Here is a 288,358-nt window from a genome sequence, read left to right on the forward strand (position 1 = left end):
ATATTTTTTAGTTCATAAAGTCAATAATATTCCCTCTCAAATCTTGCAAATTCCGACATGTTATCTCACTTCTTCTCTAATTATTTTTGTTAGTTCTACAATTTTACTTTGATCTACTCCTGATTTAGGAAAAAGGTTAGAACTATAGAACTAAAACTATAAGGGATTTTTAAATGTAATCAAGTCCAAACCTCCCATTTTAAAGCTGAGAAAACTGAGATCCACAGAGGTTGTGATTTGCCCAGGGTAATACAGCTAGTGTCTGAGGCAAAATTGGAATCCAGTCTTCCTGATTCTTAAGTCAAGCACTCTGTCCACCAAACCTACATCTTATGTGCATCTTTCCTTTATTGGTTACAATGCATATGGCATTGTCATATGAATTATTGTCAAATAAAGTATACCAAGGTGTACAGGGTCACAGACAGTGGAGAAACTATAGGTGAGGTATAACATCCTATAAGACCCTTCAGCCCAGGGGGAACCTGCTGACAATGTCTGGTTCAACTCCCTATCTCCCCTTGGGACAATCTCACCCTTCCTGAGAAATCAAGGCAGGGACGTGACCACCTGTGTTCTACTTGGAGCAAGGAATACTTAAAGAGGCATTTACATATCAATAGCAGGATGCTTATAATTGGCACTTGCTCAGTGTGTTGTGGTGATGTAATTGTAGCAGTGGTTCTCAAAGTATGGTCTAGCCAGGGGTCTTCAAATTACGGCCAGCGGGCCAGATGCAGCAGCTGAGGACTTTATCCCCCTCACCCCCGGCTATGAAGTTTCTTTATTTAAAGGCCCACAAAACAAAGTTTTTGTTTTTACTATGGTCCAGTCCTCCAACAGTCTTAGGGACAGTGAACTGGCCCCCTATTTAAAAAGTTTGAGGACCCCTGGTAGACCCTAGTCTTCCTAGTCTTTGTCCTCACACACAGAATAGCTCTTACCTTCTCAACTCTATTTTTACTAATATAAGAGAATGATAAATGAAACAATAATAATAAAAGTATAACATCTTACCATTTCACAGACTAAGTTTGTTTACTTTAAGTTTCTTTTGTTTGGCAAATTTTCAGATCAAATTCATTTTTAGGAGGAATGACTGAAAATCTGTGACCCGAGAAAATAAACATGTTTTCTCATGATAGAATATACTCAGCTTGGAAGGGTATGATATTTGAAGATCTAAACTAGTTTCCTTAATTTTTGCTACAGTATTTCATAATCCAGTTTTGTCTTTTATTTCATATAATTGATGAACAATTCTACGCAATTCAAATTGGTGTTTTTTGATATATGGATTTCTCCCTCTTGGCTGCTTTCAAGATTCTCTCTTTGATACTAAATCTCTGTGAAGTGCAAATAGGATAAGAATTGTTCCCAAACAGTAACATAACCATACAGGAATTGTAACCATTTCAAGAACAAAAACAGATGTCAATGGGAAACGGCATAATGGACCACTCCCATCTAATGCCAGTTCCACAAATAGGCTAATAGGTTGTATGGACAAGTTGTGCCTTCTGATCTTAGTTTCTAAGCCATTCAGATAAAATTTATAGAAAGAATTAGACTAAGAACTGATATGGCACTGTTTGTTGCTTACCAAGCAAGGCAGTTTTAAATGATAGGATATTTATTCTAAGATCCTCTGACTCCAAATCAAGTATTCTTTCCCCTATATAATACTGTTGATGTAGTCTAGAAAGAAACTAAAATTAGGCCATTTTCTGAGTTTCCTAATACAGAGTGAAGAATGAGGGATAAGGAATCAGGAAATTTACCTCTACTGTGCCACAACAGTCAAGTAGGGGGACAATGCCCAGTTTCTAGATCACTTGAGTTTTAGCATACATTCATCTTGGGAGCTGGGACCATTTTTCATTAACTCACACTGCAGAATTTGATGATTGTATCTTTAGTTGAGTTAAACTTGAGCTTTCCTTCCAATGATGCCTTGTAGATATCTTGGGCTATACTTCATTGTTCCCAATATTTTCAGGTAATTTTCCTGGCATTATTTCCTTGAATATATTATTCTGATTTTTCTTGGTGGCTTTTTGTTTTGTTTTGCATTTTGTAAAGACACCAGTGATTCTTGGATTGTTTATAGAAATTACAAATATTCTTCCCGTTCTGATTTTTTTTTTAATATAGAATCAACATGATATAGGGGAAAGAACACTTGATTTGGAGTCAGAAAACCTTCTTATGAATACCCTAAGTCCTGCCATTTACAGTCTTTGTGATCCTGAATAAGTCACTTAATCTCCAGGGGTTTTCCTTTCTTCATCTGTAAAATTAAATTAACAAATTATTTCTAATGTCCTTCCAGATCTAAACTCACTTGGAAATGACAGCATATGCAGGCATAATGATCGGAATAGAATTGAAATATCTTCTCCAGTTCCAATGATCTTGTGATGAAGAAAGTCCACTGTTTGGGTAATTTATTTTTAACCTCTCAGGGTCTTAGTAGTTTGTAAAAGCAGAGTTGGACTAGATGATTTCTAAGGTTTCCTTTAGCTCTAAATCTTATCCTCTCATATTAAGGACTATTCATTATGCGTATTTTTTTCTGCCAGAAACATTTACAAGAAAAATAGCAAAGCAGCTTCTTTTTTCCTGTCCTCCCCCCCACCCCTTCCCAGCTTACTGAGACCTTTACTCTACAGCTACTTGAATCAAGGTTTCTCTGCAGGAGAATGGTTCTACTTCATTAAATAGGGTCAGAGGTCTCATGGGAAAGTAGGTCACTTGTAACTGAAAGCAAAGGCATATTATCCCGGGAGCTTATCTGTAGCCAAAGAACATTCTGCCCTGGAACCTAAAGACAGCAGAAGTTTTTACATAATTTTATTTTATGCAATTTATAACAGAGAACAAAAAGATGACCTGAGGAACTCCCTATTCACTCATTATTGAAGGTCATCAGTGAATCTGGACCTACAAGTTCGTTAGGTCAACAAATATTTCAAAAATAGGTGCTGATGTGGAAGCTAAATTAGTAATTTTACAGATAGCTAAGGAAGTATGCTGGATTGCCACTGGAAATTTGTGTGGTGCTTTTAATGACATCAGGTTTGTTTTTTGAAACAAATGCTGATCTTTTAAACAATATTCTTTCAGGGATGCAGCATGTCATAGAATAAATCGCATGGAAGAATTCAAGTTGTAGTCAACCAGAGGTCAATGGAAAGGGTGCATGATAGATGCAAGCAGGCTGCAACACACTGCAAATGAAGAATTATGGATTAGTATGTAAAGGATAACACTAGTGAAACGTGCAACCTGACGGAAAAGAGATCAGCTGGCTAGTCATTCAATAAGAGCAAAAAGTAACCAATGAATGGCTTGTTTTAGAGAGAGAGAGAGAGAGAGAGAGAGAGAGAGAGAGAGAGAGAGAGAGAGAGCCAAGAACTAGATGAAAGCCTCCCAATATGGAAGGAGAACCCCAAGTCCCCATGCACTGTAGTAAGCACTAAGGATTCAAAGAAAGGCAAAAGGAATCCTTGTTATTACAGAATTCACTATCTAGGGGAGTAGGCAACATGCAAATAACAGAATATATATAGAGAGAGTCAAATTGGAAGCTGTTTCCCAGAGGGAAGGTACTAGTAGTAAGGGGAACTGGGAAAAGCTTCTTATAACAGGTAGTATTTGAACAGAGGTTTGAAGGAAGTTAGAATGCAAAGATGAAATGGGAATGGGCACAGGAGACAACCAATGCAAAGGCAGAGTACTGAAAGATGGAAAGTCTTGTGTGAAGAACGAGACGTGTTAATGGATTATAGAGGAATATATTTGGGAATCTGAGAAATCTAGAAAGGTAGAAAGAGCTCAGGTTGTAATGAAGGGCTTTTAAAGGAAAATGGATGGGTTTATATTTTATCCTAGGGGGCAGCAAGTGGCGTCTGAGTAGGAGAGTAGTATGTCAGACCTTTGTTTTAAGAATATACCTTTGGCATGTGAGAGAAGGTGGATTGGAACTGAGGCTTGAGAGAAGATCAACCAGAAGACTATAACATTTTGGAAAGAGGTGAGGAATGGCAACTGTGAGTGGAGAGAAGGAGAGATATACAAGAAATATAGTAGGGGTGCAAATGACAAGACTTGGCAACTGATTGCCTAAGAGTGGGGTAAATCTGAGAGAGTTGAGAATGGTATCAAAGGTGCTAATGCTGGTCCTACTAAATCTTGTATTGGGAATAGAAATTAGGTCAATTTGGCCATTGAATGCAATAAGCCTCAAAATATAGGCTGGATCTACATTGGAAAGGACTTTAAATGCGAAAGAGAAAAGTTTGAATTATATCCTAAAGAAAACTGGAAGCCCATGAAGGTTTGTAAGCAGAGGAAATATTTTGGAATCTGTGTAAAGCACAATGAGGCAAGGCATTGAGGTTCAAGGACAGTATAAAGTCAAACTGGAAAACTAAAGAGTCAAAATTGTGAAGGAAAGAGAAACTAGAGAACTCTGAGGTACAAGTTCATATCTCTCCAATTGGCTAAGATGAAAGAAAAAGAAAATAATGGATGTTAGAGAGGATGTGGGAAAACTGGGATACTAATACATTATTGGTGGAGTTGTGAAGTGATCTCACCATTCTGGAGAGCAATTTGGAACTATGCCCAAAGGGTTATTGAACTGTGCATACCTTTGATCCAGCATTGTCTCTCAGTTGAGGAATAAATAAATATATGAATGTAATGAAATTTTCTATAAGAAATGATGAACAAGCTGAGTTCTTTTCTTTCTTTCTTTTTTTTTTAAATAACTTTTTATTGATAGAACGTATGCCAGGGTAATTTTTTTACAGCATTATCCCTTGCATTCACTTCTGTTCCGATTTTTCCCCTCCCTTCCTCCACCCCCTTCCCCAGATGGCAAGCAGTCCTTTACATGTTGAATAGGTTACAGTATATCCTAGATACAATATATGTGTGCAGAACCGAACAGTTTTCTTGTTGCACAGGGAGAATTGAATTCAGACAGTAGAAATAATCCGGGAAGAAAAACAAAAATGCAAGCAGTTTATATTCATCTCCCAGGGTACTTTTTTTGGGTGTAGCTGCTTCTGTCCATCTTTGATCAATTGAAACTGAATTAGCTCTCTTTATCGAAGAGATCCACTTCCATCAGAATACATCCTCAAACAGTATCATTGGTGAGGTATATAATGATCTCCTGGTTCTGTTCATTTCACTTAGCATCAGTTCATGTAAGACTCTCCAGGCCTCTCTGTATTCATCTTGCTGGTCATTCTTTACAGAACAATAATATTCCATAACGTACATATACCAAATTTACCCAGCCATTCTCCAGTTGATGGGCATCCATTCATTTTCCAGTTTCTGGCCACTACAAACAGGGCTGCCACAAACATTTTGGCACATACAGGTCCCTTTCCCTTCTTTAGTATCTCTTTGGGGTATAAGCCCAGTAGAAACACTGCTGGGGTATGCAGAGTTTGATAGCTTTTTAAGCATAGTTCCAAATTGCTCTCCAGAATGGCTGGATGTGTTCACAATTCCACCAACAATGTATTGGTGTCCCTGTTTTCCCACATCCCCTCCAACATTCCACATTATCTTTCCCTGTCATTTTGGCCAATCTGACAGGTGTGTAGTGGTATCTCAGAGTTGTCTTAATTTGCATTTCTCTGATTAATAATGATTTGGAGCATATTTTCATATGTCTATAAATAGTTTCAATTTCTTCGTTTGAGAATTGTCGAACAAGCTGATTTCAGAAAAATCTAGAAAGACTTGCATGAATTGTGAAGTGGGCAGAACCAAGAGATAAGAAGATTATGTGATGACCAACTGTGATGGATATGGTTCTTTTCAACAATGAAACAATTCCAATAGACTTGTGATAGAAAGTGCTAGCCACATCCAGAAAGAGAATTATGGAGCTAGAATGTGGATCAAAGGATATTTTGTTGTTGTTTTCTTTTTCCCCCCTTTTTTGTGTTTTTTTTTTCCTTTTTGATCTGATTTTTTGGATGTGCAGCATGGTAAAAATGGAAATGTTTAGAAGAATTGAACAAAATTGCTATGTTGGGCAGGGAGGAAGGGGGAGCTAAAGGAGAAAAATGTGAAACAATAAGATTTTGTAAAGATGAATGTTAAAAACTATCTTTGCATGTATTTAGAAAAATAAAATATGATTCAAACTTTAAAAATTTAAAAAAGAGTCTAGAGCTGGAATGACAGTTTGGGAAAGGATGAAGGAGTAGAGTAAAGGAAGGCTGCATTGAGAATGGAGAATAGTTTATTGAAAGGAAAGATACAAGGACAACTGGACTAATGATTGTATGAAATAGAATTCTCAAATCAAATTAACGTTAAACAATAATTTGTTTAGGTCAACAGAGAAACTAAGAAAATTGGTAACTGGTATATTTAAATTATATTGAGAAATAGAAGGGAACCATAAAGAGGCAGGAAAAAATACTGTTCTAACTCCTATAGCTAGATACCCAAACAGTGGAATACATGGACTGCTTAATATACTCCTCTTTTGTGCAAATTAAGAATGGTCATACCCTACTATCTTGCAGAGTCACAAAGTTGGAAAGGACACATTGCCTGTCAGCCAGCTCACTCCTTGAGGATGACAAATATACATCTTAGTGCAATGACTGCTAATTATTCAATAAATCCTTTTTAATAATACATTTTAAAAAATCCAGTATTCCCAGATAAGAGTTCTGAAGGTAGTTAAAAGCAGTTCAAGAAAGCAAAGTTAGATAAGAGCTGCTGGCATAGTAATTAAATTAATTTTAAATTTAAAATTAATTAACTTGATTAAATTAAAAGCAGGCAACAAGAAGGTTCCAGGGATCTCCTAAAACTTCTTTTCTATTCTCTTTGTTCAGAGACCACATAGGCAAAATTAACCCAAAACTGCCCCAGATCTGTGCCACAACTTCCTTGGGCATAACTGTTAATTCATGCCTCCCTAGTCTCCTAGCCATAACACCATTTTATTTTTTTTTAATTTTCAATAGCATTTAATTTTTCCATATACATGTAAAGATAGTTTTCAATATTCATTACTATAAGACTTTGTGTTCCAATTTTTCTCCCTTCTTTTGTGTGGAACAGGTGCTAGACACCCTTGCCCAAATTAATTAATTAGAGACATCTTCAGGTACAAAGAGAAAGCATTTATTTAGTCCCTGCAGGGAGAAGCCCAAGGACACCTGGGAAGCATCCCCAATATATGGTCAACCTGACAAGGTAGAAACAGGAAAACTGGTTAAATAGCAAAAGACCCAATTCTTTTCACTGGATAGACTAAAAGGAAGTAATCACCAATGACCAATGGTTACCAATATTGTCTGTTTCCTGTGCGTCATGTCACTTCCTGTCAATTCCTGTCACTGACCTAGGGTCTTGGCCTTTAGAGACCTCTAGGCCTAGAGTGTGACTTCCTACAACCTGGGCCCAAGACCTGATCTTCAAGTTCTGCAGACCTACTCTATCTCATAGACTTTTTGAAAAAGCTTCATCTAGGGCTGATAGGTGGCACAGTGGTTAGAGCACCAGCCCTGAAGTCAGGAAGAACTGAGTTCAAATCTGGCCTCAGACACTTACCACTTCCTAGCTGTGTGAGCCTGGGCAAGTCACTTAACCCCAATTGCCTCAGCAAAATAAAAAAAGGCTCATCTAGTCTCATTCACCTCTTTTACCTTTCCCCTACTCAAGAGAATAAACAATCTTATACAAGCAACTCTGAGGAAGCATTGCCTAAGGTTCTACAATTATTTCGCCACAAATTCCTCCCTTCTCCAAAAATCTAATAGGTAGACTATTTTTTGCTGTCCTAATTTGCTTATAGCATCACCCTTTATGTCTGAATTATTAATCCAATTTGACCTTATCTTGGTATAGGGTATGAGATAGTCTATGCCTAATTTCTGATATACTATTTTTCAATTTTCCCAACAGTTTTTTGTCAAATAGTGAGGTCTTATTCCAGAAGTTGGAGTCGTTAGGTTTATCAAATGCTAGATTACTATAGTCATTGACTATTTTGTCTTGTGTTTCAAGCCTATTCCACTGATCTAATACTCAATTTCTTAGCCAATACCAAGTGGTTTTGATGACCACTGCTTTATAACATACGTTTAGGTCTGGTATGACTAAGCCAGCTTCCTTTGCATTTTTTTCATTAATTTCCTTGATATTCTTGAACTTCTGTTCTTCCAGATAAATTTTTTTTTTCCAGCTCAAAAAAGCACTTTTTAAAATAGTTTGATTGGTATGGTACTGAATAAGTAGATTTAGGTAGAATTGCCATTTTTATTATATTGCTTGACCTATTCATGAGCAAATGATATTTTTCCAATTGTTTGGATCTAACTTTATTTGTATGAAAAGTTTTGTGATTGTGTTCATATAGTTCCTGGCTTTGTCTTGGCAGACAGACACTCAAATTATAATTATTTTATAATGGGATTTCTCTCTCTCTCTCTCTCTTACTGCTGGGCAACCTCATTATTTTAGAAAAAAAACCAAAGCTGTGACTTGCCCAAGGGGAAAGGGAAAGAAAGAAAATGAGTATTATAACACCTATGAGTTTATTATTTAACACCAGGCCTGCACTATGCTAAGAGCATTACAGATATTTTCTTACTAGATTTTGCATATGAGGAAACTGAGGCAGTCAGAAGTTAAGTGACTTTGGTCTTCTGACTTTAAGTTCAGTGTTCTTTTCATTATACTATATACTATATGCTTAAATATTCTTAAGATGCTTTCCCACAGACCATCTCTGATGTTGTTTAAATAGAAAAAAAAAAGATCTGGAAAAAGAAAAATAATCAATTATTGATATATAAGCAGAATCTTTAAAAATTAAGAGACAGCTTATGATGAGACATTGAGGAGCAGAAATTTAATTGTGATTTGCATAATTTCTGTTGATTTTGTGGTCACCAACCTGGCGTTCTATCAATCTGCTCGTAGTCAGCTCTATTTGCTCCTTCCTATTTGTTTGGAGGTAGCTGCTAGGATTAAACTCTTTCTTTTAGTATTTAAATTTTTTTTTCCTATTTGGTTATGATATTCAATTAAATGTTCATTGTTCTGAAACAATGTATCCTGTGGCCAGCAATTAAAAAGTAAACACTTTGGTGAAGCTATTGGTGAGCTAAAGTTTGAGTGGATGCTGACCCACAAAGTATCTAGAATCTTCAATATTCAATGTACTACTAATGTAATATAGTTTTAGGGTAGAAAGCAATGATTTTGAGGTCCCTTGATCTTAGGGAGCTTCTGTTGTAACTATAAGTCAATATTCTAAATCTTTTCGCTTTGAAGTCTGTCTCAGGGACTTCCCAAGCTCCCAATCTAAGCAAGATCAATAATCTGTCTGATTTTGCATAGACCACTCCTCAGTTTATTGCTAACTATCAGATAGTTTCTGACCTCAGGATAGTCCCACAGACCAAACTCCTGAGAAAATAGTGATTATCTGTTGGTCAGAACCAAATTCAGGGTTGACCACTCCTCACCCTATCTCTATCTATCATAGTATTAACATGTGAATGATAGAAAGCTGAATAAAGGTGTCCTCTCTCTCTTAGTACTCTGCTATATTCTCTTGGAATTTAGTCTGCTTGCAATAAAACTTAACCTCTTAATCAGGAAATGGGTTCAAGCCTGCAAATTCTTTTGAGACACCAATCTATGTCACCTATGTGAGATGGAAACCTTTTTTTCTGCCAAGGGCTATTTGGATAAAATCATTCATGGGCCATACTTACAGAACTCAAGCAGTGAGAGATTGTAGTTCCTACCCTTCAGCTCATCATGGCCTGCAGTAGTAGCCTTAGCAAGTGATTTTGAGGCCTGTGGGCTGGACGTTCCCTACCTCTGATTTAGGTTTCCTCCACCATCACAAAGTTCTTGATTAGCATGCAAAAAAATCTAAAGCATAAGCAAAAGTCTAGATGAAAGCTTAATGGATCATTCTTCTACACTATTCTATATTAATTATGCATACCTATCATAATTAAATCAGCATGAAAAAGTACTAGTCTCTCTACACAGAACAGGCACTTAGAGGGAAAAATTGGATTAAAAAAAAACACATTGACAATTAGAACTATCCAAAAGTAGAAAGAGCTCTTTCAGAATATAGTAAGTTTCTCCTTTTTTTTTGAAGATCTTAAATCAAAGGTTGGAATAACTAACACTTTTTGAGAATTATTACCAAGGTTATAGATTAGACTAGATGGCTTCAGAGATACATCCAAACTTTGAGATTGTGTCACATTTTATGGTATTGGTAGGGAGGTGCCAGAAGCATACCTATTTAAAAACAAGTAAAGTGCATTGAGAATATTAGAAGAGGGGCAGCTAGGTGGTGCAGTGGATAGAGCACCAGCCCTGAAGTCAGGAGGACCTGAGTTCAAATCTTCCTACCTTCCTAGCTGTGTGATCCTGGGCAAGTCACTTAACCCTAATTGTCTCAGCAAAAAAAAAAATTAAAATTATATATTAGAAGAAATAAATAGAAAGAGCTGCACTTACACATAAATAATATTCTAAATTCAGTAAAAGCATTGTGATGTTTAACTGAGGCTGTATCCATTCAGTGATTAAGGTTAGGTAGCAATTAAGGCAAAAAAATCTCTTTCACTTAGTCCAAAAAGAAAGGAAAAAAAAAAAGCTAAATAAGTAAAGGAATGAATCTGGGAGGGGAAAACCCTCAGGGTTTCTGGTCAAAGTTGAAAGGAATGCTATTCACATTCAATCTGAATTAATCAAGACCCAAATAATGACCAAAAGAGGCTGAGCCTGGGAGCTATGGGTGGCTAATCAATGAAAATCAGATTGATTATGGTTTAAGGCAATATACTCTCATACTCACAACAAGCCTGGGAGTTAGAGAAGAAAGTTTAGAGGTATGCACATATCCTCATTATAACAGAATGGCAAAATTGTGACCTCCCTACAACTTTCATAAACTTTAGAAAACAGTGAAAGGGAAAGAAACTAAGTCCGTTGGTTTTAGTAGTGAATTTAACATCACCTGTTTATTGAAAATCTATTTTGCATCCCATTTGTTCTACAAGTATTTTTACAAGAAAAAAAAGTTACAGGAAAATAATTTTCTTGAATCTACCACTGTAATGCCAGAGAAACTGAACAAGATAGAGAGTAGAGATTAATAATTTAATTAAATTATTAAATGGAGAGATATACTGGGACCAAATGGATCCATGGTTTGGTCCCAGGGCTGAATGAGACTATCATCTCCACGCATCCGGCAAACAATCAGAGTTCTCAATGACATATTGACATGTGGCTTAGATGCAGAGGATAGACTGAGGCAGGGACAGAATCACCGTGCTGAGAGCAGAATGGGACTCTGACAATCCAGTTCTGACAGAGTCAGGGGAGTCATGGAGGGGAGGTTTTGCAGAACTGAGAAGCAGGGAAACCCAGGCAGGACTGAGTCAGGATAATTAGAGAAACTGAATCAGAGCAATAAAAGAGAACTGTGACATAATACCACTAGTTGTAGAATGCCTTTTTAAAAAGCATATAATTATAATTAATAATAAATTAAAATCTCATCACTTTATTTTTTGGTAAATATTTGAATGTTATCACATAATATGATTAGATTGACGTCTATCATCATTTTACTTAGATGACTATCATTCTTTTCCTTATTCTTCCCAACAATATTAGTCTAAGTATTTATTTGACACATGATTCTTATAATCTGGCTGAACTCTGCTTCAATTTTTTGGACAATTTGTTACTTGGTAAGTGATCAGGATTTTTACACAGCTACAGTAATAACAGGAAATATCTTGTTAGAACTTTGATCTCCATATGTAAATCAGGGCCAATGTAAAGAGGATAGCTGGCCTAGGATAAGGCCTATGAAAACAGTTTGGGGATTTATTTGTGAGCATAAATAGAGAGAACTATGGGTGGACCACAATAGCTAAAGGATAAATTAAAAAAGAATCATTCCACTTGAGCGGAGGAAGGTATTTAGCCAGCTATCTAGTCTAACAGGTCTGAGCAGGACAAATGGTTGTCCTGCCTGAACTTGAAGTCCTACATGGAAGCAGAATCTATCACCCCTTAAGGCAGTCCATTCCCCTTTTGGACAGCTCCAATCACTAAATTTGTGTTTTTTTCTGTCGACAAACCTATTGACTCTTTTCAACTTTCACCCAATTTTTCCTACTTTTGCTCTCTGGGGACAGGAAAATCCAATCCTATCCCAAATGGCAGCTTTTCAAATATTTGTTGACTATGATTTGGAAAAGGGAAGACACAGATACAGATTCATTTTTCATTAAATGTGAACTTCTGTTGTAAAAGAACACAATTTAAAATGATCATATTAATACGCCAGAGGAGATGGAGCAGACCAAAAATGCTGTAGATGAAGATAGGAAAATGTACCCTCAAGATGCTATTATAATCCACATCAAAAAAGCTGGAAAAATATTGTGGCCTAATGCACTCATTCAAGAGGTCAAAAGCTTGGTTTAATCTGAGCATTAATGATTAAGAAGCGCACTGAAGTTCTGACAAACAGTACATTGGATAAAACCAAGCATCAGCAGATACCTAAAGCTATATGGTATGATGATGCCAGCTGCCTTGCAGGTATACTTTTGATAAGATTACAACTATCATTATTTGGTGTTTCTGTGGAAAGAAGTAGGCTTATGCCTCCATAATTCATCACTTGACAGTTGCCAAGTTTTTCTTTGTCTATATCAACAGTGTCATTTCACAAAAATGCCTAAAATAGTTTATTTCTTTAATAGTAATACGTTCATTTACTAAACGAATGAGTAAAAGCATTGTGAAAATGTGGAAATTTGGTTAGGTACCATGGTTTTTTTTCCCCCCTCCCTCATATTTATAGTTGATTTTTAAAAATATATCTTAAAGAAAACAAAAACCTAAATATTGTAAAAGGACAAATAATTTATCGTCACATTTATATCAAAATATCAGAGATGATAAAAGAAAAAATAATGTGATACTTCATTTTCCCCAAGGGATCTATGATTTTGCCATTAGGTTTGACTACTCTCTCTACCTATAGAAGTTGCAACCTCTCAATAGTTTAATGCTTAGCCTTCAAAAACTGTTCTACCCAGAAATTTATCTGTGATCTCTTCACATTTAGGGAGACCAGTCTTGCCTGAGATAAACATAAGGTCTAAGACAATGTCTTTCCATCTTAATAGGATCTGCCAGGATCTGTGTTCCACTAGTATAATCTTCAAGGATCCTGGGTCACTTCCAAGACTCAATAAGTCATCAAAGTGGGGCATTCCTGAAGAACTATATCTAGGATTGTGCCTACAATTTATCATATTATATTTCTTTTTCTTGGGGCTGGGGTGAGTGTGTCAAACATCAACACCTCTTTATCATAAGGGCTTTCTCTGAGAGGAGAATAAGTAGTAACAGTCATATTAACTACCAAATGGCATCACAAAAAACAAAGATGATTATTCTGACCAGATCATAAAGTAGGTGAAGAGGAGTAACATGGCTAGAAGAGAGGTAGGAGCCACGTTGTAGAGGTTTTTAGTGCCAGGCTCAGGGATTTGTGTTTCATCTTAGAAGCAACAGATTGCTGAGAAGAATGGCCTTGGGGTCAAACTTCATCTGTAAAACAAGGAGACAGGACTAGGGGGCTTCTGGGTTCCCTTCCAGAACTGGGTCTATGATTTGATAAATCCATGATTCTAAATACATACACCTTAGGAAATCTAGTTATTTGTTTATATATTTATTTATAACAGAGCAAAGGATGGTTTGAATATGGAAGATACTAGAAGCAAGGAGATCTGCTAGGAAATCAGAATCAAGGTGTAACAGATGTCACAGAAGGAAAAGCACTCTATCCACTCTGCCACCTGGCTGCCCTGAGAAAGCAATATATAGCACAAAAGAAGAAGGGAGTCCAGAATGATACCTAGGTTTCTAGCCTACAATACTGGAACAATACAGATCTGGAACAAAAACAGGGGAAGTTTAATGTATTAGACTACCTGCCATCTAGGGAAGAAGGTGGGGGGAAGGAAGGAAAAATTTGGAACAAAGTTTTGCAAGGGTCAAATTATCCATGCTGAAAAATTATCCATGCATATGTTTTGTAAATAAAAAGCTTTAATAAAATTAAAAAACAACAAAAAAAAAAAATAGAGAAGTTTATAGAAGGATCAGGTTTAAGAGGAAAGAGAATGAATTCCATTTTGCATGTGCCAGTGAAGCATGAAGGTAGAACTGGTCATTTTACTACCTCAAAAGGCTGAGCTTGCCTTCATAGAAAATCTTGAGCTGAGAACGTATAACCAGTGATTAGGCTGGTTATTGGGAAGATTCATTCTTAAACTGTGGGAGAGACCCCCTAAAGTCTTCTGGAACTCTAAAAAATCTATTATCATAGACTCACAAAGGATGATCTGGTCCAACATGAACAAAAATGACTTACACTTTGCTGGCTTGGGTACTACCAGTGAAAGAGAATGCACTACCTTCTGAGGCTGTCCATTCCTCACTTTCTCAGCAAGCAAAATTGTAGATAGCAAGTTCTTACTGGTAACAAATCTAAGTCGGCATCTTTGTAACTTTCCCCTTAAGTCTTTGCTCTGTACTTTGGGAAAAGAAACAACACACATTTATAGGATGCTTTAAAGTTTTCAAAGCATCCTACACAGATTATTTCATTTGAGTCTCACAACAATACTGTGGGATATACGGGCACCACAAGGCATTATTATCCCCACTTTACAGATGAGAAAGTTGTGTCTTGACTGGCCCATCATAACAAAGACATTGCATCAGAAATAAGATCTGAATTCAGCTCTTCCTGAGTCCCCTCTTCTCTCAAAATGCCCAAGTTTTCCCCATAGTAGTCTAAAATACTTAAAGAGAGCTATCATATGACCTCTAAGTTATCTCTTCTCCAGGGTCTATAAGTTCTCTAAGGTATTAAAGCATCAAAACAACTACAATAAACAAAAAAGCAGCACCCTCTAGGAATAATAGAGGAAAAAAAGTAGTCACAAGGGAAGCATAAGAGAGTCTAAAGTGTTTGGGAAGTGTTTGGACCCAGATATCTTTTCTGAAACATCAGCCATATACCAAGAGATGAATCTATTACAAAAATTCAAATTTAGACAGTGTTTTAAGATTTTTGGAGCAGTTCCCTGCCAACTACTCCATGTAAGTGCAAGAATTATCCCCATTTTTATAGATAAGGAAATTGAGGCATAGAACTAAAGTAATTTGTATATGGTCATATATCTCATAAGAAGTACTCTAATCCAAGTTAGTTGATTTTAAATCCAGTGATTCTTACAATATACTTAATACTTAAATACACTTAAAATACATATAAACACTTAAAACTCATGCTTATAAAGAATTTTAGAATTATCAAGCTTTTAAAGGGAGCTAAGATTAAGGCTAACTAAGCTTTCTATTTCTGCTGAAGGCAAGAGCTATAAATTGAATTAAAAAAAAAAAAGCTTAATGACCACCTCCTTTTGAGTTTTTAAAAGCCTCCATGGTTTCCCTATTACTAGCAATTAAAACACATTATAGAAAAATCTCAAGAAAGGTTACATGCTTATTTCAGAGATAGGATATATGGGAGAAACTAGAAACCAGTATCTCCTTTTGCATAAAATCTGGGCAAATGGACCCAGAAATAAGGAGAGATTAATAGTAGTGAACCCTAAGGGAACAAGTGGATGAAGTCAAATATGAAAGGTGGGATACAGAGAAGTGGTCTCCTATGAGGCATTTAATTTGAGCAAGTAGTCCCCATAGCACCACAAAAAACTAGCCAGCTCTTTTCCAATATCACATTTCCAGGCAGAAGGTTCTCAGTGTTTATAACATCACTGCCAGGTAATATGGTTCTAGTCAGTTTTTAGGATGTTTTTTTGACTGGGAAATCTACAAGGATATCTTGTCCTTTACCTAATAAAATGAAGTCAGTCTCTCAAAATTTAAGCTTCCTTTGTTGGTTCTGATCTTAATATAATTTAGGCCATTGCCTGGTAAATCCAGGAGCTCAGTCTGTTCAGTATGTTCTGGAATATGCTAGATTTCTTGACCAGTAACCAGCTCTAAATATCCTCGTCTCTATGTCCCTTAAATCTATAAGGGGAATAGAATGGTCTCTGTTGGGCCAGTCCTTATAACTTCTGAGGAAATCATCTCTTGCTCTACGTCTCAGGCCACCCATATATTAGGAACTAGATTCTGAGGTTCTTAGAAACTACTTAGAGAACTCCCTGGCTTCCCACTCCTTAAGAAAAAAGATTTCTTCTACCATACCGTTTTGTGTATGAAGCTTCCTACTGATCCCAGTTTTCCCCTGAAATAAAGGCATTACCCCCACCCTCAAATAAAAAAGAGGAGAGGGAGACAAAGAGAAGAGACAGAAAGACAGAGATTGCAAGATCACAAAATTCACTTTACCACATTTTAAGATAATAATTAGACTGAACATGACCCTTAAACACAAGCTAAGAGAATACCACCTATAGATAGTGCAGTTTTCCCACTGCTATTTCAGTACTTAAAGCTTAAGAGTTACTGTAGAAGGAAATGATTGCGGCATCATCTCCTAATATCCCAGTCCCTAACTATCACCTTGCTATTTGTGGACTTATCTTTGGATCAAGTGCCAAAGAAGCAGGTAGTAGTAAAGCAAGTTAAGTTTTATTTTTCTTTTTAAATTTATATTTCTACTTTATTATATTATAGAGGACCATTCTAGGAAGTAAAGGAATATGTTTTGCATACTCTTTGTAATGCCAGTCACATGTGTAACACTTTCATTATAAACCAGGCTATAGTTACAGGACCATATGGAATACAAATTTAATAAGAGGACCATATGGAATAGTTTCATAAATGTTCACTTCCTTTTGCTAAATTATTACTACAGTTCCAATTATGTAGAAGGGTGAAACCCACTTAAACCAGTTAAAATAATAACCTTTTCCGCAAAAGTAAAACATGCTTTTTACCACAATGGAGTCCCTTTTAAAAACTTATAACAGCTAAAAGATCGATCTTATTAAAAGAATAAACTTCCTTTGGGCAGGAAAAAAAAAAAAGGTAATAGCTATGACCTATTAAAGACCATACCTATTAACAGAACATATTTTTGGATTTTATCCCAAACTTATAGTAAAGTCAATGAAATATCCTTATGCATGAAGTAATCACCTGGTAAGTTAGTTTAAAAAACAAACAAAAATTCCCTCAAAGCTTTTTCTTCAATTACATTTCTAATAGAAGGCAAATGTGACTTTTTGTATATATTTTTAAAAATACAAAATGTTTCAAAAGTAAAGTTTATAGAAATACAAAATGAAGTTATTTGACATGAAAAAAGAAAGCGCAACCTGAAATGTATTTAAATTATTTATTAAAATGAAACAACAACAAAAAGCATTTTAGATATATAAGATTATACAATATAATTTACCATTTTTATTCTCTACCCTTTCCCCTACTGGAAGATACCTTAAACAGTATCAATAGAAAGGAATAACAAAGACTTCACATTATTAGCTTCCCATTTCATTTTTTAAAAATTTCACCTTATTGAACGATACATCATGAAATCAATAGTTGTACATCTAGGAAATTTACCAATGGAGCTCTCTTCCACAGGAGTGTATACTTTAATCTGTCGCATGTGAGTATCTCTTCCATTCTGGTGATTGGCTAGAACAGCAATCTGTATCATGAATGTGCGAATTGGCTTCTTATGTGAATCAGTTAAAGGAACATGAATCCAACCACTAGGTTCCACTAATTCAAGTTGCTGACAAGAAAAAAACAAGAAAAAATTATAGATAATACATTCTTTTTTTTATATATTCTTTAAATAAATATGAACATTTTACATAAAGGCATTCTAAAATTCACCAGTGTGAAATGACAATTTTGTAACTGAAAAACTCAAATTATTTATTATAAATAAAAGATAAAACAAAAAGCATACTCTCCATAATCTCATAAAGACATTTTTCCTCAACATTAATATTGTAAGAAAAAAAGAACAAAAACCCTCAAACCTGCAATGTCTTTAGTTTGACTTCTGAGGAATTGGAAAAGGTTATGTCATTTGACAAAGTTTCTTACATTCCCATGCCATCTCATCCATCTATAAACAGACTAAATGGAAAATAATATAGCAAAACCCTGATAGTAAGGGAAAAGGGATAACAATCACTGCATGCTTTTCAAAGTGTATTGAGAAAGATGCACTTCAAATTACTTTATAAATTCTCACATTTATAGAATACTTTTCTTACCAATTATTTGTCCATTTATTATCCCATTCTCTATTATCATACACAACAATTCTTTCAGCTAGGTAAAGCATACATATCATTCCTATTTTACAGATGAAAAATGAAGGCAAAAAGAGACGAAATGATTGGTCTAATATAGGCCAATCATGCTTGTACCAGAAAGCCCTGTCTTCTGACTTTGAATTCAGTCTCTTTCTACTATACTATACAATATACATATATGAACAACAGGTATTGACTATAAAGAACCCCCAAATCTGTGGAAGAGTGACTTTCTTCAGTTCACTAAATCTTTATTAGGATACTTAATATAAGGGTTTTTGTTTTGTTTTGTTTTGTTTTTGAACAGTAGATCATTAATTCTAAATGAGGTCATACATTTTTCCTGGTTCTTTGGTAGAACTATATTTATTCATCAACTAAATCCTCCCAGTAAGTAATTAGTCCCTAGGAGTAAATAACTCTTGAAAGAAGTATTAATCCTGCCAGATCATTAATATTATCATTTGGCAAATTACAGTAACCATGCATTCAGTAGTACTCTTGAGGCCTAAAAACCTACATTGCCGCCAAAATATCTAGCTTCCTACAAAGAGCTAATAGTATGAAGGATTTTCTACATAGGACCTTTTAATCCTAGCCCTGACCTAACTTTATAGCCTTATTGCAATATCCCCACCTCCACAGTCAATCCTGTTGATGCTCTTCATACAGGGGATTCCACCTCTCACCTTTATGCCTCTGCATTGATAGGCAAGACTTAGTCATCTTCATTTGTCAGAACCTTTTCTTTCGTTTAAAGCTCAACTCTAGGCCACCATGGATATAAAGCTTCTCCTTGATTTGTCCAGCTACTACTACTGTCTTCTCCTTCCAAGTCATTTTATCTGTTTTGTAAATGTCTGTATGTACCTGCCTCCTTTGATAGATTTTAAGTTTCTTTAAGGAGCTTATTATTTTCACTTTTGTCTTTGTATCTCTTGTCTAGCACAGTGCTTAGCACAGATAGGTGCTTAATAAATACTTATTAATTGTGTTTCCTAAAATTCAAGAGTAAATGAACACTTTACTGGGGGGGGGGGAGGGGGGAGGGAATACCTCCCCCACCCCACCCCCCATCTGTGATGATGGCATATTTAAAATTAGCCAGAGTCAGGAATTCAGATTAAGGGGAAAATCTTCAATCTTTATTCTTTTTGAGGTGAAGGGGGATTGCGATAGCAATATGGGCAGCTGTGACAGGAAGCCAGCCAGCAGAGGTGAAGGGGGACTGCAAGTGAAGGGCGGTAGTGATAGCAATGCGAGCAGCTGTGTCAAGAAAGCAGCCAGCAGTCTCTCTTTCCGCTTCCCTTTCCACTCCCCTGCCTCCACCCACCAAAATAGTCATTTCCTATACAACACATCAGGACTTGCACAAAGAGTAGGCGGGGGCCATTCTTTCTCCAAGCTTATATATTAATAGAGTATGGTCCAATTACTATTTAGCCTCACATGCTTGGGACCTCAGTGCATCAACTCAAGCCTCAGCCCATTATACCCATCACCACTGTATAAGATATCTTTAGACCCAAAAGAAGAATAGTTCCTATGAATTGATGGCTTAATAGCGCTAACATATGAGTCTTGTTATAAAAGCATGTCATAGTAAAAGTAACAAAGATTTTAACGGGGAGAGGAACAACAACAGTTATTTGACATCTGAGAGAAATGCCATAGCAATACAATTCTCATTCTCATCTTACATGAGCTGGAAAAATTCCTTGAAGCCAGATATAAACCTGCTAATCAAGCACACAGAGCACAGGATGACCTTGCCCATCAGTACAGGGGTATCTGGGGGTGCATTTAACTCAGTTCATTCCCCTCTGTGGGTGAGAGATATACATCTGTGCCAACTGATGAGGTAATTTATAGTGTTAGGATAGCATTACTAAATCTATCTTCAAATTAATTACTTAAGTAAGAACTCTGAAATGCAAACAAACATAAGACCCAAGAAAAACCAGAAATGTAGATTTATTTGAACAATTCAAAGCATACTATTTTTATTTTTTGGGTTTTTTTTGCTTTTTCTTTCTCATCCCTTTTGCTCTGCTTTTTCTTTCACAATATGACCAATATGTAAATATCTTTCTTCATTCCTTCCTTATTTCCTCCCTCTCCAAGACAGAAAGCAATCTGACCTATGTTATACATATACAATCATTTTAAATATATTTCCATATTAGTCACATTGTGAAAAAGAAGAACAAAAGGGAAAAACTATGAGACAAAAAAGGAATATATATGAAAAAGAAAAAAGGTAAAAAATAGTAGCGTTTGATCTACATTCAGTCTCCACAGTTTTCTCTTTCACTGCAGACAGCATTTTCAAAGTCTCCTGGAATTGTTTTGGATCATATTGCTGAGAAGAGCTAAGTCTATCATAGCTAATCATCATATAATTTTCCTGTTACAGTGTACAATGTTCTCCTGTTTCTGCTCACTTCACTTAGCATCAGTTCACATATAAGAGTTTTGTTTTCTTTTTAATTTTTATTTGGAGAAATATATTAGAGCTATATGCCTCATCAGCTGTCAAAGAGTATCAAAACACATAAAACACATAACATTTTCTATTATAGAGAAGCACTTAATCTGAGCCAAGCACTGTGCTAAGCACTGGAATTCAAATACAAGCAGAAAGACAGACTCTGTTCTCTTTGCGTTTACATTCTGATGGGAGAGGCTTATATATGAAACATAAGTATATACACATGCACACATTCATATATAAATGCAAAATTAATCCAAGGTAGGTAAGGAGAGGAGGGGTCAATATTGTAGCAGCTGGGGGGACTTGGAAAGGCTCAGTGGGCTGAGTTACAAATGAAACTAAAATTCCAAGAAGTAGCAGTGAGGAGAAAATGCTTTCCAAGTATGGGGGGCCAGTCCATACAGAGACACAGAAACATAAAAGATGATACATTTGATGTATAAATATGGACTACTGATTGAACAAAGACTGAAGGGAGGAGAAACACGTAAGAAAATTAGAAAGGGAGAACGAAGTAAGATTGTAAAGATCTTTCAATGTCAAGAAGGCTTTAGATTAAAGTTCTCTACTAAGAAGCCACTGGAATTTGTTGATTACAGGATTGACATGGTCAGATCTGAACATTAGGGAAATTTTCATGGCAGCTATGTTTGGGATATACTGGAATGAGGGGAAAGCTGAGTCAAGGAGGCAAAATTGGAGACTTAGTACACTAGAACAGGTAAGAAGGGATGAAACCTTAACTAGGACTCTGGCACTGTGAGAAAAGGAGGGGTCATGTTGTGGCTAAAAAACTACAAAGTATATGCCCATCCTTTGTGGAACACCTGAACAAACTGAACTACAAAAATGTAATGGAAGGCCGTCTTGCTCTAAAAATCAAGGAATATGATGAATACAAAAAAAAAAAAAAAACAAGAAAAAAATTTATTTGAACTGACAGAAAGTAAAGCAAGTCCAAACAGAAAAATAGCATATAGAATTTTTAAAATGTGAGGGGAGAGAATAACAGCAAAACAATCTAGACTGAATGTCAAGAAATAACAATCATTAAGTTTGACCTCAAAGTAAAGACACGAGAGAGTATCTTCCTCCATTCTCCACTTCTCTGCAGATATGGGGAAATAAACCTGCATAAAATGTAAGAAAGTTTAAGTGATCTTTAGTTTTGCTGATTTTTTTTTTCTTTTTTTCTATTCTGTTCAAAAGTATGGCTATCTGGGATAGAAGAGGAGAGGATATATACTGAGAAATCTTAGTTATATAAAAACAAATATGTCACTAAACTTAAAAAAGGAATATCAATGTTGCAGCTATGCAAAGAATGGATTAAGGATAGGCCTGGATATATTATTTTCCCCACCCACTCCACTTTTACATCTTCCTACCTTGAGGATTGGGGAAGTATTTAGATTAAAAAAAGTAGGCTGTGTAAAAATATTGCAAATACATCATTTAAAAAAATTCTGATTTCTGGGGCAACTAAGTGGCACAATGGATAGAGCATTCAGAACACCAGCCCTGAAATCAGGAGGATCTGAGTTAAAATCTGGCCTCATATATTTAACACTTCCTGGCTGTGTGACCCTGGGCAAGTCACTTAGGCCCAACTGTCTCAGCAAAAATAATAATAATAATTCTGATTTCCAAAATAAAAGCTAAAATATTTCAAAACATTGCTCATACCCTAACAAACTGAACTTTTAAAATAAGCTAGGTCAATCTAATTTGCTTTATGAGACTGGCAAAAACAGTGAATAAACAACGTAAAGTGAAGGTATAATATTTGAATCCATACAATTTAACAAGATTACTATTTTTACTAAATGAAATGTCATTTGACAACAATTTATCAAAGAACAGAGAAAAACTAAAAATGATTTTCTGTTTATCAAATTAGTAACTAAAATTTTCCTTTTATGCATTTCTGAAAATGACAGTAACAAGTGACAATAAGAATAGTGAACTCTGATATAGTTTCAATTTCCAAGTATATATAAAACTTCTATTCTTACTTTTAAAATCTATGTCTTCTCATTTGTTCACAATACTGAAAAGGAACTGTTTTAATTAATAGTCTGCAATTTAGAGGTTTGTTTGCTCTATTTTCATGAAATTACCAAATAGTCAAACAGTATTAGAACATTCCAAACTTCAAAAAGTTACACTCTTCTATGCAAGGCATTCATGTATTTCTTCAAGATAATGAAACCAATCCTTTCTAGTGAGTTTAATATATCACCTGATTTGGCTTTAGGCATCATAGACAGAGGCTTAGTATCTATACATTCATTTCTCCAAAGAGGGAATCTTTAAAAATGGAAGCATTTATTTTCTGATTCCGTGCCCACTGCTGTTTTCGGGTCCCCATCACTAGAGGACAGAAATGATGAGCAAGAATCTAAGTCTATATGTAGAAACAGCTCTATCCATGACCTACTTGCCATTTAAGGTTTGATGTGGCTTTTTTGAAATTTTTTTATCAAAAATAATCAAATCAAATATGTAATAAAAATAAATTCTCCCAATGGCCATGTATAGAAATGTCTCATTCTGTACCTTAAATCCATCACCTCTGTCAAGTTTACTTAACACTTTTCTCCTAAACTTTTTTTCCTCCTGAGGCAATTAGGGTTAGTTAAGTGACTTGCCCAGGATCACAGAGCTAGGAAGTGTTAAATATCTGAGACCAGATTCCCCCTATACTTAAAAAACAAACAAACTGATAAACTGTTTTTAACATAGGAGACAAACAGAAAACAAAAACTGTTCTCCCTGAAAAAGTGAAGCAAAACAACACAAAGCAACAACTGCAGTTGAATGTTCAGAGGACCAACAATACATCTATATTTTAATTTTTGTGGATGGATATGACAGCTATATGTTTTTATTCTCAAAAAGGCTGCTGCTACTTAACGTTGGCAGGAAAATATTATAAAAGAAAGATACCTTCAGAAAAAACAAAGTTTTTATGAGACCACAGACTATTCTTCAGATAAACACTGTAGAAATCACTCCAAGTTTGTTATGATTGTTTGGCTGATATTTACCTAAGTATGAAAATAAACTCTGGGTTGTTTAAAAAAAATTTTTTTTCAGGAAAAAAATAAAGATATCATAAATGAGATGACATCATGGGAGAAAACTGTCATTCATTTAACAAGAATTTATCAAGTATCTATGTACAAAGCATCATGGTAAGAAAACTCCTTAGTACATGCCATATGTGTATATACATATAGGCATACATATATACATACATGCTATTATTACTAGTTATATATTACTTTTTTTTTTTTTTTTTTTTGCTGAGGCAATTGGGGTTAAATAACTTGCCCAGGGTCACATAGCTAGGAAGACGACATTTGAACTCAGGTCCTCCTGACTTCAGGGCTGGTGCTCTACCCACTGTGCTATCTAGCTGCTCTTGTATTACTTTTTAAACCAGTTTAGGTTATTCTGCAGGATTTCTACATAACACTATTTCAAATATACTGGATGATTTCAAACCACACCCTTTATTTAATCATTATATAAAATTGTTTTCCTTAAGATAAAGAAATTAGTGCGATTTGTTCAATTGAAATAAAATTAAATGGCTATTAAGGTGTGTAAGCACAGTGAAGAGAAAACTCGGCCTCACAGAAACACAGGCTCAAGTCTCACCAGATGCTACTTCTGACTCACTGAAGTTTTCTTATCTGTAAAATGAAGGATTTGACTGCGATAGTCTCTGAAGTTGGTATCAGCTTTAGAGCTATGATCTCATGATATATTTTACCTGTACAACTGTAGGCAGATTATTTACAGTTAAAGGATCCCAGGAGTAGCAGAGTTCCTTTGAAAGAGAGAATTTCCCAGCGGGCAATTATTTAAAGAAAATCTTCCTGCAATTTCTTATAGGAATTGTCAGGTCTTGTAGTGCTATTTTAACTTCCTCCTCTTCTATAAAGAAATCTGTGTGAATGTCCTATAGACCTTTTTTTTTCTTTTTTGGTGAGGCAATTGGTATTAAGTAACTTGTCCAGGATCACACCTCTAGAAAAGGTTAAGTATCTGAGACCCAATGTGAACTCAACCCCCAGTACCAACCCCCTTTCCATCAGAAGAACTCTAATGGCTCTCAAGTACAGCGAGGACCAAATATAACTCCTTATTTAGTATCAAAGGCCTTCACAACTTGGCTTCTCCTAACTCTCCAGCCTTCTTACATTTCATCTCCAAATATTCTATAGTCCAGTTAACCTGGCCTTCTATCTTCCTCTCTGGCCTCTGCATCTTTGCACTGGCTATCCTCCCACGCTTGGATTGCCTTCCTTCTTTTCCTTTGTCTCTTACTTTTCCAGGCTTTCTTCATGGTACCATAAATCCCACTATACATGTTAAATCCCAATAAATGTTAAATCCAATACGTATATACATATTTATACAGTTATCTTGTTGTACAAGAAAAATCAGATCAAGAAAGAAGAAAAAGAAAAACTGAGAAAAAACAAAATGCAAGCAAACAACATCATAGAATGAGAGTGTTGTGTTGTGGTCCACACTCAGTTCCCACAGAGCTCTCTCTCTGGGTGTAGATGACTCTCTTTATCGTCATCTTCACTGAACAATTGGAACTGATTTGAATCATCTCATTGTTGAAGAGAGCCATGTTCATAATCAGAATTGATCATCATATAGTCTTGTTGTTGCCGTATACAATGATCTCTTGGTTCTGCTCATTTCACTTACTATCAGTTCATGTAAGTCGTTCCAGGCCTTTTTGAAATCATCCTGATGATCATTTCTTACAGAACAATAATGTTCCATAATTATTCCTATACCACAATTTATCCAGCCATTCTTCAATTGAGGGGCATCCACTCAATTTCCAGTTTCTGGCCACTACAAAAGGGTTGCCACAAATATTTTTGCACATACAGGTCCCTTTCACTCCTTTAAGATCTCTTTGGGATATAAACCCAGTAGAAATACTGCTGAGTCAAAGGGTATGAACAGTTTGATAACTTTTTGAGCATAGTTCCAAATTGTTCTCCAGAATGGTTGGATCCATTCACAACTCCACCAACAAGGTATCAGTGTCCCAGTTTTCCCACATCCCCTTCAATATTCATCATTACTTTTTCTTGTCACCTTAATCAATCTGACAGGTGTGTAGTGGTATCTCAGAGTTGTCTTAATTTGCATTTCTCTAATCAATAGTGATTTGGAACACCTTTTCTTGTGGCTACAAATAGTTTTAATTTCTTCATCTGAAAATTGTTCATATCCTTTGACCATTTATCAATTGGAGAATGGCTTGAACTATTATAAATTTTAATCAATTCTCTCTATATTTTAGAAATGTGGACTTTATCAGATCCTTTGGAAGTAAAAATGTTTTCACAAATCCCACTTTCACAAAAGGCTCTTCTCAGCTCCCCCCAGCTGCTCTCTGAAATTACCTTTCATTACTTTTAAAGAAATCACAAGTCTTAGTTTTAAAAAACTGACAAAGATATTAAGTTTTGAAGTTTTGAAAAACTTTCAAAACAAGAATATGAATGTTTAATAATTTAAAATTTTAAATATTAATGCCTATTATTAAAATTCAACATAACCACTATCTTTCTATATGTCATTCTAGATGATTTTTGAACTTGGTAAACACTTTCAATAGAGGCTGCTTAGTGACTGTAAAGATTGAATTTGTTATCCTAGCCTTAGCATCATCCAAAAATTGAAATTTCAGTGTGAGTCCTTAAGAAAAGTCTATTGGAGATAACTCAGGTGACCCAAGTGGCCAAGTATGAAGACTTTCTCTATGTGCTGAATAAAATGTCATAAGGAAATTGCTGCACACACAATGAATAGGCCATATGCCTCATCTTATAAAATTAAGAATCCATTTTTCAAAATCCATAAAAGTAAATGAATATAAAAGAAACTTAAAATACTTAAACTTTCAAATGATGTTTGTATATTTGTAGCCTTTATGCTTGTAGAATTAAAAAAGGTTAAAACGACATTATGACTTTTAGCATACCCTATACACATCTATCATATGTTTATAACTACATATTTATATTTCATTGTTTCCATTAAAAAGAGAGATCTTTTGTATCTATCAATTAATCAGCAAGTCAATAAAAATGTATTAAGCACCTACTATATGCCAGGTACTATACTACATGATGATACAAAGAAAGGCAAAAGACTGACCCACTGCCTTCAATAAGGCACAATGTAGCAAGTATGACAACATACAAATTAACTATGTACATATATAGAGCATATACAGTATCAACAATCAATAGAGGGAAGGTACTAGAATTAAGAGGGATTGGGAAAAGTTTTCCATAGAAGGTGAGATTTTAGTTTGGATCTTAACAAAGTCAGGGAAGCCAGCCAGGACATGGAGAAGAAAAGGGAGAAGATACTTGGGTGATAGTCAGTGGAAATGCCTGGAGTTGGGCATACTATGTGCTTTGCATATTAAGAGTTAATCAATTTGTCCAATATTTCTTTGTCACAGTATTGCAGGCAGGGTCCATATGGAAGTAGTCCATGTATTCTTTTATTTTCATTCTTGGATCTGAGGGCTTTAGTTTTTATCTAGAAGATAACCAGGAGCAGTTATTATTCCAGGAATGCACTTGTGACTTCATTAGTAAATGAGTCCTAAATTGAGGAGCACAAAAGCTGATCAATATCTTGCCTTGCTACTTACAGTCTTAGAAAGTATTATTACTATAGTTTTTGTTGTTATTGCTGTTATCACACTTGCATTTTTAATGAAATTCAGCTAAGAAATGACCCTGGGGCTGTTATTCACAAAATAACAGCTTTTTGAAATGAATAATGAAAAAAATGAATAACTGGATTACAAGTTCATCTTTTGCAGACTCTCTGATGACATCTTCAGTATATTTTAGGAGTAGATGAATGATAGGTACTTCATTCTATTCCCACAAGATTTTGATTTCTTTTGCAAAATCTCAACAATTTGAAACTTTTCGTTCCATGTCTCTTAGAGAGTATAAGCATTTGATATGGTGTCATGTATTTAAAACATTCTTATGGATCACTGCTATGTCCAAGGGGCTTGTCTATGACAATGATATGGTTACAGTAGAGTTTATTGGCTGAATTCCCAAAGGTGTCTTGAGTTCTATATTTGGAGTTTGGTGATATGTTATCTGTTAATTCAAGAAAGAGAGAGAACTACCAACATATTATTTTATCCAACAGGTGTTGTCTTGCTTAGTATTCAATAGGTGCTAAATTTTTATAGCTTTCAGTGTGTGCTGCAAAGTTTATATCTTTTTTTTCATCATCTTATTGAATACCAGGTTACTTGAGGATAATATTTCTATAATTTCTGGAAGCTATTACTTGGTTGTAAACAATTCTTATAAATTTCTCTATTTCCATAAACAAAATTCCTGTATTTTAGCCATTTGTCTACCACTTTTTTGGTCAACATTATTAAATTCCTGATGGTCATATTGCCTGCTACATTTTATCTTTTTTAAAAAAATTATCTCAATCGCTCAGATGTTAATAGAAAATGCAGGCAACAAAAACAACCAATAGAAAAAATAATTTTCTGTTTCTGGCAGCCCTTTTTGTAGTAGCAAGAAACTGCAAACTGAGTGGATGCTTGTCAGTTGGAGAATGGCTGAATACCTTATGAATGTTATGGAATATTATTGTTCTATCAGAAAAGAACAGCAGGATGATTTCAGAGAGGCGTGGAGGGACTTACATGAACTGATACGCTGAGTGAAATGAGCAGAATCAGGAGATCATTGTACATGATAACAACAAGACTATTTAATGGATGTGGCTCTTTTCAACAATAAGACTCTGAATCATCTGAATCGACCAGTTCCAATGATCTACACCCAGAGAGAGAACTGTGGGAACTGAGAATAATTACAACATAGTATTTTCAATCTTTTTGCTGTTGTTTGCTTGCATTTTGTTTTCTTTCTCATCTTTTCTTTCTGATTTGATTTTTCTTGTACAGCAAGATAATTGTATAAATATTGTATGCACATATTGTATTTAACATATATTTTTTATCATTTTTAACATATATTGGATTAGTTGCTACCTAGGAGAGGAGGTGAGGAGAAAGGGAGGAAAAATTGGAACACAAGGTTTTGCAAGAGTTAATGTTGAAAAATTATCCAGCCCATTGGAGAATGGTTGAGTAAATTGTGGTATATGAATGTTATGGAATATTATTGTTCTGTAAGGAATGACCAGCAGGATGAATACAGAGAGGACTGGCGAGACTTACATGAACTGATGCTGAGTGAAATGAGCAGAACCAGGAGATCATTATATACCTCAACAACGATACTGTTTGAGGATGTATTCTGATAGAAGTGGACCTCTTCGATAAAGAGAGCCTTAATTGATCAAAGATGGACAGAAGCAGCTACACCCAGAGAAAGAACACTGGGAAATGAATATAAACTGCTTGCATTTTGTTTTTCTTCCCGGGTTATTTATACCTTCTGAATTCAATTCTCCCTGTGCAACAAGAAAACTGTTCGGTTCTGCACACATATATTGTATCTAGGATATACTGCAACCCATTCAACATGTAAAGGACTCTTGCCAACTGGGGGAAGGGCTGGAGGGAGGGAGGGGAAAAATCGGAACAGAAGTGAATGCAAGGGATAATGCCGTAAAAAATTACCCTGGCATACGTTCTATCAATAAAAAGTTATTAAAAAATTAAAAAAAAAAAAAAGAAAAATAAATAAATAAATTTTAACCATGAAAAAAAAAAAAGAAAAATTATCCATGCATATCTTTTAAAAATTAAAAAGCTTTAATAAAAAACAATTTTCTTAAATATTCAAGATCTTAAAATGTTCTGTTTTTCATTTCTTACAGTTCTGTTATCTTCATAAATATTTTCCATATGAAAATATTAAAATAGGGGAAATTATTAAATACATTTGGACCAAAGGGAGCAGCATTAGAAAATTAATAATAGAATGGATTACACGAAGAAAGCACCTGGCATAGGACTACTGATAAAAATTAAAGATATGGAATGACCAGGAAGCTGTAGATAGCCACTTAGTAGCTTGGATAAAAGCAAAAAAGTGAAAACAATAAGATATATATGTACATATGTATAAATGGGATAGCTGAAGGTTAAAGATTCCAAACTGATTAAGGCAGAGGAACCATTTTAGGAAAAAGAAATTAGTTCCAATAATTACTCTTTTCCTTTGCATTGACAAATGTCTTCATAAAGTGAATTCTACAGTATTGGTTCTTGTATAAAAATCTCAGACAAGAGTTTTAACATGGCAAGATTTTACTTGGCATTTTCAAATTAGAATAAAGCAAACCATTTGTTCAGACCATGGGATGAGTCCCAAAAAGTTACAGTGGAGATAATTAAGCCAAAAAGCCAAAAAAGGGGCCGCTCAGCATTCTTCTCCTGGCTTAGTTGGTTAGTTAGCTTGGATTTGATTTTCAAAATTCAGTAGGGAGCAATAAGGACCATGTCAGAAACGAAAAATCAATGTGCTGTGGAGAAATACTGGAAGAACAGGGAAGAAACACACCCAAAGCCCTTTTCATTATCACTGGAATTACAGTAAAACCTTAGTAATTCCCAAAAGAAAAACAAAAGGATAGTCTTAGAGAAAAATATAAATTTTATACTCTTAAAAAATAAAGATCTATTCATTCAAAATACTACTATGTAGCAGAAAATTATATAAATATGTAATAAGTAGTAAAATGAGATAGGTTAATAAAAAGTCTAATTCACAATAGATTTATAGTTTATCACAATAGATTAAGAGTGTAATCAATATACACTCTGTAATGCTTTTTCATTAAATAAAAACCAAATCCTCAGTTTGTCAAACACAAATTATAATGAGACCAGAGAATTTTAAAGATAAAATATACATTATAAGATTCTCTAGCCCAAGTTCTTAAGATCCCATATTTAGAGCAGGCAGGGATCTGAGAAAGCCATCAAACCCAAGTGCCTCATTTTATTGATAAAGAAAATAAGGCTGAGAGAGGCTAAGTGAGTAGTGAGAATTAAACAGATAGGTTAAATGTCTGAAGTAGCACTTGATCTTGGGTCTTTTGACTCCTAGTTCAGCGATATTTGATTGTCTTTCTTTTTTTAGAGGAAAGACTAAATCCAGTAAGTTCTCTAATTAGTTTACACTAAGCAAGTTTATTTTCCTTGCTTACCTTAACTTTTTCCTTGCTAATTTCCCCTAACCTTTCATTATTGATGATTACCACACTGATTCCTCCAAATTACACAGCAACATCCACTTTGTGAACTGCTTAGAAACATGAAAACTAATAGATATATTTCTACAAATCAATTTTCAATACAAAAAATTATTAGTGAAAAATCAAGTCAATAAGTATTTACTAAGTGCCTATTATGTGCCAGTCATTCTACTAAAAAGCCCTGGAGAGATGAAAAAAGGCAACAAAACCAATGCTTCCTCTCACCAAGCACACATTACTAGTGATGGAGATAACATAAAAACAAATAGGTAGAAAAATGATACATAAATCTTAGATGGAAAGTATTCGGATTAGAGAGAGGATCAGAAAAAAGAAATTGTAAACCTTTTGAAAACTGAAAATAAAGCTCCTTAGTTTTAATAAGGTACAAATTCAGATTTTCACATTCTAGTTTACTTTAAATGAACTGTAACCAGAATATAATTCCCTTTGTTTCCAGAGCAATGACAACCTATTATCACTGGTTGGATAACCTGAAATAGTGCTCAGGAAGCCAAAGATGAAAGGCACAAAAGGCATAAAGACATCTTTACACCAGCTATTCCAGAGGCTGGCTTTCCTGAAAGTTCAGTTCAAGTATCACAATCTACATGAAGCCTTTCCTGGGTTCTCTCAGCTGATGATGCTTCTCTCACCATATACTTATCTTTTATATTTTTTGGCTTATGCAAATACATGTATATGTTGTCTCATTCAATATAACATAAGGTCCTTCCTTGAGGACAGGGACTATTTCATCTCAGTCTTGCACTGAGCCTTGCACAGTACTTCAATTAGAGTAGTTTCTTAATAAATGCTTGTTGATAAGTTGATTTTTTTTAAAAAAATTAAATTGAAATTAATTCTCTGTATTTTTTTTAAAAGAAAAATTTGGTAATCTTTTTTCTGTTATTGACAACTTTGAAAGCGTTGTGAAACCCATGTGTCTCTTCTCAAAATAATGTTTTTAAATTCAGCAAGTAAAATACACAGGGTAACAAAGGAAACTATTAATATTACACATTATCAAAATATTAAAAGTTCTAAGTCAAAGATCCCCTGAAATCTAGCCATGAAGTCTTAAAACATCACTGGAAGAGAAGGAAGATAAATGCTTGGAAACTAACTGGAAAGGGGAATAAAGTATAGGCAGAATAATATGGTTTAAAAATTTATAGAAAGATCTGGTCTAAGAAGAATGATAAAATCTTGAGAGCAAAATTCTGAAAAACAAAGAAAAGTTAAGTATAATGGATCTTGGGAGAAAACTGAATAGATATAGAAAGGAGTATACTTTTTTCTCAATGGTAGTAGCACCTACACAAAAATTGACCATATATTAGAGCATGAAAACCTCACATTCAAATGCAGAAAAGCAGAAATATTAAATGCATCTTTTTCAGATGATGATGTAATAAAAATTATGTGTAATAAAGGCCATGGAAAAATAGAACAAAAATTAACTGGAAGCTAAATAATTTAATTCTGAAGAATGGGTAGGTCAAAGAACAAATCACAGAAGTAGTCAATAATGTCACCCAAGAGAATGAAAGTAACGAGACAACATATCAAAAGTTATGGGATGCGATAAAAGTCATTCTCAGGATAAATTTTATATTCTCTAGATGCTTATATGAATAAAATGGAAAAAGAGAAGATCAATGTGCTGGACATACAACTAAAAAAGCTAGAAAAAGAACAAATAAAAAAACTCAATTAAATACCAAATTAGAAATTCTGAAAATCAACAAAGAGATTAATAAAATGGAAAGTAAGAAACTACTTAACTAATAAATAATATTAAGAATAGTTTTATGAAAAAATCCAAACAAATAAATTGCTGATTGATTTTATTAGAAAAAAAAGAAAGAAAACCAAATTACCAGTATCAAAAATGAAAAGGGTAAACTTACTATCAGTGAAAAAGAAATTAAAGCAATAATTGGGAGTTATTTTACCTAATTGTATGCCAATAAATCTGATAATCTAAGTGAAATAAATGAATATTTACAAATATATACATTGTCCAGATTAACAGAAGAGGAAATAAAATATTAAAAAATGTCATTTTAGAAAAAGAAATTGAACAAGCTATCAATGAGTTACTAAGAAAAAAAAATCTCAAGGTCAAATGGATTTACCAGTGAATTCCATCAAACATTTAAAAAACAATTAATTCCAATGCTATATAAACTATTTGGAAAAATAAGTGAAGGAGTCCTACCAAATTCCTTTTATGACATAGATATAGTGCTGACAGCTAAACCAAAAAGGGCCAAAACAGAGAAAGAAAATTACAGACCAATTTCCCTAATGAATATTGATGTAAAAAATTTAAATAAAACATTAGCAAAGAGATTACAGCAAAACCAGGATAATATACTATGACCAAGTTGGATTTACATTAGGATAGCAGGGCTGGCTTAATATCAGGAAACTATCGGTATAAATGACCATATTACTAACAAAGCTAAAAGAAATCATATGATTATCTTAAAAGATGCAAATTTTTTTTTTTCAAAATACAACACCCATTTCAAATAAAAACACTAGAGAACATAGGAACAATGAGAGTTTTCCTTAAAATGATAAGTAGCATCTATCTAAAACTATCAGCAAGTATATGTAATGGGGACAAGTTACAAGCATTCCCAATAAGAATAGGGATGAAACAAGGATGCCCATGATCACTATTGTTCAATATTGTGTAGAAATGTTAGTTTTAGCAATAAGAGAGAAAAAAAAAGAAATTGAAAAAATTAAAATAGGTAATGAGCAAACAAATTATCCCTCTTTTCAGATGATATATTGGTATATTTAAAGAATCCTAGAGAATCACCTAAAAACTACTAGAAACAACTAACAATTTCATCAAAGTTGTAGGATAAAAAACAAACCCTTGTAAACCCTCAGGATTTCTATACGTTACCAACAAAGCTCAGCAGCAAGATATAAAACAAAATTCCACTTAAAATAACTGTAGACAACATAAAATATTTGGGAGTCTACCTGCCAAGACAAAGCCAGGAACTATATGAACACAATTACAAAATACATTTCATAAAATTAGATTGAAAAATATCACTTGCTCATGGATAGGCCAACCTAATATAAGAAAAATGCTAATTCTACCTAAATTAGTTTGCTTATTCAGTGCCATACCAATGAAACTGCCAAAAAAATTACTTTATAGACCTAGTAAAAAAATAACAAAATTCATCTGGAAGAACAAAAAGTAAAGAATATCAAAAGAATAAATAAATAGGAAAAAAAAAAGCAAAGGAAGGTGACCTAGCCATACCATAATTAAAACTACATTATAAAATAGCAGTCATTAAAACCATTTTGTACTGTCTAAAAAAAGGAGTAGCAGATCAGTGGGATAGGTTAGGTATGCAAGACACAATAGTCAATGACTATATTAATCTAGTATTTGACAAACCTAAAGACTCCAGTTTCTGAGATAAGAACTCACTATTTGACAAAAATTGCTACAAAAAATTAGAAAACATTATGACAGAAACTAGGCACTAATCAGTATCTTACACCCTATGCAAAGATCAGCTTGAAATGCATTCATGATTTAAATATAAAGGATGATACTATAAGATAAATTAATAGAGCAAAGGATAGTTTACCTGTCAGATCTGTGTAGAAGGGGAATTTATGACCAAATAAGAGATAGAAAAACATTATGAAATGCAAAATGGATAATTCTGATTACATTACAATAAAAAGGTTATGCACAAACAAATCCAATACAATTTTTATATCCAGTATTCCTAATAAAGACCTCATTTCTAAATATAGAGAACTAAAATTTATAAGATTACAAGTTATTCTGCAATCAATAAATGGTAAAAAGAATTCGAATGATAATTTTCAGATAAAGAAATTAAAGACATTTCTTTGAAAAAATGTTCTAAATCACTATTAATTAGAGAAGTGCAAATTAATACAACTCTGAGGTAGTACTTCATCCCTCTCAGATGATCTAAGAAGGGTCCTCAAACTACGGCCCATGGGCCAGATGCAGCAGCTGAGGACGTTTATCCATGAGCAGCTGGAGTAAGTACAAAAAGAGTGCATGAAGATGCTTTTAAAAGAAAGAACAGCGATTCTGTACACATATACTGTATCTAGGATATACTGTGACATATTTAATATGTATAGGACTGCTTGCTATCTGGGGGAAGGGGTGGAGGGAGTTATTAGAATCCTTACAAAGTGTTAAGTCATTAGAGTTGATAGAAACAATGTTTAAGTTTACACCTTTAAGACTTTACACATTAGAGCTCACACCTTTAAGAAAGTTTACACATTAGAACTCCCACATTGGAGTTCACAAATACGGGAGATTCACAAAGTTAACTTTGTAACTTTGTGTATTCACACCTCCCATAATCCCACTCTCAGAGGAGGAGTCAACCTTTGAGTTTACACCTCTAAAAAGAGCATAAAAGGAGCTGAATTAGCTAAGTGATTTCAGTTCAGGAGATTGACAAGCTAGAGACTGCAGGCGGCCAGAATGAAGGATTTGGAGGAGAAGCAAGATTCAAAGAGAGCTGGAGGCTGAAGTTGGCAGACAAGCTACAAGAGCTCTTGGAACCAAGGAGGGAAATAGGCCTCTAATTTTCTTAGAGCTTACCGGGCTATTTTGGAAGTGACGATAAAAGACTGTACTTTAATCCCTGGCTGCATTTGAAGTGATTATTACTCCAAACTGAAACTAAGGCTGCCTCCAGAAAATCTCCCCAAGAAACCTGCTCCCACAGAGAACCATCATGTTTTAGAAAAAGAAGAGAACACCACAGGGAGGGAGGGGAAAAGTTGGAACAGAAGTAAGTACAAAGGATAATGTAAAAAATTACCCAGGCATGGGTTCTGTCAATAAAAAGTTATGATTATTTAAAAAAAAAAAAAAAAAAGAAAGAAAGAAAGAACAGATCCTAAGGAGCATAGGAGTGAGTTGAGTAGAATTCTATGCATGAATGGTAGCTATGTACAGATCTGAGTAAAGAAGATGGAGCATCATGTAGGAAGAATAATAAGAGGACCAGACTAACTGAACTACAAAGTGCAAGAAGGAAAGTAATGAAAAATAAAGTTAGAAAGTTAGCTGGACCTAAGTTGTGAAACTTATGTTTGATCTTAAAAACAGAAGGATTTATTCAATAGGGAAATTACATCACATCAATTGATGACAGAGAACACATCAATGTTACCTATCTCCTGAAAAATGATTTATTTATAGTAGAGATTGAGACATTACTTTGGAGCTCAGTAGGAATTTGTTTTATAATAGGGCTTTTATTTTTCTTTCTTTCTTCATGATGGAAAAGAGGGAGATAGGTAAGAGTGGTGAGATTAGATTCAGGGAATCAAAATGATGAGATCAGGATTCCTGGTGGCCAGGGAGTTAAATGATAAGATTAATGGCAGGTTTGGGGTTCAGGGAACCAAATGAAGAGATCTGGCTCTCCTAAACCCTTTTGAGATTCAGCATGTGGGTAGGGAGTTGTGGGAACCCCCTCTCGGGGAATGCAGAGGTCCTTTCGTTAAGGAATTTACAAACCCAAAAAGCTAGACTGATAAAAAGAGATTTATTATTGTCATTGGAAGTCAGCCTTTGCTATGCATGAACAGAAAAGCTGAATTCCTTAGTGGCAAGGTCTGAAAAAGAAGTAAAGTTTCTAGTAGTCTCCCGACAGAGAGGTATAAAATCTCGTTAGGGAAACAGATGAGGATGAAGAGAGGGTTAACACTGAAAGAGAATATCATTCCAGCGGGCAGAGATTGAGCTATTTCAGGGATGGCATATTAGGTCCTCTGCAAGGACTGAGTTTAAAATTGGCTTTTTTTATCTACAAGCTGGAGGCAGTTCTTGATGGGGCTGGATACAGCTTGAGCTGAAGTGAATAGAAAATCTTAGAAGTGAATGGGTGTCTCTTCAACTCTATAGGGTTGGAATTCTCCAGCTCCAAACTCAACCCAGCCCCACCTAGATAACAGAATGAAGCTGTTTGTCTTGTTTCCCTTGGGTGGGGTCTTTACAGAAGCAGGATTTAAGGAGGCTTTCTCCTTAAAGGAGTTTTCAGAGAGTTTTGGGGTCCCCTGGTCAGAAGGAACAGAAGGAGAATCATCATTAAAAATATATATTTTAATAAATAAAGAAAAAACAAAATACACAGATAGACAAAAAGCCATGATGACAGAGTAGTCAGAAGCAGTATAGTCCAACTCTCCCCATAATAACATATTCAATAACATTTAAGAACATCAAATCCAACAGTGTTTGGGAAACTGAAGATGAATCTACCATAGATCTGCTTTATAGCCCAAGATACAAATTCAAACTACAAACAAGTGAATAGAGCAAGACCTATGAAATAAGGACAGAACAGGATCACAGACTTAGCTCCCCAGAATTGCAAGCTAGGCCTGGTGCAGCCAGCAGATCCCAGATCTACACTTCAGAGCTCTCAGGCCAGTAATGCTGAGTTGCTGGATTGCCCAACATAAAATCTGGAAGAATAACTAATGATGACTATAATGACTAGCAGGGAATTAAATTAAATGAAAACTAGGTTTTAGACTGACAGAAAAAAAAGGACATTATAATAGGACAAATAGCAAGTTGAACTGAAGTAGAAGAATTGGTCAGAAAGAATTTCAGACTTCCAGATCAGAAGAGCTTCAATAAGTCCTAGTGATGACAAGATTCAGGTAAAAGCTCCATTAACCAGGAATAGCTTAAATGGAGTAGAGGTCAGAGGTGTAGAGTATGGGTTAGCTTCCTGGAGGGCCTCGGGGTCAGCCAAAGTCAGGATAAATTAAAGTCCTTGGTCTTTAAGGGGAGAAGTGATAGAGGCAGGCAAGCTGTCACACGGCTTGCCAAAGATGTATCCTGGATTCTGGGTCCAGAGTCATCAGCCTCTCTCCTCCTAGTCCTGCCACCAAGTGCCTCTGACCCCTCTCCCTCTCTGCCCTCCAATCCTTGCCTATGATTATCTTAATACCAAACATTGATCCAGCACCAATGGTGAGAAGAGCCATTTATCCAAATATATGCTAATAGAGTCATTGTCTCACATCAAATAGGTAATTAGCCTTAAGTGCTTGGTTGTCTGATTCAAGCACACCTTTTTGGAGTTTCAGTCCTCTACAAGGGGAGTTCAAATCAAACAATTATATGGTCAGAGTATTATAATATTCATGATGTAAATAATAATGGTGGGTGATAGAACAAGTTTTAAGTCAAGGGTTGACATTACTGAAGCAGAAAGATGACACTGGAGATGACCAAATGATACCGAGCATAAGAAGATGACAAGCAGTACAGAGCAAAGAATATTTCTCTTTGAAAGTATCTGCAAACATAAGATCAAAATGGGTCCATGACCTAGGCATAAAGAACGAGATTATAAATAAATTAGAGGAACATAGAATAGTTTATCTCTCAGACTTGTGGAGGAGAAAGAAATTTGTGACCAAAGATGAACTAGAGACCATTACTGATCACAAAATAGAAAATTTTGATTACATCAAATTAAAAAGCCTTTGTACAAACAAAACTAATGCAAACAAGATTAGAAGGGAAGCAACAAACTGGGAAAACATCTTCATAGTTAAAGGTTCTGATAAAGGCCTCATTTCCAAAATATATAGAGAACTGACTCAAATTTATAAGAAATCAAGCCATTCTCCAATTGATAAATGGTCAAAGGATATGAACAGACAATTTTCAGAGGATGAAATTGAAACTATTACCACTCATATGAAAGAGTGTTCCAAATCATTATTGATCAGAGAAATGCAAATTAAGACAACTCTGAGATACCACTACACACCTGTCAGATTGGCTAAGATGACAGGAAAAAATAATGATGAATGTTGGAGGGGATGCGGGAAAACTGGGACACTAATGCATTGTTGGTGGAGTTGTGAACGAATCCAACCATTCTGGAGAGCAATCTGGAATTATGCCCAAAAAATTATCAAATTGTGCATACCCTTTGATCCAGCAGTGTTTCTATTGGGCTTATATCCCAAAGAAATACTAAAGAAGGGAAAGGGACCTGTATGTGCCAAAATGTTTGTAGCAGCCCTATTTGTAGTGGCTAGAAACTGGAAAATGAATGGATGCCCATCAATTGGAGAATGGCTGGGTAAATTGTGGTATATGAATGTTATGGAATATTATTGTTCTGTAAGAAATGACCAGCAGGATGAATACAGAGAGGACTGGCGAGACTTACATGAACTGATGCTGAGTGAAATGAGCAGAACCAGGAGATCATTATACACTTCGACAACAATATTGTATGAGGACATATTTTGATGGAAGTGGATTTCTTTGACAAAGAGACCTAACTGAGTTTCAATTGATAAATGACGGACAAAAGCAGCTACACCCAAAGAAAGAACACTGGGAAACGAATGTGAACTATCTGCATTTTTGTTTTTCTTCCCGGGTTATTTATACCTTCTGAATCCAATTCTCCCTATGCAACAAGAGAACTGTCCGGTTCTGCAAACATATATTGTATCTAGGATATACTGCAATATATCCAACATATAAAGGACTGCTTGCCATCTAGGAGAGGGGGTGGAGGGAGGGAGGGGAAAAAAATGAAACAGAAACGAGTGCAAAGGATAATGTTGTAAAAAAAAAAATTACCCTGGCATGGATTCTGTCAATATAATTATTAAATTTAAAAAAAAAAAAAAAAAAAAGAAAGTATCTGCAAAGGGAAAAGTTTGTTTCTGTTCAGTTGTTTTTAGTCTGTTTCTTCATGATCCCATTTGGGGTTTTCTTGGCAGAGATATTGGAGCAGTTTGCCTTTACTTCTCCAGCTCATTTTACAGATGAGAAAATTGAAGCAAAAAGAGTTAAGTGACTTGTCTAGGATCAAGCAGCTAATAAGTACATGAGGCTCCAAGTCCAGCAGTATGGTGTCACCTTGCTGCCCAAAGGGAAAAAAGGATTTTGTTTATACAGAGAGTATCTGATTTATAAAAGAGGAACATTCAGCTTTTTTTACATAATGCAAATTTGTGTGGAGACATAGGAAAAGGAAGGAGATGAAGAGGAAGGAAGGGGAGGAACACAACTATGGAAGGAGACTGCTACAAGGTTCAAAAACAAAATGGGGACTAAGAACAGAGAAGCAAAAGGAGGAGGAGGAATACACAAAGGAAAGGGCTAAATGGATGGCGGTCAGCCGTATGGGGGCCTGGCCAGAAAGGGGAAGAAGCAAACACATGGGGCCATACATGGCCACAGACAAGAAAGAAAAGATGATAAGCCAGGGTCAGTCATGCTACAGATGGATTCTCCCAGAGCACAGGAGGTCCCAAGCCAGAAAGAAAAGACACCCATTCTTTCACTTGGAGTAAAAGAGATGAGAGGTCATGGAGCTACAAACCACCAAGAGTAGGAATGGAGACGGCACAATATGGTACAGTAAAATTAACATAGGTATTATTTGGAAAGAGAATTTCTTCTAAAATTCTTCATGAAAAGTCAAATTTGCGTAATGCAAATTTACCAGAAAAAGTGAAAACTATCTGTAAGAGGAAGTCAAACATCTGAATAGAAGATACAATAGATTCTGTGCAATGGAATGGTAGCTCTAAAGGACAAAGAAAAGCCTGAGCCCATCTTTTTATCCTATAGCACCTATTATGCATTGATAATTAAAAAAAAAATCTAAGTTTGTGGTAAAATCAGTCTGTATCTGTTTATAATTCTATAGCTCAGACATAAAAAAGAGAAATACAAAACAGGGATAAGACAGGGGACTGCTTATAAGAATTCTTTAGGCAAGTAGAAATGTTTGTCTCCACAAATATTTAGAACTAGTCTGCAAAGGTGTGACAAAATGAAACATTTCCTTATGTTAATTAAAAATACATTCCTCCCACACCCAAAATCTCACTACCTACCTTGACCATGTTCTCATTTGGTCAATTTCATTATATTTACTTTTTAAGTGCTTTTTAGTGGCCTACCAGAAAGGGCAGGGATTCTCCCTACTGGCAGGAGCTGCCATGCAAAGAACCACAGAATTACCACCACTATTAACACAGACCATACTATGACAGTTATAAACAGGAGCAAGAGTCTTCTAGCACTCACAATTCCCTCTCTGATTTCAGTTGCTATGATGGTGCCCCTTACTATAGTTTCACTAGTCAACTCTGAAATTGCCAACTGCATCCTCTATCCAAAAAGTCTGGATATTTTTGTGGCTATCATTATTACTCTGTTATTTATTTAAGAGTCAGAAAAACCTAATTTTAATGCAGTATTCAAGAAAACTCATCTTCCTGAATCAAATCTGGACTCTTTGTGACTCTGGGCAAGTCACTTAATCTTGTTTGTCTCAGTTTTCTTATCTGTAAAATAAGCTGAAAAGAGAAATGGCAAACCACTCCAGTATATCTATCAAGAAAACCTTAAATGAGGTCATAACAAATTGGACAACGACTGAAAATGCCTGAACAACAAGTTATTAAACAACAAATACTTCCAAGAATATTGTTAAAAGAGTAAAATCCAGCATAAATAAATCTCATTTTCAAAGTATATAAGTTATTAGTTTACAAAGGAAGACAAGTGTAAAATGAAAAATTACAAAATATGAGAAAATGTCTTGTTTTCTTTCTTGTAGCTGTACAAATATTACTCCATAATAAAGGAGAGAAAAGGCAACTGCTCAATCATAGCTCTGAGAAAGGTGATTGATTCTTCCTAGCTTACCGCCCAAATGTGACCTCTCCATGAAAACTTCACATCTGAATCCTGCTAAGATTCTGAATAATGTGAATACTGAAACTGTCAACACATGAAGTAGGAGATTCTGGGCTTTAGCCACCGCTTTACTTAGGAAGGAAGAGAACCAGTTAATAGCAATGATATACCAGTTCCAGAGGAAAAAAAAAAAAAAAAACCTTATGCTGATCCAAGAGAAACTTCAGAAGTTCCAAGTGAGTCAAAAGGAGGAACACCGCAAGAGTAGCTTAACAAGAAACACAGAAGCTTACTCAGTCAAAGAACCCACTGTGAAAAGCAAGCTCTTTTGCTCTAGTGAATATACGACCACCTAAGAAGGTGACTTTGTGGTTATCATCAGTCACCCTGCCGTAGATGGTCAAGAATTCACTTCGGACCTGTAGGTCAGAGAAGGTTTCTCTGTTGAGAAACAGCTACAGCAGGAGTTCCTGGAGAGCCTTAAGGAATGCAGCCAGATTCCATAGTTTAACTAATCTTTAGATGTAACTGGAAAAGACAGCACAATAACAAGGAAAAATGAGAAAGGAAATGCAATATCATAAACCAGACTCAATGAAGTCAAAAGAAGTATCGATTTCAAAGAATGGTTTAGGAGACAAAAGAATGAAGAAATCACAAGAGATAAAATTTCCTAATGATAGGTATGCTTGATCCAAACTTTATTTAAAGAGAAATCAAGTCTATGAAAAAAAGCTATTACTTAAGCAGTTAACATTTAAGAGGTTAGTAAGTGGTGAAGGAAACACAGATTACAAGGTATAAAAACATCATAACAATAAGAGAAAAATCATTTAAAATCTTTGTATATGAAACAAATTTATCTTATCTATATTTTTGTTTTTTAAAATGGGTACTATAGAGCCAATGGAGAATAGTACGGTCAGCAAAAATCACTGCGAAATAATTTTCTACAAACCTCTGCAATCCAAAAACCTCAGGAAAAGGAATTACTTACTGGACACCACACAACTAAAAAGCTGAGTTCACAAGGTAAGAAGACAGAATCACCCATGAAATAATACTAGAGAACTTAAAGAGTTTCAAATCAGCACTCCCCATTCTGCAAGTCACTTCACACCAAGCACAAATAACATCAGCAATCTCACATACCCATACTGCATGATCTGCCTCTTTGAGGCCTTTACTCAGTCTCTCCATGGCAGTAACTGAGCTCAAACCCTGTTCCCAATACCCCATAAAAGACAGAAGACAGGAATTCTGCCCAACCATAAGAAAGAAAGGGAAGGAACTTGGAGGAAAAAGATGGGGCACTGAAAATTCATGGAGCATAGAGTCAGACAGAAGTGAAAATGCTTGTCGAACTGACAAAAAGGGACCTCGAAATCCAATGGGTATGAACCCTTAAGAATTGACTCTGGGCAAGAACCTAGGCTGAGTTGTCCCATTCCCCAAATCAAAGAAGATCAAGGATGCCCAGCTGTGCATAAAGGAAGAAGGAAGGAAACAAAAAATAAGTAACTGGGAATATTAGAGAAAGGCTAAAATACATAAAATTCAAGGGAAGAAAAAGCCTAAATAAAAATCTAGCTGAAAAAAAGGTAAGCCAGGAGAAAGTTATAAAAAGACCAAAGGAAAAGTGAATAGAAAAACTCAGAGAGATCAGAGCATAATGAAAAAGTGAAGGAAAATGAATCTTAATTTCCTGAGCAAAAAGAGAATTCTGTGAACATGAAACATTAGGAAAATCCAGAATAGTTTAAAGGAGAAATAAAACTGTTAAAAGATATAGGGGATGAAATTAGGTAAAATAAAATTAGTTGTTTTCTGTACATAATATTAAAAAATAGGATAAAGAACTTAGAAAATGATATCCTCTTCACAAAAATAGTCTGTTTAAGATAAAATGGCAAATCTGTTTGTAGTAGCTATTAACTGGAAAATGAATGCATGTCCATGAATTGGAGAATGGTTGAGTAAATTGTGGTATATAAATGTTATGGAATATTATTGTTCTGTAAGAAATGACCAGCAGGATGAATACAGAGAGGACAGGCAAGACTTACCAGGAGATCATTATATACCTCAACAACAATACTGTATGAGGATGTATCCTAGTGGAAGTGGATTTCTTCGATAAAGAGATCTAACTCAGTTTCAATTGATCAAGGATGGACAGAAGCAGCTACACCCAAAGAAAGAACACTGGGAAATGAATATAAACTGCTTGCATTTTTGTTTTTCTTCCCAGGTTATTTCTACCTTCTGAATCCAATTCTTCCTGTGCAACAAGAGAACTGTTTGGTTCTGCCCACATATATTGTATCTAGGATACACTGTGACATATTTAACTTGTATAGGATTGCTTGCCATCTGGGGGAGGAGGTGAAGGGAGGGAGGAGAAAAGTCGGAACAGAAGTGAGTGCAAGGGATAATGTAAAAAAAAAAAAAAAAAAAAAAAAAATTACCCAGGCATGGGCTCCGTCAATAAAAAGTTATAATAATTAAAAAAAAAAAAAAAGATAAAATGGCAAATTTGGAACCCAAAAACACAGAAGAAAATTTGGTAGAAGAAAAGCAAATGGCAACAATGTGAAAACTTATGAATTCTATATAAACATGTGCAAAGAAAATTTACAAACCATAGGTCTGCCAAAGTAATGTAATAAACAAAACAAAACAAAACAAAAAACCCTGAATATCATATTATAGGTCTTATAGGTCTGGACAAGAAGCTGTCCAGAACTTTTGAATATAAAGAAAGTATCAACTAATAGGATTCACAAGTAATCACTTGGAAAAAAATCCAAAACTGAAACTACAAACAGTAATTTTCAGTCTGAATAACCAGTAAATTTTGTAAGCATTCAAGTAAAAAGTCCTCCAAATGTGAAGGACTTGATTCAAATAATCCAAAATTACTCCGTCATGAGACAACAGAGAAAAAAAGAGAATATTCTAAAAAGCAAAGTAGCTGAAACTGTAACCTAAAATATCGTATCTTGCAAAAGTAGACTTAATCATCAATGGAAAAAAGATTAACCTTGAAGAGGCAGTTAGTTGGTGTAGTGAGGAGAGACAGAGAGAGAGAGAGAGAGAGGGAGAGAGAGAGAGATTAACCTTGAAAGACATTTGAGATATTTCAGGATTGTGAGGGAGCACAAAATTTGACTTGCAAAGGCCAAGGAAGACAAGTACAATTAACAAGAAAATACAATAAAAAAAAAAAAAAAAAATGATTTACATATCCAGGTTAATGCTTAAAAAAAAAGAAGAAAGAAACTGAACTGAAGGTTTAAAGACCAAGAAACAAAAATATTTAAAGAAAATAAGGAAGACTAAACTAAAGAGAAGAATTAAATATTTCAAGGAATAAATTCCAAGATCACCTATAAGTAAATCAATACTTTTTATAATGCTACTTATCTCCTGATAGGTGATGAACTAAGTACAGGTTGAAACATATTTTTATTTTTTATTTTTTTAAAACATGGCCAATGCAAGAATTAGTTTTATGATTACACATTTGTAATTTTTCTTGAGAGGAAGACAATGTCACCCCAAACCCAAAGGGAATTAAAAAGAAAGTAAATCTCAAAAAAAAAAAAAAATGATATACACAAAAAACATACATATGAAGGGATAATACAATGAATGAGAAGTTTCAAGATTGAGGAGAGGATAAAGTAACCAAAGGGGAACTAGAAATTTATTCTCATTTAGTTCATAAGTTCATGAAATAGTCTCTCAATAAGAGAGCTATGGAAGAACCAAATTAAAAACATAAAGGAGAGGGATTAGGATGGGCTTTTACAAAACTAGGCAGAAAGGAAAGAAAATCATAAAGAACATTATAGTGGAGGTCTTTTGTTCCTCATATATCTCATGAGGGACAAAGAGGGAAAAAAAAAAAGAACTAGAGAACAGAATTTAGTTACATAACAGAAAGAAGGAGAAATGCCAGTGAAAGGAAAGTAAAGGAAAACTTCTTGGAAAAGGGCAAAACAAAAAAATGTGATTAAAATAATTTGGAACAGAGAACAGCAGGGAAGATTTTGAACACACTTAACCAGGGAGGGAAAGAAAAAGGTTAAAGAGAGAAAGAAATAAGAGGTGCAGGAAGAAGGAAAACAAGGAAGAAAAAGAAATACAATTTAAAATGTTGGGATGGGGCAGGTAAATTGAAACTGCAGAAAATTTGTGGAAATAAGCTAGTATAAAAGTAAAATAAATTAATTTCAAGATAACACACTGACTTAAAAGAAGATAAAAATAAATACAAAATAAATAGAACCAAAGACAAGACTAAAATTCCTAATCGTAAATAGAAATGAATTAAACATAATAACATCAAAATGGGTTCATGATTTAGACAAAAAGAGCAATATTATAAGCAAATTAGAAGAACAAAGAACAGTTTACTTCTCAGATCTGTGGAGAAGGAAGGAATTTGTGGCCAAAAAAGAACTCAAATATATTATTGAATGTAAAATGGATAATTTTGACTATATTATGTTAAAAAGGTTTTATATTTTGTTTATATACAAAATCAACAACAATAACAAAATCAACACAGACAATATTAGAAGGGAAGCAATAAACTGGGAAAAAATTTACATTCAAGGGTTCTGATAAAAGCCCCATTTCTAAAACATATAAAGAATTGACTCAAATTTATAAGAATTCAAGTCATTTTCCAAATGATAGCCAAAGATATGAACAATTTTCAAATGGAGAAATTAAAACCACATTTAGTCACGTTCAAAGCTTCTAAATCATTACTGATCAGAGAAATGCAAATTAAGACAACTCTGAGGTACTACTATACACCTCTCAAGATTGGCTAAGATGACAGGAAAAGATAATTATAAATAATGGAGGGGATGTGGGAAAACTAGGACACTAACATATTGTTGGTGGAGTTGTGAACTGATTCAACCATTCTGGAGAGCAATTTGGAACTATTCCTAAAGTGCACATATCACTTGATCCAGCAGTGTTTCTACTGGACTTGTATCCTAAAGAGATCATAAAAGAGGGAAAGAGACCCACATGTGCAAAAATGTTTGTGGCAGCCCTCTTTGTAGGCTGAAACTGAGTGAATGCCCATCAGTTGGAGAATGGCTGAATAAGTATATGAATGTGAGGGAATATTATAGTTTTTTACAAGAAATGATCAGCAAGATGACTTCAGAGAGGTCTGGAGAGACTTACATGAACCTGATGCTAAGTGAAATGAGCAGAACCAGAAGATACACAGAACAGCAAGATTATACAATGATCAATTCTGATGGACATGGCTTTCATCAACAGTGAAATGATTCAGATCAGTTTCAATGGTCTTGTGATGAAAAAAGTCATCTGCACCCAGAGAAAGGGTAGTGGGAACTGAATGTGGACCACAATATAGTATTTGTATTTTCACTCTTTTTGTTGTTTGCTTGCATTGTTTTCTTTATTATTTTTCCCCCTTTTGATATGATTTTTCTTGTGTAGCAAGTTATTTTTTGAAAATATGTATAGAAGAATTGCACATGTTTACATATATTGGATTACCTGCCATGTAGGGGAGGGAATGGGGGGAAAGAAAGGAAAAAAATTAGAACACAAGATTTTGTTCCTGAGTTATAGGACCCTGCTGAGAGGGAGTACCCAGGCCACCTCGACCTTTGGCACACAATAAGTTTTCTGCCATGCTGCAGAAACGCCCTAATTGAGCAAGGAACAATGATTTGTGACCATGGGAATGGGTTTTGGCCTGAAAGTCACAGCTAGTTGCTCCTAAGCAGAGATGTCTTAGCAGAGCCTCTCACCTGTGAGTTGCTAAATTGTTGGATTGGCTCTCCTCCCATTGGCAGATACCACGGATACGCAAAGCCTAGCTGCTTCTCTGAATGGTGATTGGGGATTGCCTGTTGTTCACGGGCTGATCACACTTGCAAAAATGTGTATCAAGATTGTATGGCATAATAAACTGGAGCTCTTTTCACTTTATGAGTCTCCCGCCTCATTCATCTCACCTCTGAGATCAAAGGGCTCATATGCCATGAGCTCTTAAAAGATAGCCACAACATTTTATTAAGAGTAAATGTTGAAAATTATCCATGTATATATTTTAAAATAAAAAGCTTTAATTTTAAAAAATGGATTAAATAATCTAATTAAATGAAAGACTGACAGAATGAAGAAAACAATATCCTCAGATTTGCCCTATATAAGAAAGGATACCTAGTATGAAAAAAAAAAATTAAAATACAATGTGGATTACAAATTAATATATTAAGATAACAAAATCATCATATTGGTTGCCATGTCCCTTTGATTAATAATGAAGCCCTACTCCTGGGGTCTACTATCAGAAAAAGCCTGTTTCCATATCAACCTAGGATCAAGACCCTTCTCCTGGGGCAGACCAGCAGCTAACTTCCATACCCTAGGAAGATCAAAAAGGTTAGCCAGAAAGGAAGTTTACCCTTCAGTGAAATCAAGTGACTAAGCTTGGCTATTCTGATCAATACCACAATCCATGCCAAGTTCAAAGGACTAATGATGAAAATTGCTATTCATCTCTAGTGAGAGAATTAATGGAACTCTGAGTTCAAATTCCAATATGCTTTTTTTCTTGATTTTTTTTTTTGCAACATATTTTTGCATAATTTCACAAACATAATTGATATATTACTTGCCTTCTCAATGCATGAAGAAAAGGGAATATGGAACTCAAATCTTTGTTTGAAAGAATGGTTTAAAAAAATGCTAAATATACTAGACTATTTGCCATGTAAGGGAGCGGGGGAAAAGGGGAAAAATTATAACATTAGGTTTTGCAAGGACTAATGTTGAAGAATTATCCATGCATATGTTGTGAAAAATAAAACTCTTTAATTAAAAAAAAATGCTAAAGGGAGGAAGAGTCAAGATGGTAAAGGCAGTGACTCATCTGAGTTCTATCCCAACCTTTCAAAATACCATTTAAATAATGATGGCACACAAACCTAAAATGGCTGAACACGAACACACACACACACACACACACACACACACCTGGAGTAAAACAATTTTTCAGTCCAAGACAAATTTAGAAAGTTGGCAGGAAAGATCTGTTGCACCAGCATGAGAGTAGAGTGCATCTACCGCAGGCCATACCAGCCTCCACCTGGACCCAGAAAACCAGGAACAGGCCTGGGGGGATTGAATCAGTGGCAGTAACAGTAGTTTCCAGACCTCTTGGACCAAAGACATCAAAGACAACCTACAAGGATAGCAGAAAATGTCTGTTGCGCTTGGGTGAGAGTGGAACACTATCCAGTACAGACCACATCAGCACAGCTCTGGCCACAGAAAACCACGAGCAGGCCTTAGGAACAAGTGAATCAGCAGCAGACTTCTCAGCCCACAGATGCTAAAAGAGTCAAACAACTGGTCATAAGGTGATTATAGGGGTTTCTTTGCTAACATTGAGGCAGGACTCTATTGCTTTGTCCATACTTGGAGATAGGTAGCAGTGCCAGGGAGAGGAGGGCCACTAACACACCAGAGTTGGTAGCCACAATGGAGCAGGGACCCTTTTCACAGTTCCAGGGCAGAAAACAGTGCTTATGATTACTCACAGACCAGAACACAGGCCAGGAGAGTAGTAAACACTTCTCCTTAGATCATACTGAAAAGTTACAGATCTTTAGAAGGATCTTGGAAAACAGTTGCACAAAATCCCTAAAGTTTGGGATGATATATTGTCCACCTTGGAAGCAGAGCCTTACTTTAACGAAGTGTTAAAAGTGAAGTAATAGACTGGGAAAATGAGCAAATAACAGAAAAAAAAATTTGACCCTAGAAAGTTACTATGGTGAAAAGGAATATCAAAACACATACTCAGAAATAGATAATAAAGTCTGATTAAGGTCTTATTTTTCAAACATATTGAGACCTGAGTCAAATTTATAAAAATTTATAAAATTAAGAGCCAATCCCCAATTGATAAACGATAAAAGATGAACAGTTTTCAGATCAAATAATCAAAACTATCTATAGCAACATTGAAAAAAAAAAGTTCTAACTCTAAGACTAGAAAAATGCAAATTAAAACAATTTTGAACTTTAAAATCAAAAACATTTTCTTAAAAAAGTAGATAAGTGGTCAAGATAAGCATCAAATGAAATTTATTCTACTTTAAGAGATAGACAATGACTGAATATTGATTTGAGAGTAACATCCAAATTAACTATCTTTTAAAATTAAGCAATAATAAAAAGCAAAATAATTAAAGTACAACTCATTTACAATTACATTTAATTTGATAATTTAATTATTTGTAATTTAATAATTACAAGTACAACTGACCTACTTAAACAAGCTATTGATGTCAGCAAATGGGAAAAGGATAAAATGACAGAAATAGATAGTATTTCCAAAATAAGTTTACTTTATGTAAATCAGTTGACATAAAAAAAGTAAAAATGCCTAGAAGCTTTTTTAGCCAACAAATACTTGCTCTCCTTGTCTAGTAGAAATAAAGAAGTCACAGGCTCATGGGTAAAATTTTGTAGATAAGAACAAGATAAGATTAAAATAAAAAAAAAAAAGATTAAAATCATTATTTCTTTATAAAACAGAAAGAAGCAAATGAGAAAAAAAATTTTGGTAAAAGATTCAAATTATCCTGAGGCCATTGAAGGATTAAATTCTTCACTCCTATTATCCATTATTATACTCATCTTTCCCCTAATCTACAACATAATCCTCCCATATAAAACCAACAACTTCCCTGTTGTTGTGCAACACTGTGCAAGAACACAGTTAAATTAGCTTTCTTTACCATCCTCCTCCCTTTAATCCTATTCATCCACTCAGGACAAGAAGCCACAATCACAAACTGACAATGATTCCCAATTAACACATAAAATGAAGATACAGAAATGAGAAATTGAGATGGTCCGTGAATATTTTTATAACTCTTTTAACATGCCAGGATAGTAGAGGCACTATATGGTAACTCTAACACTATGGTTTCAGATGTATTGTCCAAAAAAGTAGAAACAGTAGTAAAAAAAAAAAAAAAAATAGGATCAGCAGGTTGCATATACAGAGAAGCAACTGAACTGGAATTCATTCAATTTTGAGTAACTGATTCTTAAGGGATATAAGAGAGAAGGTACCAAAGGTCTAAGGAAAAAAAATCCCAAACCTTATTTAAAAAAAAAAAAAAATTAGAATACACCAGTAGCTATTGACTGATAACCCTATCTTATCATCACTACAAGTATTTTACGAAAATAATTTTATGAAAATATAATCCACTAATAATTTTATTGAAGATTACAAAGAGTTCTACAATATAATATAAAGTTCTACAATAGGCCACTTCTTTATAGTTAAACAAATGACCAAAATATAGAGAGAATGCAAGTAGCATTTGCTATGCTGACTGCTGACATTTGATTTGGTTGAGAAAAATATTAGTTCAACTGATTAAGTGAAAAGGATGGTGAAAAAACTATGAGAATAGCAGCTTCTCTAGACTGAGTATAAAAAGTATAAAAAACACTAGATAGTGTTTCAGGCATGCAATCAGGAAGACCTAAGTTCAAATCTATCCTCAGACATTTACAGCTATGTTACTCCAGGGAAGTAACTTACCACTGTGTGCCTGAGCTGGAGAAGGAAAGAGCAAAATACTTCAGTGGCTTTATCAAGAAAACTTCAAAAAGAGGTCAGTCATAGAGTCAAACATGACTGACATGTCTATAAACAACATTCTTCCCCCAGTAAGGTGGATCTCAAGCAGATCAAAATAATTCAAGATTCCATAAAAAATATACCAGAGACAATTTTCTTCAATAATCCTCTGAATATTCATATCAGGCAAAGTAACAAGGAAAACTATCCTTGCCAAAGTGCTAGCTACACTAGCAAATCACTGCAAAATTCAATTAAAGGACTACCTAGAAATGGTGAGTTTCTCCCTCTGTGCCCATTTTCCCATACTACTGCGCTATCAAGCCCCAAAATGCCATAATGCTTCTTCAATGATAGATAATTGATTCTGGGAGCAATAAGGGTCTCCAGAGTTTACTGTATAGAGAAATGCTGTGGTCAGACCTACGCTTTAGGAAAATTACCTTGGAGTTGTGTGAAGAATGGTTAGAGAAAGGCGGAACTTAATGCAGGTTATATAATCAAAAAGTATTAGAGTGGTTCAGATTAGAGATAATGTGGGTCTGAGTGAAGAGGAGTAGGATATGAGAAATATAATCTACACATATTAGATATATAACAAGAGACACTTTTCTGTTGGGAGCATAATGATCCATTTCATAACTTTTTTTCTTATAAGTTGAGATAATGTTCTAGCTCTGCCATTAACACACTATGTGATCTTGACACTTCTCCGTGCCTATTAACTTACCAGAAAAAGAAAACTAAATAAGATGATTTCTAAGATAACTGTCAGCTAGAAAACTGTATCATTTCTTTCATCAAGGAAACTTACGTGTTAACAAATGCTACCTTACCATGAAACTTAGTCCCTTAGCAATATTATACTGTGACTTTCAACTATCATTTGAACTGAATATTACTTTAGTTATTATAATCAAAATATGTAACAGTACAATTGGTAACCCATCTATACCTGCTGATCTTGTGTGATTCCTGACTATGTCCTACTATAAATTCCCCAAAGAGGTCCATCCAGAGCACTGAGCTCCCAGACATTCTTCTAGGATTATGATACCAAGTGAAATATATAAGATGTGTATGCAATAGTTATCCTCCACTCTTACCATACCACCAGCCTATCATCTATCAAAATAAAAACACAAAATCTTCATCATGGCTATTTTCTAGGTAATTTCCTAATAAAAACTAAATATAATAAATTCACAAAATAGTATAGTTCTACATTGTTTCATAAGCACCTTTTGTTAAAGGTGCTTGTTAAGGCATGTAATTGAAAGAAACAAGGAACAGAAGTGTAACTACTATATAATACAATGCTAACAAATGAAGGTATTATCACAAAAACAGGCAGCGATAAAATCTGATTCAACTTCAACGACAATGAAAATGCAAAACATCTCTAGTATCGTCAATAATGTTAGACAAACAACTGGAAAACATTTTCATTTTACTTGTACAGCCTGCAATTTCCATTTATTCCATTTCTAGCATACATACTGGAAACAGATCTTGTTTATGAATGTGTAAAAAAAATCAGCTCATAATTTACTCTCAAAATTGTTTAGCCATATCCAGGAAATCTGTCTAGACATAGTTAAGGTTAAATTATACAAAGTAAAAAAAATTGAAGTCTGAAGCAATGAATATTAGAAATTATTTGCATATATTCAAAATATTAGCAAATTATTTGCATAAATTTCAAAAGCACTGAATTAATCCTATGTTTAGCTAAATATCATAAGATCTAGTCATAAAATCAAACTGTCATTCTGAAAAATTATGTTTCCTAGAACTTTAATCAGTGACTAGATAGTAAGTACAAGTTGTTGTTTTTGTTTTCTGTTTTTAAGAGCCAGTCACCAAGCTAATCACCAATACAGTAGGGAAATGACAATGCCCTGGGTTGATTGAGGAGCCGGAGGCTTCTAAGAATGGAAAAGGTATCTTTCCTTCCTTTCCAAGAAGGAAGTTTGAATTACATCCTACCTAAAGCACAACTTCTCTTCTAGAATAATAATGTAAAAGAAAGTCTAAAGAATGAGAGGGATTAATAAGTAAAAAATGTTCTAGCAACAATATCATGTTTAATCATTACTCCCTAAATATTCTACAATACTATGACAATTAGTAAGAAAGATAAAAGTAAAGGATATGTTAAAATTAATACAAAAAATTAAAAAAAAACATATGAAGTTGTGGCATACAATTTGCCAATCTCAATCTAAAACATGATATCCTGCAACCAAAACACACTCATCCTTATTTTTAAGTAAGGTTACTAAATGGAGCACATAAATAGGAACAAATTTATAATGACTTTTCCTATCTTAGTTCCCAATAACAGGTTTGCAAATAAAAATATGATTTCTCCTACAAGAACAGCTGCATATTTACCACATTATTAAATAACAGAAATATCTGGAAGAGAGAAATCAGTAATAATGAATGAACCCCCCCCCCCAAAAAAAAAAAAAAAAGAAAAAGAAAAAAAAAACCTAAATGAACCTTGCAGTGTGGGTAGCAATTTACCAGATTCATTTTACAGACCTTTGAAGAATCTAGTGTTCCATATTATCTGGGAGACTGCTTCTCTATTTAATGTGTCATAAATATGAGTCAAAAGGTTGAAATGGCCACTATAAGATATATTGCGTTTTCCAGCCAGACTGCCAGTTTTCTTTATACTTTACTCAAATCTATGTATTATAAGGTGGTTCACAAAGATTAAGATGCAAGCTTTTAAATGTAATTTATTATCTATTCCTTGATTAGGGTTTCAACAGGTTAGATAAAATATAACTACATATAATGTTGATAAAGAAGTTCCCGTATTTGAGAAGCAGACTGCACCATATTTAAAAAAAAAAAATACACGCACAAAAAGAAATTAGTTTTAAGTTATTTTGTTGGTAAAGAATGATATTTATGATCATTTTCTCCCAAGTGTGTATATATATATATATTTATATATGTGTATATATGTGTGTGTGTGTGTGTGTATATATACACACATTCACAAAAACATAAATTCACAAATGTGCATGATGTTTGTTTCACTAGTTCTTCCTCCATGTTGTATTTTCATTTACAAAATGCTATTTTGTAGTATGAGGAAAAATTAACTTCTAACAAATACATATAAGCATTCAAAAAACTTCTTCATACCCTTTGATGGGCAGTGATAATGATGAAACATCTATTGAAATCTCCCTTAGAAAAAAAAGGAACTTTTACAAAATTTAAAACCTAAGAACCAACAAATGTCCCACTGCACTCAGAAAACACAGAAACACAGAGTCTTTATTCCAGGGGGAACTTTCAGTAAAAAATGATGTGTGAACAGCAGACACTGATGTTCACACAAGCATGCTGCATACAACCCAGCAGGCGATTTTCTGTTTTTTTTGGATTATGCTCTGGAGGTGCTGGCACAATGGAATTTCAATGCCATAATTACTTATTTCTCCGTGTGCCAGTCTTTGAAATAACAGGTAAAAAAAAAAAAACAATTATAATTCCAGGAATCACAAAATAAAATGTTTTTAATTCTTCTGTTCAAACGAAGTAATTTATAACCATGACACAAAGAAGCACAAAAGGGGAAAAAAACAGAAATAAAAGTAACGTTCCAAAGGTTCAGTTTACAAGGACCTCACACAAAGTTTTTTTTTTCTCTGCAACTCTTACTAGAAACAGTATTATTTGCTAAAAATGAACTAGCTGCCAAGAGCTATGGTCCATCTAAAGCAAACATGTTTAAGATGGAAATAGAGTGTTAATACAGAAAAAAGGCAGTATTGAGTATACACATTTTTGTTCAAATCTGATGAAAAAGATCCTACCAAAGTTCCGAGTTTGGTATCCTGGTATCCTTTTGGACTAAAAGTGATTGTATTTACAGATAATAAAATACTTATAATATAAATACTGTATTAAAACAATAAACAGAAAATCATTAAATTTCAGACTTTCTAATTAAATCTTTTTTGGTAGGTTATTGGGAATTCAACACTAGTCTTGGTTCACATGATAGAACAATGGGAAAATTTTCCGAATGGTTGAACACTAACCCTGACAAGTGTGGAGAGCCAACTACAATACATTATATGGTAGCATAACCTGCCACCCACGTTGCTGAGAGAACAGCTTTCAAACACATGCACTGAGCTGTAAAGCCACAAAATCCCTTATTACACATTGTCTTTTTTACTCTAGGTGAAATATACCATCAATTCTTTTCATTATAAATCTTTTTTTTTTAAAAATTGACACATATTTGCTGACTTGGAACTGTCTTTTTTTAGACCAAAAAGATAATAATTAGCTTTTTTTTTGGGGGGGGGGGTGGGGGGGAAAGAAAAGCCAACAGGAAAACAAATTATCACTTTCTTACAGTATTACAATGAAGCCTGACATCTGCTGAATGGTTTCCCATAGCTTATTTTTTTGGAGCCATATTACCTTACGCAAAACTCTTTAAAACAAAACTCTGATGTAGGTTCACTACATCAGAGCATCTGTGAACACTTGTTTCACAGAAGGATTGTGAAATTGCTTTTGGTGATCTTAGATAAAGTATATGGCTCCTCTCAACACTAAAAGACAGAACAGAATAAGAATACTACTTAATATATTTTTCCCTCATTCTAAAACTTCCACAGAAAATATTTCATGTTATCTTTGGTGGGAAAATAAGCCATAAAGATTCAAGGATACAGTCCTGTCACAGGTTGCATGCTTGAGTATTTTGGTACAAATATGTAAATTAGACAAGACTACAGAATCTCAAATATTCTCCACCCTCATTACAACACTGTGCTTGCCAACCATTCTTGCCTTACATAAAGGGATTCAATTCAATAATGGCAAACTAAAACATGTATACAAAGGAACTCAAGAAAATAATAAAAACTAAAAAGCAGCCTAAAGCTACTTTAATTTACTGATTTTACAGAACTGTGGCTTTAACCCATTGAAACTTTTAAATATCTGGCTCTGGCTCTCTCCGTCCCATTTTCTTTTTCTCTCCTTTTTCTCTCCCCATTCCATCCCATCCCCAAAAACATCTATCTTTCCTGGTTAATAATTTTTCTTTCAAATCCTGTCATTCCCTTTTTCATACTTTATTCCCCTATTTCCTGATAACCCCCTTCCCCCAGTAGGAGCCACCTCTACTCAATAGTCTGTTGGTTAAATCAACAGCATTCTAAGACAATCAGAGGATATAACAATTTCTTTGGGGGTTTTCATTTCCAATTTTTTAGCAGAGTACTTTATTTATAAATCCTTCTATACTGTAGGAAGAGTCAATTAGTCTACTGAATTAACTGGTCATTCCATCTGATACTTAGCAAATTGTTCAAGAATTTTCATAACCTATAATTGAATTTACTTTACCTTCATTGACAACTATTAAAACTAATTTAATGACTCAAAAAGCATAATTATCTGAAAAATGGAAGCACTCTTTACTTTAGGTTATCTCTCAACACTGTACTCCAGCTTGGGCAATCTAAAGCTTTATGACAGGTTCATGGTGGGTGACAAGATATCCAACTAAGGAATGATATTCAATTTTTGAATGGTAACCAATGAAGCAAAAGGGAGTAAAAATGTAATACCTACTTTTGAGAACAGAGTATAAAATCTATTACAAAGTTTTGTGTTTTTTTTTAACACAGGATCTATACTTTTCAATACTAAAATTGTAGGCCACATTTGCATCAGTAAGCATTTTGCCAACTAAACATATGTTCTGGCAAATAACTGCATTTGGATCACCCATAATAGCTTAAGTGGTAATATCCAGAACAACCATTTGTATCATTGGGAAATGTTTTCAAACAGAAGTGATTTGTTCAATTGTTGAAGCCAAACTGTCATAAAAGGAAAGGTTTATTAAGGCAGTACAAGCATACACTAAACATTTCCATAAGTAAGTTCATAATCTCCTATTCCCTTGTGAATTTTCCTACAGGGAAGGGACTCTCTAGCCCTCATTTATTGTCTAGAGGAAATGTCTTAAAATAGTCTGAAATAGTCATAACATAATTTTTTATTTTATTTATATTTTATATATTATTATTTTTATTATATATTATATTTTATTTATAATTATAAAAATAATTTTTCATAGTTATTGTACTTTAGATAAACTATGTTAAAACTAAAACAGTATTTATACTAACCAAAGTAAGTATTGTAAGGATGTGTAAATCTTTTTAAAACTACCCTTAATTTGTGTGTTTTTGAAATCCAACAAAAAAGAATTGATAATCACAAATGTGTAAAAGCTAATCCACAATTAAAGGAAATATCTAAGAATGGCAAATCATTAAAAACTCTTGCACAATGAATCTCAACTAAGCAAATGCATTTACAAGGCTCTATAAAAATGCACGAGAGTACTACTTTATTGGTTCTATTTCTATATGTCACAAATCAATCATGTAATTCCAAAAGGACTAAATTATTACTTGTATCGTATCACAAATGCATAACCCCCATGAGACACCATGACCTAATTTTTCAGAGCCGTTGGCAGAGCTAATAATGAAGTGCTGAACCTCAAGATGAAAAATGTTTTAGTCTTATATCTTGATATAAATAGGATGAATGTTACTTTGTATAACCTATTTTAAACACAGCAAAATCAGAAGAAATTGTATTATAATCTGTTTGTACTCTCTGATTGTATTCAAGTCTGCCACTTTCTTCCTACCTTAATTTGAGAAGTATCAAAAGATTAAGAAGATAGACTAAACAATAATTAGAAAGCAAAAGGAAAGCAGTAGGTAGCAAGAATGGTCAAAAGTCAGAAAGGAAACAATAGACAAGATAATATAAAAACACTAGCTTTGATTTCCTCAAACATATCTTCCTCCTAAAATCCATATTATAAAGTTTGAAACTGGCTGAAGCTTCTTATCCATTGTTTGGGATAAAGAGCTTTAAGTCTAAAGTACAATTTGACTCTGGGGGATGACTAGGATCTCAGGTTAAATGGAGTTCAATGAGCCAGCATTATTTGTATATTATTGATATTTCTGTTCTTAGTTAATAAGAGGACTTTCACAATGTAATCATTGGCTCTGACAGAACCAATCCCAAAGTACAAGAATTAACTGATGTAGAAAATGACAACTGACAATCTAAGAAATAGGTTTTAAAAAAATTTTTAAATATATTTGTCATACAGGTTTTTCTTTTACATAACCCAATAAAACAAAAAAAGAGATTTAATTTTAAAAACTAATTTTCCTCCACTTCAATTTCATTATCTTTGTTAAATTAGAAGAATTTTCTTTCCAACACTATTTGGATATTTTCTTCAGAGAAATAATAAATCACTTTAAAATTTTGCAAACTAAACCTGATGCCTTCAAATGAGATATTAAAAGATACTTGAATGAATTATTTCCTCAAATTAACATCCTGCATGTATATGAAATAAGTGACTAAAACAAAATAACATAATGACAAAGGAGAAATTATGTAGTGCAATGACAAGCAGGTTGAAATTTGACACAGAGAACCTATATCTATATAACTATATGTATGTATGTATTTATATATGTGTATACATGTGCATATGTATTATAAACATATGTACATACAAACACACCAACAGCATATCTGGGATTTTTCTATCTTTAATCTCCTTGTGACATACTGGGATCACTGTATCAAGGGATATGAAAATTTTAGTGATGTTTTTCACATAATACCAATTTGTTTTCTAGAACCAATTAGTCAAGCCTAAGCAGTAAATGTTTGATATGTATACCTTTTTTATATACCTTATATACCCGAGGGAATGTAAAAAATTTCTCAGGCAAAAAGGGGTCACCTACAGAAAAAGAAGCTCTGGCCTAAACCAGGTTGAGGCTAACTAATAGGCCTCAAACCCATCAGTGAGTGGGGAGGGATGTCTGACCCAAACACTGAAGGCTTCCCAAGTGGAATGTATAAATGAAAACAATTTGTTCCAATAATCATGAAGGTCCTACTGATTTCAGGCCCAGGCCCCCACCCACTGTGCTTCTTAGCTGTCTGCCATCACTAGTCATCTTGATTTTTATCTTACCACTGGACTTTGATGACTTTAGCAGAATGAGGCTTGACAACTTTGTGCAATTCTGTTTTACTTAAATCCAATTCTCACATGAGCGAAGATATCATCCCATAATGTCATTAGTCCTCTTCAAAAACAAAAGACAAACAACAATGTGAATAACTGTACTCACAAAAGTTCTGCCAGTAGACTACAAATTCTAGAAAATTTTCTAGAAGCACTGCAGGAATACATAGAAGAAATGAAGCAAATGATAAAGAGCTCTTGATAACAGAACTGAAAAGAAAATAAACAGCCTAGAAGAAAAACTGGCAATTCTTACTCAAATAATGGAATACCTGAAAATGAAAATATACCAAACAAAAATCAATTATTCCACAAAAAAAGAAGAAATATTAAAGTAAAAGATTGGGAAAATATTAGAAAATAGAAGCTTACCTAGAAAACAAGACAAAGGGATAACCACTGTACATCCTGAAACTCATTAAAAAAGAAAACAAAATCCTAGACACTATATTTCAAGAAATTATAAATGAAAACTGCCTCAATCTACTAGAAATAGAGGATAGAGATCACCTACAAAAGTAATTTTTTAAAGCCTCAGAAATGTCATAAACAAAACTCAAATCTCCAACATCAATGGAAAAAAAATTATAATCATCCAAAAAGAAGCAGTTCAAGAATTATGGAATCATGGGATCACATGAGACCTAATGACTTCTATTATACATAAGAATATTTGGAATAAGATATTCAAAAAGGCAAAAAATATAAACTTACAACCAAATAAGCAAAGCAGTAATTCTGAAGTAAAAACACAAGACTCAAGAGAAACTTAAAAAAACTTTATTTATTTAAGCAACTGGAAAGAGCTGTATAAGGATGTAGAGCTAAAATTTTAATGGGGGAGAAGAAACAATTATCCCTTTACAATCTTAATATCTTCAAAGGGTGCTAAGGGACTTAAATATTTAAGAAAACAGATGTCCTGGATTTTTTTTCTTGTGGGGGTTTTAAGAGGGGGATGAAAAGGGAAAGTAAAAGGAAGAATATACTATTGTAGAAAAAAATGGAAGTGGAAGTATTATTTCTCACATTGGGAGATATGAGAAAAAAGTATATAAATGAGGAGGAAGAAATAAGGGAACTGGTTGCCAAATGAACTTTAGTTTTACAGGTTCAAAACCACCACTACCACACCTCCTCTCAAATACACACAGGAATTTAGTGTAGAAATACATCAAATTAACAGAAAAATAATCAGGGATGGGAGCAGTTTAAGAGTCAGAATAATATTAGGGAAAGAACAGCTTCAAGAAAACAAACTTTCTGATCCTAAAAAAAAGAATGAAACAGAGGAAAAAAAGAGAAAAGAACTACATTCATAGGATGCCTTCGATTGCCTCTTAGGTAAACGTAGGTAATATGGTATAGTTAATGGAATATTTTTACACCATAAAAAAATGAAGGTTAAAATCTCAAAGAATCCTCCATGTATAAATTGATGCAAAATGAAGACAGCAGAACCAAAAGAAGTTTAAAAAAGTACGATACACTGTAAAGAAAAACAACTAATAAAAGCAATGATCAACCACACAAATACTTACCCACATATATGCATATATATACTCTGTCTCCAGCAGAACTCTGATTATTATGTTACTTACAATGACAAAGAAGTGATAGACAAAAATGTACAGAATGAAGCATTTATTTCTTCCTTCCTTTTTCTTAGTTTTTAATTGGATAGAGGTATAGGGTAGTGGACAAAGGAGAACAAAGGATGCCCCTCCAAAAAGGACTGCTAAATATTTTTTTCCTTCCTTTTTTTTTAAAAAAGAGAAGATCAAGAGGTAGCATAGATAAAAAATACTATCATTGTGAAAGTAACATGTGAAATTTTTTATGTGCTTAAAAAAAATTCTAATTTATTATTTATTTTTAGTATTCTTTTCCTTTTAAATTTTGAATTACAAATTTTCTTCCTACTTCCAATCCCTCCCCCACTCACTGGAAAGACAAAGAATACATCAACCATACATATGAAATCATGTACAACAGATTTCCATATTGGCCATATTAAAAAAAAAAACAATAAAAATGTAGAAAATAAGAAAAAACAATGAGAAATACTTCGATTTTCACTTAGAGTTCATCAGTTCTTTGTCTGGAGGAAGATAACCATTTTTTCATCTTGACTTCTCTGAAACTGTCTTGGATCACTATATTGATCAGCTAAGTTTTCCACATTTGATGATCATTACAATATTGCTGTTACTGTGCATTGGTTCTTGTAACTTCACTTTACTTCAGTTCATATAAATCCTCTTACCTTCTTAATTGTCATTTCCCACAGTATATAATACTCCATCACAATCATATGCCACAACTTGTTCAACCATTCCCCAATTGATAAGCATCTCTTCAATTTCCAATTCTTTGCCAGCACAAAAAAAAAAAAAAAAGAGTTGCTACAAATATTTTTGTATAAATAGGTCCTTCATTCTTCCCCCCCAACACACACATTTTTATCTCTTTGGGATTAAGACTTAGTAGGCATATTGCTGGATCAAAGGGTATAAAAAGTTTTATAGTCTTTTGGTAATAATTCCAAATTGTTCTTCAGAATTTTTGGATAGTTTCCTACTCCAAGAGCAATTTAATAGTGTACCAATTTTTCCTTTATCCCTTCCAGTATCTGTCATTTCTGATTAGATCTGAAGTAGTTTTAAGTTGTATTTCTTTAATCAGTAGTGATTGAGAGCCTTTTTTTCCCCATAACTATAGGTAACTTTTGTTTCTTTTTCTGAAAACTGTCTATTCTTTGACTATTTATCACCTGGGGAATGGCTCTTATTTTTATAAGTTTGACTCAGTTCTATATTCAGTATATATTTGAGAAATGAAGTCTTTATCAGAGAAACGTGTAAAAATGTTTGCTGTTACTTTGCTGTCTATAATACCTTTTAGTATAATATAGGTAGTTTCTTTGATTACCTTTTTTAATTAAAGGTCCATTTTTGTTTTTACTTTGTCTAAAATCATGATTGCTAAATCTTTTTTATTTCAGCTGAAGCATATTAGATAGAATACTATTTCAGCCTTTATTTTAACTCTGTGTGTCTTTGTTTCAAGTGTGTCTTTTGTAAACAAATATATTGTTGGATTCTAGTTTCTACCATTTTGTGGGAAAGCCCATTCCATTACCATTTATATTTATGATTACTGTGTATTTCCTTCCATTTCAGTTTCTTCTGTTTCTTCCTCTTTCTCTTCTTTTATTTTGCCACTGCTCAAAATTTTTTTGATTATTTTACTTTTAACCAAGAGTTCTCTTAAACCACCCTTTCTCATCTACTTATTAATACAGGTTTCTGTATACAACCAAGTATGTATATTCTCTCTGAACCAATTCTGATGAGAATGCAGTTGAAACATTGCCCAATATTATCTTCCATTTACTCCACCATTATAAAAGCTCTTCCTTGCAGGCCTCTTATATGTGAGAAAAATTTCCCCTTCTATCTCTCTCTTTTCCCAATGCAATCTTCTTTCTCATTCCCATATAGTAATGTAAACTGTTTGCCTTTTTATGCTTCTCTTGAGTCTTGTGTTTGAATGTCATATTTTTTACTCAGTTCTGGTCTTTTCATTAGGAAGGCTTGAAAGTCCTCTATTTTATTATACATACATTTTCCCCCCAAAGGATTATCCTCAGTTTTGCTCAGTAGGTTATTTTTGGTTGTAATACTAGTTCAATTGTCTTCATAAATATTCTAACCTTTCCACAACTTTAAGAGAGAAGCCACTAAATTTTGGATGATCTTGAATGTGATTTCATGACATTTGAAATGTTTCTTTCTGGATGCTTGAAGTATTTTCTTTTTTACCTGGCAGCTATGGATTCTGGTTACAATATTCCTGGGAGTTTTTGTTTTGTGATCTCTTTCAGGAGGTGGTTGGTAAACTTTTTATTTTTTATTTTACTCTATGGATCTCAGTTATCAATAAGTATTTATTCCTTGACAATTTCTTGAAATATGTCTCAGAGATTCTGTCTTTGATCGTGGCTTTCAGGTAGTCCAATAATTCTTAAATTATCTTTCCTCTATTTTCCAAGTCAGGTGGTTTTTTTAATTAGAAATTTCAAATTTCTTTCTATTTTTTCATTCTTTTGACTTTGTTTTATTGTTTCTTTATGTCTCAGAGTCATTAGCTTCCACCTGCCCAATTTTAATTCTAATTTTTAAGGAATGATTTTCTTTCATGACATTTTGTACCTTTTTTTCCATTTGGCCAATTCTGTTTTTTAAAGAGTTCTTTTCTTTAGTGAATTTTCATCCTTTCTTTTCCATTTGTCCCATTCTGCTTTTTTAACGAGTTATTCTCTTCAATTGATTTTTATAACTCTTTTACCATGTGGCCAATTCTGATTTTTAAGGTGTTATTTATTTCAGTTTTTTTATGTCACTTTTAACAAGCTATTAATCTCTTTTCATAATTTTCTTGCATCATTCATTTCTTTTAGTTAATTTTTCCTCTACTACGCTTCTTAAAAACAAAAACAAACAAAAGATTTTTTCCAGCAATTATTACTGGGCTTGGGTCCATTTTTCCAATCTATTTCTTGAGTTTGAACATTATATTAAAATTGGACTGTTCTCACCTGAGATAAAAAGGCATTGTTTCAAGCTTCAAATTTTTTCATGTTGTCATTTTCGAAACCAGTTTTGGGGGTCTGCAAATTTTTGGTGCTTCCATGGAAATATGATCCTTCTTTTACCAAGAAGAGTCCCTGAGCACCTGAAGCCAGAAGTGCTAGCACTCTTTTTTGCTTTGGAACTGTGAACAGTCCCTAATGACTGACTCCTAGCAGTCTTCTCTATCTTGGAAGTGTGGCCCAGAATTGTGTATGGACAAAAGAGCGAGCTATACCCAATGCCAACTAGAAGATATTCTGTACTTTCATTCAGACCATTCTTTACCCCATTACTATTTCTGGGTGAAAAATTCCTAAAGCTGCTATTGCTGCTATGGCTACTATTGCCATTACTACATGTGTGGGCCCTGTGCAGGCCTCTTCCCTGCTGTCAGGGACTTCTCCTGTCAATCTCTTATGTTTTCTTAAATTGGAAAAATGTTTCATTCCAATCTTTTGTTGGCTCTGCCACTCCAAAATTTGATTTGAGATATTATTTCAAAATTGTTTGGAGGGGAATGATGGGAAAGTTCAGCTAGGTGGCTGCCCTTAATCTGCCATTTTGGATCCCTGTCACTATATATTTATTTGTGTTTTTTTAAGCAAGTTGTAGGAAATGGAGATTTACAGTTTCATACAGAATTTTCTTTTTGTATACTGCCATGTATATCATGTTTCTTTTTTTGGTATTTAAAGTGGAAGATAAAAATTTGAGGGAGGATAGTCAAGCAACAATACAAAATACCTTTAATTTAATAATTGCAATTCTGAATCCAATGACTTATTTTTTTTATTCTCTCCTCTTTTTAATTTCTTTGCAGCATTTGACACTGTAAATAACCCTCTTTCTGAATATTCTTTTCTCTGAGTGTTTTCATGATACTGTTCTTTTCTACTTTTTCTGCTTGCCTATTTCTTCAACTTCCTTTGCTGGATCATTATCCAGATACCTTCCCTTACATTCAGATATCCCCAGGGCTGTCAACTGGGCCCTCTTTTCTTGCTTTGCTTTCTATATGTGATCTCATTAGATCTAATAAGTTCAATTATCATCTTTACACAAATGACTTTCAAATCTACATACAGACAACTTTTCTCTCTCAAATTCTAACATGTCTTTATTACCTGGATATCCCACAGACTTATCAAACTTCACATTTCCAAAATTTTTCCCTATTTTTTTCCTATTTCTGTTTAAACTACCATAAGATTCACAGCCTCAGAGACATTCTCAATTCTTCACTATCCCTCAGCTTCATCTTCCAACTAGTTTTCAAGTTTTGTCAACTCTCATCTGTAGCTTTCCATCAGTACCCAGTTTGGACTTTCAAAATTCCTCTCTTAAAATAGTGGAATAGCAAATTTTTTTTTTGTCTCCCTGCTTCAAGTTCCTTCTATCTCCAGTCCACTCTCAATACAAAAGCCAAATTAAATATACTTAAAGCAAAAGTTTGAACACATCACTCTTCTGCTCAACAGCTTTAAGCAACTCTCTACTGTTTTTAAGATAAAACACAAACTTCCCTGTTAAGATAAAACAAATATGGCTCCAATTTATCTTTCTAAACTCATTTTATGTTAGACTATGACAGGGGAAGATGTTAAAATAATACAGTTCTTAGGTCATCTATAAATATCAATTAATTGGTGGTTTTCTTAATGGGTGATATTTGTCCAAAGACTAACAAACAAGCTTACACATGAATGTGGCTGAACCACAGTCCTATTGACAGTCTTGGTATAAATGAAACAGGAAAAACATAAAACTGTAACTAAATAGAAGCATGACTCACAGGAACTGCATAAAAGACTTGGTTTCATCATGTAATCAAGGGTAATAAAAAACATCATTTCACCGTACACTTAGTCACCTTGCCTTTTAGTGTTCATGACAAACATAAACAAAAAGACCACCATGAAGGTAATTGCAGTTCATGAGTTAACACCAATTATAGAGGGTGAAGTAAAGAATGTCTATGAAGAACTTGACATGATCTTCAAAATTAAGTCAACATAAATTTTGATATTCATTCATTTCAATACAAAAATAGATAGGAGTAGGTGGTGATAACTTTTGGGAAAGACAATTAAAGATTAATAAATGAAAGTAATTTGTGGCTTACAGAGTACTCAGAAGCCTATGTCTTGTTACCACAATTAGTTTCTTCAAGAAAAGAGTCCAAAAGTACTCAGCAAGCAGAATGGAACAATACCATCTGCCTTCCCCAAAAAGAATAAAAATAAACTCACTATATTCCCAACTACAAACGTTAACACTTATTTTATAATTGGCTCTATATTCAATGAACACAACAAAAGTCAAAATCAATAACAAATAACAAAATAAGAAAGGGTAAAGATGAAAAATGGGGGAAAATGGTCAAAAATCACTAACAGAAATGTCTATTAAAACAATTCCAAGGTTCAATTCTACTTCACTCAGATTGGAAAACAAAAAAAAAGAGAGAAATTATAATTATTTAAGGTTTTTGTAAAGGGGTGGGGAGATAACACATCAATATATTCTTGATAGAGCTATGAATTAATTCAATCATTCTAGAAAACAATTTGAAACTATACCCCCAAAGGCACTAATTTATATATACTTTTTTGATCCAACAAAACTTGTACACATGTACCCCATTGAAAGTAAATTTTTAAAAATGGAAAGGATTTCTATGTACCTGCCTTTCAACTAAAGAATAGTTAAACAAATTTCAAATTATGAATGTGATGGAATTTTATTACACAATAATGAACATGACAGATTCAGAAAATCAAAAGACTTGTATGCACTGATATAGACTGTATAGGAAGAACTAAGAAAGCAAATTATGCAGTAATCACTACCAAAAAAATAAAGAGAAACAGTTTTATAAGATCTCAGTACTGTGCCCAAAGCAGAAGCCAAATCATGATTTTGAAAGACAGAAGAATATACTTCCCACCTTGTGGAAGACATATCATAGTTTAGAAAAGAGCTGTCAAACTCACAATTTAGCTGGAGTCAGATTAAAATTTAATTGAGAAATGGTAACAAAATAAATATAAATAAAACATGGATGATGATAATGTGTTTTTTTAGGAAATGCAACTTACAGGAGATCTACTTCTATTTGAGTTTTAACACTACTGGTATAGAAGTATATGAGATAAGTGTTATTAGATATAGCCAAATGAGTTGGTTTATTTTTCTTAACTATGCATAGTTGTTATAAGGGAGGGCTTCTATTTGAAAAGTGGAGAGAAAATAGGTTAGAAGATAATATCAGACAAAAAAAAAAAGTCTTCACCAATAAGACTTTTTTAAATATATGGAAAAATTAAAAAGTACAAAAGGGAACACAAATATGACAGTTTTTGGTGCTACCATGTAAAATTTAATAAACATTTTTTTCAAAAACTGTACATAACAATTTTTTAATTTGTCATACAATCCTTTATCTTGTTCTTTGTAGCTTGAAAGCTTTTCTTTGAATACTGAGAATTAATAAAAGAGAAAAAATGTTAAAGAAGTAAATACTATATTAAATACAATTATATTTGTATATATACCACAGAACCCATTTTGTCATTAAAAGGAAGATGAACTGATGCAAGATAGAGCTGATAATGAGTAGACAAAAGATTTTATCACAACATCAAATATGTAATCGTCTGTGGTCACAGAAAAATACAACAGTTAAGATCAATAATGGTTTTGAATATAAGCTCAATAAATTAAAGGAAGATGATATAAAAGTACAACTAATATTTCCTCACAAAATTATAAACAACTGAAGATGAGGAAAAAGCTATCCCCTACTTTTAACATCTAACAAAGGCAAATCATACTGAAACTATCTGTAGATTAAGGTGATATAAAACAAAACAGATATAAAAGTAAAATCTCCATGCCTGGCTATCACTTTAATATAAATGTACCATATCAAAGAATAGCAATAGCCCGGAAGTGATAAAGTCAGAAAGAATGACTAAATTTGACCAAATAGGCAGAAAAATTCTCTCCTGGAGGTGACAAAATTAAACCGATATTTAGGGATATGTTTTCAAGCTTTCAAAAGAAAGAAGATTGAAAAAAAATAGAAATTACCTTTTACCAACGTAAGTAATCCAAAAAGGTATTTAGTAGAACTACTGACCCACATGATTATTATTATCATCTTTTTAAAAAATCTTTTTTCAAAACATTCACAAATGAGAGCAGGTAACTGTACCAATTCCCAGAATGCTACTGTTTCCTCAATGAATCGATAATTACTCAAATGAAATGAACTAGAAAAACAAAGAGAATGAAAAGTATTTATTGCCCAGACACAATTAATATATTAGAAGATCCATCTTGGCAGATGAGGCACATGGACAGTGAGCAAGACCTAGATTAAAAAGGGAAAGCTTCAGTGTTCTATAGGTATCAGTGTTCTACAGGTAAGAAGAAAATAATAAATGACCAGAAAAAAAGTCTACAGAACAAAGGATGTATCCCTCTATGGAAAGACAAAACAAAAGATAAAAAGCTGTAGTTGGTTTATACTCTGCACTGATAAAACTGTCCTCACCAACTCATAGAGAATAGCTTGAACAAAGGCAAAGATATTTTAAAAAATGATCTCTCCTTTCTCTAAGCTGATCTAACACTTACATGCTAAGTGCTATATTATGAGTTTGTGTTTGGGCAATATCCATCCTCTTGAAGTACAGCTTTCTCTCATAATATGTTAGGGGATATATATATGTGTGTGTGTGTGTGTGTGTGTATATATATATATATGTGTGTGTGTGTGTGTGTATATATATATATACATATATATATATAGTGTGTGTGTGTGTGTGGAGAGAGAGAGTTATTTAATACAGTATAATACAGGACAGCACCCTGGTATGCAGTTCAGACTACCAAAATCAACAAAATATGGCCTGCAAGCTAAGAATATTAAGAATTTTTTTTTGCATTTTAAAAGAAATTATTGTAAATCATTCTTAATTCACTGGTTCTATAAAAATAGATGGTAGTTTAGATTTGGTCCTTAGGCAGCAGTTTTCTGACCCCTGGTATAGACTAGCTATTATTCTGTATCTGTGTGTGTGTGTCTTTATCTGTCTTTGTATAAACAAATCTATCTATATATAAATATCTACTTATGCATCTAGACATAGCTACACAGAAATAAATATAAATATATATCTTATCTTCCCAAACAAACTATAAAGTCTTGGGGGGTAAACAGCACATTTTTTATTTATCTTTGTATGCCCTTGAGCACCTAGCACAGTCTGTAAATAGTAGTAGTCAAATATTTGTTGGAATCCTTACTAACTGCTAACTAATTAGAGTTGATCTAATCTTACAAGAAGATTTTGGCCAGAACCTGAAACAAGGTACTAAGTAGAACTAATTAATACAAGGCTTGTGTTCACACCTTTACTCATTGGAGTTACAAGTATGCTAGCTTCACAAAGTATACTTTCTAACTTCAAGGGAGTCCACACCTCCCTTAAAGCTCTTTGGGCCAGAGAGCACTATGGGAGAAAACCCATAATCCCATTCTCTCAGAAGAGTCAGATAAAAGGCCAGCGACGAGGGAATCTAAGACAGAATACATTTTTTCCTCTTGGCTGGCTGGTCGCAGAAGAGAGTTCAGCTGGACTCGAGAGGAGCGACTCTGGTGCAGAGAACACTTTGACGGATTTCAGTGGAGCTACGCCAGAAGCCCTCTCTCTGCGGCAAGTTGGTGGCTGGGCTCCCCAGAAGGAGACAAGAGAGACATTCCATCTCTGTGTTAGTTGGAGGCTGAAGAAAGCAGAGGCAGAGGCTGAAGGACAGAACCTTTGGATTTGGAGATACTCGGAGGGCTCTAAGCCTCTAAGCCCTGTGTTTTGAGAAGAACAAGAACTCCAACATTTGAACTCATAACAAATATTAATTGAAGAAATAAAATGGAAAAATATAAAGGGCAGTAAATAGACTATGACTCAATTGCCATAAAGTACTCACCAATTCAGAATATTTTAAAATTAAGGAAAACTATAAATGACTTGGACGAGGATTTGGCACTTATTTGGGAAGTCACTAAGAATTTTTTGAGCAATGAAATACATCAAAATCTTCAAATGACAGAAAATAAAAAAGTAGGAAATCAATTTATCTATTGATCAATGACATTGGCAAGAAAAAGACAGCCAATTATAATGACGTCAGTACCAAAACCATAAATTCAGAAAGTGACATCTCAAAGAACAAATTTATAAAGTTCAGGATCCTCTTAAGAAAACTTCAATTACCCCAAAGTAGAGTTGCTAAAGCATGGGAATGACTATTTTTCATAATCACTAATTCAAGAAATGCAAATCAAACTGATTATAAATTTGCCAGTAGGAAAAGTTGATAAAAGATGATTATCATCAATGTTGGGAGGGGCTGTGGAAAGCCTCTTAGCAAAGCTGTACATTAGTCTAAACATTCTGGAAATCAAACTGGAATTATACTAAGAAAAGTTACTAAAATACTCTAACTCAGAGATGCAACTTGTAGGTATATAATAAAAAGAAGTGAAAGATAGAGAAAGGTCCCATCTATACTGATTTTTATTAATATCATTTTTAATGGTATCAAAGTATAATGCTTATCAAATGGAGAATGGCTAAACAATGCATGGTACATGAATATAATGGAATACTACTGTGCTCTAAGAAATGATGTGTATAATGAATACTAAGATTTATAGGAACATTTATTTGAAGTGATGCAAAATGAAGGAAACTAAGCCAGGAAAAAAATTAAAATGACTACAACAGTCTAAGTGGAAAGACCAAACAAAAAGCAATTGAAAATGAATATTGTGAAATAATAACAACAGAGCACAGCTGGTCCTAAAATGGAGCTGTGAAAAGGCACTTCCCCACTTCTATGCAAAAGCTAAGAACTGCCAGTGTGGAACACTGTCCTTAAAGAAAAACTTTTTTTGATTTATTAGTTAGTTTTGCTAATCTATTTTTTTCCTTTTTTCTTCATTAAAAGTACAGCTCTGTAAGAAAGGAAAAATAAGGATAGAATAGGAAATAAAAGTATTATGAAAAAGTATCAATAAATATTTATAAAGAAACAATTAGAAGAATACAAAGAAATTCTTAGGCTTGGCTGATATGCTAGTTTTTTGGACTATTTTCTTTTCGTTCTTTTTGCAAATGATGGCTCTATGGGAGAGAAGGAAAAGGTATATATCTGAAAATAAAGGGATACATTCAGAAATTATAATAATGGGAAAATAAAATATATTAGTAAAATTTTTAAAAGAAAAAAAGGTTTAAAAATACAGAACCATAAAGAAATATGTATTACAGGATACATTTTATCACAGAAGGAATTGTGCCCTGATCCCAAACAGTCTAGTCTAGGTTAAGGGATTAAAAAAAGAGGATGCAGTATTGTTCCAGCTATTATAGAACTAAAACATTACATATCAAGTATCTCAAATGACCAAAAACTATACATATGCAAAACAATTTTGTGGAAATACTTAAATTCTGTTAAATTATTTCAAATACTTTATATTAAAATTATGTTAAAATATTTAAGTAGCCAATTAAAATATTTTCCCAAGATTGACCTATGCACTGTATTAATGAGACTTTTTTTTTTTTACAGGTCACTAAGCTATTCAAGTAAAAGTACAATTTAAGTCAGTCAATTAGCATTTATTTAGAACCTATGATGTGCCTGATATTGTGCTAAGTGCTTATGAAATGAAATATGAAAAAAAAAAAACACCAAAAAACTCTACCCCACCCCCACAATCCCTTCTCTAACAAAGCTCTCAGTCACTAATGCATTGTTGGTGGAATTGCAAACTGATCCAATCATTCTAGAGAGCAATTTGAAAGTTTGATTCAGCAGTATCTCTACTGGGTCTGTATCCCAAAGAGAGATAAAAGAAGGAAAAAGGACCTACATGTGCAAAAATATTTGTGGTTGCAAGGAACTGGAAATTGAGTGGATATCCATCAGTTGGGGAATGGCTGAACAAGTTGTGGTACATGAAGATAATGGAATATTATCGTGCTATAAAAATGATGAACAAGCTGATTTTAGAAAGGCTTGGAAAGATTTATATAAATTGATACCAAGTGAAACAGGCAGAACCAGAAATACATTGTACACAGTAACAGCAAGAATGTGCAATGATCAGTTATGATAGAGTTGGTTCTTCTCAGCAGTTCAGTGATTCAAAGCAATCCCAATAAACTTTGGGTGGAAAAAGACATCTGCCTCCAGAGAGAGAGAACTATGGAAACCAAATGTAAACCAACACATGCTATGAAATGGTTAAAAATTGAGATTGGAGAGAGGAAAAGAAAGTCAAAGTGGGGGTAATGATCTGAGAAAATTCTGAGAGGTAGAAAAGATAGAAGAAAAGACTTGGAAAATGAGAAGTACAGGGAATGCAAATGAAAAAAGTTCTAACAAAATCAAAGATTATAAATCCTAGAATAAGATAAAATGATAAGGATTTATCTGATAAAAATTGTTGGGAAAACTGTTAAGTGGTGTGACATAAATTAGGTATAGTTGAACAACTCACACAATGTACCGAGACACTCCAAATTAATATACAACTAAGATGTAAAAAGGTCATTTATAAAACAAATTAGAGGAGTAAATAAGAAACTAGAACCTTTCAGAACTATTAATAAGGAAAGAGTTCTTAACCAATGAAGATCATGAACAAGAAACAGAAAGAGAAGTTAAAATAGACAATTTTGATTAGATAAAATTTAAGTTTTTACACAAAATCAATGTAATTAAAATTGGGGGGGAGAAGCTGTTAACTAGGAAAAATTTTTGAAGCAAATAACTAAAAAAAATCTCACCTGCAAGATACAAAGAAAAACAAAAACCCCACAACAACCCTACTTTTGACTATGTAAGAACAAGAGTCATTCACGAATATAGTAATGGTAAAAACTTGTGAGCAGTTTTCAAATAAAGAAATCCAAAATACCAATGGCTATATGAAAAAAAAAAAAAACGCACTCAAAATCACTAATAATTCAGAGAAATGCAAATCAAAACAACTCCAAGTTTCCATCTCATACCAAAGATTTAAAAAAAAAAAAAAAAAGAAGAATGACAACTGTTGGAAAAGTTTTGAGAAAAAAAGACACATGAAAAGACTGTTGGAAGAACTGACATTCTTTAGTCTGGAAAACAATTTAGAATTACATCTCAAAAGTCTTTACATTGTATATATACTTTGACCCACTGATGATGATGATGATAATATAAAGGGCTTTATTTAAGTCTTACAAAGCTCTTTATATGTTATCTGATCCTCACTATAACCTTATGAAGATACCACATTATTTTAGCATAAGCCTGTAACCCAAAGAGATAAAAAACAAAACGAATTGATATGTACAAAAATATTTATAGTAACTCTTTTTGGTAAAGAAGAATAATGAGAAACCAAGGTAATGCCTGGAAACTGGAGAATAGCTGAATAAATTATGGTATGGAATAGAATATGACTGTACAATCAGGGAAGACTTTTGTGAAATGATGCAGAATGAAGTGAGCAGAACCAGAAAAACAATTTATATAATAACAATTACAATTTTACAATCACAAACTTGGAAAACTTGAGAATTCTGACCAATGCAATGACCATGCAGAACTGACTAATCAGGAAACATGATAAACATTTTCTGACAAATATCTGATGAAGCCAAGTTACAGAACAAGGTGTACGTTTTTGCATCCTGCCAACATAGGAATTTGTTTTACTTGACTATTCATCTGTTGTAAAGGTTTTAGTTTCTCTTTTCCTCAATTTAGGGAGAATGAGTTTTGGGAGGGAAAGGAGAACAAGACATAAGGGTGCCTAGAAAAGGGTAGGGGAAGGGACATTGAAACATTTTTTTTAATGTACAGAAAGAAATAAAAGGCAGGGTAAAAATAATAACAAACAAGGAGAACAGCTCTGAATGCAACATTTTGAATTTATTATAGAATTAGAAAGGCAAAATGCATTATATATATATATATATATATATATATATATATATATATAGTTTCACATTCAACCTTTGCTTTCAACTACGAATATAGAAGTGCTCATTTTGGTTGATGTTTGTTAAGTTCAAAGTATTTTAAAATGATAAATTAATACATGTTGATGATTTTGTGCAAGCCATTCTACCATACCCAGAATTTTTGTATCCAACCTTTTGTTTATTGAAATCTTTTTCTTTTTTCATGTCCCAGATCACGAAGCTCCTTTTCCATGTCTTCCTTATCTCCTTAGTATTCTTGTACTTTCATTTTGATAAGAGTATTTAGTAGCTCCTTTGCCAATAGGACATTTTACTTCATACACAGTTTTCTGTTCCCCGCTCATTAGTATCCAATTGCCATTTTTAGCTTTTGTATTTCCAATACCTAACCCAGTAAAATGCCTGATGGGCACACTGTAGACTTGATAAATCTTGAAAGGAACTAGGGGTAGTGAAAAGAGTAAAGGGTTTGGATCCAGGGCTCTGACTCCAAACCCAAGATCTGCTGCTGATGATCTTGAACTGATCTTTTCATCTCTCTGACAACAGCTTTCTCTTCTATATCATGTACCTTCAATCTCCAAGTCTTTGAGCCTGTAACTTAAAATCCCAAAGTTTGTTTGGTTTTTTTAATTAAAAATTCAGACTGCTGACTTGACTGAAGTTTAAGAGATCCTAGAGGTCTGCTGGGGAAGAGTTCCTTTAAAAGATTCAATTTTTTTCTGATTAAAGACATCTATTCTTAACGTTTAATGTGAAACTATTCCCTATACATTTATTGTTTTGTAGGAATAAAAATCATAATTTTCTAAAACATAAGGGATTTACAAATTCAAGGGAAGCATCTTGTTCGATCAATTTGCTCCTGCAAAGCAATTTACCAAAATCCAAACCCGTGACATATTCTGCATAGTCACTTGGATAATACACTTACAAGAACCAGACTCTCACTCAAAGTATGAACAAGCCAGATGTGTCAGTCATACCATTTACAATATTCCTGAATTATTAACTTCCATATTTTATGGGAAAGTTGTTGTTTGTCCTTCATTCTGGAAGAGGACCAATGATATGAGGAAGATGATATCATTATTTGCAAGTGAATTGGATTTAATTGAGCCAGAGCTGTGCAAAGTCACCAGCTTCACTCTCTCCTTGGGACTTATCCAAGTCCAGTGGCAAAATATAGATCAGGAAAACTGGAGATGGAATTGGATGGAATTAGGAGACCTTGGCCTTTTCTAAATTAAGGTGTTTATGGGAAAAGTTAGTTATGAAAAAAAGGAAGTAGAATGTAACATGGGCAGCTAAGTTGGTGCAATAGATAGGGTATCAGGACTGGAGTCAGGGAGACTAATCCTGTATTCAAATCTGGCTTCAGACACTTACTATCTATGTAACCCTGGGCAAGTCACTTAACCCTAGGTACCTCAGTTTTTCATCTATAAAAGGAGATGCAGAAAAAAAAAAAAAAAAAAAAACGTAAGCCACTCTGTTATCTTAGCCAATAATAATAATAATAAGTAAATGGGATAAGACTGAAAATGATGTAACAATAGCAAGAATATAATATGCTCAGGTTAACTCCTGCTTCAAAACAATCTACTTGGAGTGGCAGAGTTCATGCAACTTTTTATCAACATGAAGGAAATCCATGACTTTCATGAAAACGTTTTGTATAACTTTACATGTGCCTTCTCAATGTGGAAGGGGAATAGCAAAGGAGGTAGGGAGAGAATCTGGGACTCCAAGTTTTAAACAAATATTTTTTTTAATGGGTTTACATTATGAAGGAAATCACACAACTTTCTATTATTGTGATGGAAATCCTGACTTCAGGACCATGTTAAAGTCCCTCCCTAAGGTTTTCTGGAAAAGAGCATTGGGAGATATCACAGCTTTTTGATAATGTCAGTGGAATAGGCTGATCTTCAAACAGTAATGTTTTGAGGAGACATGAAAAAACAGAATGAAAACTAGACATTTTTGTTTTAATAAAGTAAAATCCTTGTAGAAAAAAAAGAGTTGAAACACTTGGAGAATATCTAATAGGTCCATCTGTTTGTGAAGTACTCTTTGATCTACTTCCCCAAGTTGTACTGAGATTTCTAAATTACATGCCCACAGAACTACTACAGTCATGAGTTCTGGTTATCTATTCCTCCCAAATCTCATAGAGATACCTCCCAATCACAGTCAGTCAGCAGACACAGTTACTTCTTAGTAAAGGGACTTAATAAATGTCACCAAAAATAAAAATAAAATATTCTACTATCTTAAAAAAAAAAAAAAGTTAAAAAATGAGTAGCAAAAGTTTCTCTTTTCTTCTGACCACATATTTTATAAATTAATATTACCAATAAATAACAAAATTAATATAAAAATTACAGTTTATGTTACATAAATGAAACTGCAGTTATTACTAATAAAAGCATCTAATGATTTTTTTCTCCATCCTCATTCTTCCTGACATCTCTTACAGTCTTTTCCTAAACACTCTCATCTCTCTAGGATTTTTTTGTGACATTACTCTCTCTGGGTTCTTCTTTTATTTATCTTATTGCTCCTTCTCAGTGTCCCCTGATGAATCTTCCCCCAGGAGGTGCCTGCTTACTGTGAATAAACCCCATTACTCTACTCTGGTTCCTATTCTCCTTTCATTCTTTATGTTGTTTGGTGATCAAAAAAGCTCCCATATTTTATGCAGATGATTCTCAGTTCTATTTAACCAGTCCCAACCTCTCTTCTTACTTTCAGTTACACATCTCCAAATGCCTAATAGATATCGCGAACTGGATGTCCTATAGACATTTCAAACAGCATATCCAAATTAAAATAATCCTCTTTTTTCTTAAAACCTTCTGCTATTCCTAACTTTCCAATTCTTTTAAGGATATCATCATCTATTTTCTCATTAGCTGTTCTGTTTGGTTTCATATCCTGGAATGTCATGACTCCCTGACGATGTGCTCATCACCCAATATCTCATCATTATGGATACTGGTTCAGCTTTGATAATATCTCCTTGGCAGTCTCAGCTGCCTCTCCTCTCTGATTGGAGGGTAGAGAGGAAAGCAATAAATTCTTCCCCAAGATTCCCTTTTTTAGAATGCTTAAAACTTTCTGGCTGACATCCTCTCTCCCACTTCTCCATATTCAATTTGTTGCAAAGATCTTCCCAAAACTCCTGCACACCATCTTTTCTCCTCTAATACTTCTTCCACTATCACCTGGGCTTTCATCATCCCACTCCTGAACTATTTCAATCACTGGCCGACCATGTCACTACCATTCTCTCCCATTTAATAAACTTTAGTGGCTCCTTAATACCTCCAAAATCAAATATAAAATCTTCCCTTTGGCTTTAACAGCCCAAATTAACCTGGACACCCCTTTACACACACTTTTCCAGTCTTCTTACTGACACAAGCCTCACTGCTCCTCCTCACACAGGACAGGCCACCTCCTTTCTCCACTCCTATTTCCCTGGCTTTCTGCCAAGCTTAGATTTCTCTCCCTCTCATCTCTAATTCCTGGCTTCTTTCAAGTCCCAGTTAAAAACCTCATTTTCTACAAGAAGCCTCAATAAGCCCCACTTAATGTTAGTGCTTTCCCTCTGTTGCTGATCTCCAATTCATTCTTAGATGGCTTATTTGTATATCATTTGCCTGTTGTATTCCCCATTACATTGGGAAGTCCTTAAGAAAAGGAACTATTTTTTTGCCTTTATTTGTATCTCCAGTGCTTGCTTAGCATAGTGCAGACACATAGTAGGTGCTTACTATATTACTGATTCTTGATCTGACTTACATAAGAAAATAAGTCAAAACAACCTGAAATACACACTAAATTTTGTACACTGAAAGGCATTTATGGGAGAAAAGAACCAAAATTTTTTAAAATTTGATTGGATTTTCCAATGGAAATAATTATGTAACCAATACAACCAATAGAATGATTATACATAACTTTGCTCAAAAGATCTTGTAACCGTCCACACTAATTTAATGACCTGTCTTAGCCTCTGAGTCAGAACAACCAGCAATAAAGCAAAATAATGTAGAACTTTCAGTGGAAGAATTTGAAAGTAAGCCTAGTATTTTGGCTTTAAAAAAAAAAGAAAACAGTGATGTTTCTTCTCCTTCCCTACTTATAAAAGTAGGAAAGTGGCTAAATAAATTCATCAAATAGAAGCTATTTAAATATCAGTCCAATTCTCTACAAGGTTCTGAGCTCCAAAGTATTCAGTGATAACATTCTACAGCAGCAGCCAAAGATTTTGCTTTATTAGTGTCAAACAAGCTGCATGTGCTCATCCAACTGCAGGGTATAAGATTCTATGACTGTGTGATACATTTAGTGTTACTGTTTTTACAGAAAAAGGTGGAATTCTTCACATGGATGCGCGCGCGCGCGTGTGTGTGTGTGTACATGCATTGATGTGTGTATTGCCATACTTAAGTCAAAATTAAAGAGATTACCAAAAAGAATAATTTTCTTCTCCAGCTTTCTGAATTTTTTATACTCTATTTTTACCATTAAGCATGCATAAAAGCAAAGCTGACTACAACTACTATATCAAAAATATAGTTCTGAACTATTTGGGACACTGAGTTACTATCAAAAATTAGTAATACTTTTAAAAGAATCCAAAATGTCTTTTCTCACTTAAAGTTTCTTTTTTCCAAATTACATAGGTAATCTGTGTATCTATAAGTCTATATTTATACATGTATGAATGTATGTATAGACAGACAGACATAGACATAAATATACACAGTGAATTTACATGTATATACACACATATGTATATATACATGCATATACACACAGTGGTGTGTGTGTGTGTGTGTGTGTGTGTGTGTGTGTGTGTGTGTGTGTAAAAATAAAAGAAACCAGTGTGAAATAAGAACATTGCCATTGAAAGTGATTATTAGAAATAAGACCTAAGCCTAGCAATTAAGGACAACAATGACATCTAGTGGACATTTCAAACAGTCCATGCTTACCTCTCCCAAATGAATCAAAATTGGTTTTCACCATTTCATAAATGACCACTAAATAATAAATGCAACAGGGATCTGAACAACAAATTGAAAAAAAGGCTACAAATGCATGAGATCCAAATAAAAATGAGATTAAAATCACACTAAAGCCTTTCAGCTAATATAGGTTTCTAAACAAACAGGCAGCTCAGTTCTCTTCCAATTACTCCAGCAAAAATCTAAAATCCCATCATGTTTAAAAAAAAAAAAAAAATCAGTAAATCTAACAGGAAACTTCAATAAGTAGTTTTTCACATTCTAGAATTTCACAAAAAGCCATCTCGAATTCCAAGGACAAGAGGAAAGTGGGAGGTCCACAAAGCCCCAGCAGTCATACCAAGTGGCCTCCCAGCCCCATCAAAGACATGTAGAACCAGCAGGACTCCAATCTGGGGACAGCTCTGCCAGAAAATCCTAGGCTGATCAGGAAGCCATGTCAGGGGCACTGGACATCACGAAGAAAGTCAGGATGCCATAGAGTTCTGAGTTCTTTACCCTTCTTTCTGGAGACAGTACAGAAGATCCTAAAGTTTCAATCAACTTGAACCTCAGAAATTCAAGTGCACTTTACAATGGGAGCAAGAGATCAGAGTAGAAATGTAGGTGATCCGGTATGAGACCAATCAAGAGTAATCACTTCACCTTAAAGCACAGTAGGGAGTACAACTTGGCCCTGACATGAAGCACTAATTTAAAAACTAAGCAAAGAGAGATAAATAAACCAAAGAAAGTAACAATGATGATAAGGAATCATTTTCAGAGATACCCCAAAACACAACCTAGAAGCAAGTATAACATTAATAATTGCAAGCAGGGACTCAAAAGAAAAAAAAATTAAAATTCTATGATAACTCCATGAATATACCTAGAAGAAAAAGCTAGAGATTTTAAAAAGTGAAATGAAAGCTCTGAAGGAAAGAAGTGAAGGGAGAACATAAAACATAAAATGGCAAATGTTATTCAACTCACTCTGAAAATGAGAAAAAACAAAACATTGATGACTATAGAGAGCAAGAAATTAAATCAAAACAAAAGATTGAAAAAAAATATAAAATACATGACATAGAGAACAACTAACCTAAGAAACAGGCCAAGGAGACATAATAATTTAAGAATTACTTGACTCTAACAACCACAACAAGAACATCTTAGATAGCAGATTTCAAGAAATCTTAAGTAAAAGTGCCCAAATGTTACAGAATAACTTATCTGAAAAAATTTAATATAATCCTACACAGGAAAAATGTCAGTCTTTAATGTACTAGAAAAGTTTACTTCAAATTTGAGCAGTGTTAAGGAGTTGTATGTAGTTGTAAAGTTAACCGTAATAGGAAGAAGAAAACATCCCAACTTTAATGTCTTCAAAGGATATTTAGAGAATTAAAAATGAAAAATAGATTTTTGGAGATGAATTGATGCTGTTTGAAGGGTTTTAAGACAACAAAGAGAAAGGATGGTAAAAAGAGGCATAAATTAATGAAGACAGAAGAAGGAAGGGAATGTAATTTGTGATTTCTAATGATTGAGATATGTGAAAAGTGTACTGATATACCTCTCATTTGAAATGAATCAAGAATGGTTAAACACATATACAATTTGATATAGAAAATACATCAAAGAGAAAAAGAAACTTTATGTCCTTTAGCCATATCAAAAACAAAACAAACTAAAACAAAACCCATAAGCCTCAATCTCTGTTCTGAGACAATAGACATTCTATGTGGAGGTAAGGAGTAAGTTTCTTAATGAATACCATGGAATTCTGTTTGGTCAGGCAAAACAAATTCCCTTCTAGATGATGCAGTGAGGTGGCAATGTGGCTGAACAATGGAACTGGAATTAGGAAAACTTGAACTCAAATCTTGTCCCAGAAACATATTAGCTGTGAGAGCTGAGGCAAATCATTTAACTTCTATCTCCATTTCCTCAGCTGTAAAATGGGGGTAATAAGCAATACCTACCAACAACTTTCCAGTGTTGCTGTAAAAATAAAATGAAATAATATTTGTAAAGTCCTTAATAAAAGTTAACTATTTTTATTAGCAATTATGCCAATGATGGGCTTCTTGATTTTACAATTTCAAAGTATGGTCTTTCTGAAAAAATCCTTATAAATCATCAAATAAAATTCAAGAAAAAAAGGAAAATGAAATATTTTTTAAGGTAGTTCCAAAAGAGAATTATGCAGAAATTATAACTTTAAAAATGCATAAAATTTTCCTTTTACATTATAATAACTTGTTTCTATCAAAAAGCTATTATAATAATTTACAGAACAAAGAACTAAAAGATGGTACATTTGAAAAGCTATAATTGACTTACTCTGATTTCTTGAAGGTTGTGAAAATTATTTCCTACTCTGACGGAGATCTTGCTTGGAGTATAGCTTTCATCTGATTTGTAGTCTGCATAAATACATAATGTCTTCACTGTTGTTTTTCTTCTATGAATAAGTAAAAAACAGTATAAGAAACAAATGTCTCTGGTAAAGAATCAAAAAGCACTGATACATTTACCATATGTCAGGCACTAAGTATTAGGGATACAAAGAAATGCAAAAAACACTCAAGTTCTCAAGGATAGTAGAATGGAGAATAATATGTATACAACTAGGTGTAAAGATATGCACTGGATAAATTGAAGATAATCCCAGAGAAAAGACACAAAGATCCTGGGGGCTAAGGAAAACCTTCTTGTAAAAAAAATGAAACTTTAAACTGGGACTTGAAGGAAGCCAGGAAAGCCAGAAGGTGGAAATGAGGAAGAACAGATTTCTGACATGGGGGACAGCCAATAAGAGAGATACAATTTGTATGACTGAAAAAATAGGAAAAAGATCAGATTATGAAAGGTTTTAAAAATCGAAGAAAAGATTTTCTATTTGACCTTGGAAGTACTAGGGAACCACTGCAGCTCAGGCTCATTGAATGGTCAGTCTTGTGCTCAATTTAGAAAAATCACTTGAACAACTGAGTAGAAAATGACGTAGAGCAGAGAGAGAGACTTGAGGGGGATCAGCCACCAAGACATGACAAAGTGAGGTGACATGGGTCTGTACCAGAGTGATAGCGATGTTCAAGGAAAGACATGAATTTTTAAATATTTACAAAACATCCAGCTTGAGATGTCTTAATAGGCAGTTAGACGTAAGACACTGAAAGTCAGAAAAAAGTTATGGCTGGATGAAGAGATTGGAGAATGTAGTGATCTACATATAGGCTATAATAAAAGTCAGTGGAACTTATGAACTCAGGGAGAGTCTTTATTTTGAACTCAAGGATGATATGACTTAAATACAAGAAACAAGAAAGACAGCACTTTGGTGAACTTTTGGTCATTTCATATTGCAGTGCTAACAATAAACATTTGCAAAAAAAATGATCATGAAAATTCAGTTTAAATGTCAATATTTGTTGCAGAGTAAAAGTAGTAGAGAAATTATATAAATGACTTAAGACCCTTCAAATTAAATCAACATGTACTTTGAAACTCAATGACTTCCAATGCTCAGGTAGGCATTAAGATGCACACACACACAAAAAAAAGTATTGGAAAATATAGATCAGGAGTAAGGAATGAGAAGTCTAGAATAGATCAGTGATAGCTCCTTCAAGAACAAAATTAGAAAATGCTGGACATGGTGAATGGAGCAGCACAAACCTTCTCTGGCTACCTCCTTAGGTTGTCTAACCTCCCAAAGGCACAGGGCCAGACCCAAATCACCTCCTGAGCTCACCAAATTATTCCCAGGACATCAAGCAATGTTCCACTATGTCTTGATGATCTTCAGAGAACAGGAAAGAGGATCAAGGAGGGAAAATTATGGAAAACTGTTTTCGTATAATCAGAACAGACATTTATACAAACAAGTAGAAGGTAGAGAGGAAGTAACAGACACCTGAGCCTTCTCTCATCTAAAGATGGCAAAGAAGGAAAGAATAATAAACAGAGCTGGGTACAGAAATACATTTCACTTATCAGGGAAATAGGGAAAAGGGAAAAAGGAAGAAGGAATTAGTGGAAGGACAGATTAAGTGGGAGATTAGTCTTAAGCAAAAAAAAAAAAACAAAACCCTCTAATTATAGATAAAAATATTTATAGCAATTTTTAAGATAGCAGAGGGGAATCTAAAAATGATACCCATCAATAGGGGGAATGGATAAATAAGATATGGCATATAAATGAGACGGAATACTACTGTGCTCTAAGAAATGATAAAGGGAATGGTTTCAGAGAAACTCAGCAAAAATTATATGAATTGATCCAAAATAAAGTGAACAGAACTAGAATAATTTATGCAATTAAAAAAATATGGTAAAGGCAAGCCTACTTTGAAAGAGGAAGAAATTCTGATCAGTATAACCACCACCAATGAGTTCACAAAACTAATGATATGCTAGAGGTAAAGGACTCCGTACGGAATGATGCACATTTTTTAAAGACATGGCCAATGTGGAAATTTGTTTTGCTTGATATCACAAGTATAAAAGGGGTATTGTTTTTCTTTCTCTATTAGGGGAGGAGAACAAAGTAGATTTATGCTGATTGAAAAAAATTTTTTAATTATACACAGGACATGGCAGGTCAGAAATATATCATCTCCTGTGTCAGTCACTTTCATTATCTCTTAGATCTTAAAAGCTATGCCCAACACCTAAAGAGTAGATCCTACACTCCTAATCACCTGCCTTCATGAAAAGAACTCATTGTTACTATTCTTGGACTCATTTCTCAATAGTTATATTGCCACACCTTCATTTCCCCATCTCTACGGTAATAAATCTCCTGTTGTCCAAAAAACCCTCTCCCTCCTCAAAGCTCATTTTATTCATTTCTTCATTACCATTCCCCTTAAACCTATGTGGCTCCCCCTTCCCCCCTTAATATCCTACTCCAGGTTTTCTTGAACCTTGTAATAAATGCTTGTTCCATAATTAACAAATTTGCTCCCACCTTAAAAATACATATGCTCTAACTGCATCTCTATTATCACTCACTAATCCAACCCTCTTCCCCTTAATAAAAGCTCTTCCCCTGTGAAAGTACAGCATGGATTTGTTCTCTCTGTGTTAATTTTTATATGTTGCTTCCCATATTACAATATAAGTCCCTTGAAGGCAAAATTGATTTTGCTTTCTCTTTGTGTCCCTATAGCTTAGCATAACGCCTGGGAAAGTATTTCTTATGTTTTTCAGTCATGTCTACTCTCTGCGACCCATAGGCCACACACTGTTCATTGCCATTTTCTTCTCCAGTGGATTAAGGAAAACAGAAGTTAAGGGCCTTGTCCAGGATCACTTGGCTAGTGAGCATCTGCAACTGAATCTGAACTCAGGATCTCCCTACTCCAGACTCCAGGCTCAGTGCTCTCTCCACTAAGCTGTCTAGCTGCCTCCCCAGCAATATATTGTAAACTTAATAAATGCTTGCTAATTTATCATATTTATTATTATTAGCATCACAAAAATCAAACTGAAACTTTACCAACATATTACGAATAATGGAATCATTTCTGTATACAAGTTACCTATTTGAGCAAAGATGAAATTAATTTAAAACTAGGAGAATGATGAAGACATGGAGTAAAATTAAAATAACTCCTACCTAATCAATTTAAACAAATTTTGAAACAAAAAAGTGGAAAGTGGACATGTTAAAAGATGCTGACATCAAACAGTTTCATATACAAGTATAGCTGATGGAAATCAACTGCCATAAAAATACCAAAGAGCCTAAACAATGCCATCATCTAAAAGGGCCTAAATACTTGCCAAACAGAAAGATGTAATAGTCCACGGCAGGCCCACTTTAAAACTATAACTTCATTTACCAAATCACAGGGAGAAGGTAAATGGAAAATTATAAACTGAAATGTCTAACAAAACAAACAGCTGTGGGAAGAAAAAAATAACATAAAGAACCTTGGCAAAAAACCCAACAAAACAGTTATCCAAGACTTTTAAGGATGAAACTAGAAGAAAGAAACAGAACAGACCAAAGAAGGAAATTGCCTTAAGCAATTTTTATAATAAATTCTTTTCAAGAGCAATGAACAACCCCTTCCCCACCCGCATTGGGGCTCTACCTTCACTTTTAGATAAATTTTTTGAGGAAGTGGAAACACTAGAGAGCAAAAAAAAAAAAAAAAACAGTTGAACGAGACCAAGTTTTTACAGAGGGAGTCCATCCTGAAGATGATATAATCTTGAAATCAATGAAGCATTTATTCTCAATATTTCTGAAGGGGAAAAAAATTTCAAAGATATGAAAAAAATCTTGGAGCTTTTTGTTACTTTCTCCCACCCCTCCAAAAAAAGAAAGACATCTAAGAGTCTGTATTTGCAGAGATGGAACAACCAAAAAAAAAAAAAAAAAGTCTTTCTCCAACAAGCTGTGAAAGATGTCACAATAATATGACTCCCTGAAAGGTATGAGATAATCTTGTTTAAATATCCTCAACACTAATACAAAGTGAAACACAAAAACAAAAAGACATATGCTAATCAAAATTGTTTGCCACTATCATAGAAATTTAGTATGAGTCCCAATTAAAGGGAAATTTCCTATAGAAACTAATTTCCACATGTTTGTCTTTGCAGATAACATACTATCAGGCCCAGAATTTTTTTTAGAGCCTCTTAAATGACAGTCATAATCACTTAAAAAATTTGGCTTAACTATCTGCAAAGAAACACTAAATGAGTGACAAACACCTATTATCAAGACACACAAGAGTGTGCATACATATGTATGTGCATTTATCTCTCTGTGACAAGACACTGCAAAAAGATAATGCTTAAAAGTCAAGCAAGAAGAGAGTATGCTAGCTTGTTTTGGGGAAATTACAAAAGTCTTTCATTGACCCCAATCTTTTCTCTAAACCAGTGGTGTTAACTTTATGACATTAATATTATTGTGACGATACTTTATGACTATTAATCATGAACACCACAGTAGCAAAAGAATCAAAACTGAGGAGCACCAAAGGACCAATGAAGTACACATTGGATGGAGCCAGGCACTTATATAAGCATTTTAAGGTTTACAAAACAATTTGCCTGTATTTTCTCAGCTGATCCTCACAATACTCAAATCCCAAGAGCAAAATACTATATTCACCCCCACCTTATAGATGAAGACATTGAGGCATATTTTAAGTGACTTCCCCAAGGTCACAGTCAGAAAGCACATGAGTCCACATTCAGATTCAGTCTTTCTGATTCTAAGTTCAGTGTTCTATTTATAATATAGATACACAAAAGCAACAGTGTAAAGGATCCCTCAGAAATGTGTGATGGTTTTGTTTTTGTTTTTTCAATGAGCCACATATTGAGAGCAAAAGATAACTGATCGATGGCCCATTATTCAATTGGTATCTTTATGATATCAAGAGAAAGTAAGAAAGATCTCTAGTATGCTGAGAATGAATGAAAAATAGTTATATAAGAAGGGCAATCATGTCTGGATTGCAGTCTATGTCTTTGGAGAGAAAAACCATACTGATGAGATCACATATCTAACTGAATAATTCAGAGAATGTGAAAAATAGTATAAATACATTAACACCTCAGGCATCTGATCATTTTATTTAGCAAACTTATACAGAACATAATCAAGAAATTAGAATAATCCAGTAATATCAGCCATTCTGGCTATCCTAATCTTCTACTTTCATAGATAAATGAGAACTTTCCATTTTCCATGGCATTTTTCTGACTCATTGTCTTGCTCACAATGATGCCTATCTTATTACCACTTAACAGCATTTTATTCTATGTGCTACCTAATTTAGCAAGATTAGAGATTATATCATACTTATTTCATGTATCTGAATCTTTTTTTCCCATGAGTAAATTTTGTAAGGACAGGGGCCATGTGATTGATATGCTGCTATATTCTTCAAAGTATACGTCATGATCATGAAGGTTGACAATAAATATCTGTGGTTTGATTTGACTGTAATTGACCAGCAATCGCTATTAACAATAATTTAAAAATAGTAACCAATATTTTACATGTGGCTTTGAATTTTGCAAAACACTTTTATATATTTGATACACATAATTTTTTAAATTCTTGTGAGGTCAGGACTACCATCCCTAAGTTCAGATGAAGAAAATTTGACTCAGGAGGTCAGAGACACAGTTGGTATCTGAACTCCAATATCTAAAAGCACACCTTCCTGATACCTGCTACAATGCTCTTTTCTTTATTATGATATCTCTTATTTCCCTAGGACTGCCCTCTGCCCTCTATATTCTTCAAAAAATTTTGATTCATTGATTCAATTAATCAAAGTAGGAGGGGGTGAGAGAAAGCAAAAGAATTCTCAAAGTGGTCTTAATAGATGACATCAGGTTCATATATATATTCCTCTTGACAAAGGTCCTCAAAACTTCATTTACTCTCATTTTAAGCATCATTGAAATGCTTAGCTAGCTGTTTTCCCAATCCACAGTGGATTATATACAGCAAATTCTAATTGGAGGTTTTATTGGAAAAGCACCTAAGATATTTTGACAGCAGTAAGAAGTGACAAATAAATCTGACAGTAAAGGAGATAAAGAAAAACTATGGAATTGTAGACAATATCAAACTTGGTCATTTTTGCAAAATTTTATTTTTCTTCCTTTTTATCCTTTGTTATAAGGAAAGGCTGTGGAAAAAGGAACATGAAAGGTTAAATGGGGATATGAAAGATTCAAACAAAAAATATCAATAAAAACTGTTTAAAAAATAGGTAAAACTCAAAAAGCACAGTAATCTGTGGCCATTTACAGTGGAAAGAGATGGATCTATCAAAACACCTCATTAGGCCCATCATAGGCTATAACAAACATTTCTGGATTTCTGGATTTCTGGATGAAAAAATACATCCCATATGTCTTTTTCTTTAAAAATATTTGATTATGCTTTTAAAAGTATTGCTATCATTCACCAATGACAGCTCCCAAATCCCAAATAGAGCCTTGTCTCATAACAAAGAAATACAATTAAGTAAAAAATAAATGAATACACTGCCTTGTTTGATCAAGTTCTACAATAACAATCTACTATTTTTCTACAGAAGCATAAAACATCTTTCACCATCTGTTGGAATACACGGGAGCCACCTGACAGTGGCTGCTGGAGAGCCAACCCAGAACGGATCACCTCTTGTGAGAGGAGGACGACACAAGGAGACTGAGCGGCCGTTGCTGTTCTCTGACCTCTCTGAGAGGCCTTTGCATTGTCTGACCTCTGTCCTCTTCCCCTCTGCCTCCAATTTATCTTGTTCCCATTCCGCAACATCTGTATCAGCAAAGGCTGCCTTGCAACTCCTTCAGACATTATAATCCATAGATGTGGAGGCTCTGGAGAATTGACCTATCCCTTAACAATATATAGCGCCCAAAGTGGGGAATAAGAATTCTAAGAAGAACTAGAGCTGTTCATGGGAAGGATTCTTCCAGAGTTAAGGAAGAAGAGCCCCAGTAAGACTTTTTTAATCAGGGTAATTAAATAGGCCAAAACATAAAAGGACTGATCCAGGAGCCTGATGAGAGATTTAAATGCCTGCTCTGACTTCAGTCTTCTTCTCCATTTGAAAGTTTGCCACGATCAAAACCTGTTACAACCATCCAGAGGTGATAGTGCTGCTTGTATTCTTCAGTGTGAAGACCATGCTGTAAGGGGAAAATAACAGCACAAAACAAAAAATGGGGAATTCTTTATTATCTCCTTCACAGTCTTGTCTCCTTGCCTGAGGCCCAAACTAGCTTTCTGGAGGTCCTTTGGAATGTTTCTTCGTTTTTGTGGGGGAGGCAGGACCACCATGATGGTCTCTTTCTTGAAGTTTCCCTGAGTCCTCCAGTCTTCCCCGAGTCTGTTCCAGTCCCCCACAGTGGTGGAAGTTGGAATGAATATCTCCTCCAGCCTCCAGCCACCACAAAGGTGGGAGATTGGAATGAATGTCTCTGGCTGGGTTTGTCCCAGTTTATATATTCTATTATAATTACATCATTATAGGTGTGAATCTTGTAGAATAGGTGTCAATTTTGTAGAACTATATTAAGTACTAAGTACATGTACTGAACTTAGAGAACTATTAATCACCATGTTAAACTAGATAACCATTGCCTTATCAATTCCACTGACTTAACACATTTCTCCAGAATTCTGGACCATTACAACCATCAATATTAAATCATGATTGTGTCACATTCTTTAAGGCAAGAGTACCCTAAATTTTAAAAATTTATTTTGGTCCTTAAAGGAATAAGCTGCACTTATGTGGAAGATTCTCTTATGTGGAACATCTCATTCTTCAACAATAGCTGAACACATGTAACTTACTGACTGCTTCATAATCTAGCTTTTATACACACACACACACACACACACACAATTACATATATTCAAAATAATCATATATACACACATCCACCTCAAATACAGAGTGTGTGTGTGTGTGTGTGTGTGTGTGTGTGTGTGTAAGAGATGAGGTCTTCTGAAAAAAAAAATCAAATGAAGGTGGCCTAGCTGTACCTGATCTAAAATTATATTATAAAGCAGCAGTCACCAAAACCATTTGGTATTGGCTAAGAAATAGATTAGCTGATCAGTGGAAAAGGTTAGGTTCACAAGACAGAATAGTCAACTATAGCTATCTAGTGTTTGACAAACCCAAAGATCCTAACTTTTGGGATAAGATTTCATTATTCGATAAAAACTACTGGGATAACTGGAAATTAGTATGGCAGAAATTAGGCATGGACCCACACCTAACACCATATACCAAGATAAGATCGAAATGGGTCCATGACTTAGGCATAAAGAATGAGATTATAAATAAATTGGAGGAACATAGAATAGTTTATCTCTCAGACTTGTGGAGGAGAAAGAAATTTGTGACCAAAGATGAACTAGAGACTATTACCGATCACAAAATAGAAAATTTTGATTATATCAAATTAAAAAGCTTTTGTACAAACAAAACTAATGCAAACAAGATTAGAAGGGAAGCAACAAACTGGGAAAACATCTTCACAGTTAAAGGTTCTGATAAAAGCCTCATTTCCAAAATATATAGAGAACTGAGTCAAATTTATAAGAAATCAAGCCATTCTCCAATTGATAAATAGTCAAAGGATATGAACAGACAATTTTCAGATGATGAAATTGAAACTATTACCACTCATATAAAAGAGTGTTCCAAATCATTATTGATCAGAGAAATGCAAATTAAGCCAATTCTGAGATACCACTACACACCTGTCAGATTGGCTAAGATGACAGGAAAAAATAATGATGAATGTTGGAGGGGATGCGCGAAAACTGGGACACTGATGCATTGTTTGTGGAACTGTGCACAAATCCAACCATTCTGGAGAGCAATCTGGAATTATGCCCAAAAAGTTATCAAATTGTGCATACCCTTTAATCCAGCAGTGTTTCTATTGGGCTTATATCCCAAAGAGATACTAAAGAAGGGAAAGGGACCTGTATGTGCCAAAATGTTTGTAGCAGCCCTATTTGTAGTGGCTAGAAAATGGAAATTGAATGGATGCCCATCAATTGGAGAATGGCTGGGTAAATTGTGGTATATGAATGTTATGGAATATTATTGTTCTGTAAGAAATGACCAGCAGGATGAATACAGAGAGGACTGGCGAGACTTACATGAACTGATGCTGAGTGAAATGAGCAGAACCAGGAGATCACTTTACACTTCGACAACGATATTGTATGAGGATGTATTCTGAAGGAAGTGTATTTCTTTGACAAAGACTCAATTTCAATTGATAAATGATGGACAGAAGCAGCTACACCCAAAGAAAAAACACTGGGAAATGAATGTGAACTATTTGCATTTTTGTTTTTCTTTCCGAGTTGTTCTTACCTTCTGAATCCAATTCTCCCTGTGCAACAAGAGAACTGTTCGATTCTGCAAACATATATTGTATCTAGGATATACTGCAACATATTTAACATATATAGGACTGCTTGCCGTCTAGGGGAGGGGGTGGAGGGAGGGAGGGGAAAAATCGGAACAGAAGCGAGTGCAAGGGATAATGTAAAAAAATTACCCTGGCATGGATTCTGTCAATATAAAGTTATTATAAAATTTAAAAAAATTAAAATTAAATTAAAAAAGGGGGGGGGAAGAGATGAGGTCTTCAATATTAATTATGGTTAGCAGAAGAATTGATAAAAATTAATTCTTGAGGCAGGCAGGGAGAGGTTCTGATAGAGATCAAGCTCCATGATCTTGGAACTACTCTCTGGGAAGGTGTTTAGTTTTCCTATATAATCTTCTTATGGGCCATCCCATGGCTGCTGCTTTCCTATGGGTCAGTCTGCCATGGCACTATGCCTTATAATGTCTTTCCCCTGCCCCTCTCCCATGCCACGTAGTATCTCCTCTAACTCCACTATGCTTCCCAGCCCCACTTCTCTTCCTTATAGCTAGCTAATTCTTTTAGGGTGCTTTGTCCTTTGCAGGATTTAGCCTGCCAGCTAAGGGCATGTCCCAATCTCATGGGGCACTCCCTTTCTACTGAGCTCCATTAGAGAATTTGTTCTCTATATGCTCTCCCACTCTGTTTCATATATGCCATTCCTGGTATCTATTGTATCTCTTTAATGTGTCTGTAACCTCTTCTCCAAATAAATCTAGCTTTTGCCAAAGAGAGTGGCCATTGTGAATTCTTCATATGACTAAACCCCAACTTTTGGTTTCTATCATCATCTGGTGTCTACATCACCTATGTCATTCTGATGCTCAAACCACTGTGTGTGTGTGTGTGTGTGTGCGTGTGCGCACGTGCGCACACACACGCAGATAAAAATGTTACAGTTTATAGAACATATTAAGAGAGTAATTCTGGGACCACTTTTCTTCCCTAACCTTTCAGAGTATAAGACACAAGGAAAAAAAATCAACTTTTCTCTTGTTAAGCATGAAATCATTTTCTTGCTATGAAACATAAAAAGAGGGTTAAATCTCAGGAGTAAAGAGAGAAATATATTTTTCCTCATTCTCAGAAAGGAATTTAGATACAGCAATATAGTGAAAATATTTATCATAATATCAAGAACAATTGCCAAAATAATATAAATTATTTTATTTAAGTTTTTCAATGACAGACACAATAAAAAACCTGGTTTGGACCTTACCCTTGTCAAAGACACAAACTCAGGAAAAAGAAAGGCAAAAAGTATTTCTTCAGTACACTAAGATAGCAAGCTCTTCCTGACAGAGAGATGAAGAAATCAACATACAGTATGGAACACACTTTTTCAACTGTACTAAGTGGGTGGGATTGTTTCACTTGATTATTCAATACAAAGGTTTTGCTTTTATTATTTGTGTTGGTGTGAGGGCAAAATGATACCACAACAAAATAGGAAAAGAATTGCTAAAGTATTTTTTTAAATGCGTTAAAAAAAATCAGTAGGACACACAAATGTACAATGTAGAACAGTCTGAGAAGTAACATTTATTTATGAATTTATTATATGCAAAAAAGTAAGCTGTTCATAAAATACAGTAATGGGCATATATACAATTGTCTTTGTCTATGCTATTTTGTATATGAATTGCTTATCTTATTTGATTCTGGTTAAATTCAAAAGAAAAAAAATCCAAAAGAAAAACTTTTTTCCTCTTTTTACATATAATTACATTTAAATATCGGGGGTGGGTAGGAGGGGAACTGGGAAATAAGCACACAAATATATCACTGGTGGAGACTTGCAGTTTTTCCAACTGTGAATTATCTTTGTTACAAAAGATTCTGTATGGAAGAGGGAAAAGTTCCTCTTCATCCCCCCAAAATTACTGATGTGAAGACAAAAGTCATCAATTTTTAAAAGGAACAAAACAAATACACTGATAATATGAAGTATACAGCAACTTAAACCACAGACTTAGTTTTAGAGATTTGAAATATATTTTTACTACTCTAAAATCATAATGATGGAATCTTTTAAAATATATATAAACTGAGCAACATAGTAAATTGGTTGCTTGCCTATGCTTCTTAGATTAGAACTGTAGTCAATCACATGAAGACATCAATAGTTAAAACTGTTAAAAATCACAAGTAAAAGGTTCCTTTTCAAATCCAAGATTTGTTAACAGCTAAAGAATGTGCCATACTTCTTATAGATCTGCTAATAAGCTAATTATTCTGCCATTAGCAAAACACACTTTTTGAGATTTATTAACTTCCAGAAATTAACCAACCAACAATTACTGAGCATTGCCAGTTTAAGGTACTTAATAAATCATAGTATTCATGCCCTCAAGATATTTACACCTAGGTGATCAGAACTAACCTCAAAATCTTAAAAAAGAGCAATGTTCTATGTATAAGTTTAAATTGTTTTTCAAATTTACACCACTGGGACTAAAATCATAACATTCTCCCCTGAAATATCCCATAAAAATTGAAAAACAAAATATTACCTAAATTGGATGTTCACCAAATGAGGTTGTGAACCATCTGACTGCCAATAAGTTTCCAGATTATCATCCCGTAACTGATCCACTCCAAATCCTAATAAAGAAGACAACAATAGGACAATAATCTCAAAATGTAAATTTCCAGGAAAAAAATCATAAATATGAGTCAATTGGATACCAATACATTAAAATTCTATAGACTAAAGACAACCATCACATAACTAAAACTCCCTCCAATATCTCCCAGCACTCAACTTTAGGAGAAAAATGAATCCATAAAGAATTTAGAAAATAAGTCCCTCAAAATCCTATTATCAACACTACCAAAGAAAAGCCCATCCCTTCTAGATTTACTAAACATTCAGTCCAAACTCTGAAGCAGGCCTGATAATGAAATAGAGGACTGTCAATTAGGAAGTCTAGGTCCTAGGGACAGCCATGCCATTAGTGGACTGATGCTGGAAAACATATTTAATCTCTAAATATCAGTTTCTCAACTATAAAATAAGAGCATTAGGCACTTACGGTACCTTCCCTCTCAAAATCATAATATTATGCAACAATAATTCATATCAACAATAATGACAAGCTCCACTGAGATACTTAATCAAAGAAAAACAATTTTGCTCAATATACAAGAAATCATTCTCTTTAGAAAAATAATTATTTAAATCACTCAAATGAATCGATGATCTTATCAACTTGGATATTTTCTTCAAGGATATAGAATGTAATTCATCCACGCATCCCTATTTTGTGCAAATATTGTCTGTCTTCCCAAAAATAGGCAGTCCAAATAATTAGGAGTCTTTCTTCCATTTCTGCTGACTTTAAACACTATCATCTTGTCATCCCATGCTCCATGATCAAGCCCAACTTTTTTTTTTCTGCCATACATTTTGCTAATGACATCTTTTACTACTATTCTCTTAAGTTCTTCATTGGTTACATATTGCAGCCTGATTACATCAACTATTTATCTTAATTACCTTCTATGCAATATACATCTTCAATTTTTCAGAGACTAGTATATTCCATATCTCATTGCCCCAATATAACACTAATAGAAGGTTACCCTTAAAAAGATGGTCCTTTGTTTTGGGGAAACTTGTAATCAGTGAAGAAACTACACAATTCCCCAAAGGTAAATAAGTTCACTTTCCTTTTTAACTTGAGGCCTAACTCATTGTAGATCTGTATGATCTGTTCCAAATAATCATTCAAAAGTGTGTCATAATCGGAACAATTTTCATTCATTTCTTTTTTCCTATGGAGATGATCCAAGCCAAATCTTTTGAGAGGTACTAGATCTCTTCCAGGTGGCTCCACAATTTTCCAATGTAGCATACATCCATCAAACAGGATCATCTACAGGATCTCACTCTGCACAAGAAATCCCCAAAACTTGGACTCTACCCTGGATCTCCTCCATCACTGTAGCAAACAATTTCACTGAATACATACTCTCACCTGTTTTATACTAGAAAAAATAATTATCTTGCTGCACAAGAAAATAAATATGTATGCATATATTATATTTAACATATATATTTTTACCATGTTTAACATATATTGGATTACTTGCTATCTAGGGGAGGGGGCAGGAAAATTAGAACACAAGTTTTTGCAAGAATCAATATTGAAAAATTATCCATGCACATGTTTTGAAAATAAACAGCTTTAATTAAAAAAAAAAAAAAAGTCAGCTGCCCAGTAAACTAAGCATTTTCTTTCAGAGGAAAAGGTAGACATTCAATGAAATAGGAGATTTTCAATCTTTTTTAATGAAAAGACCAGAGCTGAACAGAAAAACTGATCTCCAAAACCAAGACTTAAGAGAAGCATAAAAAAATAAATGGAAGGAAAGAAAAAAACAACAAACTTCTTTAAAGATTAAAATTTTTACTCCCTATATGGGAAGATTTATACATGTAACTCTTGAGATCCGTATCTTTGTCTGAGGTATACTTAGAGGGTGTAGGTATAAGTTGACTTTAATGTGACAATATAAAAAAGAAACTGGGATAGGAGAGGAATTGTATTGGAAGAAAAGGCAAGGTAAAAAGGAAAAGCAAAGAGATTACACCAACTTATCACACCAGGATAATACACTATGATCAAGTAGGATTTATTTATACTAGGAATACAGGGCAGATTCAATATCAGTAAAATTAATAGCATATTGACCATATCAATAACCAAACTAATAGAAATCATATGACCATCTCAATAGATGTGGAAAAAAGCATTTGACAAAATACAACACCCACTCCTATTAAAACACTAAAGAGCATGGGAACAAATGGAGTTTTACTTAAAATGCTAAGTAGCATCTATTTAAAAAATTAACAGATATTTATGAAATGGGGATAAGCTAGAAAATTCAATAAGATCAAGAGGAAAACAACTTTGCCCATTATCACCACTATTATTCAATAATGTTAGCATTAGCAATAAGAGAAGAAAAATAAATGGAAGGAATTGGAATAGGAAAAGAAAAAAACTATCACTCTGCAGATGATATAATGTGTATATTTAGAGAATTAACTAAAAGACTACTAAAGATAATAAACAACTTTAACAAAGTTCAAAGATATAATAAAATAAACCCTCAAAAATCACCGGCATTTCTATATGTTACCAAAAAGTCCAGCAGCAAATAGGAAAAATAGAAATCCCATTTAAAATAACTAAAATAAAATATTTGGGAGTCTATCTGCCAAGACAAAGCCAGGAATTATATAAACACAATTACAAAGCACTTCTCATGCAAAAAAAGAGAGATCTAAACAAATGAAAGAATATCAAGTACTCATGGGTATTCTATCAAAATTAATCTACTAATTCAGTACCAAACCAATCAAAATGCCAAGAAATTATTTTATAGGACTAGAAAAAATAATAACAAAATTCATTTGAAAGAACATGATCAAGAATTTCAAGGGAATTAATGAAAAAAACTGCAAAGAAATATAACCTACCTGTATCTTCATATGTATTTGGAATAATAAAATACTGTTAAAAATTATTTTGTTTCATAAATTTAAAGCTGGTTACAGATTCAGAGCTCCAGAGTTGGAAGGGATCTCAAAGAGATAATCTAGTCCAATCTTATTTTAAAGATGTGAAAATTAAAGCCCACAAAGTAATTTCTCAAGATGACTGCAGAAGTAATTATAAGAAGTGTAATCTGAAGGTCCTCTGCTTTCAGAATTGATTTTTAACTGTACTTGACACATAATTATGACTTTAGAACTAATATGATATCAACAAGATCTAAAAACATAAATATGTATCCACCAATATTAAGTCCATCAAGCCACATAAACAGTCAATAAAAAATGAATTTTAAAATGAGAGGAAATATAAATTTTGGGAAGATCATTCTACCCAAAGCCACAGTATAATTTTTCTAGTGAACAATGGAAAAGTTGATAACATTCAATTTAATAATATCTATTAAGCATATAATATGGGATTTCAATAGCCACTGAGGAAACAAAAAGTACTCAAAGACTTAACTGAATTCATGAACTCGTTAAGGACGTTTCCCTTACAACAATAAGTTTTGCATAGGTTCATACAAACCTTCCCAAATTTTTTCTGAAACTATTCCTTTATTTCTTAGAGTTCAATAGTATTTCACTGCAGTTATACTATAATTGATTCAATTATTCCTTATTTGATGACCTTCTTTCCTTCCTTCTGCAAGGACACTAATATATTTAGTATTTTGGAAAGAGGAAAGTAGGGATGTCATTGTGCTTGCAAATTGTGACTTGGTTTGTATACAAAATCCTAAGTTGAATAAATGAAAAAAGTAGTCTAAAAATCTTTTTGACTAATCATTTATTTTCCCCGAATTACATGTAAAAACAATTTTTAACATTCATTTTTAAAAAATTTGAATTTCAAGTTCTTTCTCTCTCTAACCCTCATTACCTCCTACTCCTCCTTGAAAGAGTAAACACTTTGATATAGGTTATATATGTGCATTCATGCAAAACATTTCCATATTAGTCATAATGTAAAAGAAAATACAGACCCAAACTATGAAAAAAATTTAAAAAGTAAAAAATAGTATGCTTCCATCTGTATTCAGAATCCTTCACTTCCTTCAGTGAAAGTGGGATAGTATCATCTGAATTCTTTGGAATGATCTTGGATCATTTTATTGCTAAGAAGAGCTAAGTCAATTACAGTTGATCAATATTGCTGTTATTGTATACAATGTTATCTTGCTTCTGCTTACTTCTCTTTCCTGCCCCTTATTTTCCAGTTCTTTGCCTCTAGAAAAAAGAGCTCTTATAAGTATTTTTGTACATGTGTTCTTTTCCTCTTTCTCTGATCTCTGATCTAAAGTGCAATTTAGGAACTTATTTTTTACTTATAATTCCAAATTGTTTAACCAGAATTGTTGGACCAATTCTTGGTTCTAGCAGTACATGATTGTGCCTGTTTTCCCTACATCTCCTTTAACATTTGTCATTTTCCCTTTTTTTTCCAACTTTGCCTATCTGATAGGCATGTGATAGAACCTTAGAACTGTTTTCATTAGCATTTTTCTGATTATTAGCTTCAATTTCAAGTAATTTTTCAAATCATAATTGATATTTATTCCTTTGAAAACTCCCTGTTCAAACCCTTTGGCCATTTATTAACTGAGAAATAATTTTTATTCTTAGAAACTTAAATCGTTTTCTTATATGCTTGGTGATATGGCCCTTATCAGAAAAACTTGCTATGGGATTCTGTGCTGGCCTTTTTTCCATCCACACTCCCCACTCCCCCCATCAACCGCCAATTACTAGTTTCTCTTCTAATTGTAGCCACATTGGGTTTTTTTGTGTAAACTTTTTAAAAATTATAATTGAAGGTGTCAATTTTATCTTATATGATCCTCTTTATTCCCAGTTTCTTCATGAGTTATTCAGCTATTCTTGAATCTGAAAGGTAATTTCTTTTTCTCACGATTTTGTTTATGTTAGATTATTTATCTATTTAAAGCTGATCTTGTTATATGATGTGAGATGTTGGACTTTATAATTCCTGCAAGATTGTTCACCAACCTTCTCAAAAGATTTTGTCAATAGTACATTCTTATCCCTTACCTAGTCTTGGTTTATCAAACACTATACTACATACAGACATATATATATATATATATATATATATATATATATATACACACACAAACAATGCTTATTGTTTACCTAATCTGTTCCATTCATTGACCCCTAAATTTGTTAAAATAGTAACAAATTGTTTTAAAGTCACTGCTTTGTAATATAGTTTTAAGACCTAGCAATTCTAGGCTCCTCTCCCATTTATTCTTTTTACTACTTATTATTTTATCTTTTTCCAATTACATGTAGAAGCAATCTTTAACATTCATTTTTCAATGGATTCACTCCCCTCATAATTTTTGCCTCCACTAAAGATTTCCTTTATGTATACTTGTTTTTACCTTGCTGCTTTTCCTGACTTTATTTTCCTTATCACAATTTCTACTAATTCTATAAAGCACATCTGGAATTATAATGATATAGTTCAATTGTGGTGAATCTCTTGCCTTTCTTTGATAGAGAAAAAAGTTTTTTTTTTTAAATATTTTTACAAATCTTGTTCTTTCTGTTTATAACTCTCTTCCCATTTTTTCCATACTACCTTCAGGGTGACTTTATTTAACTGGATCTCCTACCAACTTTATTTAAATTGGTTTTATCTTCCAATGTTTCTCAATTTTATGAAATGATAACTGCTCATGATATGCTTTCCTATAAGATTTTTTGTGTTTACAACTGCAAATCAATAGAACAGTTTATACAATGAGTTAACAATAATATAAAGAAAAACAATTTTGAAAGACTTAAAAAGTTCTAATAAATTCATTGGCCAGCTACAATTGCAGATGACTGAAGATGAAACATATTAACATCTTTTAGGTGCTGAATTGAGTGCAGAAAGAGATGTATGCTTTTTGGCTTTACCCATTGTAGAAATCTGTTTTCTTTGATTTGTCATAAGTGTTTTGTTTTCCTTTTATTCCCAATGAGAGTAGAGGAGTTGAAAGGGAGAGAAAATAGATTTTTTTATCATTTGAAAAAAATAATTTTTTAAATGATGTACTTTTATTTTTTATTGGAAAATAATATGGAAACATGCTCAAAAAATTACTCATACCCTCTGAACCAACAATGTCTTAAGTTACAGAATGAGTCCATTCCCCCCAAAAAAAACAAAGAGGAAAAGTATTTACAAATATTTAGAGAAGTCCCTTTTTTTGTAGTGGCAAATAACTAAAGACCAAGAGATTGTTTGTTAATTGAGAAATGGCTGAACAATTTATGATATGTATTATTATAATGTTTATTATTCTTAATATGAGAGATAGCATAGCACACTGGCTAAAGAACAATCTGAGTGTTAGGTGTGCCCAGGCTCAAGTCGCACCTCTCACCAAAGAGAAATTACTTAAGCTCTAGATGCCTGTCCTGAGACAGGAAAACTTTAATACTTTTAAGTTGAAGAAGAGATCTTGATCTATTTTGGTAAAAGGAGTTTCCTCATTGGTTCTTCTTGATACCAACGAAATTGTAAATTTGGCTCCCCCAAATTCTTAGTAACTAAGGGTGATGCCAATAATATAATTCATTCTACTCATTTTTTTTTAAACTAACATACAAAATGGGAGCATCATCCTTCCTCTATCACAGTTCAACATTATATGAAGCTAGGTATTTGACAAAGCAATAGTGAATCTAGTCTATTTTTTCTCTGGTACAAAGTTTTTAATGACAAAGCTGTTGTCTTTTTCAGTACCTCTATAAATAGTAAGGGGTACAATATCTGTAGGTCTATAGATACTTCTAATTCCCTAATAATAACAATTATATATTTATAATAACTACTTTATACATATAATAATAACAATTACAACAGCTGAAGTGGGAACAAGAATAACATGAACAAGAACATGGACTTCCTCACTTTCTTAAAGTAGAATAAAGACAATGTAAATTTTATAGGAGTGTCTGATATCACACTTATATAAATCTATAATATGATTCAAATATATAATATGCTTTCATAGTCTATGCAATTGCTACTCAAGTATTTCCATAAATTCTCCCAAAGTATCCAAACAACACAATGAAGACTTTCTACTATTGTAATATCCTAAGAGTACACTTAAGCTACGTATATAACGAATGTCATTCTCACTGATGATATAACAAATTTTTAATTCCGTATAGAAAGAAAAATAAGTACAACTATTACAAAATAAAGTATTATTTTTTACCTGGCTTACAAGATGAGAGGGACCAAACAGCCTGTGAACCTATTTCACGTACTGTCCCAGTCCTCTCCAACTGTTTAGGGTCAGCACCAGGTGGTGTCTTGTTTGGTGTGGTCATTGTTCACTATTCTAAAAAAGAAAAAAAGGACAGATTACAAAGAGACTTAAAATCCTTTTCAGGTTTAATAAAAAGAAAAAGCTAGGACCTTTAATTAAATCATTTTGCTGTTAGTTTAGAGAAAACCAGAAAAAAAAATTCCTCATGACTGGAAATGTACTTACATCCTAGTGGCAAAGGAAGATAGATCAGGAGATGGATTATAAAGTCCTGACTCTAGTCAATAAGTAGATGTGCAGTTTCACTCAAATCATTTCATCTTCCCTAATATCAGTCTATTTTTTTTGTAATTAAAGAGTTTGACTAGATAATCTTTTATGTATCACCTAGCTAAAATCTTCTAAAATTTCTGATTTTTCCCCCACCCTATTTGTTTACCTACAAAATAAAAGGACTGAATTTGATAACTGTCCATTCTAGCTTTAAAAACTTAACAAAACTACTTTATATTAAGCCTCTATTTTTTAATTATAATTAACATCTTACTCCAAGAGTTTAAAAAAAAAAAAAAAAACCTTGGGAATTATGTCTATGCATGTTTTGAAAATAACTTGAGAATATATTAAAATAGTGAATAAAATATTAAAGCATCTAATGGTACTCTTACAAAAATCAATCATGTTCTGGGGAATAGAGATCATAAAAAACAAAGGAGACTATAAAGTAATAAGACAATAATGAAAGAAAAAGAACAAATAAACATTCATAAGTAACTGCTAAACTATGATATCATGAAATGCGTGGCTTAGAAAATAAGGTTGTCTAGTCATGTAACCTGAATGAGAATGAAGAGATCAACAATCTTAGTACTACTCCAGTGATATGGGGAAAAATTAAAAAAGAACTCTCAAAACTCTCTAAATTAAGAATTTTATCTAAGATATATAATCATTGCAGATATGTCCTCTAGTTAAATAAAATACCAAGAACTTTAAGTAGGTTAATAATAAAGTAAATAACAGCAGAGAATGCATTTAATACCTAATCCCTTTCACATCTATCAAGCCAATGCTCTCAAATTCTCTTGCTGCAGTGGCAGTCTCTACTAACAGTATCCACCCTTCTCCTCACCCCACCATTCTGTGGCAACTAGCAATAGAACTTAACTTTGAATACACAAAAACACAAAGATACAGCTCATAGGAAGGCATAGACGCATAGGAAAGACAAGTGAAAAGTGGTGAAATATAAATGCTTATCATGGAAGGAAGCAGGGACAATTCTAGGTATGGTCCTTGAAGAATCTGCCATGAAAGAGGAAAGGAATTAGAAATAAAAGTGATTTCAGAAAGAAGAAAATACAGTTTAAAATCATGAAGACAAACAGACAAATCAACTGGGAAGATGCTAACGACAGAAAGGAAGATGGCTACCAGGACACCTAAATCAGTCTGAAAATCTCATATTACTACAAGACAAAATAACACAAATCGACATCTGTGGATTCCCAAAATGGTATGAAACCACAACAAGATGTTCGTTCCTGAATGGTTCAAAAGAAAATTGAGAAATATGAAAGTACAAATTATGACCGTATAACAAAAATAACTGGCAGGAAAGAAAAACTTAAATATACAGTAACAAAACTCTCCAAAGAAACAAAAAAAAGAGAATAAATGATTGAGAATAAAAAGACACAGACACAAAGGACAACTGGGTAAAAAACATGTTAAAAATAAAGTGTTAATTAAAAAGAATATACAGATCACTTTCAGAAAAGAGAAGGAAAATATGCTGAAAATTCCAAGATAGATACAATATAATTAAATTTAACAATGCCAATGACAAACAACAAATTTTACAAGGGACCAGGAGAAACTTTCAAACAAAGTAAATTTGAAGAATACAAGACTATTCTGCTTAGCATTAATGACAAAGTATTACAAAAAGCAAAAGCTCCTAAATTCAAATTACAAAACGAAATGACATACCTTATAAGCCCGAGCTCAATCAACAAAACAGATATTTAACAAAAGGGCAAGCATTCCTAAAACAACCAGGGGGGAAAAAAACAGAAATAGATTATAGGCTTACCTCAGAAATCTATAAACAAAATGAATATGGCAATACATCGAGTCACATGATTTTTTTCAGATTTCATTGCATTAAAAGTTATGTTTACATTATATTCTATCAAGGGTATAATAATATGATGTTTCCCCCAAAATGTACATACCTTAATTAGAAAATATTGCTAAAAAAAAAAAAAAATGCTAACTATCATCTGATCCTTCAGCAAGCAGTAATATTTTTACTGGTGGAGGATCTTACTTCAATGTTAATAGTTGCTGAGATTGATCAGGGTGGTGTCTGTGGCAATTTCTTAAAGTGAAATAACAATGAAGTTCGTTATATCGATTAACTCTTTCTTTCATTTGAATACTTAAGAGACCATTTTAGGGCTATTCATTGGTTTACTTACAATATTGATATGTTTTAGGGAATAGGGAGGCCCTGAAAGGTCAGTGGTGAACCAATCAGAACACATATAACATTTTATAGATAAAGTTACCGGCCTTACATAGCTATGATTCATGGTACTCCAAAACAATACCATCAAAGATTTGTCCATAGATCACCATAACTGATATAAAAATAGCACTGATTAAAAAGTTTGAAATATTGCAAGAATTACCAGAACGTGACACAAACCCTATATCAGCATGATGAAATCCTGGATTACAGGGTGAAGTTGGCAGAGAAAGCCTGAAGTACTAATAAGATTACTCCTTGAGGTAAGCAAGGAAGGGTACTGATAGGGATCAGTTCAGCCTTATAATCCCAATCTCTGGGGAAGTTGTGGGTAGCCCTGCCTTGCTGTGTCCAGTCAGAAATCCAAGTTTCATCAAATCCCAAGGTTAATTTTCCCTTACAAATCTGTCCATAACCCATACCATCTTTGCTGACTCCATTTTGGGTTAGCCCACCATGCTATTCTGCCTCCTGCTTTCTTTTACTTCACCCCTTGCCCATGTCTTTTTCCTTTTTTTAGGGTGCTAAGTCTCTAGTTAATGGCTTACTCCCTTCCTCATGGCATATTCCCTTCTTCCTAGTTAATTGTGAGTTCCACTGGGGAACTTTTTTTTCCCCATTGTTGTTAAAACCACTTTCCTATCTATTTCATATTTACTACTCCTGGTTGTCTATTGCATTTCTTCATTTTGTCTGTAACCTCTTCTCCTAAATAAACCTACTTTTTACCCCCCCTAAAAAAAAAAAAGGCCATTGTGAATTGATCACATGACTGAACCCCAAAAGTTGATGCCAATTGCTCTCCCTAAATCACATCATTTGGTGCTATACCTCAAATACTTTGTCCTAATGTTCTTTATTTTTAATAATTTTAATGGAAAGATAAACAAAAAGGAAAATACACAATTAAATAAACTGCTGGAGAAACTACATAGGAAAAATGGACTTTTGATGAAATAGAGAACATTTGTCATTCCTAAACAGCATACGCTGTTGGAAAAATGGCACCAACAGACTTTCTTGAGGTGGAAGTGCCACAAACCATCAGTTTGTAAATTATAACTTTACTGCTTTGCAAATACTCTAGACAAAAGAAACATTTAAAATGATAAAGATAGCAGTCAAGAAATGTGCAATTGAAATAAACTGCTCCCAAGAGGGAAAAAAAAAAGGAAAAAAATTAGAGAGAAAGACATCTGTGGGGTTAATAGAAATGACAACAATATAACAAGGGAACATTAAGATTTCCCCCCCTAAAATACATCAGAAGACAACTTAATAGAAGGTGGAAGAATAAACCTGAACCATCTTGAACTAAAACTCATAATGTTCAGCCTTACAGATGAATCAATACTCTTTTGTGAGTGAAAACTGCAGAATAAGAATGAGCATAAATAGGTAAATGGAAGTAAGGGGATAGAGGGGGTTGTGTGACATAACCTAAGTAAGTCAATAATTCCTATAGTCTCTAAAATTGAAGACAGGCTACAGGAAAATGGGTGAGGTGGGAAAGTCTGTGATTAAAATAGGGATAATGAAAAGGGAAAATCTCAGTTCAATGATAGAAAGGGATAACACTGAAGAACACTTCCATGTCAGGGAGAGAGAGGTTCTGTAAGGGGAAACGGGGACTTTAAATGAATGCAATATACAGGGATTTGGTGCTTAAACAGACTGTTATGTCTCTGAAGATAGCATCCTGCTTCAAAAGGGAAATCATAACTCTTAAGGTTAAGTAATATCCAAAAGAGTGAGAAGGCATAGACACAGGGAGAAGATTTTACAATAAATATGGGAGAAAGGATCATGGAGATGACTGAGAATAATAATGAATTTTGTAATTAAATAAAAAAAGAAATTTTCTACTACTGGGCAACACTTCCATCCTTGCTATCTCCTGTCAGCATTTGAAAAAATGAAGAGGAAGAGGAAAGAAAGGAGGGAATAGTGGTGAAGGAAAGAACTACAAGGCAGGCAGTAACAGAAACAATTTAGAAGAGGGAACTCAAAACAGATACATTACAAACTTTCATTCCATGAGGAAAAGGGATGGTACAGAAAAAATAAACAAGCATAAGGACATATTAAATAATGAAAGCCTACAATAGAAAAGGAAGAGCATGAGAGAAAGAAATTCTTTTTAAAAGGGGTACAGAATAAAATGAAGGGAAAAAAAGACCTCCTGATAAACAGAAGTTGAAAAAGAGAGTTTTACTTAATTTTTAACTAAGAGGTGAAAAAAGAGGGGAAGAATTACATAACTAAAAAAAAAAAAAAAACTTAAAAAAGAAATGTAAGTCAAGCAAAATGTAATTTATTAAGAAGGATCTGGACACTCAAGAATGGCTATGCCAAGAACAGAATAATTTCACCAATTGATAGAAGAAACATAAGCTAAAATAAGCAAAATATGTCAGTCGAGTCATGAGTTGGGTGAAGTAGGGGGCTTCTCTACTAAGTGTTCATGAGATAGTCATAAAATGGTCCCCTGCTCATAATGGACAAGAAGGAATGATTCGGAGGTACAAAAATAAATTGGACACTTTTTTTGTAACTCTCTGCTGCACTGCATTTGCTTAGCATGACAAGGAAAACAAGAGTAGAAGGTCTCTGCTTAACTTTCTATGATTAAGCAAGTGATCTCAGAATCTTCAGCTTACAGCTCCGGGACATGATACACCCAACTGATATTGGAAACAAAATTCTGAACCCCAAATAAGGGCCCAATAAATGAACAAATTCAGAATGAGTAAAGAAGTTTAAATTTTTAATATGTTCCTTCAGGAAATGGGTGTGAAACTCAAAAGGCGCTCATAGCCTTTTTGAAGCAAGAGCATAACTACTTTTTATCCCTTTTCTAGGTGCCAACATCCCTCCCCTATCTTCCCAGTGGCTGGGGTGATGAGGTTAACATTCTTTCCCCATTCTCCTACAACATACACCTCTTAATATCTCCCACTTCCAGCTACCTATATTGTATGCCCATTAAAATAATATACATGAAGCAATTAAGCATGCATACTTTAATTAAGCTATAACCTTTATCCTGCTTTCAGCTTTTTTTTTTTTTTTAAATACACAACTAGTTCTATATACAGTTTCAGAAAATCCCTTGTTCCCCTCCTCTGGACTACTTCTGGTTCCAGACTTCTGGCTTTCCTCTGCTATGGGAACATAACTTTTATCATTTCTCATACTGATAATCAATATCCCTTTGAAATTATATCAAATTGATTAATACTAATAGAATAGGGGTCCAAATGAATTATTGACAAGAGAAATGTAAAAAGGAAGTATAATAAAACAATCATAAAGGCCTAAACAAAGACAAATTGTTTATATTCTAATATGAAGATAATAGATGTCCCTTCAGAACTCTATCATCATGGTTATCAAACAAGCCTAATTTCACAGAAGAGCAAGTTATGGCTTTTTTTTTTTTTTTTGATGATCTTAAAAGAAAGAGAAAAAGAGGGGAAGGGGAGAGAAGAAATACTTTGAAATGGCCAAAAAGAGAAAGGATGGGGAAATTATCTCACATAATTGGAATATACAAGTAGAAAACTTATGTAAACATGGAGAAAAAATTGGGGAATACACATATATAGTTGGATGCACAAATGTTTTACTAAATATAGAAACAGTAAGGAAAGAGGTAGGAGCCAACTAAGTAGTGCAATGAACATAGAACACTGAATCTGGAATCTAAAAGACCTGAGTTCAAAAATAACTTCAGTCACTTACTAACTGTGTGATCCTGGGCAAGTTACTTAACCCTGCTTGCCTGGTTTTTCATTTGTAAAATGAGTTAGAGAGAGAAAAAATATCAAACCACTCTAGTGTCTTTGCCTGGAAAATCTTAAGTAGGATCATAGTCAGATACAACTGACTTGACTGAACAACAATGAAAACAGGGAAAAATAAGAGAGAGAACAGAGTAAGGATGGTAGTAGTCATAAGCAAAATAAATTAAGTATTGAAGGTGAATTGGAAAAGAACTCACTTAAAACGAGGAAAAAAAATAAGAATCTATGATCCAACTCCTGATGATGAAAAAAGAAAAGAGCAAAGAAGTAGTAGTGGATATGTCAGATCTAGAACACTGATGCTGAGCACACTCTTCTTACCAAGTTCTCTATTAAAAGCAAGGGGGAAACTGATATACACTAACCACAATACCTTAAGACTAATAATAAAAACATGATATTAACTCTGAGAGAGAAATTATGGACACAGAGTACAACTGAGAAATCTGCAGGCACATACACACACATCACACATGACATGGCCAATATGGGATTTGATTTCTTTGGATTATGAATATTTATTGACAAGGTTTTCTTTTTCTTTCTTTCTTTCTTTTTTTTTTTTTTTTTAATAGAGGAGGCAGCATTGGAGTGAGGGAAAATGTGAATTTTCATTCAACAAAAAAATTAAATTAAGTTTTGTTGTGTGTGTGTGTGTGTTTTTTTAAAGATTTAAGTAGCAGGAATGTAAGAAAATGACAAAAGTGAGAATTAAGAGGTTGTTAAGAGTTTCATAACTTCAGTGAATAAAATCACTCTTTAAAAATTAGAATTGACCAAGTAGACGTTAATGATCCCATGACACATGTAGAAACAAAATCAAAAAATAGTGAAAAGACTGAATAAAAAAAGAAGAAAATGTGAATTATCTCATGAGAAAAACAACTGACCTAGAATACAGACTGATAAGAGACAATTTAAGAGTTACTGGGCTCCTTCCCCTACCCCCCAAAAAAACCCACTAGATAATAGATTTCAAGAAATTATAAAGGAAAACTGCCCAGATGTCGTAGAACCAGAGCCAAAGTATAAACTGAAAAGAATCCATGAATTACCTCCTGAAAAAGATCTCAAAATGAAAATTTCCAGGAATATCAAAGCCACATTCCAAAGCTCTCAGATTAAGGAGAAAATACTAAAAACAATCAGAAAGAAATAATTTAAATACTGTGGAAAAACAATCATGATCATATAAGATTTAGTAGCTACTACTATATAGAAGTGAAAAGCTTGAAATGCTATTCTGGAAATCAAAGGATTTAGGATTACAATCAAAAATAACCTACCCAAGAAAACTGAATATAATCATCTGGGGTGAAAATAAACATTTAGTGAAATACAGAACTTTAAGCATTCCTGATAAAAAGATCAGCTCCAAACAGAAAAAGAGATACTCAAGAAATATAAAAGTTAAACATTAATGAGAACTCATAAGGTTAAATTGTTTACATTCCCATATAGAAAGATGATACATATAACTCCTATGAAATTTATCATTATTAGAACATTTTCATTATTGGAAGGATTCTCCTTAGACAGAGGACATGAGTACAAACCTATTACATTGGATGATCTCAAAATATAAAATAAGAGAGTAAAAAAGAGCAACGTACTAGGAGAATGAGCAAAAGAAAAGGGGAAATTATCTTGTGTAAGAAAGAGTTTTTACAGTGGAGAAGGGGATGGAAAAAGTAGGGAATATTTGAACCTCAGTCTCAGATGAACTATATCAAACAGGGAAGACCACATGTACATATACAACTAGAGACTGAAATTTATCTTACCTAACAGGGAGGTCCGAAGAGAAGGAACTAAGAAAAAGGAGGGATAAGAAAGAAGATGTATTAAGGGAGGCAATGATCAAAAGCTAGAGATTTTTGAAGAGGGAAAAGGGTTTTTTAATAGGATAAATAGAAGAGAATAAGATGGAGGGAAATATAATTAGCAATCAATCATAATGCTGAATGTAGAAGGAATAAACTCACTCATAAAATGCAAGATAGCAAAAGGGATTAGAAACTAGAATCCAATAATGTTACTTATAAGAAAACACTTGAAACAAAAGGACACACACAGAGGTAAAATAAGAGAATGGAATAGAATCTCATATCCTTCAGCTGAAGTAAAAAAAAAAAAAAAAGCACAATTATAAATGAACTCAGATAAAGCAAAAGCATGTAGACCTAATTAAAAGAGATAATCAGGAAAACTACATTAGCAAAACTGCATGTGCACGTACATGTGCAAGTGCACATACAGGCATCAAATGGAAAAACAAATTTTTAAAGGAAAAGTAAAATGAATTACATGAAGTAATAATACAGATATGGAAATTCAATTTGCTCCAGCTCACACCTAAGCAATTATAAGTATAAAATAAAAAAGGAAGAAGTTAAATAGCTAAATAGAATTCTAGGAAAGTTAGACATGATAAACCTCTGGAGCATACTTAATGGGAATAGAAAAGAGTATACTTTTTCTTAGCTGTACATGGCACATTCACAAAAACTGACCATACAATTCCAATAGACTTGTGATCCATCTGCACCTAGAGAGAGGACTGTGGGGACTGAATGTGGATCACAATATAGTAAGTACCTTCATTTATTTTGTTATTGCTTCCTTGCTTGTTTTTTCTTCCTCATTTCTCTCCTTTTTGAGCTCATTTTTCTTATGCAGCATAATAAATGTAGAAATATGTTTAAAAGAACTGTACATGTTTAATCTATATTGGATTACTTGCTGTTTAGGAGAGGGGAGGATGGGAGAGGGAGGGAGAAAAATATGGAACACAAGGTTTTACAAGGGTAAATGTTGCAAACTATCTTTCTATGTATTTTGAAAAATAAAAAGCTATTTCTAAAAATAAATAAATAATAAAAATTTCACCATGTAGTAAAGCATCATAATCTCACAAATTCAAAAAATATGAAATATGCAGAAAAGTGTTGAAAATAGAAATATGAAATGCATTTTTTGGGGACCATAATGCAATAAAAATGACATTCAACAAAGGGTCCTGGAAGCATAGACAAAAAACTAATTGGAAAATGAATAATTTAATCCTAAAAATGAGTCAAAGAACAGATTATACAAAAAAAATTAATAATTTCATTAAAAAGAATAACTATCATGAGACAACATAGAAAAAATTATGGATACAACCAAAGCAGTAATTAGGAGAAAATTTATATCTCTTAATTGCTTACATTAATAAAAGAGAGAAAGAGCAGATTAATGAATTGGGTAAGCAATAAAAAAAAAAAAAAAAAAACAAAAACAAAACCTAGAAAAAGAGTAAGTTAAAAATCCCCAACAACAATTAGGAATTTTAAAAAGATTAGAAAAAGAATAAATTAAAAATCCCCAACAGAAAATCCTGGAAGTACCTATATGTTTGAAAGAAGGAACAGAGCTCTGAATCTCCCTAAGATATTGGTTATTAACAACCGATTCTCATTTTTTCCCCAATTGATAATTGTACCATACCTTAGTTACATTCTCCTACGTCCTTAAAAATTTTTTAACCTTAGTTTTTAGTTTCAAATGCTCTCCCACCCTTTATACCCTTCCCCACCCATTGAGAAGGCAAGAAATACATTATACATATCAGATCATGTAAAACATTTCCCTGTGGGGGCGGGGGAGGTAAAGTAAATAAAAAATAGGCTTCAGTCTGTATTCAGAGTTCATCAGTTTCTCTTTTTGGAGGTAGATAGCATTTTTCATAAATCCCGGTGAATTATTCAGAAAAGCTAATTTTTCACAGCTCATTATTATTATACTTATTATGCTATCATGTAAAATTGCTGTTACAGTGTACAATACTTTCCTGACTCTGATGGCTTCCCTTCGCACTAATTCACATAAGGCTCTCAGGTTTTTCTGAAACTACGCCTTTTATTATTTATTATAGCACAATAGCATTCCATCACAATCCTATATATTCTATTTGAGCTTGACACCGCTGCCCCATAACTGAGTACACTGCTTAAGACCTGCACCTCATACACACTACAATTACCACCCTGTTGAATTTCATTAACTGAAAGGCAATTTTTCATATTGCCGTGAAAATGACAAATTTAGGAAAATTAAAAACCAACCAATCCGATTCCAATCTACCTCCCAAAACACAGAAGGGGAGCTCACCCAGGATACCCACCCTGACATCACAGCCTGCTGCCACTCGTGCTCTTCCCATAGCACCAGGATACACCAACCAACCAACGTGGGACAGCACGAAGTTCAATTTTTGATTCATAGTGGCATGGGGCAGTGACTATTTTAATTAACTATTCTCCAAACAAGGAAAGTCCGGTCTCCTCCACAACTCGAGTAACTCGAATACCAGGGGCACCAGTAAGACAGGCATTATTGCGGTTGGGAATGCACATTTCCCTGTGGCTTCAGGGTCTGCAAATCATTCCGCACACAGGGTTTTCTCGGACCCCCTTGCAGTCAGTGGACTCGGCTAGCCCGAGTCCCGTTTAACAGCTGAGGCCAAGTGATGCCCACGGAGCCGGGTCCTCTTCGCTCCAAGCCCAGTTCTATTCTATTCGCTTTCACTTAGACCTCTCCCGGGAGGTTACAACCCGGCACAGTGCGGACCGCGGCGCCAAGGGGATACTGAGGCACGGGTGGGCCGGGGAGCGGCTCCTGAGGGACCAGAGGAGGAGACGTGAGCAGCCGGGACGTGTTCCTCCCCGCCGCCCTTCACTTACGGTTCTCCAGGCCGCAGCGTGGCAAGCGGGAGTCCCGGCACGACACGGTACACCTCAGTCCAGCAAGGTTGACTAGTCTCCTCTCTTCAGACCTCCGCGGGCTCCCAACAGCTCCGGCGCCGCCCTCCATACGCCACTTCGCGGCGCACTCCGATGACGTCAACCGCTCTTCAGGTCTACCTAAACCTTCCTCCCTCCTCGCAGCGCCCCCCCCACCAGCAGGCTACTCTACGCACGCGCACTTCCGTCTCTACGGTGAGCGCGAGGCGGCGGCTGGGCACCGCCATTTTGGCCGGCGGCCGCAGGAACACGTTGTGCGGCCCACAGCCTGAGGCCGGATCCTAGGTCGTGGCTGCCGCCGCCCTCCCCGCTCCCGGGGCGGTCGTTTTCTTCCAGGTAAGGTGGGCAGCCGGGGCGCGGGTCCTCTGTCCTCTCCGGAGCGGAGCGGAGACGAGAAAAGCCTTCGTCCGCGGAGGGAGAGAGCGAGAGCGGGTCCGAGGGCTAGGCCGGGAGACAGGGGCGCCGGGGGCTCGTGCCGGGCGGGTCAGCCGGAACCGCCGGGGCGCGAGCTTGGGGCTGCGGCGTGGGGGTGGGGCGTCCGCGTGTTAGAATCTAGGCTCTGTCACCTCGGATCAGACGCTGGTGTTCTCCCTGCCCCGGCTCCAACCCGCATGGCTAAGGGCAGCCCCTCGCAAGCCAGCACCCAGCCTTCTGAGTTCTTGGGACCCTCCCCCATGCCTTCAGAAAATGTGGGACAGCGGGCCTCTCCTCCCCGCTGGCCGCGCCAGTGTCCTGGAAGATGAGTCACCGCACCCCCACCCCTACCGGCATTTTGGGCTTAAGTCTTTGCTCGGATGGCCGCACCCCCACCCCTACCGGCATTTTGGGCTTAAGTCTTTGCTCGGATGGCCGGAGGGCTTCTCTCCCCATGCTGCGGCCGCCCTGCCGTGCTCGCCCCCTTCCCCGTGACCTTTCACCCATTCGCCACTAACTGGGCGCCCTCTTATATGTCCCGGGCCAGATTCGCTCAACCTCCCGAGGCTGCTTCGTCCACTATTGAGTCTTATTGCTGGCAAAGGAAGTTAATACCTTTGCTGAAATTAATTCGCTCCATTGTCACTTCTCCACGACCCTCCTCCCTACTACCTTTACTTTTCCCTCTCCTCCCATGTTTGCTCTTTGGAATACGAGTCATTCCTCCTAAATGTCTGGCCCAACTTGTCCTCTCTTCCCCACTCTTCTGTGTGTTTATTAAACACCTACTGTAAGCTGGGAATGGGAGAAATTCAGACCAGCCCCTGCTCTAGGGAAGCAGGTCCTGTAGAGGAGACGGGAAGGGAACGGATCCCAGGCCGGTCAATTCCAGCCTTTGAAGATGCCGCGAATTGGCACAGGTGGAGTGGCGCAGGATCCTGTAGCATATGGAGTGAGGGGCCAAGTCAGCAAGGCTCTTCCAGGACAGTGTGCTTGGTGTTTGATGCCGGAGGAGCAGCTGAGTGGGGAGAGAGGCTTCGGGCAGACAAGGGTCTGCACCAGGATGGGGGCGCTGGTTGTGAAGGTAGAAACAAGAGGACTCGGCGGCAGATTGGATGTGGGGGTGAAGGTGTGAGGAGGCAAAGATGACATCGAGGTCGTCGGTGTGGGTGAATTGGGGAGGCACTTGGTACCCTTAACAGCAATAGGTTTAGTTTCTATCATGTTCGGGGGACCATCTTGTGAAGCTATCGGCTCTTGTTTGCAAGACTTGGTTGATTTTTAAAATTCTTTCTAGTAAGCCACGTTGACAATTGGTAATCACAATCATGACTTTTTGGTTGTCGCTACTTGCCCATGATGGCCTGTGTGTATTGAGATAACCACCACTTTCCAGCAACCCAGCCATCCACTGTTAACAAGGATGGGTCATTATCTTGAGTTTCATTTGGATTGGAAAAACTCCTCTCCCCTCTTCAAAAATAAAACATTATTTTCCAAGGAAGTCTAATATTTAAATGACAAAGGAATGATATTTCTTTATTAAAATTCAGTAAACATTAAGTCTGTACTATATGCATCTCCAATAGCAGCTTGGTTTAGTGAACAGAATGTGGGACACAGTGGAGTTCTACCTTTGACACATAGCAACTAGATGACAGTCATGTAGTCACTTTTATATTGTCTCTTAAATCTCTTAAACTGTAATCAAGCATTTATTTAGTGTCTGCTGTATACACTTTAACTTAGGAATACAAAGGTAAACGAAACCTTCTCAAGAAACTTAGATTCTCTAGGACTTTACTTGGCAACTCTAAGTTACAGAGTTCCTGATCTTCATCAGCAGAAGGCATTTCCACAGACATAAATTTGTGAAATCACACATACCCCTACCTACTTAGCCTACCCCAACTCCTCAAAATGGGCAAGATGTTAGAGATGTCTAAGGTTTACTTTCTGAAATCAGTTGTTCACCACTCCCGTCTTACATGTTTTTATGAGTGTTAACTAGCTGTGACTAGAGATATGTGCATTTTCATGTGATACTATTAAATATTTATTGACTGCTACTAGAACACTAATTGCTAAGATGAATCAAGTTGTGTTGCATTTTCTATAATAACTTGGTAACCGAATAGGATTTCATCTTTTAAAATGGGGATAATGACATCCTTCCCTACTTACTAAATAGTGTTGAAAATTAACAAACAAGGTACAGTGGCAAGACTGCTTGAATGGGTAGCAAGCCTTGAGCTCATATTTCCCCCCTCCCTTACTACCTGTGTAACACTTAGCATTGTTCCTTAGCATAAGCATCTTTTGCCATAAATGAGGGTGTTGAACTAGGTTTCCTTTGAAGTTTCTTACAGGTCTAAAACTATGATCATAATTTTTATTGTAGAACTTATATAAAAGCATTTTGTAAAAGAAAGCCTATATAAATGTTAGTAGTTATTATTTGAGATTTTTAAAAAACCCCAAGAAACCCTTTAATTTTTTTCCTGCCCTTGTTAGTATTAGCTAGCACACATTTGTATCCAGCTGGTCTCCATTTTCATGTCTGCTAAGTGAAGGATTTGTACTTCCCTTTTTATTCTGTTTGCTTTATTAAATTTAGATCTTTCTTTTATGCTCCTAGGAGTCAGTTGCCCAAATCACAGCTTCCCATTTCCCATTTACAATTTGGTTGTAGTCTAGCTTTCTAGGTTGATTAGCTTTAAGCCCTATCTCTTCCACTTTTTTCGATTTTAATCAAACCGGCACTTGCTTTACTCCTGATGATGTATTCCCATTTCCAATCCATATGCCTTTGCATAGTTCTACCCCATATCTGGAATGCCTTTCTTTTTCTCAATTGCCTCTTGGAACCCCTAGTTTACTTCAAAGCTTAGTATTCCCGATTTCATTTCTCCATTTTCTAGAGCCCCTCTTCAAATTGTAGGAGCATTTTGTGTATATTGTGTATCAATTAATCTGTGAATGTGGTGTATCTACCAAGTAAAATGTAAGCTCCTTGAAGGGAGGAACAGACTCCTTTTTGTATTTATGTCCCAGCTATCTAGAACATTTCCTGGCATGTCTCAAAGGGTTAATAATGCTTGATTTGTTGATGAAGAGTCCTATAGGCATTCTTTCTTCAGGGAAGAGGAAAATAAGAATAACTTTGGCTTAGAAAAATAAGTTAACCATGTTCACAAATAAATTTTCATATGTATGGGAAAATAAGATTTTTTTTTACAAATTGTATGTTAACTCAGACACTGCCACATTTTGTTTTAGTATATAAATCATTTTCCAGTCGTGCCTGTGCTGTTTCTTGCCTACTGCCACATTTGTTTTAGTATATAAATCATTTTCTAGTCATGCCTGTGCTGTTTCTTGCCATCTCCAAATTCTATTTCTGTAGTTAAACTTCTGAATTATTAGCTCAAATTTTTTATTTTGAAACATTTTACTGAGTCTGAGAAAATAGGAATATTGTTTTAATACAGTTCAGATGATCAAGTAGTTTCATAACATTGCCCTTATGGAAAGTGAATTTATTAACACATTTTTGATTTATACTTCTTGTAGATTTATTTGCAATACAATTTGTAAAGAAGGCTTATAGCAATCATGTGTCATTAGTTTTGCAGATTATTTCAGTTTGGTAAAGAATTTCATTCAGTTAAAATATAAGCCTTAGAAAGAATTTTTTTATGAATTTAATTTGTATGATTATATTAATCTCTGGATACCTTCTAGCTCTTACCCTGTTATGTCATAAAAAATAAAAATTCACTGAAAAGAAATTTTATTTCTTCAGTCTACTATATATAAGGGACAAATAAAACCATTCCCAGCCCTCAAGAAGTTTAGGTTCAGAATCAGTCATGAAGCATTTATTGAGCTTTTATTATGTGCCAGCCATGTGGCTGTCTGCTGGAGATGCAGCGTATGCAAAAACATGGTTCCTGCCATCATGGTAGTCTCATTCTAATTGGGAAGACAACATGAAAATAACTATGAACATATAAGACATACAGAGTAAATGAAAGGTAATTTTAAAGGGGAGGCACCAGTGATGGGAGCAGCAGGGAGTCTTAACACCAGTAGGCAGAGCATTCCAAACATGGCAGGCAACTTATTAGTTAGGAAATGGACTTGTGTGTGAGGAATAGCAAATAAGCGAGCATATCTTTGACATAGAGGGAAGAAGAACATATGACTAGAAAGGTAATCAGGGGCTGGTTGCATCAGACCAAACAGGAATTTTGTATTTGATCTCAGAGGTAACATAGAACCCGTAGTTTTCATTGGAGAGGTTGCGTGTAACATGGTCAGGCATGTACTTTAGTACAATTACTTTGACAACTTAGTTATACTGCTTAGTATAGATTTATTTGCAATGTAATTTTTAGGCAAGACTTCTAGCAATTTTGTCATTGGTTTTATAGATTATTTAAGCTTGATAAAGAATTTACCAAGCTAAATTAGGGGAGAAAATCGATGCAGAAAAAGCTAACTAGAATGTCTGTGGTATTGTGTGCCTGAACTAGATGTGACTGTAAAGTGGAGGTAATGGAACATATAGGAGAGATGTTGTGTAGATAGAAATGACAGAGTTGGTAACAGAGTGGCTAAAAGTGCAGATAAATTGAGAGATAATGAGACATGTAGGAGAGATGTGCAGGTTAAAATGACCAGACGATAACAGATTGATTAAAAGTGCAGATAAATAGAGAATAACACCCGAGTTTGGAGCCTGAATTGACTGGGAGGATAAGAATACTTGACAGTAATCAGAAAATTGGGAATAAGGGAGGATCTTGGGAGGAAGATAAAAAAGTTTTCTTTTAGACACATTGAGTTTCAGGTGTCTTGGCCAATTCAAGGTATAGAAAAGAAAGTGATGAAACAGGGAATCAAGAACAAGACATAGGAAAAGTCTTAAATTAAGGGCTTGTGCTCAAGAGATGTGATTAAATAACAGATAAATCTTTGTTTGGAACTGAAAGGAATGTTAGGGATCACCAAGTCCCCTTTTTTTGATTTTCTAGGTATTGAACAAATACTAAAAAATCAGTGAGGTATCAATTTGTAAAACTCAACACTTTCCTATTAGAAAAAAATTTATTGAGGTTTTTTAATTTTTTCTTTTAAATATTTGGAAATATCCTGGACTGCATCCATCCATGTTCCATAATCTTGATCAGGGATTATTGATACAGACAATAAGAAAAACCTTGTTTGGGGATTCTATTTCTATTATACAACTTCATAAACCTTGTGGGCATTTTGAGATATGATTGACCTTGAGAGTTGTGATATCTTTTGGAATAATTTAATTTAATCAATAGTCTAAGAATACTCCTTATGTCTGCCTTAATAATAAAGTCACAAGACTTTAATAAATCAACATTTGGTCATTTTGATAGTTAAATATATTGTTACTTAAATTTAACAAAATTTCACGTCCTTTTTTATGTGCTATGCATCCTGAATTAAATAGTCATTTATCCATAATGTACAATATTCCAAAGTCTCATGATGTAATATTTTTCATCTTGTATAAATCTTAAAACAGTTAATGTATTTCTCTATTGAGAAATTTTTAAATGTAAATTCTTTGAATTTACAGAGGATTTTTTAAGTTCACAATTGAGCATCCCAGAGGATACATCCTTAATATCTATATTCAGTTTGTAGAATTTCATTACCCTGACCTTTCAGTCTTTGTTTTTATTGTTACCATTTCTTCAAAATACAAGTAGGTTCTCCAGCTCTTTCATGTGTTTTTTTATGTATTGTGTTCACTATTCTTATACGTTTTTCAATATAGCAAAGTATTTGAAATTAATTAGAGGTTAGGTTGATGATACCAACATAAAATTATCATTGGTAAATAATGTTATAGTGAGGTCCCTCTAATTCTTCCCACATAAATCCTCTTGAAAGTGGTCAAAACCAAATTTGTTCTTATTTCAGCCTGTGCTGTGACAGATAAAAAAGTATACAATGAACCTCTATTTAACCCCATTACGTTTTGATTCCATAACTAAAGTGAATTTAAGTGTACTTCATATTTTATTTTAGAATTGTGAACAAAAATGTTTACCTACTTTATTTTGCAGAAACTGAATACTTGTATTGAAATATAATGCATGTGCTTCATAATATGAACAAGATTTCATATGAAAATATGAATACTTAATATTAACATTTTGATACAGAAGGAGTCAATTTATTTTTAACCCTTTTTTTTTTTTTCCTTTTTAATCAAGAAGACCTGGGTTCCTGCTTCTCTTGCTTACAGAGTCATCTTTCTTGCTGTATTGTAAGCCTGCATTGACGAATATGGCAGACAAATTAACAAGAATTGCTATTGTCAATCATGACAAATGTAAGCCAAAGAAATGCCGACAAGAGTGCAAAAAGAGCTGTCCAGTAGTGCGAATGGGTGAGTTATTCTGTAAACTATGTCAGTGTAAGAAGGAGAATTTAAACAAACTAATTTGGCTTCAAAATAATTTTGGACAAATTTTGAGTACAGACTAATATATTCTGTTGTAATGGTTTTATCCCCACATAAAGGAATATCTTTTTTTTTTCTTTTTCTGAGAGAAAATTGGTGTGCATAAAATGGATAAGTAGCCTTGAGAATTCTGGTTAATAACAAAGAGAGTACTTTTCAAGCCTAACCCCCCCCCCCCCAAAAAAAAAAAATAATAAAACCTATATTGTGGAATTTAGCTGTCATAATCAATCAATTTTATTATCCAAAAATACTTTCAGGGGAATATTCAAATCCTGTTGTTTCTTTTATTCTTGCAATACTGAAAAGTCCCATCTTGTCCTCTAGGTCAAGACTTCTGAGTAGAGTTTTGCTTGATAGATTAGGTTTTATTAGATTAATAGGCAGGGAGAGAGTAGATAGGTTGAAAAACCTACTTAATAAGTTATTAGGAAGATCCTTCCTACTTATTTTCAAGGCAGATTTACATATACCTACTATGTACAGTTAGAATTTAATAATCCTTGAGCCCAGACAATTTTCATACACTGAGTTAGGTACTGGGAATACAGGTGAAAAAATTAAATAGTCCCTGGCTCTCAAAAGCTTATGTTTAATAGAAAGGTAAAATGTTGGATTAGTTGACCACCAAACTGCCTTTTAACTCTCTGATTCTGTGATGTGTATATAAATAACTCTAAAACAAATTGGGGTATAATAATGGCAAAGGAGAAAAAGGAAGAAAAAGAAAAAATAGAGGGGAAGTTGAAGAAAGCATCATTTCTAACTGAGATAGAATCAGGAAAGATTTAATGAAGATTTAATCATTTCTAACTGGTATAGAATTAGGAAAGATTTAATTTTTGTGATTACTGAGGTGGATTCTACATTAACATAGAGGATTTCTACAATTAGAGTTGTAGAAAGAATCTGGATAGAGGCAAAAAAGGATCAGATAAAATAGGAGAACAACTAGCTATTTTGGCTGCACAAAGTTCCTCTGTGTAGAATGTTATACAGGAAAAAAAAAAAAAAAAAAACAGAAGACCAGAATATACATTGAAAGCCTGATTGTGGTAAATCTTACATCAGTGTCTGAACTTCTTACCAGCTTGTTGTACTCAAAATTATAAAATTAATATCTAAATTAGTATCATATGCCTCAAAATAAGTAAGCACTGTCATAATTGTACTAGTTAAAATGTTTTGCACTTTGTTTCTTTTACTAGGAAAACTATGCATAGAGGTTACACCACAGAGCAAAATCGCATGGATTTCTGAAACACTTTGCATTGGTTGTGGTATATGTATTAAGGTAAATGATTTTCCCTTTGCTCTTATTATAATGACAAATTTCGGCTCAAAAATAAATACAAGCTTGTGATAACATTACTTTTTAAGAGGCAAAAAAGGGGTAATAACAAAATTTAGCAATACACTTTTCTTCCATTATATGATCACATAATAATATAATTATATGTGAAATGAATTCATTATAAGAATAACTAAATCTACTAAGTTTTAGTTGTAATCCTTATTTGTGTACACACACATGCATGCATATCAGTGAAACTGTTTCTCTTATAAACTTTTATTGGTTTATATATAGTCTCAATTTTATTAATCTTGAGTGGAGTGGGGAGGTCAGTATGCAGAAAAGGAATCTCCTTTGGGATCACTCTAGAATTTTTGGACATGTTTCAATTCTGGGTTGATTGTAAATATATGTTTGAATTATAAAAGTTTGAAATATTAGTAGTTTTTCTTCTTAAGTGTGAATTTTTTAGAGTAGCAAAAAAATCCCCTTACTCTTTTCGGTGGAATTAATGAATCAGATTGTTCAATTAGGATCTTTACTTACAAATATTACAAAATTTTTACTTATGAATGTTATGCAATTTACCACCAAAAGTGATACTCTGTAAATATATTAGAACAAATCAGTATATTAAGCCCTAATATTGTTAAGTTTTTATTTGGAATTATATACCTTTTTTATGGTTGCTTTTTAATGACAACTATTATACCTATTCTTTGAAATTAATGACATTTCATTTTACATTGGCTTAAATGTGCTTTGACAGTTTCATAAAGTACTTGAAAACTTACTCTCTTTTCAGGAAACTCAACAGAAACAACTTATAAAGTTGGGAGCTTAGCTATGTGTAGTATGACTTTAGATCCTTAAAGATGTATTTAGAAAGAATTAAGAAGGTCTCTATCAGCAGAGTTTATTTTATTTTTTCAATTTTTATTTTAAATTTCATTTAATTATTCAGATGTAATTTCCTTGACAGCCAGTGATTATAATACTCTTATTTCCAGTTAAACAAAGAACATGTTTGATGATGGTAAACTCTTATTAAGTAATATTTTAATGTTTTCACTGTTGTTGAGTTTGAGGAGTTGTTTTTTTTTTTTTTTTTTTAACTTTTCAGTATTTAAATTACAATATTCTTGATTTAGGCACAGAAGAGAAAGGAAATGAGAATTCTTTAAATTGAAATAATCATCTTTAGGGCACATTAAAAGAAAGATATACTAACATGAAGTGGGAAAGGAAGTGAATATTTTGTGAACCCCAATCTTGTCTGAACTGAATAAATGAAAATTCAACACAATCAAAAGAAGTTAATTTAGAAATACATTATACTCACTAGGGAAATGTATGGGGACAGCAAAGGGGTTTGAGGGACTGAGAAAAAGGAATTGGAAAGGGAAGGGTCTCAAGTAAAACAAACTTTAAAGGGATGTTTATAAACAGGAAAAAGGATGTAATAAGATATAGTTGTCTGCATGTAGACTATGGTAAGAGGGAGACCAAAGGAGTAAAATCAGTCCATTCTTGACCCAGAGAAAAGCACTTAATTTCTGAATCTTTTTCTTCAAATTATAGAAATGCCCTTTTGGAGCTTTGTCAATCGTCAATTTACCTAGCAACCTAGAAAAGGAAACAACGCATCGATATTGTGCCAATGCCTTCAAACTTCACAGGTATATTTTCAAACCAGTTTTCTTTTTTACTTTAATATACCATAAATATTTTAAAGTAAAATGCATTTGATTAAATTTGTGTGCCTTTCAGATACTCAGGGTAGAAGGAAATGGAAGAAGAGTTTGTTAATTATACAACAGGTAGTAGTACAGTATTGGAACATTCTGCAAATTCATTCATTGAGTATATAGTATGCTTTACAAAATATCCCATAATTGATTTAAATGTAGTCAGCTCTTTTTTTCTGAAATCTGATTTGCATGAACATATGCAGCCTGTAATTATTGTTTTTTGTAGTGTATGTATCTTTCAAAAAGACCTCAGACTCGGGTTTGACAGTTGAATTTAGGAGCAACTTATATTCTTACCACTGCGGTTATAATACCTTTGGGGAATTTGTTTTTGATATTGTATTTATGTAGAGTAAACATCACATAAAAGGAATTAAATAACAGAAAAGCATATGTAACACTCTTAATGAGTGGCACTTACATTTTGAATATGGTAGTATAGATTTGTTAATGAAAAGCTATTTCTCAGCTTCCAATTCTTAGGCCCCACTGCTACAGGGGTAAGGAGGAGGAATGTCTCATTGATCTGGCACTTTCCCCCTGTCTATAAAGTGGCAGGCCAGAAAAAAAAGACTTGGAAGAGGGGGTAGCTTGCGCTGCTAAGTATCAAAATATTTTGTTTTTTTCATGTTATGATTGGGACTTTAAATATTGCTCTAGATCACTGAAAGAAAGTTGAATAAGCAAAATTAGGAATTGTGCTGGTTATGGATACATTTCTAACAATTAAGCATTAATCATGGATATATCTTTTAATTGTCAGTAATAGCTGAATATTAGTAGACGTGTGGGCTGCAAATATCTTAAAAGTAGGTGATCAGAAACAACTTAGAGATTTCTCATGACCAAGTTTGTGCTTTTCAGTATTAGCATTTTTATTTACATATGCAGGTTGCCTATCCCTCGTCCAGGTGAAGTTTTGGGATTAGTTGGAACTAATGGTATTGGAAAATCAACTGCCTTGAAAATTTTAGCAGGAAAGCAAAAACCAAACCTTGGAAAATATGATGTAGGTATTGATTTTTTGTGAACATTAACACTTTAAGGTAATTTTGTTAACTTTTTGACATAAAAGTTTTAAAAGTACTTAATGTTTTCTTAATCATTTTAGTTTAAAAACTCTATTTCAGTGATTGTTTGGAATTCATGAGCCCAAGAAATCAGTTTATTAGCCATTCCTTTCATATCTAAAGTTACACAATTTAGAGTTGGATGATACCTTGAAAGATTATAGATCTGGAATTAGAAGGGACCTCAAACCATTTAGCCTAACATTTAAACCTAGATCCTTTTATAGTTTAAATCTTTTTTCCCCCCATATATCATACTCCCTAAAGAAGATAAACCATTATAAATATTCTGCATTGGTGAGACTCTTTTTAAGTACTTTACTCTGAAGAGACTATCTGTTAATCCACTCTAATTTTTTCCCAGCAATTATGCTTTCTTTTTAATCCCTATATTCAGTCAGTCATTTTGTATTTTTATTTTTCAAGGATCCACCAGATTGGCAAGAAATCTTGACTTATTTTCGAGGATCTGAGTTGCAAAACTATTTTACCAAGATTCTAGAAGATGATCTAAAAGCGATTATCAAGCCTCAATATGTGGACCAGATTCCTAAAGCTGCAAAGGTCAGTCATTTATTAGAAGAATTTGGGTCCTATGCGCAACACCCAGGACATTCTCCACACACACTCCATTTCATGTCACAGTCCTCCTCCCTACTGTTTACTTAATCATAATCTTATAATTTGGGGGAAGGGAGAGAATTATATTCCCCTACTAGATTGTGAGCTTCTTAAGGACAAAGACTATCTTTTCTCTTATTTTTATCTTTACACATAGCTGACACTTCATAAATGTTTGATTGTATTGTATATGCTGTTAAAGCTATGTGTATATTTGTGTGTGTTTATGTATACATATTTCTAATACCTTCCCACAGGGCACTGTGGGTTCTATTTTAGACCGGAAGGATGAAACAAAGACACAAGCTATTGTGTGTCAGCAGCTTGGTAAGTTATTTTTAAAAAATATATTTGTAGCATTAATACATACAGAAAATAATACATTCAATAGATGATATTGCTATGCTAATTAAAACTCATTGTTAATTCCAGCATTATTCGTTTTGTGTATTATGATGTTAATCAAAACATAAGAGTCTTAAAACCAGATATGAATTTAGCTCATGAGTATGGTGGTGAAAAAAGAGGTCACTGCCTTGGAATCACAAAGACCTGATTTTATTCCTAGCCCTTCATTTATTAGCTGTATGATTATATATATATATGTATACATATATACACATCATTTATCTTTTTCAAGTTGCAGTTTCATCATCTTTAAAATGGTAAGATAATATTTATAGTTACAGTTAAGAGGAACATATGAAATGCACTGTAATCAATTCCAAAGAACTATTAAAAAGATAAAACTGTGTGTGTTAACCATTCCCATTATCATATTAAATTAATCTTTCCATATTCTTTTTTATAGACTTAACCCATCTCAAAGAACGAAATGTTGAGGACCTCTCTGGAGGAGAGTTGCAAAGATTTGCTTGTGCTGTTGTTTGCATACAGAAAGCAGATATGTATGTTAATTTTATGTTTCTTGCACCTTAATTCTTAAACTGTTTTTGCATATTTGTTTTGCTTACTATCAAATGAGATAATATATGTGAAATGTCTGTAAATGTCACCTTATTAAAGATTTTTAAGGAATAAATGAGAGAAAATACCATTAAAAATTCTACATTGTTAAAGCAGTGAGATACGCTAATCCCTCCATACCCAAACTGACAAACCATAATGTAGTTACCCTATAGTACAGCCTAAATCTGCCATAAATAGAAGATCGTGCTACATAGGAAAAGGGAAAAATCAAAGTTATGTCCTCTTTTCATGACATAGAATTTCTATTTTAGTAACCTCTAAAATCCCTTTTGCTAGATATTCATTGCCATTGTGCCTCTTTCTTCACACAACTCCCAAAATAATCGTTTTTACCTCCATTAAACATATAGGAGGGAAATAGTGATTTGACTGAATTAATTTATATCATATATTTATCTTCTTATCAGGATAATCAAGCTTTTCAAAAAATGCTTATTAGCTCCAATTAATCTCTAATTGTTGGAATTTAAGTAAGTATGGCAAAGTAAAGTTAAAAAAAAAATTTCAGTGTCAGGGAATATATTTTGGGTCATTTCACCTAATTTGTTCTTTGGTTTTTATATCATCATTCCTTTTTTGATTTGTGGATCCAACAAATTCTCTAACAAATCTTTTTATTTCCCAGTGAGTAGGCAAGGGAAGATAGAGAGAAATATAAATAGATGATCTTTATCTCGGTGTACACATATAATTTATAATTCTTATCCTTCAAAAATGTTGAATATTTTTGTTTTGTTTTCTTTATAGTTTCATGTTTGATGAACCTTCTAGCTACCTAGATGTTAAGCAGCGGCTAAAGGCTGCCATTACTATACGATCACTAATAAATCCTGATAGGTAAGTTTATCTGCTATTTTTAAAATTCTAGTCATCTAAAGATTTGTCTGCTTCAAAGAAGGACATTTCCAGTGTAGATAGAATCACAGGTCTGAACCCTACCAAAAAAACATTTAATACTTACTGTAAAGGACATGACCATTAAATGTGGGGTACCTTATGTGAACATGGAAGGAAAGTAGAAAATAAAAGGCCATTATTTTCTCATAAATGATATTTTATTTCTAGATTCTAGTTTAATAATCTTTTTAAGTCTTAGTAGGGTATAGCAATAAATTGAATTTATTTTATAATCAAACTCTACAATTTCAGGTCAACCTGAGTATTCTGAGCCTTTAAAATGTTCTCAAGTCCTTGGAGAACTATAAATACACTAGTACCATCCTACTCTGGATCCTATAATTTCATCCTTGAGTTACTTCTTAACTGGTCTAATGACTTTGTTATCTATCCCTAATCCAGTCTATCCTATCTGTACTCTCCAAATTAATTGTCAAATTTTACTTTCGTATTTTCTTATTGAACAATAACAAAAATGCACATATGGAGCCCTTTTAAGATTTACAAAACATTTTGCTCACAGTGGTCTTCTGCAGTATTTAATAATGATCAGTTATATGCCTTTATTACAAATGTGGAAACTAGGGTAAATCAACTTGTTCTTTGTTAAGTGTAAAACGGGGATTCGGGCCCAGGACCTTTGCTTCCTTATCCAATGTTCTTTCCACTATGCCATTTTACTTTAATGTTGTCTGAACAAATTCAGATTCTTTACTATCTTAATTAAGCTTTCTCTAATCTGACCTAACTTTAAACAGTGAGCAGCTATCTTATCTGCCCAAGTAGAAAGAACTCAACCATATATCATAACAACAACTTATTCTCTAGATCACCTAGAGCTATAAGATATAATTCTGACACTATTCTTAACATTTTCTTTCGTTATCAGAGGAGTAGGGGCAAGATTTAAATTCTCTTCCTCAGAGTGAAGATCAAAGTAGACTTTGGAGACCAGCATTGCCTTTTGTAGATTGCCAGAGTAACTAGGCCAGTGCCAGTTTTCTCAGAACAATAGTATTTGGGAGATTGGGATAACACAACACTGAAAGATAGAGATGTCTGATTGGCTTGGTTCTATTACCATAGTGGTCTGTACGTACAATAAGAGAATAACCCAGTTTGGAAGGGATGGGGGTGCACCCAAAGGATCCTGCAGTTTAATGAGTAATCTTTAATTAAGCTTGAGAGTCTGTCTGAATGGATCCATGTCACTGTTTATTTTGTACTACTAGTTTTTCCTATTCCTTCTTCCTGTCCAAGACAAATTTGTTGAAAATTTGTTAACTCCTTGAAGTCTTCTGTAAGTTTTAACCAGTACTACTTTCTGATCTCCACTGTATTCTCTGTATTACAAACTTGATGGCTAGATTTTTCTTCAATACTTTTGTACTTCCACTGATAAAAAGTTGCAGCCTATGATCCACCCTTTCTCATACTCTGTTTGGTATTTGTCTTTACCAAAACATGTCCTCAGGGAAGCCAAAGATTTTTTTTCTCTTATTTCTTGTAATATTTCACAGATACCTGTGCAGTACTTGAGTTGTCTATCTGAACCTCATTTTGGACATATATCCAGCCCACGTCTCATGACACATATGCTGAGTTATACATTTATAAAATATCACTTCTATGTGCAAGTTATTGATAGTGTTTTGCTCTACTTCCACCCACTTTGATTATTTCCACTGTGACTTAGGTCACTTCAAATTTTTAATTTCTCCAAGATGGTAATGTACCATGAATCATAGCCATCTAGCATTGGCAAGAGAATATTACTGTCAAAAAGATCAGTTTTTGCAGCACATAGCCTGGAATCTTGGAATCATTGAACACATTTCACATTTCTCATACAACTTTGGGATCAAGTCAATGTCTATCCGCTTTGCCCAAGGTCTGTGTACTAAATGAATAATTCAGGAACTCATCCATCCAACTACATGATGTAATCTGAGCATTGTTTTATTCATATTTTTACATTTTTTCTGTGTGAGTTAATTGCATCTGACATTAATAGCATCTGACAAATAGATCCATCTTTATGTAATTCTTCTATTTGAACTTTGAACAGCACATCATCATGAAACTAGCAAATGTCTTTGAAAATGTTTTATCAAATCGTTAGTTTAACATAAATGAGAGACACTATGGAAAACTCCCAAAGCAGTGTTTTGCGATGAAAGGTTTAGCTTGGTTTGAGAGAATTTTGCATTTGATTAGGTTTGGTTTGGTTTTTAGTGATAAACAAATAATTAGTTGATATCTGTAGAAATGATCAGTTTAGGAAATAGTCTGTTAAAGCCTACTTATTGCCTATTTTGTTTTTATCAAAGACGCACCATGTGTGTAAAGATCATTATCATAGGTTTTTTAAAAAATATACATAAGTAGATATTGTTTGCCACTGGTTGCTAAACTATTTCTATTCTACGTTTTTTGTTGGTAATGGGATGGGACTCAACCTGTGATTTTATTGACATAGGGAACCCAAAGAAAAAAAATCTATCAGTATAGGTTGATACCTGGGCAGTTCATACTTTTATGCCTGGTGGCACTGAGCTTAGCTACTTACTTGAAGTCACAGCCAGCATGTTTCTTGGAACCAAGTAGTTGGATTTAGTTTCATACACTATATCACGCCATCCCTTTTTATGGGGAATACCATTTCTAATTCCTTTCTTATGGAAATTTATTTTTACTGACTCTGATATTGATATTCTAAATAATCATGCATTTTTAAAACCATGCTACTGTCAGAATAAATTTCTCATGGTTGGTCCAGTGTGCCCAGTCTTCTCAGTTTCATCTTAAATGCTTGTTTTTGTTTCATTACACAGCTCTTCAAAAATTGAGATAGTAGTTTCAACATCACTAGTAAGAAAAGCAGTTATCTACCTGGCAGATTCTGTCTTTTGCTGTCCTTTAATTGCTTCATTTATCTTTTCTTTGTGATACCTTTTATAATGCTGGTATGTAGAATTAAGGGTTTGGAGTGGGAACAGACTTCAGAAACTACATAGCACTCTTCAGATGAGGCCTGGGAAAGTTATGTCATACTGGTAATAGATAATGTGTTATGTGATCATAGAAAACTGGCAAAAGCATATTGCCTTTCTCAGTAAAGAGGTAGAGAGCTAATGGAGTGGTTTTCAAATATAATTTGTTGATTTGTTTAGTATGAATCAACTTTTTGGTTACAAGAGAGAATATTGGTGAAGAGAGTCACTAACAGTAATATTTTTTAAAGCATAAATAAGTTTTTAAAATAGAGTGTATAATTTGATGTTTGAAACCTTAGTCTTTCAAAAAGAAATTTCACATTTGTTTCCTGGGATGGGCCTTTTCCAAAAAGATTTGCTAAAGATGTCCATTTTAATATGATTTTCAAAATATTGTAGACAAGATTTGATATAAAATTAGAAAATATAAAACGTTCTGTGGCTTTAATTTTCAGATATATCATTGTTGTGGAGCACGACCTAAGTGTTTTAGATTATCTCTCTGACTTCATCTGCTGTTTGTACGGAGTGCCAAGTGCTTATGGTGTTGTCACTATGCCTTTTAGTGTAAGAGAAGGTAATTTCAAAAATTCTTTACTTGTATTCATATGATCTCTCTTCCAGAAAAATGTTCTTTAGCTTTACAACTATAACATTAGAAAACATAATTGTATTCTTCAAATTCTTAGTCATTTGCTTTGATTTTTTTATAACTCAGTAAAATATTTTACCTGAAATGAAATTGGTAAAAATTTATCAATCAGTAGATTTACATATCAGCAGATGGGCATATGGTTTGATATTAAAGTACTTAATTTGAGAGGATAATAGAAAGATATCTTGACCTCAGATGAACTGTCCTTCTAGAATGTTTTTGTTTGGATAGTAAGTAAATGTGATACATAATTTCATACTTGAGGTTACGGCTTTTTTTTTTTTTCTTCATTTTTTCATTCTCAGCACACTCTTGGGATGACATTTTGAATATTTGTTGAATATGAAATACTTTTTGAATTATTTGGAAAATCACAAAATTGTTTTTCCATATAATTTTTTTTTTTAAGATCATAGCAGGGGCAGCTAGGTGGCACAGTGGATAGAGTACCAGTCCTGAAGTCAGGAGGGCCTGAGTTCAAATCTGACCTCAGACCCTACATTTCCTGGCTGTGTGACCCTGGGCAAGTTACTTAACCCCAATTGCCTCAGCAAGAAAAGAAAAAAGAAAGAAAGAAAAGAAAAAAAATTAAGTCATAGCAGGTCAGTTATCACCCTTGGGTTCATTTTTTTTAAAATTGGTATTCTTATTATTACACAGCCAAGTCAGGTCTCAAATTAAGCATTGACTGTAATGAACAAATGAACATCCAGCCATATTTAAAATTAAAAGTAAATGTAGAACTGATGCTAAGTAAAATGAGCAGAATCAGAAGATACTGTATGAGGATATATTCTGATGGGAGTGTGTTTCTTCAACAAAGAGATCTAACTCAGTTTCAGTTGATCAAGGATGGACAGAAGCAGCTACACCCAAAGAAAGAACACTGGGAAATGAATGTAAACTGTTTGCATTTTTGTTTTTCTTCCTGGGTTATTTATACCTTCTGAATCCAATTCTCCCTGTGCAACTAGAGAACTATTCGGTTCTGCACACATATATTGTATCTAGAATATATTGTAACCTATTTAACATGTATAGGACTGCTTGCCATCTGGGGGAGGGGAAAAATCGGAACAGAAGTGAGTGCAAGGGATAATGTTGTAAAAAATTATCTGTCAATAAAAAGTTATTTAAAAAAAAAAGTAAATGTAGTTGAAGGAATATTCCGAGCATCTAAATATATTAATATATTTTTTGAATTAGTCTGTAGTTAACCACACTAAGATTTTTAAATGTTTAAAAACTATAGAAATAATTTTTATTTCCATTCTTTGGATTGAATTCTAATTTGAGAATTTCTATCAACTAGCTTTTCGGATATGTGAAAGAAGAGAAAGGCTAAGACATTAGAACTCTTCATAAAATCTTAGAAATGTTAAAGAGTTCAAATTCAACTTTGTGTCTTCATTTGATATCACTGATTCTAGGAATGTGGACCAAAAAAAAATAAGTTGGCATTATTTATTCTTAAAATTATTTTTATGCTAGAAATTTATGTTCTAATATTAATTTAAACTTTTCATGCAGAATACCATCTATAATTTAAAAGGCAATATAGTATTTTGATATATAAGTTTATTCTTTTCTCCTTTTATTGATACTATTGTTCCCCAACAGGTATAAATATTTTCTTAGATGGTTACGTTCCTACAGAAAACTTAAGATTTAGAGATGCATCACTGGTTTTTAAAGTGGCTGAGACAGCAAATGAGGAAGAAGTGAAAAAGATGTGTATGTATAAATATCCAGGAATGAAGAAAAAGATGGGCGAATTTGAGCTTGCAATCATTGCCGGAGAATTCACAGACTCTGAAATCATGGTGATGCTAGGAGAAAATGGTAAGTGTTATAATTTGTGATGATTGAGTCTACATGGGTAAGCAGTTTTAAAGTCTTATAAGAAATACTCTTTATGACTGGGTTATAGGTCTGAGGGTGTGGGGGTTTGGGTTGATCATATGACCTTGGTTCATCTACAAATATTTTCTGTGACAGTGTACCTTAACTTCTCGCTTACAATCTATGTCACTCAACCCAGTTTATATTCACATTTAAGAAAGAAACCTCTTCATTAAAAATAAGATACTTTTCCTGAGCTGAGTTTTCTGTGTATAAATTGATAGGGAAGTTATTCATCTTGGATACTGACTAGGAAATAATGGATAAATTGGTTGTTCAGAGGCAACCCAGCTTAAAAAAAAACTCCATGTTCATCTCCATTTGGAGCATTCCTTATGTGAAATTCAGGTGAGTCTACCACTGTAGACAATTTTATTGCCAACATTTATAGCATTAGATTGCCATTATGAGAGTGAAGCTGTGAAATTATTGGCTGGCAGACATGTTTCCTATTGCCTTTATGATTGGGGGAAAAAAAAGCACAGACTTTTTAAATGTTATGTTACACCTTGGAAAAAATCAAATTTCTATTTGTTGCAAAAGAAATTTAGTGCACTTTTTATATTTTGAAACTCCACTTAATGTGTTTGCATTCTTATTTTAAAGGAATTATAGTAAACTAGCTAAATTTCAGCAAATGGAAGTGAATTTTCATTAAAATGACAATTTATTCCTTGCATGAAAATTGTTAGGAAATAATTCTGAGAAATCCAGAAATTTATATTATCTGTTTTTCTTTTAATTATCAGGATCAAAATTCTATGATTCTAACAGTTCATTCTTAACAAATACTTAGCCCAATACAAATTTAAGTGTATATTTTTCTCTTAACCTACAAAAACCATACATGTCTATATATGTTGCTTTTTAAAAAGAATTTACCAAGTATCTGGCTTAAAATGCTCAGTCTATTATTAGTAATTCACTAAAAATTTAATTGTCATAAAATTCACTTTACATGTTATATTTTCCTCACTTTCATTTTGCCCCAGGTACTGGTAAAACTACATTCATCAGAATGCTTGCTGGCCGACTTAAACCTGATGAAGGAGGTAATGTTTAAATTTTCCATTTATGCCAATTTCAAAATTATCCAAAAAGATCATTTTTATTATAGTTATTTTCTATATTTTAGGGGAGGTACCAGTTCTAAATGTCAGCTATAAGCCACAGAAGATCAGTCCCAAATCAACAGTGAGTTATGTTTGTTTTCTGCTGTTTAAAGGAAATCATTAGGGATAAATCTTATTTACAAATTTGTGTTTTCTTTGCCATTCATGTAGGGGCAATTATTTAGACTTTAAATACTATTTTTTATCTTCAAATCTAAAACAGGGAAGTGTACGCCAGTTACTACATGAGAAGATACGAGATGCTTATACTCACCCACAATTTGTCACTGATGTAATGAAGCCTTTGCAGATTGAAAATATCATAGATCAAGAGGTACTAAGGCCTGAAATTTTTTTCCTTTTTTTTTTTTAAATATTAGTGATATCACAACATTTACTAAACTCCTTCTCCACACAGGTACAGACATTATCTGGTGGTGAGTTACAACGAGTTGCTTTAGCTCTTTGTCTGGGCAAACCTGCTGATGTCTATTTAATTGATGAACCATCTGCATACTTGGATTCTGAGCAGCGTCTAATGGCAGCCAGAGTTGTCAAACGGTAAATTGTCTTGCCCATTAGAGTGTGATTCGCGGGTATGTGTACTCATACACAGAAGTGCTTAATAAACTTTGAATATGCTTTCTTGGTGCCCCTTCTAAAGCCATATTGAAAAAATTGCAAAATCTTTTTGTTTTAGTTTCATTCTCCATGCAAAAAAGACAGCCTTTGTGGTAGAACATGACTTTATCATGGCCACCTATCTAGCGGATCGGGTCATCGTTTTTGATGGCATTCCATCTAAGAACACACTCGCAAACAGGTACGATGTGTTGGATATTTATGTAAGCTAATAGAAATATTCTTACAAATATTAGTGGATTTCTAGCACTAACATCTTCCCAGAAATATATAAAGCATATCAATCCTCTAGGTTCCCTGAATTTAACTAGTTGGTCATTTGTTATGAAAAATGGAAGAGCATAGGACATATCCAGAAATAAAGGCTTTGACAATACATACGACCGGGCCCACAAAGTTCAAGCCAATTGAAGAAAATTCCAGAACTGTGGACTTGGGAAAGACCTTTGTTTTTGCAAACCAGAGGTGTTTTTATAGACAGAGTTGCATGAGTTTGGCTATAGCCATTCTCCTTACTTTCTAGTTCAGTATTCTAGAATATGGATGAGGGTCAAGTTTCATCTCTGGTTATCCCTATCTTTTTATTCTCTGTTTAGCTTAATGAAAGTTCAGAAAAGTCATTTTTAGGAGCAAGAAGCCCAGCAAAATCAAACATTTTCCACAGATTAGGTGAGGCATCTAGTACTTTCCAGCTTAGGACCCTGTTGTATTTTATTTTTTACACTCTAGTTACCTTCATATTTCCAAATATAATGTTTACGTGTTCAAGAATCGTGTTTCCTTGCAAGGAAACAAATAAGTCAAAATTAATACAATTAACATAATAGCTACTAACTTTTTAAAATGTTTACTAAAATACTATATGTTGTATTATTGCCTTTTCTCTGTTGACTCCTCTTTCTCTTCTAAAACAAGTTGTTGAATTTAATATGTTATTTCTTGTGACCAAAAAAAGTTCCATATTATCTATCTAGATGAAGAGCATAAATCGTGATTATATTAAATAATTATATTAAGTTTAAAAATCATATAAACTTGGCCATTTTATAGGGTGACAGCAGGTATTCTCAGTTTTCTTGAATCTCAGTGATGCAGTTTTATTTCAATAAAAGTTAGTATGTAAGTATCTAAATAAAATTTTGTCACTTTTTTTTTTCTAGTCCTCAAACCCTTTTGGCTGGTATGAATAAATTTTTGTCTCAGCTTGAAATTACTTTCAGAAGAGATCCAAACAACTACAGGCCAAGAATAAATAAACTTAATTCAATCAAGGTATGTGGGAATGTTGTTTTGAAGGAGGTAATTGCTATTAAGTGTTGATGACTCAGAATTAAACGAGAAAAAAAAAATTGGGGCCCAACAAACCCTCTGTTCTCGTTTTAAAAAATTACTGTCAACTATTTCTCTAGTCATTGGGCCTTTTATATAGGAGTAATCCCAATATTTATGTGTCCCCTACTTAGTGAAGATTTGGAACCATGAAAAACTTTGTTAGATGTTAGAATTAGTTCAAATTAGTTTAGTGTCATAGATTCAGGTCTCTTGGAAAAATGTATTGGATGTATCATAACAAGTAACATTACTGGGAAAATATATGGTCATTATTAAACTTACTGAAAAGATGATAACATGTTTTCTTTTCCCATAGAAAGAGGGAAGGGCAATGTTATACTAACTTATACTAAGGATCTGATATTTGGCCACACATGGTATTTGATTTTGAGTTTGAGGATAGTGACTGCACATCTTATATGTCTCTAGATCCATTGTGTTTAGTATGAACAGTTGATCAGTAACTGCTGAATTAATGTGTGGTGTAATATTTTATAAAGATTTATATAAATCAATCAAACAGGCAAAATAACAACCACAAACATTGTCTTTTAAAAAGACCCAAACCAGGGGAATTTTGAACAGGGTAGTGGAAGAGACTAGAGAAAACAACTTGGAGAGATTCCTGGGGAGAGAAGTTGCATCTAAGTCTGTAAGCCAGAAACAGTCTCTGTGAGAAGAGGCTAGCAAGTTCATCTCCAGGTATTGGTTGGGAGATAGGTTTCATGAAGCAGAACACATATTTATTATTTTTCTTTTTTCCATAGGATGTTGAACAAAAGAAGAGTGGAAACTACTTTTTCCTGGATGATTAAGCTGACTAAGAATATTGATAATACATTTCTACAACTAAATATAATCAGAATTTTTGGTGTATAAAACTTTAATCAGGTTTTAGAATGCCCCGCATAATCTGGAGTTTGAAATATGATTTACTTTATCTAACATCAGAAACTAGTAGCGTTGTATATTATTATACTCTAAACATCAGACACTACCACTTTTCTGTACTCATTGACAAAGCCATTCTTTGTGTAATGCTCTAAGATGAAGACATTTCAAGTTATATGAATTACCTCCAGATTTTCAAAACTTATGGGGAGATTTCAGTATAAGTGTAATTTATTCATGTACCAAATGCTGACCAGTGTTTCCAATTTTAAAAATCTTTAAGAACTGTTTTCTGTACAATATGGTTTACCCACGTATGTCAAGATATAGAAGCTGCTCTTATTTTAAAAAGCCAGTCAAAGACTCTTAAGGTGAGGATTTGATAAATAAACATCCATCAGAAGTATAGAGCATGTCTTGTCTTCACTGAATACAGTTAATATATACCTTAATAACTTCCAGGGAAGATTAATATGGGGGCGGGGGAAAACACTGCTGGAAAATAGGTCAGTTGTTTATCAATCCACATATTGTTTACTAAAACTTTTCGGTGAGGCTTTTATAATTTGATTGGCATTTATCCAAAAAACTAACAAGCAAACAAACCCTGTAAAGCAAAATCATCTTGAATCCAAAAATCAAATGCATAGCAACTTTTCTGCTAAATAATATGTGCCATTCTGTTAATTTTTTTTTTAAGCTGAATTCATATGTTACAAATTCATAATAGATGACTGATACATCCTACTTTTATCAGTGGCTTAGCTTTCTCATGCTTCAGGCTTATCTCCTTGGGCTGCCTGCAGTATTCCTTTCTCCAAAATCATAACATGACCCAGCCTTCCACTTCACTAAGAAAAAATGAAGCCATTTCCAAAAATGGCCTTAGATATCCCTATCCTTCATTTCAAAAAATCCCCTCAATGTTTTCACTTCCTGACTTCCTTCTGCTAGTAAGTATGCTTACTCAGTAAAGCTAATCTTATCTGCCCTGCTAATCCTTGCTAGTCTCTCCTGCAGCTTCTAAAACTTTGCTTATGGCACCCTTTTTCTAGTATATTTTCATCATTCCATCTACCAATAATATTGCCTTAAGAAAAGACCTTCCCTTCAGTCATCTAGCTTACTTGCCTACCATTCTGTCTCCTCTTCACTGCTAAATGTTAACTTGACCGTAAGCATTACATGTCATTTTATTTGATGTTTTCACTAATTTTGGTAGACTTCTTTCCTTTTTTTTATTTGTTGAATGAATAAAAAGTCATTTATGAAGCTGTAACTAAATGCCTGGTAGTGTGCTAAGTGCTTCGGGGGTCCTACCTCCAAAAAAATTGGGGGATGTTTTACTCTTGAAAGTCAGAAATGATGAGTGGAAGCATAAGATAATCAAGCGTCATCATGCCTTTTCTAGAAGCAATGGTTGTGTTGATCTTATTGTTGCTAGAGGAACATGTAAACGGGGAAAATATGGCCACAGTAGGAACGTATCCCACTGATGTATGCTGAATGAGGGGGATCAGCTACCCTGAACTACAAAGTGCCTTATTTTGTCGTAAGGGATAGTTTTCTGGAACAGAGCAGGAATATGCTGATAAATGTGGAGGACGTAAGAGCAAAAATTTTAAGGCACTAGTAAGTCTTTGGGAGAAACTCTTTTTTTTACCCAATATCTTTATTTTCTTATTACTTCCTCTCCCATAAGCGCCTTATGACTTAGGCTGCCCGTCTACTTTTCCCTAAGGTTATCAGTGACCTAATGACCAAATCAAATGGCAATCCTTAATTCTTGTCCTTTACAGTTTAATTCTGTTTGCCCATAAGACAGATGTTCTTCCATTAACATCAGAGACACCTGCTTCTTTTCCAATTGCTCATCTCATCTTCTCATCCTCTTCCCAACCTCTCATTTGTGTATTTGAAAGTTTGTCCTTGGCCCCCTTCTCCTCAGCATTCTCCTTGTGATAGTAGTGCTCTGGAGATTTTTGGTCACTTGCACTGAATTGCATTTCCAACTCTACCCTACTCTCAGGTGTGGTGTGGTCCTAATTAAGTTCCATCCCTTCTACAGACCTCCTTTTTCCCAGTTGTAAAATGAAAGTGGAACTAGACAGGTGATCTACAAAAATATCCCAAACTTGTATTTCTCATTCCTCTGAGTTCAATTTGCAATTCCATCTTCATCCAGGAAAATCACCTTATCACCTTGGACTTGAGTGTGGGAAATTAAGTAACACCTTTCTTCCTATCCTTGTCTTTCATTCTGTTATTGTTGAGCCACCATTCTCATTTCCAGCTCTCTGAAATTCCTCCTTTCTCGTCTCTACACTAGTGCAGAGTTGCCTGGATTCTGGTATCACCAGGATGATCTTTCTTAGGAATAGTTAAGCATATCACTACACCAAAATATTCAATAGCTTATCACTTCCTGAGTAAAGCTCAAGCTTCTGCCCAGCTTTAAAAGCCCAAGATTTTGGTACCACCCTATCTTTTCCAGATTTATTTGCTTTTATACCTTTGTATTCCTTTAACGAGCCTTGGACTGGGCTCTTATCTCTCTAGATGCCTTAAATATTCTTTCAAAGGCAACCCAAAATTCCTTCACATCAGTTGTTAGGAAAAAAAAAAAAAAAAGCCTTTCCCTTCACACCTCACCTAACACTGTCTAAATTGTAATGCATTTTTCATGTAGAGCTCTGTATTATGTAGCTGCTGAGTCTTAACCCCATGGGGTATGGCCATCTAAATTTAGCCAAGTGCCTAGCATAATGCTTTACACATGTATTTAATGTTTTTGATACAGTTTGTTTGTAAGTAGAACTTGGAGGTTTTTAACTATATAGCATTTAAAAGATTATGTGGTATTTTCCTCGTATCAACCATGTGATATAGTACAAGTAGCACCATTTGACTAAATAGAAGTAACTACACTTGCTTCAAGTTGTTAATAAATACCTATATCAGTAATATCAAGCATTATTCCTATTTATAAAACGTGTAATTGGGGGTAGAGGAAGAAGAGGAAGGGGAAGAAATAAGCCCAATAAATAGCATATAAAAGAAAAAAGGTCTGCTTCTCATGAATTTAGATCCTTTATGTAAGAAATTGAAATAACGTTAGCAAATGAAAAATAAAAAGTTTTACTTAAGCAAATGATGTAAATGAAATTGGCCAAGGGATAATAAAGTGAACTTTTGGCACCCTCAATTTAAAGGCATTAACAAGTTATTGTGTGCAACTAAAATCAGTTTTATTAGGGTCTCTTCTAGGATGTATGCCTAATTTTATTTTGTGTATTCGTTTGTAATAAAGCTTTTTTTTTTTTTTTTAAGTTCTATAATTCATACTAGGCTTAGCCTCCAATTATATTTTTCTCATTTATACTACCCACTTGTAAATTTTTCAAGGTATAAATTATTCAGTGCTTCCCTAATTTATCACAGTGACAAATGATATGCCACTAAAGTTATGCAGCAGTGAGACTAATGAAAAAGGAACATGGTTTGCAAAGCATTTTACACATATAATTTGATCTGGAAAGATAGGCTGGAGCCCCTTCATGGAGAGTTAAGTATTAAGGTTGAGAAATTTTTATTCTGTGATATGGTTAGATCTGTGTATCAGGAATATTATTTTAACTACTGGGAGGGTACAACGGAGAGGGGAATAACTATTTTTAGTACTTTGAGATTTGCATGTACAATTATGTTTGAGAACAAAGGTTGATAAAACTTAGGGTGGGCTTTTAAAATTTTAACACTATTCAATGCATTTTTACAAACTAGTCAATACTGTTAAAGAAAATACACAATTAAAAAAACAAACATGTTAGTGATGGTGAGCACTGAAAGTATCAGTTGTGTTTCCTGTAACTGCAGATTTTCTAAGCAAATTTGGAATTCTGAATATGCATGCTAAAAATTTTAAAAGTTAAAATGATTTTTAAATCATTTTAAAAGACTTCCTCTTTGCCAAGCACTGTGCTAAAATAAGGACTGTGAATACAGATTAAAAAAAAAATGCAGTCATGAAAATTATCCATCCATATGTTTTGAAAATAAAAAGCTTTAATAGAATTTTTTAAAAATGGAGTTAGCTAGCCCCTGCCCTCAAGGAGCAGTAATTGGTTAAAACTCTAGATGCCGACACTAAAGATAGTACATATGATATTGCCAATTTAATAGAAAAAGCTTACCTATGGGAAAAAATTGCCACCAGGTACAGGGGAAAGTTGGGAATAAGGAAACGATAGCACTTCTATCTGGATAACCTGGAGCAGGACATTTCACTCCTGCTAACCTCAGCATCTGTATAATGGAGATAATAAACTAGGTATTTTCACAAGACCAACGTGAAGTTTCTATAAACAAACTTGGTCATTTGAAACAGGCATTTGTCATTTACAATCCTTCAGAATCACTTATTCTTCCTGTTATTTCATATTGAAATTCATAATACTTTTACGCTCTTTCCAATAAAACAAACAACTTTCCCACCTCCCTACTTTGGCACAAGTAGTACCCCATACTTAGAATTCATTCCTTCTCATCTCAGACTCCTCAGCCTTTCTGGACAGCCCAGTTCAATAGATGGACATTTCCTGTATACTCCCTTAACATGATCTCCCCAGTTATTTTGTATGTTTCAGGATCTATTTACTCACTCATACATTTATTGTATCTTCTCTGTTCCCTGCCAGGAAAATGTAAGCTCTCTGAAGACAAAGACTGCCATTATTGTCTTCGTATGCCCATCATATTGCAGAGTTGCCACTAAAATCAAATAAGACTGAAACCTGAGATACCATAAATCACAATACAAAAGTATCTCTGAGGCAAGCCAATACCAGAAATTGGCTTTAAAAATAGTGCAATTTGTCAGGGAGAATGGGCAGCAGGATAGACATCTAGTACTCCTAATGCTAATAAAGTGGCCAGAGGAAAATTAATCCCTCCGGCCAATCATTTCCCCATCAAAAAACGCCCAAAACAAAACAAAACCCTATTCCACGGTCTGTACAGGACTTTGGAAAATGCTTTTTTGTCTATTTCATTTTTTTTTTTTACATCACCCACACTTCTTAATATTGCCTTCCCCCTCCCAGAGGGCTCTACTTCATTTTAAAAGAGGGAGGGAAGAGGGGGAAAAGTTCAGTAAAACATTAAAAAAAAAAAGTTTGATGTATCCAGTGATTGATAATCTCCCCCAAAACTGCAAATAGTGAAAAAAGCCAGTCTTAGTCATGTTCTTGCAGTGTCATGTTCTGTTGACGATTTTTCCCTACTTGTTATCTATATATTTTTTTCTTTTTCTCTGGTTCTTTGTACTTTACTTTGTACTAGTTAAGTCCTCCCAATACTTTTGAGTATTCATTTCTTACTACATAGTAACATTGCATGATATTCACAGTTTGGGATTTTTTTTTAGTTTTACTAAAGTTTCCTTTGTCCATCTCTTCTGTAGACCAGTCTAGGTCTGAGACTGGAACCCATTGCTCTTATTTTCCCTCACTACCTTTTCCTGTCCTGTCACATGACCTCATCACTGGATTGATCAAATTTATATAGTGATATACAGTATAGCGTGTTCACGCAGGAAATCCGGCAGAGAACCATTAAGAAACCATGGACTCAGAGGAAAATACCCTCAGATTTTTTAAATCCTCCATAGCAGAGGTGCCCTGGAGCTCTTGAAGAATGCCACTCAAGAGCAAACAGTGAAGGGTGAATAGCAGGTGACAGACCTATTTCTGGCCTCAGGGGTTGATGAAGACAGCCTCTCGCAGGATGGAACGTGCTGGGACAGTTCACCCATGGCCGAAGTCATTCTCACCAGGCAAGGCCTGATGGTGATACATTTGGCATGGTACTAAAGTTGGCTAAGACACATTATTGGCTCTGTGGTTTAGTGAAGTAGCCTGAAATGAGTTGATCGGATAGACACATCTGAAAACTTTTTTTTAAAGTTGACTGTGATAATGCTTATACCATTCAAATATTTAATTTGGCCAGTGGGGAAATTCCACCCAGGAACTTACTTACCCCCTTCCTGTTTGGTAGGTTGGCTTTTCAATAAAAAGCTTAATGGGTTTTGCTTAGCTGACTATTGTTACCATTAATCAGGGTATTTTTCAAAATAAATAAAAACGTCATTAGTTGTATCAACAAATAGGTAAAATCCACTGTTTTTAAGGACTGAGTGGCTACAGTGATGCATTTCAGTAATAAGTTACTGGCCTATGCAAGACTGGCCTTGTCACTGGACTACTCCAGAGCTAGAGGTATAATTTTTGTATTTCTACCTCCGAAGACAAGTGAATGACAGTACAGCATGCCATTTCAAGAAAACTTAAACCACTGACTCAGATGACTTAGTTGGAACTTAGGTGAAAACACAAACATCTAAAAGATGAAAATACACACACGTTTCAAATACCAGAAGTATACTCTAGTATTGATACTTTTCCAATATAATAGCAATATTAAACATCTGGTATGTATGTCTTATGTCCTGGGCTAGGCCCAACTCAGGCCACTTCCCTGGTGTTCAATATTGGAATGTTCATAGGCAGATCAACAACAACATTTACCAGCAGGGGAGGAGGGCCATACCCTGAAAAATAATTCCACTGTGCAAAGCTCCCCCTCCTAAGGTACCTATCCCAGTCTGCCAAATTAAGGTCACAAAAGCACCTGGAAGTCCTCATGGTCTTAAAGTCAACTAAGCAGAAAATAATGATGGGAACATCCTGAGCCTCTAGGACCTGAGCCAAATGAACTTTAAGGGTAATTTCACTATCTTTAAAGAGCAAAGGAGCCCAACTTGCATGGGGTTGGGGGTTGGGGTATTTTCCCCATCAAACCAGTTATTGTTCCTCCTTTGTTCCTGAAGGGGATGGATGATGGAGGGCAACAGCATGGCTTACAGGCGATTTGGATTTAACTCAGACAAAGGACCACTGCAGATGGTCCCAACAGGAAGATCCCTTGGTGGCGAAGTCTGTCGAGTCTTCTAGAAGAAATTCCACCACTTAAGTGGCTTTAGAACTGTAATACATCAATCCTGACCCAGAAAAGAAAAACTAAGACACAACCAAACAAAAGTCAATGTAACAGGCTCTTGAAGGTCTAACTGAATATGGCAGAATGACAATCAGAAATTGCAAACTTGGCAACCACCTCTTTGAAAGGACTAAATCCCACGTCTAAACCATCTGCTAAATCTTTGCTAATCACAGCAAAGAGATAATACTGGGGGTTGGGAGGTGGGGTAGAAGCAGCATCAGGTGAACACTTCTATATTCATTTTTCAGGGAGAATTGCCACCATTTAATGTCTCTGACCCAACAGTTAAGGCCTCTTTTTCAGGGAACTCCAAAGTAGACCAGCCCACTGAGGAGCCGCCCAGCTTCTGTGGGAGTGGAGTCAACACATTTGTCTTCCTCTTTTTGCCAGAGAGCAAGTCTTCTCACAATATCACTCTTTTGTCTTCCAAGTGCTCCCTGGGAACGAGCTGTCCAGTCACCAATGGGTTGTTGTCCTGTGTTTTTGGAGATGACCAGATCAGGCAGTTGATGTCATAACATGCAAGTTGAGTTGTATTTGAGCAAGAGAGAGCCTGGTAAAGTTACCAGCCTCACTTTCTCCTCCAGAACCACTTGGGTCCAGTGACCCAGTACAGGACAGGACAACTGGAGGTGGTGGGAAACTGGCCATTTCAAGCTAATTTCTATAATAGGCCTCAATTTGCCTGAGGCAACACCCAATTCAGTAATTAAGGCTATGTAAGAAAGACCTGAGGCAAACAAAGAATGGCCTTTTGGACTCTGAGTTTTACAGTTAAGAGCGAGAGATTTCTGTTGGCAGGGCCCACTCTCCTGCTGTTGGGTTCCCATCACTGCTGAGGTCTGCTGCACCACACCCTGCCAACATGGCGCTCGACTCTTCCCACTGTGCCAGGCAGGACCACCTGTCGTCCCTCTTCCGTGCGAGGGCCTGAAACGTCTCGGCCACTGTCTGCCTGTACTGGGGCCACACAACTGCACCAGTCTGTGATTGAACAGCTGGAGCCTGATGGTTCCCCCACGCTGGGCTGGGTGTTGTCCTTTCAGTCCAGGGCAGTCACAACAGGATCTATGTTGTCATGTATACTGTGCTGTCCTTCCACACCGGGACAAGGAAGACCAAAGGGGGCTAGTGACAGGCATAGGAACAAGCATTACACCCAATTCCTCACACCAAGCAATGCAGCCACCGGCCAGGGTATGTTCAAAGGTGTCTAGAACATGAACCCCCGAGGGGTCACCTCCCCCCATCCAAGTCCCAAAGAAATAGGTCTATCTTCTTAATGCACTACCCAGGGGTCCTCAAACTTTTTAAATAGGGGGCCAGTTCACTGTCCCTCAGACTGTTGGAGGGCCAGACTATAGTAAAAACAAATTTTTTTGTGGGCCTTTAAATAAACTTCATAGCTCTGGGTGAGGGGGATAAACGTCCTCAGCTGCTGCATCTGGCCTGTAGGCCGTAGTTTGAGGACCCCTGCCCAGGACTACCCAATCCTCAGCCAATCAGCTGGAGCTGCAATGGGCACATGTGTCATCCCCATTTCCAGAATCATCTCTGGGGCCCTAAGGAGAATCAGGCAATTTCCTTTAAAGTCCACATTCACCTCTCAATAAAACCATGTAATTACATCTCCCAATCACCTCTTAAGGGCCCCAGGCCAATCCTATGCAACTAGTGCAGACTAACTGAAAATTCCTTAGGCTGAGGTATGGGGGAGGTAAACTGGAGATCATTGTCACACTTCATACACAATAACATACATAAATTCAACCACCAACAGTTTACTGCTTTTTTCTAGACACATTTCGTAATGAAAAAAGAGCATATTTACATTAGACTTCCTTAGCTTACTGTCTTGTCTCTGAAGGCCGGGAAGCAATTAGTCTCTCTAGATGCACCCTTAAAAGCAGAGGTCAATCCAGTCCCATGGGGCTCCTTCTCTGACCCCCCACAATGATCCAACAAGCCTATTCCAATGGTTGTGGCCCAACTCAGACCTTGTGCCTAGGAGTTCACACTCTCCATTACTGGACTGAGCAATACTTACCCACAGGAGAGAACAATGATCTTCAACACACACGTTCCCAGGACCTTGGAAATTGATTCAGCTGAAGGAAATTCCCTCGCCTCTAGCTGCCCATCATGCTCTACCAGTTCCTCAGGCACTCAGGTTATGGCCTCAACAACCTGAGCCTTTTGTAGCTTAATTTGTATGATTATACACAGGGTTGTGATGTTGCTATTAGCACCACACGTGCCCCTTTAAATTCCTAATACGTGCCCTTTTAAGATTCAAAAATAAGTTCATAATTTACAATATGAGCAACAAGTTAAAAATCAAATCATTATCATTTTATCACATTTACAAAAAACAAATTGTACTAGATAAATTCTTGTAGGAACTAGCTCAGTCCTAGGCAAGTCAGAAAGCCTTCATAAATATTTAATTCCATTTTAATCACAATTTATTACTAATGGCCAAGTAGTCTGAGTCAAAAGCAATATAGCATGAATATTAGAACTATTCTGGTATGACCTTGTTTTTGCTTGTAATCACATAAAGACGATTGTTGGTATTTGTCCTTTATGGTGTGAAGGCCATAATATGCAAGTGAGTTGGAAGTTAGGAGAGGGCTGCACAAAATCACCAGCCTCCCTTTCTCAATCATCTGGGTCCAGTGGCAAGATGTAGATGAGGGCTGGAGATGGCCTTGGATGCAGGAGACCTCGGCAACTTTGAAGTTGTGGTTGCAGAACAGTGGTCACAGCTTGTCTGAGGCTGGCTCAAGGTGAGGTAAGAACTGAGGTAAAGAATATCTATACTCATGTAGCTCAGAGGTCCCTTCACAGAAAGAACTTCCCAGAGGTTTTAGGGAAGACTTAAAACAGTACCAGATAGATTACAGATGTCATGGAATAAGAGCACAGTATTAATACTGGGCTTTGCAGTCCCCTTCAATGTCAATAAATAAGAGATTCAAATCTTCCTCCTATTATGTACAGTGTGGCAATACAGACAAGCAAAAACCTTCTCTGCCCCTATTATTTGTTAAAAAAATTATTTTATCTGCAGAAATTATCTGCAATTTCTTCATTACAGAAATGGGACAAGGTAATAGATATGTAATCTATTTTTCACAAAGTTTTTTCTCATTAATGTACAATTGTGGGCAAACTATGTAATTGTTTTACATACATAAGCCCATGATTACTGCACTAATCCTACTTTCAACAACTAAACAATCCCATGTTGCAGTCACCATTCAGAAATGATCCAACTTTGTCCAAAAGAGAAGCCATGATTTAATCTTCATTTATTACCCAAGATATTGATGGAAACATATTTCCCAGTAATCAGTGATCTTTTTTCACTTTGTTCCAGGTAGCTCATTTCACTAAACCTCTACTACATGCTTAATAATGTGCCAGGCACTGTGGCAGACACCTGTAAAATACTATTTTGCAAGAATTTTATGACATAGTTAAAAATTATCTGTATGTATAAAGCAATTTTTCTTAAGGCAGTATATTTTCAAATGAGCATTACAGAAAACACATTTCTGTGCACTTAAATGGAAGGATTCATAGAAGAAAAGGGACTTAAGCTAGAAATAGTGGGAAAAGGGGATGCCGGGGTTGAGGGAGAGAATGCAGCATCCAAGTTAGTAACATTTTTAGCAAGAGCAAAGAAACAAATTTTAAGATCATTCCAAAAGTCAGTGAATAGTAGGAAGATTGGCTAGATAGATGTGTCACTGAATCCTAACTTGTGAAACAAAGCTTACAATTTTTAACCAGCTATTAATCCAAGTAGCATTTGAGACTCTGAAAGCAGTATAGACTGGGAAGATAGAAAGAGGAAATAACCTAAGAACAATTTAGGGAGGCAGCCTTTTCAAAAAGTGACACTAGTAAGGGCCTAGACAAGAATGGTAGCAGAAGTGGAAAGGGACAGACACAAATGAGAAACAGTATAAAAGATTTGGTAGGACTTGGCCACTGACTGAATGGTAAAGGGGGGAACATGTCAGGTGAAGTTAACTTTCTGTCTTCACTAGCTTGGAAGCTACTGAATCATGATCTAAGTGGGCAAGAATTTGGGGTTAGGGTTAGGAAGGCTCCAACAATTTTAAATGCCATCTCCCCTCATCAAAAAAAAAAAAAAAAAAAAAAAGAAAAAACATCAGTTGAAAGAAGCTGCCCTCTAAATTCTTTGCTTTCATTTCAGCAACTTTGGGTCTTAGGCATTAAGTGAGGAAGATTTCCTTCTTCCTAAGTTTATAATCATCACATTTACATTACACTTTCAGATAATAGCACCATTTCTATTTCATAGGTACAGAAACTTGAATGTTAATTTGATTTGCCCAGAATTACAAGACCTCAGAATCTAGAATCAATTTCTGACTCGAAGTACAGAACTATCCCCAATATTTGAGATAAATGGTTAAATCCATAGCAATCAGTAAAATAAATAATTCAGATTTTACAGTACAAACTGAACAGAGCAGAGGACCTTTACACTTTGACCTTTCAAGATCTTAGCGGTACTAAGTAGAAGAAAAGCAACCACTTATTAGTTTAATTTCATGGATTATCTAGACTAAGCACAAAAAGTTATTAAGGCATTTAAGCCCAGTTTATAAAAATTTTCATATAGCAAATCTTTCCATATTTTGAAGATGGAATTGACTGGTAAAAAATGAATCATTTTAAACTTTTTAGTTGAGTTTCAAACAATTTAAGAACTGGAAAGATTAGCCATTTTTGGCTCGAAAAGGCTGTGACTTTACAGTATCCAAACAGTAAAGAAATACACGAGTTCAGGGACATGGAAATAGTGACAGACCTTGAAGGAAAAAGTGATTCTTTGAAGCCTTTTCTCCAGAAAAAAAGTTACAAGTTCTTTAATACCAATGCTAACCAATTCTCTATATTCTAATCTAGTCAATACTAATAAAAGACAAATACCACTTTTTAAAGTTATTTTTATAGGTAATTTCCTTGTGCAAATTATTGTTTAAAAGTGAATTATAATTTACTCCCCATTCCTCAAGATAGTGCTATTTAGCATATAAATCGGTTTTATGCAGATACTTCATCCTTTGTAAAGATAAAACAAAACAAAGAATAAGAAAAGGAAGAGCAAGTAGAAACTGACAACACTGGAGATGTTGATGGGACTACAGTAAATTAGGAGGATTGGGGAAGGTGGACACAGGATATTTTTACATGTGAAATGAGGGTGTGGTTACTTTTAAAATAACTTTATAAAGTATTATACAGAAAATTTCCAACATGAAGAAAGCATACAGACAAAAAGAACTGAATCAAGTCCTCTGGGAGAGGTGTTATTAATAAAAAGATAAGGAAAATTAAAATCATTATTCTAACTATACTTTTAAAAATCTTCACATACTTCTCTTTAACCAGTTAAACACTGTAAAACCTTTCCTCCAGGTCAAATTCTATTACTTTATTGACATGCTCTACTATACTAATTGCTAACAGTTCTAAATCAAAGCATTTCAAGAAGTTTTTGAGACAAACAAAATTTAATATATGCACAATTTTATGTACAATGCAGCATCACACCATGTAGGGCATTTACTATTATTTTATACATTCAGATACTTTTGAAACACTTCTTAAGGCTACAAAACAGAACATAGAAAAATAAACAGGAATATATTGAACACTTACAAAAAAGTGATATGATAAAGAATATAAAGTACTATTTTCTTTTTAACACTTCAAAAGATATATATGTGTGTGCGTGTGTGTGTCTATATATGTGTATATATATATATTTTTTCTATACAAGTAACATCACAAAGGATCACATCTTCACATGCTTAAAGTATTATTTTCAGTGTAAGGCTATTATCATTTTTTCATACATATAAGATTTTTTTCTAGTTCTGTAACAATGCAATTTCTATTCCATTCAAGTAAATTCAACCCCAAAGTTGCTGTTGCCCCACAATAAGACATGCACCCACCCCTCAACTAGGATACTCTATAACTGGTGTTTCTGAAAAACCTATCTTCGGGAAAATGTCCCAATTAGTGAAAAACAAATGGCTGTTGCTACCTGGCAAAATTACTTAGTTCACTGAATTGACATATGGACCATCTATCACTTCAACTGAACCAAACATACAGTAGCATTTGGACATAAGATGTGGGGCAAAACACAGTAAACAAAGATACTGTAGTGTAGCCAAATGTGTATTCTTGAGCTACACTCTTTATGGACCTTTCTTAGTACCCTAAGAGAAAGTCAAAAAGTTTTACTTCATCAAAAACTGAAGGCTAAACAAAAAAGATGCAGTGATTAAATATTGCTAGTTTATGAGATGGCTGATCAAGTTTCTAAGCCAGAAAGGGTTAGAAAGGAACTTTTATTGCACCAGTCTGAAACAAGTTAGAAGTTCATAAGTATTTTAATACAACCACCTTAAGTCACAAAAGAAGCAACTAACACACTAGTGAGAAAGAGAAAAGGGAGATTCAGCCACATAAGCTCTATCACAGTTGGTGGGGTCTGGCAAGCTTTGTAGTTCATAACTACAAGCTTGGGTCTGCCATGAGAGATGAATCAATGTGGATTCAAGGAAGCAGTGTGCAGAATTCCTAAGACACCAACAATATGCTGGTTGGAAAAGAACTAGAATGAAAAATAGCCAATCCTCCCCAGGTCACAAACTTTCTGAGGATACCGGAAAGCTCTGTAATAATAAAAAGGAATGAGGGTAGAAAAACAAGTCAGAGACAATGCCTAACTGGATAAAAGCTAGTAGGCAAACTTTGGTCAGTACTTCAATAATTTTACTTTTAAGATGCAGATTTCTATATATGGAGAAGTCCCATAATTTCCAGCTGTTAATGTAAATGATTCCATTCTTCTATACACAAACTTGCTCACATAAGATCACTGTAACTTTGTGCTATCACACATAGAAACTTGACAAAATAAGTTGAAGTGAAAGAGGAAGGAAATTATACACTTGACTCTAATTTGATCTCAGCTTAAGAAAAAAGTCCCTAAAATTTTAAAAATCCACATCTGTAAGGATTGTTAAATCATATAAGTATTTTTTTAAAAGCAGAGTTTGTTTGTTTTTATTCCAGAGGTTACTGAGCAAAGTACCATCTCCTAAAAAATCTCTTTCAACACTGTTTCAATTCTATACCTTAAAAACGGGGCATGGAAAACAGTTGTTTTCTTCAGAAACTACAACATAGTCTGGACATTCTATCACCCGAGTGTTGTAAGGCAGCTAGTGATTGTGTAAAAACGAACAATATCCTTTTATAAGCCAATTTTTAAGCATTTCCAGAAGAAGACTGGATGAAAAACTACATTTCCTTGCCTCCTGAGATCAGAACTTTTAGCTTTATTTAAACCTAATAATCTAAACATATTTATAAATGTGGCTTTCATGAAGATTATCTGTAGGCAATTAATAAGCATGGGCTATAAAGATGATTTTTCTAGCTTTTAACTTTTCTTCCATAATTCAATCATACACAACACTAAAGGAAAAAGACTTTAGTATTATCTTCAGCAACTGTTCTAGCTCACAAAACAGCTGATGTGTTCACCATCAGCTAATCTAAAGCATTTTTGGGAGCATAAAACAATTAGTCATTAAAGATTTTTTTTTTTTAACCTAGCACCGTCAATAATAAAATGCTATCTTTCAAAGTGCTCTCAAAATTTTAGGTAACAGATAAAATTTAATCACTACTCAAATTGGTAGTATCTGAACTTAAGAATTTGGCTAATTAAAATAGCACAGAGGTAAATAACCATTAATACAGTACAGTAGAGATTCACTAAGCCCAGCTAAGATCTGAACTTTTCTGAAGGTTACAAGGAAAAAAAAAACTTATCTGTTTCAGTTTACCAAATTCAAATAAATTACACTTTAAAAAAAAGTATTTTCTAATAAAGAAAAAAAAAAGCCACTACATTAATTTTTGGCTAAGCATAATACATGGCATGCAAAGAGAAATCACTGTTACTTGCATAGCATGGTCTCACTCAAGCTTCCTGATCAAAAAGTAGATAATCTCTTAAACATGAAAAAAGAGGGTATGTTTCACATTGGTATGTACAGATATAAAATATAAACTACAGTTTTTTTTTTTTTTTTTTACAAAGAAACACAGATGACTAATACTGTGTTATTCAGAGTCAAATCTCCAAATAAGGACAGAGTGCAACATGCAAAGGGGACAAATGGGATTACTGGAGGGCCCAGTGAAAGGTTAAAATTAAAAAACAAAAAACACACATTCTCATCACACATTCACAAATGCTACCTAAGGTAACAAGTTGGTTTTAAAATACAAAGCAAAACCCATCTTCTAGCAGCATCCTCTAGAAAGGACTGGAAATCACAGTCATTTTTTTTATAGAATAGAGCCAACTATCTGAACCATGCATATGGAAAATGATAAACATAACCAACAGTGCATGAAGAACCAAAAACAAAACAAAAACATTTAAAAAAAAAAAAAAAAAAACCCAGTAGCTCTCCATATAAACTTGTCAAGCTAAAAAAAGAAAATTTTCATGTTTATATGTCTCTTCTCACAAAATATTTAGAATCTGTCAGTGCATTAGTGTTAAAGTGGCATTAAAAAATTTCTGCGGTTCTAACAGGTGCAGAATTATTTTCAAAATGCATAGCATCTACATTTCGTTCGAGTAGGCACCATGATATTTACACCAGTGCTAAGAATTCTTGGTGGGAACAGCCATATCAATGAATTTCCTATTTTTTTCCACAAATATCTATTCTTGCCTGCAATCTCAAGTTCAACAAATCGCTCTAAAATTCAAAAATATACCCTATGAATATTAAAAGAACTATGTACAACATTTCTAAGACACAGGTTAATCGGCTGCCTTATATGAAATATTAAAGAGAAAACATTATTCAAGTTTGACAGATATTGAGATGAAAGGCCTTTGGGTTGGAAGCATATCAAAGACAACAGTGTTGTAGGCTGAGAATTTTTTAGCCCAGTTTATGACTAAGGCATTGCATAATAAAATATACATTTCTATTTGGTGCAATGTTATCTTTTTAGACTCTAAATCATGTCAAACACTATATTTCTGTCATTTCAGTAAACATCATAAGCATACATTTTCAACACCTTATATCACAAACTCAAACTGTATAAGTTGGGAAAAAACAATACTAAATCTACAATGGTTTATATTAAACATTTTTTTTTTTTTATATTTTACACACTTATTTTCTAGGTTCCTATGGGAAAAAGGAAGAAGAAAGTGACACTCAAATAACTGAAATCAAACAAATTTTCAATAAAGAGAAAAACATAATGCCAGGAATTCATCTGCCCCTAAGTCTCAAGCTGAGGTTACTTGGTTAGGGAGAGAAGCTATTTCCAACTTCAGGGTTCGTGTTTCCCTTTATTTAAAAAATAAGACAAACCTTTGGGAACATCAAGCTATTCCACTTTGCAAATGGTTCTCCCTCTGACACTCTCCAAAAGTCACCATTTCTAAGTGTGCTGTCCCCTGTGACCATCTCCCATGCCTGATCTTCTCCTGTCTCCCCTATATGGTCGCCCTCTAAAGTTCCGATGATATTGATAACCTTCCTCCCTGCTTCTGTTGGGCTGCCCTTTCCAAGACTCTTCACTTCTTGGGTGCTGGTACCCTCCTCTATTAGAAGCGTAGCCCCAGTCATTTTTGTACTTCCTGCCTCCGTATGTCTGATTGTAGAACTGTTTGGATCTACCACTCTTCAGAATACTGGATACTTCATTTTCATCCTCAGAACTCTCTTCCCTTGCTCTCTGTACCCTGTCTACCGAACTAGCCATTGGACTCGCCAAGTGATCAGTGGTCTTGGAATCTTTGACTTTCTCTGCTCTTTCTTTAGGATTGGTTATGGTTCTTTTAGTAAGTTCAGGTTCTACAGTTAGTGGCAGAGATTCTCTTTCTACATTTAACATCTGAGGATGAAGATGAACCTTCACGTCTACAGAACCAGTAGCAAAAGATTTTTCCCCTTTAGGCATCCTAGGGATTGACTGCTCCGCCTGGCCATCATGCTTACTGCTTATGCTGGCAATGGGAAGGGGGAGCGTTGCTTCACCTCTCACTTCTTGAAATTGATCTGCTGCTGAGATTGAACTACATTCTTTAGAGAGATCTGGGTTTTCCAGGGGATGATCTAGGGTTCCTTTCTCATCAGGAGGCAGGACCACATTCTGTCTCATTACTGGATTTTCTATGAAACCCTGAAATGGATACCCATACCATAAAGGAGGAAAGAAAGGAGGTGCAATGGGGACTGGACCTAAAAATGGATTGGGTCCAAAGGATGGCTGTGGAAATATGTTCTTGCCGCCCATTGATTCATCATAATCAGGATGAAGCAACTGTCCAGGGTTCTCAGATTCAATATCGCCCTGATAAGGTATCTGTCCTTGGTTTTCCGACACCTGAGATGTTGGGATAACTAATGGTGAAGAAAACGTTGGAGACCCTGTCTCAGCCTGTGTCCCCCGGTCATTAACATTAGCTTCAGGTGGCATAGAAAAGTGTGCGTCTGTGCGTGCACAGTCATTTTCACTCTGCGATGAAGGAGCTTCTGGGAACCAAAGGTTGTGAGGATACACAGGAACTTGAACCTTTGGGTACATTCTGCAAGCAGCTATGTAAGCCTGGTGCAGAGGATACAAATAAGAATGTGGGGCCCACATAGGACAACTATATGCCTGAAAAAAATGAGAAAAAAGCCATTAAAATTGTTTTTAACACATACAATTAATGTTATAAATGTTTATCTGTAAAAGTGAATCTATGGCTCAAAAACACTTTATAAAACTATAATGGAAAGTAGGAAACAATTCTCTAATGTTATAACTTTGACTTTTATTACCTCTAGGATTTTAAAGAAAGTATCTTACTTTAAATGATCCACGCTACCAATCCTGCCAGTAACAAATGAAAATTTCAGAGAAGGTATAAGAAAAGGGTTACTGCAGCCATTAATCCCTAGAAGTCACGAATTAAAAAAGTAACAAAAGAAAATATATACTTCAGACAGTAACCAGATTAAATAATAAATAACTAAATGGCTGACCTTAGCTGGATATACCATTACTGGCTAATGACATTCTGGATATCAGCCAAAAAAACAAAGCAGTTCATAATCCTATCTACCCAACTAGAAGAATTTTTTTCATTTATGAAAGCTAGGTAAAATACATGATTACATTTTCCAAATAACCAGGAGCCCAGAATCTAAAACACAACTATGATAGTACCCTATGTATGTATCCTACTTAATCCTACTGGCTCCAGATGTCCATACTTACTCTATAATAAAGCCAAAGATCTGTTTGCTGTTCTGGAGCCGAGTTCTCACTTAGTTTCATTGACAACCCTTGGAAGCACTCTCAAAGAGTCAGGGGAAAAGGGTATTGTCAGAGATGAAATTAGTATTTTTCCCCAAAGTCAAACAATAAAAAATTCAATTGCAGTATAATGAAATTGTGTATAGCAGATAGATAACTGATAAATGGGTTAAAGATCGAATTATCACTATGGAAAAATGTGGATTAAAAACTTTTAAATCCCAAATTAAAAATTAGCTTTTATTTCAAGCAATTTCTATTTTCAATTGGGGAAAGTTATTTTAAAATTTTACATAATTACCTTCACACCAAGATTGAAGAAGAACCGTAGAATGTTTTTATCTAAAAAAAGAATACAAGTTCACATATTAAAAGTACACACACATTTACACAGATACAGTCATTATGATATAAAATACTCAAGTCATGTCTGCTCAGGAGGTTTCATAATTCTTCAATGCTATTAGTTCTTTTATCTATTACATAAGGAATTTGCTACTGTCAATTTTAGCTTGACCAGGATAAGAAAATGGAATGTTACTAATGCTAGTAATAGTAAATTTGTGAGTGCCTTCTCTGAGTTATAGCTGATTAAAATGAAGACATTTGTATGTCTTCCTATTTCTACATATCATTTTTTTAAAAAAAAAGACTTCAATATTAACTAAAGTTACATCAACTATGATCCCAAATGGCCAAAATCCTAAATCATATGAAATTTCTTAATATTAACTGTATAATGTAACACTGGCTGTGCAACTATTTTCATATCAGTAAGACATATAAAACCACAATTTTCCCAAACACACAATACCATTGAGTAATCAGTATGACTTGTGTCAACTTTAGCTTACTAGGGTCTAACAAAATAATGTGCTGAAATTTAATAACTATTAAAGGAATAATAAAATTATTCCTTTGTCTTAAAACATGTTTCACATATTTCTTGACATTTAACAAGAAAAACAACTGCTTATCCTGGTTTATGAAGTGGCTATGACAAACAATCCCAAAACGGTACCCCCAATTTAACAAGAAAACTCAATTATGACTATACAAGTGGTCAATAAAAAATCTCTTGCCTCCAAATCTGATGATCCCTCCATTGTCTCATTTTATTTGCCAAAATGACAGAGGAAGCAGCAGAAATATAGATACAGCAATTCTTGAAAAATAGTTTGTATCTTCCAATATTCCATTCATAGGACTCAATTCTTATGACTTTTTGGCTAAATTCTTGTTTAAAATATTTACTTCCTATGGTATGTAAGTGCTCAATAAAGATTTACTGACTCTGACTTTCTGATCTAAAAGGTCACTCACTACCATCTTTTCAATTTCCATCTCTACAATACTGTTCTCAAATCTCTATTTTCATCCCTAGTCACTCCCGAGTTCCAGTCCCACATGGTGACCTCATATTACACTAAAATGGGAGTCACATCCCCTCAAACTAAAATTCCTTTTGTTTTAATAGCATCACCATTCAATCATCTAGACATACAACACCTTATAGTCATCCTCATTTCTTCCCTCTCCTTTACCCACTCACTACAGCTGATCAGTTAATCATTAAAAAAAAAAAAAAAAGCAGTCCCTTTCTTTCTATTCACACGAACAACCTTCATTCACAATTTTCATCTCTTCCTTTTCCAATTTAGTCTCCAAACAACTGTCAGTCATCTTCTTAAGGCTCAAATCTGACTATATCACTCAAATGCTCAAGAAAAGTCAATGACTCCCTATTTCTCCAGTATAAAATACAAATTACTCTTATTTGGCCTCAGTTGATCTGTACCTACCCACTCCTATTTCATCTTGGGTAATATAATGTAAATTTCTTTAGGATAAGTCTTACTTTTATTTTTGTGCTCCCAGTGCCTAACATACAGTGAGTACTTCATAAATATAGTCTAATGACTATATTATATGCAAAAAAACCTCATTTTAATCTATCATTGTACCTTTGCCATTTGCTCACAAGACTAATAAAAAGTAACTCATATTTCTTCTTTTGTTTTTTGTTATAAGAAACTCCTTTATTGGCAGAGACTGTTCTTCATTTTCTCTTTGTAGCCCCAATAACTAACACAGTGTCTTGCAGACAGAAGACACTTAATGTTTACTGGATCAGATGAAATCTGATTTTAAATTATATGACATTACAGTCAGAGAAACCAAAAAAATTTTAGGAACATATAAGGAACACAATTATTAGGACCAGTCTTCATTTGAAGCTAAAATTACAGAATTGAGACATAAATTTTTATTAGTACTCAAACCAAGATTTGGTGGCATTCAAAAGCAACTCCTTTCATTGATAAAGTAACCAGGTTTCTCCATTCCACTGAAATTATACTTGTTACTATTATTTCCCAAATCTGATTCTGCCTTTTTTATAACTTCAAATTAAATCAGAAAAACTCCTCACCTTTAGGTAGATCTTCCCCATTGTGACAAAGTGAATGAGGCGGGGCAATGGCTTGCTCGCCTTTTTCGTTTAAAGGAAACCCTGGGTATAGTGGGTCTTGGTAAAGGCTCAATGTCTGAGGCAAAGGCATCAAAGGTTGATTAACTGCTTGAATTGACATAGGAACGGGAGTAACAGGAGCAGGTGCTAACTGAGCTTGTGACACAGGAGAATCTGGTCCAGAAGTCTGTGTCACAGAAAAAATGGGAATTTGAGCAGAAACACCTAAAAGGAAAGAAAAAATAAAAAATTACTGGAAAGCTTAAAAATAAATTCCAATTATAAGTTAAAAAAAAAAGAATATAATAACAGAACTTAAGAGAAGGTACACGGGCAATATGTATTCCAGGGATTTTTAACCTAGATTCCATATGCCCTCCAACAGATGTGTGGAAAACTTTCAGGGGGCTCATGGACTTGGAACTTTTTATATTTTGATAATTATGTTTCAATATAATTGAACTTTATAATATTTTGAATACCCTTTTATGCACAGAAAAACATTATTCTAAGAATGAATCTACAGGCTTTCCCCTTTGCCAAAAGGAACCATGACACAAAACAAGAACTCCTGATTAACCTCCATCTGAAACATGAATCCTCTAAAAACATTCCTTTGGTAAATGGTACTTCAATTGGTAAGTGAACTCCTTTTCTTTACCACTTCCAATGATGGAGGACTCACTATACCTCAAGAAGTCCAATCAATTTGAACAGTTTAAATGTTAGAAATGTATCTCTCCCTGTGCAACAGGAGAACTGTTCGGTTCTGCAAATACGTATTGTATCTAGGATATACTGCAACATATTTAATATATATAGGACTGCTTGCCATCTTGGGGGGGGGGGTGGGGGGTGTGGAGGGAAGGAGGGGAAAAAACGAAACATAAGCGAGTGCAAGGGATAATGTTGTAAAAAATTACCCTGGCATGGATTCTGTCAATACAAAGTTATTATTAAATAAAATAAAATTTAAATTAAAAAAAAAAAGAAAGAAATGTATCTCTAATACAGAGACCAGATGTCTCAGTGTAACTTCTACCCATAATTCTAGGTAAGTTCTTTGCAGTCAAGTAGAATTTTTCTCTCTCACCACATGACACACTTTAAACTCAATTAGTGAAGGTGTACCTCTAAGATTTTCCTTCTCCAGGCTATATACACATAGTTCTATAGCTAATCTTCAAATAAGTTTCCTCAGAAGCTATTGATTTCCTCTAGATATATTCTAGAGCATCAATTTTCTTCATAAAAATGGGAAAATGCGACTTCCATGAAGCACACCTATCCTGAATACTATGTTTTTATTCAATCAAAATTTCATATTTTGTGCTACAGCAGGTAAAAATTTCTTTCACAATCAAATATTACCTACAGAGGAACAAAAATAGAACAAACTTAAATAAATCAAGCACATGATACTAAATAACATACCCTGATGACAAAACTTATAGACACATCAATGGGAAGAAATAAGTGCTGCCTTGATTTTCCATTAATAATGAAAATGTTATAGAAGACTTGGGTATATAGATAATTTAACAAGAGTATTTTTTTGTAAATTTTTATTCAATTAACAAGCATTTATTTTCTCTCTCTTCAACTGTCTTCCACCCATCCCCCAAATTGAGAAGGAACAGATACTACAATGGAACATGTAATCCCTCAATAATCCTACAAAAGATAATACAATTAACAAACCCTGTAGGTAGATGAGAAGTACAGGAGCACAGAATCTATAAAACTGCGTGTGCTTTTCCTCATATTTATTCACAATGCTCAGACCCTTTATACATTTTCAAAAGATAGGGGGAAAACAATTTAACAAACTGAAAATACTGATAGTCTTTCCCAACCTGTTGGTCCATAAGTTGTTGGTTCACTTGGCCAGACTGGCACAGTGGCTGGTAAAGAAGGCACTGTGGGAGGCAGATGCACCTCTGAAGGAACTTGAATGGGAGCTGGATTTGCCAATAACACATGCTCTGCTGGATTCTTAAGAAAAGGAGAAGAAAGGAAGAACAGGGTTGGGAGAGACATATATACACATTTCAAAGCACTGCACCATTTAATATTCACTCAAAGCTGTCTCCTTTTTTCTAAATTAAAAAGGACAGGGAGACAGCGAGATGGCACAGAGTATAGGAAGACCTGAGTTCAAATCAGACCTCAAACACACTTACGAAGCTGTGTGACCCTGGGCAAGTCAAGTAGCCAATTGCCTTGCAAAAGATAAATAAATAAAAGTACACAAATGAATTCCTAGAATAATAACAATTCAAAGTATTTTTAAAAACACTAAATATTACCTAGTTTCCTCATGCTAGAGATAAAAAGAAATGTCTCTAAAAGAAGCTTACCAAAATTCACAAAAACCTATTGCAAAGGTAGAAAAGGCTCACAAAACAAAGACAATTAAGACTATAAACTTAAGGCAACATATTAAACTCCTGTCACTTAAAAATGAGTTCAAGAGGGGGAAAAAAGGACACAAATAAACTCAGGAATTATTTGTACCTCAGAACTAAAATCAAGAAAATCTCTGAATTAGAAATTTGGATCAATTTCTAAGGGAAAAAACTTCCCATTTACTGGTAGTTAAAATGGTCTTCATTTCCCCTAATCTTTTTAAGGAAACAATAGAACTGAGATTGCTCTGGAAAACAACAAAATCATGAACTTTTCATCTCAATTGGAGCAGCTCAAGTTTCAAGTCTGACTCTCACAATAATTCATAAGTTATGAGTTTCAGAGGGCCACCCAGAGAACCTCTATAAGAAATAGAAGAAAAAAGGCATCTAAATATATTACAGCATTCTTCATTGATGCAAACTTTGTTGATGCAGTAAACAAAGTTTTATTTTTCCCATGTGAAATGTAGATGTGGTAACACAAGGAATTTGAAAGTTTTTACTCACACTCAAAGTCCTTAGGCACAAAAATATTTTGGGCATGTTGACTTGTAAATATTATAAAGATCTCATTAAATATGTATATATGTCTCTCTTACGAACTAGAACTAGCAAAAGAATTACTAGTTATAGAACTACTATTTATAAAAGTTGAGAACATGTTCACTTTTTAAAAATAACAAATTACAGATATTTTTGCCTAAGTTTATAAATTACAATAAACCTCATGTAACACAAAATCAAAAATTCAGATTTAAGGAAATATTTTGGAAAAACCAAAAATATGCATACTTGTTCAGCAGGAGATGGACCCTCAATCTTCTTTGATTTTAAAGGTGAAGCTGGTGGACATTTTTCATCATCTTCAATATTCTTTGGAAACTAAACAGAGTGATTTTATAATTTAGAATTCCACAATATACATTCTAATATCTTCTAACACTTATCAACAAAATCTTCCTGTATACTGCAACATATCTAACATATATAGGACAGCTTGCCATCTAGGGGAGGGGGGTGGAGGGAGGGAGGGGAAAAATCGGAACAGAAGTGAATGCAAGGGATAATGCTGTAAAAAAAATTACCCTGGCATGGATTCTGTCAATATAAAATTATTATAAAATAAAATAAATATATATTTAAAAAAAAAAACAACCCAAAATCTATCCTGAAACCTTGCAAATATTACCCTCTCAAAAATATTTAAAGGGTATTATTTATAATCTGTTATACTTAGTGTGTCAGGAGATTGTAGGATAACACCAGAAAAGTTTTATTTCAAGACCCCCTGGAAGAGTGTTATGGGAATATGGCTCCACAACTTTTATGCTATTCTATGAAGTTTTAATTCAATTTGTTATAGACTACTCTTACAGATAAATATCTAGCCATATTTCTTAGATAAGTCAACATAACCTGAAAAACATTCTGCTCCAACTTTACCAAATTTCTAAATGCTTCACATTCTTTTCCTCTTCTACAGCTTCTAGCTAATTACCCCTCAACTCTACTTCATCTCATTTTCAAATCTGTTCCTAGCCACTTACACTCCAGCTCCTGCAATAGCCGCTAATTTCAACCAGCTTGGAGTATGTAAAAAAAAGGGAATAGGCTCTGAGGACTGGAACAAGTTGGACAAGTTCTTTCACCTTCCTGAGTCTATTTCCTAGACTGTCTAACTTCCATATCCCTTATAACTGTCAAGCTGTAACTTCTGAGTTAAGACACGAAACAGGGGACTCGAAGCCACTGTTCTAAGAAAGATCACTGACTGCAGACAAAAGCAAATGAGTCTTAAGTGCCAAATAGTGATTCAACAGAGAAAACAAGGCAGTGACAGTGAGAAGCTTCCCTCTCCCCTTGAAACAGCAGATGTATTGCTATTTATGATAAATCAATTTTAAAGGGTTCCTAATTTAGAAAATTTTCAGAAGTGACAAAAATATTCCTCCATGGTTTTTACTTAATTTGCACCTGGAACTTCTGAACCTAGTGTAATGAATGACAAACATCTCTATATGAAACAAATATAAAAGTAAACAAAGATAACTGCCACAACAGAAATGTTTCATTAACTCCTGAGTTCTCTAAAACAGATGCATGGCCTTGAATCCAAAGGAATAGGTGAAAGCTTCATTTGGATAAAGAACAAGTATTGAAGGCTAAGGGGAAAACATGACAAAATAAAATTAAGTTCAACAAATTATTTACCTCTGGTGTGCTTGCCTCAAGTTTTTGATCCAAGTGTATCTGCCTGGGGTTTGAATCTGTAACCCACAAAAAAAAGTTTTGAATGGCCAGAAGTAAAATCTGTAAATTTAATAACAAGAATGCTAACAGATTAAGATGCTGAAGTAAAGGGAAATAATTCCATCTGATAAATTACTAGCTTAAGAAATTTAAAGTGTAAATTATTTTGGTTGTTTTCATCCAAGGATTTTCTAGGAACTTCTGTTTCGGGTTATTCATTTATATAACAAATCTAAATTCTATCCAAGGAATCAGATAAAGTGACATGAGGAAAACAAAGATAAGATAGCTCCTATCCCACAGAATGTACAGTCTAACAGAAGATAAGATGTATAGGAAAAATGAGATATACAAAGTGCTAAAGGATTTCTCAACAATGATTACTGATAGCATGGGAAAGCTTCCTTAGGAAGTAACAGGGTGGAGGGTATATTACCTAACAGGAACAACATAAAGCAAAAGGTGAGTAGCTTCAAAGTATTAACTGAAAAGTAACGGTTTATTAGGCTCTCTAGTACATATTAAAGGAAGTATAATAAAGTGAAAAAAAATAGTTAAAAATGGGATAATAGATTCATCTAATTCCCAGAGTTGCTGTGAGAATCAAATGAAATAGTAAAAACAGAAAGTGCTTAGGGCACAGATGAGGCTTCATAAATTCATAAACATGTCTCCCCTCGCTCACCACTCTCCTTAAATACCCAGGTAAAGAAACTAGGTATTTGGAGGCAAAATGGATCAGTCAACAAGCATTTGCTGATCATCTACTATAAAACAGGTATTGGATATGGCAGTAGGGATGAAAAAATAAAAATGAAAGAAAGATATGTACAAAATACACAAGAAGAACACTATGAATTTACATTTTAAATACAACAAAACCTTGCTTTAAAATGTAAACACCATCTTTAGCTCCCACATTAGAAACTCCTGATTTAGAGAATGCCTTCGGGTCGAAGATGGCTCTAAAGCTGATCTCTGAAATAAAGGAGTGAGAACAAAAGTGCTGGTATGGGATGGGAGAGCAACCCAATGCCCAAGCACAGGCAATGGAGAATCCCGTGTGAGAAACAGGGAGGCCAGGGAGGCAAGGCTGGGCAGGGTCTGAGGTTACACAATGCTTTAAATGCCCTTAAATGCAATCCAGGGAAGATTCCATCTGCTCCGAGGCCCATGACAATCTCCATGACAGAGAGGAGAAAACCAGAAGGAAATAGAAACTTTGGTGGGAAACATACTGACCCTCAGGTGATGTCAATGAGCAGACAATGACTGTGACTCTGTGGCTTAGAAGAAAAATGGAGGCTGCATTCACAGATATGGTAGTCATGCACATTAAAACCATAGTTGCAAGTAAAAGAAAGGATAGGACATGGAGGAAGGTATTAAGAGAAGAGAAAGTAGTTAAAAAATAAAGCCTTGGTGGATCTATGTATTAAATGGATAGAACAGTAATGTGACTATGTGAGATTGTGTGTACATAAATATGTACATATACACATGTGTGCACTTTTGTTTAATGAAATATAATTGTTGCCTAACTTGTGAATTTAAACCAGGCAATCATTCAGTCATCTGTATTTGCTAGTGAGAGGCCTGGAGCCAGAAAGACAAATCCAAATATTACTCCAACACTTATTGATTATGTGAGCCTCTATTTTACTCTATTTGCCTCAGTTTCCTCATCTGTAAGATGGAGATTATACTAAAAGCATCTATCTCCCAGGGTGGTTGAGAAGTGAGATAATCATAACGTGCTCCTAACAGTGCCTGCTGTTTCCAGTAGATATTTTATAAATGTGAACAAATGTCATTGTTAATTATCCCCACCACTATGACAATATACCTTTATCTCTTCGTTCTTCTGCATCAATTCTTCGCCTTCCTTTTCTCTCACTCCCATGTGATTTTCTCTGCATACAAGTATTACTGGTCTGAACAGCTGCCTGCCCAACAGATGAGCTCTTAAAAATGTATACAAACAAAATCCTAGTTAAAATTTTAACTAAGAATGCACATGAAATTTTTCCTTCTAACTTTTCAATCCAACTGTTTTCACTGATACCATATCTGCTGTGAGTCCACACAAACCAGGAGGCCCTGATTTGGACCACTTCACCCAAGACAGACAAAATATTACGCATACAGAAGAAATTAATAAAGCACAACAAGATATCTAAGCCTATGAGAAAATGAAGGCTGTGGCATTAAAGTAAGTAGAAAAGCTGTTCCGATCATATCAAAAATGCTTATCAATTTGTTAACATAAAAAGAACTCTTCCTATCTACTAAGGAAACTCTAATTCTACACATTCTTTCCAAGAGGCAGTCATGAGCTTTTTGAGAACCATCACTCTAGATTATGCACCAGATTCAAGAGAATTTTTTTTTTAAACAAGACCCCTAAATTGGGGGATTGGGGAAAGAGTGCTGAGTATTGATGAGCAGCTAGAACTATAGAGCATATTTCATTCGATAGGAACTGCCTAAATATACGCATCTCAAAGAAACTTCAAAGACAAGCCACACTAATAATTTTGGTTTGACTGTAACAAGCATCATAGCATGTAAATGCCCAAATACCAGTTGTCCTCTTCAAAGGCATCCACATTTATTTATTCCAAAAGTGCTACAATCTGTAATAGGTATTCCAAAATAATTTTGAAAAACCTGTGAAAGGTGTGTTTCTCAACAGCAGTAGCACACACTCCCTTGAACAATTGCTAAGGAGGTTAAGTTTTGTTTCAGAGAATGAATTTTTAATCTTCAGAAAGAGATAAAAGTCATTTGGAGATAAGGCTGTGAATAAAGTGATCAAGTTGGAATATTAATAAGGCATGATTTAATACAACTATTCATCTTATGTGGCTAAAAATAATTTCAAATACCAAAATGTGTATTGGTTATCAGTAGAGTAAGCCCATAAGCTCTTATTTACAACCCTGAAGAATGAGAATATATAAAGTAGCTTTTTAAAAAAATCAGTCTTGTACTTCAGGCTCATCTGACTGAATGCCAAATTTTTTACTTCATAATTAAAAGCTTTGGACTAGGATTCAGGGTGCTTAGGTTCTATTTCAGAACTTGTCATAAATTAATTCTGAAATTTTAGGAGAAAGTTATTCTAGTTCAGGACTGGTACTCAGTCCCTCATTTTTTATAAATGAGGTAGTTACATTAGATCATGGTTAAGATCCCTGCTAAGTCTAGAATTCTATGATCATATGAGAGAAGAAATATGAGAGGAAAAACTGAGAAATGACAATTCTTTTCATTATTGTTTATACATACAGAGAGGGCTGGAAAAGCCTGTTCGTCTCTGTGCTGAATTTCATACAATAAACGTGATTCTTCAAAAGCTTCCCTTTCTCTTCGCTCCTCTGGAGAAAGGCCAAAATGACTCCCATCTCTGCCAATGTGGTCTGAATCCTCAATTCTCTCACGTTCTACTTTTCTGTAAGGGCAATTTTGGTTATTCAAAAAAGCTGATAAAACAGACCAAGTTCCAAAAATCACTCTTTGTAATGCACAGCAAAATTTGAATTCTCACTTTTTAAAATTCTGATTGTTCAGTATTCATCAAGCTTCCCTGGGTGTTCTTTTTTTTCTTTTTAAATAACTTCTTATTTACAAAACATATGCATGGGTAATTTTTCAACATTGATCCTTACAAAATCTTCTGTTCCAACTTTTCCCCTTCTTCCCCACACTCCTTCCCCTAGATTGCAGGTAGTCCACTACATGTTAAATATGTTTAAGTATATGTTAAATCCAATATATGCAAGCATATTTATAGTTATCTTGCTGCACAAGAAAAATTGGATCTACAAAGAAAAAAAACCTAAGAAGGAAAACAAAAATGCAAGCAAACAATAACAGAAAGAGTGGAAATGCTAAATTGTGGTCCACACTCATTTCCCATAGTTCTTTCTCTGGATGTAGCTGATTCTCTTCTTTACTGAACAATTGGAACTGGTTTGAATCATCTCATTGTTGGAGAGAGCCCTGTGTGTTCTTAAAAAAATTTTTTAAAAAGTGAACTTGCCTAAAATTAATCTAAATTTAAGACAAAAATTTTTAGGAAAAAAAAGTACCTTTTAAAAAACTTTTCTACAGCATTAAATCCTTTTTATACAGTTATTAAATACTAACTACTCTAACTTTGGGGGGAACAAGTTCAAATCTCAAATTCAAATGTGACACTTGCACTAAGAAATGTTCTATAAATATACTTTAAATTCGAAAAATGGAAAGACCGGATTTTTTAGTTTGCCACTAAAACACCAAGAAAGAGTATATATTTGCAAATGAAGATGATATAGATTTTTAAATCCCTAAAGAAAAAAAGGAAAAGAAAAACCAATCTCCTTATATGTACAGAACTATAATTTTTTTTGATCCACTCCTGTGATTTATCATGTGAGGGCAATTTCCTGAGTGTAAAAGAATTATACCACTTCAATTAAGTACCACAATCAATAGTCTATGGTCATAAGGAGTTTCCTTATTAAAAAAATTAACCAAGTTTTCTTTCTGACTTTAAATCCTACCCCATTAATACACTCTGTAATATAAAAATGGTTTACTATTACTAGTAAACCAAATTTATTTAAAATCCCAGTATCAGTGATTTAAGGATATCTATAGCCCAGAAGAGTTTTGGGCAATGACAAATTACTGTCCAGAATGGTTGGACCAATAGTGTATTGTGTACCTGTTTTATCACATCCTCTCCAGGATTTTTTATTTTCACCAACCTGATGAGTGTGAGATAGTTACCTCAAAGCTGTTCTAATTTGAATTTCTCTTAGTGATTTAGATTATTTTTCATATACCTACTGATAGCTTTGATACTTTGTCCATTTGTCAAATGGGTGAATGGCTCTTATTTTTATAAATCTGACTGTTACCTACATATTTTAGAAACAAGACTTCAGAGAAACTTGCTATGAAGTTTTTCCTGATTTTCTTCTGATTTCAGCTACTTTGGTTTTGAGTGAAACTTCTAAATTTCAAATAATCAGAATTATCCATTTTATGTGATGGTAATGTAAGTAATATAAGTTTGCTCAAGAATTTCTCTCCATCAACAACATTACTATATGATGATCAATTCTGATGGACCTGACCAGCTTCAGCAATGAGATGAACCAAATCAGTTTCAATGGAGTAGTAAGGAACCGAACCATCTACACCCAGCGAAAAGAACTTTGGGAGATGACTAAGAACCATTACACTGAATTCCCAATCCCTCTATTTTTGCTTGCCTGCATTTTGGATTTCCTTCACAGGCTAATTGTACAATATTTCAGAGCCCGATTCTTTTTGTACATCAAAATAACAGTTTGGTCATGTATACTTATTTTGTATTTAATTTATACTTTGATATACTTAACATGTATTGGTCATCCTGTCATCTAGGGGAGGGGATGGGGGGAAGGAGGGGAAAAATTGGAACAAAAGGTTTGGCAATTGTCAATGCTGTAAAATTACCCATGCATATAATTTGTAAATAAAAAGCTATTAAAAAAAAAAAAAAAAAAAAGAATCTCTCTAATCCAAATCTAAAGTAATTTCTTTCATATTCCACTGGTTTATATATCATCCTTTCTACAAACATATGCCTATTTTGAGTATATGTACAAATGTGGGTCTATATATCTTAAGTTTCTGCCAAAATTCCTTTTCAGTTTTCCCAACAGTTTGTCGAATATTAAGCTTTTACCCCAAGAGCAGCTAGGTGCTAAGAGTGAATTTATTACTACCTTGTAATGAGGAAGGCTCATCTTCCTCAGTTCAAATATGGCCTCAGACACTTAGACATGTGAGCCTAGGCAAGTCATTTAATTAACCCTGTATGACTCAAGTTTTCTTATCTGGGCTGAAGAAGGAAAGGATAAACCAGTGTCTTTGCCAAGGAAATCCCAAAAGCAGGGTCACAAAGAACAGGACCAGTGAAATGACTGAAATAGAAAAATTCTTGCCCCAAGGATTGATGAGCTTATTGAACACTAAGTTATTGTGCTCATTTGTTTCTATATATAATATACCTAATCTTTTCCACAGTCAGGCTATTTCTTATCCTGATACTGGATACCGTCTGATACTGACGGTTTTGATGATTACCACTCTGTTGCGTAGTTTGAGATCTAGTATTATTAGGCCATCTTCCCTTACTTTTTTCCTCCTTTGATATTTCTGATCTTTGTTCTCCCACAATAACTTTACGATTTCTTTTCTAATTCTATAAAGTCATTTTATAAGTTTCATTAGTATGATACCGAAAAAGTAAAATAATTTAGGTAGGATTATCATTTTTTATTATAGTGGACCAGACTATTCACGAGCAATTAATAATTCTCTAATAATCTAAATCTTTTGTTTGTGTGAAAAATGTTTTTAGATCACGTTGATATAGTTCCTGGTTATCCCAAATATTTTATCCTCTATACCAGGGGTCCTCAAACTTTTTAAATAGGGGGCCAGTTCACTGTCCCTCAGACTGTTGGAGGGCCGGACAAACAAAAACTTTATTTTGTGAGCCTTTAAATAAAGAAACTTCATAGCCCTGGATAAGGAGAATAATCGTTCTCAGCTGCCACATCTGGCCCAGCCGTAGTTTGAGGACCCCTGCTTTACACAGTATTGCAACCAATTATTCATTGAATATTTAGTAAAAGTCACTTGTAAATCCACCAGTCCTGGTGTTTTTTTTTTTTCCCCCCTCTCTTTAGGGAGGTTTATTCAATTCATTTTTCTAAAATAAGATTATCTAGGCATGATTTTTAATTTTGTAAATGTTAATTCACTTCAGTTAAGATTTTAAACTTTACTGGCATCTACCTGGGAAAAATAGCTCCTAATAATTTTATTTCATTATCATTAGATGTGAATGCAATTTTTTTCTTCATTTTTGATACTGGTAATTTGGTTTTCTTATTAGCCAATCCCTCTTCTTCCCAATCAGCTTCCAGTTTTATTAGTTCAATTTTTAAAAAAAACTTCAGTTTGTTGCTCTCTCCTGATTTTCAAGATTTCTATTTTGGTGTTTAACTTGGGGTTTTTAAGTTGTTAACTTTCTAATTATTTTTAGTTCAATGTCCAATATGTTGATCTTTCCCTGAAGCATGACTTTGATTGTATCCTACAAATTTTGGCTCCCTGCTGTCATCACTTTTAATGAAATTAACTGTTTCTATGATTTGTTTTTTGGCCCACTCTTTTTGTAGAATTAGATCAGTTTGTTGTTTAGTTGTTTCAATTATGCCTTATTGGAGTAATTTGCCCATTTCTTTCTCCAATTCATTTTACAGATGAGGAAACTGAGACAAACAGGTTAAAGGTGACTTATCCAGAAGTACATAATGTCTAGAGCTAAATTTGAACTCAGAAAGATGATTTTTTCTGACTCCAGGTCCACTCCTCTACCCATTAAGCCACTTAGCTGCCCTCACTAGGTTTAGTTTCCTTAAACTAATTTTTAATTTATTCTTCAAAAAGTAGTTTCACTGAATTTACTACATTATGACCAGAAAAACATGCACTTAATATTTCTAAGGTGGTTCAGTGGACAGAGCAGTGGACTTGGAGTAATTTTCTCATTTTTTAAATTAGAGTTAGAGTTAGAGGGTTTAAACCAATGTCTCCCCAAACTACTATAGTTTTATTTTCTATTTTCTCCTGCAATTCATTTAACTTTTTCCTATACTGGCATGTAGATTGCTAATGAATCCTTTTCCTTCAAGGATTTAGATGCTACATGGAATCTACATTTCATTTATCCTGAGGCCAAAAAATTTTAACACTTAAGTGTTAAACTGTAAATTATCCCTGCATCTCCCAAATGCATTTAAATCAGATTAAAATATAGTTGGTGAATATCAAATTAAATAAAACATGCATATATTAATATGAGATTTTCTAAGCCAATATGCATTCATAGGAATCCTCATGTATAATTTGGTGGCCTCTGTTTCTATTTAAATTTGATAACACTCATACTTTAAAAGCAAAGATGAAAACTGTGAGTTACAAAAATTATGGGCTAACAGTACTGAATTAAGCTTTGGCAACTATTTTTTTAAAAATTGGTATGCACTTAATTTACATCACCTGATATTAAATTTAAAACGATATACATTCAAATTTGCCAATGATGATATAGCATTTCTAAGTAAGATTGTAGTAGAACTGATAGTAATATCCACAAGATTTATAAAATGTTTTTTAAAAAAGGATCAAAAACTAGAAAGAAACCTGAAATATTACCACTTAACAAGTGACAATGCCCTTGTGCTATACTTTGCCATAAATGTTAAAGATTTTCCAAAATCTTACTAAGTATGCTTTTTTTTTTTTTGCCAAACATCTAAAACACTGCATTTTAATTGCAAATATTTACCACTTTAATCCTCTGATGAATATATAACTTGACCTAATAATATTAGACTACAATTATGTGTTCCCTAAGTTCAAACTACAGGACTTCACACACACACACTTTTAAAAAATATTTCTTTGATTTGTTTTAATTTGGCTCTGGTCCTTAGCAATAAATGTTGCTGTCTGCTAATATAGCCCACATGCCCTGCCTCCTATTGCCTTCATAGTCAATTTTAATTGTTCAGAGACCAATGTTACAAAACTCACAAGCCATACAAATACCACTGGTAGAGAGAGAGACAGACAGAGAAAGATGAGACAGGGAAAGAGAAGGAGTCAGAGGAAGAGGAAGAGAGATTGTTTTTTTTTTTTTTTTATTTCTGGGAGAAGTTTCAAATAATTAAAGAAGTGCTATAATTCCCCATAAGCAATTCAACCTATTCTCCTCTTCCTCCAGTTTTAATAAGTCTTTTTTCAATTATCAAGGTAAGTACACATGAGTTTTATAGGTTGCCCATCTCGCGCCAAGTCATATTCTACATAATACAGCATTCTTATGGGTGGATAAAACAAACCCTTTCAAATGATTATGGACCTCTTTGTAAAAGAAGTTCCGCACTGTTGAAGTAGAGAACTTCATCATCTTTAGGGGAATCATTCTTTTACTTGGATTCTGTGCTTTATCTCCTTCAAAACACAACTTTGGTAAACATTCTTTTGGCTTTTTACCTCACTCATGATAAATGAGATAAATGAGATGCTTTGTATCTCAATAAATCTTGTATAATTTTAATGAAACATCTTTTGGAATTTAGAAGGCTTTCAAGGAGGTATTTTACTTCAGTGAATCAAAAGTTTCTTTTTTGTAACAAAAAACAAAAACAAACAAAGGAGGATTCTGTTTAATGACAAAAATCTAGTCTTTCTTATCATGCTTTGGACTTCAGACTGTTCCTAAAAATACCGTCATTAAGGATGCCCTCATTACATAGATCATTACTGTTGTTCAACATTTACTACATCTAGAGCCAAATATTAATTTCCCAAAGAAAACATTCATGATTTATAGGAAGCTTCTCTGTGGTCTCTGTTTCACTGCTTATTCTGACACCCATATTTTCTAACATTTTTTAATGTCATCATTTATATGACTGAGGCCACTGGTTATCATGAAATATGCTGATATCAACAGATATCAATGTAAATATTAGAAATATTTTCATGCTACTATTTCTGTGCAAATACTTAAGACCATGTAACCTGATGCTATCATATATGCCTCCTTTCCAAATCTTTAGAAGAGGGTCCTTGTTTTAAGGATGGACAAAGAAAAAACTGGGTATTAAAAAGGACCAATAAGCCAAAACAAAACATATTGATACAGAGCAAAATAGGTGAAACCTCATACTCTTGCCCTACAAATTAAAACAGACTAAGACATTACATAGCTTACATAATGTTCAATAGATTCTTAAAAGATAGAGGTTTTTTAAAAATTCCTTTTATATTTTAATGGAACATTGTGAAAAATGATAGTACAAAAAGCATTTTCAGAAATGTAACTAAGTGGAAACAGTGTTCTATATTAAATAAATTTTTCCTATATTATCACCTGATTTTAATTCTCCAATTGGCTACCTAAAAATGTTGCATATTCTTCTGTAAAGAATGCAATACCATATAATCCCCAAACTAGAGCAAACATTTTATGTAGTCCAGTACTTCTAAATCAATAAATTCTAGTGGCTCTATTATCTCCTGAACTAAATACAAACTTTTGACATTTAAAACAGTTCACAACCTTGCTCAAATTTACCTTTCTAGACTTGGGTTTCTCCCCTTCACACACTTTAGTCTGACCGAATTTGCCCCTTCACTATTGCTCACTTAACATTATGTCCCATTTCCAATCTCTGTATAATCCAAACTCTACTAGAATTCCAAAATTAATTTATAAAAATGTAATTATTTCAAAAAGTAAACAAAAATTTTAGAACTCCTGTTATATAATCAATTCCTCTCTCATCCAGAAAAATGTCAAGAATTTTAGTAAGGAAAAATTTTGGGGAGAAATTTTTTTTAAATCTCTAACAAGAAATGAAATTGTGAAATTTCAAAAATTTCTATTCTTGTAATAAAGGATTTTTATATCACAAAAAGTAACTTATTTTCTATTTATTTTGAATCAAAGCTTTACCTGAGAATCTGTGAAGAAGTCCTGCTCTGTGCCTTGTGCTCATTTGAGGGCAACTGAGACTGTAACCCAGAAGACTGGCATGAATATGTATGCTGCCGAGTTCCTACATGCTGAAGTCGAGGAGGTAGTGTTGATGGGGTTTTTATTGGCTTATTTGGATTCTTTGGCCCTCTGCAATCTATGTCTGTGACAAAATCCAAGAAGAAAGGTGTAATAATTCCAGCAGAAAACTGTATGACTCATGCAAACTGAAAGAAGAAAATAACAGATGGCATGAGAGGGTAGAGGAGGTTCTTACCAGGTTGAAAATGCTGTCCACCAGCAGCAGGTTTTTTCATCTTCTTTCCCGAAGACACCATATTCCAACCTTCTGTAGAAGATGCCTGCTGAAGAGATTTCAGGCTCTTTTGTGAAGAACGTCTTAGAGGAACAAAAAGAATGAAAAAGATGTTATGTAGGCTATTCTAGCTGGAATTTTTAAAAGGCAGCATCTTCACATTTTATTTTTAGCTGACTTCCCTCCCCCAATATAAAATTTTACTAATTTGCTGTTCGTAGGGGGGTAGTTCAAAGTTAGAACTCAGTAATTTTAAAAACTGTATACCAGTTCAGATGTGCTTAAGTAGTTTCCATAATAAATTTTCATAGTTTAATATTACAAAATAAAATTGAAATCTAGACAACCACATTAACAAAAAGTTAATAGCACATTTTTGAACTTAACTGTGCTGTAGAGTCAAACTGAAAAGTGATAATCAGAAAAATTTTTTTTAAAAAAGCTAATGAGACTTTGATGTAAGACCACAAATTGTGACAATAAGTGAGTAAGTATTCCGTACGTTACTGACTACAAAGTTGCATTAGAGTTCTCCTTCTTTAAGAGTTTGGCAGAGAATCACCTCTGTCAATATGAAAATCGATCACAATTTCTTTTCTCTGTAGCCTTAAGTAATGACACTCTTAAACAGATGTTCTATAGTCAATTTTGATCTTCAGGACACCATTTGACATTATCTTGGCAAAGATACTGGAATAATTTGACATTTTCTTCTTCAGTTCATTTTTACAGATAAAGAAACTGATGCAATGGGTTTAGTACACACAGGTAACTAAGTGTTGAAAGGCCATGTTTGAACTCAGAAAGATAAGTCTTCCTATCTCCAGGCCAGACATTCTACCTGGAAAGGGTTAGGTTATAGATAGTTATATCTATAAAAAACTGACATCTAAATTACTACTTATAAATATATGAGACTATAATGTGCAAAGCAATTGTCCATTTACAGTCTTCACTGGGAATTCTTTTTACTGATAACCCCCATCTCCCAAGGCATACACACAGTATGCTAAATTATACAGAAATTGCCATCACAAGAAACCTGAACTTACTTCCCTCCAACCTCTTCCACAAATACTGGTCCATTCTCAGAACGTTCTTGAGTATCTGTATTTTGAAACTTCCCATTGTGATCTAAACCTACCTGTAGAATAAGAGAAAAAGATTCAAATTTCATAATTCCTTTAAGTACCCTTAAAAATAATTTTACCTTTTTTTTTTTTTAATAAATGAATACTGGGTCTTTTAAATCTAGCTATAAAAAGGAATGTCAGTGAAAGCAAAAATACTTCAGATCATCTAGTTATTGCCAAAGCCTATAGAAGAAAAGCAATGAATAAATCATAGCCAGCCTGTTCAAATCACCAAATCAAATCAAAAATGTTGCATTTTTCATATGAATTAAGCAGAAACGTGTCTTTTTCCATTTAGCTTTCAATAATCAATATGTTGGAAATTTAATGTGTGTCTAAACACAACTTTTAAAAGACTTTAATAATCAAACTGACTCCCACATCTGTTGCTACTAGGAATTAAGTCAAAGCAAATCACTCTTGAAAACGTTGATATTTAGTTTGTGGCATCCCTTTTTGTAGTGGCTAGAAATTGGAGACTGAGTGGATGCCCATCAATTGGAGAATGGCTGAATAAATTGTGGTATATGAATGTTATGATTATTATTCTATAAGAAATGACCAACAGGATTTCAGAGAGGCCTGGAGAGACTTATATGAACTGATGCTGAGTGAAAAGAACAGGACCGGGACATCATTATTTACTTCAACAGCAATACCATATGATGATCAATTCTGATGGATTTGACTCTCTTCAACAATGAGATGAACCAAATCAGTTCCACTTGTTCAATAATGAATAGAACCAGCTACACCCAGCGAAAGAATTCTGGGAAATGAGTGTGAACCACTACATAGCATTTCCAATCCCTGTTTTTGTCTGCTTGCATTTTTTATTTCCTTCACAGGTGAATTGTACATTATTTCAAAGTCCGATTTTTCTTGTACAGCAAAATAACCATATGGCTATATATATATATTATATTTAACATATACTTTAACATATTTAACAGGTATTAGTCTACCTGCCATCTGGGGGAGAGGGTAGGGGAAAGGAGGGGAAAAACTGGAACAAAAAATTTTGCAATCGTCCGTGCTGAAAAATTATTTATGCATATATCTTGTAAATAAAAAGCTATGATAATAATAATAAAAAAGAAAATGTTGATATTTAGTATGCATATCTTATTTTTTTAATTTCATTTTTTAAATCAGCATAATTGATTTTTATAAAATCAAAGATATTATAATGAGGAAAAATTTGGCCCCAATGTAATTTTTTAAGAGAACTAAACTTTCAGTATCATTTCTGATAAAGTACCATTAACTAAAAACACCATGAATACATATTAAAAACTATGGATCAAAGAGTTAGTGTTATGAAATGTTTGTCTACCAATCCAGATAGTGAACAACTCTACAACTTACAGCCTTAGAGGAAGAGTTATAGGGGCATTGAGAAGTGAAGGCAGATGCCCATGACACAAAGCTGGTCTGTCAGAGAACACCTGAACTAGATCCTTCTCACTCCAAGACTGTTTTCTGCTTATTAAGTCACACCCCTGTTAATTATAGGATGTTAATTAAACAGAAAATGATAATTTGTATTAATGCAGAAAACATTTAACACATTTCAACTGGTTAATGTTAATGATAAACAAATAGATTGTTCCTGGTAACCACATTGTCCCCAATCTAAAGCTATCTATCTACTCTACAGAGTATTAACAAACTAGTTTGTGTATTCTTACAGTTTGGCCTTCATTGCTAAAGAGGAGTTAAGTGTTAAGAGTTTAGCTAGAATTCATCAAGCAGGAGTAAATAAAGAACTCCACATGTGAGGCAGAATGAAAAGATGATTTACAAAATGACAGCAAATTACTTCCAAATTATTTTTTCCTTCTACTTTCCCAAACTGAAAAATGAAGCCCTCATGACTTATGTATAAATTAGCAAAACAAATTCCAACATCTGCCAAACCAAAAACAACCTTTGTCTCAGACTGTACTAATCCATTATCTGTGATGAGGTGAGTGGTATATTTCATTATGAATTCTCTAAAATTTCCATTTATCAGATTTCTTAAATCTTCTGTTTAAAGTTATTTATCTTCACAATGTTGATACTGTATAAATCATATTGGTTCTGCTCACTTCACTCTGCATTAGTTCATACATGTCTTTCCAAGTTTCCCTTAAACTTTCCCCTTCATCATTTCTTATGTACTACAGTTTATATGGCCTTCACATTCATATGATGACAGACAGAACTGCTATAAATATTTTTGTACATAAGATCATTTTCCTTTGTCTGTGATCTTTTGGGGGTATAGAATTAGAAGTATTTTACTGGTTCAATATACACTCACAGAGTTTAATAGCTTTGGGGGAAAAGTTCAAGACTGCTTTCCAAAATAGATGACCAATTCACAGCTATACTAGTAGTGTAGCAATGTCCCTATTTTCCAGCAGACCCTCCAACATTTGTCAATTTTGCCACATGGATGTAAATTAGAAAATCATTGATTATTTTGAGTTCTTTCCTCTCCTTCCCCAACAAACTTTCCTGATAGACTTTAGATGGTAATTCTAGTCCACAATTTCTAAGGACACACCTCCTCATACGGAGGAAAAAATCATAAGACCAAATTGCAATGAATTTAGTACATAGAATCCCTTGCTAAGAAAAAAATTAAGGAAACAGAAAAAAATCTCAAGTATTATCAGAGACAACTTTTTTTTTTAAGTCATAGGACAAGATGGTGGGATGTATTAGCAATAGCAAAACAAGAATTTTCTCATTTTATAAACTTGCATTCATACAACCTATTTAATACTTTCAAGCCATTAATGTGCACATAAAAGATTTGAATTCCTAAAATCATTTTGAAAAATCAGCCAATAAAAAAAGTTTTTTTGGAAATCAATAATTTAACGATCTCAAGTATATCTATCCCTCCTGATCACTTACTCTGCATTTATCTCCAACTGCATATTGTAAGCCAGCAGCAATGGAATAATCACGCTTTTGCTGAGCTGGGGGGAAAAAAAGAACAATTTATAATATTTTCTGCTTAATATGCAAATTAAAACTCTTGTCTGATATTCTTATATGCAACTTTATAGTCTTACCTTGTTTAGACTGTAGCCAAATTTCATATTCCACATTTCTGTAGACAGTTGGGTTGAGTGATTTAAGGACTTTTCTTGATATAGGAAGGCAAGTAGAATTTCCATTGTTCTTCAGATGCTGAACAAACAAAACAATATAAAACACATATAGTACTGAATTATATTCTCATATAACTTCTAGATCTAATTCCAAAATAAAAAATAGAAATTCAAGGGCAAGACTTATTAATTTAGGAAACCACATATAAATTTTTAAATAGTAGATGACATTAAAACAAAATCAACTTTATGACTAAAGATTAAAATATTAAGATACCAAATTTTATAAAATTACTATTGTAAAGTTACCACAGAGAAAAAAAACGAAAAGTTAAAAATTCGTATGCTTTTGCAAAACTAGCTAAATGAAAAAAGTTAAAACTATAAACAAATACCTGATTGCCTGACAGAGACTTAAATCCATTCATATCATTAACTGTGGTAGCTTTACCCCTACAAAGAATACAATCATAATTAGGATTTTCTGCAAATAAAAACATTCAAAAGTTTCAGAAGTTTGCATTCTATTAAACCCCAAACCTAATTTCTTTACAATAATGAAAATTCATAGTGTACTTCTTTAAAATGTAAATGAATCTCAGTTACACTAACCCCAGCAATATTGTTGGGTATTATCAAAATGATTTTCTTATTAAGATCTAAACTTTTTGTGTTTAGATTTTCATTCTCAGGGAATGCAGCTGCTCATTAACTAGCAAAGAAATTAAAATAGAATCATTTGGTAAAAGTAACATAAAAAACATAAAAATAGTTTGGTTTTTTTTAATGTTTAACATGTCACATTATCAATTAAAATGCCATTATAACAAAAATACTTTTCTAGGAAAAGGAATTTCAAGCCACTACAATAGCTCATTTACTTCAAAAACATTTGATACCTGGAAAAAAAAAAAGCATTACAACCAAAGAACTGGCAGAGTCCCTTAGGCTTCACTCAGATAAAATCTGCCTTGTATCTGAAAATACTACTTTGATTTCATCACTTCATTCACGTATGCAGTAGAGGAGAAAGTGCTTGGCCTGAAATCAGGAAGACTTTAGTTCAAATCTGTGCTCAGACCTTTTTCAGCTGTGTCCCTCTCAGTAAGTCACTTAACCCATTTGCCTTAGTTTCTTCATATAAAATATAGGTATAACAATAGCAATTACCTCCCGAGTTTATTGTGAGGATCAAATGAGACAATTATAAAGCACTCAGTATGTGCTTAATGTTAGTTATTATTATTACAATTAGATAATAATTTAAAACTATAAAGCACTCAGTATGCTTTGTTAGTTATTGTTACTATAATCAGATAATAATTTATTAAATTCTGTGGAGGGTTATCAAACTTTGGATTTAACTAAATTTTTGGCAGAAAACAAACATTCAGAATGGGGAGGGGAGGAAGGAAGAGAACAGGCCTTTTCTTAGATAAATGTTTCTCAAGGAATAATTCATACTGTGCTACTTCTTCCTCTGTTCTACACGGAAGACACTGCAATACTTTGTATTTTCACTGAGAAAATGTGTTAAGATTAGCCACATATGACATACAATGCTGCCCCAACTTAAATGCCTCCCCCCCAGAAAGCTAAGAAAAGTGAAAACCTGAGAATTTTAAAATAATAGTTATAGACTAAGCAATAATTACATTATGTAAGAAATGATGGAACAAAAATTAATTGTATTAAAATTCATTTCTATATATTGTCATTATTCACAGGTCTCAGGTAAGGTACATAATTATACATTTAACTGAATGAAAACATATTCAATAGAACTGTTAAGCAATGAAGTCTCACAGAAAAATCTATTTTGAAGATGGGAAGAGTGGACTGAGGCAGGATGCATTGTCCTCTCCCCAAAAATTGACTACTCCAGAAAAACACATAAGTTTGCGCAATGGGTCACACACCTAGTGTGTGAGTATCTGAGGCCAGATTTGAACTCAGGTCCTCCTGATTTCAGGGATGGTGCTCTACTCTATCCACTGCACCAACTAGCTGCCCCAAAAAGAGAAAGTCTTAACGAGACATCTTCCTCCCCAGAACTGCAGTCCAAGTCAGTCATAAGAGCAGCATAGAAAAAGGAGGCACAAAGCCCCAATTCAGGAATTAAAGCTGGAAGAATTGGTCAATCAAATAAAACCAAACTATTGAAAATCTAAAGGGAAAACAATTTTTTGAAGGTAATTTGATGGTTTAGAGAACCTTAAGACTCTTACTGGGAGAATTAATTTATTCAACAAAAACTGTTGAAAAAACTGGACAGTGTCCTGGCAGAAATTAGGTATGAACCAATTATCTTACATCATCCACTAAAATAAGCTAAAATGGGTACATGACACACAGTGATATCATGAAGAAATGGGAGAATTAAGGAAGAAAATACTTGTCAGATTTGTGGATAGAGGAAATGTTCATGACCAAATAAAGAATAGAGGATCAAATAAGGTAAAAAGGACAACTCTGATCCCATAAAATTAAAAAGTTTTGCACAAATAAAACCAATGCAACTAAAATTTAAAGAGAAAAAATGGGAAATGGGGGAAAAAATTCTTTTAATTAAGTTTCTCCACGAGTTCTCATTTCTAAGATATAAAGAGAACTGATCAAATTTATAATCCCAAGAGCCATCCCTCAATTTATAAATGGTCAAAGAATACAAACAGGCCATTTTCAGATGAAGAAATCCAAACTTTCAAAAGCCATATGGAAAAAAATACTCTGAATCCAATTAAAACCAACAAATTTAAACAATTCTGAAGATTGATAAAAATGAACAAACAGGAAAAAGACAAATGCTAACAGAACTATGAGAACACAGACACTTTAATAAACTGTTAGTGAAGTGGTGAACTGGGCTAGTCATTTTGGAAATCAATCTGAAACTGCTCAAAGGGCTAAATTCTGTATTTGTGTGTGTAGCAAATATATGCACACATATATGATAAACATTCACCCACCACACATGTACATATGAATGATATATTCATGCACCCAACAACCATACCTACATCCCTTTTGATCCAGTGAAATACTACTAGTTCTATAGAGATCAAAGAAAGAAAAAAATTCTACATGTACAAAAATATTTATAGCAATTCTTTTAGGCCATATGTCCTATGAATGGGACACAAATAATACTGTAAAAAATAAAAGGACAGTTTCAGAAAATCCTAGAAAGATTTGTATGAACTAATGCAGAGAAAACAAATTATTTACATAATAACATTATGAAGACAAATTATTTTTAAAACCTTAAACTGATAAATACAAATCCCATAAACATAGAAAGATAACAAATTCAAAGTACAGATTAAGACATTTATTTTTTGGACATGACCAATGTAGGAATGTGTTGTGTTTGATTATACATGGACAGGCACCATAAATATCTGATGCTAATTAAAAAGTAAAAATCTCTAATAGATGAAGTAAAATCAGGAAGCAAGGGAAAGTATCGACTTAGTATCCAATAAAAATAAAATTACAACCAAGGAAAGGACAAGAACTGCTAGGAAATAAACAGAAGAATTGCAAAAATGAAAGGAGATATTTTTCACTTTCCCACCCACAATTTTGGTCATCTTTGATAAAGATGTGGGAAGGCAGGCACACTAATTCACCATATAATTATTAAACTATAAATATTCTTTATCCTAGTAATCCCCCTCCAAAGTTTATATTCCAAGGACATCCATATGGAGCCATATGGAGAATGGCTCCATATAAGCAAAAATGTTTCTGGTATCATTTTTTGGAGTGAGCTATAAACTACTCAAGTGGTAGATGGAGAAAATCCAAATGAAAGATTCATATGAACTGTTGAAGAATCAAAAGAGCACAAATAATGGGTGTATCTATATTATGTGATGTGCAAATTAAGTTCACATTGTATTAAATCTGACATATAATTAAATTGATTTTTATTAGCAAGTTGACCAATTTTTTTAATTAAGAAAAAAATCAGATATCATAGATTTGGAATCTTAGTATCTAGACTCAAACTTCAATTACTTATTAGCCATATGACCTTAGGTAAATCCTTTATTATCTTTTGAATTCTACTCCATAAAATTAGGAGGTTAGATAATTTCTAAGATTGCTTCCAGTTCTATGATGAAATTTAATCCCATGAACCAGAAGAATCACAATGACTACAGTTTTATGTGTAAGAAAGATTTGGTTATAGCTTTTGGTGCTATAGGCAAAGAGACATTCTTGTTAAGTTTTTGTGGGGTAAAACATGAAATATATTTCTAAATGACTATTAGAAAATAAAAACAGGATTGCATCTTAATAGAATACACATCCACAGAACTAAGGAAAAAACCCTTATTCATGCTAAGAGTTGTAAATGCTTAGCTACATCAGTGGCTATTATTTTCTATATAAAATACCAGTTTTTTAAAAATTAATTTTTATGTTCAAAGTGATTCTTACTTGCAACTCTCTTCCTCCGAATCTGATATTTCACTGTTAGCAATATTTTCTTCGACTATTTCAACAGAGGGTTCTAGCCCCATCAGGATTTTGCTAACATCTGTATTAAATACCTTCTCGTAGAGCAATTCATAAAGGAGAGCTGCAGTAGAAAAACAGATAAATGTACTTAATGGAATATTGACTTTGGTCATTTTTATTTTACAAGTACAAAACTGTGAGAAATGGAGAGGTGCCCAAATGATTTCATTCTGTTATCTCCTACTATAGATCAACCAGGTCTATCATGAGACCTGTGTCTTTCAGAATGTGCTCAATGGAACTCCTCCATTCAAATCACCCAAATCAGGAATTTTGGAAAGTTAAGAATGCAGGAACTTCCATGAATACACCACCATCCTTCTCTAGAGAAAAGTATTCAAACTAACTCAAACAGAGCTTTATGTTAGTTAGTTGTAGCATTCCATAATTTGTTTCATCTCATTAGAATAAAAGTTTTATACTTTGTACAAGTCAAAATATTTCATATAAAATTTTTCCTGTGGTATATTCAAAAAATAGTAATACTTACACTGGCACATAGCAGAACTGTCTTTATACTTTATGGGATAGACAATATCGTAATGATTTCCATTTGAAAAACACAATAATACCTGAAGAGGAAAAAAATACATTTTGGTAATTATGTGCATGTTGTGGCACAATCTACTGTACAACAAAGTAAATGGCTTGTCTGTAAGGGGAATTCAACAACTTGTTTGTTTCCAACATTTATGATATTACATACATACACATTACATAGAAAAAGTTCAGAGCAATAGCTGTTTGAGCATAGTAGTTCCCTAGAAAGGCAGTATTTAAAATGATTTTCTTTTTGAGTTCCTTCATTAAGCATTACATGTGTTTATGTAAAGCAAAGCTGGTTAACATAATAAAACCATCAAGTAAAAATGTCACAGAAAAGGATTTTTTCCCCCAAACTAATTTTTCTCTACTTCCCTGACCCCTCCCCTATCAAAACTTGACTTTACCAAAATAAATGTTGGTTTTAGTACTGTATAAACACAGCTTTTATCTTTTTATGTGTCTATAATTTTCATAATCTATAAAAGATGGACATTTTTAATAGACAGCACTCTTGCATGAAAGGTCTTCCATATTCAAATAACTTTAGGATTACTATAATATTCACCCTTTACATAAAAACAGCCTAATGCATTAAGATTGAGCTATTCTATAGCATTATCTTTCTGTACTTAAAATGTTAATACTGTCAGTGTAGTTCAACATAGTATTTTGTAAATAAGATGTATATACTGACATACTCAAGTTAAAGGTGGCTGGCTAGCTTTCAATAACAACTTAAAAAAAAATTTGGAAAACTTATGACCTATATGTTGACATCTCTCAAAGTTATAGGAAAAAAATGCAAGACTTGAAAATTTTATGCTATAACTGAGCAGCTCCCTTCCTCAAAGTCTATAAGAGTATTTAGGAAAAGTTGTACCTTTTCAGGAAAGTTATTTTCAGTTACATGAGAAGGAGCAGCATTTGGTTCCTGATAAATTACAAAATCTTTCCTGAAATTTAAAAAACAAAAATTAGAAAATTTCAGAAAAATGTGTTTTATGGAAAATATTCTAAGGAATCAGGTTTGATAAGGATATAAATTTGCCATGTTTTGCAAACAATTCAGGGGGAGACAGGAGAGATTAAAAAATAAAATAGAAAAAAATACCATGACTCCTTATACATTGTACAAAAAGAGAAGAAATTCTTAAGATGAAACACATGAAACCATTATAAAAAAAAACGAGGGGGTGGGAGAAATTATTCTTCCCACTTAGGGAAACACACAATCAGAGAATGTTCAGTACATCTCATTTCTCAATAACATAGACTACAACTTGCTCTGGTCATGTGGGATATCTAGCTGTCTAAAGTTGATGCAGCAATTTATATAGTCTATAAAATTTTTGATTTGTTCCTTTTTAAAATTTTTTTTGAATTACAATTTTAAAACTGGCAAATTTACATGAGAGTAGACGTTTATAGTTTTAATGAGATGAATTAATGTGCTCTACAGCAAATTAATTATAAAAATGGTCTTGCTCATTTAATATTTTGAAATATGTTTAAAGAATTATTCTCCCTAATTTCTTTACACATTTTTTTTTTGTATTGTGATTTGTCATTTTTTTTTAAAAACAAAAATGTATTACCTGTACATAAGAGAAAGGGCACTTATTTCCACTTGTCCAACCCATTCCTGTTTTGAAGAAAGAGTTTATTCATAAGAGTTTCTATTTTTAGCTCATCTTTGGTCAACCCACCCCCATCTTTTACCCCCAGCTATGGAATATGAAATTCTTACCTATCAATATTCAGGAGACCTCACCAAACAATGTGACTTAAAAGCATGAGATGATGACATCACAGGGCATTAGAGATTGCCCTCCCCCCCCCCCACATATGATACCATACAATCCCAACTTTTCTCTCAGATTAGCTTCACACACCTATATAGATAGGTTGGGAAAGCCATAGGAAAAAAGTAACTTCAAAAACTAATCTAAATACCCTCCAAATCCCCAAACAATTTAATGCCTCCTCTCATCCCATTGCAAAAGCACCGATATGTATTTAAAAAAACACACACAACACAAATTTCATTATAATAATCATAATGCCAACAGCTTTCATTTGTATTTATGAAGTACTTTTGTATTTGTATGTTTATCTATGTACAAAGTAGATATGTATTTATAGTTATGCAATAGTTTTACATACTTATTTGATCTTCATAATGATATCAAAAGATAATCGGAACACTACACTACTTAGGAGACCAAAAAATGACTAAAGAGCAACTTTAAGGTAGCACCTTGCAGACTAGAAAAAGATGGTGGAAAAGGGAAAATTCAAATGCTGGAAGGATTGCAGGAAAATAAGCACAATGATGCCTTGATAGTGGAGCTGTGAACTGGGTCCAGACATTCTGCAAAGTAATTTGCAACAATGTCCCCAAAGTTACTAAAATGGGCATATCTTTTGACTCAGTAATACCACTGCTAAGTCTATATACCAAAAAACATTACAAAAAGAAAAAGGGACTTCATATGCATAAAAATATAATAGACATAGCTGCTTTTTCTGTAACAGGAAATAGCTAGAAAATAAAAAGATTTCAATCTCCTGGGGAATGGCCCAACAAATACTACTATACTATAAGAAATGACAAAAAGGGATGATTCCTGGGAAACCTGGGCAGAACAAAGTTAGCAAAACCAGAATAATAATGGATACAACACTGTAAAGACTATGAAATCATGATTCTAGAGGACTGATGAGAAAATATACTCTATATCTTCTGAAAGGGAAATGATGAATTCAGAATGCAGAATAGGACATACATTTTGGACATAGCCAACCCAGCTTTTTGTGTTGCTTGACTGCATTTATTACATGGATTTTTTTTCTTTTTTTCAACAGCATAAAGTGGGAAGAATCAATCCTTGTTCAATGAAAAATTAACTTTAAAAAAGAAAGCTAAATACTGCTTCTTACTCATATTAGTTGCAAGACCCTGTTCAAGTCACCTAATTACTCAAGTGTCTCAGGCAAATCTAAGCCAGTAAGCTCTAAAGAAGATACTTCCCTGTAGTAAGAAAGGAAGTATTCTCCTGCTAGGAAGTTCTTTATACTAATGAAGTTAGAAGGACAGCCCCAACCCTAATTACATAAGGATGACCATTCATTAATTGATCCTTTTAAAGCCATAACAGCTCATTAAAGCACACAGGGCAATGACCTGCATTGTCAGTATTCAAGTGGATAAAAAAGGAAACATACCTGTGGATTTTCCAAGCGTTTTAAATACTCTTCAAATGGCCCCTCTATGAACTGGAAAGAAATTTAAAATATATATACATATTAAGAATACCATTTAAAAATTACCTCGAAAATACTGATTGAGTAGAACCAAGAGAACATTGTACACAGCAACAAGATTATATGATGATCAACTCTGATGGATGTGGCCTTTTCAATAAATAGATGATTCAGGCCAATTCCAATAAACTTGTGATGGAGAGAGCCATCTGATCCAGAGACTGTAGGGACAGTGTGGATCACAACATAGTATTTTCACTTTTTTGTTGTAGCTTGCTTGTTTTTTGTTTTCTTTCTCATTTTTTTTTCCTTTTTGGTCTGATTTTTTCTTGTACAACATAATTGTGGAAACATGTACAAAAGGAAAGTACATCTTTAGCATACTTGCTAAATATGAGTGCAGAACTTGCCATCTAAGGGAGAGGAGAGGTGAGGAGGGAGAAAAATAATTTGGAACACAAGGTTTTGCAAAGATGAATGCTGAAAATTATCTATGCATACGTTTTGAAAATAAAAATTTTATTAAAAAATACTTCACTGGTACAATAAAACTTATTTTCATTAATTCAATGTAATGAGCAGACACTTAGTACCCAGTACCATAAGCTATCTGGTATAAAATTATTATTTAGGCTCAAATGGAGATTACAAAATATTTGAGAAGATGAAACATACACATATGCAACAAATACAGGACAATAATATTAAGATGCTACAAATGAATTGTCCAAGGTACCAGCACTGTAGCAAAACGACCTGGAAACCAGATGCACACCAAACACTGTCACTCTGATTTTTATTTAGATCCAAAAAAATACACAGCATGATTCCTTATAATAAATAAGCAGACAACTTCTACTACATAAACATAATGCATATATATGTACTATTTTTCAAATAAACTCATGCAAGATAAATCTGAACTCAGGGTAGTTGTTATATTTTCTTTTTAAAAGCTCAAGATTGTCTGTCTTTATGTCATAGTTTAATCTCATCTACCCTCTAGAAATGAATCCTCCTGTGTAAAAAGAAAATCTATTTATATATGATTATTAAAGCTTAAATTTTAAACTACTGAAGATTAATTGCACTATAATTTGTTGCATAGCATGCTATATAAAAGAATATATCTAGTAGTCAATCCTCTCCAATTTTCTCTGCCACTAGAAAGAAATTTAGTCACTGTTCTTTGTCACTGAGTTGAATATTTCTCACAGTCCAACTTCCTTTTAAAAGATCTTCGGGAAATACTAAAGAAGGGAAAGGGACCTGTATGTGCCAAAATATTTGTGGCAGCCCTGTTTGTAGTGGCTAGAAATTAGAAAATGAATGGATGCCCATCAACTGGAGAATGGTTGGGTAAATTGTGGTATATGAATGTTATGGAATATTACCGTTCTGTAAGAAATGACCAGCAGGATGAATACAGAGAGGATTGGTGAGAATTACATGAACTGATGCTAAGTGAAATGAGCTGAAGCAGATCATTATATACCTCAACAACGATATTGTATGAAGATGTATTCTGATGAAAGTGGATTTCTTTGACAAAGAGAAGATCTAACTCAGTTTCAATTGATCAATGAGAAGCAACTACACCCAAAGAAAGAACACTGGGAAATGAATGTAAACTGTTTGTATTTTGTTTTTCTTCCCAGTAAAAATAACCTTCTGAATCCATTTCTTCCTGTGCAGTAAGAGAACTGTTCGGTTCTGCACACATATATTGTATCTAGGATATACTGTGGCATATTTAACATGTATAAGACTGCTTGTCATCTGGGGGAGGGGGTGGAGGGAGGGGAAAAGTCGGAACAGAAGTGAGTGCAAGGGATAATATTGTAAAAAATTACCCAGGCATGGCTTCTGTCAATAAAAAGTTATAATTATTAAATAAAATAAAATAAAAAATAAAAGATCTTTGGTATAGTCATTGTGTATATTTTCTTTTGACATTATTTAATTTTTAATCACTTTTTCTCAATTTTTTATTTCCTGAATTTTTTTAAAAATTATACAGTAACATCCAATGGCATTCATATACCACAATATTCTGATAAGAGAACATGCACTCACTTTTGTTTCCTAACCTCTGCTACCACAAAGAATAGTGCTATGATAATTTGACACTTCCTTTCACTATATGCCCAGTAGAAGAAAAGGCTATGAATAGTTAAGTTTTTTTTTTAAATAACTGTCAATTGAAAATCAGAATAGTTTGCCCCCTTTATAGCTCCACCAATAATGCTTTGGTATGCCTGTGTTTCTATAACCTTTCCAACAGCCATTTCTTCCCACCTTTTGTCATCTTTGTCAATTTAAAGGATGAGTCAGGTAAATGTCAAGTGTATTTATTTCTTGAAATTAGTTACTCAAACCATATTTTCATGTTGCCACTTATAATTTCAATTTTAAAAAATTACTCCTATACTTTGATACCTTTTCTTCAACTTTTTTATTATTATATATGTCAATTCCCCATATATTTTCCATATTTATGTGTTTTTCTTTCCCTGATTTTATTCACACAAGTTTTGTTAATGTTTTTAATTTTAAGGTCAAAATTATCTATTTTATGTTTTATGCCTTCCTCTATCCCTCCTAGTAATAGCTACCTTTGATTTTTAATGATTAAATGTTTTTTTAATCAAGTTTTTTTTTTTTACATAACAGAGTGTATTCTCATGCAGAGGTCTACAAATTACCATTCATTAAAAAGGAGTCTTTTTCCCCCGACCTTTCCTCCATAGAGAGCCAGGTAACATAGCAGAGCTGTGATTTTGAGGTAGGGAACATAATGAGAGCCTTGAGGTAAGACACAAAGGAGCTACATGATCTCAAACATATGGCAGCCCTAGAAGACAACCTTTAGTTAGCAGCTGGCAGGGAAGTGGTAGAGCACTCCTGAAGGGATAGCTTTCAGCTGCATACTGGAAAATGGAAGTACACTTTCCTAAAAGTTCTAGCACAGATCCTTCAAGTGGCCCCTCAATGCTGAACAAACAGCAAGGGATCAAAAGCCATATTACTACTGGGCAGATGAGCCTTGGATTTTACACTCTACAATTATAGTAATTCAGATGGTGCAGGTACAACAGAAAAGGGCTTAGAATCCATATTTCCCTTCTGGGGAAGTCAAAGTTTTCATGGCAATACCTAAGCCAAAATGTTCAGGTGCGGCCTATTTATCTCTCTTGAAAAGAGACCCTGAACCATGTAAAATCACGAGTTTAGCCTAATGTGTGGGGCTCGTGGGAATATCACTAACAATGCATTCTCTCTAGCTGGTCTTACACCAACTAGACCATATTTCACAATCTACCCACCCACCCCAAGCATCTTCTTGATATCTGTTCTCCTACTCCATTCATTCCCATTATAGAAAGGCTATAATTAAATCAATCCCTACCACTACTTTTGGAAAGGACCTGTCAATCAGTTCTCTTTGGCTTTACTATCCTAATATAACTTCAGGCCAAAATGCTGTTCCCAAGCCACCAGTTCCAATGTGTGTTCACCCCCAAATATGTTTTTTTTATTTAAATTTTATTTTATTTAATAATAACTTTGTATTGACAGAATCCATGCCAGGGTAATTTTTTACAACATTATCCCTTGCACTCGCTTATGTTTTGTTTTTTCCCCTTCCTCCCTCCACCCCCCCCCCGCCCCGCCCAAGATGGCAAGCAGTCCTATATATGTCTCATTTTTTTCATTTATCTCCCCAACACATTAGTTAATACTTAAATGCTTTTCATTCATTTCATTCATTCAAGGGCTACCCCCAAGGAATTCTTAGTTCAGTTCCCCCAAGTTCAAAGGATAAGAGTGGTATTATAAGTTGGAAAAAACTTAGGTACATTGTGGAAAGTAGGATTCAGAAGAACTGTATTGTTTTGGGGCAACTGTAAGGTCCTTTTGTGTTCTACTGCATTATGTATTTTTACAATTTAGTTCTTACATTTTCTGTGGAATGGCAAAAAGATTACACTGCCAAAATTGGGGAGGAAGGGAAGTGGAAACCAAGGGTAGAGATTCCTATGGTGCTTCTTTACTAAATAAGCACAGTGCCTGCCACACAGCTAGAACTTGATAAACATTCATTGACTGCAAAAGAATTTAGAATCACTGGATCACAGATCTACAAATGGGAAAACTAACACCTAGGAAATGTAAGGAAGTTTCTCAGTGTCAAACACATGGAAGGTCTGATATTATTCCAGAGTCAGTATTCTTTTCATTGTGAACTAATACTCCTTAATTAAAAAAAAAACAGAAGCCACCCAATATAGGCTAAAATCATCAGAAAAGTTTCCCTGAAGAAAATGAATTGAGTTTTCCTTTAAAGGATTAAATAGGAACAGATTGGAAAGGAAAAATAAGTATTATACTCCAGAAACAAGAAAAACAAGACTAAAGGCAGAAAGGAAAATGAATGTGATTACAATCATAGAAAAATGAGGCTTGCCATCTTGGGGGGGGGGGGGGGGGGGGAGGGGGGAGGGAAAAAAATGAAACATAAGCAAGTGCAAGGGATAATGTTGTAAAAAATTACCCTGGCATGGATTCTGTCAATACAAAGTTATTATTAAATAAAATAAAATTTAAATTTAAAAAAAAAAAAAGAAAAATGAGGAAACTGGACTGTCTCTAAGGTCAGGCTGCTATGAAATAGTAAGAAATTAGTTTGGAAAGGAACAAGACTCAACTAGACAATTCCTAACATCCCTCATAGTTCTAAATCTATGAGGTTATGATTCTACTACTAAAAATGACCTTAAGAGGCAAAAATGTTTAAGTGACATGCTAGAGTCATGTGTTAGAAGAATTAATCTGGAAACTATACAGGTTACCTGGAAGATAAACTGAAAGCAATATAAAACACTTTATACATATGAATCCTTTGTTTACTTCTGGGAAAACATTTTTAGGACAGAAACTGGTATGCACTCAAAGGAAGGTTAAAAAGAAATGGTGAATGAACTGGAGACTATGTTACATAAGGATCTTCTAAAGGAACTGAGACTACTTAACCTGCAGGTAGACATAAAAAACATGATAGCTGTCTAGTCTTCAAATATTTGGATTGTCATGTAAATGATGGATTAGACTTGAGTCTTCCTAAAAATCAAAATAATGGGTATTTAAGTATAAAGTGTAAAAAAAGAAGCATTTTTAATTTTTACATAATACACCTCAACAGTAACTTTGATATAACAACTAAGAGCAGAACCTAACTTCTACATAATTTTTTCAAGAGTAAGATTTGTTAACTTTAGTTGAGGGAAGCAAATTAAATATTCTAAAATGAAAGATTATTCAGTATTAGTTAAATTATTAAAACATTTAATCACTGAAGGAAGATACATAAAGATTAAGGTGCAGTTTGACATTAAATTCTTATTAACTGTGGATCATTTCCCAAAAAAATCTCATACATCATTTTATACCATCCTATTTTTCCAAATTGTCTTGTTAGAACTTAAATTATTATGATTCAAATGGGTAGAACTTAAATTATTATGATTCAAATGGACAGAACTTAAATTATTACGATTCAAATGGGTATTGTATTTTAATTGCAAGTTAACCGTGTCCATTGTGTACCCGCTATACTTCCTCTTGAATATTAATAAAAATAATTTCTATTGAATAATGCAATGTTCACAGAGCACTTAGCATATATGACTTCATTTAACTCTTGAATTGTGTGAAGCAGAATTATTTTCCCCATTCTGCAGATAGGAGTGTACAGGTGATTATATGTAGGATAACATGGCTGATAAGAACATGAAGCCTTGAATTTTGCTCTCCCAGATTTCAAGTCCAGCCTCCTACCCATTATATCAAAAGGCCTCCAATCACTTCTGTGCCTATATTATCTCCTTCATTAGAATGTAAGCTCCTTGAAGGAACTGATTATTTTGCCTTTCAATTCCCAGGATTTGTAATATACTATCGGCAATATATTAAGTCATTGACTCCTGGCATTATCTAAATTCAGAAATTGGTATTTTTTTACCTTTTGAGTTATAGAACTAAGATATACAAAAGAATATCTTTTCCCCAAAATCTTTTCAAAATCGAGAAGACAGACCAAGGTACAATTGTCAGATGACGTCGTCCTAGGTTGTAAAATTATTAGTCTTCAACTCTAATAAAAATTGATCCTAGCATTACTTTATGATTTACCACATACTACTAACGAAATTTAAGTTGCTGCCATTTTGTTACACAGTATTCCCTATTAGTCAGCACTTAGAACAAATCCTGGTTGTAATAGGAATTATTTTTCTAAGAATAAACCCTGGGAAAAGATCTAAGTGCCTCTGATTAAATTTTATTTACCATGTTGTAGAGTTCATCAAGTGTTTTTTTTAATGTATTTTCTATGAAAATTTGCATCTCATATTCAAATTAACAGTAATCTGTCAAGTAGCTCATTCCTTCACAAAGCTAGGTAAAGTTTATCTTAAGGTTTGTGTTTTACTCACCTTGTAAATTCCTTGCATATAATAAGTATTCAACACTATCTAATAATATTTGGAGATAATCTCCAAAATTCTTTAAACTATCACCACTGCATTCGTAGAAGCCGGGGCACCTGGTGACACAGTGGATAGACAGATTGCCAGCCCTGGAGTCAGAAGGAGCTAATTTTAAATGTGGCCCCAGACACATCCTCACTGTATGACCCTGGCCAACTCACGTATGAGCTGTGTGCCTGGGTTTCCTCATCTGTAAAATGAGCTGGAGAAGGAAATAGCCAACTACTCTAATATCTTTGCCAAAAAAAACTCCAAAGATTCAGAAACAAGAGACAGTCAAACACAACTAATTGGCCAAACAAGAACAAATTCATAAAAATTCAATAAATGATGCACTTGACTCCTTCCATTTAAGTATTCTATGGGATTTTCAAAAAAGTCTATATCATGATTGAGACCTAAAAAGTTAACAAAGTGAAAAAAAACTTCAAGTTTGACATAAATTACCGCTTCAAATTTCTCTCTGTTTTCTCGAAGATAGTGTATACAGGCCATCCTGACTTCTACATGTCGAGATTGAGAATGCAATACCTAAAAAAGAAAAAAAGCATAGTCTTTAGACTTTTTCCCTCCAAAAGAACATACATGTGACTTAACCACCTTCCCCATTTCCAAAACTTCAACCCATTCTGCATAATTGGAGCAATCTGATAAATCCCCCAATTTTTTCAATCCCTCCTCCTAAGTTTAATAGCAACAGCATGTCTTACAAGATCCATTTTCTCTTCCTCTTATATTTTATTTCCCTTGAAAACATTTTAAAATCACAGGAGTAGGCAAAGGCTTTCATGATATAATAGTTACAGCTCATAAGACCAATTCTGGTTTTATCTTGTACCAAACTTCTTTAACATAGTACAGGCATATGGGACTCTAGTTCATTAGCACTCTTAAAACTACCACATCAATAGACAACATGCATCTAGCTACCTGCATGAACTTGAGACAAATTATTTCACCTGAGACTTGATTTTTTAGATGTATAAAATTAATGAGCTGTATTAGATGGTATGTTCAAGCTTTTAAACAATTTTTATGGTTTTTAATAGTCCTATACTAAAGAGACACTAGTTTTTAATTTTTAAAAAAGCAATACAAAATAACATTCCACAATTGCACATTACTTGATAGTCTAACTTTGCTGGGAGAGTAGGAAAGGGAATGAATGATAGCATGGATGTGATTCTCCTGTGATTGAAAAAAAATTCTTAAAATCTCTAATTTCATTAATATAATTATATTTGAAAAATTCACTTCTTCCTATTTTAATTGCCAAGATGGCAAACTATTTTGTTTTGCTGGATTGCTTTTTGTTTATAATCTCTGTTGAAAAAGATAATTTACTTAGGTGTGGGAAGATGAAAAGGACATACACAGAAGCAAACATAAAAAATAAAGGACATCTACAAAAGATTATTTTTATTTTTAAAAATTCCTTTTTCTAACTCTTCAAAAAAAGTATTCGCCCACTAACATGTTTAAATTTAGAAAATTAAAATTCTCAAATATAGCAGTCTATGGTTTCAAAGATTAAAAATATTTTCTATTATTATAAGCTTAAACAAAAAATCCAAAATGCAGTTAGAGAATCACAACTAAACATACTTTCACATCCAATGACTTCTGGAAATATATTCTTGCACAACCCAATGCTAAACAACTGATACCTTAAGACATGGGCTGTAACTCAAAGGCAACATTTATTTATTTGTTTGAAAATTTTTTAAAAAGTGATTTTAAAAAGTATACTAGACAGTTTGTTCCTAATTCCACTGATCTTCACACCTATTTTAGAACCTGGCTACCAATGTAATACTATCTCTGTTTCAAAAAGGCTTGCTGACTGCTAAAACTATCAATTTGATAAGCCCATATTTGATGCCTCATTCCTAATCCCATTTACTAAGGAACCAAAAACATTACAAGCTCATTCACAGCAACCATATCATCATTAAGCTAAGGTATTATTAGTTTTCTGTAACACTCTAGTTTGTCATCTGATATTGCTTCCTGTAACTAGCAAACTCAGGCTAATCAGTCATTTACCTAGCAACAGTTGGCAGACTATGACTAAAGCGTACCTAGAGTCAAAAACAATAGAATAAATATATTTTATCTTTTTATCAAAAAAAAATTAGGGAATTTTGAACTCCTTACTCATAAGTAGTAGTTTCAGCAATTTCTAAAAATGTCCTGAAATAGTAGAAATGAAATTAAATGCTGGAAAGGAGAAATGTTTTTTTTGAAAAGTAGATTATGTTGTAAGCACACAGCAGTATTTCTGATGAATTAACTTGTGCAGTTCTATGTAAGGAGACATATAAATACAGATGGCATGAAGAAGAAATTATGACTTTTTCAAAACCATACTTTGTGTCAACAAATTGGTTGATAGTGGGCAAAAGCTTACAAATGCTGCTTCAGCAAGTTATCTAGGGAATGTCCTATTTTTATTTCCATGACCTACTGAAGTAGGTTCAGATTAGTCCCCTTGGGAGTAGGATACCCAAATTGAAGGGCTCTACAAGGTGTTGAGGAGATTAAAAAATTAAATATTTGTAAAGTGCTTTTGCAAACCTTAAAGAGCTATGTACTATTTACACATGTGCAGAAAGTTAAAGGTCTCTGTTTCGATAAACCTAGAATGTGAGACAAAGTTTTATATTCCTGCATGTGCTTCCTTCTTGCTTCCATACTTCAACCTGCTGCCACCACTTCTGCAGTTTAAAGTATTTAGAAACACTACCCCAGGAGTTAAAAACATTCTAAGGCAACTCAAGGCTAAGAATAAATTCTTACACATTTTTTTTTTTAAATACCAAAGCCTGGGACCAGTGCCATATTCCACTCCCATATGTTCCCAACATACATTTTGCCATTATCTATATATCTTTGGCCTAAATAAGTAAAACTGGGACCTCACTGTAATTTGGGACTTTTAAGATTTTCTTCTTCTCTAAGTACCAAGAGGGGAGAGTTTGGATAATTAACTTGAATATTTTGAGGCTCTTTTTTCATCAAAAATAATCAACATATCACAATCACTATTATTTTGAAGGCCAAACTGTAACTGCAATTCAAAAAGCTAAGATAGTCAAGGTTATTATCTAGACATCTATAACAACACAGGCCTTTTATACTAAAATTCTACTTTCTGTATACATAGAGGTAAAGTCTGGATTATAGACATTCAAACCCCTAAACCCCACTTGTATCAATTCCTTTCAAATTCCTTTTCTCCTGCCAATCTTTATGTTAGAGCTGGGAGTAGATACAAAAATAAATTAATTTCACCTTTTTCTGTTTCTGGAGATACTAAATAGGTCTTAAGTGTAAAGAAGGCACCAAAAAGATCTTGAAAATTAGCAAGCTGTATAATCAGCTCACAAAGAGTACACTAAGTATATGAAGATATTCCTGAATATCCTGAAGATAAAGACCAGCAACAAAGGCAAACATTTTGAGAACAGCATCTTCTCATTTCTTGAACAAGTCAAAATTTGATTGATCCTGCTGAACTTCAGGATGATGTGTGAAGGGTTAATATAATGCCCCTGACCATGAGAAACATTTCTGAGTTAAGAGTTCAAGATTAAAAAATCTGATTTTATGCTAGAGATTTAAAATAATAAGGCCTTTGAAATACAGAATACCTGAGAGATGGGGGAAGGGCACCTATCTGGAAGGAATATTGTATCTGGTTTCAGATGTGGCAGTGATATTGGATGCTTTTGCTAAGCTGTCTATCTTTGTCACAAGGGCGGATTCAAAAGAGACTGAAATGACTGACGGGTACACAAAAGGTACCAAAATTGTATTGTTTTTCTTTTTTTCATAATATTTTTTTCTAAACAGAATGCTTACCAAAAATTGATACTATCAGAACATAAAACATTTTCAAACGAAAGACCTTGATTTAGACTGCAAGAGACTGTTAAAAGGGTAAGGGAGCAATTCTCAGATGTCACTGGGTAAAAAAAAAATCTTTAATTCAAGATGGAGAACTGATCAAGCTTCTATAAAATTATAATAAAAAAGCAAGGATGGGAAGGGGTAGCAATTTTACTATTGCTATTGTTTGATATAATTTTTATTACATTCCTGCAAAAAGTGTTTACACAATCCACAAATCACCTTCTTAAAACTCCCCCTTCAAAAAAAAAAAAAAAAAAAAAAGGACTTTTTATTAAACAAATTGGCAGAAAATGATCTGAACACATGGGAAATTTGGTTAAAACTGTTTCTAACTCCCACCCTACAAATGGTAGAATAAGAGGAGTAATTAAGAGGTAAAAATACTTTCTTTTTCCTGGAATACCATATAGTCTAATTGTAATTTTGTTAATAAATATGAAGTCTTTATTACCTATTGCTAAGCCATGGGTATTCTCTCTGGCTGTCCCTGCTCTATTCCTGATTTCCCCTGCTTCAAGTCCCAACAAAAATTCTACCTTCTTCATTAAGTTTTTCCCTACTTCCTCCTAATTACAGTGCCTTTCTTCTTCCTATTTACCTATATCTATGTGTGTGTATATGTGTGTGTATATATATATAATTACTTCCCATTTACATATCCTTTATATATTCATCTAAAGTTTCTCATATAAAGCTATATTTCCTATATAATATATTCCATCAGAAAACTAGACACACCCAAGGGTCCTGCAGGTGATTTCACCCGTTAGAATGTAAGCTCCTTGAGGGCGGGGCGTCCTACAGCGAGTTGGAAGCAGAGACTTTCCTTCTGGGGTGCACCCCATTCTCCCAGGCTCTACTTCACTCAGCACTTGCTCCCGATCTGGGTGCCGACCACACCACAGCCGAGCAGCGATTCCCAGGCTTGGAAAGGGTAGCCTGGGCCCAAACCCCAAACCCCTGGGCCTCTCCCAATTCCCCAAGTTTCATATTTCTGGTTTTTATCATGCTACCAATAACCGGTTATATCCAGGCCACCATTTATATATTCCCCCTACCGTTAAGTTCCCCGCTTTCAAAGTTTTTTGGGGGATAATTAATTGCCCCCATCCAAGAGTAGCCCTATTTCTGGGGGGAGTGTTGGGAAATGAGTTTGTCTACTTCTTCCTCATGTTTGAGTACCTCTATTTCTTCTAGGTTTGGGGAGGCACAATCTGACTATTCTCCCCATCCATGGGTACCCCTATTTCTTCTAGATGAGGGTACACAGTTTATCTATCCCCTCCATCCATAACTAGCCCTACTTCTTCCAGGTTTTTTGAGAATCCACAATTTATGCCCATCGATGAACACGGCTATTTCTGGGTTTGGGGGGCACAATTTATCCATCTCCCCATCAATGAGCACCACTAGTTTGGAGGGCCAATTTATTCTCTCATCGATGAGCACCCCTATTTCTTCCAAGTTGGGGGGCTGCTAATATCCGACTCCTGGGGGAGGGGTCTCCTCCGGTCTCACTAGCCTAGGTCCGGATAAGGAGGTGCCTAATTAACGCAGGCTAATTAAAGGCTGACAAAGTTCTGCAGAAGCAACCCCGGGGCAAGGTCCCATTCAACAGGTCCATGCAGGCGACACCCGAAGGCTGGGCCGTGGGGAGGGGACCCTCATGGGCCAGGAAGCGCCCGTCGCGGAGAGCACGAAGGGAGGCAGAAAACGCGCTCGTGGTGGGTCCGGGCCCGCCGAGCCGCGCGTGGACATTCCACGGACACAATGGGGGGAGAGAAGGAGGTGGCTGTGACGACACAAGGGGACCCGGCGCGTAGAACGCGGAGCCCGCGGCCTCGGGCCCGGCCCCCGCCCCCCGACCCGCGCGGCTCACCTGCTCCGCCACGGCCCTGAACAGGCAGGAGCCGTCCTTGGCGATGAGCTTCCGGCACAAGCCCAGGCTGCGCAGATAGGCGTCCATAGGCGTCGCGTCCCCCGGGCCGCTGCCCCCGGCCCCGGGTTCCCCGCCATCCGGGAGACTAACGGCAGCCTCCATGTTGGCCCGTCCGCGCTGCACCAGCCCGCCCGGGGCTAGCCCCACATGGCCGCGACGGCGGCGGCGGCGGCAGCAGGAGCGGCGGCGAGCGGCGGCGGCGGCGGTGCACGGGCGGGCCCCTAGCCTAGTCCATGCCCGCCCCGCCCTCCACACGAGACCGGCCGCCGCGGTTCGGGAGTGAGGCCGGAGCGCTGGGCCCGCGGCCCCCCCGGCTGCCTCGTGCCGGCCGGCGGGGAATAGATCCCGAGGGGCTCCCAGCTGCCTCGCGCCGCCCCAGCCAAGCTGCAGCCAGACGGAGGGCGGAGAAGCCCTGCCACCACCCCCCCGGAGGACACAGGGCCCGCCCCGGCGCCCGTCCTGCCGCGGGGAAAACAAAACTGAGAGGAAGCCCGAGCGAGAGCGAGAGCGAGACGCCGCCGAGCCCGATTTATTTTCGCTTTCAGCCCCGGCACCGAAAGGACGGCGGGAGCTGTAGTCCGGCCAGAGCAGGAAGTCGGAGGGGAGGGGAAGGGGTGGGCGGGAGCCGAACCTAGACCGCGTCCTTCCCCCTCTCCGCCCCCCTACCCTCACCCCAGACGCGACTCCCGCCGGGAGGGGGCGGGGCTGGAGCCGTAGGGGGACATGACGCGCAGCGAGAGGACTACAAATCCCGACAGCCTCTGCGCCGCGACTCGACCATCACTCGGCTTTCCAGGAGAGGCTAGGTGTTAGGTAGGTTAAGGATGCGGGAGCGGAAGGATTTCCTCCGCGTACGAAGACTTCGATCTTCGTCGCTCTCCTCCTGAATTCCCCCCGGCCCATTTTTCTAATGGCCCGGCCCGACTCGTACACTGTGCGCATGGAGGTGCTTCATGCATTCTGCTCGGGTTCCAGTGGTATTTGGCCTTTGTGCCATTGGAACCCAGAAAAGAGAAGCCGGCCCTGATGAAGGTTTCCGTGGGCGGGTCGGAAAAATGTACGGAGCCAATGAAGGCTTAGCTTTAAAAGGCGGCCCAGCATTCCTTCGGTTCCTGATTTTAAAGCAGGAAGAAGTGCCATTGTACAGACTGGGAAGACTGAGGCACAGGGTTGCTCTGATAACAAATTGAGAGCTGGAAAAGGGCTTCGGAGTTAAACTGCTCCTTTATATCATTCGAGTAAAGAGATCCAGAGAGACTTACCTGACAATATCACAGGGATATTAAATGTCAATTAAATATTAACTGGGGATTAGAATTCAGGACTTATGACATTCCTCAGTGTCTCAAATTCTCAGAATCACCAGTTTTAGAAATACCTTTCCCTGATTAGGAAATGTCTTTTTTTTTTTTCTTTCCTTATTTGTGTGCAAGGTGCTTAGCACAGTGCCTGGCACATAGTAGGTGTTCAAAAAATATTTATTGAATTGAACTGCCCACTTACCCTCATTCTGCCAGAAATAGGACCCCACAGCCTTCAGAGGCCTCTCTCCAAGTCACATCACAAATATTTCTAAAAATGCTTAAAGAGGATGGTAATTGCCCAATTTTGCTTAAAGACTCCAAATTTAAATGCATACCCTCTGATGACAGTTATTTTTTGTTATTGTTTTGGTGTGTTTCTTTTCCTTCCTCCCTCCCTCCCTCCCTTCCTTCCTTCCTTCTTTCCTTCCTTCCTTCCTTTTACAGTTTAGTTATTTTTATGAAGTTTTTTATTTTCAAAACACATGTATAGTTTTTAACATTTACCCTTGCAAAACCTTATGTTCCAAATTTTTTTCTCTCTCCCTTCTGCCCCCACCCCAGATGACAAGTAATCCAATACATGTTAAACATGTGCAATTCTTCTATATGCATTTCCACAAATATCATGTTGCACAAGAAAAATGAGATCAAAAAGGGAAAAAATGAAAAAGAAAACAAGCAAGCAAACAAAAAAATGAAAATTCTATGTTGTAGTCCACACTCAACTCCCATGATTCTCTCTCTGGGTGTAGATGGCTCTCCATCACTGAACAATTGGAACTGTTGAAGAGAGCTCTCTCCATCAGAATTGATCATCATATAATCTTGCTATTGCTGTGTACAATGATCTCCTGGTTCTGCTCATTTCATTTAGCATCAATTCATGTGAGTCTCTCCAGGCCTTTCTGAAATCATCCTTCTGGTCCTTTCTTACAGAACAATAATAATCCATAACATACACATACCATAACTTATTCAGCCATTTTCTAATTGATGAGCATCTGGATACTCAAGTTCTAGTTCCTTGCCACAAAAAGGGCTGATTCCAGATTTTTTTAAGCCACCAGAATTCATTCTGCTTTCTCCATTCCAGTTTCCAGACTGGAAAGTACAAGCCAAGTAATATGAGCCTGCTTATTGGGGTGGCCCTGAGCACCCTATTAGTAAAACTAGTAGTGGAACTATTGTGGGCAGCTTTTTCTCATCTGGAAAATGAAGGCACTAGAGCAGGTCATCTCTAAGGTTCAAGTTAAAAATGGACCTTTTTCTTCTTAATCATTTCCTCTGATTTTGCTGACATTGATAGTCAGCCTCAGGTATTTTCTAAAATGGATTTATTATAATATACAGAAAAGAAATAAAGAAAAAGCTGTTAAACACATATAGACATGTTGAAATTTTACCAATATTGAATAAGGGAGGAAATAATATGACTTACTGTAAATTTTGTAATAGGGGTGGCTAAATGTTGCAGTTAGTAGAACACCAGACCGGGAGTCAGGAAGATTACTTTTCCTAAATTCAAATCCAGCCTCATACACGTATTACCTGTGACTCTGGATAAGACATTTAAGCCTGTTTGCCTCAGTTTCTATTGGAATCTTTACAAACTGCTCACTCATTAGAGTTGATGTTTTGGGCCAGAACCTGAAACAAGGTATTAAGTAGAACTAATTGATACAATGCTTGTGTTTGCACCTTTACTCATTGGAGTTCACACATTTGGGAAATTTCAGGGTTTAGTATGAGCTATCTGAATTCACACCTCCCTTGAAGCTCTTAGGGCCAGAGAGCACTATGGGAGAAAACCCATAATCCCATTCTTTCAGAAGAGTCATATATAAGCCAGTGAAGAGTGATTCATTCAAGAATAGTTTCCACTTGGCTGGCTGGTAGCCGAAGAAGAGTTTTGAGAGGAAGAAGCTATGAGTCGAGAGTTCAGCGGAAGATTGAGAAGGCTCTCTCAGAGGCACAACCAGATTCATCTTCATCTCACACCACTGTGGTTGGTGGCTGGGCTCCTGCACTCCCCCCACTGAGACCAAGCTGGTCTGAAAGACTCTCCAGAAAGCTAGCCGAGCCCCAAGTGAAGGAGACAAGAGATTCATTCCATCTTTGTGCTGGCTGGAGGCTGAAGAAAGCAGAGGCAGAGGCTGAAAGACAAAACTTTTGGATTTGGAGACATTTGGAGGGAGCTCTTGAAACCAAGCAGAGAGATAGACCTCTAAGAATCTAGCTATCCGGGCCCAAGGAAAGAGACAAGACTTGGAAGGAGAAATAAATGTTTGTATGTTTACCAGCTGGCTGCATTTGGGGTAATTATTGATCTGAACTGATACTAAGGCTGCCTCCAAGAAAACCTCCCCCGAGAAACCTGCTCTCTCCTCCAGAGAGAACTATTCTACTTATTTTAAAGAAGAAAAAAACCCACAAGTTTCCTCATCTGTAAAATGATCAGAAAAAGTCAATGGCAAACCACTCCAGTTGCCCAAAAACATCCAAATGGGGTCATGAAGAGTCAGACACAATTGAAAAAACGACTGAAACTTTGTAAAATGTGTTATTTCAAGTACATATATTAACAGGGCTAACAGTTATTTGTTTTGCTGAATTTTTCTGAATTTAACTTGTCTATGAAAGTGGTCCATCTCACAAAAAATTTCGTTCAAAATAGTTGTCAATAGTATAAAATATTTGGGAATCTATCTGCCAAGGGAAAGTCAAGAATTATATGAACACAACTACAAAACACTTTCCACACAAAGTCAGACCTAAGCAGTTGGAAAAATATCAAGTGCTCATGGGTAGGCTGAGCGAATATAATAAAAATGACAATATTACCTAAATCTAATTATTTAGTGCCATACCAAACCAAACCAAAACAAATCAATTTTTTTATAGACTTAGAAAAAATAACAAAGTTCATCTGGAAGAACAAAAGGTCAAGAACTTCAAGGGAATAAATTTAAAAAAATGCCAGTGAAGGTGGCTTAGCTATGCCAGATGTAAAACTATATTATAAAGCAGCAGTCATCCAAACCATTTAGTACTGGCTAAGAAATAAGAATAATCAATCAGTGGAATAGGTTAGGATTGCAGGACAAAATAGTTAATAATTATAGCAATCTAGTGTTTGACAATCCCAAAGATCCCAGATTTGGGATAAGAACTCACAACTTGACATAAACTACTGGGAAAATTGGAAACTAGTATGGCAGAAACTAAGCATTGACTCATACCTAACATCATAAACAAGATAAGATTGAAATGGGTTCAAAATTTATACATAAAGAGATATCATAAGCAAATTAGAAGACCATAGGATAGTTTACCTCTCAGATCTGTGGAGAAGGAATTTGAGCCCAAAGAACTGGAACTCATGATTAAACACCAAATAGATAATTTTGATTATATTAAGTTTAAAAGTTTTTGTACAAACAAAACTAATGCAGACAAAATTTGAAGGGAAGCAATAAATTGGGAAAACTTTTTATATTAAAGAGTTCCAATAAAGGCCTTATTTCTAAAATATATAGAGAATTGACTCAAATTTATAAGAATTCAAGCCATTCTCTAATTGATAAATGGTCAAAGGATATGAACAATTTTCAGATAAAAAATTGAAACCATTTTTGGTCATATGAAAAGATGCTCTAAATCACTATTGATCAGAGAAATGCAAATTAAGACACCTCTCAGATTGGCTAAGATGACAGGAAAAGATAATGACAAATATTTGAGAGATTTGGTAAAACTGGGACACTAATGCACTGTTGGTGGAGTTGTGAAATGATCCAACCAGTCTGGAGAGCAATTTGGAACTATGCCCAAACGGCTATAAAACTCTGCATACTCTTTGATCCAGCAGTGTCTACTGAGTCTATATCCCAAAGAGATCATAAAAAAAGAGGAAAGGACGGACGTGTGCAAAAATATTTGTGGCAGCCCTATTTGTGGTGGTGAAGAATTGGAAAATGAGTAGATGCCCATCAGTTGAAGAATGCCTAAATAAGTTGCGTATTGGAATATTATTATTCTATTTAAAAAATGATGAACAAGCTGCTTTTAGAAAGGCCTAGAAAGATTTACATGAACTGATGCTGAGTGAAGCTGGTAGAACCAGGAATACATCGTACACAATAACAGCAAGAATGTAGAACTATGAAAGATTTGGTTCTCCTCAGCAGTTCAATGATCTAAAGCAATTCCAAAAAACTCTGAATGGAAAATGCCTTCTGCATTGAGAAAGAAATATGAAGACTAAATGTAAATTAACACATGCTGTGTTCACTTTTCCCCCCCTTTTTTCTTCTGTTTCTTTTTCTCTCATGGTTTTTTCCTTTTGTTCTGATTTTTCTCTCCCAACATGATTCATAAAGAAATGTATATTTTTAAAAATCAATTACATGTATAACCAGGATGCAATTTTTAAAAAAGGAAAAAAAAAAAGCAAAGCTCAGAATTAAGCAGGTAGGGAAATTTTTTTTCAGAAAGGAAACAACACAAAGAAATAAAATCAGGAGAATCCTACCTAGATCATGCCAGAGTCATCCCCCAAACTTTTCCCAGGTCCAGACATCTATCTTTAGCAATTCCCATATTCCACATGCCATTCTTTTCTTGGCTTCATGACAATTTAGGCAACTATCCCTATAATCAAAGCTCAAAGCAACAATAAATTACACTCCTAAGAATTTTAACCTTAAATAACAAAATTTCACTAACAACAACTTCGGGTTTGAATATCTTTCCTGATGTTTCTCTAACAGTTAATGTTTCATTAATCCTTATAAATTAAAACTAACCATATTCTGAGGCTTCAGACATACAGCTACTACCTGCTAATTGAGTCATCATTGATATGTTGAGCTAGATCTTTGAACCACCCCGTATACTTTCATAATAGCCAAGAATTTCAAGTGAAAATTTGCTATTTGCTTTATAACAAAATATATTTCATTAACTATTTAACAATGTTCAGTATTTACTTTTAAAAAAATATCTTTTTGGAAGTCCAATTAATATATAATAGCATCCAGATTAAAAAGTTGTTTTGTCTAATAGCATTTCTGGCACAAAGTCAAATTTTATAATATAGGTGCATTAGAATTATAATAAACATCAGGTGATAACACTTGAATTTCTAAATTATCCCAAGTAAAAATCATTGATCTTATTACCTTTGAAATTTTAGGACAATTTTAGAGTTATCAGGTATGAAACAGAATTGCATTTAGTTAAAGAAATACTGCAATGCTTAGCATATGTTAGTCATTAAATTAAGTACTTAACAATCATATTATTTTATTTTCACAACAATCCTGGTAGGTAGGTACTATTATTATTTGTGTCTTTACAAATCAGGAAACTGAGGCAAATAGAGATGAGATAACTTAAGATTGAACAACTAATTTCTGCAGTTGGAACATAATTCAAGTTTCCCTACATATTTTTTAGCATTTTTTTCAACACCTGTATTTGAGAATCTGATCTGAATTTAGAGGGGTTAACAGAGGGTCTCTGATCTGGGGAAGGCATAGGAATCTTTTTGGTTTCAACAATTCTTTTCTCTTTCATGATCAGAAATGTTAAGAAAGGGTTAACAAGAGGTTGCTACAAAGTGCAAATCATTTACCTATTTTTTTCTTTTTTCACTTTTTGATTCTTTGAAAACTAGGTGTCTTCCTTCATTGCTATAGAACAATGAAGCTATTAAGTTATCATTTACTTTTAAAACTTTTATGGGCTCTACTCCTTATTTTTCCTTAAAATAAATTCTACAGGGTGGTACCCCGAAACTTAAGATATTTCACAAGGAAATGAGTTCCTAGAATTACCCCTGGGCCCCAGGAATTGTCTTCTGCAATCTTAAAATGATTAATCTTCAAACCTCTTAATTTGCTAAGATGTTTTTAGTAATTCTACAAACCTTTATTATCTGACTTTATTTCTGTAATTCTAGCATAGCCAAATTTGAAATGACAGGGGGAAAATGTCTTGAAGATTTTTTTCTTTACTTCCTCTAATCTCCTTTGGAAAGCCTAAAGTGAGAATTAGTCCTGAATACTGATTGTCTTAATATATAAAAGTTCATTAATCTTTCCCAAAGTTCTGAACCTTCTGGTTACAGCCTTCAGAGGTTTTTCTGGCTAGCTGCATTTTCAATCTTTCAAGGTAACTGAATCTACAAACAACACAAACACAACACAGATATTTTACTTTTTTTTTTTTTTGCTAAGGCAATTGGGGTTAAATGATTTGCCCAGTGTCACACAGGAAGTGTTAGTGTCTGAGACTTGATTTGAACTCAGGTCCTCAGGATTTCAAGGCTGGTACTCTATTTATTGCACCACTTAGCTGCTCCAATATTTTACATTTTACAGATAAAACAAGGAGAGTCACAGATAATTTTAACCACACAATTACAATTCTAATTTTACAGAGGTACACAGTATCCAAAGCGTGCAGTTTAAAAATGCAGACACATGTAGTTTTAAAATTGCAGAGGCATGTAGAAAGACCAACAGAAGTATGCAATTTAAGAAAGAATATTCTTGTTACAGTGAAGCAGGTCATTGGAGAGGATCTGGAGTTTTCCTCACAAAGAATGCTGAGTTCAGCCAAGGTGGGAACTTGGAAATTGGAGCAGGGATGAAGATAGAGGATTTGTAAGACAAGGTGGGCTCAGACTTAGGAGAAATAAACCTCCACTGCTACCTGATCTGTTCCCACAGGGATTGGAGAATTGGATGGTCTGATTCAATATCCAATCCCTCTTCTGATATCAATTAACACCAACCAGACCAAACTTGCCTCTAACCACCTAAGACCAGGCTAAAGATAAAAGACTCGGGAATCAAACAGAAATTTAATTTTAAACTGAGGGAAACAGCTTGCAAATAAGAAAGGGATCTAAACATGTGTGCTAAGAGCGCTGTCATCAGTGGGAGAATCCAAGGCAATATGAGGAGATTCAATACATACAGCAATAGTTGGGTAGTGCTAATAGTGAGCTGTAGCACTGACAATGAGAAGAGCAACAATGTGACAAGTTTAAATCTCATGACAGGGCTTCAAGACCAGAACTTTGGCCACACTTAGAGACATAGCCGGTGCTCATCAAAACAATACATTTTGCCAGAGGGTGAGATCATCCAGAGAGTGAACACAAAGGGTTGTTATGGGCTTTGGAAAACAGGTTGTCTCCTGATATCTTGACATCTTTTTTTTTTTTATTAAAGCTTTTTATTTTCAAAACAATAACAAGATTATATAATGATCAAATCTGGCAGAGTGGCTCTTTTCAACAACAAGATGATTTAAGCCAGTTCCAATGGTCTTGTGATGTTTTCTTTTTGTTTTCTTATTTTCTTTTCTTTTTGGTTTGATTTTCTTGTGTGGAAATATGTATAGAGGAGTCACATGTGTTTAACATATTGGATTGCTTGCTATCTGGGGGAGGAGGTAAGGGAAGGGAAGGAGAAAAAAAATTTGGAACACAATGTTGAATTGTGAATGTTGAATGTTGAAAACTATGCTTATATTTTGAAAATAAAAACCTTTTTTTAAAAAAAGTACTTTAAAATAGTGATTGTCTTTACTTTCCCTTTATTCAATTATGCTACTAAAATATCCAGTGTGGTAGTGGTAGGGTAAGGAAGGGGAAGAGAAGAAAGACTAGAAGAAAAGAAGGGAGAGCAGGAGCAGCCTTGTTTTCTGGAAAGGGACTGGGACTAGACAGGACAATGATCTCATGGTTCTGCTCACTTAGCATCTGTTCATGTGTAAAATACTTTTTTTAAATCACAAAAATGTAATACTGGAACATAAAATAAAGCCTAAAGAAGAAATGGGAAGAAAGAATCATTAATATAACAACTATAAGTATATTATGGGGGAGGGGGGATTTTAGTCATTTTAACAGCATTCAGTAAAATTCTTCAATTATTTTGTTATTGTTATCCTATAAGTTTAGTTTGGTATCAGAATTCAATTCTGATTCAATATTATGAATAAAGCACTGTCTAGGCTCTAGGTAAAGGCAGAAAATAAAATAGCCCAGCACTTAAGGAGCTTGTATTTTAATGGGAATCTAACATATAAGGTGATTTAAGGAGATGTGGAGCAGTAACCTCTGGAAAATCTGGGAAGGTTTCCCCAATTAGGTGATCAATCCTTTAAGGCTTCTAAGGTGATCCTTTCAGGAATATGAGGATGCCAAAAGACCCCAAAGTGAGAGTAAATTCCATAGGTTGTACAGGGGTGGAAAACATCATGTCATTAAAAAAAATTAAAAATAATTTAGAGAATGGGAGGACATATTTCATGCTTATATGATAAGGGAAACGAAGAGATTGTAAAAGAAAAAAAAAAGTTTTGATTACCTGAAATAGATAAAATAGGCATTTATATAGTGCCTACTATATGCCAGGCTCCATACTAAGCAATTTATAAATATTTCTTTTGGCTCTCCCAACTCTAGGAGATGGGTACTATTGTTCTCATTTTGCATTTGAGGAAACAGAGGCAAACAGGGTTGTGACTTATCCAGGGTCACAGCTAGAAAGTATCTGAAGCTGGATTTCAACTCAAGGCTTCTGAATTCAGGTCGAGCATTCTGTGCATTATGGTTCCCCATAGTCTCTCCAAGATCTCTGAAGCCTCCCCAGGTATCTTGGGGTTTACTGGTTGGATTTCTTTCTTAAAGACCAGGCCTTAAAGGAAAACCAATCTTATCCTCAATTCTAGGATCTGTGAGTTTTAGGCTGAGCCCCTTTTGGGTTCTGATCAACTCAGATTGAATATAAATAGCAATCATTTCTGCTTTGACCAGAAACCCTGAGGATCTCCCCCACCCAGATTCATTCATTAATTTATTTACATTTGGGGGGGTGGGACTGGGTAAAAGTGAAGATTCTTTGGCTCAATTGCTTTAATCACTTTAATCTCTGAATGGGTGCAGCCTCAGTCAAATTGAGACCTGTTGAAGACTTTAGCTTACAAAAGCCAAGGCCTCCCACTGCATGCAGGACTATCTCCTGTCGTCCTGATTTTTATCTGACCACTAGACCCAGATGGCTCTAGAGGGGAAGGTGAGGCAGGTGATCTTGCAACAGACCTCCCTCACTTAAGTCCAATTCACCTACATTTCTCGGTATCTCCCTGAGATCATGGTCCTCTTCGAGAATGAAGGACAAACTACCACAATATGGGTCCGTACATAAAAGTTTTAAAAGTCAATACTAGTAAGACTGAGAAGTGAAACAACTGAGAAGGGGGAAACTGTTTGCATTAAATATCACTGAAGAAAGAAAGAAAGAAAAAGAGAGAGAGAGAGAGAGAGAGAGAGAGAGAGAGAGAGAGAGAGAGAGAGAGAGAGAGAGAGAAAGAGAAAGAAAGAAAGAAAGGTGGGAGGAAGGAAGGAAAAAAGGAAGGAAGGAACCTTCAATTAATCTAAACATTTTATTGATCTTTGAGGTCAGAGTTGAAGAATGAGGATTGTGTTTAACAGTGACATTTAGTTTTTATTCTTTTTTGGTCAGCGATTGATTTCTCTGGAATGAAATTTCTTGTCAGTTATTCTTTATTTGGATTTTTTGAAATATGTAAAAGGAAAAAAGTTTTAATTACCTGAAATAGATGAAAAAGGCATTTATATAGTGCCTACTATATGCCAGACTCCATACTAAGCAGTTTACAAGTATCTCATTTGACTCTCACAATTCTAGGAGATGGGTGCTATTATTCCCATCTCTTATCCTATTCCCATATCTTATTCATCATTCTCCAAATGAGTGCCTCCCTCTTAGATGATTTGGGAATGCACAGTAAAATTCCTTTTAAACATAAAACAAGAGTCATTCTTATCAGGTGGTCATAGGATATGAACAATTTTCAAAAGAAAAACAGCAAACAACAAATCCCACATAAAATCTTATTCCAGAACATTAAAAATGAGAGAAATTCTCATCAAAGCAATTTTTACCTTTCTAATTTGCAAAGATGACCAAAATTAGAAACAGTCAATATTGCAGGAGTTAGGGAAAAATAGGCACATTAATGCATTATTTGTGTATTTGTGAATTGGTCTAATCATCCTGGAAAACAATGTTATGTGAGAAGGATATGTTAAATGTTCATACTTTCTGATATAACATTCCTATCACATGGATCATAATCCAAGGAGTTAAAAGATTTCAGATACAAGGGTCCATTGTGCACTAAAATATTGATAGCAGCACTTTTTTGTAGTTGCAAAGAAGTAAAATATGATGCCCATCATTTGGGAGAAATGGCTAAATAAGCTGTAGAATATGACTGCAATGGAATATTATTGTATAGTAAAAAAAATTATATGTCAGAAAAATTCAGAGAAACAGTAATATTCACATGAAAGATGAATATTGAAGTAGACCTAGAAAAACAATATAACACATAATAACTACAAGAATATAAGTGAAAGGAAAACTAAAAGGAATCTTATTACATAGTAATTATAATAATTTTAGTCTGAGAGAACATACAAAACATATTGCCTCCCCTTAGGTACAAAGATAGCAGATTAAGAATTTTGTCAATCTTGGTCACTATTGTTTGTTGCTTATTTTTCTTTATGGAAAGATAGGGTTCTTTTTAGGGAAAGAGTAAAGAGAGGGAAGAAAAGTGATATATATCCAGAAATTACTGTGACATAAAAATAAAAGGCAGTAATAAATCATTTTAAAAGAAAAACTTTTCAAAAATCCAAATAAAGCATAACTGATAAGAAATATTCATTTCAGGGAAATCAATCGCTGACCAATAAAGAATAAAAACTAAATGTCACTATTAAATACAATCCTCATTCTTCAACTCTGACCTCAAAGATCAATGAAGTGTTTAGATTAATTGCAAGTTTCTTTCTTTCTTTCTTTTTTGATGAGGCAGTTGGGGTTAAGTGACTTGCCCAGGATCACACAGTTAATAAGTGTCTGAGGCTAGATTTGAAGTCAGGTTCTCCTGACTCCAGGGCCAGTGCTCTATCCATTGTAGCAAGAGCTGCCCCTGGGTTTCTTAGATTTAATAGTCAAGGAAGTGATGAAATATTAGATGAACCTAGTAACTCATTGAAAATAGATTAAGTTCTGCTCTTTAAAAAATGTCAACCAGAAAGAATTAATTTTTTTTCCTGGATGAACAATACTTTTAGTTTGTGTTTTCAAATAAAAATGATGATATAAATGTATATGTAAAGGACCCTCTATACAATAGCCATTCAATTTCAATTTGAGTTTGGGTTCCCAGAGAATGACTGATACTTTCCACAGCTGCCAGACATTGGGTCTGGGATCTAATAGCTGTAGTTCATGAGTCACCACTGGTTTTCTTCTCAGTAGTAGTAGTAGTAGTCATGATTACCTCTTAGCAAAGACATTTATTAAAATGGAACAGTAAAACATCAGTCACAAAGTATCCTCCCTTGATAAATTGAGGATACAATCTCCAACAAATACACACATTGTCCATTAAAAGAGTGGACACAAAATAAAATATTATTGAGCTACACACATAGAGAATGCACGTGGACCAAGGCAATTATAGTACTTCTGGATACTTTTCCTTCTTGGGGAGTCCTTTCTGATTTGATGTTCTTTCTCTCCTGTTGGGTCCTTCTTTGTGCAACGTCTCTTCACATTGGATTGTTCAGTTAAGCTCCCAGAATCTGTCTCTGAACTCCTATTCTTGATTGCCAGCATTAGCTCTCTCTCTTAAGCCCATAATTGTTTCTCTTTTCTCCTTTCAAGGATCACGTTCCTTGAAGCTGTTCCCAGGTTCAGATGATCTCTCCATATTTGTGTCTGTCTGGAGTTTTGTCTTTGATCCCTCAACTGTGCCTTAAATTCTCCAGAATTGATTCTAAGACTGCTAGATGACATATCTCCTAAGTAAATAATTCTGCTTCTATATGCATGTCAGTTGGGTGAGGAGGAAAAAGAAGTCACGTTTCCCTAAGAACTATTCCCTCTTATAAGCCAGTTTCTTCTTCTATTATGGTCTTCTGTCCTGGACTCCCAAAACTTACTTTCCTAGCTTTAATCACTAAATGGGCAGTTGCTTCAGTCCAACCTTAACTTAAAGACCTTAACTTAAAAAGCTCAAGATTTCTTACTACATCCAGAACTATCTCCAGTCATGCTGATCTACATCTTGCCACAGGACCCAGATGCAGAAAGGGAGGTTGATGACTGTGTAAGGCCTTCACTCATTTTAATCCAATTCACTTGCACATCATGCTATCATGTCTCTGATGTCATGATCATCTTTGACTTCCACATTCTCTCCCTCCCACTCTTAACTGTTTGTTGTATTACAGGGGTATTTTTTTCTTCTCACCAAATGCTATTGCTTCCTTATGACTAAATCAGAGAGAAAGTGTTCATATTTTGTAAAGTGACCTTTAGGTGGTAATACCTTGTTTCCACATCATTATCCCTGTTATATGTGAACACATCACCTGAGAAGGAAAGAGAGGTGTGAAGAGGAGGATAGAATACAACAAAGCCCTCCTTAACATATGGAAAGGATTAATTAATGGAAAGTTAAATATAGGTACTAGTCACCTGAATTCTAATAGCAAAGATGAGAAAATTGTATTATGAGAGAGTAGTAAAAAGGAATTGTTTCCAAAGAGATCTAAAAAATCAGATCAAGTTCTGATCAGGAAATCCAAGAAGAAAAAACAACAACATACGGGGTCATTTTTTCAGCCCAGGATCTACGGTTTAGCTGAGGTGGAAAGTGTGAGTCATCATCAATCCTCTGAAGGTATATTTTTTCATTATATTAACTAGAATTTCATTAAGAAAAAAATTTAATAAGCATTTATTTTTTTCTTCTCCTTTTCCCCCTAGGAAAAAAAAAAGAAAAAGATAAAGAAAACTCTTATAAGAAATATGCATGTGCTAGCAAAACAAATCTTTTATACTAGCCTCCTCCAAAAATGTATTCCACTCTGCATATTTAATTTATTGCCTCTTGTTCTAGGGCAAGATTTCTTAAATTTTTTCCACTCACAACCCTTTTTTGTTCAAGGAATTTTTACAGGACCCTGGTATATAGGTATAAAAAATATATATGCAGATCAAATATTTACTGATAATAAATAATAAATTTATTTTTCAAAAATTCTTTGGCATAACTATAATTTTATCATTTATTAAAGATGAAAGCAAATTTGCATACTAATAAGATTAATATGCATTTTATTTTTACATAAATAATTAATTCTTGGTGAAATATTTGATACCTTTCTCTGTTGCCAAATTTTTTCTCACATTCAGTTTCATGACTCTATATGAAGTCAGGACCTGTAGTTTAAGAAGCTTTGTTCTAGAGATAGATAGGATTTTTTTTATCTTCAGTCCTTTAGACCATTGATCAGCATTCTTAAATCTTTCAAAGTTGTTTTTCTTTACAATACTATAACTATTGTATAAATTATTCTCCTGGGTTCTACTCACTTCACTCTGCATCAGTTGTCAAAAATCTTCCCATTTTTCTCTAAAGCAATCCCTTTGTCATTTTATATTAAGTGAATACACCATTATATGTTTAGTCATTCCCTATTTCATGAGTACCCACCTTGTTTTGCAGATCTTTCTTACAACAACAACAACAACAAAATGTTACAATCAATATGGACACCTGGTATTAAAAAAAAAAACACATTTGAGCTTCCTCTTTTTTAGTTAAGAGGTAAAGATTGTTAGGGAGTTACTAAAATAGCCATATTGTACATTTTGCTTGAGAAACATTAGACCTCAAAGAGAATGTCTCTTGACCCACAAGGAAAACCAAAAGTAAAATACTGACCTTGGCATCTCATGGTACAGCAAGAGAACATTTACATTACTTCTCTGAGCAATAATATTTTAATGCCTCTCTTTGCTGCTCTGGATATCATAAGCAGGAATACAGAACCAAATATCAACATAGGCAAGAAAAAGGATGGTAATAATGATAATAAAAATATAACCTTTTTATACACTTTGCAGGTTTGCAAAGTCCTTTAAATATATTATCTTATTTAATCCTCACAACCACACTGTGGGTTGGTCCTTTTATTATCCTCATTTTAAAATAACAAAACTGAGACTGAGAGAGTTTATAGGAGGCCTCCCAGGGTGGGATAACTGGCAAATATCTGAGTCAGAATTAGAAACTATGTCTTCCTGATTCCAAGTTCAAAACTCTGAGTGCTATGGAATAGTCCTCATCAATACTTCCTGTAATGTTTGAGTCTAAACGAATTTTTCACTCCCTCTATATCTTGCCATGTAAAAGAGGACCAACAGATGCAGTACCACAGAAAAATAGGGTGGGAGAATTGTGTCATCATAAGAATCATTATTTTCACATTTTTTTTCATCTTTTATCCAGCCAATAAATATTTATTAAGCATTGGTATGAGCAATGCATTTCAATAGGTCTTGGCAGAAAGACAAAGGTAAATAAAAGTGATTCAGTTCCTCCCTTCAGGAAGTCAGTCAGTCAACAAGCATTAATTACATACTATCCCTATGTCTACAGCTTCACCCCTTTGGTCTATAGTCAGTGAATTTAAGTTACTAGAGTTTGGAAACATCTTTCCCTTTCCCTACGTGAAATGTCTTACCAAATTTAAAACATGGCATTCGTACTACATTATAGATATTATTAAGACAGCTTCCTATGTGGCCTTCTTCACAATGAGATGAACCAAATCAGTTCCAATAGAGCAGGAATGAATTGAACCAGCTTCACCCAGAGAAAGAACTCTGGGAGATGACTATGAACCCTACATAGAATTCCAAATCTTTATATTTTTGTCCGCCTGCATTTTTTATTTCCTTCACAGGCTAATTGTACACTATTTCAAAGTCCGATTCTTTTTGTACAGCAAAATAACTGTTTGAACATATATACATATATTGTGTTTAACTTATACTTTAACATATTTGACATGTATTGGTCAGCCTGCCATCTGGGGGAGAGGGTGAGGGGAAGGAGGGGAAAAGTTGGAACAAAAGGTCTTGCAATTGTCAACACTGAAAAATTACCCATGTATGTATCTTGTAAATAGCTATTTAAAAAAAAAAAAGACAGCTTCCTACCTTTATGTCATCCCCAAATCCCACTGCTTCCCTTTCTCTAGTCATTTGCTTGCTCTCTACAATGTGGTAGATGGCCACATGTTTTTAAGGACTACAATACTGGTTTTCTTGTTGGGGAGTTATTGCTATCAGGGAAGACTCAAGATCAGATTGCATTTTTTTTGTGATGGATTGAGCAATCAAGGCTAAAACATTTTAAAAATTTATATGACAAAATAAATAAGAAAACAATTTTAATGTGATCATTTCCCAGGCACTCAACTTTCATCACATTTCTCCTGCAGAGTTGTGACATAATCAAACCTTAGTATTCAGTTGGAATACAAACTGTGTTTAAGTTTTGTTTGAAAGTAACATATTTGAATTTTAAAAATTTACATCCAAGACCGTGCAATGAATTCTCTTTCTCTCTGTCTCTCCTTTCTTTGTCTCTGTCTCTGTCTGTCTCTGTCTCTCTCTCTCTGTGAATGTCTCTTTTTCTTTCTCTCTCTCTCTCTCTCCATCCCTCTTTTTCTCATGCATTGAAATGAGATCTATAAGATAAAAGTTAAATATAAGGAAAAATTAAAACAAATTGGGGAAAGGAGAATATATCAGTCAAGTTCTTTAGAGAGATTACCAACATAAAATCTATTTTTAAAAAATTCATCTCGTTGCACAGTATTCATGTTTGATGATATTCATACCACACCCTGAATACAACTATTAGTTCTCCTGAGTAGAGGAACAACTTCAAATAGACATTTGAGGGTTTTCCTTTTGAGTGGGAAAGGCAATTAGTATTTCTCTAACCAAAATTCTTTATTGAGCAAAGTAAGCAACTACCTGGTGCACTAGTAGAGATACAGACCACGTAATAATATATTATCTCCAATTCTTAATCTAAACCAAGATTTCCATACTCAGGTTTGGTGCAATTAGTGGCAGTGTAGAGAGTTGTGAGAATTGGAGTGCCCATTGGTGCTCAGGTCCAACATGAAAGAATTCATGAACCCGAAAAGTCTGAATGGCAAAAGGGAAGTTTATTGTCTCAATACCACTGACCCTACAAAGCCCAATAAACCAAAAACAAACTGATATATTGACCTTATTCCTCATTCAGCTCCTGTGGTTTCTTCCCTGTTTTCTGAGAGAAGAGAGGTAGGTGAAATCCGTTGTTCCTTTTACTTAGTCTATTTTCCCTTCCAACATTGGCAGTATTTCCAAAGGCACTGTTTCATCTCTTTTCTCTATGTACATGTGAGATATGGAAAGTGGAGCACGATTAGTGAATTGCATTTGTTCAGGGTGGGAGTAAATTCAATTTTCAAATGGTACTAAATTCTTTCTTATGTAATAACTTTTGTCTTATAGATCTCATTTTAATGCACCAAAACAAAAATTACTTTCCTGTATTTACTCAATCTATTATTAAGTTTCTTCTCCATGTTTAGGATTATACTGGCTGCTAAGGGAGATATAAAAGAAATATGATTTAGGAATGATTTGTGATCAACTGTTTGGTGCGTCAAACCAGATAAGTATGAGTTAACCCCTACACTCCCTTAATACCAACCAGGGATAGGGAGACCTAGGTTTAATTTTACTTCCAGGCAGATTAATGTGGGTCCTAGCTGCAGGCCCTTTGGACATGGAAGATTTAACTTCACTCTTTTCTAAGAAGAACAGTTGCCTGAGGCACAGTCCTGACCTATTGTGTGATGGGTGAGGGACAGGCCAGGGGTGAGTGGTGTGGGAAAGGGACAGTCCAGTAGTGGCTGGGAATGGGAGGGGAATCCCAATGATGAGTTGGATGGAGAGGAAATATGATTGCTATTTGATTAAGAGATCAATGAACCTTTACCTATGAAAGGCACTTAAGAAGGAATTCTAGATAGAATTGGAAAGAGCTAGGTTGAGAGAAGCAAGCTTCAGTCTCTGAATGGTGCATGAGAGATCTCCCTGGAACTGAAAATGTGGGAAAATCAAGCATGTGATTCTCAGCACCTAGAATTCTCAAGTCTAAGAGCACCCCTTTAGTGCATTTACTCGTATATTTTAGAGTCTTTTCTAATCTGTATAACTTCCTCGATTTCTGTTTGCTTTGATAAAGGGGGTCTAATAGCTATTTGTGACTCTCTTTTATGTAAACAGCATTTGGTAGGAAGCAACTGAACTAATGAGATTAAGTTAACTGTTACTTAGTCCTTGAGAAGGATCAGAGGAAGTAGCATTTATCCTAAAATCGGAACGAATCCCGCCGCTAGACAATGAGCTGTTTGATTTGTTGTAGAGAGGTATAATTTTGATCTGAAACCCCTCTTGGTTATAAAAGAGTGAAGGAGAAAGCACCAGCCACAGCAGGCTTAGACTCTAGCTATTTCTTTCAGTAGGCCACTGGCTGCAACAACAGGACCTTCTTCCTGCTGCCTAGAAAGGAAGTCCCAGTCTCTATTGGAGATATAGTAGCTTACATCCAAGATCCAACATCTAGATACGCTAGAGATGGACTGACCGTGCCTTTATATACTTTATATATATAGCTCTACATACATATATACACACATGTATGTATTTTATGTAGAGAACATATATACCCATATATTCATGACTGGATATACATACACATTATATCTATGTGTATATATATATGTGTGTGTGTGTGTATTTGTAAATATATGTATATGTGTGTATGTATGTACATACTTCTTTCAGTAGGCCACTGGCTGCATACATACACACATATACATATATTTACAAATACACACACACACACACACACACACACACACCTTATAAAGCTACAAAAACTGTTCCCGAACTTTGTTGGAGCAGTTCCAGAGAATGTCTTTTCTCCGGCTTTTTATCTCCTTGCCTGCAACCTTTTCAGACATTTTTTTCCCTTCTAGATTGTTATTTACTGCCATGGGAATTGCTTTTACCCCAGGATTGTTGCATGTGTTTCTATTAAAAGAATGTTTTATCTGAAACCTTGGTCTTTGAATAATTCTTTGCAGGCATGGAACCAAACTAGGACAAAATGTTAAACTTTTAATCTTCTTCATCCCCTGCCCTGTTTATCCATAGCCATAGTTCTCAATTGTAATATGACCCAATTTAACACTTTATCAAATCAATGTATCATATTTGTTAAATTATGGAATGTCAGAGCTGGAAGGGACCTTGGAGTGATCTAGTTCAACATGTGAGTTGCCACACAAATAGTTAATGCCAGATCCAAGTCTAGAACCCAAGTCTTTTGACTTCTGATTTTGGACTTTCCGGAAGCAATCATTCACCAAGTATGAATGAAAAAGTCTCATTTCTCCTGTGAGACTAATTTTCTTTTAGGTGGATATAATATCTTAAATGTCATGATGTAGTTACTAGCATACAGAACTTAGAGTGGGAAGACCAATGGTCAAATCTTGCCTTTGACACATCTGGCTGTGTAATGAGGGGCAAATAAATCACCTCACTCCTCTCAGCCTCAGTTTTATCCTTAGTAAAATTAATATAATAGTACTAGATATGGCAGTGTACTTAGGGCTCTTTGCAGACTTTAAGGCAATTCTCTAAATGTCAGTTATTTTTATAATAATGATGATTTTAATACTACAGCATCTGATATAATGATAGGAATGTAATAGGTAGCTGATAAACTTGCATTTAGTTTTTTTTTATTATTATCATTATATCTTTTTATTTACAAGTTATATGCATGGGTAATTTTACAGCATTGAGAATTGCCAAATCTTTTGTTTCAATTTTTCCCTTCCTTCCCTCCATCCCTTCCTCCAGATGGCAGGTTGACCAATACATGTTAAATATGTTAAAGTATATAATACAATATAAGTCCATACATGTTTCATGTCCATACAGTTATTTTGCTGCACAAAAAGAATCAGCTTTGAAATAGTGTACAATTAGCCTGTGAAGGAAATCAAAAATGCAGGCGGACAAAAATAGAGGGATTGGGAATTCTATGTAGTGGTTCATAGTCATCTCCCAGAGTTCTTTCACTGGGTGTAGCTGGTTCAGTTCATTACTGCTCCATTGGAACTGATTTGGTTCATCTCATTGCTGGAGAAAGCCAGGTCCATCAGAATTGATCATCATATAGTATTGTTATTGAAGTATATAATGATCTCCTGGCCCTGCTCACTTCACTCAGCATCAGTTCATGTAAGTCTCTCCAGGCCTTTCTGAAATCATCCTGTTGGTCATTTCTTACCAAACAATAATATTCCATAATATTCATATACTATTACATTTAGTTGTTTTATTGATGGATGAAGCTTCAGGGAAGTGGTAGAAAGGATATATTCTTGATATATTATATTATTATATTTATTAGATTAATATGACACATAATATTATATGCTTATACATACATTATGGGAAGTGGCACTTAAGAAATTCTCAAATGACATATTGTAATGATACAAGTCAAAAGAAAATTAGACTATGTGTTCAACAGTATGACATAATAAATAGAATCAGGAAGAACTGACTTCAAATCCCACTGCAGAGATTTGCTAGCTGTGTAGTCTTGAACAAGTGCCTTTACTTCTCAAGGACTCATTTTCCTCATTTACAAAATGAGAAAGTTGGATTTGACCTTTGAGATCCTTTTCAGCATTAAATCCATTAAATTTTCTATGTCTAACCTTTTAGCTTCAAGAAACAACCACAGACAGAATAATTACCTGAAAATCAAGAATGAAAAAAGATTAAATAATAATAGTCTGATTCTTTAGAACTTTATCTGGAAAGCATTACCTACCTTATGTTGGTTTTTCTAAAAGAGCATTGCACCCCCTCCCTTCTATCAGAGGACCACGTTTGGGATGGCGCCTTGAAGGTATTTAATGCAGTGGTTAATGCAAAAGTTGTGGGTGTCAAGAATATGGCTGCTTGTGGTCATGTCAGCTCCCCGGTGATTTACCTTTCATGCTTTTCTGTTTTGCAGTAAAGAGAAAAGAGGCTTTGGAATGCAACGCTGAAGTAAAATCAATAACCAGTTAAAACTAGTCTTATTTTTCAGAGAAGGATTGATAATGGACACTTTAAATTAAGGCCTTTAGTAGCTGTTCCCTTGTCTGTGGAGCAAATGTCCTGTTTCAATCTTCATTTGCTAGAAAAATATAGTAGCCTATTTTTTTTGTGTGTGTATCAAATGAAGCTCATGAATCAGTTAAGAAGATACTTTAGAGGGAGAGGGATCAGTCAGTGAGTAGTAATAGAGATTGCATAAAGAAAAAAGGAAGAAAAAACTATCTGTAAAATATTTTAAAATACATAGAAGAAATTTTTTAAAGTTCATAATGGATACTTTTGTTTACTTTTGTTACTATCATGTTACATTTCATATGTATATATTATTATTATTATTTTTTTGATGATCATTTTTTTTTTCTCCTTCCCACTTTTCTCTAGTTGGGGGAAAAAAGAAAAATGTTATCCTTGTAACAAATAAGCACAATCAAGCAAAGTCAATTCCCATGCTGGCACATCTAAAAATTTCTAATTCTGTATACATCACAACTTTGGCATGAGATGGATAATGTTTTTCTTCATCTATCCTATAAAATCATGTCTAATTATTGCTTTTAAAATATTTTTTTCCGGGAGGTTTGCCTTTTTTTTTTTTTTTTTTTTTTTTTTTGCTGAGGCACTTGGGTTAAATGACTTGCCCAGGGTCACACAGCTGGGAAGTGTTAAGTGTCCAAGGTCAAATTTGAACTCAGGTCCTCCTAACTTCAGGGCTGATGCTCTATCCACAGCACTAGCTGTCCTTTGCTTTTTTTTTTTTTTTTTCCTTTTCTTTTCTTTTTTTTTTTAAAACAAGGTTGATGATATAATATAAATTGTTCTCCGGGTTCTGCTTACTTCTCTCTGGTTCAGTTCATTTAAGTCTTATCAGGTTTCTCCAAAATGGTCTCTTTTTTAATTTCTTAAAGCACAAGAGTTTTGCTACATATTTATAGCAAATTTTTATTCAGCCATTACCCATCTGAAGAATATCTCTTTCTTGTTTTTTTTTGCTACTAAAAAAGAGCTTCTGAAAATGTTCTACACATATAGGATCTTTTCCTCTTTCTTTGACCTCTTGGGGTGTAGGCTTAGTGGTGGTATCAAAGAGTATGTTTAGTTTCGTAACTTTTGAGGCATAGTACTTAATTACTTTCCAGAATGGTGAAATCAATTTACAACTCCAACAAGTAGTGCATCAATATAGCATTTCCCCCAGCATTTATTATTTTCCTTTTTTGGAGTCAATTTTGTCAATCTGATGAGTGTGAGGTGATACTCAAAGTTATTTTAATTTGAATTTCTCTAGTTTTTGATGATTTGGAGTATTTTTTTCATCTGAGTATGGATGGCTTGGTTCAGAAGAAAATTTCATATTTTTTGATGATATGTCTATTGAGAAATGGATTATTCTTGTAAAGTTGAATTATTTCTTCATATTGTATGGAAATGAAATCTTTATCAGAAAAACTTGCAACAAAGATTTTCCCCCCAATTTCCCCTCTTCTAATCTTAGCTGTATTTGATTTGTTTCTGGACATTTAAAAATTTACATGATTAAAAAGTATCTGTTTTAACTTCTGTATTCCCCTCTGCTCATGAATTCTTTTCCTAAGGATAGATCTAAGAGGTAATACCTTCTTTGTTACATGAATGGTGATCTTTTTATATCTAAGTCAGTTTTCCATCTGAAACTTGTCTTCATATAGATTTTGTTTGGTGTTGGTCTAAACTTAATTTCTGTCATACTGTTGTCCAATTTTGCCTGCAATTCTCAAATAGTCGTATCACAGTAGCTGGGCTTTTTGGAGTTATTGAACACTAGACCACTAGATTAATTTAATATATGCTTTTAAAAAACCAACCTTCTTGGATATAAATAGAAAATCAATGGATGTGGCTTATTGATTATTAGTAGTCAAAAAAACTTAAATTGCTAAAATAACTAATTGAAAATAATTGCATTGCTTACTTAGCTCTTCAGTCTACATAATAACACATAGCTTATTTGACTTACTTTTTCATTGAACCTAATTTTGCTGTTTTTATTATTTTAGACTAAAATCTTTGTAATACATTAAGAATTAAAAAATATCAAGAATAAGATTAACTAAACTTTAAAGGTTTCTTAAAGATAGAGCAGAAAATATCACATGACGCTTAGTATCTTTTAAAAAAAATTATCCCTGCATTTCTATTTTACATCACATTCATTTGCAATTGTAACAACAGCTGGCATATATATATAATGCTTTAGGACTTGCAAATATTATTTCGATTCTTTCAGCAATTCCATGAGTTAGGTGTTACTGTTACTTCCATTTTTCAAATGAGAAAACAGAGGCATAGAGAAGTTAAGTGGCTGGCCCAGAGTCATACAGCTAGAGTTTGAAGAGAGATTGAATTCAAGTCTTCCTGACTCGTGATCCAGTATTCTGTGCCCCCTGGATGCTTCTTATAATTTTGTGATTATCTGTTCCCTTTCCTTGTAATAAAGATAAAGAAGGGAAACAGTCTGGCAGAGTCAATAATACACCGACCATATCTAATAGGATTTCATGCCAATGGTCCTTATGAAAGGAGAGAGGTACACTTTCTCATCTATTTTACAAAGCCATGTTTGGCCATTATGATTATGGAAATTCATCTTTCAAAATTTATTTTATTTTAATTGATTTCTTTTGTTTTTATATTGCACCTATTTCTGAATATACCTCCTGCCCTTCCCCTACTTGTTTAGTCATCCATTATAATAAAGACTATGAGAATAGTCTATGAGATTACCAGTCTATGAGAATATAGCAACATATTCAGCATTTCATACCCACTGCACTATCCCTTCACTGAGAGGAGATTAAAATGTTTTTCTCATCTCTCTTCTAAGGACAACCTGAGCCATTATTTTTATAGAGTCTTCAGTTTTGCTTATTGTTCTTACCATTTAGATGTAATATGCCATTTTCCTGATTCTCTTACTTCATTCTGCATTATGGAAGTCTCTTCATGTTTCTTTAAATTCCTTCTATTCAACATTATATATATATATAATATATGTAGAATTTATATCATGTATTATAATAAATAATATAAATGTATATAACATTTATATATTACAATTTGTTTATTCAATGGACACGTTTCCAGGGTTTTTTTGCTACAACAAAAACGAAGCTAAGAAGCTCCCTTTTTCCAAATAGAAGCCAAATACAAGGAAATTAGGCAAAGTAGACTAACCATTTGGTCACATCTAACATTGCAAATTCCATTTCTCACTTATAATACAGCACTTTTCCTTTTTTTTTTTTAATTTTTAGTTGAAAATTCTCTCCTTCCCTTTACCTCCTTCCTTATCCATTGAAAAGGTAAGAAATAAGATACTTATTATATATATGAAGGCAGTTCTACAGAAACCATACTTCATCAGACTTATGAAGTCATGATTGGCCATTGCAATGATAAGAGTTCTGGAATTTTTCAATTCTATTTTACTTCACAATATCATGGTCATCATTTAATTTCTTTTGTTGATTCTATTGACTTCATTCTGAATCAGTTCATAGAAATCATTCCAGGCTTCTCTGAATCCCTCTAATTTGTCATTTCTTATAGCAAACTAGTATTCCATTATTTTCACATCCTTCAATTTGTTCAGTCATTACCCAATGGGTTTTCACTTTCCTTCCATTGTACATAAAATTCAAGATAGATTTGAAACGAGGTTTGACTTCTGGCTAAGATGGTGGAGTGAACAGCCCAGCTTTCTCACAACTAGTCCAGTGAAGATTCAAAAAGAGCATTTTTCTTAGTCATGATCAAGAAATATAAAGCAAAACTACAGGTAGTGCATTTTTTTTTCCAGCTCAGTCTCTTTCCACACAAAGAGACAGACAGATGCCTGTGGGCGCTAGAGAAGAGGTTAAACCATGAAAGCTTCCGATCACAGCCTGAGAACTTGGAACTTGCAACTGTGAATGCTACAGCAGCAAGATGGGAGCACAGACCAGGAGGAAGCCCATCTATGAGCAGTCTGGAGCTATGTCATTCTGACTGGAGCTGAGTCAGGAGCCTGCCAAGCTCTCACTGAAAGGGCCACAGTTGGATCATCCCGAGTAAGCTTCCTTAGGAAGCTGAAAGGATATGTCATTGGCCAGTTGCCCCTTGGAAATCATAGTACTTAGTCCCCAGAAGCAACAGTAGTAAGACACCCCCCTCCCAAATGATACAAGTCAAGACTAAGCAAAGCTCCGTACTTTCTCCTAGAAGTGCATAGAGCCTGGTGCTGACAAAATCTCAATATTGGAAATAAGACTAGAAAAATGAATAACAAGACACTAATGATAAAGAAATACAATAGATCCGGGGGGCACCCAACACATGAACCCAGAAAGAGAAAAGAACTCTACAGCATTTGAAAACAAAGTTTCAAACAAACTTTTTGGTTTTTTGCTTAGTGTTTTTTTTCCCACTAAAGATAAATACTTCTATGATACTGACTCCAAAACCAGCACTCTAAAAGCATAGAGTTGTTTATAGAGATTTGCTATTTGATAAAGTACTTCAGACTAAGGAATATCACTGTTAAATTTCCATCAAATGATGGCAACAACCTATCCAAAACCATAAATGACTGAAATAATTGCTGGGTTCTCAAATACAACACATGCAGAGGACCAGTCATCAGGAAAATTCCATTTTGGCAGGCCGACTGGTCCCAAATACCAGATGTGAAATCATTATGAGATGCTTATGCTTTTTAACTTGAAAATTTCTGGTTTTATACCCTTTGATCCAGCAGTGTCACTACTGGGTCTGTATCCCAAGGAGATCATAAAAGAGGGATCTACATGTGCAAAAATGTTTGTAACAGCTTTTTGTAGTGCAAGAGATTGAAAATTGAATGCATGTCCACAAATTGGGGAATGGCTGATTAAGTTATGGTATATAGATGAAATGGAATATTATTATTCTATAAGAAATTATAAACAGGTTGATTTTAGAAAACTTACATGAACTGATGCTGAATGAAGTGAGTAGAACTAGGAGAACGTTGTCCATAGTAACAGTAAGATTATGTGATGATCAACTGTAATGGACTTGGCTCTTCTCAACAATGCAGCAATATAAGACAATTCCAGTAGACTGGGGATGAAAATGCCATCCATATCCAAAGAGAGAACTATGGAGAACGTAAATTGGTATATAGTATTTTCATCTTTTTTGTTGTTATTTGTTTTTTCTTTCTCATTTTTTCCCCTTTTGGTCTGATTTTTCTTTCACAGTATGAAAATATGAAAAGTTATTTATAAGGATTACACGTTTTTAACTTTTAACTTAACTTATATAGCTTGGTGTCTTGGGGAGGGAGAAAGGGGAGAAAACAAAGAAGGGAGAGAGAAAAATTGGAAAAAGTCATACAAGAATGAACAGTGGAATCTATCTTTACATGTATTTGGAAAAATAAAATACTATTGATTAAAAGAATAAAAATAGAAAAAAAGAGAAAATTTCTGGCTTCCAAGTTTCAAAATTGGGCTAGTTTTATAGTTTAAGCTTCATTTACCATTGGCAACACATACTTTTCTTCTCTTTTAAAAGGAAAAATAAGACTTGAAGATAATTTTAGAACTCTTGGACTTCAAACATTTCCTAATGAGTTAAATATAGATGAATCACAAACAACTGTATTTCTTCTCCAACCACACACACACACACACACACACACACACACACACACAGAATTTCAATTGGAAGGAAAACTGCCTGACAAAATAAATTATTAATGATTTTGCTAATAGGAAATTTGGTAGATAATCTCTGTATACTTTTCCCCAACATCACATAGAGACCCATATGACTCCCTGCAAAGTTTTATTCTTAAGGTGATTGCCCTCGCAGTTAACTTTTTTCTTTGACTTATATGTTTTTTCTCTTTAACATATACCTTTTTCTTTCACTTATGTATTTTTTCTTTGCTCATGTTGGTTTTTTTTCTTTGACTTAACACAGTTTTTTCTCCCAGCTGTCATTTTAAAATAGTAATTTAAAAGTAGTGCTAAGAAGCATCTTGTACAATGTTATTCTATGTCGTTCCAGGACCAAATTTATATGAAATGACATGAGATAATAAAATAATTGATTAGGTTTATTTGAAAAAAAAAACTGTTTTAGTCTCTCTATTTTATTCTCTTAGTAGTATGTGACATTTGCCACTATGTCCCTATCATGATTTTATTATTACACAAGTAACCTATTTGCAATTCATAACAATAACCTCTAGGTGGCAATAAATCCACGTGAATGAATTTCCTTTCTATTTCTTAGCATCTTTAGATTCTTAAATTCCGACTTTGGAGAACAATGAGTGCAGAAAGTGACCATACTCTGTCCCTTTTCACTGTATCAGGATGATTATATCCTATCAAAACCAGTCCTTTGCCTACTTTAGACTCGTGGTAGAACCTAAATCTTAAACTGCATTAGAGCCATGAAAAGAATTTCAAATTCTTTAATAATTAGAGATGTGAACAGGAAGACCAACTTGAAATGCACCCCCAAGAGACAAAGGTGCTATAGGGAAGATTACGTGCCAGAGATGTTAGAGGAAAAGTTTATAATTTGTTTCCTGTTGTATTTTAAAAGCCACTCTTCAGTGTGAAGTGTCAAAATGGCTCTGGGTGCTAGTCACAGGTCCCCTCACAATAGGGAATTGAACTGGAGGCAGGAGAGAAGAATCACTTCCTCCCCTCAGAGTTACTCTCTGGAATGCTGAGGTGGAAATGCGATATATTGGCTCTCGGAGAGAAAATCAGAGCATTCATCTAACATGAATGCACACAGTTTTGAGACCAATTTGACCAAATGTAGTTTGAGTCACAAAGGAATCAATTCCCTGTGGTACAAAGGAAAGCGGTCCAGATTTGGAATCATTGACTCTGAAGCTGAAGACTTCAATGCAAATTCCAGTTCTGCCACCTAAATGTTTTAGACAAATCCCTTCATTTTCTAATTCGTCATAGATGAGAATTGTTAGAGCTGATAACATTTAAAGTCCTTTCCAGTTCTAGGATACTTTGATCAATTCAAACAATATTCCTGGGATTTTGATTTTATCCTAAAGAGATTGAAATGGGACAAAGACATATAAATATTTTTATTTAATTATTTTATTTTATTAAATAATATATATTATAATTATACATATTATATATATTATCAGGAATGCCTCAGACCTGAAGCAGTCTATATCAATATTTGAATAATAGTTTATATATTATACATAATATATGATAGTTTATATATTATGACACAGGTAGTATAGCAAACTACAATAGAACTGTAATAAAGTTATATATGTGGAAAGTACAAGGATTTTTGGAAAATATATTGTGAGAAGCAGAAGGGTAGAGCAGAGTGCATAGATTGCTGTACTGGTAGTCACGAGAGAGAGGTGGGTTAGGCCAAATGGATGTACATGATTGTGAGGATGGAGAAACATCAAAGTAGCTAAAGGAGAGAAAGATATCAAAAACATGGGAAAATATCACAGACCTCATTAATGCTCCAAAAAGACAACCAAGAAAATATCATAAATTGCTGGTCTATATGCCTATTTTCTCATCTATATAAAATTTTTATGAGCATCATCAATACATGTGTCAAGCATATTAAAAGAGAATAAATAGACTTTAGGATGTAAAATTCCACTACAGACTGTATCTTTAGTATCAGCATTTAACTCACTAGAATATACCCACCATAGTTATATAATTTTTAAAATTTGGTAGAGCAGATCACTGCCTAGAAGATTCTCACTCAACAAAGTATCTCCTATGTACATATCAAAACCATTCAAAATTTCTTAAAAGATATAACAATCAATTGAGAGAAACTTGATCAATGACTCTGGATCATAAATATCAGGGGAAGCTAAAAATAAAAGAGTCCATGCCCACCAAAGGTGATGTGATATGATGTGATTCCCTGTGCTGGAAGCTAAGTTAAAGAGGGATTCTCTAAGGATGAGGGTTCTTTGAAGACTCCTTTTTGAGGATTTCAGCAAGCCATTTTCACTGAGCCTAGAACTTCCTGAAAGAGATCCAAAAGGTCTTTAAATAAGTTGGCCTGAACATCCACCTAAGAGAACAAGGGATGAAGAATGTCTATTTTCCAGATTACAAAAAGCTGTCAAATAGACTTCAATAGAACAACTCTGTATCTATGTATCTATGTATTCATCTATGTACCTATGTATCTATCAGTCTGTCTCCTTACTCTGTATGTCTATGTATATGTACGTATATGTATCTGGGATAAACAGAACAAATGGACAATAACAAAACAAGAAGAAGAAAGCAGATTGATAACCTTTAGGAGCTCCCAAAGCTCCTTTAAGGATATCATATTTCTCTCAAAAATAAAGTTCATCTTTTTTAATATCAGTATTCTACCAGTAGTAGATGGCTGTAGGATATGGAACTTCAAACATTTCAAAAAAATTAAGCATCATTCACAAAAGTGATACATACTACAGTGTGTAAAGGATCAGAAGTTCAAAGAAAAATAAAAGTAAAGCTTAATATCAGGGAAATGTGTATAAAAAAAGAAGATGGACTGGTCACAAGGACAATATCAAGTGATCAGAAAGAGAGCCCAGATCATTGTGTAGGTCTTTGGTGGTGAACTTAAAGGAAGACATAAAGAATTTTGTATAGAGTGGTCATATATATGTGTGTGTATAAAATCCACAAAACCAAAGGTAAGAGTGTTTAATATGCTTTGGAGGAGATACAAAGCAATCCTCTATGAGCATATTTATGTTGTCTTCTCATTTATGTATTGATCTTATTTAACTAAAATGGATGTACAATATAATATTGTCTGTTTCTCTCCTGATCTGACTTACACTTTTATACCATGTTCACCTTGATTATTGATTAATTGTTGTTTGTTGTAAATACATAGCTTATAGCAACAATTATTTTAAGTAAAAATTAAAATGTTTGAGAGCTCACAGATATAATAAGGAGTTGACATTTAGACTGCACTTTAAAGGGTTTGCAAAATGCTTTCATACATTAATTCGTTTCATTTGGTTCTTACAACTCTCATCCTTAGAGAATCCCTCTTTAACTTAGCTTCCATCACATCACATCACCTTTGGTGAGCATGAACTATTTTATTTTTAATCTCCCCTGATATTTATGATCCAGGGTCATTGATCAAGTTTCTCTCAATTGATTGTTCCATCTTTTAAGAAAAACCTTTCAACAGTTTTGAAAATGGTGCTCTTCATATCTCTTTTACAAACAAGGAGGTTGAAACTTGAGGAAATTAAGTGACTTGCCAGGATCACACTAGTGGGCAGTATTTGGAGTTGTCTCCTCTGACCCCAAGTATCACACCATGCCCTGGTGCCCTCTACACTATATCGGTTTAGAAAGATGGAGGATTCTTTCTTTTATATTTGTACGGAATCATTTAAGCTTAGTCTCATCCTTCACTTTTGTCTTTGTACTGCCACCAGTTAGCACAATGTCAGGCACATAGGGGGCAGGTAATAAATGTTTGTTGAATGATTAACTCAGCACTTCAAATGTCATTGTCTTCCAGTCCTGCCTAGTGGGAATCTAGCAGACTTGTGCACAATGCAAGATGAAACCCAGCTTCCAGTAATGAAGCCCACGGGGAAGGGATGTCTCTTTGGAGCTGCTCTTCAGATCTTAATCTTACATCCTCACATTCGTGTTCACTTTCTTGGCTTTCTTTTCTATTTATGACTCCGAGTTGCTGAAATAAGTGTGCTGGTTGCCATCTCTTTTAATTCCCTTTGAAAGGAGTATTTATTTACTTTAACAAAAAAAGAGCCAGACTCCAGTTCTTTTATTTTGTTACAGTAGATTTGATCAAGGCTAAGGAGGGCAACTGAATAGCGCAAGGTCAGACACCATTGGTGACCTTGTGGCTCAGCTGCCTCACCCGGTTCAGCACTCATCTGGCTCCAAGATCAGGGCTCTGTCTAGCCACTAGACCACACTGTCTCTCAGATGAAACCAAAGCGCCGTTGAAAGCCGGAAGGAACCTCTCCTTCTCAATGAGAACTCTCTTTACTCTTTGTGTGAATATCTCCTTACAGGACAAGGGCAGGGGAACAGGTAATGGGCTTTCCCAGCAAACACCTGACTGGCAGTCTGGAGAATTGTCTACCTGAGTCTCTGTGAATCTTAACCTTTTGCAAAAAGCAAGAAGATAACACCTTTGTCTTCTTCTCCTACCTATGAAAATCAATGGGGATAGATACACCATATAGATTAAAGTACTTTGAAATGTTTGAAGAAAAAGCTCCAGTTTAAGTATCTTCTTTGAGAAGGGGGTCATTGTGAATCAGATTTTATTTCAGCCAGGAAGGAATTTTTTTGTGTGAAAAAGGATCCTTCTGGTTGTTACAAAGATTTTCATAAAGTAAATGTAACAACATATCCTATGGCCACTTGGGAGGTGGGCGGGGGTGGGAGGGCACCTTTCCCACTTAGGTGCTCCTAGTTTAGGACTTGTATGAGAACCAAGGTTCAGCTAAAGAGAAGGACCAGGACTTTTTTTTTTTCTTAAACTCTTTTACTCTTTATATCCTACCCAGAAACTTGAGGAAAACCATTTGACTGGTCATTGGATTGATCAGTTTCTCCTTTATAAAGAATAAGGTGGTAAGAACTGGAAGAGCTCAGCAACAGGACTTTAGATTTTCTCTAATCTGCTTCTGCTTCCCCTCTCTCTTCTTTCCCTTCTTCTTGTTCTCCCCTTTTTTTTCTCCCATTTTCCTTCCTATTTCCATGTTGAGTAATATGTATTTTTATACTCAGCTTTATGTATGCATTTTTCTCTCCTTTAACCACCTCAGATGAAAATGAAGTTCAACTATCTTCTCTCCTCATCCCTTTCTCCATGTTTGTATAGTCTTTTTTTTCTGAGGCAATTAGGATTAAGTGACTTGCCCAGGGTCAAATTATAGTCTTTTACTTATACACACCAATTATGTGAAATAATTTCCCCTGCTATTTCTCTCCTTCTCTGCCCCCATCCCAATGTATCCTTTCCTCCTCACTTTCCCTTTCCCTTTTAAAAAAAATAATTAAAGCATAAAAAACTACCAGTTTTTAACCATTTTTTTGTTTTGTTTTATTATAGCCTTTTATTTATAAGATATATGCATGGGTAATTTTTCAGCATTGACAATTGCAAAACCTTTTGGTCCAATTTTTCCCTTCCTTCCCCCCACCCCCTCCCCCAGATGGCAGGATGACCAATACATGTTAAATATGTTAAAGTATATGTTAAATACAATATATGTATACATGTCCATACATGTTATTTTGCTGCACAAAAAAAATCGGACTTTGAAATAGTGTACAATTAACCTGTGAAGGAAATCAAAAATGCAGGTGGACAAAAATAGAGGGATTGGGAATTCTATGTAGTGGCTTAACCATATTTTTTAAAGCAACAGTTATTTGTTTTATTGTTCTTAAGAAAAACTGACCTAATTGTAAGAGTTACTTTTTGGTCTATTTGCAAAACGATAATATTTATTAGAAAGATCTGGTTTAGGGCTCTTTTACTGCATAAAAAGTAAGATACCATTCATTCATTCATTTTTTTATTCAACAAGAATGTATCAAGTCTATGATGAGTGCATGTTGTTTATAAAAATATATGGAAAAGCCAAATAAATAACTCAAGTTATTTTTCCAGAGTGCCACGTTACAGTTTTCTACCCATGTCTCATCTTATCAGAGAAGGTTACCATGAGTTTTTGAAGGCTATGTCACTTTAATATAAACTGTATTAAATACTACAAAGCTGGAAGGGGAGGGAACTTCAATCACAAATCTTTTTAAAAATTTAATTCAGTTTTTAAAATTAGCAAGCATTTATATTCTCTCCCTACCATCCCCTCCAGGAATGAAGATTAGAGCATTTATTCTATAGGGCTTCTGCCTATGGTCCTTTTCCCTGCTGTTTTTCCCTTTCCCACCTCCCCATAAAGCCACTTAAAATCCTCTATACTCTAGCCTGAATTTCTTGCTATTAGCATAATTTCTCCTAATCCTATTTAAAAGCCTCAGCCCTCTTTCTCCATTAAAGTTCTCTTCTGACACTAATTCATGACATGAAGATTATCAAAGCATATCAAACACTTTATTACAAACCATACCTGAAGAAGAAATCCCTTTAAATAGACTATTCTCAAACAATGGCCATTTTTTGCTTGAAAACCTTCAGTGAGAGGGAACCCACTACCTCCTGACATAGTCCATTGAATTTTTTAGAATTTGAAAACAGTTTCTCCCCCTTACCTTTTGCCTAAATCTGCCTCTCTGTAACTTTCACCCAAACCTACTTCTACTCTTTGAGGTCAGATGGAAAAGTCTAATCCTCCTGCCCCATAATAGCATGTCAGATACTTGAATGTAACCATTTTTGTGACTCTTCCTTCAAGACAAGGTCTCTCAGCTTCAGTTTCTATATCTGTACTACAGTACTATATGGTAATAGTCAAAAGAACAATGGATTTGGAGTCAGGATTTATATTAAATGTGATGATGGGGACTCCTTAATTTACCAGATCAGAGAACATTTCCCAGTTCCTTGGTTACCCTCATCACCCCTGCCACTGTGAAGCAATTTACACATACCACCATCACCACTACCCCTTCTCCATCCACCTCTACTCAAGTTCAACTCTTTTAGTTCCACATGAAAATATTCCTCATTGTGGCTTTGCTGGAGTCCAATTTATCATTTCAGAGAGGCTCAGTAACAGTTCAGCCCCAATATGATGAATAGTTCCGCTACAGCAACTGTCAAAGATCATCTACTCAGTTCAAGGGATCATCATTTACATTAATGAAGGGAGGTTCAATATTGACAAAATTATGAAACTTTGAAATTCTTTTCTCCCCAAAATTCTGTGAAATGTCAATTATTTAAATTATTGTTATTTCCATCACTGATAATTTCTTAAGTACTTTCTTTGTTCCAGATTCTATGCTAGGTGCTAGAGACATAAAGATAAAAATGAAATTATTCCCGACCCCAAGGAACTTCTATTCTATAAGGGGAAAAATAAATACGCATATAAATAAACATAAAATCATGTTCAATATAATGCAGGGTAAGGTGGCAGGTAGAAGCACTAGTACCTCAGAGGTTCAGGAAGGGCCTTCAGTAGAAAGTTGCACTCGAACTGAGCTTTCAACAAAGCCAACAGTGAGAAGAACCTGTGCTTATTACATGGGGGCATGCAAAAGCATGGAGATAGGAGATGACATGTCCTGTGTGAGAACCAGTAAAAGGGCCAGTTTGACTAGATTGTAGAGTATGTAAAGGGGAATAACATAATAAAATTTATAAGGTAGGTTGGAGCCATGTTGTGAAGGGCTTTAAATGCCCAACAAAAGAGTTTGCATTTGATTCTATAGGCAAGAAGAAGATACTTGAGATTTTTAAGCAGAGGAGTGATGAGGTCACATCACCCTCATTTTACAAATAAATATTAAGCTGTTACCTCACCACTATATATTGTGAATTCCTGGAGAGAATGTGCCTAGTAAGAACCTTATTATGCATCATTTAGCACATAATGCAGCACTTCCTGGCAGTCTGTGTTAGCTCAATTAATAATAGTTAAAATAATCATAATAATGATGCATTAGAATTCTCAAAGTGTTTTTATATATGTTGTCTAATTTGATCTATTCAGTAACTCAGTAATAAGACCAGGCCTTATTATCCCCAGTTTACAGATTTAGGGAGGGAAATGAACTCAGTTTTTGACATGTTGAATACATCTAAGATGTTGAGTTTGAGCTGTTCAATAGGCAGTTAGTGATGCAAGACTAGAGTCAGGAGAGAATAGGACTAGAAAAGTTGATATGATAATCATCAGCAGTAGAGATGATAAAAGAATCCATGGCTGCTGATGAGATCACTAAGCAAAATAATACAGAGAAAGAGAAGAAGAGGACCCTCCCTAAACTCTTCCCTCTTTCTAACTTTCCTATTATTGTCGAGAGAACTACCATCTTTTCGGTCATGTTCTACGTGTCATCCTTGTCTTCTTACTCAGCCCTTAGTTCCAATCTATTGATAAGTTCAACTGATTATAACTTTACATATCCAAGTTTCTCTTGACTCTAAAACTGTTTTGCTTTATCCTGTATGAGAGAGTGAAGATAGCTTCATATTTGTTTGGGCAAAATAGCTCCATGTAAGTGGAATCTTTATTTCATCCTTTGGAATTGTTTACTTTGTAGTCACCTTTTCATTCCGCAGGTACTCATGCTTTTGGAGCTTCTCCTGTAGGGATAATAATGCTTTTGATTTTTGGCCTCTTTCTTCATAGCCATCCTTTCCTTTTCTTGCTTTCCTTTCAAACTCAGGATATGTGAAGTCTCCAACCTATTGATTTGTGTTTTTGCCACATACTCCTTTGAGGTTTCATGATTTAACACCATGTAATACTAAATTATTAATGTCTTGTCTTTTGCTAGAAATTGCTGGCACTTTTTGTGAGAGTATAAAGAAGCCAGACTGGAGTTAATTTATGACTTAATTTCTTTGGATTTTAAAATCAGTAGCTTTTTTTTTTTTTCACTTTGATGATAAATAGAACCATTCAGATATATGGGTGAAAATGAAAGCAAGTACAAGAAAGAACATCGACTAGCGAGAAAACACATAATTTAAAACTCCCAAATGGTTAAGAAAAATAGTGCGGACCTTAGATTCTCATATTTTTGAATGTTTTAGATAACTAATAAATGTAGAAATCAATATTTGTATTTCCTGCATTTGATTATTTTATTAATGCTTTTTCATTCATTTCATTGATTGATTCATTATGTGAATAAAAGAGTGGGGTCAACCAAAAGAGCATCATCAGGGCCAAACTAGGAAGTCAGGAGATGCAGACTTTAAAGCTAGACTTGAATATCAGCTATATGAATGCTACTGAGTCTCCTTAGGTCTCAGCTTCCTCATCTATAAAATAGGAGTAATACTATACTACCATTGTCATAGTGTCGATGTGACAAAAGAATTTTGTACACATTATCATACCATATAAATGATTTCAATGAATTAAATAAAAAAATGGGAATAAATAGCTAGCCAATCAAGCAATCAACAAGTATTAGTAAAGCATCTCCTATGCGTCCAATAATGTGCTAGTTGCTGACCTATTTCAAAGTATGAAATGTCTCCAATTAAGTTATACAATGTTGACCTTCCTCCTGACTACTGATCTTCACTTCATTTAAATCCAACTAAGATCTTACCTTTTATGGGAAGATATAGATAGATAGATAGATATACACAGATATACTTATATACATACACATTCCATATATGACATATATCTATATATAGTGATACTGATCTCCTTGACTTATTTTAAATCCAACTAAAACCTTGCCTTTTATGAGAAGAGATATATATATGTATATATATATATATATATAAACATATATACATACATAAATGTACACATATATATACACACACATTCCATGTATCATATATATCTATATATACTGATATTGATCTCCTTGACCATTTAAATTTAACTAAAATCTTACCTTTTATGGGAAGATATAGATAAATAGATAGTTGATAGATATACACAGATATACTTATATACATACACATTCCCTGTATGACATATATCTATATATAGTGATACTGATCTCCTTGACTTCTTTTAAATCCAACTAAAATCTTGTCTTTTATGGGAAGATATAGGTAGATAGATATATATAGATATACTTATATACATACATACATACATAAATATACACATATATAGACACATCATTCCATATATCATATATATCTATATATATTGATCTGGTCTCTTTGACTTCTTTTATAGCCAACTAAAATCTTACCTTTTATGGGAAGATATAGATAGATAGATAAATAGATAGATATGCACACATATATTTATATACATACATACACACATTCCACATATCATATATATTATTATCTGTATATGTTTGTGTGTATATGTGTATATATGCATGTATGTATACATACAGAGCTTGCTTTATTTTTGTTTGTCTGTTGTCTCCTCCATTAGGCCAGGGACTGTCCTTTGCTTCTTTTTATAACCCTAGCATTTAGCACAGTGCCTTGTATATAGTAGGCACTTAATAAATATTTATGGATTAATAGCTGAACCAGGTGAATGGTGTCATAAAAAAGAAAACTTTCACAGTGTCAATTGTAGTAGATTAGTACTTCCCACTGAGATTACCTGCATTTACACTGTATATATTTTGTGTATAAATACAAATAGGAATCTGAAATCTTTTATACCAGGGACTATACTTTTGCTTGTCTTTGTATCCCTGCTTAGCAGTGTGTCTGGAATATTCTAAACTTTTTTTTTTCTTTTTTTTCCTGAGGGTTAAGTGACTTGCGCAGGGTCCCACAGCCAGGAAGTATTAAGTGTCTGAGACCAGACTTGAACTCAGGTCCTCCTGACTTCAGGGCCAGTGCTCTATCCACTGCACCACCTAACTGTTCCACATTGTAAACTCTAATTAAAACTGGTTAAGTAACTGAATCACTCATCTAGGAGGTAAAGGAATATGATACCTTAAAAAATCATTCCAGTTCTTAGCCTTTATGCCACAATGAGGTGGCGATGGTGTCCTGGTAAAGAAATTCACACTTGGCAAAGCTCCTGGTAGTTATTCATCTCTGGCACCCCTGGCCCAGGGCAGGGCTTTGGTTTACCCCACTCTTCCAAAGGTGTTGACAAGAACAAGGATACTCTTGCCACTTCAGTGAATCGGGGATTTTTCATGTTCCTGGGAAAGCAGTGATTACTCTCTCAGGCATCTGAGATACCGCCTGAGGTTTCCTGGCAGGGCTTGAGCTAGCCAAAGGAGATCATACCGCCTTGGCCCCTACAATAGATCCCCTGGGGTGCCCCAGGGAAAGCCAGAGGATCTTCTACTAGCCTCTTTCCTCGATGCAATTTAGAAATGTCAAGAAAGCAGCTTAAATTGCAGCAGAAAGGATTTTAGGTTAAGAGAGAGATCTGAAATATTTTTTGCCTTTCATCCTTCCAGCTCAGGATGCAGAATGGAGAGACTTTTGAGCACAGAACAAACTTATAAAAATAAAAAAAAAACAGTATGAAAATGGGAAATGTAGGAAAGGTCAGTGAAGTCATAGAATTGTGATAGCAAGCCATGCAGAGGTTAGAAGAGCAGATGACACTGAAATAAAATTCCATGGAGGTTAAATATAAGTACTGACCTTTCCCCATTTGAACATGGGTAGTCAGTGTGATGTAGTAGAGAGAGCATTGGTTCTCAAGTCAGAGGATGTGGGTTCAAATCTTTTTCTGATGAATACCATCCCAGTCATACATCACAGCTTATTCAGTTGTTCCCCAATTGATGGGCATTCCTGCAATTTCCAGGTCTTTGCTACCCCATGGGGCTGCTATAAATAGATTAGAACATAGAGGTACTTTTCTTTTTCCCCTAATCATCTTTGGAAATAGATGTGGTAGTGGTATTATTGGTCAAAGGGTGCAGGTAATTTAATAACTCTTTCTGCCTAATTCCAGGCTGTTCTCCAAAATGGGAATCAGTTTACAATTCTACCAGTAGTGAATTGGAGTCCCAATTTTTCCACATTCCCTAGTTTATAATTCAGAGCTATTCTCCCAAGGCTATCATGTTGAGTTCACAGAGTTGAGAAGATTGGGGGAAAGGGAGGTGGTAATCTGGAGAGAAACATCTTTTTTATATCTCTTCTTTGGGGTTAAGATTGTTCTTTATATTTCCACAACATCTACCTTTTCTTGTTTTGTGCTGGTCATTCTTTTCATTTCCATTAATGTTTGTGTATATTATTTTCCTGATTCCATTTCAGTTTGCATTCAATTATATAAATATTTATTAAATGCCTTAGATGTGTCAGGTACTGCTCCAAATACTGAGGATACAAGTAAGGGAAAGAGAAACTCTCCCTGTCCTTGAGGAGCTTATGATCTGATAGGGGGAGACAATATATAAAAGGAAACTGTGATTCATTCATTCCACTATAGACAGAATCTAGGGGAAAATGAACTGAAGCTTAGAAATTAATATGGCAAAAAGGTAATCCAAAGCTTCTGGAAGTTCTCTTCAATTCAATTTTTTACTTCAAATTTTTGGGGTTACATTTTAAGTTCCAAGTTGTTCCCTTTCTTCCCTCCCTACCTCAAACTAGAGACCATTTCACACAAATACATGTATTTTTGAGAGAGAATATATGATCTATTATTATATTATGCAATATAGCATATTATATATTTATAAAATTATAATTATGTTGTATTATATGCATTATGTGGTATAATATATTATATAACTATCTATCTATATTTTTTCTTCTCTCTCTTTTACTGCCAAATGTTCAAAGTTCAAGTTCTAAACTAGCAGTCCAGTTTAATGCCAGTCTCACAAGATATAATCAAGTCACTTAACTAATCCCTGTCGCTCTTAGGGAGTTATCCAGACTTTGTTCACATCTACTGACTGACAATTTTTTTCTGGGTAAAGGTGGGGTAACCTCTCATCATTTACTTTAACTAGGGTGAGCAATTTTCTAGAATGATCTCTCACTCCTACACAAATATATTTGTTTTTGTTTTTGGTTTTTTTACATGCAGGGTAGGATGGAGACAGAGTGCTAGCCTTGAAATCAGAAAAAACTGGAGTTCAAATCTCACCTTTGACATTTCTTATTGTGTGTGTTTGAACAAGTCACTTATTGTTTTTGTAGTTTCTCAAGCAATACCCTAGTTCTTATCTACTAAGGCATAAAAGGGTTTTGGGTTACCTCTGTTTTGGTGGAGGTGTTCCTAAGATGGTATCCATGAAGTTAAATTGCAGATACTTGATTTTCAAATATAAAAAGATCAAACTCATTTCTTTACATCTTCAGAAGATTATACCCTTCCAAATGTACATATTGTACAAAGAGAATAAGGTTGCAATATTACCAGCCCTCCACAGGGGTGAAGGAAGAGGGAAGAAAAAGGGAAAAAACCTATTATACAGTTAAAACTATTATATACTCAAATATTAAGCTATTATATATTTAAAATAAATAGCAAGTTGTACAGAATAGATTTGCAGTTTCATGTACAGTTATCTTTTTTATTATATGTAATGGAAATATTTTATTCCAAAAATTAAAATAAATAAATAAAAACAAATAAAAAAAACAAAAATGAACTCTAAGGAAAAGTTCATTCTAGATTCCATAAATATGGCAAAAGAGGGCAATATGGACCCATGGCTAGCACTTGGGACAATGAATGAATGAGTCAAAAGATCCATATCCACTATAATTGACTAGGTGATCTTGTCCAAATCCCTTTATCTTGATGCCCCTAAGCTTCTCATCCTCAAACCAGCTAATTATAGTGGTTATTACCTGTAAGTAGCATTGGTCACCTCCTATACTGTGAGATTTTTCAAGACACGGTAAGGATCTGTGGCAATGGCCAGAGGTCTCACTTTTAAAGGAGAAATGTCACCAGTTTGGTTACCGATGGTCAATGTTTGTATTTGGATGGGAGAGGAGGGAAAGGAAGCCTAAAGACTGTAAGTTCAGAAGTCAGTCAGAGGTTTAAGGTTGAGGACCATAGCTGTGCTTCACATTTTTCATTTGCTTCTCTAGAACCCCCCTGTCAAGCCATTGCATCAAAGTGCTCTGCTATTGAGGCAATATGGCATAATGGATAGAACATTGGAATTTGAAGTTAAAACGACCTGAGTTTGAATCCTGTCTCTGATACTTATTGGTCATGTGACTCTGGGAAAATTACTTAACCACCTGGACCTCAGTTTTCTCATCTGTTACATGTGGATAATACAAGTATCTACTTCACAGCTTTGTACAAGAATCAAATGAGACAGATAATGTTTTGACTACCCTCGTTTGTTGTTGTTATGACTAATATTGTCATCCAAACAATGTCCTTATCAGTTACAAATTCCTCATAATGCTTGCTTCCACATCAAGGAACCCATTCTTAGATAGAGAAGGCAAACTGACTACTTCATGTCTGTTATAAGCTGCTTCTTATTTTTTTTCTCCTTGCTTTCATTGTTTAGATGTAAAATAAAAAGCTTAAGCTTTAATTGTCTGAGAAAGAGGCAGTTGTCACCAAGTTACAGAACTGGATTTCTATTTATTCTTTCTGGTATTTATTCCCTTGCTGAAGTGATATCAATAGACTAGATCTCCTAATTACATTGTTAACATATGATCATACCTTGTCACCTTAAAATTAGGACCAGACCCCATTATTATGAAACTACCTCTGCTAACAGGATAAACTGGTGGTTACAAATAGTAGTGGGACCAACGGCATTATGTCACTTACCACTCAATTTATTTGATTAGATTTTAGGAATTCTGGTGGTGAAGTCACTGTCCAAAGGTCAGAAACTTTAAAATTTACTGAATATTAATGTAGAGAGTTGATAAGGTATGTTTGTGAAAAAGTGGTTTCTAATGTACTAAACAAGGATTGGACCATAGATTTAGAACCCAAAGCAACCTCAGATGAAAGAGCTGAGAACTAATGAATTGTGCAAAACCATGCAAGTAGAAGATCTGAAATATGAATATAAGGCTTTTTTTGTTTATTTCTATTTTTACTCTAAATACGATAGTCTTTCCTTTGAACTAAGGTTTCTGAAATATCATTATAAAATTAACAAAGATCCACTATAAAATACTTTTATATTATACAGTTTGGAATATTCTGTAGGCAAAACCAAACTTCTTGTGTATACAGAATATATATGGACATATGTGTATATATATATGTATATATATACACACATATATGTACACATATGTATATATAATCATAAATAATAAATCCAAACATGCATATATATGCACACACATGTATGTAGGTGTGTATATGTATAGAGAGAGAGAGAGAGAGAAGGAAGGAGAGTTGGAGACAGAAAGAGAGGGAAGAGGAGAGAGAGAGAGAGAGAGAGACAGTCAGAGACAGAGAGACAAAGACAGAAACAAAGAGCAAGAGAGAGATTCTCTCCTTCAACAAAAAAAGAAATACACATTAATAGGGAGGTTATTCTTTTCCCCCAACTATATTATAATTTTGCTATGTAGTATATTCTATATCTTATAATATAGAATTCTCTGATTGAATAGTTTTTTTATTTGTCCTCATGTGTGGACCCCAACAAAGCTATTCCAAGTATAAAGTATCCTCTGGGTCATTATTCCTTGAAAACTATAGCTCATGAATCCTGACCATTGTCTTTATTTTTATTATCAAGTCAGAGGAAAATCAGTTCACAATAAGACATGTAATAATACCATATAAAAAATAAAGTGATAATGTAAAAGGAAAATAGGGTAATTATTGCCTTTATCACCAACTTTCCCTTTCAAAAGTCTTTCAGAAGTTACCCAGAATGTTATTGGTCTTCTTTGAGAATGATGGTCCACCAGCCACTACCACCATCAATGGCAACAGCATATCAGTAATAACAGCAGCAACAGTGCCATGAGACATGGCCTATCCAAGTCTCAGAAAGAATGAACAGTGACTGAACAATGATCCATGTACCAGAAACTTGACTTGTTCTGGTGGCCTGCCCACAAGGCTCCAAGATTGAGAATGAACTCTCAAATTCAACTCTACAAACTATGAACTCTATCCAAGAGGTTCTCCCCCATATTTCCAGAAGTTCAATTCAAAACACATTCACAACTGTTACACTTTGAGACTGATCATGTCCACTTTAGTGCCTTCTCTCTCTATAGCAACATAAATTCTCCATATGAAAATGCTTAGTACAGAGCCAAGTTCATAGTAGGTAGTTAATAAATGTTTGTTGACTGACTGACTTTGCAAACCCTGACATATTATATAAATGTTACCTTGTTGAGATAACCACACAAATCCTACTTTCTCTATATGGGATTCATTTCAACAAACATTCACTTTCCTGAAACACTTGAAGCTGCCAGGTTGTTAGATTGCTGGAATGTAAGTATTGTCAAGTTCTAGCAAGTTTTGAGTACAGCTCCTTTAGAAACCACTACATCTTCACATGTCACCCATAGGATGATGGATTTTTTCCAGTCATAATAGCACTCTATGACTATGTATTAAGTAAGAAGGGAGTTGTAATTTGAGTTCATAAAGAGGACTTCAATACCTACATGAAGAACTGTGTCCTTAGAATGTAAGCCTCTCAAACACTAGCCTCTGCAATAAGAGTCGAGAAAGAGATTAAAGGAATTAGAGTAGGCAATGAGGAAACCAAACTATCACTCTTTGCAGATGATATGATGGTATACCTAGAGAACCCCAGAGATTCTACTAAAAAGCTATTAGAAATAATTAATAATTTTAGCAAAGTAGCAGGATACAAAATAAATCCCCACAAATCCTCAGCATTTTTATACACCACCAACAAAATCCAAGAGCAAGAGATACAAAGAGAAATGCCATTCAAAATAACTGTTGATAGCATAAAATATTTGGGAATCTACCTACCAAAGGAAAGTCAGGAATTATTTGAGCAAAATTACAAAAAAGTTTCCACACAAATAAAGTCAGACTTAAATAACTGGAAAAATATTAAGTGCTCTTGGATAGGCCGAGCGAATATAATAAAGATGACAATACTCCCTAAACTAATCTATTTATTTAGTGCTATACCAATCAGACTTCCAAGAAAATATTTTAATGATTTAGAAAAAATAACAACAAAATTCATATGGAACAATAAAAAGTCGAGAATCTCAAGGGAATTAATGAAAAAAAAATCAAATGAAGGTGGTCTAGCTGTACCAGATCTAAAATTATATTATAAAGCAGCAGTCACCAAAACCATTTGGTATTGGCTAAGAAATAGATTAGTTGATCAGTGGAAAAGGTTAGGTTCACAAGACAGAGTAGTCAACTATAGCAATCTAGTGTTTGACAAACCCAAAGATTCTAACTTTTGGGATAAGATTTCATTATTTGATAAAAACTGCTGGGATAACTGGAAATTAGTATGGCAGAAATTAGGCAAGGACCCACACTTAACACCATATACCAAGATAAGATCAAAATGGGTCCATGACCTAGGCTTAAAGAACGAGCTTATAAATAAATTAGAGGAACATAGAATAGTTTATCTCTCAGACTTGTGGAGGAGAAAGAAATTTGTGACCAAAGATGAACTAGAGACCATTACTGATCACAAAATTGAAAATTTTGATTATATCAAATTAAAAAGCCTTTGTACAAACAGAACGAATGCAAACAAGATTAGTAGGGAAGCAACAAACTGGGAAAACATCTTTACAATTAAAGGTTCTGATAAAGGCCTCATTTCCAAAATATATAGAGAACTGACTCAAATTTATAAAAAATCAAGCCATTCTCCAATTGATAAATGGTCAAAGGATATGAACAGACAATTTTCAGATGATGAAATTGAAACTATTACCACTCACATGAAAGAGTGTTTCAAATCACTATTGATCAGAGAAATGCAAATTAAGACAACTCTGAGATATCACTACACACCTGTCAGATTGGCTAAGATGACAGGAAAAAATAATGATGAATGTTGGAGGGGATGCGGGAAAACGGGGACACTGATGCATTGTTGGTGGAGTTGTGAACGAATCCAACCATTCTGGAGAGCAATCTGGAATTATGCCCAAAAAGTTATCAAACTGTGCATACCCTTAGATCCAGCAGTGTTTCTATTGGGCTTATATCCCAAAGAAATACTAAAGAAGGGAAAGGGACCTGTATGTGCCAAAATGTTTGTAGCAGCCCTGTTTGTAGTGGCTAGAAACTGGAAAATGAATGGATGCCCATCAATTGGAGAATGGCTGGGTAAATTGTGGTATATGAATGTTATGGAATATTATTGCTCTGTAAGGAATGACCAGCAGGATGAATACAGAGAGGCTTGGAGAGACCTACATGGACTGATGCTAAGTGAGATGAGCAGAACCAGGAGATCATTATACACTTCGACAACGATATTGTATGAGGATGTATTCTGATGGAAGTGGATTTCTATGACAAAGAGATCTAACTGAGTTTCAATGGATAAATGATGGACAGAGACAGCTACACCCAGAGAAGGAACACTGGGAAACGAATGTGAACTATTTGCATTTTTGATTTTCTTCCCGAGTTATTTTTACCTTCTGAATCCAATTCTCCCTGTGCAACTGGAGAACTGTTCGGTTCTGCAAATATGTATTGTATCTAGGATATACTGCAACATATTTAACATATATAGGACTGCTTGCCATCTGGGGGGGGGTGGAGGGAGGGAGGGGAAAAAACGAAACATAAGCGAATGCAAGGGATAATGTTGTAAAAAATTACCCTGGCATGGATTCTGTCAATACAAAGTTATTATTAAATAAAATAAAATTTAAATTAAAAAAAAAAAAAGAATGTAAGCCTCTCAAGGACAAGAAATTTAATTTTTGTCTTTATATCCCTAGTAATTTGCATAAAACATAGTATATAGTAGGCACTTAATAAATGCTTGTTTGCTTGATTGATACATGAAGTTCAAGTTGAAATGTTAGTTCAGGGACTTCCAAAGAACCATGATTTTTAGCAGTGAAGAAATTCTTCTTTTGACATGAATTGGAACTTTTCACACATTCTATGGGTTGCTGCTATTAAGAAGAGACTTAAAATAAAGTCTCTTTATTTTAGCTTGGCTTGTCCTTGCAGAGTAGGCACAGTAAGCCTTCACATGAAACCCTGCTACTGTGAGGTAAAGGTACTGTGTCTTGCCCTTGTAAATTTTATGTACCCACATGGATTTTCTAGATGTGGCTCTCAGGAAAAGGTGACTAGATCTTTCAAGAGCCTCCTCTACTCACTTATATCTAGGAAGACCAGTTTGATTCCAGAAAGAGAGCAGGAGATTGAGGCCAGACGCTGGTCACTCTGCTCTTTACAGACAGGGGGTAGCAGGCTGGAATCATATTTAGTCACTCCCCCCAAATTTTGCTAGTCTGAGGAAAACTTCTAGATTCAAGTTATATTACTGATCACTATTTCTTAACAGAGGAGTGTCCCCAATATATATGTCCAAGGCTTGACTCACTTCCTACCAAATATCAGTTATGTAAGTATCACAGAAAGTGAATAAAAACTAAAGCTATTTATCTATTTTAATTTTTTTATTTTCAAAACATAAGCAGAGATAGTTTTCAACACTCAGCATGCAAAACCGTGAGTTCCGAATGTTTTTCTCCCTCCATTCCCTCACCTTGTCCCCTAAATGGTAAGTAATCTAATACATATTAAACACGTACAATTCTTCTATGCATATTTCCACAATTAACGCAAGCAAACAACAACAAAAAAGTAAAAATACTATGTTGCAATCCACACTCAATCACAGATCTCTCTCCATCACAAGGTCACAAGATCATTGGAATTGGCCTGAATCATCTCATTGTTGAAAAGAGCCACGTCCATCAAAATTGATCACCATATAATCATGCTGTTACCATATACAATATTCTCCTGGTTCCACTCAGTTCACTCAGCATCAGTTCATGTAAGTCTCTCCAGGCCTCTCTGAAATCATCCTGCTGGTCATTTCTTACAGAGCAATAATATTCCATTACATTTATGTACCATAACTTATCCAGTCATTCTCCAACTGATGGGTATCCACTCAGTTTCCAGTTCCTTACCCCACAAAAAGGGCTGCTACAAACATTTTTGCACATGTCGGTCCTTTTCCCTTTTTTTACAATCTCTGTGGGATACAGACCAAGTAGAGACATTGGTGGAACAAAGGGTATGAACAATTTGATAGCCTTTGGGCATAATTCCATATGCTTCAAATGAGCATATATTAGATAAAATACAAAGCTAGTGAATTCTTCTACTAGGAGAGATATGTCAATTCAACTAAGAGAAAGAGAATTTCAGATTTCTATTCAAGGAAAATTTCTTGAAGTCTCTAGTGAAGAAGTTGGACATAGGAATATGACTGAGGTTGTCTATAGAAACCAGATCCTCTATAATAATGTCAGCTTCTTCCCAGAGTTTTTCCCTTCAAGGGCTTTACTTGGAAGATCTGGAAGCCAGAAGACCAAAGAGATCCAGAATTCTTTTGATTTTTATTCCCCACAGAATCAGGGCATACTGGACAATCATCTAATCTCCACCAATGAGAGGAGTTGTGCAATTGAACTAGAGTCCATGGTTACATTAACTGGCTTTGACCTCTATAGCTATTATTACTCTAGTGTAGACTTTAAGAATACCTCTTTTTCTCCTGCTGACTTCATATAGCTCATGCTTTCATTCTTTTATCATGTGTTATTTGTATAATAATTTCTGTCTCTTCTTCAAGGATACTGTAAACTTCATGAAGTCAGTACCATGTTCATCTAAACTTTGTGTCTTTACCATTACCGACCATCACATAGAGCAACTATTTAATAATTATTTGCAGAAGAGCTTTAAAAATCTCTAAATTTTTCTTGTTCTAAACTTAGCAAATAAAATGAGCATTCTGTTTATTAAGTAAAACAGAAAAGAGTACTATCCATGAAACTGTTAATCTCCATTATGTATAATTTTCTTTTCCTTGCAACTATATATAATAACTTTTTACATTATTCTGCTTGTTTGTATTTCCTTCTGACTTCCTATTCTTTTCTGTGCATTTAATTTTTTTCAATAGCATTTTATTTTTTGACAATTCTATTGCTGTTCTTCCTTTTCATCAACTCCAATTTAATCCATATAATTTTTTAAGTGCTTTCTATGTATCAAGTACTAAGCTACTGAATACAGTTAAGAGAAAGTTCCTTCCTCAAGGAGTTTATAACCTAAAGGAGGTGGAGTGGAAGGGAAGGACAACACACAAAAGAGAGTGGGGAAAAACTTGGGAGGGGGTAAGGAAGAGATGGGGAGTATCCAGTACAGGAACATCTTGTTCTGTGGAATTGAAACCAAGCAGGTTCAGGGTGAGTGAAAAATCTAATTTCTGACCTCTATAAAGGAAGGAAGGAAACAAAGAAGGAAGGAAGGAAGGAAAGAAGGAAGGAAGGAAGGAAACAAAGAAGGAAGGAAGGAAGGAAGGAAGGAAGGAAGGAAGGAAGGAAGGAAGGAAGGAAGGAAGGAAGGAAGGAAGGAAGCCATTTGGTACTTCACTCTCAAGCCTTCTAAGCAAGATAGCAGCTCATCTGAAAACCATCTGTGAATTTAGGTAGACCACAAATTTAGCATGAATCCATAGTGTGTAGGGCAGCCAGTAGAGTCAGGACCCAGGCTAAGTTGAGTTACTTAGGGTCCAGAACTAAGGTGGTGATGTTCCTGTTGTGCTCCACCCTGGTCAGAACTCTTCTGGAGTTCGGGTCTGTTTGGTTCTGGGCACTAGAGTTTAAGAAGTATGAAGAATTTGTAAACTGGGGAGTATCCATAGAAGGACAGCCAGGATGGTGAAAGATCTCAGATAATGAACTTCAGTTGCAGGAAATCTTTTCCTGTTTGACTCCTGAGACCAGGGCACTTAGAAATAATGTATGGATTGTAGAGAGATAGATTTTAGCTTTATGTAAGAGGTAACTGTTGCTGTTCAGTCTGATACTCTGTAGCCCCATTTGGGGCTTTCTTCGAGAAGATACTAGACTGGTTTCCCATTTCCTTCTCCAGCTCATTATACAGATGAGGAAACTGAGGCAAATGGGATTCAGTGTCTTGCGCAGGATCACAGTCACAAGTGTTGGAGACTGCATTTGAACATGGGTCTTCTTGGCCTGGCATCCTATCCACCGCATCTTCTCAAATAATTAGTTATCCAAAAACAGAATGGGCTACCTTAGGCCATCCCAGTGAAAGGTCCTCTCCCCTAGTGGTCTTCAAACTAAGGCCAGATGACCCCTTATTTGCCTATGATATGGACAGGATTCTTCTTCAGACATGGATTGGAGTTGATGGTTTCTGAGATTTCTTCCAAGTCTGAGCAAACTTTTTAAGAGGAGGGGCTATTTTTGTTTTGTTTTTGCATTCCTGGCTCTTAGCACAGTGCTTCGCACATAGAAGGCAATTAATACATGCTTGCTGGCTTGGATTCAGATCCTGTGATTCTGTGAAAATATATTTTAGAAGAAGAAGCTCTTTGGCTGTTCTTTATAAAGAAAACTAAGGCAAGTGACGTTCTTTAGTAGCAATGCTTGAAGTTAAAGTATCAGTTAAATACAGCAGGGGGAAAAGGGGACCAGACAGCCTGTAATAGTAGAATTCCTAAGCTCACATCAATAGAATCATTTATAGAAAATGGAGAACACGTGATTCTCTGTTTAAGACCAAATGTAACTCTGCCACTGTGTCTGTGTCTGCAGTCTTACATAGTCAGAATAAATATACAACACTTTGAGCCACATTCCCTTGAGTAGATGTCATTCCCTGATAGTGACTAAGATGTTCAGGGAAAGACTTTCTGTTTCAGGCAATGTTGAATCCCAAAAGTCAGGATTGGGGGTTGTAGGGGTCCAGTCACAGAGAACATACGAACATCCTTCCATTGTTCACCGTGGTAGAAGGCTATTTGAAGATGTCTGTTCTCCATGCCTATTCTCCATTTTCAGTTACACAGATGTTCTATGTACCCTAATTCCTGCCCCTTACCCTTTCCCACAGGATATTAATTGTTTTTATTAACCCAGTTCTTAAAATTTTGTGTTTTTTTGCTATGTTATTTTGGTTACACAGAGGTCATGGTTCTAACTGATTCATAATGGAAAAGACAGAGCTGAAAGAAGAGAACTAAGGCAAAATGGTTTAAAACAATACCGTTAAAAGAAGAATTGAGACAAAATCCTGTTATTGACATATTACTGTAAAATATGAAACACTTATCAGAATAGTCAACACTGGTGAAACCAGAACATATAATTAAAAATGGTAGGGCATAATTGTTTCTAGGGAAAATGACATTCTTTGTACAACACAAATGAATGTTCCTATTTGCTTAAAGACACATTGGATAGTCATTAAGTACCATTATTTTTGGGGGGAGGCAATGGGAGTTAAGAGACTTGCTTAGGGTCACATAGCTACTAAATATCTGAGACTAGATTTGAATTCACATCCTTCTGTCTTCAGAGCTTGTGCTCTACCTTGCTACTTACCTGACTATATTATTAAGAATGGTACCAATTCATTAAGTACCTTCTCTGTGTCAGGAACTGTGGTAAGCACTGGGGTTAGAAAACAAGGTAAAAGAGAATCCTTGTCCTCAAAGCACTCACAGTTTCATGAGGAAGACAACATGCAAAAGATTGTGTTCAAATAAGATCTATAGAAGGGTAATCATTATGGCAGCTTAGGAAAGTGCAGAAAGTGGAACTTGAAGAAAGCCTGGGAAGGTGAGAGGTAGAGTTGAGAAGGCACTCCAGTACTCCAGGAATGGTGGACAGCCAGTGAAAATGCTTACATTTAAAGAACTCATCCCCTAATATTAGTCAGCCCATCAAACCACTGCTGAATTGTCCCTTATACTGAACCTAAACCTGCCTGTATGCAGCTTCCATTCATGGATCCTCATTCTGATCTTAAATAATCTCTCTTTCACAGAAGAGCTCTAAAAACACTTGCCAACAGTAGCCATGTCCCTTGCTAAATCCTTTCTTTTCCAAGCTAATGTAGGTGTTTGGATTCCAAATCTAGAGCTCTTTCCATTATACTGTCCTGCCACTCAGTTACACTCTTGACACCCCAACGGCATAAAATGTAACTCCTACTCCTTTGAACTTCCTGTAAAATGTCCAGCACAGTGCTAAGTTCACAAATCTTTAAACCAGCCATTGTTCAGGCAGGGCTGAATGAATATCCAGCAGGGACACTATAGAAAGGCTCCCAGCTTCAGGGAGATTAGTTGACCTTGAAGGTTTGTCTCCCGCATCTTGAAGATCCCAGGGTTCTAATATTTGTTAATCTCCTTGCAAAAACAATTCCCCTCTGTCCCCTGCCATAGGTTGGGGGCCAGACTCCAGATTCTGGGACGGATTTCCTTTGGGGAATGTAGAACACATTATCTGTTTATACTAGGAAATGCTAGGAGATGCAGACTTGATTTCCATCTCCATTTTTTTTTTTTTAACATTTTGGCTAATTGCTTCAAACACTTTTCAGTCAGCAGCCAAAGAAAGAAAGAAAGAAAAACAAAAGGAAATGCTTAGAATCAAAAGATGGAGTGTTATGTTCAAAGAAACAAAAGGAGGCCTGTGTCAGTGGATGGGGGAATATGTAAGAAGGAGTAAAATGTAAGAAGACTGGGAAGTTAGGACCAGAACTTTGGCCCTAACAGATCAAAGGAAAAGGAGAAGTAGTTATAGATTGGAAAAAGAAATGTAGGAAGTTTCTACCTACTCTCCCCACAATCCAACTCCCATGAATTGTCAAGTTGGATCCCCAAATAGCATCTACATCTATTCCTTGAGCTTCTAGGAGCAGCTCTGAGAGGCAATGAGATTTTTCTCATGATATCAGCTCTAACTTCCATTCCAGTATTTTCACTATCAATTGCCACATTTGCTCAAAATCACTGATACCAGTGAATTTTTTTCACTGATGTCACAATTTCACAGATGTCAACATTATTTATGGGGTTTTCTTGGCAAAAATACTGGAGTCACACAGCTAGTAAGGGTCTGAGGTCAGAGAGCTCTAGCCAACAAATCACTTAGCTGCTTCCTACTATTAGTGTCCCACTATTAATGTAACCAGTAATGAATAAATAAGAAAAATAACGTAACATGCAACAACTTTTTAATTAGCTTTCCCCCTTGCCCCAGGAATCTTATCATCCTTCAGGATCACAACCTTGGCATTTACAACTTATCAGTTCCCTTTGTTTCTGACATTTTTCTGAATGGAGAGTTCCTCCTAACACCTCCATTTAAAGAGAGTACTATTTCTTCTCCTTGTCTTCTTCCTCCTCCTCTTCCTTTCCCCCCTTCTTCTCCTTCTCTTTATTCTCTTTATTTCCCATTCACCCATACTCTTTAGGACTTCCTTAATCATGGCCCAAGCTGGATATCTTCCTCCTCCTTACTTCTTAATGTGTCATAGCCAAGGTGCTGCTCCACACCTCCACACTCTTGTTGGCAGCTCATGGCAACTGGGCTTCTACTTAAACTCACTATTGGGCTGGTTTGAACAGGTTACTGGTGAGCTTAGTTGCTGGCCATTTATCTGGACATCTATCTATCAAAATCTCAAAAAGTCCTATACCAAAGGAAAGAAGACACAAACAAGAAATGGCCTCATTTCAGACCTAGCCATGAGGCTAGGCATCCATTGGTCACCCAAATGTCAAGGAAGGGAACTTCTCCACCCCACCCTACCCCTCTGCCAATTCTAGAGAATAGTGTATGCATTTGAGGCCAGTAAGAGGAAACTGAGGAACAATTGGGTGGTGCTGTGGATTGACTACTGACTCTAGAGTCAAGAGGGCATGAGATTAAATATGGCCTTAGACACTTGACACTTACTAGATTGTGACTGGGCAAGTCACTTAACTCTGGCTACCTCAGAAAGAGAAGAAGAAGGAAGAGAAGGTGAAGGAGAAGGTGAAAAAGAAAGCTAAGGAGAAGGAGAAGAAGAAGAAGAAGAAGAAGAAGAAGAAGAAGAAGAAGAAGAAGAAGAAGAAGAAGAAGAAGAAGAAGAAGAAGAAGAAGAAGAAGAAGAAGAAGAAGAAGAAGAAGAAAGGAGGAGGAAGAGGAGGAAGAAAAAAGAAATTTCTTGGAGTTTTTTTGTAGACACTCTTCACTTCCATCTGAAGTCAATGTAAAAGAGTAAAAGATTCTTTACTTGGGGCAGCTAGGTGGTGCAGTGGATAGGGCCCCAGTCCTGAAGTCAGGAGGAACTGAGTTCAAATCTTATCTCAAACACTTCCTAACTATGTGACTCTGGGTGAGTCACTTAATCCCAATTGCCTCAGGAAAAAAAAAAAATAGAAAGACTCTTTACCCTTCAGTGAATGCATAGGAGAATGTTCTCAGATAAGCCTGACCCTCCTAGTCCACATAATCTTTGTTCACTTCCAGAAGCAGGCTCACCAAACCTCCACATTTGTGAATGCTACAAAGACTGGGGCTTCATTTACCACCCCCCACCCCCCACACCAGTTACAAAAGAAAAGATGTCATTGAATTTTTTTTAAATGTACAAGAAGGTAGATTAAAAAATATAAAAATAAAATTCACAAAACAACAGAATGAGAAATGGATAAGCAGGACAGTCTTGAAGTTAACATGTTGAATTTATTATATGCCTTTTAAAAAAGCAAGCTGTATGTGAAAAAGAGCTGGAATTTTACATAAAATCCTCTTTCTGTTCTACTTTGTAAATAGAAATTTTTTTTGGTGTATTTAAATTCAGAAAAAATAAATTAAAAATATATTTAAATGAGTAATATAGTTCTTGAGAAGGTAAACTGTATTTGAGCTCCAAATTTATAAAATAAAGTTTTTTCAAAGCATTTTAAAATATGTTCAATTATCTGATTTATATAATAACTGTCAGAGGAAGGAAAGGCAAGTACAACTCTTCATATTTTACAAAGAAACTAGAGATAAAAAAGAAATTGGGTCAATAGCCAAGTTATCACTCATTTACTTAGTTCTAGAATTAGGATGAAAATTCAAATATCTTGATTTCTAACCATAACTTACTGATTAGACTCTTCCCTCCTCTCATCATTCACTTCTCTAAAGATTCTGATTTTTTCATGAAAGTATCTAAAGATGGGGATGGGGTTGAGATTCCTTTATATTATTTCATATACTTATGTACCAAGTTACATGTGTATTATGTTATCCTCCATTATAGAACAAAGCTTTTGAGGGCCAGGACCCCATTTTTGCCTTTCTTTGTATTCCCAAACATTTAGCATTAGTACCTGGCACATAGTTAAGCATTTAATGAATGCTTGCTGAATCCTAAAATGTATTGAGCCACCTACTTCTCACTGTTCAGTGCTTCCCAATGTTTTTCATCCCTGGAAAAATATAGATTTGCAACGGAAGAAGCTGTGTTTATGCTGAAATAAGATGTGAAAGCGTTAGATCCTGAGATTTCCCTATCTTATTGATGAAAATCAGTAGGGGGAAGACAGGAAAGGTGCAGAATGCACCAATAGAACAAGAGAAGGAAAAAAAAAAAAGCACAAGAACCAAAAGTAGAGATTAGTAGGCTATATCAGTGGCACTTTTTTTGATGCACTCACTGTGTATATATGGCTGACAACCTCCTTCCACATCATTCCATGTTTTTGTGAGAAAGTGTAACTCTCCAGGACATAGAGATTTGGTGTGCTAGAATGTTCATGGTTACATGGGAGAGCTCCATCTTTCTGCTTCTGGTGGTTTGGAAGAGTTTTTCTACTCCAGTTTTGAGGGCTGGATGACAACAAAGTGGAAAAAAAAAAAAGACTACAAGCTTCATTTCTTTCCATGTTTCTTTTGCCAAGTCCAGCAAGGAATAGAAAAACAGCTCACTGACCTGTTCAGTCTCTTTAAACAAAGGAGAGCAGCAAGACTAGATGTGAGGAACAATTAGGAGCATAGTAGCCTCAATCATTTACTAACTGTGTAACTAGACAAGTCATGTCACCCAATTTGCCCTAGTTTCTCATCTGTAAAATAAGTTGGGGTAGGAAATAGAAAACCGTTTCAGTATCTTTGCTAAGAAAGCTCCAAATGGGACCATGGGGAGTTGGACGTGACCGAAACGACTCAATAACCATGATATGACTTTGGTGGTTCAGATTAAGAGAAAGGTGAATCCATAAGAAAAATGAGGGCTCATGAGAGTGGCAAGGCACAAGATACTGCTTAATCTGAGAGTAGACTGGAGACAGACAGCTATGGCTGGTGAGAGCAAATGAAGTCCAACACACATCTTATTTCTCCATGTTTCCTCTGACCGAAGTGCTGGTGAAATTCCTACCCAAGGTCTAAATATCCATCTCTTTTCTTTCCAATCTCCTTATAAGAGAGAGTAAAAATAAAGAAAAATTCAATTATCGAGGATTTTCACGCACCATTTCAACATCTGAGTTATTTGATGCTATTTGATGTTGCTAAAAACTGCTTAGCCATTAACACTAATTTATCTAATCTTATATGCAATGGATATCCACTGTATCTGAAGTAAGAAGGAACTCAATTCAAATTTGGCCTTAGACATTTACTAGCTATGTGACTCTAAGAAAGTCACCTCACCCTGTTTGTTTATCTCATCTATAAAATGAGTTGGGGAAAGAAATGGGGAAGGAAGATACTCCAGTATCTTTGCCAAGAGAACCCCGAATAGGATCTTAGGAAGTAAAATATGACTGAAATGATTTAACAACCATAATAACATGACTTTGTGATTCAGACTTATGGGGAGATGAATCTGTAAGAAAAATGGGGGCTTGTGTCATTTGAGAAAGAAATTTGTATTTTGAATAATTCATTATATCACAACATAACTATTATATTGTCTTTGAAGTCATAGAGAAAGCTAATAAGGAGAATCACTTACAGGAGGTGATAGAGTCGTTCTATCTTTGACATTGTTTCTGGGCTAGCATTAGTCAATATTCTTAATTCAAATCCATATCATACACCATTTCACGTGGAGAAGTTGTGCTGGTGACATCAAAGGGCAAATGTGTTTATTGCCAAGAATAGCTTTTGATCATTGGGAAGAAAATTCATATGATCCAGGGAATTGTGAAGATAAGAATGTTCATTGAAATAATTTATTCCTTTTGAAGAAAAATCTTAACTGGACATTAGCTTTATCATTACTGTTGGTACAACTACACTTCTGCTCTTATTGGTCTGTGATTCTATGAAAACAAAGAATTGGAGAAAGACAAAGTGGATTTAAAAACCCAGCAAGAAGCTATAAATTTTCCTTTCTAGAATGGAAAAATGGAAATGAAACAATCCTTATCCTTAGGAGTTTACAGTTTTCTATGGATGGGGATGGGGGCAGAATGTACACACTGATAAATAAATTTTGAATTTATTATTCTCTTGAATCCAAACAAAGCATATGCAAAGTCATTTTGGGAGATGGATAATTCATATTTGGAAAACTCAGAAAGATCTCTTAAAGGAGAAAGCTCTTGAGTTTAGCCTTAAAGAGATAGGGAAACCCAATGGAGACAGATATTGTTTATAGAGTACCTATGCAAATATTACCTAAACAAATATTCAATAATGAACAAAATAGTGAAAGTCAAACGATTTCTCTAGGAAATACCAATCTTCCATATAAGGTTTCTTCCTGCTCTTTGTACAACCTAAAGATACTTTTGGTGTCCTTCTCTGCTCCGTTGCTTATAAATACACCGTACATTGGAGTCGGAGTCTGGTAGGTAATGAGCCACTTAGATATATCAAGACATGATCTCATGAGCATTTTTTAAACAAGTTTATTCTATTATTCAGAAGTCTCCATATGTCTAGAACTGAGTCGTTTTTCCTCTCCAGTGGCCATTTGGGGGAAATAAAAAATCCCTACAAAGGAAAAAGGAGAAAGGGATGCCTCTGAGAAAAAAAAAAATATATATATATATATATATATATATCAAATGCCCAGAGAAACAGGGCACACTGATTCAGGCAATTCCAAGCCACAAAGTCCAGCTCATGCTTCTTAGTATCTAAATCATCAAAGAATACCTCCCAAATAACTTGAATCAGGAGAGTCCCCAGATTAGGTTTGTGTCTTTCTGTTAAGCAGGAACACAAGATGGCTTAGGACTGACACAGCAGCCTGCTCTCCCTATTAGCTGGGGGGAGAATAATGTACAGGAAAAGATGATGTAATGACTATATCACTTTCATTATTCTCTCCCAAATGAATAAACCTCCGCACCAAGGATGAGCTCACTTACTATTAGTGGGATCACATCTGTAAGTTCTAGCCCACTGCTGAACATGCTCCTGGCTCGGGACTATATTTAACCGGCACAAAGCCAACATTTGGGACACGCACCTGCTAAGCGATGTGGCGAGCCTTAAGATCAGGAGTCTGGAGGAAGGAGAAAGAAGGAAAAATGCCAGTGTTTTTCATGTGTTGTCACATGCAAGGTTTTTCCTCATGAAAAAAGGCACTAGTCTCCCCTCAGAAACAATCTGAGACTATTATTAGAGTAAACTATGCAAAACATGTGACAGATGCCTCTTCCCTCTCCGGCTTCGGGCTCAGATGTTTGTCATACTGTCTAAGTTTCAATTTCAAGCCATGGGTAGGAATCTCTCGGCTTCAATTTCCGTTCCCATACTTAACTTCCAGGCAGGCGTGCTATGCAGACAATTGTGAATTTTGCAGTGTAACCTCTCTAATAGACTTACTGTAAATGATGAATCATCCAAGTATTTAAATCTAATGGATAAGGCTGTAAGTCAATTTGGTATTAAAGAAGCAACATAGCGAAGGTCATCGGTTAAATGTGTTAACACAGAGTAATGTGGATGTTGGGAATACTCACGTGGGTCTGCACTAATGGTCATGAAATAAGAACAGTCAGAAGTCTGTCTTGTGCCAATGCCTTCAGGATGACTTATTCACTGACAATCACTCGATTCTGAAAAGGATGGCATGAGTCAAGAATTTAATTTCATTAGGTTGAGCAAAGTTTCTCTTCTTCCTTTCTTCCTGGTAAAAAAATTGCTTTGAGATGCTTGATTATGTGTGTGTAAAAGAGACAGACAGGCAGATACACATACACATACACAAAGAGAGAGAGAGAAAGAGAGAGAGAGAGAGAGAGAGAGAGAGAGAGAGAGAGAGAGAGAGAGAGAGGCAGATAGAGACAGTGACAGACAGAAAGAGAAAAAAAGAGAGACAGAGAGAGAGACAGAGAAACACAGAGAAAAATACAGAGAGAGACAGCTGGAGGGAGGGAGAGAGAGACAGACAGAGAGAAAGACAGAAAAAAAAGAGAAACAGAGAGACACAGAGAGAGAGAAAACAGAGAGAGACAGACACACAGAGACAGAGAGCGACAGAGAAAGACACAGAGAGACATACAGAAACAGAGACAGAGAAACACAGAGAAAAACACACAGAGAGACAGATGGAGGGAGACAAAAAGACAGACAGATAGACAGAGACAGAGACAGGGAGACAGAGAAATACAAAGAGAGAGAAGGAAAGAGGGAGGAAGGGAGGAAGAATGAGAGAATGAGTATTTTTCCTCTCTCTATTCAGGGTTCTTTCTAGGATATTACCTTTTCTCTCACCCCTACCCAGAGTTCTAACTAGAATGGGGTGAGTTTTTCCCCACTAAATTCCTGGTGCTTACAATAATTTAGTCTTTCAGAAGCAGAGAAAAACAGAGTTTAGCTTTTAATTAAGAAGATTAATGAGTTAAAATGGAAAGCTACCAGATAATAACACTGGGGAAAGCTCCCTCTTCAAACTGGCCACTACAGAACCAATGCCCCAACTTCTCTGTCTTGCCCCTAGAGGGGGATGTCTGGTCCTCCATCCTCTTTCTGTTCTTCAAACTCCTCAACAACAGTCTCAGGCTCTCTGTCTCTCCTATGTGGGGTTGTGTCTTTTCCTCTTCCCTTCCACATTGAGGACTGCTCATTTGGGTCAACTAATTCCTTCTGATTGCTGTAGTTGTCTCAACTCCATGAATATCCAGTAATTGGGACTATGTAGAGAGAAGAGATAGAACAGTCAGACAACTCTGACTTATTTTCTAATGCAAAGAGGGAACTCCTACATTCTCTTTGAATGTGAATATTTGAACTTGAAGGTGAATTGCTGAAATCCACTTCAAATCAATTAGGATTACATATTTTTCTTCCTTGATGAATAAGCATTTAGTAGCTAAAGGCTAAGGAACTTAAGGTCAGGAGGAAACTATGGGAAGTAGAATATCTTCTCTGTGTGTGAGGATATCATGTAATTTCTAGGATATCAGAATTAGAAAGGATCTTCAAAATCATCTAGAAAAGTATTCTCAGTCTATAAATGAGGAAACTAAGGTCCAGTTAAGTAAGTGATTTGCACAGTTGCACTGATAGTGAACAACAGAAGGATTAAAATTTGGTCCTCTTGACCTCTCCTTCAGGCTTCTTCCCCCTCTCTCCCCCTCTTCTCCCCCACCTGATCTTTCTTCTAATCCTTTTCCAATGACATTTTTTGAATTTCTAATGCAGAACATTGCTTTTTTTTTTTTAACCAAATATTATATAAAATTTTAAGGTGTTTTGAAAGATAAAAATTCTGACCTTATAAAAAGAACATTATTTCAAGTATACTCCTAAAGTGGTGTTGTTTCCCTATAGTGCTTGTCTCTGATAATTCAATTTTTTTTTCAAAAGGAAAGAGCATTTCTATTTTCCCACTTTAATAGACCATGAAAGGTCATGCAAGGAAGAGCATGTTGGAATCTTCTAGTAAAGATTAACTTTAATTCTGAACCTTAGCAAAGACTGAAAATGGTATAATGTATTTTGTCTTTTTAACAGTTTGTAGATTTTATGACCTTGAAATTAAAAGAACAACATTTCAGATACTTTATGATAATAAAGTTCTTCAATGACTTTAGGTCATAAGGCAAGAAGTATGGAGCCTCCCTTGGTCTCAGTCAGATCAGATTGAATTATTCCAGAGGTTACATCAGTTTCTCAGTCTTTCAATTTCTCTGATGTCCCAAATTCCCTTGCTTTCCAAGTAGTGTACTCTATCTGGCAATTTGTTGATTAAATTATAAAGTCTTGTGAAGACAATCAATTTCAAGGACTGAGATGTAGAATGGTTCACAGAAATGCAGGTATATCTATAAGTCATACAAGGCTCATAGGAATAATTCTATGCCTTGCTCATAAATATGTCACTGTGGCCTAGGGCCTCCTCCTCCTCCCTTCCCCCATAATGATTTCTGTGCTCACAGGGACCTTTGTCTGGTTCAGGTGACTTTACCCCAAAGGGGATTGATCACTTGCTCTTTTTGGCTCATTGCCTGTACCCAGAGTTTCTCCAAGAAAATCTCTGAATATCCTCAGGGTATAATTTGCATCTAGGTTTCCCCAAATATGGGTAAAAGGGAACCTTTGTTCCCATATCTGCTCTGTGGGTACTAAATGCTTATTAAGTACAGGACAACCTTTATTTTACCCCACAAAAAATGCAAAAGACATTAATATTAACCCATAAACAGACACAGAAGACACATAGACACTCAGTTAGCTTAATAGCCTCCCCTCCTCTCAAAAAAGGAACTTGGGGATTGCTATCAGGGTAACACTTGGGCATTCTAATGAATCCTTCTTTCTCATCGAGTCTTACATAGTCTTCCCAGAACACATAATTCCACCCTTTGCATTAGACTCCCCCGGAAGGTAAATATACTTTGAGAGATACACAATAAAGAATTCCTTTCTCACTATTCTCAGAAGAATTATATTCAGTGGTCATTTGTTCTCTTTGAAAATGGACATGCATACAGTACCATGGTCTGTGTAATTCACTGCTTTTATCTTCAAATAGGGTGTAGTATGGTGCACCCACTTATGGAGTAGGTGGTTGATCTTTCTCCAGAAAGCATACTGCATCAAGAAATATCATTTACTCTATAGAATATATGATCACCAAACTCTCAAACTTGGAATTACCTATGAGACACTTCCCAGAAAATCTTTTTTATGACTAAAGGGCTAGATTCCAGGAAGATGCTATCCCTCTTCTCCTACACAGGAGCTGATATTCATGAATATTGTCTATAAAAGATTCTCTTGGATGTTGGATATTCCAACGTGTTTGTCTGCCATTTGTTTCTGTGAAAAATCTATCAGACACTCAGCTGTGACCATCTGTTGAGTTGGGAACGTACATGTGGGATTTCTTCTCTCAGGTCACATGAGAACACATATCTATCTACTTCTGCCATGTTTTTCTGCTGCAAGTTAATATCAAGTACTCCTGGGAGAGGAAACTGCATGGACATAGATCCTACCATTCTCAGGTCCTCACCCTTCAAACAGAAGGAAGGTCTTCTATACTACATACCAATCTATCTTCTGAACTAGTAAAAGAAAAAAAAAAAGAAATCCTGTAGAAAGAGAATGTGAAAAGAGTTGCTAACTTGCTTTTATTCAACACGGGGAAAATGGAGAAGAATTTCTTCAACAAGCATCTATCTTTTCAAATTTCAGTGTCAAACACACTGAGTTCCCTGTGTCCTATAAGCATTGCATCAATTCTATCAACTTATACGCCATGACAAGGTGTCCCTCAGATGCCACCAAACCAAAAAATTCATGCCCTGTAATTACATCAATTTGATTAGTGAGCTTATTGAGTTCATCAAAAGAGACACTGATCAGCCTTTTTATTTTGGGATCTCCTTCAGGAAGTGATCAGTGGATTCTTTCGATTTCATTTTACCCTCTGGTTCTAGAATATCAGGACAATTTTCCTTGATAATTTCTTGAAAGATGGTGTCCAGGCTCTATTTTTGATCATTATCTTTAGGTACACCAATAATTTTAAAATTATCTCTCCTGGATCTATTTTCCAGGTCAGTTGTTTTTCCAATGAGATAGTTCACATTTTTTTTTTCTTTTTGGTATTTGCTTTATTGTATCTTGATTTCTTGTAAAGCCATTAGCTTTCATTTCCTCAATTCTATTTTTTAAGGAATTATTTTTCTCAGTGAGCATTTGTACCTCCTTTAGCAATTGACCAATTTTCCTTTTTTTAATAAACATTTTTCTTTAGTTTTTTGTATTTCCTTTTGCACCTCTATCAATTGTTTCCCTAATTTTTCCTCTATCTCTCTCACTTGATTTTCAAAATCCCTTTTGAACTCTTCCATGCCTTGAGCTTAATTCTTTTTTTTTTTTTTTTTTTTTGGAAGCTTTGGATGTAGGAGCTTTGACTTTTTTTTTTTTTTATCATATTCTAAGTGCATGTTTTGATCTTCTTTGTCACCATAATAACTTTCAACAGTCAGAAACATATTTTGTTGTCTGCTCATTTTCCTAGCCTATTACTCAGTTTTTATCTCTTTATCTGATCAAACTTTTTAAAGGTGACTACATCAATACATTGGTAATGGAGATTAGTTTGGAGAAATCTTCATAAAGTACTTAACTTGTACCCTGGCCACTTTACAGGAAATAACTCAGTGCTAAAAAATTTGGCTTCTTTGGAATTATAAAGTGATCTCATTGTTGACCATTAATCAAGAAGAATCTCTAACTTAGTTGACTTTAAAAAGAGAGGGCTCTACTCTCTACTTCTCCTTTCTTTTCCTGTCTTAGGCCTTTCTTGGAGGTATTCAGAAGGGAAGCAGGTGATCTTTTCATTTATCCCCATACCTATGGCAATTACTCCCATTTGGGATTTAGAACTCCTGTTATTCTGTCTCTTTTGCTTTGATTTTCTTGTTTTAAATGGTTTATTATTTTTATTTTTCAAGTAACATGAATTTTTGAAATTAATCTGTCCTTCCCACTATGCCCCTCCCTTGAGTAAATTATTTTCAACCTGAAAAATAAATTTCTTCATTCATAACTACATAGTACAGTTAAACAAATTTCTACCTTAAGCCATGTCTGATACTATATGCTTCTTTCTGCAATTTAAATTCATTGACTTTCTGTTGGGAAGCATGTCATGTTCTACTTTTATTCTATTGGACTTGTGATTTATTATTTCATTTATCAGAGTTCTAAAGTATTTCAAAGTTGTTTTTCTCAATAATGTTGTTATCATTATATGTTATTTCCCTAGTCCTGCTAATTATATCAACTCATAAAGTTCTTCCCAATTCCCTTTAAAATATCAATTTTGTCATTTATTATGACATAATCTTTTATTATATTTATCCTACAATTTTTTTTAAGTATTCCCTAATGCTCCCTTAGTTTCCCATTTTGGGCTATCATGAAAAGAGCTGCTATGTGTATCTTCATAAGCATAATTATTTTTCTCTTTCTCTGACTTCTTTGGAGATACAGACCTAATAACGATATTGTGGCAAGGCCTTGCACAGTTTCGTAATATTCTGGGCAAAGTTCTAAATTGCATTCCAGAATTCTTGGACCAATTCATGGATCTCCACCAATAATTCATGAATATGCTTATTTTCTCACTGTACCTCCAACATTTGTCATTTTTTTTTTGGTCATTTTAGAAATCGAATAGGATCTGAAATTCTAAAGAAATTAAAAGTTGTTATATTGTTCATTTCTCTAATTATTAGTGATATGGAGTATTTTTCATATTATTGTGAATAACTTGGATTTCTTTCTTTGAAAACTACACTTAAATTTCTTTGACTACTTGACTATTTATTGGGGAAAGGATTTTAGACTCATGGATTTGAACCAGTTCTTTATATAGCTTGAAAATGAGAATTCTATGAGAGAAACTTGCTACAAAGATTTCCCCTCCCCCCCCAATAATCTATTGGCCTTCTAATTTTTCCTATGGTAGATTTGTTTGTGCAAAATTTTTTGATTTTATGTAATCAATGTTATCCATTTTATTATTTGTGTAGTCATGAATTCTTTCCTTATCCATAGGGGGAAAAAAAAGGAAAAAAAATAAATGGAAAGGTAATTTTAGTAAGAAAAGGTAATTTTTTCCCTCAAATTTGTTTATATGACATATGATCATTTCAAGTTATTTTTTTTTTTTTCTGTGTGTATGTATATGTTGTGAAGTGATGGTCAAAACTAAATTTCCACCAAACTGCTATCAAATGTTTCAAATTTTTGATAGATAGTGAGTATGGTAATTGGTATCTGATTTTTATGATTCTGTGTTTATTTATTTCTCCATGCTGTATATTTAATCTCTTCCAGTGATAGGCTTTTCTTTTTTCAACCTGTACCAAGTTATTTTCAGAATTATTACTTTGTAATACAGTTAAGATTGGTACCAATAGACCCCTTCCTTCCACTTTTTTTCATGATTATCCTTGAGATTCTTGACCTTTTGTTCTTGTTTTGTTTGAATGGGGTGGGGGAAGGTAAAAAAAAAAAAAAAGCAGAGTAAATAACTATTCTCAGGGGGAGGAAGTCAACCCTTAGCTTGTCTTGCCAAAAGATATGGACTTGGAGAAAATTGTTGGTCAGTACAAAATCAAGGTGAAATGTAAAGTCCTATTTAGCCGTCTTGAAAACTGCATTACATCTTGCTGTATCAGCTTTCTGAGAGTTTGACAATTATTATATTATTAGATGATAGGTTTGTTTTTTTTCCTCTATCAATGCGCCCTTGTAGGTTGTATCAATATTTAGTATTTCTTTTGTGTAGAAGAAAGAAATAGCTGATCTGCAATGTATCCTGAGTACCTTTCTATTCTTTGCTTTGGAGAGATCCTCAACATGAGACAAAACTGAAGTTTTAAGAAATTTCTCCCAGGGTTCCAAGTTGGGGGGTTTAAAGAGCCAGAGAATATAAATTAGATAGCCAGGCTTTTTAAGGACTGAATTCATACACAACCCTGGTCCAGAGAAGAGGGATTTCTGAACAAAATGAGAGATGATGTAGGGTCCCAGTTGTTCTTATAGTTAAATATTAATTTTTAAATGAACTTTTAATTTATTAATTTAATCAATTTTATAATAATTTTATCTATTTATATTTTATTATTAATAATATTATTTATGTTATTACATATTAAATAAATATTATTTATTATAATAATAAATTATAAATTAATTTAATAATTAAGTTAAATATTAATTAATTAAATATTAAATAAATAAAGGCCCAACAGTTGGTCTTATATTTAAATATCAATGCATAAATTTTATTGTTAATGGCCTACCTCCATTGGTGCAGATTTACCTGAGGCTAAGTGAAATTAATTGATTTATTCATGCTCATACAGCTAATAAGTGACTAAAACCAATGCTTTATCCATTCCACAATGAGTCCTTAATAGTGGCTGAACTGAATTTAATTGATGTCTGATTTGTGTTTAAATGCTTGTGCAGAATGCCTGGTATATTTAGAGGCAATATTCAAATTCTTATTTTTAAGTAAGCACACACATTCCTGGAGTCTACAATAAGAAAAAAATCTGTGTAGGATGAGCCAAAAATTAGGACATTATAACTCTTCTTAAATCTGACCTCATGTTAGAAACATTCCTAGCCTAGGGAGGTCAATTGAGGACTCTTATTCCATCATCCACTGTCCAATCATTCTCCTCTACCATCAGAGTCTCTTTGAGTCTACCAAAAATTTTTTTATCCATTAAGAAAAAAATATAAGCAAAAGTCTTCCAAGAGAACAGAATGCTGATTTTTCTATTTAAGTTTAGTTGATGTCATTATTTTTTTTTATACCACTCTCAGATCCCATGATCCCACTCTCTCCGAGGAGGAGTCATCCTTTTACACTGAGCATAAAAAGAGCTTCAGTGAGCCAGTCAGTCAGTTCAGCAGAACCCTCTCTCAGAGGCAAGTCAGATTCATTCCAATTTTCATCTTGGTGCTGGCTGGAGAAAGCTGAGGCCTCCAGAAAACTAGCAGAGCCCCAAGTGAAGGAGATAAGAATGGAAGAGATAATAAAAGACTATACTTTTATCACCTGGCTGCGTTTGGAGTGATTATTACTTTTAACTGAAACTAAGGCTGCCTCCAGAAAACCTCCCCAAGAAACCTGCTCAGAGAGAACCATTATATATTAAAGAAGAGAACACCACAAAAGTCTATAGGGATTCCTTTGAATCACTGACCTAGTGAGAAGAACCAAGTCTATCGTAGTTGAAAATCACACGTTCTTGCTGCTTTTGTGTACAATGTATTCCTGGTTCTGCTTGTTTCGCTCAGCATCAGTTCATCTAAATCTTCCTAGGTCTTTCTATAATCAGCTTGTTCATCATTTTCATAGAACAATACATTCTTGTACCAGAGCTTGTTCAGCCACTCCCCAACTGATTCACCCTTCATTCTCTTTATTTATTTATTTATTTATTTATTTTTTAATTTTATTTTATTTAATAATAACTTTGTATTGACAGAATCCATGCCAGGATAATTTTTACACGACATTATCCCTTGCAATCACTTATGTTTCGTTTTTTCCCCTTCCTTCCCCCCTCCCCAAGATGGCAAGCAGTCCTATATATGTTAAATATGTTGCAGTATATCCTAGATACAATACATATTTGCAGAACCGAACAGTTCTCCCGCTGCACAGGGAGAATTGGATTCAGAAGGTAAAAATAACTCGGGAAGAAAATCAAAAATGCAAATAGTTCACATTCATTTCCCAGTATTCCTTCTTTGGGTGTAGCTGTTTCTGTCCATCATTTCTCCAATGAAACTCAGTTAAGTCTCTTTGTCAGAGAAATCCACTTCCATCAGAATACATCCTCATACAATATCGTTGTCGAAGTGTATAATGATCTCCTGGTTCTGCTCATCTCACTTAGCATCAGTTCATGTAAGTCTCTCCAAGCCTCTCTGTATTCATCCTGCTGGTCATTCCTTACAGAGCAATAATATTCCATAACATTCATATACCACAATTTGCCCAGCCATTCTCCAATTGATGGGCATCTATTCATTTTCCAGTTTCTAGCCACTACAAACAGGGCTGCTACAAACATTTTGGCACATACAGGTCCCCTTCCCTTTTTTAGTATCTCTTTGGGGTATAAGCCCAATAGAAACACTGCTGGATCAAAGGGTATGCACAGTTTGATAACTTTTTGGGCATAATTCCAGATTGCTCTCCAGAATGGTTGGATTCGTTCACAACTCCACCAACAATGCATCAGTGTCCCCATTTTCCCGCATCCCCTCCAACATTCATCATTATTTTTTCCTGTCATCTTAGCCAATCTGACAGGTGTGTAGTGATATCTCAGAGTTGTCTTAATTTGCATTTCTCTGATCAAAAGTGATTTGGAACACTCTTTCATGTGAGTGGTAATAGTTTCAATTTCTTCATCTGAAAATTGTCTGTTCATATCCTTTGACCATTTATCAATTGGAGAATGGCTTGATTTTTTATAAATTTGAGTCAGTTCTCTATATATTTTGGAAATGAGGCCTTTATCAGAACCTTTAATTGTAAAGATGTTTTCCCAGTTTGTTACTTCCCTACTAATCTTGCTTGCATTCGTTCTGTTTGTACAAAGGCTTTTTAATTTGATATAATCAAAATTTTCTATTTTGTGATCGGTAATGGTCTCTAGTTCATCTTTGGTCACAAATTTCTTTCTCCTCCACAAGTCTGAGAGATAAACTATCCTATGTTCCTCTAATTTATTTATAATCTCGTTCTTTATGCCTAGGTCATGGACCCATTTTGATCTTATCTTGGTATGTGATGTTAAGTGTGGGTCCTTGCCTAATTTCTGCCATACTAATTTCCAGTTATCCCAGCAGTTTTTATCAAATAATGAAATCTTATCCCAAAATTTAGAATCTTTGGGTTTGTCAAACACTAGACTGCTATAGTTGACTATTCTGTCTTGTGAACCTAACCTTTTCCACTGATCAACTAATCTATTTCTAAGCCAATACCAAATGGTTTTGGTGACTGCTGCTTTATAATATAATTTTAGATCAGGTACAGCTAGACCACCTTCATTTGATTTTTTTTCATTAATTCCCTTGAGATTCTCGACTTTTTATTGTTCCATATGAATTTTGTTGTTATTTTTTCTAAATCATTAAAATATTTTCTTGGAAGTCTGATTGGTATAGCACTAAATAAATAGATTAGTTTAGGGAGTATTGTCATCTTTATTATATTCGCTCGGCCTATCCAAGAGCACTTAATATTTTTCCAATTATTTAAGTCTGACTTTATTTGTGTGAAAACTTTTTTGTAATTTTGCTCATATAATTCCTGACTTTCCTTTGGTAGGTAGATTCATTCCAATTTTCATCTTGGTGCTGGCTGGAGAAAGCTGAGACCTCCAGAAAACTAGCAGAGCCCCAAGTGAAGGAGATAAGAATGGAAGAGATAATAAAAGACTATACTTTTATCACCTGGCTGCGTTTGGAGTGATTATTACTTTTAACTGAAACTAAGGCTGCCTCCAGAAAACCTCCCCAAGAAACCTGCTCAGAGAGAACCATTATATATTAAAGAAGAGAACACCACAAAAGTCTATAGGGATTCCTTTGAATCACTGACCTAGTGAGAAGAACCAAGTCTATCGTAGTTGAAAATCACACGTTCTTGCTGCTTTTGTGTACAATGTATTCCTGGTTCTGCTTGTTTCGCTCAGCATCAGTTCATCTAAATCTTCCTAGGTCTTTCTATAATCAGCTTGTTCATCATTTTCATAGAACAATACATTCTTGTACCAGAGCTTGTTCAGCCACTCCCCAACTGATTCACCCTTCATTCTCAAAGAGGACCAATGACATCAGGAGGGTGATGTCTTGATTTACAAATGAACTGGTTTTAAGGCTGAGCTCTGCAGCTTCATTCTCCTCTCCAGTCATCAGAGACCAGTGGCAAGACAAAGGTTTTGGCCCAGCATTATAGGGAATTGGGAAAAGTTTCTCACAGAAGATGGGATTTTAGCTGGGATTTGGAGGAGAGGAAGAAAATAAGAAGGCAGAAATGAGAAAAAAGAGAATTCCAAGCATGAGGAATAGCCACTGGAAATGCCGTAAGCCAATTTTCTTGTCAAGTCCCAAATCTTATGATCTTTTACAGTTCACAAGGTCGTCCTCTGCTCAAGGGAGGGAGAAGAAACAAGACTCTCTCTCCCCACCCCATCCCCAAATGCTCTACCAAGTGATTCTATCTCAGAAGCCTAGTTGTACTGGAATAGATTCTACCACCAGGCTGATCCCCAGCTAGAATGCCCTATTCCAAAGTAGCTTGCTGGTTTTATTCCAAGTACCATTTTTGCTATTTAGTTGGACCCAACTTTTTGTGATCCTCATGGACCATAGTACATCAGATCTTTCTATCCTCCACTATTTCTCCAAAGTTAGTATGACTAAGTCTTCCTCCAGTCCTGAAACACTTCCTCTGTTTCATTGCATCTAAAGGCTGGAATTGTGCTATTCCTTTCAAATTTGATTAAGGGATTTTCACACCTAGTTTGATGTCTTTCATTTATTGATTTTATAAAAATGTTCTCAAATGAGCAGCTGGAAGTCCAGAAGACTTGAGTTTATTTTTTATTTAATATTTTCCCTCAGTTTATATCTATCTATCTATCTATCTATCTATCTATCTATCTATCTATCTATCTATCTATCTATCATTTGTTTTTGCTGAGGCAATTGGGGTTAAGTGATTTGCCCAGGATCAGCCAGGAAGTGTTAAGTGTCTGAGATCAAATTTGAACTCAGTCCTCCTGACTTCACGGCTGGTGCTCATCCACTGCGCCACCTAGCTGCCCCCTCCTCAGTTATATTTAAAACAAATGTTTCCAGGTCCAGATTTTTTCCTTTATCTCCACCCTCAACCCTCATTAAGAAACCACAAGTCAAGTTATGAAAAATATTTCTATAAAAAAGACTTGAGTTTATATCTATCTTCAGACATTTAATTAGTCTTTACTTCTTTCTGCCTCAGTTTTCTCAGCTGTAAAATGAGAACACTCCCAGTGTTGTTATGAGGATCAAATGAGATACTTGTAAAGTGCTTAGTCTATTATGTCTGGCATGTTATAGGCACTTAATAAATACTTGCTCCCTTCTCTCATCTAACAAAGGTATCAGCATCTTGTTTGTTTGATTGATTAAATTGACCCCCACGTTTATAAGTGCATCATAGATCTAGAGGGACCTTAAAGGCTACTGAGTCTGATTCCCTTACTTTACAAATGAGAAAACTGAGACAGAGGTTAAGTGACTTGAAGCTGGATTTGAACTCACTATATACCACACTGTGAGGGGAACTTACAGACCCTCAGATTTCAATTTCCTCATCTATAAATGGAAGGGATTGGCTTCAATCGGCGTAGAAAATGCCTTTCTTTTTTTATTTTTTCCCACTGACATAGCAATATATTAGCAGTATCAAGTACCAGGGAAATAAAGACAAACATTCTAACGAGATATAGAAGCAGCTATGGTAAATTCACATTTTTTTGGATTGTAAATGTTTACCTAGAGGTAAATGATTCCATGACCATTCAGGTTGCAGAAAATGAAAGCATTGGGGTAGAAGTGTAAGAGACCCTGTACAGTATATATTTGGGCAGTATTTTTTCAATTATAAAGCATTAATTTTCTTTTCTTTTCACCCTGAAGAGGGGGAAGGGGAAATAAGAAAAAAATTCCTTGTAAAAATATGAATAGTCAAATAAAATACATCCCCCCATCATCCATGCTCATAGATGCATGTCTATTTCTGCAACTTGATTCCATCCCCTCTCTGTCTCAGGAGGTGGATAGCATAGTTCACCAATAGTGGCCAAAACAGGGGAGTAACCCACCAATCAGATAAATGCTGACCCAACTCACAGTCAGATTTTAACCAGAAGGCACAAGTAAGGTCATCTAATCTAGGTCCTTCATTTTACTGCTAAAGAAACTGAGATTTGAGGAGATACCACGCAGTAAGTGGCAGTGCTTGAATTCTCACCCAGCTTCACTAAATCTAAAACCAACATTCTTTTCACTCTGCCATATTTTTTCCATCACAGTATGAGTAAAAATGAGAACCTAACCAGTAAAGATTCTTTTCAGCCGCTTTTTTGAAGGCTGACTAGCAAGATTGTTGGTCCATTAGAACACAATGGTTTCTGTAACACAGTTTGATTTCTTTTTTTTTTTTTTTTTTTTTGCCTAATGTATTGGACTTAATGGTAAAGATTCATTAGCAGGACTGTGAGTACTTTCCTCAAAAGGATTGTGTCCTGTCATTAAAGCCAGAGGAGATATGTCTTCCTGGCTTGTTAAAACACCATGCTTACTTTGCATCAGAGTCTCCTTCATAAGTATTATCAGGATAACCAAAGAAAATTTGAACAAAAATTCCCCTTTCTTTACCAGAATTGTTTGAAGTTAGGGGTCATGATCTTTCTTGGCCATTTGTTTTTATTGATGGTGCCTTTTAAATTAAAGGAAAGATGGAGAAAAGAAAAAGGTGCATTAGTCTCATGCCATTTATCAGCCCCTTTCTTACAATATCGAACATATCTTTGAGCAGTTGGACATTTAATGGGGTGTAGTGGACTTAGAGTCAGGAAATCTGAGTTCAGATGGTCATTTTTGAAGAACCCATCAACGTTAAATATCCTCCACTTAGGAAACAAACAGAGGTTTCAGCAAAATCATATTACTGACATAACATTTTAGGTCAGGGTCTCAAAAGTTTAAAAGTCAATAAGTTTTAAAAATCCAGAGAAAGTGAAAAAGCATCAAATTTGAAGTACATGTAAAGAAGGATCTGAGTTCAAATTCCTTTTTAGTCTGGGAAAAGTAATTTCACTTTTTGAATCTCAATGTTCTCATCTCTTAAATGGGATTCTGTTATAATATTTTATCTCCTGTTTCAGGGTTTCTATAAGGAAAATGTTTTGTGAATCTGAAAGCCCTGAAACCTTGTGAACTATTACTATTTTTATGTTGCCTGGAAAATGTAGTTGCTTTTCTTCACATGAAATATTCATGTAATTGAGGGGAAATGATTTTTTTTTTGCCATATTTATTCATGGGTCTATGTCTATGGCATGTTATAAAATAGTTTCAATATTTTTCATAGCTTCCCAAATGTTTCTACTGTGAAGTCAGATGACCCCATCAATCCACAATACATATGATTTCTCTCCATTTTTATTAATTATTTTTCCTTCCATTAAGATCCAGATCACTTTTCTTATTATACAGTAGATGGGAAGCATATATTATAGTGGAAGGAGCACTGGACCTATCAGGAAGATATTGAGTTTAAATCTAGGCTCAGAGCCTTCCTAGCTCTGAAGAGTTTCCTTCTCTAAAAGTGCATATCACAATAGGACTTACCTTCTGAAGTTTTTGTGAGGATCAAATCAGATAATGCTTCAAAAGCTGTTATTATGACACCTGGCACATAGTGCTCAATAAATACTTATTTTCTTCCTTCCTAAATGGATACTCAAATTGAGCATACCAATTTTAGCCTGAAGAAAAGGGGCACTGAAGGGGTTGTCTCATGTGTGGTAATCTACCATTCGCCATTCCATTTTATGCCTATCTCTGTGTTAGATCGTCAATGGGTTATTCTGAACACGGAGTCAGGAAAGCCTGGATTCAAGGTTTGTTGCTCACAATTACTATTATATGACCCTCACAGATGGGAGCACCATTTTTTTGTGGCTTTTTTAAATTTTTATTTTATTTTTTGCCAAGCCAATTGGGGTTAAGTGATTTGCCCAGGGCCCCACAGCTAGGAAGGGTTAAGTGTCTGAGACCAAATTTCAACTCAGGTCCTCCTGATTTCAGGGCTGGTGCTCTGTTCACTGCAATTCAGTGATTTCAGCTACTCCGCAACATATTTTTATTAGTATATATGGCACTCAATTTTATTTTTTGAGGCAAAAATTTGTTGAATAATAATAGCTAACATTTCTAAAGGTTCATACAGCACTTTGCAAATTTTTTACATAACATTGTACATAACATTTTTTAAGATTCACAGAGTACTTTACATATATTTTCTCACTTGAGCCTCACAAGACTGAATTATTATCATCACCATTATGTAGACTAGGAAGGAAACTCAGAACTACCTAGTAGCATCACCCAGGTATAAGTATCTGATCTGAGACCAGCAATGTATTCATCATGCCACGCTATCTTGTAAAGAAAATTAAAGGATTAAAATAAAAGATGATATTTTTATTCAACAAATGGGAGAAACTAAAATTCAACTAAACAGATTTTTAAGTAGCCACATGAAGTATGGTTTATCTCAAGGCAGGGCAGTATAGTGGATAGTTCAGGAAGTCTCATCTAGCCACAGATATTAGTTCTGTGACTCTGGACAAATCACATAACCCTGTTTCCCTCAGTTTCCTTATCTGTAAAACTGATGAGACCTGGGTAACTAGGTGAGATTGGCAGAGAAAGCCTCAAGAAACTGATAAGATTATAATATTTCCTAAGGCAAGCAGGGGAGGGCATTGATGGGGATCAGCTCAATCTTACAACCCCACTCCCGTAGAGATTTTGAATAACCCCATCTTATTGTTTCCATTCAGAAAACCAAGTTATGACGTCAAATCCAGAAGTTAAATTTCCCCTGTAACTCTGTCCATGGTCTATGCCATCTTTTCTGAATCTCCTACCTTATGGTGTCTTTCACTTTGTTATAGCTAACTCTTTTAGGGTGCTAAACTCCTCCATGATTTAGCCTGCTAATGCTGCCTCATTGTGTAATATCTTTCTCCTGGTTTAAAGAACTTGTCTTTCCCCTTGTTAATTATGAAAACCTCTTTCCTTGCTAACTATATGCACTCCTGATACGGTTTCAGATTCCCCACTCCTGTTCTCTATTCTACCTTTTCAGTTTGTCTGTAACTTCTCATAAATAAAAGTTACTTTTGGCAACAAGAAAACCATGGTGAATTCTTCCCATGTGCCTTGCATCTTCTATTTTGAACTGGGGATTATTATCTGAACCCCATCATTTGGTGCTAATTTCATCATTTGGTACCAGTCCAAAAGAAGCTGGAGCAAGAAAAGGCAATCCACTCCAGTATCCTTGCCAAGAAAACCTCAAATGTGGTCACAAAGAATCTGGACAGGACTGAACAATAACAGCAATAATCCTTATCTCAGCTCCCACTGCCACTACCAGAGGTAAGCTAAATACATTTCATCCCTCAGTTTTATTTTTGGAGCAAGGGTCTTCCCTAATACTAGCAGGTCAAGTTACCGTTTCAGTAAGTCATCTCTAATATCATTGATACCATTGATTGACACCCAAATTGATATCCAAATTGGGCAATTAACAAGAATTTTTATAAAGAAACATTTACTGTTTTATAAAAGAGCAGTATACATTTAGTCCAATGATTTGGAAACACACTCTCTACTTCACCTTTTTGGTTCTCTGGGAGAGTGGGCTCAGACTTAATGTGGTTTTTACACTAAGTTCATTTCCAAATTCCACTTAGCTGATGGATGAGTTGTTCATTCCCTCTTGACTCCCATCCATTCGTCCATCCACTGCTATTAGGGACAAGCAGATTGCTGCCAGCAGCCTCTGAAATGTTCTCCAATTTCTGTATCTCTGGTGTTCTGCTGACAGAATTTTGAAATCCAAAATGTTACAAACTAGTGAGTTACATCTCCAAGACTCCTTCCTCTAAGGCAGAAAAGAATATACACAACAGGGAGCAGAAGCATGAGCTCATCACCCCATGTTGGTCCAAGGGAGGAGGAAAAGATTTTAGCACTCTTTGTAAAAGCATGCTTATTGTTATTGGTTGTTGCCTTTTCATTCAAATGAAGCCAGAGAAGGAGGAAACTGAAGTGGTTCTGTAGAACTGTGCGCAATCAATCAAAAATATATAATAAATGGACTGGAAATACTAATAGAATAATTGTATACACATAGAAATTCACATGGGGGGCTACATAATTCTGAGCAAGCTATATGTGCTCATAAGGGCTATCCTCTCATTGGTCAGTCCTTTGTTACAGTTAAAAATTAAAAATTAAACTTTAATTTAAAAATGAAAAACAATAACAACTAGAAGAGACCTTAGATGCTCTAATTCAACATTCATCATTTTATAGATGAACTGAAGGGCAAGAGACTTCTTTATGTTTATCAAGGAATAAGTAGCAAAGCAATGCTTAGAACTTTGGTCCTCTGACAGCAAAATTCCAAATTTCATACTGACTAGGGCAGTTAAGAGGCACAGTGGACAGAGCACCAGGCCTGGAGCCAAGAAAAGCTGAATTCAAATCTGTTCTCAGATGCTTACTAGCTATATTATGACCCTGGATACATCACTTAATCCTATTTGCCTCAGTTTTCACATGTGTAAAATGAGCTGTTAAAGGAAATGGAAAACCATTCCAGTATCTCTACCAAGAAAAGTTCAAATGGAGTTACAGAGAGAAAAACAACCGAACAACAATACTGATTCACCAATGTAGCCCTTGCTTATTTATATGTAGCTATTCCAGAGTGCACCAGTGATGGATATTAAGAATGTTTTAGAATAGACTCTGGGAGACCCACGAAAATATTGATAAAAAAAAAACATTAAGAATCACATAGAAATACCCATTCTCTAGTGAATGCACACTTAGAATGACCTTGATGATGGCCTTTCTAATTAACCTCATTTTTCTCATCTGTATAAAGGGGATAATAATGTCTCCATTGTTGACCTACCAGAGTTGTTAATGGGTGAGAATGCTTGAAACCTAAAGTGCTTTAGAGATGTGAATTGTTAGTTTAAAGATAAAATGGCTTCATTCATTTAAATTGTGTGAAATGCAGTTGAATCAAATCTCCATTAGTATAATCAGCTTTATGGAGTCACTTGTCTCAATTTCTAAAAGCATTGTTGACATACATAATAATATATAATGCTCTTTTTTCCTCTTCTACTGTGTATTAAGGACAGCTAGGTGGTTCAGTGAATAGAGTGCCAGCCCTGGAATCACAAAAATTTTGAGTTAAAATGTGACCTCAGACACTCACTAGCTGTATGATCTGTCAGTTAAGTTTGTTAACCTCAGTTTCCTCATCTGTGAAACGGGCTGGAGAAGGAAATGTTAGACTATTCCAGTGTCTTTGCCAAAAAACAAAATCAAACCCAGGTGGAGTCAGGAAGAGTTAAACATGACTGAAACAACGTAAGGACAAACTGTGTATTAGCAGGACATTGACCAATGAGAGATCAGTTCTGAGAGCATGTATGCTGAGAGTAGCTTCAACTCTGTCCTGCCTTCGGGAAAAGGTTATACAGCTAGTATCTGAAGCTAGATTTGAATTTTGAGTCTTCTTGACTCCAAAGCTTATAAGACTTACATATATATATGAAAGTTTCTTTCTTCCTTCCTTCCTTCCTTCTTTCCTTCCTTCCTTCCTTCCTTCCTTCCTTCCTTCCTTCCTTCATTCCTTCCTTCCTTCCTTCCTTCTTTCCTTCCTTTCTTCCTTCCTTCCTTTCTTTCTTTTTTCTTCCTTCCTTTCTTTCTTCCTTGTTTTTTTCTTTCCTTCCTTCCTTCCTTCCTTCCTTTCTTTCTTTTTTCTTCCTTCCTTTCTTTCTTCCTTGTTTTTTTCTTTCCTTCCTTCCTTCCAAAGGAGTTGCTTAAATTCAAAATAAAAATATAAACTTAACTTAAAATGAAAATATTGCTGATCACTTTATGAAGTAATAATAAAGTAATCCTAGTAGGTGACATTACAGAACCTTTATGGTTTATAAAATCCTTTATAGACACTAATCATTTCTGAGTCTTACAAAAACCCTGTGTGAGGTAAGCAGAGTAAATATGATTATCCACCCTTTACAAATAAGGAAACTGAGTTTTAGAGAAGTTAAAAACGTGCCCAAGATCACATAGCTAGCAAATAGCAGGACAGCTTCAAATTCTGACACCATGTCTGATATTCTGTCTTCAGAGACATAACTGAGTATGATGGAAAGAGCATGGGGCTTGTATTCTGGGAGTGGGCATTCAGATCTTGCTGCTACCTGTATGATGCTGGAAAAGTCATTTCCCCCATCTAAGCTTCAGTTTCTTTATCTGTAAAATTAGAATAGCTACACTAAACTTATCTACTTCTTCAGGGTGATTGAAAAGAAAGCATTTGCCAATCTTATAGCACTATACACAGTAAATACAATCCTGCTTAGGACACAACATGGTATGTGTTCTGATAAACTGTTATTGAATATACTGTACTCCTTTTTATGCACACCAAATGTGTGTGTTTTAACGTATGTAGCATTATAGTTCATGTCAACATCATTCTCAGTGAAGCTGAACACATGTATTTCACCTATATGCAATATGAACTTTAAAAAAAAATCACTTCTCTTGGCCAACAGTAAGAGAAAAAATATGTGTGGTACATTACTGGTGGGGAATTTCCAAGTTTCAGTTCTCAATTTGCATTAAAATTTTTGTCTTGGAAGCCCCTGCCTAAGGATATTCCTTGAATTCCCTCCAAAACATCCCACCCCCATTAAAAGGCATTTAATGCATGAAATTGTTTGTGTTTTAAAATTTACCCTCTCCCTACGGTGATGTCAGACATATGGTAATGGTTGCTTAATGTGCCAATAATCGAGGGTGTTTGTTTGTATTTAGTATAAACAAATGACAACTGTATGAACATGTGAAGAAAATTCTCCTTGGATGAAGTCAATTGTGCTTTGTGCGTTTAAGGGTCACTTTTACTAAATGAGTTTCTTATGATCTAAAAAAAAAAAAAACCCACCACCAACAAAAAACAAAACCTAAGAAAGAAGGAAAGAGAAACTTCATAAGTAAAACAGTTGCATTTCAATTCAAAAGCTAGTAAACTGAAGAGTGGAATTCTAAATTGTTAACTCTCTTAAAATGACACCATAAAGAAATGAATCATTTTATACAAGCTTTTATTTGGCCTTTCCATGAAAGCAAGTTCAGAGCCTTGTATTTCACCTTCACTTTGATTCCCAAACACCATTGACTTCAATACCATCAGAGAAGGAAGGCCAATCAGTATAAAGAGTTCAGAGACAAGGGACTGGGAGGATGGGGGAGGAGGGAGAGGATTGCTGCAATGTACACTCAGGAGAAGCCCACCCAGGGTTAACTACATTCACAGAGTTCACTGTTAAAGACAATAAGGTTTTTATTGATTCTTTCAGTAAAATGTTTACAGGAAAAAAACCCAACTTTGTTTTTGTATCGTCTGAAAGTCATCCATTTGAGCTGGGAATGGGTTAATTTTTTTGGGGGGGGGTATCACAAAAGCATTTTGCTATAAAAGAAAAGACTGATAAGAGTGTGAGATGTTTTCATTTGGGGGGAGGGCAAGATTATCCTATGACATCCATTTGCATGTAAGTTATTGTTATAAAATATAACCTGTATTTTTGAGTCACATACAACTTATGGTTTTGAAGATTGTAATTATGACTTTGCAACTGAAATTTATTTTACCAAATGTTATTGTCTAGCTTTGAAAATGTCTCTGGATAATAAGAGTATTTCCAGTGACACAATGTTTGAGACTTTGTTCGGCATTTGGTGATGGAAGCATCACATTGTCCTGGGTATCATAAATTAGCCCTACTTTGAAGAAATTCCCAAAAACTTTTGTCCCAGTTAACAGTCTGTTGCTGATGAAATCAATATCCTTAGAGGTGCACTTGATCTTTAAAAAACAGAGAGAAATAGAACTGGAGAACTTTGGGAGAAGGACAGAGAGGTGAGAGGTTAGACAGATTGTTGACTGAGGGTGCTAAGAAAGATGGAAACCTAATCCCCATCTCTGCATCCCCCATCTCTTCTTTGCCTCAAAGAGAATCAACACTGGCAGAGTTACAAAGGGGTGGTCAGAGGAGGAATCACCATCCAGTGGAGGAGTTTTATACCAAATTGAGGGAAAGACTTCCTGGATCAAAGAACAAAGAACAAAGGCATTTCAAAACATAAAACCTATATGTGGAAAAACAAATCTGCACCATGTTCTTCACTGATGCAACAAGTCAAGGGAACCATTCCAGTTGAAGAAGGGGACAATTATAGCAACCCCAATTTCTTTCCACTTGGAGGTGGAAACTTCAACCGGTGTAGTCTGGAAGACTATTTAAGTCCCTGAGAGGACCACTAGAAAAGATAGGAGAGTTTACTCAACTATAGGTTTGTGTTTGTTGATTTTTTTGTTTTACACATCATTTGGGGGAAAATAAAGTCTGCCCTTTACTCAATGTTTTCCTAACCTGGGTTTTTGAATGATACTTGAGAGCCTTTATTCCTTTTCATGGCAACCTAGATCTAAACAAAATTTGACATTTCCAGAGAAAATCCAAGATGGGGTTAAATGAACCAAATTCTGATATTCCTACAGGAGAAACATTGGGAAGGGGAATAAGCCCAAACGTGATATATTAGAAAAGAATCCTCCAAATCTGAATCCATTCCATATAAATTCAGAATCTTGTTTAGGGAATATGGGCTCCATGTGCATTAAGGAAAATTGTGTGGGCTTTTGTTCAATCTACTTGCATTAAAATTGGCTCGAGTCCATGCAATGAATCACTCCAATCTTTATATCCTCCCCCCGCAAAATAAGAACAAGTACCATGAAGAAAGTATACCTCAGGAGTCCACAGAGTCTTTTTAAGGTCCAGTACATTTTGGTCTTGATTCGTATTAAAAACAGGATTGTAGGGAATTTGTCTGTTTTTGATTTTAGAAGACAAGTTTTTCACTCCTTATTTAAAAAATAAAACCACACACACATAACACTAAAATGCCCAAGTAGCTTTTATTAGTACTGTGGGACCTCAGGGTCTTGATTTGGTGTGGATGAACATTTGGATTACAACAATACTAATTATGACTTTACTAAGATCAAAGGATATAGGAACATTGACAATTAAGAACCCCTGATGAAAGCTATATACAGTAGATAGTCAACTTGACTTCTCGTTCATCTCTTGGTCCCTTACAGGAAGATTCTTAGGCCCAGTAGCAGTAATTTTGGAACAGTGAAAATCTTGCCATGTTAGAATAGTAAGGATCCTCCTCCCCCAAAACTTTTTTTATTCCTCAAATGCTGAATGCCATATCAACTTGAGACTAGGAGGATAGTTTCTGGAGGAATTCTCAAAAACACGGTCTGTCTGGAGTTCTGCAACATGGCACTAAATATTCTTCCTTCTCTATTTTCACAATCTTGTTTTCCACAGGGTTAAATTTCCACCATACTGTTACCCAAAGAGTACTTCTTTATCTTGATTCAATATAAACAAGCCAGACTTATGAGGAATCTCATCCGGACCTGACCAAAACCTACTATAGACACATTTGCATCTTCTTGATCAATGGATGCTGGATTCATTTTCTTTTTCTATACAAACATTTCATTGATTAGAGAAAAAAAACTACAAGATACAAAAGAAATGATCAGACTTCCTTTCTGTCTATGGATCAAATCAGAACAGGATTATTTGTATTCATATTTTTGTTGAGGAAAATCTATACTGTATAATTATCTATCATGGTATTTTCACAAATATTGTTCCATGTACAAGGTTTTGCAAAGGTGAATGTTGAAAACTATCTTTCATGTTTTCTGAATTATTTTTTTTTAAAAAACCAAACAAATATTCCATGGTATCAGCTATAAAGCAAACTTAACACATATTGAAGGACTACTCATGAAGATCATAAGCCTTTGCAAAAACACACATCTAAGAGTTCTTTAGCAACAAAAAAGTTTCTATTTCTGGTTCCTTGACTGACTCTTAAGACAGTTTCGTGTGTGTGTGTGTGTGTGTGTGTGTGTGTGTGTGTGTGTGTGTGTTTGTGTGCTGACTTGCCAACGGGTTGTTCCATCTTCTAGGTCCACATGGATATCAACTCCCTTTAATTGGCGAAGTGAGCACATCTTAAGCAACTTGTAGAAAACTTCTCATGGAAATTTTTCTGATTTAAATCATATTTGTCCTTTTTTCTAGCATGGAAAAACATGTGTTAATGACAAAAATGTTTTATACAGGGAAAGGACCAAAAAAATTGAAATTACATGCTGTATAATTATAATGAGCAAGAGATATGAAAATGTTACTTCCTCCCTTTGTAGAAGTAAAAGTTTATGGATTTGGAACATTGACGGACTTGGTGAATATTATGATTAGTTTTGCTGAAGTGCTGGGGAAAGGTTTCCTCTCTTTTTAGTCTTTATTAAAAGGGATAACTCTTTTTTTAATTTTAATATCTTTTTATTGATAGAACGCATGCCAGGGTAATTTTTTACAGCATTATCCCTTGCATTCATTTCTGTTTCGATTTTTCCCCTCCCTCCCTCCACCCCTTCCCCCAGATGGCAAGCAGTCCTTTACATGTTGAATAGGTTACAGTATATCCTGGATACAATGTATTTGTGCAGAACCGGACAGTTTTCTTGTTGTACAGGGAGAATTGAATTCAGAAGGTATAAATAACCTTTATAAGGTTAAAACAAAACAAGAAAGAAAACAAAAATGCAAGCAGTTTATATTCATTTCCCAGTGTTCTTTCTCTGGGTGTAGCTGTTTCTGTCCATCTTTGATCAATTAAGGCTCTCTTTATCGAAGAGATCCACTTCCATCAGAATACATCCTCAAACAGTATCGTTGTTGAGGTATATAATGATCTCCTGGTTTTGCTCATTTCACTCGGCATCAGTTCATGTAAGTCTCGCCAGTCCTCTCTGTATTCATCCTGCTGGTCATTCCTTACAGAGCAATAATATTCCATAACATTCATATACCACAATTTACTCAACCATTCTCCAATTGATGGACATCCTAAAAGGGATAACTCTTTAAGAAGAGTGGAAAGGAATATATAGTAACATAAAGTTGAAGAAAAAGCAAAATATGTCAATAAGAATATTTTACAAAAAAGAGAAAAAAGAAAACTATATGCTAGAACATAACAATGTGGCATTCTAGTCTTAGGATTCACTGAATGCATAGATCCAAAATGCTTTGTGAATTTTCAAAGTAAGGGGTTATTTTACTCATTGTTATTATTAATAACTATTAGGAAATGTGAAGCAATAAAGACCAATCTTGGAGTCAGAAAGTCAAGGGCTGCTTCTGACATAAACTAACTGTATGTGACCATGGTCCATGACTTAACTCTCAGAGCTGCAGACGAAGGAACTGGTAAATTACAGTCAAATTCCCCATTTACAAGTGTGGAGGAAATTTCCACACCAGACAGCTTCTTGCACCAGTGAAATCACCCCAGACCGGACATGCCATCCCCTCCAAAATTATAAAGTAGAAGACTTGAAAGAATTTCATTTGTAATCTAATTTAGTTTAGTTTTGTTGATTAAGAATAAGAAAAGTGACATTATTATTGCTATGTTGAAATCCTTAAGTGAGTGGAATTACTGATGATAAGATATAATTAAAAAAGGGGAAAAAAGTCCTCCAAGTTTCTGGAGTTTTGCTTACCCATGACTAAGCATAGCTAAGTGGAAAGATACGTTCTCCCTCTCCCCCATCCACATACACTTGATAACAGCAATCTTGACTTGGGTCTTTTTCTTTTTAGTTTATGAAATAAAACAAGCATTTCCATAAGATAGTATAATAAAAACATGATTGCACATGGAACTGCAAACCTATTATGTACATAATTTCTTTTAAATTTCTTTTAATATATATATAATTTCTTTTAAATATGTAATAAAGTTATCATATAAATTTTTCCCTTCCTTCCCCCTAGAGAGATGACTACCATTAGACACAAACAGATATATATTACACACATGTGAACATACATGGTAACATGTATGTATATGTGTATATGCATAGTATGTATTATGCAAAATTATTCTATATATCTATTTATCAGTTCTTTCTCTGCTTCCAGATAGCACCTTTCTTCATATATTCTTTAAAGTTCATTTGAGTACAGTAGTCAAAATAACTTATTTGCTCAAAGTTGTTCTTAAAACAATAATGCTATTACTGTACACAATGTTCTCTTGGTTCTACTCATTTTGTTCTTTATTTCATGCAAGTCTTTCCATATTTTTCTTTTCTTTTCTTTTCTTTTTTTCTTTTTTTTTGCTGAGGCAATTGGGGTTAAGTGACTTGCCCAGGGTCACATAGCTAGGAAGCATTAAGTGTTTGAGGTCATATTTGAACTCAGGTCCTCCAGACTTCAAGCTGGTGCTCTATCCACTACACCAACTAGCTATCCCTCCATGTTTTTCTAAAATCATTGAGTTCATATTTGTTCCAGCACAGTAGTACTCCTTAGCTATCATATACCATATCGGCCATTCCCCAACTGATGGCCATACCTGCAATTTTACTTCAAAGAAAACATATGTCTTGATCTTCTGGTGCTTTTAGTTGACATGTAAATTTGAGCCCCTAAAATAACATTGGAATCTCTTTCTAATTAGCATTTTAAGAGAAATCTTTAGCTATCTAAAGAAACTAATGATAAGTTGAAATTCTTAAGGGAAGATGGACATTATAACCATGGCTTATTTGATGAGTGATTCGTGACCACAATGCATAATTCAGTTTTTCTCAGTCAGGAATTAGTGGACCAGTGACAGCTAGTTTCAGGAAGATGCCAGTGTCTTCACTCTATCTCATTTCTACAACGCAATCATTGCAGCAAAAATTTGAATATTTTCCCTGTCTAAAGAAAACCATCTCTTATCAACAAATTCAATTGCAGAAGTAAAATGACAGGAATTTTGCAAGGCAGAGACTACTCCATTTTAGACTTTGGGCTGGAGAGAAATATTTAAAAAATATTGTATGTAGATATGCTATGAAATTTAGCTTTTAGGATGGCAGATTTCAAAGGGATCAGAGAAAGGATAGGTCGTATTGTAGGGACTAAATTTTTATTTGTCAAGTTATTCCCCAAAGAAGATTCTTGAGTATAAATCTGAAGCCATAAAGAAAGAAAATTATAATGAGATAGAAAACGGGGAGTTCCCTATCCATATCAACAGATTGGTTGATTTTTAAGATATGAACAAGTGGAAATAAAGACAGGAAATGGATGATAAACACAAGAACGTGGCAATATCTTGTAAGAACAATGTCAAGACTGCTAAAGCTCAAAATAAGTTAAGGCTGGAAAGAAATGCTAAAGACAAAAAAAAAGTCTAGTTTTTGTTTTGTTTTGACATTCAGCTTTATTGGAGAAAGACGATCAAAGAAGACATCAGAATTCTCCTTGGAGGTGATGATGAGTGGCAATAAGGAGAAGGCACGTTCATTTTCATTTTCTCTATCAGGGAAAATTATCCTTTGACTGGAAAAAAGACAGTAAGAGAGTGAGTGTTTGCCCTTGAATGAGTTCAGATTAGCATGATCTAGATGAACTATAACCTTGAGTACTTAAAGAACTGGAAGATGCTATTGCAGAACGATGAGGGATAATAGAAGAGGGACCATAAGACTTGAAGAGGACAAATGTCCCATTTAAAAAAAAAAAAGAAAGAAATCTATATATGAAATATAGATTGTGACTTTTGACTTTCATTCCTGTCAAAATATGAGAATAAATTATTTAAGGGATGGATAGTGGACATTTGGAAAAGGAAGTGATGATTATAAAAAACTCATCATGGCTTCATCAAAAACAAATTAAGCTAATCTCATGTCTATTTCTTGACAGGGTTTTTGGACTGGTAGATCAAGGAGATGCTATAGATATAGGTTAGCTATATTTCAGCAAAGAATCTGCCAAAATCTCTCCTGCTATCCCTGAAAACAAGACAGAGAGACATGAACTAGAAAACTGAATAGTCGGAGGATTGGGATTTTATCAAAAAACTAGACCCAAACTCATGCTTGTTTTAAATCTACCTGGAAGGTAGTATCTACTGAAGTGACCCAAGGATCTATGCTGGTTCTGTGATGTTTAACATTTTCAGCAATGACTTGGATAAAGATGTGGATGACAGCCTCATGAAATTTTTACAGGAAACAAAATTATAAAGTATTTCTAAAACATTGTATCATAGGTCAAAAGACCTTGATAGGCTAGAACATTGGGCCAAATATTAGAAGGTGAATAATACAATAATACAGAAAATGAATAATACAGATAAATGTCATGTCTTTGTCAGAAGCACAACTCTAACACCAAATATCTCTTAGTTCAGGTTTGATATTGGATTTTATTCAACAAAACTATACCATATGAACACCCTAGCAGGTAGTTTCTTTAGAAGTGACCCCCTATCATATCCATATGGAAACTTGTCTACTCATAAGGGCAGGATGGGATGAAGTTCATGGAGACTTGTATGATCTTCAGAAATCTGCAAGTCTGTGAGGATTAGCCTTCCCGTGAACCAGGAGCTGTGTCAAAGAAGCACAGCTCAATCAGCACTGGGGGGCAGCTTTACCTTTATTTTAGGTAAAGTCACCCCATGTTTGGATGCTGCATCAGGGAAACATTGGTCCTATCACAGTCATATAACTGGATTCAAAAAAATCTACTTCACAATGCATGATGGGGACATGTTACAGCTAATATCACTGTTTGAAAAGTTTTAAAAGAATCCCATTCTCCCGCATATATTCCAGGAAAGATTTAAGATCTAAGCACAAGATTGAATAATGATCAAGAATGAAGAGGGAAACCACACCCTCTATCCAATTCAGGACTGCACAAAATGATGTTTAGAAATCTATAAAAACACACAGAAAGAGAGAAAGACAGAGATAGAGAGTCAGAGGCACAGAGAAAGAGACAGAGACACAGACAGACAAAGAAAGAGAGGTAGAGAGAAAGAAGGAAGGACAAAGAGAGAGAAAGAGTGGAGAAAGGGGGGGAAGGGAGAAGGAAAGGGAGAGGGAAAGGGAGAGAGAAGGAGGGAAGAAGGGAGAGAAAGAAAAAAGGAGGAAGGGAAGAAGCAGCTCATTAAGGAAACCAGACTGACCTCAGTGCTGAAGACCTACCAGTTGAAACTGGAGTGTTCAAAACATTCTGATCAGGAATGGTCTAGGAGCCCTGGAAGGTCTCACTAATATGACCTAGTCACTCCAGTGGATCTTGAAACCATGAAAACTTTAAATAAGGATGCTCCAGAGACCCATAACACTTTAGCTGGGGAAGCTTGGAGATAGAAGGAGAGAATAGAAGCCCACAACTCAAGCCAGAGATGCTCCACGGGAGCTTGAAGCCTATATACTGGAAATGTTCTAGTTGGAACTAAAACCTGGCAGGTCACTCAACACAGGAAAACCAAGAGAAGAGAAAGCCAGTGGCAGAAGCACCAGAAATCAGAAACAAAATCAAATGAGGGCTGACTGTCACATCTAGGAGTGTACGATTATGGAAATCCTGAGTCTGGCTCAAAGTTCCAAACCAGGAATTAAGGCTGCAGATATGAACAAACAGAAGAAAACAATCAACAATGAAAATATGATATGCTGGAGAAGATAAAGAAATAAATCCAAAAGAAGTAACCCCACAACTATATCTCAAAAGATAGACAATGACATGGACATAATTGATTGATCCTGATGGAAATACAGCAAATGAGAATACTGCATCATTTAAAAACCCCACTTGCAAGAATTCTGGGGCTACCCTTCTCCTGATAAGGTCCTGTAAGGGAATTAAAATGCCCAGGTTCCAATAGCATATCTCTTCCTAGAGATAATTCAGTACTGTTGGAAGAATGTGCTATAGGGACCATTTCCTATTCCCTTCCCTTGATTACTGCTATTGTGTATGTGCGTGTGTGTGTGCACCCAGTTCATTCCCACTCCCATAACTTCCCTCTCAAGGCTAATAATCCATTGTGTTGGTCAGCATTCCAACTGTCTCTCCTTTCTTTGAGGAATCAAATCTACTGACTAGCTCAGCCAGCTCAGTGATTACGCCAAGAAATGATGGAAGAAATGAAGCAAAAGTTTTAAAAATTCATTAAAAATGAAAGCATTTTAGAGGAAAAACTGAGAGATGAACAAGTAGCTTAGAAGGTAAAAAATGCTGTCTAATGGGCTCCCTGAAAAATTGAATGGAGCAAGCAAAATTCAATGACTTTGTGAAACAACAAGAAATATTAGAACAAAGTCAAAAAATTGTTTTAAAAAATAGAAGAAAATGTCAAGTGTATTATCTAAAACAGAATACCTGAAAAACAGGGTAAGGAGAAATAATTAAAGAATTGTTGCCCTCCCTGAAAATCATAACCAAACAAAAGCCCCAGATGTCAAATTTCAAGAATCTATAAAATAATCTCATATAAACAGAGGCTAACGCAAAAAATAGAAAGAATTTAGCAGTCGCCTCATGAAAAAAAAAAAACAACAAACCTAAACTGAAAACATAATGCAAGTTGGAAAAGAGTTCATCTGAAAAAAATCTGAGTGTTGATGTGCTGCAGTTTCAATCAGTCAAAAATGTAATATGGTAGCCAACAAAATAAACAAACAAACAACAATAACAACCTAATATAATCTGAGACTGCATTAAGAATATCACGATGTCCCAGAAAAGGGAGGTGATAATCTTGTCATTGTCAGACTATATCTGGAATATTCTCAGTTCTCAGCATCACATTTCAAGAAGAACATTGGGAAGATGGAGAATAGCTAGGCGAGGGTGAACCTGAAGATGAAAAGTCCCAAGATGATAACTATATGAAGTTTTTTTAAAGGGAATAAAGACATTTAGTCTAGAGAAAAGAAGATTGTGTAGGCAAGTTTCTAACTTTACTCCAGCATTTTGGCTTCTGAAGCCAAGGGAAAAGTTTTTGGATGGATTAGATTTGCTCTGTTCAATTCCAGAGGGTATAACTTGGGACAACAGGTTGAAGTTACAAAGAGGTAAACTGAGACTTGAGGTAAGAAAGTTTTCTAAACACAGACTGGTCTGCCTTGGAAAGTTCCCCTAAATTTGAGATGTGGTTGTTGAGCATATTATATAAAATATTATCATTCAAAAAGGACTGAAATAGCACTAGATGGTCTCTGAGATTCCACCTAATGAGGAGATTTTGTGATTCTGTTTTCTGCGTCATAGAATCCCCATTAGGAACACTTTTGCATGGAAGCTTTCACTCGACTTTAAATGGTGCTGTCTTTGTTAAACTGTGCAATCAATTGAATGCATTTCCACAGCCACATGTGCCCCATCTGGGGTTGATTTGTTTATTACATTTACCAGACACATGATTTTATGTTTTGATTTTTCAAGTTTGTTTTGTTTATTTAGGCAGATGTTGCAAATTAGCTATGAAAATATTGCAGAAGGAGAAGGACTTTTTTTTAGATGATCTGAGTTTGAAATGGATTTCATGATGAACTCATAAAGGCAGCCCAATTTCTGGTCTCTACACAAGTTCCCTGGAAAGATCCTGAAGGAAGTTGAAAAGACTTTTGAATATCATTTTTCACCCATCTCTTTGGTGTATACCATCCTTATTGCACCTTCCTGACTTCTCAGAAGTCTGGGAGGCATTGAGTTCAGATTTCTTTTTGACCACAGAAAATATGAATAAAACCAAAAAAAATCAATAAAAATATTTTTAAATGAAAGTAATAGTATTTAATATGACCAAAACCTCTTTATTTTACTATAATATTAAGGAAGATCTTGAGTAATATAAATAATAAACTTATCTGGAAGGCATCCATCTCAGAGATTTTTATTATTATTACTAGACACAGAAAGTCTGGACATTCAGAGAGATATGTGCTTGGAGGGGAGGGAAAGAGAGGTAGAATTGGGCTGGCCAGTTATTTGTCCTCTCTTCTCCAAGACCATGATCTCAGGGAGGGGATGCCATGACATACAAGTAAATTGGATTGAAGAGAGAGAGAGAGCTGTGCAAGGTCGCCTGCCTCACTTTCCCCTCCAGAGCATCTGGGTCTAGTGGTCAGCTGTAAAACAGTTTGACTGGAGATGGCCCTGGATGTACTGGGAGACCTTGGCCACCAGTATATGAACTTCAAGAAAAGCGGGAAATAAAGACAAAGCAATAATATCCCCATGAAAAGATTTCACATATGGATCTTTAGTCACTTTCCTATGCTAAATTTGGATAAGATTATGAAGATATGGCTGTTCCTCTAGACAGGAATAAGTTCAAGGTGACAGTAGCAAGTCAGATGAGCTGGAAGTGTGGCCAAAAACAAGTGGCTTACAAATGGAATTGACTGGAGGAAGAAGCAATATTTATGTACAGATTACCAGAGGCTGCCTTTGAGGAGGAGGTGGGTTCTTGGTGGAATAGGATAAGAGGAATTTCTCTGTACACTTTTGCTTAACCTTGAGTCTCACTTTCCTAAGCTATTAGTGATGAAGAACCCTTGAGGTGCAAACAGGACTTCCAATGATGACTCCAACTCAAAAGGCAGGAGCCAGCATGAATTTAGAGCACATGCCTAGCCAGGACACTCTACTTCCTCCCATGGTAGTAGTAGTAATAGTAGTAATAGTAGTAGTAGGAAGAAGAGGAAGAGGAAGAGGAGGAGGAGGAGAAAGAGAAAGAGGAGGATTCCAAGTCAGGAACTTAAACTATGTTCTTGGAACTTCTGAGTATCTATAGACAGCATTGGGGTTGCTTAGGACTCGATGGAGCTGAAGAGCAAATGCAAAAGTATATTAAGGCACTCTCTAAACATTATTAGCAGGAGTAATAGTAATGACTGGCATGGTACATCATCAGCAAATCATCTAGCTATGATATAATCTTAGAGAAATGCAAGAAACAGAATATAATGAGCAGTAGAATCAGAGAACTGGAGAGATTTGAAGTCAGAAAGCCAGGATTTCATACTTTCTTTGTTACTTATCACCTTTATGGGACTCAATTCTTCTCCTGAAAATTATGATGGAGTAGAGACTGAGGGAAATCATTTACATAGCATCTACTAGGTGCCAAGTCCTGTGCTAAGAATTTTTTTATAGATATTATCTCATCTGGTCCTCACAACAATTCCATGAAACAAAAGCTATTACTACCCTGATTTTTAAATTTAATTTTTTAGGTTATACATATACATTAATTTTTTTAAAAACATTTTTCCATATGAGTCATGTTGGGGAAGAAAAATCAGAACAAAGGGGAAAAACAAAAGGGAAAAAAGGTTCAAATAGTATACTTCATTCAGTCTCCATGGTTGTCTTTCTGGATGCAGATGGCATTTTCCATCCAAAGTTTATTGGAACTACCTTAGATCACTCATTGGCTGGGAAGAGCTAATCTATCATAGTTGATCAATACATAATCTTGCTGTTGCCATGTACAGTGTTCTCTTGGTTCTACTCACTTCACTCAGCATCAGTTCATGTAAGTCTCTCCAGGCCTCCCTGAAATCAGTCTATTTCTCATTTCTTATAGAACAATAACATTCCATTGCATTCATATACCGTAACTTATTCAGCTATTCCCCAACTGAGGAGCATTCACTCATTTTCTAATTTTTTGCCACTACAAAAAGGGCTGCTACAAACATTTTTTGGACATGTGGGTCCTTTTCCTTCTTTTATGATCTCTTTGGGATGCAGACCCAGTAGTAGCACTGCTGGGGTCACAGTTTTATAGCCCTTTGGGCACAGTTATTACTCCCATTTTTTGCCATTGACATAAATGAGTTTAAATGATTTGCCCAGGGTCACGCAGCAAATAGGTATCTGGGGCTTATTTGAACTCAGATCTTCAGGCTCACTGCTCTATTCACTGTACCACCAACTTCTCTGGACAGGGAACAAAACTGATTTCATTTATATAAGGAACTTCTGGATAAGGAAATTCCTTCTACCAATAAAGGGCAGCAACTTTTAGTCTTAAAGATCTGCATAGAGGTTAAGAGTCTTACATAGGATGATAGTCAGTATGGGTCAGATGGGAAACTTGAATCCAAGTTAAAGATCAAAATAAGGAGCTTGTACTAAATGTTCTCTAAGGTCACTTCCAATTTTAAATCCTATGAATGCATAAAGAAGTATATATATTTTTGGTATGTTTATCCAATATCTCAATCACCAGGGTTTATTGACAATAATTTTTAAAAAAAATTATCCATCATAATTCTTATTTTTAGTTCTAAAATCAAATAAGATCTCAGTGTCTATGAATAAAGAGCACAGATAGTACCGATTGTTATCCAGCCAATGAGAAATCAGAACACATAAAATAAATTATTGATTAAAATCTTGACACTT

The 288,358-nt window shown here is 34.8% G+C and overlaps 3 protein-coding genes across 10 annotated transcripts; 1 reads left to right on the forward strand and 2 right to left on the reverse strand.

Annotated features, from left to right (window-relative positions):
* Positions 1–17,441: 17,441 nt before the first annotated feature.
* On the reverse strand, positions 17,442–112,545 carry ANAPC10 (anaphase promoting complex subunit 10). 7 transcript variants are annotated; one of them, XM_051966339.1, is made up of 6 exons: positions 112,341–112,545; positions 103,270–103,325; positions 101,224–101,349; positions 93,924–94,014; positions 81,793–81,913; positions 17,442–17,860 (listed from the first exon to the last, which is right to left on the reverse strand). In XM_051966339.1, the coding sequence occupies exons 3-6, from the start codon at positions 101,336–101,338 to the stop codon at positions 17,630–17,632; spliced, it is 558 nt and encodes a 185-aa protein (XP_051822299.1). In that variant the 5' UTR covers positions 101,339–101,349; positions 103,270–103,325; positions 112,341–112,545; the 3' UTR covers positions 17,442–17,629. The 7 variants fall into 7 exon arrangements, with proteins under 7 accessions (XP_051822299.1, XP_051822301.1, XP_051822300.1 ...); XM_051966341.1 differs by lacking the exon at positions 112,341–112,545 and adding an exon at positions 111,782–112,334; XM_051966340.1 differs by lacking the exon at positions 112,341–112,545 and adding an exon at positions 110,215–110,590.
* An 88-nt stretch (positions 112,546–112,633) lies between these two features.
* ABCE1 (ATP binding cassette subfamily E member 1) lies at positions 112,634–136,765 on the forward strand. 2 transcript variants are annotated; one of them, XM_051966337.1, is made up of 18 exons: positions 112,634–112,736; positions 119,081–119,253; positions 120,537–120,622; positions 122,204–122,301; positions 123,265–123,382; positions 123,870–124,007; positions 124,322–124,391; positions 124,876–124,972; positions 125,802–125,891; positions 129,403–129,524; positions 131,223–131,444; positions 132,497–132,556; positions 132,640–132,698; positions 132,840–132,950; positions 133,035–133,177; positions 133,317–133,439; positions 134,419–134,530; positions 135,358–136,765. In XM_051966337.1, the coding sequence occupies exons 2-18, from the start codon at positions 119,151–119,153 to the stop codon at positions 135,403–135,405; spliced, it is 1,800 nt and encodes a 599-aa protein (XP_051822297.1). In that variant the 5' UTR covers positions 112,634–112,736; positions 119,081–119,150; the 3' UTR covers positions 135,406–136,765. The 2 variants fall into 2 exon arrangements, with proteins under 2 accessions (XP_051822297.1, XP_051822296.1); XM_051966336.1 differs by having other exon boundaries at positions 112,637–112,736; positions 119,078–119,253.
* Positions 136,766–148,079: 11,314 nt separating this feature from the next.
* Positions 148,080–197,762, reverse strand: OTUD4 (OTU deubiquitinase 4). The gene is made up of 21 exons (XM_051967645.1): positions 196,928–197,762; positions 191,581–191,664; positions 184,547–184,597; positions 182,917–182,963; positions 182,202–182,274; positions 181,266–181,347; positions 180,695–180,836; positions 176,641–176,698; positions 176,207–176,324; positions 176,046–176,110; positions 173,055–173,146; positions 171,964–172,085; positions 171,666–171,849; positions 164,378–164,540; positions 162,933–163,050; positions 161,048–161,103; positions 159,629–159,718; positions 158,282–158,420; positions 156,387–156,650; positions 154,257–154,297; positions 148,080–153,313 (listed from the first exon to the last, which is right to left on the reverse strand). The coding sequence occupies exons 1-21, from the start codon at positions 197,087–197,089 to the stop codon at positions 152,090–152,092; spliced, it is 3,375 nt and encodes a 1,124-aa protein (XP_051823605.1). The 5' UTR covers positions 197,090–197,762; the 3' UTR covers positions 148,080–152,089.
* Positions 197,763–288,358: the final 90,596 nt, after the last annotated feature.

Source organism: Antechinus flavipes, chromosome 6, assembly GCF_016432865.1.
Source record: "Antechinus flavipes isolate AdamAnt ecotype Samford, QLD, Australia chromosome 6, AdamAnt_v2, whole genome shotgun sequence".
Classification (NCBI taxonomy): Eukaryota; Metazoa; Chordata; class Mammalia; order Dasyuromorphia; family Dasyuridae; genus Antechinus; species Antechinus flavipes.

Bases quoted from the DNA above. Each gene is read 5' to 3' on its own strand.
- ABCE1 (XM_051966337.1), top strand. From the start codon at position 119,151: ATGGCAGACAAATTAACAAGAATTGCTATTGTCAATCATGACAAATGT. The intron at 124,392-124,875 runs GTAAGTTATTTT...TCTTTTTTATAG, and splicing joins TATTGTGTGTCAGCAGCTTG to ACTTAACCCATCTCAAAGAA. The intron at 134,531-135,357 runs GTATGTGGGAAT...TTTTTTCCATAG, and splicing joins ATAAACTTAATTCAATCAAG to GATGTTGAACAAAAGAAGAG.
- OTUD4 (XM_051967645.1), bottom strand. From the start codon at position 197,089: ATGGAGGCTGCCGTTAGTCTCCCGGATGGCGGGGAACCCGGGGCCGGG. The intron at 181,348-182,201 runs GTACAACTTTTC...TTTCCTCTTCAG, and splicing joins AAAATAACTTTCCTGAAAAG to GTATTATTGTGTTTTTCAAA. The intron at 173,147-176,045 runs GTAAGTGATCAG...CTTATTCTACAG, and splicing joins CAGTTGGAGATAAATGCAGA to GTAGGTTTAGATCACAATGG.
- ANAPC10 (XM_051966338.1), bottom strand. From the start codon at position 101,338: ATGACCACACCAAACAAGACACCACCTGGTGCTGACCCTAAACAGTTG. The intron at 81,914-93,923 runs GTAATATTTTGT...ACTTATTCATAG, and splicing joins TTGGTGAACATCCAATTTAG to AAGAAAAACAACAGTGAAGA. The intron at 17,861-81,792 runs GTAAGTCAATTA...TTTTCTTGTCAG, and splicing joins ACAACCTTCAAGAAATCAGA to CAACTTGAATTAGTGGAACC.